This window comes from Mixophyes fleayi, chromosome 7 (genome assembly GCF_038048845.1).
Source record: "Mixophyes fleayi isolate aMixFle1 chromosome 7, aMixFle1.hap1, whole genome shotgun sequence".
In the NCBI taxonomy this organism is placed as follows: domain Eukaryota; kingdom Metazoa; phylum Chordata; class Amphibia; order Anura; family Limnodynastidae; genus Mixophyes; species Mixophyes fleayi.
Genome location: NC_134408.1, coordinates 103,781,062 through 104,064,794, shown reverse-complemented (window position 1 = coordinate 104,064,794; position 283,733 = coordinate 103,781,062). Strand labels below are relative to the sequence as shown.

The following is a 283,733-nucleotide window of genomic DNA, read 5'->3' as shown; positions in this document are numbered from 1 at the left end:
TACACACAGACTGTGAGTGATCTTGTACATTCCAGGAATCAAATCACAGAATGAACATCCCCCCCCCACCCTCCTGTAGTGGCTTCTGATATCCAGGGTCAAATTTCCACAGTGCTTTCCCCTCCCTGGGCAAACCCTGGCTCTCTCCCTATTTAAACAATGGTGGGTGCTGGATCAGGGTGGGGGAGTGAAGATGCCATGTGCTTCCACAGAAGCTCCCCTACTGGGTTGCAGACAAAATGTCTGGACTAGTCCTGCGGAGGAACAATAGATACTAATTGGCCTTCCCCATGTCCTGTATTCTGCAACCTGATTCTTACACATAACACACCTGGCTCCACTTCAAGAACAATAAACAGCTTCACTGCAATATCAACAATATGCAATAAACAATATACATATTTACAATGAGCTACAATGTCTCCGTATCCACATGTAATTAGACACTACAGTTGTACTCTGGTGAGCTGGAGAGCAAAACCAGGGCTATAAAAAGTACAGGTCATAAAAAATATATTGTGAGAAAGGAGGGACAGGCTGGTTAAGGTATTATCGAACTAGTTTCATCACAGTCTGCTAACCTTGAAGCTCAGGGACAGTGTGAGGGGCCATTGTCTAAAGATTGTATCTATAAGTACTGTGACCCCCTAATTGAAGAGAGGTGCATCCAGCGATGCCAGTCCAGTAGTAATTTGGATTTGGGTGGAGTATATATTAGATGATTATCATTCTTTGGTGGGTAAGGTCATAAACCACACTGAATGCTGGGTGTGCTCTCACGTGTCTCGGGGACAAAATAATGTTCCCACTAAACATTTCTGTGGTTCTTGAATTACGGGGAGGGAAACCAATGGAAGGGAGATATAATACCACTAGGTCCCCTAGTTTGAAACTTAAAAAATATTCAGTAGATTGGTCATTGTTGTGCTTGAATTTTTCACATGCAAAAGAAAAACTTGGGAAGCCGAACTGAATGTTCAAACAATAGGTCGCTACTCGAGTATTGATGGGAGAATACTGAAGGGTATCATAGAAGAGGTCATGTCAACAAACATAAGAGTATTAACTGGCAAGGTTCCTCTAGGCTTTTGCTTGAATGTTATACATTCTGAAACTTGCCTCGAATAAATGGAGACGCTAGGCACAGGGAACTTTAGCAAGACTTTGTGCAATGTTATAACCAATCCTACTGTGCCTTATAGCCTCCCAGATGAGGTATATTATATTTGTGGGAGAAGGGCTTACACAGGGTTAACTTTGAGCTCCAAAGGTATAGGTTTCCTAGGTAAATTGGTGCCTGAGATTATGACCAACACATGATGAAATGACAAATCTCCATCTAACATCATCATCTCCATTCATACACACACAGTATGAACACTATGGCAAAAGAAATATGATTCCAGGTGAAGAAGTAGCTGTAGCTACAAAGTTAATTACTGAAACTTCCAGATTCCAAATCCTAGTCACATTAGAACCCAGCAAGACCACTTGGGGAACTCTGAACTTTAAATACATACAAGACCTGGCTAAATTAATGGACAATATCACAGAGATGTTAGACGACACCTTCAGGTAAATGGGTAAGGTGCTAGAAGCTTATCAGAAGGAGTTAGGAAATTTAACACCAATCTATGCTAAACTAACATCTATTACTGGTGTGTGACATTAGCTAACAAATTTGGTGTCAAGTGTTGCACTTACATCACCAATAATACAGATGACCCAAAGAAATAATTGATCAGAATATAGACGAGATCCTACAGTTTAAATGGGAATTCCGGAAGAACCATAATTCTTCACTGCATGAAATAGGAGAAAAAGTAGCAGGATGGTTCTTGTGATTGAACACGGGAAAATGGTTCTCAGGTCTAGGGGAATGGGTACAAGAGATGGTTGCTAGTATAGGCAAGCTCCTCATCCTTATATTTGGTATCTTTATAGTTATTGGTTAATGTGTCAGACAGGGGCGGGCTGGCCCGGGTGGCATGGGGGCACACGTCCCCTGGGCCAGATATAAAAACATTGTTTTGGGCCGCCAGGTGGCTGGCCCCTCCCCCAGGACCAGCTACCTTCAATTGGCCGTGGATCATAACGATCCGTCCCCCCTCCCTCCATGCACCTCTGGGTCACATGGGACGCGAACAGGTGCCATACCATGTGTGAAGAAACTGACAGCGCGTGCGATTGAGCCAGGTAAGTGCCGGGGGGGGGGGGGGGGGGGTGTATTATATTAATATTGTGTATGTTAGTGTCAGTATTATAAATTAAGGTCTGTGTGAGAGGGGGCCACTATATGAATGTATTTGTGTGTGTGTGTGTGTGTGGGGGCCAGTATATGAGTGTATTTTTGTGTGAGTGTGGGGGCCAGTATATGAGTGTATTTGTGAGTGCAGGTGGGGGCTAGGTATTGGGTGCTATTTTATTTGTGGGGTGATGGTGGGACAATTTAATTTAATAGTGGGTCCTATGAATTTAAGATGGAGTAATTGCACCTTTAAGTTACTGCTGGGGTGGTGAGCTATTAATTGATTGTGGTGCTGTTTGGGGAGAATGAGGTCTATTACATGGGATTATGAATTATTTAAAGCTTGGGATTGTTGTGGTAAATGGTTATATTTGTTAAAGGTAAATGTTATTTTAAAATATTGCTGGGGCTATTTGGAGGGAGGGAAATAGGTTTATATATTAAATGTGTTTGCTATCTAATGTCAGGGTTGGTTGGAGGGAAAGATATCTAGGGCCTGATTCATTAAGGATCTTAACTTGAGAAACTTCTTATTTCAGTCTCCTGGACAAAACCATGTTACAATGCAAGGGGTGCAAATTAGTATTCTGTTTTGCACATAAGTTAAATATTGACTGAAATAAAAATAAAAAATCACTGATCTTAAACAGTTAAGTTCAGGCAAGTTAAGGGGGCCCCTAATTTTTTATATATATATATATAAATAATTGGCATTGTCCCTACTAGAATTACAACATTTCACAGACTATCCTGCTCTCTCCTACCTGTTCTTCTCACTTTCCCCACCCGTGGCTGCAGGTTTCTTTAGTTGCGGCTCGTCTGGATCCTGGAATGTTGGGGGCCCTATTTGGGGGGAAAAAAATGGGTACATTTAGAAAATTACAGCCTGCCATGGCGTTAAATCAATAGCACCCATGATTACTAATTAGGCCTTCCTCCAACCCCAACATTAAAATAACAGTATTCACATTTAATAAATAAACCTATTTCCCTCCTTACAAACAGCACCAACAATAAATTAATAGTATTTACATTTCAGAAATATACCTATCACTGTTAAATATTTCATAGTCACATTTAATAAAGTGACCTCATTTTCCCCCACATTCAGTAGCCCCCAAACCACCCCATCTTAAATTAATAGTCCGCACTATAAAATTGCCCAACCATTACCCCACAAACAAACTTGCACCCATTAATTAGCCACCACCTATCTCACACTACATTGCCACAAGCCCCCTGTACCATCACACACACACACATTACTGTGCCCCTTCATCACCATGTTTTGCCCCCTTATGATCACACTGCGCCCTCCATGCTGCTTTTCCCCCCTTCACCACACTGTGCCATCCTGCCCCCCTCTCCATCACTGTGCCTTCCTGCCCCCCCTCTCCATCACTCGGTGACTTTCTGCTGCCCCCCCCCCTTTTCCTCATACTGTGCCTCCCCCCCCCCCATTTTTCTTCATACTGTCTGTGCCTCTACCCCCCATTTTTCTCATGGTGTGACTTTCTCCCTTTATTTACTTACCTTTGTATTAGCTTTTTCCTCTCTTCTCTTCTGTCTTGTTCCTCTCTGCACAGTTCCTCACCGAGTGTCAGGCATGACTTGATGATGTCACGCCTGACATTCAGTGTAAATAGTGCAGAGAGGAAGAAGGAGGGATGCCGGCACTGCGATCAGGTGAGTATCTGGATTATTTTTTTTTCCCACTACCCTGCTCCCCCCACAAACGAACTACCGAGCACCAGCGCAAGTATATTCCTGAACACACATTTGAGACATTCTGAAACAACTTTCCCTGATTTTTGAAGATAAAAATACTTTGATGGCCACATGTGAAATCGAACACCTTTATCTAGCAAAAAAAAAACATGACAGGGGAATAAAAGCAAATGGGTATTTGCTCAACACAGATGGCTTGACAGACTTCGGCGAGTTCCTTCTGGAGCTAATGGTATTTGTATTGATGAAAAACTTCTTTGAATTCAACAACATTCAATCTACAGATCAGGGGCACAGCTCTGGCGCCAGCTTGTACCCAAACATAACATGACTAGTGGCAGAGGAAGGTAAAATTTAATGAAAGTAGCAACACCTAAATGAAGTATTTGTATATGTGTCTTCGCTCATAAGATAGCATATTTGTATTATAGGAAGGACCCAAGCAAGTGTTGAAATAACTCATAAAGGCAACTGAACAGAATAAATTTTAATTTAAATCACACATATGAAATCAGTGGGAAGGAAGTCAACTTATTGGACTTAGATGGAGATGGCAGAATTACAGCACACCAGAACAGAGAAACACAAAAAAAAACACAGCCACCAATAGCGTGTTTCACCAAAAAAAATATCCCATTTCACGCAAATTCATAACGAAATCCCTAATGAATTCACACCTTCTCCAATCCTTTGAGAAAATCCGAAGTCACAGATGATTGGATTTTGAGCAAGCACTCTGTATAGAGAAACAAGCCCCCAGTGTTCCCTTTAAGACAGGTTTCTTTTTGTCCTTTGCTCGCAGTGGGAATGTAACAATTGACTAGTTTGGTACTGAGGGAGTCAGACTTTCTGTAAATGCTTTTTAGGCATTTGTTCTAGACTATAGGAGAAGACCCTGTAATACCATCTGCATGACTCCCTCTGTTACAATTTCTGTGGGAGTCCACTTTGTTATTACCACAATATTCTCTATGAAATTTCATCCTTTTTTTACATCATGTATTAACTTGGTGATTACATGCCTTTTACTGGCTATTGCCTTTGCTAGTTTTAAAAGGCTCTATTGTATTTATTCAACATTTTGCATTTTGTATTATCACCCACTGTTGCTATTAGCAGCATATTGAAGTCTAATTACCTTCATGGCTTCGATTTGTATACACTAATTGTCTATTAAGATTTGCCATTAGCATCATTGGCTTATCAAGTATCAGCTGGGTGTTTTGCCCAATTGACTGATCATTGCCACCTGACACAAAATACTGGATTACATAAATACTGGCAAGGATGACCAGTATGGCTACACTAATCCCTGAGGAAGCCCACTGTCACTGACTACGGGTGAAACGCGTTGGTTATTATTACCTCAACATCGCCAGGATTCAGACGCCATCTTTACTAGTATGCTAGATATTTTTTTTCTCTCATATCTTCTCTGCAATCCAGCTGTACGGCAGTACATAGCCGTGTCCTGTCCAAGATCGGAAGTCTCGAGCGCACACGCGCCAGCTCCAGAAACGGGCTGCGAGATTACCAGCAATCACTCATCCACACCCGAGAAAGGGCGCTTCGGCACCCCAGGAGGGATCACCATTCCGGACCGGACTACTATGACAGCATTTGCACTGTAAGTTTTCTTTGAACTTTTTGCATTTACCAATTTTATTTGTATACAACTTGGACTTATATTTCCTATACCAACACAACTACCATCGGTTACACACCTATATATGGACTTGGTAAACACCCAGCTAACTCCAAACCTATCTGACGACAACAGTATAGCAATTGCCATATTTTTGCACACTTATGTCTGCCATGCTTACATGCACCAGTGTATTTGTATCTGTATAATATGCACGCTTGAGACTTGTCGCTGATAACCACTCAATGATTTTTACATGCATGTGTATCCACAATCTGTTACGACTTTGTGTACCATTGAAACATATGCAATCATTTGCCACGCCATTGTGTAACATAGCCATTAATAATACACTCTTTGTTCCGGCCAGAACGTGGTATGAACCTGTTTGTACCAAATAAAGGGTTTTTAATTTCACATTTACCTTCATCTTAACTTCTATGTTATGTACTTCAGCGCCCAGAACCTGTATCCATCTATATTGAGAAACTACCTTGGGAGGGTAGGGATTTCCCTTCACACACTTCCAGGTTCTATCCTTTTGGCTGCTTTACATATTTGAATGAAGCGCGACCTATCCCAACCTTCCTTTTTTGTACCAACAAGCACTCTGTATCTCATAAAGCTGAACCCCAAGATCATTGTTAAGAGTTTCTGCAAATTAACTTCATCATAGCATAATCAAGTAACTGGGGGATCCGGGCATCCAATAGAATATTGTATTGCAAATTTTTCTATGCCTAAAATTTACTGCTTAAACATAAGTGCAACTTTATGCTTTATGAACATTAAATGTATGTAGAACTTCACTATGCCCATTGCATCTCTACCACCTTGTCATCTTGAGAGGGACCGAACAGAAGCCATCAAAACAAAGGTAACTACCTTTTTGGTGCTGACAATGACATTCAGACTTTAGAATTGCATACGAGTGGGTCAGCATGGTTACTTAGTGGTTAGCACTTCTGCCTCACTGCACTGGGTTCATGAGTTCAATTCCCAACCATGTCCTTATCTCTGCCTTTGTCCTTGACAGTCTGCATAATACTGGCAGCACAGTAGCCTAATGGTTAGTGTGAAGTTTGTATGTTCTCCCTGTGGTTGCGTGGGTTTCCTCCGAGTCCTCCAGTTTCCTCCCACACTCCCAAAATCATTCTAGTAGGTTAATTGGCTGCAATTAATGCCAATATATAAATAGCAACACACCTAATTAATGTAATTAGATACACAAACATCTGCAAAGGCGAACACTCCAGGATTTCTTAGTTGCATCTACGATCACAGAAATAAAATTTTCTCCATTCTAGTCAAGAGACTTTATGGTTATAAGTCACTAAAGAAGCTACATGGCTGCTACACTTACAATTATGTATTTAATGTGCAGCGGCAGGCAGTCCGCACCTGTTGGGGGGGGGGGGCAGGGGACTGCCCCAATCACTCACTCTCTGGATCTACTACTGTATATGTTTTAAATATGAAAAATTTAAAAATTGTGAATAAGCAGTGGTCAATGGCAGATGGTTTACTATACTGCCACTTCTCTTCACTGCTCATCACAGATCAGGAACAGCAGCAGTAACATGAGAGCTACCGGTTCGCTCGGTTTTATTCATACATGTGTTTATTCAGTCATGTGCTGCACTCATAAGAGGAAGGCTTGATCTGTTAATACACTACCTCAGGTCCAAAACTTTAGATGTCTTATTGCAGCTGAGCACTCCCTTAAATGCTTGAATTATTTTTACGTGGTTTAGTGTGAGGTTCTTATTATAAAATTAAAAGGCTGTATACACCTTAAGATTTGATCACCTAAAATAAATAAATAAATGTACCCTCTTGTGGTGTCTGTACATAGACACACACATCCATCACTATAAAATATTGTTGGAAATCTTTACAAGTTTAGACTCACAAACAGGCAAAAACAGATAACAGTATTTACACAGTATTTACACATATCAATATTGATATAGATATGAAAAACACAAAGATGGATATTATATACAATCTATGATATTCAATAGTATACCTGTAATCGACAGTATTATAATAAAGCATATGGAGGATTTGGCAGCCCCTAGCTATTCACTTAAGATTTCCATACCATCAGTTCTAACTTTCCATTTTGACAACAGTGAACAAGTCAATGGTAATAGAACAATATATACAATTCCTATGCTGGGTTGCGTTTTTACTTTAACCCTATACAACCTTTAATATAAAACAACTATCCTGCTGGCTCTAGATCCAGCAGATCGGCATAGCAAGATGGGATAGAGTAACCTACTTGTAATAATAGAATCACTTAGTAGCTATGATGGAATAAGTAGACCAGGAAATATTCTGGAGATTTATTTTTACTTTTGGACTTCAAAAGTGAAAGTTAAACTACAAGGGGAGACCATAATAGAAATGTAAAAGTATACTAAATGAAGTATAATAAAAGTGCTGTGTTAGATGGGATAAAAAGCTAGAAATTAATGAGAGGATGCCGAAAGGTTGGATGGAATTGCAACAAGGCCATGTGTGCCATTTGGCAGATTGTTTTGGACTTATGTATGACAAAGTAAATAAAATATATTTTTTCTCCAAACACTATATGAATTAAATCTGAAAAATATATTGGAAAAAACAATTATAACTATTTGTGGGAATGAATATTTTTAACTAATGAGATATTGTACAGTTGTACTTGGCAGTGAGTGCATTAAAGCTATTAATTTCCTCACCGATTCCTTGCAGGAGACTTCCCAACATCCTCCTGTACAGAGACCAGACGTGTCGACAATGATGGTTTCGTAGGCTCCTGGTGAACAAGGCTTTAAGCAGATATAGAAAACAGGTGCAAATCAACAATGCAGACTTGGCAGCAAATTTAGTACAAATTAATGATATTGGGCGATGAGGAATATATGTAGAAAGCTAATAAGTAAACTAGATAGAGATTATAATAAATTATATATATATATATACACATGGAGATGCTCAGACCCAGTCGTCTAGTCAATTTGGCCCTTGTCAAACTTGCTCAAGATCCTTAAGCTTGCCAATTTTTCTTGCTTCTAACGAATCAACTTCAAGTGAACTGACTGTTCACTTGCTGCCATCACCTGGCAGGTACCATTGTGACAAGATAATCCAAGTTATTTACTGGCTTGAATGTTGTGGCTGACGGGTGTGTAATATAATAATAATAAAAAAATTCTCATTATATATATATATATATATATATATATATATATATATATATATATATATATATATATATATATATATATATATATATATATATTATTTATGGGCAGGTGTAGAAAAAAATTCTGCAAAGTGAGATTGTTTTCAAAAACAGAAGTGTTGATATTTTAATTTTATCATTTGACGAAGTGCAAAGTCAATGAACAGAAGAGAGATGCAAAATAAATCAATACTTGGCGTGACCATCCTTTGCCTACAAAACAGCATCAATTCTTATAGGTTCACTTGCACACAGCTTTTTGAATGGACTCGGCAGGGAGGTTGTTTCAAATATCTTGGGGAACTAACCACAGATATTCTGTTGATGTAGGCCTGCTCAAATCCTTCTGTCTCTTCATGTAATCCCAGACAGACTGGATGTTGAGATCAGGGTTCTGTGGGGCACAACTGTCTAAAACTTTTGCACAGTACTGTGTATAGTGGCGAATGGTTTGACACCAACCTCTAAGAGAGAACAGTCTGCAGGTAAAAGCTCCAGACAGGGTTACACACAGGTATAGCAGTGCACCTAGGTTCAGAGGCACACATGTGTAAGGCCTATTTTGCCACACCTCCAGCATAGGGACAGGAGAGATCCCAAGAGTCTGCAGGTAAAGGCTGCAGACAGGGTTAATTCCCACACAGTCTTTCCCATAGCACACAAACACACAGGTGCACCATATGTGTGTAATTGATTTGTGGTCTGTGATTAGTTTGCAGTGTTTGGATGGAGGATACATGGCTATATTGTGCACTTGTGCATTGCGACAGATGCCAAACAGCGTCCGGTGTCTAGACAGGAAAATTATGTCTAGCCAGTGATAGGTTGCCTGGTGTCATCCCGACAGAAATGTATGCTGTCTTATTGTGATGGTACAATAAATGCACTATTTTTAGAAAGAAGTTGTCTGTGTCACAATATCTACACAGACACACTTGGTTTAAAGAATTTCACTACATGATACAATTGCACTCTAACAGATGTCCCTTACTGGGCAAAATGTGTTTACCGATATCATGCATTGGACAGGCAAGTAGGATAGCAATACATGCCTTTTCAGCGAGTGCCATCTAACAGCAAAAGGACTCTCCTTCTAGGAAATGAATTACACAACTTTCCACAACAGATGAGAATTAGCCAGATTATATGATAGTATATATTTAAACCTAGTATGTCTGTGTTTTTGAGGTTGAGAATTTAGACTAAGCTTCAATGAGGCAGGAACTGATGTAAAATAATAAGACACTTAAAAAAACAAACAAAAAAAAAACTGAAGGTCTCGCAAGTTATAGGGGTATAGAGGAGGACAAGCTTGAACTTTTGGAGCCAAATTTAATGTTCCAACATTTCAGCATTTCCACTATCCCCCGTACGGATAAAGAAAATAAATGATCTTACCTTTGCCATGCAAGATCTTCCTCTAAGAAAATATTGCGACTAGATTTTCTTCCTCCCACTGGAGTACGGGGTTCCCCAGGATCCAGTACAGAAACAGAACAGTAGGAATCGGACAGTACATTCAGGTCCTCACCAATGGTGTGCCCGTCAGTGGAGTGAGCATAATTTATGGCAATCTTGCAACAGTAAGTACAAGCCCGAAGATCCCCTTCAAACACAGTAGATAAATATTGCAATAAAAACAGAACAATGGACAATTAAGTAACATGAAAATATGTTACTTATTTACTGCATACAAAATACATGGAAAAGCAACCCTACAGTGACAGAATATAAGATGTTTTACATTACATTAATATTTATTATGAAGCTAGGTACATATTATTGCTCTAACATTTTAGCCACTAAGGGAACTCAAGACAGGCCATAATAATAAGTTCAGTGTTTAAAGAGAGTATGCACCGTAGTTTTCTTAGTTCCAAACTTTCTCAATATAAGCTACAATATGAATAAGAGTGGAAATACACTCTATGTAAACAGTGCATACTTTCAAAAGTGTAGATACGCATACAGACGGAAGAATTTTTTTAGGAGTATTTACACTAGGTTTACTACATGCGTATGTACAATGAATTTATATCAAATGCACATAACTTTTATATGGACCTTAAATTAAAGCAACTGGTAACAATATAACAAAACTAAAAACACAAAACAACCATATACCTGTCTATCAAGTGGTCATGTCAGATACGTGTGGATATGAATTCTGTGCAATTGTGCAAGTTTTATTACTGGGCATGCATGCGCAGTGAGAAATTACGCAAGACACACGGCACAAACGGGCATACTTACTCCATACTCCAATTTATCCGATACAATCTAACTTTTCCACTATATGGACATATACAAATACCATGACAAATGTTAGCAGGCTTGGTCATCCAGCTAAGTATTATTGAAATAGAATATTAATTCTGCAGCAAATTATTTGACACCCGAGTACATGCACACCCCAATCACTACACGCCGACCTGTATAGCCCATGAATTTCCCAGGAATTTCCTGATTGCAGCAACGGCTGCAGAAGATCTGCCCACAAAGTCGACAGTGATGCCTCCGCCGGAAAGTGGTAAATTTCTCACTGCAGTCGTAGCACTCTTTACACTGGCTATCAGGCATCCAATACTGCTTCAAGTCACTGTCCTGGTAAAGACAAAAGCACAGCACATATTTCATTCACTCGTTTAATAAATATTGATTCATTATAATGTTCCAAGTCTGTATATGTACACATTAGCCTGTGCACTCTTTAGAACTGTTCCAACAGAGAACAAAAAGCAGTTTAAAATTGCAAGTTACCTGGCTCTTTCCTTCCATAATCTCTTTGAGGCGCTTGAGTACTGTGCTCAGACTACGCAGCTGTACAGCTGTGCGAGGATCATGACCCAGAGTTGGCTCTGCTTTTCTTCTGGTCTCTAAAATAAATTTATAGCCGATGTTTAAAAAAAAAAATTCAATATTCAATGAACTCATGTTTTTTCTTTTACTTAACACTTTATATTTGCCCACATATCATATGTGAGCTCAAAATAATTCAATCATTCACACTACAACTTCTTCGGCAACAACAGCCTTCTATTAAATATATTCTGTATGGTACATATAGGGTGGATGAAAAAGGTACAGACATTTGTCAGAGGGTAGAGGGGGCCCGGTTTGTGAAAGTCACACTTGAATTCCTGTGTTGATTCAAATCCCCGTTAGGGGTCAACCATAATTGTTTTATCATCAACATTTATTTATAAAGTGCCAGCAAATTCTATAGCACTTTACAATTGGGATTTACTGCAACAAAATGTTGTGCAAGCTGCTCAGCTTCACTTCATACTAGGTACCTACTAAGATCTAAAGTCCCATAAATGGCAAAATCTTCAATATTTTACAAACCTGAGCTGGTTGATGACCTTCTCTCTCCTAGTAACTGCTTCTTATATTGCACTGGAAACTTAACAGACTGTAATGTTGGCGAGTGATGCGGACTGGACCAGGAATTTCTTATTGCAGGGTCACCTGGCCCAGACTCTGATTTGTCTGCTGCAGATACTGTTCTGACCTCATCTGAAATAAGTATATTAAACAGTTATTGCATGATGCTTTACATTAAGCCTTGCAAACAGATGACAGTTTTCTGTTACAACATGCTAGGGTTTTGAGCGACACTAAAAAAGCTAAAGAACCAGTAAACATTTACCACATAAAATATATAAACAGTGTTCACTCCAGCAACTATTTCCCGGGTGCTCCACCCAGCTATTTTTACTTGCCACCCAGCTCTTGGATGGAGCCAAACAGAGTCCTATCATAATATAATAAACCATTGTTTCGCCTCACTATGTGAGCACTACAGCCTTCAGTGAGTGTTAGACTAGTCTTGGAGGTGTGGGCAGTAAACTCCAACATATTTCAATATTATTGCAAAGGATTACACTGCCACCACCTGGCTACTTCTTTTTTCTGGGGCGAACACACACATATACATATACACAAACACACACATATATATACACAAACTCACGTGTATATATTTATTGTGTGACACGTGTTAGATTTACTTCCTTTCAAAATAGTATTTACTTCCTAAAGTTGAATTTGTTTCCTGTTTAGTAGGTCTAAATGAAAGTTACTAGAGGTACTCATTAACCAGTTCAATACCAGAGGTTATTTGCCCCTTCAGAACCAGAACAAATTATTTGCAATGTGTTAGTTTCAATAGATATTACTTTTACACTTGTTAGTATACCCAAGTAAACCCACATTAGAACAAATTCAAAGTTTAAACCCAAATACTCTGGTGAAAACAGGGAAAAAAAGAGAAAAAAAATGGACATGTACGATTACTCCCATAATTAATTTGTATATGTTTACTTCCATGCAATAACTGCTGGCCATAAATGTACCCAACTCATTCCAGAATATAGGGATACAAAACGTGTACTTATTTTATGGTCTGACACAGTTAAAGAGAAAAGTAGCAGTCTTTAAATTTTAAAACATTTTCCCACTGATGGTATGAAAAACCTGTATACATCTGGGTTCAAAAATGCATATGGTGAAAGCAGGGTTGCAAAAACGCAATTACCGGGCCCCAAAACTTGGACGAGGGAGCAGAAATACATGTCCTCCCGTACAGAAGGCATCTTATTGCTCTGGAAGTAAAAGCTCAAACATGGCTTTATTGTACAAGGCAGATGGATCAGTATAGCCTGGCACATCTCACCGCTAGAAGCCACAGCAACTGCATTATTATCAACCTTTATTTATAGAAGGCCGCCACCCCTACACATTACAGACAATTATCTACATCAGTACATTGTCTGATGCAGCTTACCATCTATATTCCTTAATACACAAACACATTCAGGTTAATTTAATCTGAAGCCAGTATATATTATAATGTTAAAATATATAAAAAGGCAACATCTCCACTTTTTCAAAACCGCAGCTTGATAAATTTACCCCATTGCCTCAGATGCAATTTTATATTGGTGTTTTTCTCAATGAGATATGCCAATTTACAAATGTTACAGTGCTTACTGATCTATGTTTACACAAATAATTTGTCATTTTTTTGCAACATGTCTCTCTTTTTATACATTCTAATGTTTGTAAATGGGACTATGTTTTATAATTTTTGTGCTCCAGGACACAGCTTTCTTCATTTTAATAAAGCATTTGCTGAGATACAGGAGCTTTTAAATGTGATCTACGATTAATGACATGCCCAAACATGTAAAATGTTCTTATCTTCATATGCCTTTTGTTTTAATATGATCCAACAAGTTGCAATTTTAAACACCGAACACAGAATGCAGACACCGTTTTCTACTTTGGGGCACAGCAGGGATGCGATCACTGAGAAAAACAAAGGGAATATTATAAAACAAAACTAAAATGTATGGTTATGAAGTTAGAAGAAAAGACTCACAACAAAACAGAGAATTGTGTTTTAAAACACTATATTAAAATCCAACCAGTGTGTTAAAATCAGAAATTATTATTTTGATTGTTTTAGAATTTGCTTTCCATTTCTCTTCCTTAACCTAAAATATGACATGAGCCATCTGCCTTTTTAAGTGCCTGCTGAATTTAACATTGAATTGTAGAGTAACACTTTATTGAATAGCTATCAGACCGTCCATGTAGACACCTGTATTGACTGTGTAATGTTATGGGATAACTAAATATTTTAAGTAACGGATTCCTTTATGTCAAGTACAGTGGGATCACCAGAACTTTACCTTTGCTAAACCGAAAGAGATTTACAAAGGAACTGTAGGCAGATTTGAATGGTGGGTCATCTTGATCAGGGGTCAAAGGTTTAAAATGAGTAAGATGGGACGGACTACTTGGAGACCTGGGCAGCTCGCTGGCAGATTCCAGTGTTGGTGAGGACTTGTCATCTGTGGCCATCTCATGAGACCTGAGGGGAAAAGAAGATAGCATAAGTAAAGTACCTGAACTCAAACAATTTAAATTCAGAAAGGGGGCCATGGTAATAGGAGTACAATATATCTGATTAAACCATGGTACCAAAATATGTAATTATGTCCTCTCAAGTAGCAGATTAATTCATTATAATGTACATTATGTGGTACAATGATGCAATATCAAGTTTTTGTAGTGGTTATTCATAAGATTATATAGTGTTAGTGATCTCAGGATTATCTCAGAAAACACAGCAAAATATTTATAGAAGGTATTGCTTTAACACAAAGATAAAAATCAAGTTGCCAATTCTTTAGTATATACCCAAGGGTTTCCAACATCATACCACATAACAGGGTTGCCTGGTATACACACAAGCTGGTCATACATGCTGACCAATTCGGCTAGTTTCATCCAAAACTAAGCAAACATTTTAATGTCCCCACATTAGTTTATTTGCTCAAATTCTGAATGTAATGAACCCATAAGTGTGGTTGTACAACCGCAATGAAAAAAAATCAAAATAAAAAACCTGATTTGTGGAATCTTGTTTTTTCTATGCATGACCAATAAAGCCATGGATTGGTTCTTTCAAAGTGCCCAACTATTGCATTGGCCGGTGAGTGGTTGCCATAACACTAAAGTACAGCAAGTCACTTTAACCACAAAATGGTTTCAAATACAACACATCAAAAAATCTTACAACCCCTAAACAAAATATTCATGGAAAAATTATTTCCCTTAATTGCAGCCCTTTCTCAAATATCTTAAAGTATTGAAAAGTTGACATTTTAAATTAATGAAAAGTAAGCCTTTCCATTAAACCAATATAGGCTAACAGTTTTAAATTGCTAAAAAACAAAGCCAGACTCCCTCTTTTGGCAATTAAAACAACCATATCTATCTTGTTACCTCCAGATTAGTCTTATTGCTTGACTACAGAGGTAAATAATGTAGAGTAAAATGCCATAAACTAAACCCATGTTGCTGTTTTATAGTCTCTGCGAACATATATGGCTGCATTTGAGCACCAGTCAAACTTTAACATCAAACCATATAACATTAAACTTTCCGATTGCTGTGTGTCTAACTCAACCCCTTGTTGCTGTCATGTGCAGTACAATATACTATACTTGTGACAAAAGGGAATGAGTAGTTCAGTGTACTGATCAACTGCAGTTCTAGTATCTTCAGCACTCTATATTATTACATTTATGTTAGACAATATTTGATTGTAAGCCCTAACCAAGCATATTGGAAATTACTATTTTAAGAAGAAATGCATATACTGATTTACATGAGTTAGAAAAAAAAAAAAAAAATTAGTTATTCTGCATCCATAAGAAAAATAAGCAAAGCTCTTTTTATTTAACTCTGTGAATGAACTAATAAAACTGATTTGTAAAGCATATGATCCAGTGTGCGCCTTCTATTTTTTTAATGAATGAGCACATATATTTTAATGCCAACTTGAAATCCCTTAAAAGCAAGGCTTTAAAAAAAACAAAAACAAAGAAAACACCAGTAGGTAACTTATTTTCATTAAAATAAATGTTCATTTAAAATTAATTTTGCTATTAAACAAGGGTCAATATTAAAATAATTACAATACAATAATAGCAAATTGCATATTCTACATTTTGCTTAAAAGGAAACAGCTATAGCAAAGTTAGATAATATACTCTATGTAATCTGCAGTAGTTCTTATTTTGTGGAACAGCATTTCTAAGCACTCTTTGCCAATCAGTAAACGTACTATAGTTCGTTTTTTTATATCAAACACTTATATAATTGAAGTTCGTATGTAAAAAGCATAATAACAGAACATACTTGTTCTTGACAAATCATCTAACTATGTACTAGAAAGAGACTGACAGAAGAATGTTCTACTTCCTTATACTGTTCACTGTGCTTTTCTTCCTGACTAACCCTGTTATAGTACAACAAAAAAAAGTAATTGGCAAATTGTCCAAAGACCAAATTTGATAAGATCACTTAGGAGGTAAAATAACTTTTTACTTATGAGTTTAAGTGCTACAGGAAGTTCAAGCAAAGCTTTAAAGCATGTGATATTGACCAACCACAAAACACACTTGTGATTCAGAATGAATGGAAAGCAAACTGACCATAAATTGAACACTCCTCACACCGATTTATTTATGGATATAAAACTATAAATCTGTGTAGACCTGCTCTAATTTATTTAAAGTCATCTAACATAATGTATTATGGAAAAAGCACTAAAACAAACCCCTTTTAAGATGCATTTGATAAAAAAAAAAATGTGAACTGACTGTTGATGTAAATCTCCTGCATGTCCCCTGTTTTACAGTGGGAGATAATAGAACCTGTGATTGCACATTTAGATTCTGAATTTACTGTTTTGAAACAAAACTCCAAATTCTTGGTAAAATTCCCCATCAAAATATGTAGTTAAAATAAATGCTGGGGTGCATACATAAATTTATAAACTTAACATGAAAGCTAACAAAACTAACTTCTCTATATGCATTTGTTCTTTTAGCTTAATATTAATTGATTTGTGTACATATTTAGGGCCAAGAACAATTTAGTTGTTAAGGGATAACCTACTTAACTATTAAAAAGAGTTCACATTTTCTGTGTCAGATCAAGATAGATACATTATCAGGTAACCATTTTTTTTTTTAGTAATTGTCACTGCTATCTGGATATCAATTGAATCTTCAATAAATCATACCAATTACTTCTATAGGAGATGCAAATTGTCCCAAATCCCAAGAGACTCTTCACCTCCAAAGCACCCTCTCCACAGACATTTGTAAGAAAATTGCTCTCTGTTAAAATGGTAATTTGCTACAGGGTATAAATTGCTGTGAGTGTGTTCACATAGGTGGGAATATTGGGCTGCCATGGACTATCCAAAGAAAATGAAAAATTTATAAATAATTATCAACTCAGTGGAAGCATCAGCAGAGGATAATGTCTGCTAAGGGTGTGAATTGATGACCACCTTTCAGCAGAGATCATACGCTGAGGCCTGAGCAGCCAGAAGGTTGTCACTGTCATTGTAGAATTGCCTCTTAAAATTTCTGGCACATTACATCTGTTACTCATATAAGCTGTGCAATGATATGTCTGATCTATCGTGTGTGCATCCCTATGCTTGTGGGGACATTCATCTGTTTACACACCAGCACTGTGGTGTCAAAAAACGAGATCCCACAAAGCCTACCAAGAATAATCAATGCATGCAGACCTTGCCGATATGCTTGCCATAAAAATCTGGCCTGTCCACGATGTGGAGGGGAGTGTGCGTGTTCATGCCACCAGTAGAGGCCAGTCGACAATCCATACATATGTACCATTTCAAGCTGGAAGAGAAGGAGACTGAAGCTTTCCTGGCCTTTTTATACTGAATGGGGATAAGACACAGTCGTATTCGTCGGCTACTGAAAGTAAAGTGTGGACAGTGGAGCATGACAGAGCCCATCAGTGGCTCCTAGTATAGCTCAGAGAGCAGTGAAGATGACTAACCCTGACACTTCGGAGAAGAGCGTTTCATACACTAGCAGTGATGCCTGTTGCCAGGCAGTGGAGCAAGAGCAGGTATCCAGAGATATGTTCTATGTGCAACCATTCTCGATCTGCTAGCAGCATTGTTTTAAACACAGAAGGCCGGAAAGTGTGATGTCTGTGCAAACTCTACCCAGATATAGTGATAGCTCAAGGGCATATAACAAAACGCTGTACTGCCTGTACAGTTTTGAGAAAGACACAAATATAAGTTTTCACAAAATTTGCTGCTTCACCAAACTGTTCTTGGATGGTTGGGAAAAGTTGCTCTTGGGAGGATGTTTTGGTACCATTCTTTATCCATGGCATTGTTCTTAGGCAAAATTGTGAGTGATCCCACTCACACCAGTGCAGAGCTTGCTCAGGAATGGCAGCAGGCAGGTGCGAGTGCATCTGTACGTACGGTGGGGCAAAGACTTTTGGAAGATGGCCTGGTGTCAAGAAGGCCAAAAAATAAGCCACTTCTCTACAGGAAAATCATCAGGGACATACTGATATTCTGCAAACAGTACAGGGATTGGACTGCTGAGGATTGGGGTAATGTAATTTTTCTTTTTCTTTTTGGAGCATCTGGAGTAACGCTTGTCCGGAGAAGGAAAGGCGAGTGCTACCATCAGTCCTGTAACATGTAAACAGTAAGCATCCTGAGACCATTCATGTGTGGGGTTGCATCTCAGCCAAGGGAGTGGGTTCACTCACAATTTTGCCTAGGAACACTGCCATGAATAAAGAATGGTACCATCCAAGAAAAGTTTGATGACAAACAATGCCTTTTCTAGCATGATGGAGCACCTTGCCATAAGGCAAAAGTGATAACCAAGTGGCTCGGGGATCATAACATCGAAATTTTGGGTCCATGGCCAGGAAAACTCCCTAGACCTTAATCCCATTTAGAACTTGTGGTCAATCCTCAAGAGGCAGGTGGACAAACAAAAACCCACAAATTCTGACAAACTCCAAGCATTGATCAGATAAGAATGGGCAGCCATCAGTCAGTATGTGGCCCAGAAGTTGATTGATAGTATGCCAGGGTGAATTGCAGAGGTCTTCATAAAGAAACAGTGCCAATATTGACTCTTTGCATAAACTTAGTGTAATTGTCAATAAAATCCTGTGACACTTATGAAATGCTTGTAATTTTACTTCAGTGTTTTTAGACCTTTTTTGTCAGATGTTGCTATGGTATACTGAAGCAGCAAACTTTGTGAAAACCAATACCTGTGTCATTCTCAAAACTTTTGGCCATGACTATACTATGAGAAGCCCCTCTCACAAATAGCCCGGCATATGGAACATGTCCACACCGATAAGACTGAAGTAGCCATGAACTTCCTCAAGCATTCGAAAGAAAGGTGCATGCAATTGTCATATCTTCACAACAGGTGCAATTTTGCACACAATGCCGAAGCAATGAGGACAGGATGCAGTGTTCTGGTCCCGTGCAATCTTCCAAAAAAAAAAAAAGAGATTGATGCCAAATGCTTCATGCACTGTGCAGCCTGCCAAGGCGTGTTTGCAAGGAAGTACTAGTGGTGACACATGAAGAGATACAAGCTAAAGCGAAGAGGCAACAAGCCCTCGCCTGGAAAAAAAAAGTCCAGTCTCTGTGCGCCTTTGCTCAGCCTATTTTACCTGACATAAGTGGTGGCTTTTGGAAGCTCTTGAGCAACATGACCCCGGATGATATCTTGCTCGTAGTCAAAAATGACAAATGCATCATGCAGATGGGGCATCATCTGTTCAACAGGTCGGTTCAGATGTTGGCAGGCATGAGTACATTCGTCAGAAGCTTAGAGAAATGGGCAGGCTACTGCTACAGTCTAAAAGAGCTACCCCTTTGGAGAGGATGGAAGACAACCTGCCCACATAATATAGGGCTGCATTGCTGCAGTTGAAAATGCACTCAACTTCAGGAAGATCTATGAGGCAAGATGGAATCAGTTGATCCGGCTGGAACCGGAATGCAGACTGCACTGTCTGGGCAGAATTAATTGAGTAGACTGCTGGAAACCAGGTAGGCGTCTGAGGAATCAACGCTGCACTGGCAACAGGTTAGGGCTCCAGGCAGTCCTTTTATACTAATTGCTATCCCCTGATTAGAGGCTGTGGTCAGCTGAACTGAAGAAGACTGACTGGCTGAGAGAGAGCATCGCACTTGCACTGGTTTTGCAGGGATCTCTGGTGTGGAGACATAATGGGCAGCATCCTGAAGAGAAATCCAAGACCAGCAGAGCCTGTAGACCGCAGGGACAGCTTAGAAAGATAGCGAAGGGGTAATTAACAGGACCTGAGAGCCTGGTACGTGACACAGAGGCTCCGATTGCATACGACTGTTTGCCAGAGTGTGTGGGGCCAAACATTCCCACATGTTGTCTTCCACAAAGCTTCATAAGCACATTGCCCTCTCTCAAATGTACTCAACCTAAAAGACACAGAACAGAATCAGGTGGCGGACTTACTTGGGCACGACATCAGGGAAAGTATCCTCCAACTTGCCAAGATCAGCAAACTGTTAATGGCTCTCGAAAGTGGCAGACTGGCTGAATTCAAAGGCAAGAATTTGGAAGAGATGCACATTGATCCAGACGGCAAGTTTGAAATCTTGTGTGATGTATGCTTTTGACTTTTACATCGATCATTTACATATCTGTTTCTTTTCAGAACCAGTCTAGCTACAGAGCGACACGTCAGAAGTTGAGTAATCCTCTCTGACAGAGGGGCAAGTGATCAAGCATTTGGTCGACACTTCCATGTCTGAAGAGAGGTGGTGTAGGGGCCCAGCAACATGGGACAAGTGCCCAGCCAAAGCTTCCATAGGTCAGTGTAGCAAACAGTTTTGTTAGGTCAAAAGCACTTTACCTTTTTTGTAATTCGCAGAGATGTAATGGACTGCTCTACGTCCTTTCAGGTAGTAAAGCAGTGTGAAGAAAAACCTGGGACAGAGAGGAGATCCAACCTGTGAAGAATTACATGAGCAAGTTTATCCATACAAGCCGGGTGCCCAGCAAGTGTCACTATCACATGCCTCATGGCTGAACCATCAGCACTGAAAGATCGAAACTGGTCGGGGGTGAAATGCTACATAAAGAACTACATAACAGCTTTAAAGAGGGATCGAACTTGTTGAAACAATACGCAGTGGTTGAACAGGGTTATAACCTCCATGGCTAGATGTCGGTGTATGTGGAAGTCCTCAAATAGCCAAAATACTTGAAACTTTCCCCACCATGCAGTCCATGTCAGTATTTTGAACAAAATCAAAGTGTATACCTCAAGAGTTAACGCTGGTGACAAACAGCTCCTACACATATCCAAATGATTGTTCTGTCGACATGCATTAGGAAAGGGGTGTCCCTATGCGCTATGTTCCAGACATAGACGGTCCTCACAATGTAATAAACCCCCTGCCCCCAAAAGTATATACATACATATATATATATATATATATATATATATATATATATATATATATATATATATATATATACACACACACACACACACACATATATATACACACACACAGCTTTTTGCACTCACTGGAAAATAAAGTTTGCCTTTTTTAAAAAGGTCAAAAACCCGTTTGCTGGGGCTACGTCAGAAGGTAAGCGCCCTCATTAAACATTACTACCCAGACATTCATATAGGGCAAAAATAAACAGGGGGTTCAAATGTGGCCACCACAACACAGATCTGCCAGAAAGGTGCTGTATACATTAGACATATGCATAACAAATTTTATATCACCAGAAATCAAGCAATTACTTTAAGATAATTGTAGTTTTACGAACTAAAATGGATTTTCATTATACCAAATTAAAAAAGAAAATAGTTTCCTACCAAAACACATAAAACAAGCAACAACAGGAATCGGAACAATATTAATATCAATAATAATTCAACTCACATTTCTATGCAGGTCTAAAAGAGAACCCTACCTAAATGTAAAGTTTGGTCAATAATGATAACTAGTAGAACTGTTTGATGAGTTACTAACTCCCACTAGCACTGTACTAACAAACTTTTCCCAGCCATAGAGAAGTGTTTATTAAAGTCAAGATATTGAACTTTTGTAAATAGAGCTAATTGAACAAGCTGAGCCAGGATAATCAGTTCTACTGATAATGATTCAATGCACAGACTTTACTTTCTATCTTCTAGGGCTGTCAGTCTGGGAGAAACAGTTGTTACAGAACTAGAAAAAGTGAGTAATTCTTAAGCTGGATACACACTACAGAATTTTCCACCAACTTTTTGTTTCAATCGATTTTACATCCGATCAATGGTTCTATTGCTCGGTCCATGGGCTACATACACACTAGCCTTGTTTCAGACGTTAAATGGAAGAGCGGCTGTCCCAGTAGTGACTTTTTACAGCCATGCTGTCGTGAGCAATGATTTTAATTGCGTACACACTGAAGCAACATACCAAAGACATTAGCATAAAGGGGCAGAGATTTCACTATAGTGAACACCCAAAACCGCATAAAAAAAGACCACACTGTCTCTTCATTCATTCCTATAGAAATAGAAGTTTATTACCATACATAAAATTTAGAAAAAACATTTAACTTGTAAAGTGCAATGCAATAATTATTCCCTAATAATAAAATCCCTTCGCATGTAATAGTCCTGTACGGGTTAAAGTAATAGCCCAAAATCTCCATACACAAGTTTATTATACACGAATAGGCATCGCCCACAATGCTCCATTCTCTGGAGGCATCATCGCTGACTGGTCCACAGCAAAAACAAACCCCCATGTCCGAGTGTATAAAATGACAGGAGCCTGTCTGGTGCCGAGGAACGTGAGAAGATGGCGGGTGAGGAGAAGGGGGGTTGCAGCTATGGAGACAGAGTCTGAGATGGTGCTGGAAGGGCCAAAATATCTTGAAAAAGTTAAGGTGGTGGAAGTAGATGCTCAAGAAGAGCAAAGAACAAAGCCAATGAGCCCTAGAGAGGTGAAGATGATGGTAAAAGTACTGGAACAGTACGACTACGACTTCGAAAAAAAGTGAGTAGCACGTGTAGTGTACCTGTTTGAAGGACTTTATATCATTCTAGTTTCACACGAACAATGCAAACGCCTGACTTGTAACAGATATTTTTTTTGTCAGAACGAAGAAATAACGGTGAGAATGCCTGTTTAGATACCACTGATACCACTAATGTAACACCTGTTATCAAACAACAAAAAATTTATGTTATATACCAAGATATGAAAGAAGTTATACACAAATGTATTTCAATGAACATGTTTAGACAACTAAATGCTTTGGGCACATACCTGTACCGTTATAATAACCAAAATGGCGCCCGTTTTCCAGACTATATGACGTTTAAGCCCGCTATTGCGATTGTGCCAGATGGACCACAACATAAACTGATCTCGAGCAGTGTGCAAGATAAGCAAATGAGAGTATTTCTGGTGTTGATATAGATTACAGATATAGAAGTTTAAGGTAAACATTTTTTATTTCCTTGTTTCATAGGTAAAGAAATCAAAGGGAATATAAACCCAAGCAACATCAAGAAAAAAAATTAAAAACCTTGAGAAAATTTTGTTGAAATGTGTATGCTGTTTGGAACTGTTCTGCCACAAACCACTAGCATGTTTAAGGTGTAATACTATTTTATTCACTTGTCATATTCTGCAATAAATAAATTTGTACTTTTTCCTGCGATAAAACTGTTGCATTCACACTGTGTGGCTTGTTCTGGGTATTTTATAAATATTAGTTAATTAAGGCTAATATGACTTTATAAGTTTAATAGTTTATAAAGCTATAAGTTTATAAAGGGTAAATATGAATAGGTTCCCAATATAGATGCAAAGGGTAATAACACACGTGCTTTACACAAGGGTAATGGTCTGCAACCAGACAGGTGCAAAACACATGTATACAAAACACAAGTCAGTGATGTGCAGATACCGCACCACATGGGACTGGTACAGGCATCACAAATTTACATACACACGCCCCCCAATCAAATGAGGCGACAATCGTCCATTTGGGCAGAATTTTGACCATAGTGTCACTACACACACTGACCCGACTTTCGAACGAGCGGTCGTATGTCGCTGGTTGAGCCGATTATTAGACAAAAACCCTGTAGTGTGTACCCAGCTTTACAGAGAAGGGATTCAGGGCATGAGACCCCCTGTGGTCAATATTAGAATCAGATTGTTCAAGTAAATATGTCAGTTTAAATGGCCCCATCTTATAACTGCATAGCGGTATGTTTTGAATCACTTAAAAATGAATATTTGGGCCCTAAATTAAATGGATCAGGTGGATGGTAATTGTGCAAGTATTAAAAGTGTGCCACTCATGCAGTCTTGACAAATAAGGCATCAACAGTACAACCCAAGTAAAAGCCTAATTGCAAAATACTGTTAGTAAGGCATATGCCATGGGAGGGGATTAGACATTACTTAAATTAGTTGTTTGGTGGGTGCTGTTTTCATGTGACACTCATCTTATGTGATTATTCAGAGCTAACCGACTCAAAACTGAAAAGCTTTCTATAGTTTGAAAATTGCATAAAAAGCTTCCCAGGAGCACAGAGATTGTTCATGGCATCTTCACATTCTCAATACCTGTCCATATGATTACCAGTTTCAAACAGGCATGTAAAAAGGTGAATTTAGAAGAAACTATTCAGCTTTAGCACGGAGTAAAATGTAACAGTTTTATACTTTATGTAGTTTGTTCAGATGTCTGTTTAGTGTGCAGTTATAGGTATGTGACAGATAAGAATGCTATCTGTTCGACTTCCAATAGTGTGTTTCCATAACAAAACACTTACAGTAAACAATTGACAAACAATATTTATGCAAAATATTATGAAATCTACTGTTCTTGTACAAAACATTAAACTGTAGTTGAAAATCTAACACATAAATATCTACTCTTTACTGAATCATTTGTGTATATATATTTCTCAACTAAGTTCAATATTTGAAAGTTAATATTTTGAGCGGCACTTGTGACAATATTCCAAGAGTCTATTTCGTTCATCCTTGTTTTAATCAGCATCTTTGGAATTAGTAAACCAGAACTAACCTAAGACAATCAGTGCACTAGCATATTCACAGGGCCAAGCAACCTGTAGACATTCAGATTGTTCCAATGTTCACAACACATTTAATAAAACAGGTCTATGTGAAATGACATTTACATAGCAATCTTGTTTATTTTTTTATATCACAGCATAGATCAGAAAACTGCAAAACCTGATCTTGTATATATGCAGGGATTAGTGTACTTCAGATATAAGTAAGGAATGCAAGCTTAATGTTTATTTTTAGTAAAGTTAAAATACTTTTGTGACTAACACATCATGGAAGATTTATCAAACCTTCTGAAAAATAAAAAAAAAAGGTATGTGTTGCCCATATCTAAAATCTGATAAATTGTTATGGGTAAAGCTGGGTACACACTACACCGTTTTCATCCAATAATCGGCTAAATCAGCCGACATACGACCTCTCGTTCAAAAGTCGGGTCAGTGTGTGCAGTGACACGATGGTCGAAAGTCTGCCCAAATGGACGATTGTCGCCTCATTTGGTTGGTCGTACCGTTTAATATTTTCGTTTCAATCTCGTTTCCGTTGTGTAGTGTGTATAAACTTCCAACCGATCCACAACAGTGAGTATGAAATTACAGTCATTGCTCACGACAACATGGCTGTAAAAAGCCGTTAAAGGGACGTCCGCTCTTCCCTTTATCGTCCTAAACAAGGCTAGTGTGTATGCAGTCCATGGACCGAGCGATCGGAACATCGATCGCATGTAAAATCGCTTGGCATAAAAAGTTGGTCGAAATTTCTGTAGTGTGTACCCAGCTTAACACATACACCTTTCACTTTTCAGAAGGTTTGTTAAATCTACCCCACATTCTGAATGGTATGTAAATAAGCTACATACAGTGCCTGTGAATATTAAAGTTCTGGATTTTGCCACATAAATTCAGACCTCAGGAGGTAGAATTGCAGGGGAAAAAGGTTGCCTTGTGTTTAGTCATATGATAACATTTTCTTTTCTGATAGTGATATCGCTAGGGTGTGAAAAGTGAACAGCGTTCCCCATTCACTTCCACACTACACTGAATAAGTATTATCGCTTTAGAACTGGTCAGAAAATAACAGCATTCGCAAACAGCTACGTATCTTGTATTTTCTTAACACTAAGGGTGATCCAATCAGAAATATTCCAGAAGATGGTCTTCACTAGAGCAGCACACCCCTGAATTGTAACTATCCTTGCTATATACACAGTCTTGATTCATTATCTTACACAATCAGATACTGCTATAAACTTTACTTTTTTTGTTACAAATGGGTTTAAAAATTTACTTTTCCACTATTATCATTTTCAATCTTTTTTAAAAAAAAAAAAACATCATAAATGTAAATTGTAAAATATACTGACCAGTCTCAGTGCACTTTCACAACTAACTCAAGAGGATAACATAACACCTTAGAATCATTAGCAAGTTTATAAAGAAAATAATATTTAATATTAAATGTTATGTCTAGTAAATTGGTGGATTCTTTACAACATACCATAAACATTACCTAAGAAATTATTCCTTTGAAAAAAAAAACTGCATACAATTGAGTGATTTGGATAACAGAGTTTCTATTAAAACTTATTTTGAAAGAGGCTCCACGGTGGATGACCAAGTGCAAGTGTGTGCTTGAGCAAAATGATAAAGTGGATAGTCAGAAAATTTCTTCCTGCCTTACTATTTACATATGTATTATTGCCTATCCATTCAGATATCTAATGAGGCCCTGGCAGTGTTACCTTGTTTGTATTGTGAGAACACGTTTCCTGCGTCATGCAGATGATGAGCACACCTTGTGCAGATGAATCTAATGCTCCAAAGCTGAGGACAACCGCAGATCCCCCTCCTCTAAATTCTGGATTTGCATCCAGCCGCACATCTACTTTTTGCTTCCTGTTAGCTGCAAGCCTAGCAGCTGAGAGCTCTCCCTGCCAGACAGCAGCAATCGAGATACAGTGTCAGACCTAAGCAATCCAACTGCAGAGCACTCGAACTAAAACATTACAGGAATTGTTGATGTAACATGAAACGTTGTCACAAGACTTGCATTTTCCATAAGTGTATACGTTTTAATACAGTTAAATCACTACTAATATGTTATTAAGTACTAGCTAATTCATTCAAAGTGCATTGTGCATTGTCATATGCTGTACAATAATTAAGAAATGTAACAACATAAAATAAATTCACTAGTTTCAAGAAAAACACTGATACTGCTTAAGTGGATTAAAAATATCTCCTTATGGTAATGACTGTCAAACCGTGGGGCATGTCCTCCCTCAGAACATGGAGTGGTAGGTGGTGGGGTGAGGCGCGGGCGGCCTTGGCTTGTTATGGGGGGGTTTCTTGCAAGGACTGGTGCAACTGAGCATTTGGCCCATGGTACCGTAGGTGGCACTATACAATGGGGTGAGAACTAGAGTCTCTTTAAGACTAGTTTCCCATCCTTAGGGGTGGGAAGCCATTTTAGAAGCTTGAGACCCGGGAATGGGGATGGTCGTCCTAGGAGTGTTTACGGGACATTTACCTTGTATACCCTTTCAGGCGCTCACCCGGGGAAGGGGGGGGGGGGTTCCTGGTCCCTGGAAACCCCTCTCCTGCCTGAGGCAAAGACCGAAGTACCACGGAAATTCAACGGTTGCCCCCGCTACATAAGGAGGCTACGTGACCACATTCTGTATTGAGCCAATCAGAGAGTGAGAAGCCTGTAGCCAATCAGCAATTGAGCAGCACAATGCTTACAACCAATCGATGCTCAAGAGGGTTCCACTTGTAAGACCTGTGTGGCTGTGTCTTCTCTTATCAAGATGGATTGTAAAGATACCGGAGAGCAGAACGTAGCTCATACTTGCCAACTCTCCCGGATTGTCCGGGAGACTCCCGCATTTTGCGAGAGTCTCCCGGACGAGTGTGGCAATCTCCCTGATAGGACGTGGGAAAAATTCAGTTTAAACGCCGCGATTCACCCGGAATCGCAGCGTTTAGCTCCGCCCCCGCTGTAAAATGACGCGATTTGCGTCATTCCGTCACGGGGGCGGGGCCAAAATGACGTGATTTCGCCGCCCCGCCCCCTGCACGCCCACGTCCCAGCCGGCATCTCCCGGAAAAAGAAAAATAAATGTTGGCAAGTATGACGTAGCTGCAGAGTAGTTGTGGCTAACAGGGGGATGCTGTCGCTGGACGCATGTGGAGAATTACAATGTTCTGCGCTGGTGGTGAAGAGAACCAGAGGGAGTTTATCTATGTGATGGTACGTGGTGTATTACAAAAATAAATACATTTAGCGGATTTCTTGTATTAGGCATGAGCAAACCAGCTTTCACATTTCTACTCGCATACTGTGCCTCATGATTTTTCATACATACTGTCTGTCTCTCTTACATTTAACTGTCTCTCATATTTATGGAAGTAAAGTGTCTCTTACATTTTTGGATATAATGCCTCCCACATTTTTAAATGTATACTGTGGATATTTTGCACTCAGCAAGCATAATGTTTCTCACATTTACGGTGGAAAGCTGGGCTTCCAGTGCTAAAACACACATAGGAGCAAAGTGTAATAGTAAATGTAATTAGGTAAATGACCGTTTTGTGTATAATCATTTTACTGAACTAGTATACAGTACAGTTACATAAAAGTGCACCTAACATTTAAGAAAATAAGGAACCTATGTTTGAGTAAGTGATTTTAAAGTCTGACCAAAAACTCTGAGGTCATTCGTTTAACAGATCAGCTGTAAAACTCATAAAGTGACCAGAGAATTGTTCTTGTGGCTGTACTAAAAAAGGTGCAGCTATAAACAATGTACAGGTGGGGCACTTTATCTGACGGTGCAGGCTATTTCATTTAATATGGGAATCGTGGTAGTTCCTATTAATTTCAGGTGGGGGAGTTTGGTAACTAGTTATTAAATGTGAATATTATTTAATATCAGTGGTTTTTTGGGGGGGGAAAGGTTTATATATCAAATGTGAATACTATTTAATGTCAGGGCAGGTTTGTAAGAATTAGATCTATTTATTAAATGTGAATACTGTTATTGCAATGTCGAGGCTGGGTGCAGGGATGGAGGCCTATTTAACGTAGGTGCTAGTGATTTAACGTCGGGGCTGATTTGGGGGAGGGAGGCCTAAATGGTTCACTCATTGCTAGACTTTCCAAACTTCATGTACCTATCCCTTTTTTCCAAACAGGACCCAAACACTCCAGGATACACAAAAGCAGCAACTGAGCTTAAGACACGAGCAGCAGCAGCAGATAGCGAAACCTAGAAGAACAGGTAGGAGAGACAGACAGTTTTGGTTGACTGTTAAGCTCAGTCAGGACTTTTTTCCCCCTGCAGGGACAGTTGGGAGGTATGTCCCACTTCACACGGCTCTGCTCATGAAGAGGGGCTGCATGCACATAACAGTAGTGCACACAGCAGTGCCTGTGTATTTGAAGGGGATTGGAAGAGTTGGAGAAAAGCTTAGCACTGTCTAAAATTATAGCAACGCCCCCATGCATGCTGGTCATGCCCACTGGTGGTGTGGCGTGGAAACCCTCCTCCTCAAATCCTGCGTTTGCCTCTGCCTTTGTTTCCAGAATTATAGGTGTGCACTATAATGTAGGCATAATATCCATCCCTACAGGAACTGCATCTTTTTGCTTGGTGTACCAGTGCCACCTAGTGTTGCTTATGTAACCTCTCCAGCACTGCTCCTTTTGATTGTGACTTTTACACCAGTTTATGCTCTATAAAAGTGTGTAATACCTTCTGCATGTTTAGACAACAATCCTGCCTGGCTCAACCTGTCCCTAAACACTTACATAGTTAAGCATCAACTGATCACCCGACACCCACCATGCCCAAAAATAGCTCCAAATGTAAGAGGGGAACGTAATCGGGGATACTTCAACATATGATGTCTCCTCTTCCCTTCCCCTTAGGCTCCATCTACAGCGTCTGCAGATGCTACATAGACACTGGCCATTATCGAAGCTATGATGGTGACCCTTCAGAACGGTTGAATTCCAAAAACTCTCTGACGATTTATGCGACGAAATCGCCATGCTGACTAAAAGAACTGCATCTTTTAAGCACAAATACTAAATTGCTACATGAAGCAACTGAGGATATTGATTATTTGCATTGAGTTCTTTAAGGACAAAGACAAGATCTGGAGAAAACTCGACGTGGGCCATACAGCACCAGACCTGGCCTCCCAACTGTAGAGTCCATTCTTAGCTCTTCCCATCCTGGTTGCCTACAGCAGATGTGTCCCTCTTGATTTGGACCAGGTTCCTGAATGCGACACGGACTTGTTCCTGGTCCACCCAAGTTGGCCTGCCATAGTTGATACTCTACGATAATCGACTCTCGTTGAGCTATTTGCTACCATGACTCTACTTGTTTCCTCTCTTAAGCCCCTGATTATTATTATAATGTTCAATTTAATTTGTTTTTTTCTTAGCTTTATTGTTTTAAAAATGTATTGCAGCTGGTACTATGTCCCTACTCGTTTTTGTAAAATGCTGCCTGACTCCTCTGATAGATGCTGGTGTGCATGCTCTGGCGTGGGCACGTTCCGTCATATATGTGTGAAAGTTAAATAATTGGATGAAGTAAACCATATTAATTAATATTGTTTTACCGTGCGATGGCGATTAGTACGCCATGTGTTATGACGCAATTGCACAGGTTAATAACACACACATTTATATTCACACTTACACTTGTAAATAATATACATTTATTAAGGTTCCAATCCACATTTATTTATTAGTAAAATGTATTAGAGATTATTCATACATAAATGATAATATATTAGAGATATCTAAGGTTCAGGATATAGGAAATATATCATGTTTAGTGTCATTTTGATCTATACATTACCATGATGAATCCACTACTATCGGAGAAGCGATCGCTTCCTGCGATCGCTAGTTATGGAAGATAAAGGATTAATGCTCAAAATGATATTGTGTTTGGAATGCAAATAGGTTTATAAAAACTGGCTTAGGTCAATTTTCCTTAGGCACACAACATGTGCTCATCTGTTGGAGAAAGCTGGCCACACTTTATCAGAGGAATCCTTTGAACTGACTTATGACCAGCAGACAACTGGAATATTGTTAACCCTGAACCAATGAAGACCTGTTTACATAGTGACATCATCAGTGTTTTTTGTTAACTGAAGCTGCATATAAGCAAGCTTCTCTGGGCCATTTTTCTCTCTTCCTGACAACAGCCAACATGACTGTATCTTACCCTGGGCCCAGGTGCAGCGCTAGCGAAAATGTAATGTATTCAGTGTTTTTATACTTTCCTGCATTATTGTAATATATTTTATGCATTATGATGGCTTGCTGTAAATACTGCTAAATTTTGCAATTAAATATCTTTGTGCGTTGGAACCACAATAATCGCATTGGACAATGTTTATTGGTAAGTGATAAAATTAACTTAATATATGGTGGGACTGCCCAAAACTGACCCCGTTTTGGCGGAATATTATTTCAGATGCCACCTGTCAAATTGCTGCTGACTGGAAACAAACTGCTTCCCCATCCCTTACCACTGTTATCACTAGACTCTGGCATATCCACCGCATGGAATTCATGACTAGTATCATCAATAATTCTTCAGAGTCCTTTAATAAAGTTTGGGTCCCATGGATGTCATACTTTCCATAGCTCTCCTGCTTTTCCTGATGCACATATCAATCCTGCTCACTAAGATCCTTTTCCCCTCTCCTTTTTTCTCTTACAAGGGCAGATCCTGCCACTCAATTTTTTCTCTCTTTCTCTTTTCTACCTGTTTCCCTTCTTCTTTCTTTCTCAGTCCTTTTCTTCTCTCTACCCTCGTCTCTCTTCCTTTCTCTAGCTCCTTACTTACTCTTTTCTTTCCATCAATCTCTGCATAAGTACAAAAATCCTCCGGTCTCTCATAATTGATGCCTCTGTTTGATCTGGAGACTGCATATCCCGTTTTCTCTCTTTTAGCTTTATTTATGTTTTTGTACATATGTGTGATGTACCTCTTCACTGCACCATGATGTAATATTGCCAGTCTTCTGTTTAAAGACCGTTTAATAAAAATACATAAAAAAAAATGTATTGCCATGTACTATTATCACTATAGTTCATTCTATATCTACACAGGAGCGTCCTCCCGATGCCTAGGACTATTTGAAAACTGCTTTTTCTTGTCATCAAGGGAGTCTGGAGGGAAATCCCGGGACTTTGTTGCCTTTCATTTCTCAAGTGAAATAAAGTCTCATTGTCTGAATTGTTTAACTTTTACTTTTGTTTCACTGTTCTATATCCACTCAAATACACATTGGTGATTTAATGTTCTGGTATGTGATGCTTTTTATATACCTTGTCCTCTGTTTCTGGGCAGGCTGGCCCAAGTTTACTTGTCCAGTCTCGCAACACCCCCAACCCTTAAGGTGGGAACTGTGAGAGGGAAGACTGAATTGTCTCCAACCTTTTATAGTTAGAGTTATAGTTATACTAGTTTACCTTCCCACACACTGAGCCCGACTGGCATGACTTTATCCAGACAGGCTGGCATCCTGTCTTTTCCATGGACTCAACCTCAGTGGCCACTCCCCCTTTTTTGTGAGATTAGTTAACCACTTTCTTCTCCTACCTCCTCACTCCAGACCATTCCTTGCACCGCCCCCCCCCCCCCCCACTAACCTGTACTCATAGCAACATCTCTCTGATTCTGTTCTGTGTAACTCTGAGTAGGCCCGTGGTGGACCATGTCCCTTACCTTTGTCTCCCTTAATGTCAAGAAACTCAATACCCCCCCAGAAAAGATTGATTTTGCATAGAACCATTAACAATGTAAATGCCGACTTTGTATTTTTACAGGAAACACACTTTAAACACAATGACCACCGTTTTTACACTTCTCCTAGAGTTTCTACAGTAGTCTACGCCTTGCTGCTCGCCAAGAGGAATGGGCTAGCCATCTTGATCAGTAACTCAGTATCTTTTCTACTCATCGCCTCTACTCTGGATCATGAGGGCTGCTTCATTATACTGGTGAATCGGTAGGACACCAAATTATTACTTTAGCGATCTTATATGCACCCAACTCAGGTTGGTTTGCAACATTCTTTAGGGAATTGCATAAAATACAATAAGGCCTTCTCCTAGTAGGAGGAGATTTTAATACTATCTTGTCAGCAGAGTTGGATATGTCAGGTCCTAGGCATACCTCCTACCCTATAGAGCATTCTAAAGTGGTCCTCAAACACATGGCTGCGGCTGGTTTGTTTGACTCTTAGAGAGCACATAATCCTTCATAGCGGGATTATACCTTTTTTGTCATCCCCATAAATTGTACTCTTGGATTGATATGATCATGAGCTGCAGTTGCTTCATTCAATTACTTACATGTACTGACATTCTTCCTAACCCATGGTCTGACCACTCAGTGGTCAAGGTCACGTTTGCTCTCATGAACAAGAGGGTGTACTTCTTGGAGACTTAACGATTCCTTGCTCACAATCCCTCCATTTAAGGAGCAAAGCGCTACAGAATTTGTTGGCGCTATAAAAATAAATGTTGATGATGATGTTGATGAATTGTCGGCTCAAATTCAAGAATATTTTGATCTCAATTTGACTCCTGGGGGTAAATTTTGTGCCTACGGTCACTTTATATTTCAACTGTCACTTGCAAGAACCTGCTGAGAACTGAACTTCCTGTCTGTGCATGCTCAGTAGAGCGATTCGGATGGCTGGAGGTTGCCTCACTTTCTGTTTTCACTAAATCGCAGGAGACACCACTACCAAGATAGGAGACCGAATGTAGCGCTCCATATTAACACATAGTTATCCCCAAACCAAACAAGGACCCAACGGTCTGTGCCAACTCTCGTCCCATCTCCTTGCTAAACATGGAAGTCAAGCTATTCGCTAAGATCTTAGTAAACAGATTGGATACTCATCTGACTCCACTCATTGACCTAGATCAATTTGGTTTTGTCTACACAAGACAATCTCTTGACAACACCAAAAGGATAGTAGATTTGATTTCCTACATCAACCAGTCAAAGCTTCCCTCAGGGATACTGCCACTAGATGCCAAAAAAGCCTTTCACAGGCTGTCCTGGCCTTTTATGTTTTAAACACTTAAAGACTTTGGCTTCTCTGGCAATCTTCCTAAAGCTATTCAGGCTTTATACAATACTCCATCCTCTACCGTCACTACGAATGGCTTGTACTCCTCCATGTTTGATATGAGTAATGGGACTAGGTAGGGCTGCCCTCTTTCCTCCCTCATCTATGCACTATGCATTGAACCACTCCCGCTAGAATTCGACTGAAGTCCATATGTGAAGGGACTCCAGGATAAGAGCAGATAATATAAAATTTCACTCTTCACAGACGATGTTCTTTTAATCTAGTCCTCACTACAGATTTTCCCTCCCTAATATATTTGTGGAATTTCAGAAATTTGGCTTACTTTCTGGCTATCAAGTGAATTATTCTAAATATGAGGAGCTTGCCCCCCACCTCCCTCCCCACACTATGCAGTTATTGGAAATCAACTTTGCTTTTCAAAGACATCCCCTTGTAATTTGGTATATGACCAACTTTTTCAGGCAAATTACCCTTCTTTATTGTCTCTTATTAAATGTGATCTGCACACTTGGAATTCCCACTACATTTCATGTTTAAAATTAATGTCTCGCCCAAGCTGCTGTATTTATTTCCATTTTAGCTGTGAACATTCTAAACTCTTTCATTTACTCCCACCCAATATTATGTGGTAAATTTGTCTGGAACCATAGCAAATCTAGACATAGCAGAATTTGTCTGGGTAAATCCATACACAATGGCGGTCAAGGCCATCCACTACTTGACAAATACTACCATACTACCCAATTGCGTCATCTCATCTCTTTGCCAGCCGGATCTGGAGCCAAGAAGTGGAGTGATGTTGAGGATGCTATGTTAGAAGCCCTGGCAGTGGAATTTTTGCCCTGGATCGCTAGAAGCATCAGATCACTCAGCCTACATTGTCACCTACATTCACTTCACTCTGGAGGCATGGGATAAACAAAATAAACTATTTGAATTGACTCCCTATCCTTCCCCACTTATGTCCCTCTGGAAAAACCCTTTATTTCCTTTGGGAAGTACTGCAGATTTTGCCCAACCTTGACTGAATGCGGGTTTGGATAGGTTCCATCACGTAACGGGGGAATGTGCTCCGCAATCCTTTATGGACATAAGGGAAAAGATTAACCTCCCCAATACCCTTCAAATCTATTATATTATATTCTGTAATATTCAAATAAAAAGCTTCATACTGGCCCAAGTACAACCATCAAAAATAGGGGTAAGGGAAGTGGATGCGGTCGCACCAAATGTATGGAGTGAAAAAATACCCTCTAAGATTGTGTAAATTATAATGTCAAAATTGTAATTCCTTATTTAGCGAGGGGTGCATCATAGCCCATGGGCGAGATTTAGGTAATAAGAGGACAGAAAAGAAAGGGTTTAAATAAGATGCACTGTTCACAACCATGAGATGGAATGGGAATTGTGTAAAGGTATCGAATTGCTAAAATATAACTTTTATTAGTTGCTTTATAAAATTACAGCGAAATATAAATACAAAAAGATATAAAAAAAATATATATTCTAGTGATTTAAAATAAAAGAATTGTCCCTAAATTAGTCTCAAAAATATATATCGTCCTACGGATAATAATATTGTTATTCCGTAGGGGTATATCGAGTGACTTTAATCCTAAGTTCTATAAATTCCAAAACCTCATATACCACCAAAGAGGTTATTCCTGCTCATATGGTGGGGAATGATATGCACTTCCTTCAAAGTCTGAAATGGAACTTCTAAAAGGACAATATCATGTTCAGAATTTGTCCCGAGATATTGGAGTCAGGCTAGCCTTAATTATATACATAGATTAGCAGTCCATATCATGGTGAATTGTGCAGCAAGTATAAGGTTAGAAGAGATTAATCAAACCACTTAGAATTCTCCGTGATTGATTCATCTAATCATTCCACTTATCCCCATGAGGTTCATTGAGTACTATGCACACTATATACAATAAGCAGATGAATAAGCAGATGAATGTGAGGAGATAGTGTTAGTATGATCGTGTTAGTGATAATCACAATAATAATTAAATGAGCAAACAAGTATAGAAAGATAATGTGTGTAAGATCCTAGGTATTATCCCTGTATCAAATATTGATTGATTCGCTCCGTGCATGAGGTGTTACACTTTCTCAGGAGTCTTGTCACGTAGTGTTTATGATATTGTAACCATGTAACAAAGCATATTTATTTGCAAAGTTTGTCTCATCCAAGTTAATAGGATAGATCGTGCCTAGGCAACGGTCGGGACGCCCTCAGATCTCAGCGCCGCGTCCCAGCATCTAGGGCAGCCGGGTGCGTGCGCATATTCAATATAATTATAGCCCAGCTGGGCTAAGTATTCCCGCTTACTTCTGGGTAGCTGGTATAGCTTCTTCAGTGCCTCTTTTCTGTGGGCTGACTGGTACCTCCTGACCATTTACAATGGATCAAGACTACTGGGTAGCGGACATAGCGTAGACACAGAGACGCTGGGTTGAACACATGACAGCCAGGGAATGGATTAGAGTGTAAGCTCTTATCTGTTGGTCACAGGAAACAGCAGTTAATAGTTTAAGCCAGAATCTTGAAGCCATGATGTTTTTGTTTTTTTATTTGAACAAAATTTTATTAAGTTTTTGTACAAGTACAGGAAGCATGGATTTTCTACACTACAGAGAGTGGGAAAGAAGGGTAAAATAGGAGCGTGTGCAAAAACAATCAACATGACAAAACAGTATCTTTTATAAGGTACAGAGTTTATCATATGAACGAGAATGGAGTTGAAAATTCAATCTATTCTGGCATTAGGATGTAACATCATGGTGACACAGAAGAGAGGAGAGCTAGATGACAGGGGATTTTCATTATAGGACGGTGAGGAAATGGAGGGGGTAAAGGTGAAGTTGGGAGGGGGGGAGACGTGACAAGAGAAAGTGGTAGAGCTCTCAAATTTAGTCAGAAGAAGGAGTTACACAAGCCGTCTTTCCAATTCAAAATTTTGTCTAAGAAAGCCATGTAGATAGAAATTGATTGGGACGATCACGGCGTAGGCTAGTAATATGTTCTAGTTTATGAATTTGCCAAACATTTTTGATTAGGGTTGTAATTGAGGGGGAATCCCGGTTTTTCAGTTTGGTGCTATTAAGAATCTATTGGCTGTAAATATGTCAGAAAGGCGCTTCCAGATCAGTTTGGGGATTCCAGGGGGTAGGCAAGAGAGGAAAAAAAAGAAGAGATGAAAGGGTAACACCACCAAACGTGGGACAGGGTTCCTCATTTGCCACATCCTTGCCAGTAGAAGTCCGATGTATCACAGATAAATTGCTTTGGGTCTGAAAGGGACCAAATACCATCGAAAGAGAAGTTTATAGGAGTTCTCCTTGATCCAGGTACAGATGGAGAATTTTGCAATGGCTTCTCGAATGGCCACCCAGTCCTCAATTTCTAATATCTCATTTATGTCTTTCTCCCAGCGGAGCAAGTGAGGTTCTTTATCTGGGAGATTGTGGTTCATTAGGAGTGAATAGAAGGGGGAAATAGACCTTTGGAGGAGGAGCGGAGTAGACAGAAAGTCTCTAGAGGGGTAGAGGTATTGGGAGTTCGTGGGTCAATTTGAGTGTTATGAAGGTGAACTGCATGAAGGTCATAAAGTTTAGCATAGAAGTCATGGAAGCAGTCCACAATTTTTTGGAGGTCGTACATTTTTTGGGAGGATGAGTCTTGTATTCATTATTCTATTGCTTGTCCTTTTAGACCTAAGGTGACATGCTGAGAATCGGCTTTGTCCCCCTTCTCATAGTGTTTCTGATGGAGCTACAGCAGAGTTTTGGCTATTTTGGAAGAGAGAATATGTTGGAGCTTGCCCTTAAGCGCTAGTATTTTGAGATATGTCTTGCACTTGGGGTACTGTTGGAGTTTCAGAAATAAGGCTGAGTTGGAAGTTTCCAGGCTATGAACCTGGAATTCCTGGATTTTTCTGGCTGCAGAGGACATACTTATGAGACGACCCTGTATGGTGGCATTCTGGTCTTTCCGCAAGACTGTATGTGAGGTTTCTGGTGTCGAGTTCAGTTCCCTGAAGTCCGCGATCGCCTGCAAAATCTTTTGCCTATCTTCTTTATTAGAAAGGAGGCCATAATTGAGGTACCAATTCGGAGTGTAGTGGCAACAGCTTTTAATTTTAGGTGAAGCTACTCTGCATAGTGTCACTCACCGGACTGTGAGTGCCATTTCTCCTGTGTTCAGGAACCGTGGCCGTCCGCCATCCTGAGGGTCTGCGCATGTGCAGCCCTTATTAAACCTTCAGTACCTGTTGCTTTTAATTGATTGGATGATCAGGCAACCCTCCCTATTTAAACCACCTGTGATCATTACCTGGTTGCCTGATCTTGGAGTCTCATTCCCCATGAGCCTCTGAAGGTGTTCCTGTGTTTCCTTGTGTATTTAGCTCCAGCTGATTCCCGTCTACTATGTTTGTGGTTTCCAGACCACTTTAACTCTCCTGTGTTTATCGTGCCTGCATTCAGCTGATTCCTATCTGCTACTGCTGCAGGATTCCAGTCCGCCTCAACTCTCCTGTGTTCACCGTGCCTGCACTTAGCTGATTCCTATCTGCTACTGCTGCCGGATTCCAGTCCACCTCAACTCTCCTGTGTTCATCGTGTCAGCTCTCCACTGATTCCTATCTGCTTCTACTACCCGATTCCAGACCGCCTCTACTCTCCCGTGTTCAGCGTGTCTTCCCTCCGCTGCCTCCGCTACTACTGCCAGATACCAGACAGCCTCAACTCTCCCGTGTTCATCATGTTTCCAGTTTTACTTACTACTGCTTCCTGAGTATTGCTCCGTTGATACTGGTTACCTGCCGTGCGCTGCACCAACCAGATTACCGCTTCCATCCTCCAGTGGTTTCTCCTCCTGCCGGCGTTCAGCCGTTCAGGTATCCCTGCACGTCTCACTGACAGCCTGCTCTCCTGAACCGCGGTATGCATACCTTCCATTGACTTTGCTTTTGTATTGCATATCCGTCTGGACTGTGTTGTGTTCATCTCCGGAGTCTTCTATCTACTGAAGCTATTGTGACTATTGACTTTGTGTTCTATTACCTGGATCGCTCTAGTGACTTTGTATACTTCAAGCAGCGCTTGTCAGTTATTATTGTATTGTGGATATCATCGTGGGATCAAGTTCCGTGTGCCCCGTGTATCCTCTGCATTACATTCATCTCTTCGTGCCCCTCCTCACATATATATAGCAGTGGTACAACTTACTGACGCAGACCACTGACTCCTGTTTCCCTGTGACACCAGTTTCTAGTATCCTCTCACATAGCAGTGGTACAACTTGCTATACGCAGACCACTGACTTCCCCGTTACCTACTTGCACCTGGAATCCATTCCTTCACTATAGACAGTGGTACAACTTGCTATACGCAGACCACTGACTCTCACTACCTCCTCGCTACTCCTGGACATTCCTCCTCACTATAGCAGTGGTACAACTTGCTGTACGCAGACCACTGACTCTCCTCACGTTTACTTGTCCATCTGGTTCCTCGTGTACATTCATCTACTCATTACCAGTTGCTGCTAGTCATAGACTTTCTTTGAGCATTCTCTTACCATCTGCTGATTCTCCTGTTCCATTGTCACCCTGCTACCAGAGAACCATAGTACCAGCTATATTACTCTGGTAAGTACATCATCTGGTGATATCCTGGGCAAAGACTCCTAGTGCCCGTGACACTGAGTGGTCCGTACAAGAGGTGGGAAGGATGTCAGAGGAGAGAAGGAGGGAGGTTGCGGTTCTGTTAGTTAGAATCATGTCTATATGTGGGTGGGAGTTATGTGGGGCAGAGAAATACATATAGGCTTGTGTGGAAGAGTATAAGACTCTCCAGGAATCATAATAAGTTATGATTTAAAGAGAGAAGCAAGCCTGCACTACTCTATGAAGGGCCTCTGGGAGGAGGAAGGAGTTGGAGTGCGATCTAACTTCTCATCCAAGGTAGTGTTAAAGTTGCCTCCGAGTATACTCTGGCCTGGAGCTATCTGATAGAGCTTTCTAAAGAATAGTTTAAAAAAAAAGGCTCCCTGTCCCAGGTTTGGAGCATAGAGTGTGGCAATTGTGACAGGTGTTTGCAAAAGCATACCTGTAATAATGATATATCTCCCCTGCTCGACTAGGATCATGGAATCCAGGGTGAAGGGTACAGAATGGCGAATCAGGGTGACTGTGCCATTGGTTTTGTGGTCCAAGGTGGCATAAAAGGCTTATGTGTAGAACCTGTTTGTTAGTTCTGCGGGAGAATGGGCAAAATGGGTCTCTTTAAGAAAGATTATTTGCGGTTTCAGCCTTTTAAAATATTGCAAAGCTAACGTGCACTTGAGGGACATTTAGCCCGTTCACATTCAGGGATAGGAGCTTAAGGGTTGTGGAAACAGAGCAAAGGAGCAGCGCTTAAGCAAGGAGAGAACTTGTTTCCCGAGTATGAGAAGGGGAAGAGGAGCGAGGGGGGATGTTAGTAGAGGCGAAGGAATGGGGGGAGGGGGAAGACTGGAGAAAGGCAATCTTGAATTTCAACCCTGTCACAAAATGACCAGCTGACATCAGGTCAGTGATTCTCTCGTTAACACAGGTGAGAGTGTTGACGAGAACAAGGCTGGAGATCACTCTGTCATGCTGATTGAGTTATAATAACAGACTGGAAGCTTTAAAAGGAGGGTGGTGCTTGACATCATTGCTCTTCCTCTGTTAACCATGGTTACCTGCAAGGAAACACGTGCAGTCATCATTGCTTTGCACAAAAAGGGCTTCACAGGCAAGGATATTGCTGCTAGTAAGATAAATCACCTAAATCAACCATTTATCAGATCATCGAGAACTTCAAGGAGAGAGGTTCAATAGTTGTGAAGAAGGCATCAGGGCGCCCAAGAATGTCCAGCAAGTGCCAGGACCATCTCCTAAAGTTGATTTAGCTGCGGGATCGAGGCATCACTAATGCAGAGCTTGTTCATCTGAGGTTAAGAAGGTGGTTGAGGAATACTATAAGCTTACCTGAAGAGATGAGATTTCAGAGAATGCCTAAAGGTTTGTAGACCAGAACAAAGACTTATTGTGCAAGGGAGGAAATTCTATAGAGTGGGTGCAGCTCGAAAGAAGTCCTGTAAACAGGAATGGGAGGATGTAATGAGAGTGGATAAGAAACGAAGATCTTGTGCAGAATAGAGTTGATGAGTTGAGAGTTATTTTGAGACAAGTGAGGAGATGTATGTTGGTGCAGCTTTGTTAATGGCCTTGTAGGTTAGTAAAGGTATTGTATATTGGATTAGGTAAAAAATAGGCAACCAGTGTAGAGACAGGCAGAGTGATTTAGCAGAGGAACAACGATTTACAAGGAAAAATCAATCTGGCCGCTGCATGCAAAATAGATCGCAGGGTTGCGAGTCTGTTTAGAGGAAGACTAGTAAGAAGGGAATTACAATAGTCAATGTGGGAGATGATGAATGCATGAATTAAGGTTTTTGCAGTGTCTTGTGTAAGATATGTACATATTCTTGAAATGTTTTTTAGATGTATGTAGCATGTTTTAGATATAGAGTCGAGCAAGGATGGGATCTCTAGGCCTCAATGAAGTTTTTTTTAGATGTATGTAACATGATTTAGATATAGAGTCTATGTGGGGAACAAAGGATAATTCTGAGTCAAGGATCACACCTAGGCAGCGGGCTTGAGGGGTGGGGTTTAAGGTCATGTTGTCAATAGAAATAGAAATGTCAGGTATGCTTCTGTTGGTGAGTGAGAATATTATTAACACTGTTTTAGAAAGATTGAGTGAGTTGGCCAGAGAACATCCAAGATGAAATTGCAGAAAGACAGTCAGCAAGATGGGACAACACAGATATTGAGAGATCAGGAGAGGATATATAAATGTAGGTATCATCCGCATAGGGATGACACTAAAATCCAAAGGAGCTTATTAGTTTTCCAAGAGAAGTGGTAGATAGAGAACAGCAAAGGACCTAGTATTGAGCCTTGTGGTACTCCAACTGATAAAGCAATTGGAGCAGAGGTGGATCCAAAGAAATTAACACTGAAAGGTAGGATGTGAACCAAGATTGGACAGTGCCTTGAAAACCTAGGGATTGTAGTCTTTGTAGGAGATGACAGTGGTCAACAGTGTCAAATGCTGCAGAGAAGAATTAGAAGAGAATAATGGCCTTTAGTTTTAGCAGTATCATATCATTGACAACCTTAGTCAATGCAGTCTCTGTGGAGTGTTGAGAATGAATGCCAGACTGAAGAGGATCTAATAGGTTGTTTGTGGAAAGGAAGCGTGTGAGGCAAGTGTAGGCAAGTCTCTCTAGAAGCATGGAGGGGCATGGTAGCTGAGAGATGGAACGGTATTTTAAGAGAGAGTTTGGGTCAGAATTTTTTTTTTCAGTATAGCAGTAATCACTGAGTGCTTGTATAATGATGGAAGATACCAATAGAGAGTGAGAGATTTTAGTTAGAGGTGGAATGAGCACAGGAGACAGGGATCTGCCAATTTGTGAGGGAATAGGATGATGAGGACTGGAGGTACAAGAGGATAAGATGAGAGTAGATATTTCATCTTCATTGACGAGATCAAATGAAGAGAGGGTGTCAGACGGTGCTGGGAAGGAATTGAGCTGATTGTTTGTTAAGGAAGATGATACCATTCCTACTCTGATCTTATCAATGTTGTCCTTGAAGTAGGAAGCAAGATCCTGGGCACTGATAGTAAATGGAGGGTTTGGGGTGGGATGATTGAGAAATGATTTAAATATGTTAAAAAGGCGATTGGGGTTAGAAGCCTGAGCATAGATGAGAGATTGGAAGTATGTTTGTTTTGCCATGTCTAGAGCATTTTCAATAGGAGTGCTAGAAGTATAAGAAATCATTAGAGGTATGAGATTTAGTTTTCTTTTTTTTTTTTAAACTCTTTGGGGCATATTCAATTAGCTTTCCGGTCCGCGGGATTGCGCCGGAACGGCCCGCGAAGTCAATCCACGGTACCGCAATAACGTGGATTTTCGTTCGCAGCCCATAGGGTTGCGTATGAAAATCTGCGTTAATGCGGTACCGTATTAACGGCAATACTGCGCAGGATTTGCGGTAACACGTGTTACTGCGAACCGGAAAGCTAATTGAATATGCCCCTTTATTTGTTACAAGAGGAAACAGCATGGAAAAGTACAAACAGCAAATAAAACAGACTATTTTAAGACAACAAGATGTCTCCTCTTATTTAAAATTTTTATATTAGAAGGGAGGAGTAAGTAAGAGACAAGGGACGAGAGGGCGGTTATGGAGGGAGAACAGGGGAGGGGGGGTTGGGGAGAAGAACAGGCACGTATATCGCCATACCTATTACGAAGGAAATTATAAGCAACATATCCAGAGATTAACGACCTATGAAATATAAAAAAACAAACTGCAAGATATATGGGTCTCTTACCCATGGTGCACAACACCCAGCTTGGAGGATCGGAGACGGCCCAGAGTCTATGTACCATTAGAGGGCGAGAGAGCCAAAGGGGGTAAACAGCTAAGATTTATCGTGAAAGTAGCATGTAATACTCTCCATGCTTGCGATATGCCAGATGTAGTTCCGTAAGGCCTGCATAGAGGGAGGGTTAAGATTTTTTCAATGTTTAGCTATTAGGGATTTGGCAGCAGCCAGTATGTGAGAGATCAGCTTGTTGGAAGGGGCGCTCTCATCAGGGATAGGGCGAGAGAGAAGGAACAACCAGGGATCCTTAGTGATCTGTTGTTCAGATATGGAGTTAATAAGTGCAAGGACCATGTTCCAAAAAGGGATTATACAGTGGCAGGTCCACCATATATGTAGCATCGTGCCTCTCTGGCCACATTCCTGCCAACAGCTCGGAGTAGCGGTGGGAAACATTCTAGACAATCTATCTGGGGTATAGTACCACCTATAGTACTATTTGTATGCAGTTTTTTTAATAAGTGTGGAAATTGAGCTCTTGGCAATCCCCTCTCTGACCTCCTCCCAACAAGACTCATGCGGGTGGTCCCAGGTCTCTCTCCCATTCCCGTTCGTGCCGCCCTGGGACATCAAAGGATATCTCTATTAGCCAATTATAAATCCTCAACATCATCCCTTTGGTGAGTGGGGAATGCAAACACATGTGCTCAAAGTGAGCGAGAGGCTAAAGAGTGTCAGAGGCGGGCAAAGATATAGTGAAGTGTCGGACCTGAAAGTACTCAAAGAAAAGCGGGCGGAAAGATTCAAACTTGTGATGAAGAGCTGACATAGAGGCCCAAGTTCCGTTGACCAACAGGTCCGAGACCACAAGTATCTCCGCACGTATCCAGAGTTTAAATTGCTGTGACTGGTCGCCTGGGGGAAAATGTGGGTTGCTTCCAGAGGGGAGTCAGAGGGGAAATAAGGGAGGATAGTTTGTGCTTGAGCCGCCATAAAGACAAACAAAATTTGAGCGATTGGAGTGTGGAGACCCCCTGTGGCCTGTCTAGTCTGGAGAGGCCCCATAGAGATGACAAGGAAGGGACTCCCGCAAAGTGGGTTTCCAAGTCTACCCACGCTATGGTCCGGTATGGGACATAAGTAACCCCAACCTGGGTCTGAGATTTAGTTTTTTAAGATTTTGTGTTACTTTAGTGTGCTACGGCTGACAATGAACTCAACGTGTAGTATGAAGAGTCACTGGAGCCACTTGATCAAGGACTGTTGGTAGAATTTGATGAAAATGTGGTACTGCCATCTCTGAGGAGGAGAATGTAGAGATTGGGGAAAGAAAGTGTTGGAGAGAGGTGGAAAAGATTAATAGGGTTAAAATTTCTGCGGGTATGGTGGAGTTTGATAACAGAGAGGTTAGAGCAGTGGGGGTAAACGTGTAGCTGATAAGGTGATGATCCAAGAGGGAGAAAGATGTGTTAAGGAAATAAGAAACTGAGCATAGTCTAGAGAAAACAAGTTCAAGGCAATGGCCATCCTAATGAGTAGATGATTCAACCCATTGGGAGAGGTCGAGGGAGGAGGTTAGAGAGAGTTCTTTGGAAGCAGCTTTAGAAGGTGGATTATCAGTGGGGATGTTTAACTCACCCTGGATGATGATGGGGATGTTGGAAGATTAGAAGTGAGGGAGCCATGCAGTAAAATCCTTGAGAAATTGTTACTGCGCTCCGGGGGGAGTGGGGGGGGGGGGGGCATAGATCACAGCAACACACATAGAAGATGGATTAAAAATCCAAATAGCCCTTCAAAACATGTTATTAAAACTTTATAAAACTTGTTAGTAATTGGTGTTAGTAACTAACAATAACAATAATTAGTAAAGCAGTGACATCTATTTACACAAAGAAAAATATGTGCTAAAGAGTGCACAGCACTACAGCAAAAGAAAAGAGAGGAAGCAATAGCCACTGTGGACATAAAAGAGAAAAACACAGACATAGGTATTGGGAAATAAAAGAGGGACAAAAAGAAAGTAATTTAAAAATCATAAAAAAATACCCATAAGGTATAAAAAAATACCCATAAGGTATACCCTGTGCCTATATATTAAAATTTTACATCTATATTTCAGTTGGTATGGACCATCACGGCACCATGACTGGACATACAGCAGGTAAAATAAGTATTGAACACATCAACATTTTTCTTAGTAAATATATATTTAATGTGGCTATTGTAATGAAATTTACACCAAATGTCAGCAACAATCCTTGCAATCCACACATGCAAAGAAATCAAACCATAGATGTTCGTAATTTAAGTTTTGTGTAATAATGTTAAAATGACACATGGTAAAAGTATTGAACACATGAATAAAGGGAGGTGCAAAAAGGCATGGAAAGCCAAGACACCAGCTGAAATCTATCAGTAATTAGAAAGCAATCCTTCCAGCTGGATCAGACACAACTGATGGCCTATAAAAAGGTGTCTCATTACGAAGGTGTCACACAAGAAACATCTCATGATGGGTAAAAGCAAAGAGCTCTCTCAAGACCTTCACTACCTTATTGTTGCAAAACATACTGATGGCATTGGTTACAGAAGCATCTCTAAACTGCTGAAAGTTCCAGTGAGTACTGTTGGGGCCATAATCTGGAAGTGGAAAGAACATAATTTCACCATAAAGCGGCCACGACCAGGTGCACCTCGTAAGATTTCTGACAAAGGAGTGAAAAAAAATTATCAGAAGAGTTGTCCAAGAACCAAGGACGCCTTGTGGAGAGCTTCAGAAAGACCTGAAATTAGTAGGTACAAGTGCTTCAAAGAAAACTATGTAATGCACTCAACTGCCATGGCCTGTATGCACGCTCACCACACAAGATTCCTTTGCTGAAGAAATACTTGTGGAAGCTTGTTTAAAGTTTATTGTACAACATTTGGACAAGCCTGTAAAATACTGGGAGAATATAGTGTTTTCAGATGAGAGCAAAATTGAACTCTTTGGATGCTATAATGCACACCATGTTTGGAGGAGAAATGGCACTGCGCATCACCCCAAAAACACCATACCAACAGGAAGTTTGGAGGTGGGAACATCATGGTGTGGGGCTGTTTTTCTGCACACGGTACTGGCATACTGCATATCATTGAAGGAGAGATGAATGGAAAAATATTCTGAGACTTCCTTGATAAAAATCTGCTGCCATCTACCAGGATGCTGAAGATGAAATGAGGGTGGACATTTCAGCAAGAAAATGATCCCCAACACACAGCCAAGGACACTCTAAATTGATTTCAGAGAAAGGAAATAAAACTGCTAGAACTGCCCAGCCAATCAACTGACTTCAATCCAATTGAAAATCTATGGAAAGAACTAAAGATCAGAGTTAATAGAAGAAGCCCACGGAACCTTCAAGATTTGAAGACTATTTGCGTTGAAGAATGGGGCAAAATCACACCTGAGCAATGCATGCGACTAGTTTCTCCATACAGGAGGTGTCTTGAAGCTGTCATTAGTAACAAAGACTTTTGTACAAAGTAATTAATATATATCAGGAAGCATGTTCAATACTTTTTCCCTGTGCCATGTCACATTATTACACAAAACTTAAATTATGGACATCTATGGTTTGATTTCTTTGCATGTGTGGATTGCAAGGGTTGTTGCTGACATTTGGTGTAAATTTCATTACAAAAGCAACATTACATATATATTTACTGAGAAAAATGTTGATGTGTTCAATACCTATTTCACCCGCTGTACTCAGGAGGGTCATCAGCACAAAGTGATTTCAAGCAGTGTCCAAGGTGAGAGAATGCTAGTTGTCTACGAGAGTGTTGTGTCCAGTTTCATCGCTAAAAAGACTAATTTACAGTCTCCGTCCCTCATTTAGATGCCATCGTCATTTCAGACTAAAGTTCGTAAGGAGAGGAGAGTCCAAGCATCAATAGTTCTCTGGATTCCAGTGATGCAACAGATGTGGAAGAGGAGATGGCAAAGCTGAACGAATTAAGGGCAACCATAAATGATGTAAAGAAGAAATTCCTCAAACTGGAGAATAATTATCTTGATTTGTTTCACATGTATGAAAAAGTATTGCTGGAAGCCTCTAACCAGCTGAAAAGTTAAAAAAGAACTTATATCACAGTAATTAGTATATTATCCTGTTCTTTAGTGTGAGAAAATCTAATTTCACACCCACTTACTGGAAATATTTACTATGTTTAAAAATAAAGGATTTTGTAAACAACATTCTGATTTATTTGGTAAACTGAAATATGAACATATTGGGCTAGATTTACTAAGATGCGGGTTTGAAAAAGTGGGGATGTTGCCTATGGCAACCAATCAGATTCTAGCTTTCATTTCTTTAGTACCTTCTACAAAATGACAGCTAGAATCTGATTGGTTGCTATAGGCAACATCTCCACTTTTTCAAACCCGCAGCTTAGTAAATCTAGCCCATTGTCTATATGGTTGATAATTAAACAAGAATAAAACATAAAATCTGCCTGGAGCAAGTTAAAGTATATGTATTAAAATTAAAAACACATATATAGAGGTATATGAAACAGCATAAAATAAATGTGCACATAACACACCAGTAAATAAATTAAACTTTGTAGATATTATGTACATGTGCTAACATGATGAAGAAATACACTTGTCCACTTCACATGTGCTGTGGTACAGACAAAGCAGGCAAAATTACAGGTAGATAATACAGAAGGGAAGAAATGGACACATCACATGAGTCTTAATTGAGAATATGTAGTTTCACATGTGTTAGCAATCCAAGTTGTATACACTTGCATACAGGATAAAGATCATGTAAAAACGTTTATCTTTGATTCACTATGAAAAGAGCGGTATTTCCATGTGCTTCACGTTTCTACAACAGAGCACATGGGCAAGGCCAGATTAAACCCGAGGACTAACCGGGCTACAGCCCAGGGGCCTCGGGCATCTGGGGGGCCCTTGAAACTGCTAAGCCTGTCACTTGTGACCAGTCTCACTATGAGACTGTGACCAGACTCACTCCCACGAGATCTCCTCCGTAAGGAGATTATTGCTCGCCGCGGAAGGACTATAGCATGGGGTGAGAGATGGAAGAACAGAGAAGAAAAGTCGGAGGTAAGCACTTGGAGAGGGGGGGCTTCATTAGCCCAGGGAACAAGGGGGCATATGCCCCCTGGCAGAGCTGGATTAAGGTTCTGGGGGGCCCGGGGCACTTAAGACAGGGGGGCCCCTATTGTGTAATATGGTCTTCATTTTAGACAAATAAACAGGCAATGCCGTGTGCACTACTGTTAGTTGCATGCAGCTCTGCCATCACAGCATAACAGTGTGAAGTAGGACATACCTCCCAACTGTCCTTGCAGTCAGACAAAATCCTGACTAAGTGAGACAGTCACCCAAATTCTGGACAATATTGAGGACAGTTGGAGGATGGTCTTGCTCTCTCCTACCTGCTCTTCTCACTTTTCACCACCTGTGGCTGCTGGTGTCTTAAGCTCAGTTGCTGCTTGTGTAGATTCTGGGATGTCGGGGCCATATTTTGAAAAAAAAAAGGTACATAAAGTTTAGGAGTCCCCAAACATTCCTTTTAATAAATCAATAGCACCCCCTTTAATAATTGGGCCTCCCTCCCTGCAACCAGCCCCAAATTTGAAATTAAATAAAATTAATACTATTCACATTTAATAATAAAACTATTTTCCCCAAGCAGCCCAGACATTAAATTAATAGTGCACACATTTAATAAATAAACTGATTTCTCTCCCCACCAAACAGCCTGGCAATAAATTAAATAGCATTTACGTTTAATATAACCATTTCCCACAACTATCACCGTCATTAAATAATTCATATTTACAATTACAATTAATAAATAACCCTCCTCCCCAAAATCAGTCCCATATTCAATGAATAGCCCCTAACCACCTCATTTTAAATTAATAGGACCCAATATTAAATTAAATTTCCCCACCATCATGTGCCCGGCCCAAAATAGACCGGCCCCTTCTCCTGGACCAGCTATCTACTATCATTGGCTGCGGATCCTTCCGATCCGCCCCCCTTCTCTCTCAGAGCCCCGGTGCCACATGGGACGAGCACCACGTGGCAGGTGCCGTCCCAAGTGTGAGGAGCAGCGCGCGGATGAATAAGGTAAGTGTTGGTCAGTAAGACGTGTGTGTGTGATGGGCAGCATGTCAGTAAAATGTGTGTGTGTGTGATGGGAAGCATGTCAGTAAAACATGTGTGTGATGGACAGCATGTCAGTAAAAGGTGTGTGTGTGTGTGTGATGGGCAGCCTGTCAGTATAATGTGTGTGTGTGTGATGGGCAGCACGTCAGTAAAACGTGTGTGTGTGTGATGGGCAGCATGTCAGTATAATATGTGTGTGTGTGTGATGGGCAGCACGTCAGTAAAACGTGTGTGTGTGATGGGCAGCATGTCAGTAAAACGTGTGTGTGTGATGGACAGCATGTCTGTAAAGTAAGTGTGTGTGATGGGCAGCATGTCAGTAAAATGTGTATGTGATGGGCAGCATGTCAGTAAAGTGTGTGTGATGGGCAGCATGCCAGTAAAATGTGTGTGTGTGATGGGCAGCATGTCAGTAAAATGTGTGTGATGGGCAGCATGTCAGTATAATGTGTGTGTGTGTGATGGGCAGCATGTCAGTATAATGTGTGTGTGTGATGGGAAGCATGTCAGTATAATGTGTGTGTGTGTGATGGGCAGCACGTCAGTAAAACGTGTGTGTGTGTGATGGGCAGCATGTCAGTAAAACGTGTGTGTGTGATGGACAGCATGTCAGTAAAGTAAGTGTGTGTGATGGGCAGCATGTCAGTAAAATGTGTATGTGATGGGCAGCATGTCAGTAAAGTGAGTGTGATGGGCAGCATGTCAGTAAAATGTGTGTGTGTGATGGGCAGCATGTCAGTAAAATGTGTGTGTGTGATGGGCAGCATGTCAGTAAAACGTGTGTGTGTGATGGGCAGCATGTCAGTATAATGTGTGTGTGTGATGGGCAGCATGTCAGTATAATGTGTGTGTGTGTGATGGGAAGCATGTCAGTATAATGTGTGTGTGTGGTGGGCAGCATGTCAGTAAAATGTGTGTGTGTGATGGGCAACATGTCAGTATAATGTGTGTGTGTGTGTGATGGGCAGCATGTCAGTAAAATGTGTGTGTGATGGGCAGCATGTCAGTAAAATGTTTGTGTGTGATGGGCAGCATGTCAGTAAAATGTGTGTGTGTGATGGGCAGCATGTCAGTAAAGTGTGTGTGTGTGATGGGCAGCATGTCAGTAAATTGTGTGTGTGTGTGATGGGCAGCATGTCATTAAAATGTGTGTGTGTGATGGGCAGCATGTCAGTAAAGTGTGTGTGTGTGTGTGATGGGCAGCCTGTCAGTAAAATGTGTGTGATGGGAAGCATGTCAGTAAAATGTGTGTGTGTGATGGGCAGCATGTCATTAAAACGTATGTGCTGGACAGCATGTCAGTAAAATGTATGTGCTGGACAGCATGTCAGTAAAATGTGTGTGATGGACAGCATTTCAGTATAGTGTGTGTGTGTGTGAGATGTCAGTATAGTGTGTGTGTGTGTGAGTGTGTGTGTGTGTGTATGTGTGTGTGTGTGGAGTATGCCAATATAATGTGTGAGGGAAGGGGGTCTTAATTTAGTGTGGGAGGTAGGCTATTTATTGGTGGAGTGCAGGAGGGGGCTATTTATTGGGTGTTATTTTGTTTTTGGGGTGGTGGGGGCAATTTAATTTATTGCTGGGACTGTTTGGAGGGAGGGAAATAGGTTTATATATTAAAAGTGTTTGCTATCTAATGTCAGGGGTGGTTGGAAGGAAATAGATCTATTTAGCAAATGTGAATATTATTATTTTAATGGTGGGGCTGGAGGGGGACCTAATTATAAAAAGTTGGAGCTATTAATTTAACACCAGGACTGTTTGGAGTTTTCTAAATTTTATGTACCCATTTTTTTTCCAAATAGGGCATCCAACATTCCAGGATCCAGACAAGCAGCAACTGATCTAAAGACACCAGCAGCCAGAAGGGGTGAAAGTGACAAGAACAGGTAGGAGAGAGCAAGACAGTCCTGAATCTGACTGTCCTGGGTGACTGTCTCGCTTAGGACAGTTGGGAGGTATGTCCCGCTTCACAATGTACTGCTTGTGAAGGCAGAACTGCGTACACCTACAAGTAGCGCACACAGTATTGCCTGTGTATTTGTCTAAAATGATAACCATTTTACATCATAGGGGCCCCCTTGTCTTTAATCCCCTGACCCCCAAGAGCCTTAATCCAACTCTGGGCCAGGGTGTCAGATTGAAACTTAGTGCTCTGCTGCTCCTACCAGTAGCATCGCTCATATTATTTGTTTAAGGTTAACCCTAAAACAAATAATAATCCTATTAGTATATAGGGTGAAGCCAAAACAAGGCTTTTTTCTGGCAAAAATTTCTGGTTTTAAAGTAAAAGGCTTTTTGCATTTTGATAAATCAGCCCCTGTGTTCAATACTGTAATAGAACATTATTATATAATCTATTGCTATAATATTATAAATACCCCATTATAATCAGGCACGTATGAAAAAAAAAGTGTGGTAGGAAGAATTAACATATAAAATAAAATGTAATATAAAGTGAGGTTTGTTTTTCGTTGCATTATTTGTTTTCATTATTTAAGATTTATCATTTAAAATAATAAAGTATCGCTGGTTTAAGCACCACTAAAATAGCCTCTTTTTATATTGATAAATATATATTGTACCAATAATCACCCTCTAAGGATGGACTGCTACTTATGGGCCAGTGCTGTGTGCTTGCCCCGGGGCTAAAGTCTGCCAGCCAGCCCCTGCCCGGGGGCCTCCATACCCTTAATCCGGCCCTGCACGTGGGAGACAACATCATAAGTTTAAACATGCATGCCCAGAAAGATGTCACTGTTGGAGGAACTATTGGCAGAATTGTTGTCGGACAGATGGTCGCGAGTATGTACACACTGCAGAATTGGCACGAGATTTTTAATTCGGTTATGAAAATGTTCAGTGCTAATACCTTTTATCCTTGCACTTATACCTTAATGATTAAACACTTAATACCTTCTTATCTAAAATAAAGACACAGACACCAGATATAAGTTTGGCAAAAAAGGGGCGTATTTATTTTGTGGAAGAATTTTATTTTAAAACTCTTAATGGCGACGAGAGCGAAGCAGTCAGCGAACGACTAAACTTTAAACCAATACAGCATAAGGTGAAACTCAATACCGCTGTCCCAAGACTTTACGGATTCCAAGTCTTTACGATTGGTCGGTACTAAACTTGGCGTCATCGTGACTGCCCCCTTCTGGACTCACATTGTCGCATACGACCGGATATCCTCTGCCCCAGAGGCCAAGAGTCAGGTTACTGCAAAAGGGGCAGTGACGTGCGGCCAATTAAACGGTAGTACCTTCGATTAGTCGCTGACTGCATTGCTCTCCTACCCAATGCGTCTTGTCCTAAGACAAGGACTTAAATTTAGTATAACCAGCTTATGCCGGGCGGGAAGGAGGTATCTGACATCCAGGACAAAGAGAGAGCCAGCCCCCAGCTCCCAGGTAATTTATACCCTCCTGGAAAACCACTCCCCCAGGAGTGATAGGCTGGCTGCCAGCAATTGTTTAACCCCTAATGTCAGTGCTGATGAAATATAGCACGAAATTTTAATTGCCCTCAGATTAGGGCTTCACTTAAACATCAAACTATATGATGTGCTTTGGTACAATAAAACATGATCGTTGGAGCATGCACACTAATGCGATATTGGACCTAACAGTCATTTATCATGTGATTGGTACAATAATCCTGTGAAAAACCTGTAGTGTGTACCTAACTTTAATCATAGTGGAAACCTTATCTTTATCGGAGTCTTCAATATAGCGGGGAATTCAATTAGCAGCAGCGTTCTCAGGAACATCGCAGCTGCAGTTTTACCAAACTGAACATACGCTCAGTTTTACTAATAGCTGCCTACTCTTCCGGAATTTCCGGGAGACTCACGAATCTATAAGATTCCTCCCGGACTTCTGGGAGAGCAGGGCAGCCTTCCGGTTCCCAACTACCAAAATGGTAAAGTGGCAGGGAGCAGGGCTTAGGGCGCAAATCGCACGGGACCATATTACGCAATCATTCCCACCCAATCTCCCAAAGCACTTCCTGCTTGGCAAGTTCAACTAAACAATAAATAAAAAACAAAAAAAAGATACACTGTATTTCATATGTAAAATATAATTATAAATGCACATTGTAATGATTACATCATACCATAAATTGTCACATATTAATTATATACGAAAAGTGGATTTAGCAGACAAAAATCGCGCTGCGCCTTTAAGAAGACATCTCTTTCTGTCACCTTTACCCTAATTACCAGACATAAGTCCGCCCTCACTGTAAGCACACCCTTACCATGGAGACAGTTCCGTATAGAATGATCGGCACATCCCTAAGCCACGCCCCCTCGATGCAGTTTTCAGAGAAAACGTTATGGTTAAGGTTTGTTGCCTTGTTTCGTGGTGAGTTAGGATTGGTCGCCTGACTTCCTGTGGGCAAGACCCATTGGTTGTAGATGGATCAGCTGGGAGATGGGACTGCCAAGGGGCGAGATCTGGGAAGAGCTCTGTCTTGCTCTGCAGTCAGTTCCTTTGCAAACAGTTTACCAGGGATCAGGGGTCTGACTCAGCAATTGTACAACCTCTAACAGTCAGGTAACAAATCCAGTGTAATGTCTGCCCCTTCCAGTCCTGTAATCTCTCTTTTGCGAACTGTAATTTTATTGATGTATATAGTCACTAGTATCCATCATTCTAATATGTCCATTTAGAAAACGTCTTTTGTAATTTTGATTTCTTGTATATAAATTGTTTGCTTTTTTATTGTTGCAGATTAACAGGTATTCTAAACTGTATTAGTATTTTATATTATTTTACGTTTAAAATGGTGTATAAAAGTGCCTTTATGACATCATCCAGGAGTGCAACCTTAAATTTTAATTTGATATATGGTGGTGCTGTAATATCTGGGAATTATTTTCTGTGTTTATTAATAGGTATATTTAATATCCACAGCATTGTTAGTTGACTAATTGCATTATGTGCTATTCAATACAAGTATGATATTATTTGTATGCAATTGCACATTTTGTCTAATTCTATATTTTTTCTCTCTCTACTAAGAGTTAGTTAATGGTGAATTATCACCCTGCTATGTTCATCCTGTGCTGGTGTCCTGGGTCACGCCTGCCTGTTTGGGAGTGGCAAAAAGATTCAAAGGACTATTGCTTTCTTCTTCAGTACTTGCAAAGTCATTCCACCTCAGCTTTCCATTAGCTTAGTGCAATTTATAGAAATACATAATCAAACATTGGGAAAATCAGTTAAATATATTGTGCCTAAAGTTCATTTGTTAAAAGAACATTTAAATGATTTGATGGGAGCGTAGTATTTACAATCTATTAGGGGTGTGGTGTAAAAGACAATTATAGAATTGATATATTTTATAAACCTAAATCTCACTTCCTTGTAGAAACAATTAATAAACTTGGGGGAATTTTTTTTTTTTTTTTCTCCCTTTGTACACTTACACTTGTTCTGCAAAAATAGGCACAAAGTAATGTTTAACTTTAGTGTCCAGAAACTGCATGGTCTGCACCAGTTATTTTTGAACAGGTTAGGTGTTGGGCTGCACTTCCTATTCATAGAGAGGATATCAGAATGCCTTTCCATCCTGAGCAGAATTACATTTTGGAGCCCTAAAATGCTGGCTCACTGGCATTCTGGGGCCTCAAATTCCTTATGGTGCCATTGATCACACAGCAGGTAACTCGTTAAGCTAACTGCTGATACCACCACGCTATTCTCAAAAGAGATGGCAGGGGCAAATGCAGCCTTTCTGCTTGTGAGTTTCCATATATGTGGTTCCGAAGAAAACATTTAACACGTATATAAGCATCCCCTGTTATGGTCACACACACTGCCCCATCTCACATCTTTCAACGCCCCCATTACATGTCTCTTTACCACCCTCTTTGCTCTCCCTCCTGCACCATTTTATCCCTCGTGCCGTACCTCAAGTGTGGTTGGCATCTAATTACCTTCCATCCCCAGATGCCCTTATTACAAATGAATCTCCCTGCTGCTTATTGCTCACGCTGGGTGCTCTGAAGAGCTTGAACTACAGCCAGATTATCCTCATGTGAGCAAAACTGCATGAGGCTAATCTGTAGTATTACAGTGAGTGGTATTTTGGGCAATAGGAAGCCCCCCTAAAGTGCACACCCTAACGAGGAGCAGGGCTCAGCTCCACAGGATCTACCAGCTGTGGAATCCCCTCAGCTTTCGGGCTCAATAGTAGTTACTATTCTTGCTGTCTTAGTAGTTACACCCATGCATACAGTATATAGTACTGGAAATGTTTGCTCAGATAAGGAAACAATTGTTTTTTTAAATCTGCACAATCTGAAAGGTCTTCAAATTCAGATATTTTCCATGCAGGTGTAAACTGTTTATTGAAATATTACAATGTGGTGAACTGCCCTTTTCTTTAAGGATTTGGGCTGTTTTAGACTTCATAATTTTACCATACTTGCCTTCTCTGCCAGAATGTACAGGAGTCTCCCGAATTTCAGGTAGTTCTACCGAACTCTCAGGAGAGCAGGCCACTCTCACCCGTCCTGCCCACTTCCAAGTGAAGTGGGTGTGACGCAGGGACTCAATGATGCGATACTTGGCAAATCGTGTCATTTTTGCTCCACGACCAATCGGGGCTTTCCACTGCGGGGGACATGGCTAAATTACTCTGATCTCCATCACCAGAACTCCTCTCTGGATTTCCCAGAGAGGAATTGGAAAATGGGAAAATGTACAGTAGGTATGAATTTTACACTGTCCAAGATTTTACACCAGTCTTTTCTAGTTCCATGAAAAATGTAAATTGGGGTGTGAGTGAATAGTGACACTGTAAAGAAAATATTGCAATGCTGATAAAAACATACATCTATTTGTCCAGGTTTTTCAAATTCCCGTAAATTGTGACTGGAACACTTTAAGATGGAAAGATTATTTTTTTATAGACTTCTTCTGTTGTATATAGAGCAATAGGATCACTGGGTATAAACAATGACAACTTTTATTATCGCACATGGAGCCCAAAATAGAACATGGTTGGCCCAGTACTCTGCTTAAAATAACATTGCCCTAATATGCATCCTCTGCAGAAATGGCAAAAAATATTATAGATAAGATCATGCACTTATTTTCTGGCATGTCTTTAATCTCTATTTTATTTTACTCCTTTATATTAATAAAGTGTAATTTTATGTCCTAAATATGAAGCAAAAAATCCACACATTTTCAGTTCACATGTTTTGCATTGATCGCATTTATCGGCTACTTCCACAGAGACTTTGTCGGTCTTATTTTTTTTTTTTTTTTTTCGTACCTCATTCAGCAATGTGGGAATTAGACAGGCCATATTTCCAGTCCCGTAGCTTGCCATTTTCTCAAACAAAAAGCACTCATAGGTGGCAATACGCATTTTTTTTTACCATCAGTAAAAGTAGGAGTGTTTTAGGAGCATAAATGACGTATCAAAGCACTTCAGTATGCTGCCAGTAAAAGGCAGCAACGTCCGTCGGGATGTGACCAAGTTAATGGTTGTTCTGTGTATAGCACTGCTAGTTGCAGAGGATGTACATTTGATATTTGTACTGCAGTATAGTGCACAGCCACATAGGAGAGTGACCATTCAATGTTTGAGTCATCTGTCAGACCAACTGTTTTAATTTCAGTTGGATCACCTGTTCAAGATAACCTAAACTTCAGGCTATTTAAGCATGTCTGCTATATACAAAAGCTATGCAGGAGTTGGATCAGTAGCTTATTTTGGCACTTAAGAAGTATTCTAGAGGTCATATCTCTTAAAGACCCAAAATAGCCTTTCTCTCTGTCCTTACCATTTTCCATTCTTTTGGATCTGAAGTCCACACCTGTTGAGTAAACTCTTCTTTTAGCTACTAGAGGACTGCCGCTAGGTCCTAAATGTAAAATGGCATCCACTTGGTATGTTCTAACTTGTATTAATTCAGTGATACTTGTAGCAAGTATGGAACAAGCTCCCTCCCGCCATCAGAACTTCCCCAAATCTGTCCAGCTTCAAACAGTGTTTAAAAACCCACCTTTTTCTTAAAGCTTTCCAGTCTCCCACTTAACTTCCTACCTGTTGTTCTGACTCTTCACCTTCATTCCCCTTCCTCTAGCCTTCACTCCCCTTCATTCCACTCCCCCTATCCATTTCTCCTTCTCTCCCTCCCTCCCCTGTGTCTCTCTGTCAGTCTACCCCACCCCTTAGATTGTACGCTCCTTTGAGCAGGGTCTTCTCTCCTCCTGTCTTCTCCTCTTTTAACTCTGCTCGCCAGCTTTCCTGCCTTCCTCCTTGACGACCCTCTTCTTCCGTCCCCTCTCGCTCCCTCCTCTTCCCCGTGGGGGTCTCCCTCTCATCCGTGCCCTCCCTCCTTGGTGCCGTTGTTGGCAGACCTTCCCCTCTCCCCGCCCCGCTAGCTGTGCCTTGAGCTCACTGAGTTACTGTGATTATTGTTTACTGTACTGTGCTGTCTCACCTCGTATTGTAATTTAGTTTGTCCCTGTAAGGCGCCGCGGACACCTAGTGGCGCCCTATAAATAAAAATTAATAATAATAGCAGCTTGTGTATCTATCTGTGAATGCAAGAACAGTGTATATTTTATAGCCAACAATGCCCATTTTAGACCCATTAATGGTGGGATGCTGATTCAGTGCAAATACTTTCCTCTTTTAGATAAGATAGTAATTGTGAAGTCATAATGAATTATGAATTGCAACCTGTGCTATTTGCTACGACTTTGGATGGACAATACAAAACAGTTGTTGCCATTTCATCCATGCATTATTCTGATTTTCTTAGTATACCATGTAAATGGGGATATTTCTAAATTACTGGATAACCTGTGTAGATCAATAGATGAAGGTTCAGTCCCATAATCGGATGGCCCAGATTTGTGATTAAAAGAAGAAAATAATTCTGAAAAATCTTGCAGCCATCTGTCTAAGAAACAGGATACTGATACTGTTTTGTGAACACTTATCACATTAACAGTTCAACAGCTTGTCAAATTATGGTTCTGCATAGTAATGCTTCTTTAAAAATGCTAGCTTGTCAGTTGATATTTTTTAATTATCAACAAAATTATTAAGATCCACTAGAGCAGTGAGGGTCAATGCGAAAGAGGTGGAGGGCCGCACGGAGGAAGGAGGGAGAGCATAGGGCACTCCCTCTGCTTTGGGTATACCACGTATCCTACATACACTGTACAGAGGAGGTCTCTTAATGCAGAAGTTGGCTGCTCCTGTTCTGATCAGATCAGGAGCACCCGGCTGAGGTGGCACTAGTAGCTCGCAGGCCACCTGTTGCCCACTGACATGCTATGGATAGTGTTTGTCTGGCTATTTTGTCTTTCTTTGACACCATATTACAGTATAAAAAAAACTAGATTAAGTACCTGGTGTTGCCCGGGTAACTGTTAAAAATGATTAGCAGCTTTTCCATCACACCCATGACGTGGCTGTCCAGTGTCATTTTTGTTTTTATAATAAATATTATCCAAATCCATCCAGTGGATGGCTCCGAACAGGATCCCCGGGTCAAAGTTCTGCCCAGCATACACCAATGGGAGGTCCGACCGGGACCCTAACCCCCATAAAACCTGGCCAGAATCTAACTGGACTACCTCGCATTTTGTTTTTTATCTAGTTGTAAAAGCAAGTAGCACCAAGCATGGAAATGTGTCGTATACATTTAAATGTAGTTGGAAAAATAACACCCAACAGTCTATTTTCATAAACTTCCATTCTGTGTGGAGGTCTAATGTTTTATTTTCTAACTTGGGTGTTCATATTTTTTTTCTGAAAAGCTCAGGTATTTCATTGTGCTGTACAGTGTTGAGCCAAGATAATACAAAGAACAGTATTAGAATAGCAAAAACACAACTCCCTATGGGAACTCAAATTTGCAAAACTGTTTCAAAATAATTGCCTCATTTTACATTTGGTTGTAAAATTTTGCATGTTTCACTGTTGAAATTTCTCCCAAAGTTTTCACATTCCTATACTTCCCACCATTTAGACATAAAAATGGGTAGAAAATGAACCCCACCCCTGGGCCATGCAAACCACGCCTTCATCTATTAAGGATCTGTCGAATAATAATTTTCTTGTGCTAAGAAAACTCTACAGGTAATCTTGAGCTATAAGATTGTGTATGGAATACAGAGTTCTAGAAATATATAGTGGAAACAATCTCTGGTTACAATGAGAACATAACAATTCCTGTAGATGTGTTTTAACTTTTTCATAGAGGGGTGTTTTACAAATGATGCATCATTATACATACAAGTTAAATAGTTGTAGGCCGTACACATCTTGTAAATTATACTTAAAATTTAATGCAATTTTCCTAATTGCATGTTTGTTTTTTTGCATATAGACTAAGAGGGAATTACTCTTGTGCATTATCTTATCCTACGCTTTGGTGTTATCACTCTAGAAAACTGCAGCATCACTGTTCTTGTGTAATAGTGTGTACATAGGTTTACAAGCTAAAACTATCAGGGCAATCAGAAAACACAATAGACCTTTTCAGGCCCAGTAAAAATAGTAATCTCATACAAAATGTTAGTGAAGTAAATACTTTGAAATGTTGAACTTTGGGTATAAAAGTGATGTCTGACTTCACATGTTACATTGTCTACTTCATGGGGCAAAAAAAAGACCTCAGTGGTGCTCAAAAGTATAGTGTAATGTGTCTAGATAAATATGTATAAAATACAAATGAAACTCTTTACACATGCATAGTACAAAGAAACTTTACATGTCACGAGGCAACAGTGGGGGTGTAACCAATACCGCATTCACAGTGCCCTAAAAACCTGGGATATTGCCAGGCGAGCCCCGACGACCTGGGTCTTTGCTCAGTGTGGACGGGGTCCCTGCATCTACGACCCGGGACTTTTTCAGGGTTATTCCCGGGTCTGTTCCGGGTAGCCGCCAGTGTAAATGGTGCAACCTGGGTTTTTCAACCAGTGTCTCACAGAAAGGAGCTGATTGGGGGGGATTAAGTCATCTTTGTCAGCCAATCAAAGCTCTTCTTGTGATGACAAGGGGCAGTGTGAATGGGGCTGATGAGCTGGGATGCTCTGTGACGACGGGATATTGCCGGGGCAGCAGTGTGAACAAAGTATAACGGGTATCCAGAAGCTTTAGAAATGAGTTTTGACTGTCCTAAGTCGTTTTTTTTGTTTTGGTTTTTTATTAAAGATTTGTGTGTAGAAATTTTTGTTTTTGACCAGTTGCTTAGTATTATTTACATTGTCTTTTTGTTCTGGATAAAATTATCAGCATACAATTTTATTCAGTGTCTTGTGTAAGTTAAACCCTACTAAGAACTTGTGTATATAAAATACCATTAAACAGTATTATTTCATGTCAAGTTACCATGTCATGTTAAATAGGTGTAATGAAATATAACTGCTTAAAGTAGTGATGGGGAACCTGACACTTAAGCGCCATATGTGTGACCCTTTAAATTTCAAAAGTGACACACATTACCCTTAATCTCAGTAATAAGTTAGAAAACGATTTCCGCCAGGTTTTAAAAGCTAGATGTCATCTGATACAGGCACATCGCAATTCCGCAGAAAGGTTTGTGTGCCGTATGTGGGTATAGCACAGCTTTATCGAGAGGGATGCAAGGATAGATATTTTGTAACAATTATCTTTATCAGAATAACCCACTCACAATGTGTCTCGCTGTTTTATTTTCTCTATTTAGCATGTCCAAGAAAATTGTAGGTGGTTCCGTGGTGGAGATGCAGGGAGATGAGATGACTCGAGTTATTTGGGAACTGATTAAAGAGAAGCTAATTTTGCCATATGTGGAATTGGATTTACACAGGTAATTAATTCATAATTTGATTACACAGCATATACCAGTTAGTTCATAAATTTACATGTAAGTCTAATGGTTGTAATCTGGCCATTCAATGATACTGGCAAAAAAACTGACCCGTTTAGCTGCACCTGAATGGTCGGTAAAATTACACTAATCGGTTTTTTGTTTATATATTTTATATGCTCTGTACTGAAAGGCCAAATTGTAATGCAGTATACGGGCTCCAATATTTCAAGGAAGAATGTTCACCTACACACACATGGGGGTATATATACTAAACTGCGGGATTGAAAAAGTGGAGGTGTGCTCTAGCAGCCAGTCAGATTCTAGCTGTCATTTTGTAGAATGTATTAAATAACTAGAATCTGATTGGTTGCTATAGGTAACATCTCCACTTTTTCAAACCCCCAGTTTAGTAAATATACCCCATGGTGTTCATCCTGTTTGTCTGCCCTACCCGATAAAATTCTTTCAACGAAAACAGTACTTTTAATTATGAGTATTGATTATTTTGAAACTGACACCAGGGAAAGTGGCCAGACAATTTGATCAAAATTACAAAACTGCACCATTTCTGTGACCAACATAAGTATGTTACTCTACTGTTTGAGACAAACTTACCTAATTTGACAAAATGCCTAAAACAGAAACTATTGTAAATAAGAAGTATTATTTATAGGAAAATGCAAAAAAAAAAAAAATTGACGTACTGTTATGTTAGACCAACTTATTAATTTTCTTCGTTAACATATTTTGCAGCTGTTAGTGAAATATATGGGTAGAATATTGTATAGTGCCTTTGTTCTTTTTATGTTTTATATTGTTGCAAGAAAAAACAGCTTATGTTGCTAAATAGGCCCATAACTTGTCTTCTATTGCATATTTGGAAAGTTTGTTACATGTAAATGAATACTAAATATACTGAAATATGATATGTTACTGGCAACCCGCCATTTAGAGCATATCTGAAAGCCCAAAAGAAGAAAAAAGATACACTTGTGTTGGTAATGCCATACACGCAGAAATATTCGTCATATGCTGTTTCCTACAGTTACTGTGAGGAACACTGCTAAACAGTCTATTGAGGAGGAGAATGCAATATTTCTGCGAAAAAAACAGAAAATGTTAAATGTAACTTACTATGTTTGAGCATTGCCCAGCAAAGTACAGGAAAAATCCCTAAATCCAAAACATTATGGATAATATATCCTATACACGTAAATCCAAGCTGCTAATAAAACAGGTTTGTTTAGGGTTTTTTTTTTTTTTTTTAAAAAGACTGGCTTTCCTTGACTTACCTGTAATTTATGTTGTTCAGCTGATACCATTACCGTTTGCTCTACTCTCATTTGCCTTTTGAACCTGTTTTGTTTAGCATGCAGAGACTTTGAACAGATTAAAGAACTAGATCTTCTACTAGGTGCATCGCATTAGCACCACAGACACAAGACGGTTAATAATCTTTTAGGGAAAAGTTCACAGGGCAGGACTTTCCAATACTTATAAACTGTATACACTAAAGCTGAAATATTATTGCTTTAATTAATTCTTCATCTTGCCTGCTGGGCAATTCTGTTCATCTGCCAAAATATTTGCAGGCAAAAATGGACCATAACCACGCAAAGACATAAATAGGTGAATAAAAGCTAGATGAAGTGTGTATCACTAGTAAATATAGAACTGCACATGCGGTAGGCTAAATAATGGAAACAAATGAGTACATACCCAATTTGATTTATTATTAGGAGATTGTGGTTGTATATAATTTCTTCTTTTAAAAGTCTTGTATACCTGAAACCGTTTCTTAAATATGCAACAATTGCACACTTGCAGTAAACGTTTGTATATGATTTGTACTTAATTTTAACTAGCTAATTCTTTAAATTAATGCTCATAAGGAGTGTAATTAATATTGAGAGATACACATTGCTGGTGGGAACACTTATGACTCTTCTGGGAAAATTAGAACACATGAGAACCCTAAATATACTTCATACAAGTGATAGTGTCTGGTTTTATTTTGTGCGCTTTTATAATGTAAGTGAAAAGGAGTGCATAGATTAATGCGCCATTTACTTCGCATCATATTTGACTGCATAAATCAATAAAACAAAGTTTCTCAGGGGAATGAATTGAATTCACATGTTACTGTTTGCGTATCCAGTTGAGTGTCTGGTTTACCTGCAAATTTGAATTAATGAATCAATATCACAATCCTGATTTATGTATATGTGTATTCATCGTCTGCACTATAGACAGTGTAACTTAAATAAGTGGAGATATGTAGGTTACTGAAGCTGCTGTAATCAGTAATCCTTTTTATGAAAGTCACATAGGTAGACTCTCACAGCCATGCCAGGTTTATTTCTGGGTATACCAGGCTTATCAATATGTGTTTATATAAGACACATTTTATGACATTTTAAATCTTTTTAATTTGGGTGGCATCAATGTAACGCTGAATATCATTAAAATCAAAGGTTCTATGCTGCTTATAAAAGCACTCAACGAAGCATAAATGCAGAAACGTGTATAACTGCAAATATGACCAGTCCTCCCGTGCAATCAGGTGATGTGTTCAAATGGAGAAGTGTAATTCTATAAGCTTATATAATGCTGACTGTGCAGTAGTAGAGTGTACACATATAAGTGGCAGAGGAGATAAGAAATGGTCATTAGGAACCATAGCACAATCCATTTATCTACTATGGATATCTGTAAAATACCACAACCAACACATGACCTATATTGTCAGTACACAAAGGTCATGGTAACTGATTATTGTGAACAGTATCTCCAAAGGGGACCTTTCAATTTTGGTTCGACTTGTATATGTACATTTGACTATGTTAAATTATCAAGGCAGTGTAAAGCAAAAGCAAAGTTTGCAGTCATTCTATAAATTGTCTTTGACTAGTCTAGTAGCAAGGAAAAGTGGTCCTCTGTGTACTTGAGAATTGATAACAGTAGTAGTAACATTAGGGGGTATAATTACTATACTGCGGGTTTGAAAAGTAGAGATGTGACCTGTAGCAACCAATCAGATTCAAGCTGTCATTTTGTAGAATGTACTAAATAAATGATAACTAGAATCTGGTTGCTATAAGCAACATCTCCACTTTTTCAAACCCACAGTTCAGTAAATATAACCCTAAGGGGCATATTCAATTGACGGCGGGATCGCAGAAAATCCCGCGCTCAAAAAATATTACCGTTAATACGGTAATATCTTGCTGGATTTCAGCTCGCAGCTCCCTGAAATCTAGCGAATAAATTACCGTATTAACGGTTTTCCCGCGCAGGATTACTGTAATAACGGTAATATTTTTTGAGCGCGGGATTTTCAGCGATCCCGCCGTCAATTGAATATGCCCCTAGGAATGATTGTAGAGTTCTTTTAAATGGTGACATGATTATATATCGGTGCTTGGCAAAGGAAGCATATGATTGTCCACAGCATATATTAGCTATTGAGCCTCAGCTTTTTCTAAGGGAGTGGATCTCAAATTTTAAATTGGTGAACAAATGCTGCCATGTGATACATTTTTTTTGTGACACACCAATATTGGAATCACAAAAATATTAAATGTAAAACAAGACAAATTTTCACTTTCTTTCGTTTTTAAACTGAACATATCACTTGCAGTGATCAGTGCATATTTAAAACGTCTTTTAAGACATTTTGTTTCTATCGCAGTTAAACACTTGGACAGTGGAACTGCAAAAAGGCCCCAAAAAAGAATGAGGCCCCAGGATGTGTTGTAACACTCCTGCTGTACATCCAGGCGCACTTCTCTGTATATAAAATATCTGGATTTGCCACCAAGATGTTCCGGTGTCTATTGCTGCTCTGGAAAATATTTGAGTAGCGGTCGTCATTGGAACCTCCACACAATTACTGATATCATCACCATTTATTTATATAGCACCACTGATTCCGTAGCGTTGTACAGAGAACTCATTCACATCAGTCTCTGCCCCTTTGGAGCTTACAGTCTAAATTTCCTAACACACTCACACACATGAAGGCTATGCGGCCAAATTTGTATGTTTGCCAATCTGCCATCAAAAAGTGTTTTAATAGTTCCTCACCAGGTGCAGTGCCTCCCACGAACAAAGTAGGAGCTGGAGGTGTGCATAAGTGGTAGTTTTACTACTTAATAATTATGAAGGCATTATTATTTATTGATTAACGGGCAAAATTAACTTGTAATTAACTTATGGGGCATATTTTATTTTTCATTATATTAAGTGACAGTATTATTATGGGGGACATATGAATATTATATTAAGGGGGCAATAATATTTGATTGCCAATGGGTGGCATTAATTATTTATGATGGGGGTAATACTTATTTTTCATGATTGGAGCACCATTTATACTACATATACGTGACACTAGAAGTACCAATATGCATATGGGCGCATGAGTTGGTCTGCCCTGGTGGCCCATAGACCAATTGCCAGATTTTGCACCCACCATCCCTGGCAACCTCCATAGACTACACTGCATGATGTATATTTCTATTTCTATTTCATATTAATATGCCTAAAAGCAAAGAATCTTCATGCTTATATGCTCTGATTTTTTATTTTTTTAAAGCTATGATCTTGGTATGGAGAATCGGGATTTGACTGATGATAAGGTCACAGTTGAAGCTGCCGAAGCCATTCAAAAATACAACGTTGGAATCAAATGTGCCACTATCACACCTGATGAGAATAGGGTGGAGGAATTCAAGTTGAAGCAAATGTGGAAGTCCCCTAACGGAACCATCAGGAACATTCTAGGGGGAACTGTATTCAGAGAGGCCATCATTTGCAAGAACATTCCCAGGCTCGTCTCCGGATGGGTCAAACCCATCATCATTGGCCGTCATGCCTATGGGGATCAGGTGAGACTGTAAGATTTGATTTATTGATAAATGGAATCCGGTAACAGAACTGTTATAAGTCTGATTCAGTTAGTTAGTGGAGTCCATAGACTAAATAGATCTAGCTATGAATCGAGATGTGTTGTATATTATTCTTTCCTTTTACAACATTTTTCTCCCTGATGGCTAAAGATAATTAAAAAGGGGAGATTATTGTGAATTGATAAATTATGAATTACTCTACCCGGTATTCCAGTTTAATGAGTAGTACTCATTCATTGGATATGGGGTGCATCCACTAAGCTGGGTTCGATAAAAGTGGAAGAGTTTGTTTAAAGTGGTGCACTGTAGTTAAAGAAGATTGCCTAAAAAAAAGTATTTAGCTTTCCGTTAAGAATTTTTTTTGCTCTCCGTTGAAGGCACACTGATTGTTTCCTTATTTGCTTTGTATTTGCCTAAAGAAAATATTTAGCAAGGAATATATAATTATTATAGAAAGTCTCTGAAGCTGTTAAGCCTACCTGTAGAGTTCACTGTTCAGTAGGGTGCCATACTTTTTGTCTCTTCACATAATCACTTTATCTCCTCCAAGAGCTGAACTGTTAGTTGTATTAATTTGTAATAATCTCTTGCAACAAATAAATGAATGCAAATGTGGGGTTTATATCTTCTGTTTACTTTGTTTAGAAGTGGCGGTGCTCCAAACCACTTTGGGTACCCCATCCTGTACTAGCACCAAATACTTTAAAGTATTTTGAGCTGTGTAAGAGTATTTGCACTTGAAGAAAGGGTAGGAGCCCCCCAAACATTGTGTATGTAACCCCAACTGTTTTGAAATAAACCAGCTTATAAGAGTCTGTTGAAATATTTACATATGAAGGTGTGTTGCTTATGCTCAGAATACTTTAAGGATTAGGCAAGAATACTCTTGCAACACAATAAACTGGAGGTTTGGGCAAGTGCAACGACAGCTATGTTGTAATTGGGGTGTGCCAAAAAAAATCGTACAGATAGCAGACACAACTATCAGGTTTACTCAAGCCCTGTGCAGAGGAATAATATAAAGCTATGTCTAGTATATTGATTTGCTTTATTATGCACAAATAAGTTAAGAAACATTTTGAGGTTAGTGTCTTAAATGAATCTGGTTATCCTTTTATTATTTGTAGTCTCCATCACAAAGCAGATGACGACAAGGCTGAAATTCGGTTGTCTCTCCTGTTTAATATAAGTTTTATTCATTTTTAGTTTAGCGTAGCAAAATGGGGGGAAAAAATAGGTAAGGGAGAAATGCATAAAAGAGGAGAAAGAGAAGTAAAACAAAAAAATACAAGAGGGGAAAGGAGCAAATCCTCATCACCATTTATTTATATAGTGCCACTAATTCCGCAGCTCTGTATAGAGAACTCGCTCACATCAGTCCCTGTCCCATTGGGGCTTACAGTCTAAATTCCCTAACTCGCGCACAGACACACACATACACAGACTAGGGTCAATTTGTTAGCAGCCAATTAACTTACCAGTATGTTTTTGGAGTGTGGGAGGAAACCAGAGCACCTGGAGGAAACCCACGCAAACACGGGGAGAACATACAAACTCCTCCCAGACAAAGCCATGGTCGGGAATGGAACTCGTGACCCCAGTGCTGTAAGGCAGAAGTGCTAACCACTTAGCCACTGTGATGCCCACCATGCAACAATACATGTCTTCACATTCAGAAGGCCACTCATTGCAAAGAAATCCAAAACCCAGATGCCTACCCACCCTAACAAAATGGTTTTGTGAAAGCCATAAAAGATAACTCAAGTAAAACTTCAGATTAAATTTGAGACCTATAATAGGCACATTATGCCATATATTATTCTAACTGACAAGGTTTTGAGAAATTTTCATTAAGCCCCCAATAAATACAGAATGTTTTGTTTTTATAACAAGGAAGATCATCGTTGTTTTTTTTTTTTTTTGAGGGAATTGTGGTGAGCAATTTTGTAATGTCTGTACTAGCGTGAACAGAGGAGACAATTAAGGTTCACTTTGGATATAGTAGAGACTAAATAATCAAAGGGTCCTTAAGGGATATTTTGGCAATGCAACATTGGGTAGGTCAACATAAACTACAACTAAATTATCAATTAAAGAACCCACATATTGAGAGGCATGTCCGATAGGAGAGATAGATAAAACTTAATGAAACTTTACAAGTGAACAAATCTGTCTTTTAACAAAATTTAGCAAGCCTTGTCTTCCAACTATTTAGCATCCAAACCCTCTTCCTTAATTGAAATAATTGTCTTATTTATTAGACTATGCACATTTTAAGTGTCTGATCCTTGAAATTCAAAAGTCTGCACACTTTTAACAATTAAGTCATTAAAGTTTATCTAAAGCTGTAAAAACAAACGACCATAAGGGCACAAAATGAACCTTTAACCGCAGGACTGAAAAGGCAAAATTCTTTTTCAAAGTATAGTAAGAAAACGTAAATATATAATTATGCAGTTTTGTTTTTTTATTGCATATGCTTTCCATAATTGTTTTTTCCTAAATGGTATTTTAAGTATATTTTAATTAACTTCTACCAACTGATTTTTTTTTATAATTACCCAATAAATACCACATTATATGCTTTATCCTTTTTTCATTATGTATGCTTTCCATCAATGATACTACATTACAGTGAGGATAAAATACATTTTATGTATCACCAACATTCTAAACAATAATTTTCCTTTTTCTTTAAAACCTGTTCTAGACCTCATCCACGGGCATTCATTTTATGCAATGTACTAGTATTTAAAATGCTAGTACAATAGACAAATAAAACTTCTGAAAATAGACTCCATTGTTTTCAATACCCACTCGTGATGTTGCTTGTGTTTGGGAATGTTGATCTTTTCACTTTCATTTACCATAATAGAACGCACTGGGAAGCCCTAGGCTAACTCCACTGACATGCTAAACATGAATAAAACGTCAATTAATAACTACATACCAAATGCTCTTGCATTTCAAATGCGGTTTCACTGGTGTTTGTAATTGGCATTTCCAAAAAAGACTTTTAATCCTTAATATTAACTTTGTTTTTCTAATTGCAGTACAGAGCAACCGACTTTGTTGTTCCTGGGCCAGGCACAGTGGAAATATCGTTCACTCCTAAAGGCGCTGGAGAACCTATTAAATATGTTGTGCATAATTTTGAAGGTTAGTATATAATAGATTTATTCTTGTTGTAGAGTATTCAGTGTAGAAATCTGTGGTTGTTTTAATGTAGAATAGACACAGTATTTGCGCCATTGATAGACTACATTCTCATAACTAATTAAAAATGGCTACCTCCATTGTATGGCTACCTCCATTGTACAGGACCACTCTAGTGTTCTGGATTCTAGACAAAATCACTACTTGTCTGCTGCATAATATAAAAGTAAAACAATATGGTACAGTGCGATGTTTTCTTTTTACAATCAGAATAGTATCCTAAAGAGATCTTTCTTAATTGTTGATTATGGAATTTTTTTTTTGCCAGTAATCCTGCGTTAAAGTAATGTAAAATGTCCTGATGGGAGACAACTGAATAAACTAAATGAAAAATGTGCTTGTGATTAATTCTATGTCTTGTTTTCATGCAGATTGTGGGGGTGTTGCTCTTGGCATGTACAACACCGACCAATCCATTAGAGATTTTGCTCACAGCTCCTTCCAGATGGCTCTGTCTAAATGTTGGCCTCTGTATATGAGCACCAAAAACACCATCCTCAAGCGATACGATGGACGGTTTAAAGACATTTTCCAGGAGATCTATGAGAAGTATATGGTTATTTTTTTACTTTTCCTTGAATTTCTCTGAAAATCTGTTACCCTCTTGGAAATTTGCAACAGATATGATTAATATGATTATTATATGATAATTAATATGATTAATAACGGCATGATTCTAAACAAACATTTTTTAAGTGAATTTTACATAGCATTATTTAAACCAAATAACATAGGATTATCTTAATCTAATTAAGACCTAGGATTGCAGTTTACAAAATTAATTTTAGAGATGGCTATCCAGCATAGCCCGATTAAATTAATTTTGGATAGTTGTTGCTCCCACTGTAAATGAACTGAAGATCAGTGGGGCTAAAAATATAGATGTTTCATGTTGTCTTGTAGGTAGGTGTCTCTAAGGCTAGGTACACACTACAGTGATTTCTGCAGATTATCAGGCAAATCGGACAATAAACGACTGATTGGCCAGATATCACAGTAGTGTGTCCACTGGTACGATCAATAATTATTGTTCCAAAGCATATGAAATTGTTAATCAAGATTTTCAAACTGACTTGAAAATTCGTTCAGCAATGGAACAATGTTGTTCCAATTTTGCAGTGTGTATGCACTCGTGATCAGGATCTCCATAGAGTTTACAGAGACAGGATCTTTTTAGCCGATGGTTATGACAGATGAAGAGTACAGATCTGAAGGTAAATCTTGTAAAACACTTAGGGCTATAGCAACCAATCAGATTCTAGCTTTCATTTATTTAGTACCTTCTACAAAATGACCGCTAGAATCTGATTGAAAAAGTGGGGATGTTGCCTATAGCAACCAATTAGATTCTAGCTGTCATTTTGTAGAAGGTACTAAATAAATGAAAGCTAGAATCTGATTGGTTGCTATAGGCAACATCCCCACTTTTTCAAACCCACAGCTTAGTAAATCTAGCCCTTAGTGTGTTCACATGAATTGGCATGCTGATCGGGATTTGTTTTGTTATTTTTTATTATAAGTATATCAGTTGTTTGTAAAATCGTTATAGATAACGCATCGGGAGAAAATTTCTGTACTGTGTACCTAGCCTAAATAACCGGATATCACATTTATTTTTCTCATGGCAATAATTATTTGTCTGAGTAGTTGTAATGTAGTTTTCTACTACCTGTCTTGCAGAAATTACAAATCCCAGTTTGATGAGAAAAAGATCTGGTATGAACACAGGCTTATTGATGATATGGTGGCCCAAGCAATGAAATCTGAAGGTGGCTTCATCTGGGCATGCAAAAACTATGATGGTGATGTACAGTCAGATTCCGTTGCACAAGGTGAGAAATAAACACCAGCACAATATTTAGTACAGGGTTAAAAGTGCAATACAGTGCTAAGAAAACCACTGCACATAAGAGACGAACACAAAAACTGTGTGAGTAGGAGTTGAAATCTCAACAATCTGTCCTCTCGCTCACATCCCCCTTCTGCCATTTAAACATTCACTTTAATTGTTTTGCAGGTTCTGTTTTGCAGAGCCAAGGAAATAAAACTGCTAAGTCATATAATGCTTATATGACTTTACTGAAATTATTTGTTTGGATTTTTTTTATGTTACAAAGTCTACTTCTAATTTAAGTGATCCCTGTACAGTTGAAAAGCCTGGCGGTCTGGCCTAATTGCAAGGGGTGGCTATAACCTCATAAGGGTGCATGGCCAGTCAGAAAGTATGAGAAAGCAGGCGAGTCACTGGTAGATACAACTTTTACAGTTTGCTCCCACAATGCTGCACAGCTCCGTATAAAACTATGCTTAACAAGCCACTGCATTGGGAGTAATTATACAAAGAAAAGTTTAACGCCTTCCACGTTTTTGAAACAGAATGGCAAAATATTTATAAAGCTGTTAATGTTACAAAACAGCTTGTCTCCTCTATATAAATATATGCATCAGTATTTATTATTATTATTATTAATATTTATTTATAAGGCGCTACAAGGCATCCGCAGCGCCGTACAGAGACAAACAAAATCACAATACAATGGGAGACAGCACAGTACAGTAAACACAGCAACTCAGTACGCTCAATGCACAGCTAGAGAGGGCGGGGAAGGGGGAGGGAGGATCCGAAAATGACGGGGCCCAAGAAGGGGGGCGTGGAAGACAGGGAGACCCCCAGGGGGGAGGAGGGAGCGAAAGTGGATGTGGGGTGGAGGACCTTTGAGGAGGAGGGCTAAGTAGCTGGAGAGCAGAGTTAGAAGTGGTGGAAACAGGAGGAGAGATGGCCCTGCTCAGAGGAGCGTACAATCTAAGGGGAGGGGTGGACAGACAGAGAGACGCAGGGGAGAGAGGGAGAGTAGGGGGACAGAGGCAGAAGATAAGGTAGGAAGTTAAGTGGGAGACAGAAAGGCTTTAAGAAAAAGGTGGGTTTTTAGGGCCCGTTTGAAGCTGGATAGATTAGGGGAAGTTCTGATGGAGGGAGGGAGCTTGTTCCAGTGGAGGGGGGCAGCGCGGGCGAAGTCTTGGATACGCGCGTGGGAGTATGTCAAACATCGAAAGTCACTGCGACAATTTTTTGCCGGTGTCATGTTTTAGCTGTATAAAAAGCACGGCCAGTAACATGTTCAATGTGCAAAGCAGTCAGTGAACAGTGATTGTCTTTATGCAGGCTATGGCTCTCTGGGAATGATGACCAGTGTTCTTATATGTCCCGATGGGAAGACCGTGGAAGCAGAAGCTGCACATGGCACGGTAACCCGCCACTACAGGATGCATCAGAAAGGCCAGGAGACCTCTACTAACCCTATTGGTAACTGAAGTGTAAAACCACTATTTTGATCTATGAAAGATTTATAGGGGGGTATTCAATTGTTAGCGTTAACGGAAAAAAACGAGCGCTCAAAAAATCTTAGCGTTAATACGGTAATTACTCGCGGAATTTCAGCTCGCTGCTCCCTGAGCGGCGAGCTGAAATTCCGCGAGTAAACTACCGTATTAACGCTTTTCTCGTGCAATATTACAGTATAAACGGTAATATTTTTTGAGCGCTCGTTTTTTTCCGTTAACGCTAACAATTGAATACCCCCCTTAGAATGAAATCTCATTTGCACTTTTAAATACCATAGTTATACGTATGAAGGGTTGTGTAAGGAGCACCATTTTCATGCACTGTTTTTGCACTCCTGAAATCAGTATTGTGGTGCTTTATGGAGAGAATGAAAACAGTCAACTGCACTAAATGACTAGTTCTATTATGCCAGTTTACTAACTACAAAGGTAAAAATAATTTTAGCTAAAAGCAAATAGCCAGGACCTGCCCACTTACAGCATCACTTTAAGCTAAACCTGAGAAAATGTACACTTGCTGGTACATTTCTGTATTTACTGTCAAATAAGAAAATTCTATCCATACATATCAGCTTAACATATATTGCAACATGTGGAACTAACATTCCCTGTTTTTAATATATAAAAGTAGTTGTTAGTACAGCATTAATTATCATTAATTATGTATTTGGAGATTGCAGTGTATCCCTGTTTTTGTCCATACGTATCTGCTTATATATTGATCTAAGTCGGTGATTTGCGTTGGACTGCCATTAAATGCTCTTTTTGTTTCTTTTATCTTTCCAATGAATAGGTGGAAATTAATTTTATACTAATCATTTTGATTCGTATAGGCTGACACAAGTCTACAGCTGTATCTATTGGTGTATAATGTATTGTTTCCCATTCCCTTTACCAGCTTCCATCTTTGCGTGGACCAGAGGCTTGGAACATAGAGCTAAACTGGACAACAATTCTGAACTGAAGAGCTTTGCTGCAGCCTTAGAGGAGGTTTGCATTGAGACAATAGAGGCTGGATTTATGACTAAAGACCTTGCTGCTTGTATTAAGGGCTTACCCAAGTAAGTATTTAGTGATCAGGGTTGTAATATTTTTTATTGATAAGTGTATCCATTTATAAAAAGATAACTGATCTCTGTTTTTCCTTATAGTGTGCAGCGATCTGATTACTTGAGTACATTTGAATTCCTTGACAAACTGGCTGAGAACTTGCATCGGAAGCTTGCTGCTCAACCTAAACTGTAATAGCTATATGTCATGAAGCAAATCTCAGGTTTATTTCTTCACAAGTAGTTTACAGCATTCAATAGGACCTTTTTATTTTCACACAGTGCAAATCATTGGTTCATCCCGTCTGTTTATAATCATTTTAGGTTTTATACAACTTTTGAATTTATAGCCAGGCCTTTTGTTTGAGGTGTCCTGAGGGAGGTGGTGGTTACTGTGGCGTATAATAATCAATATAATAACGGCAAAAACCACAGCTCTTAGACAGTAACTAAATGGTTGCTGATATTGGACAAGAAGCTCAAAATGAAAGCATAACATGTTGGTTAATTTCTCACACTTGTGACATATTTGGTGTGTGATTACACAAATCTTGCAGGAGGCTGTCGGTCTGGCTTCTGCACAGCTATAGAGTGTTACATGATGATAAAAAAAAAGAAAAACTACATACTCCTAAGCAACTTTGAAATTTCACAACGGTCAGCAAATATATGTGAAATGTTGTTTGCTGGCCAGAGAGGTATAATTTGGCTATTTCAGAAATGTTGTTGATTAGTCTGTTTACTTGTTCTTAAAGTTTTAAGTCCTTACATCGCTGCTCTCATATAGATATAATTGGACCAGAACTAGACAAATGTCGTGCAGTGTTGGAGAACCAATTGTAATGGGATTGTGGCATAAAGGAGCAAAATGTCTGTTCAATTTAGATCTTTCGATGTTTCCAAAATTGGTGATTTGGTTCACTTTAGTAATTTAGGAGCAAACACTTGCATTTCATGTCTAGTTCCAGATGGGTGTATTTCAGAAGAATAAAGTTGCAAATCATGAAGACAGGGAAATGCCTCAGAGTTCTGATGTGTGGAATATGGGCATTTTCTGTGTTTTGAGACCTTAAGCTGTTGGACTGAATAATGCCCTCTATAACGCGAGACGTTATTACTTTGAATGCATCACTGTGATTTATAAAATATAATTGCCTCAAATGACCTTACTGTGTAATACAGTACAGAGGTGAAAGATTTATTTACCTGTATTGGCATACAGATATTTTGATTGCCAATTAAGGAGTTGCATCATATAAAGAATTATTACCTGCACCTACATTTGTGTCTTCCTACAAACCTCCATGGTCTATTTTGCACAATATTGTAGGGCACTCTTTATTAATAGGTGCTAGACAACACACCTTCTTTAATCTTGTGTAGTAACACTAAGGTTTGTGAACAGACCACACTTGTGAACAGGCACACTACCTGAAATATGTACACTATGGTTCTTGGTAACCTTTGATTGCGTCCAGACCTTGACCCAAAATGTCTGATTAGTATAGCATATGTGCCCTCAATTTTGTTCAGTTAAACTGGATTCACCATTATAACTAAATAGTAAAGTTTATCATGTAAAAAGAATGTTTTGTTTTCGACTTCATAATCCATGTTAGTGTTTACTACAAACCTTAACCAATTGTATGTTTAACAGAAATTAATCTGTTATTTTTTAATAAAGCTAATTCCTAATGAAATGCTTAGTCTTGTTGTATTTAACAGGTAATATGAACATTTCCAATGAAATGAACATATGGCAGGGAAGTGACTAGATATGACACAAGAAACAAAATGTAAGAATGTAGGTTGGTGCTGGTAAAAATAAGAATTCCACCTCCCTCCCAAACCTGTCCACACTAGAGTTAGCTCAAAATGAGCTCTAAGGTATCGTAATAAAGTGTTAGCCAGAAGAAATAATTATAAATCCATTGACCTACTAGGACAAGATAAATATAAAATCAAAATTGTAAGCTTGCGAGCAGGGCCTTCTCACCTCTTTGTCTGTTTTACCCAGTTTGTTTATTAGTTTACTATGTTTGTCCCCAATTGTAAAGCGTTACGGAATATGTTGGCGCTATATAAATAATTGATGATGATGACGATGAAAGATGTTGGATCACAATAGGATTCAATGGGCTAATATACCCGCAGTATAGAGTACTATTTACTTAAATGAGCCTTCTGTATATTATGCACTTGTACCAAGCTATTGTGCAACACTGCTTCAATGATTCACAGCATGAATGTGACTACACATTAACCCAGAGGTAGGCAACCTGCGGCTCTCCAGGTGTTGTGAAACGACAAATTCCAGCATGCCTTGCCACCTATCTGCTGGTTATCTACTGGGAAAGCATGCTGGGACTTGTAGTTTCATAACACCTGGAGAGCCGCAGTTTGCCTACCCCTGCACTAACCAAAAAGGTGCTCCCAGCACCACTGGCTCTATAACCACTTTCTCGCATCCTGAGGATTTTTACAGCCATGTCAATTTCCATATACCATCAGGGGCAATATTTTTTTAAAACAAAAAGAGCCCTGGAACAAATGTACACACTTCAATCTGTCGGGCATTTGAGTAAAATACACATATTTAGTATCTTACACTCAGAAGTAGTGACTGATTACGTTTTAGGAGAAGTTTCTGGGATTGTTTTTATTTGGGGAAAATATATAATCTTTTTCTATTTGTGCCTAATTTTCTCTACAAGATTCAAAAATTAAATCCAGTATGCTGCCATAAGACTGCCCAATATATTGGTATGGAAATGAAGTAGCAAAAAACCTTCTGTTATTAAGCGGTTAACAATACATCTATGCCTAGAGTTCATGCCATATGTTAACATTCTAAAATCAAAGGCATTTGTTATGTAACATGCTAGAAAGATTATAATTAAAAGGGTTTCATAATTAAAAGGGTCCCCCCCCCTCCTCAAAACAATCTCTGTAGACTAAAGTAATTAAAGTTTCTGCTAGATACAGTAATTCCTATGCATCTCCTTGTGGGTCTTTGTGACAGGATGTACCTCTTATGCCACCCTGTTCTTGTTGCTGGGGACCGGATGGACCTGCCACTGTCCCCTTTCTTTATTCCAATTGCACCCCCCCCCCCGTAAACGCTCCTTCGCCAGCACCTAGAACTGCTTTCTTCTGGGTAACTTCCTTCTTATCGGAGTTGCTGTGGATGGTTCCCTCTGGGCTATCACACTGGCCAGAGCTGCAGGGTAGAGAGCAGAGTGTTTGTAATGTATGCTGGGTTCCAACCTCAGAACACCCGAATAACTGATTAGATTGGTCTAATCTGTAGGTCACAAGAATTACAGCAGGTAAGTAGGCATCAAAGCTTAATCTTGAAGTAGTGATGTTTTATTAGCTCAATCAGTCCTTACAAGTACAGTTATACACTAGTTTGAGGTACTAACGATCCAAAAGTTACAGATGCAATGATACATTACATGATAAAACAGTGCACTATTTATAGTTTGCAGCCCTATCCTGGCAGGAGGTAAGGCAGCCCCCTGATCCTCACTGGCACCAAAACGCCTGAGATATTACATAAGCTATTTAACATCAGGATGGGATATATTTTCTAGACTTGGAGTTAATGTAATTTTAAGCTTTAACAAAATTGATATCAATCTGTGATTTCCAAATTCACTTGCTGTCACATTATTCAGACAGGTTCTAAGAAACCGGATGAAAGGTCACAAAAGAAAGGAAGGTAACTACTCCCTGCTGTGTTTTCAGTCTAAACAAGTGTCGGTCACTTGCAGAGGAAAATGCTCTGATTAGCATGAGGCTTCCTTTAGAGCAGGGGTAGGGAACCTGTGGCTCTCCAGGTGTTGTGAAACTACAAATCCCAGCATGCCTTGCCACCTATCTGCTGGTTATCTACTGGCAAAGCATGCTGGGACTTGTAGTTTCACAACACCTGGAGAGCCACAGGTTGCCTACCCCTGCTTTAGAGGTTACAAAACAAAAACAAATTTTCTCCCATGGCATATTGCCTCAGAAATCAATACATTTCCAATACAGAAATACAACACAATATAAAAAACAGTATATTTGCAATGATATACAGTGGTGCACAGCACCCCTAATTAAAATAAATATCTACAATAATTTTTTTTTTTTTCATGATCCTGCCACAGTCTTGCACAATTATGTGCTGTGGTTTCTAGAAGCGCTACTTCAGAGAGGGGTGGGGGGGAATTAAAATTAAGTGACTCCAGCTGTTATGCAGTTTGGTTCATATATTACATTACTATTGGAGGTTAAGAGGAAGGAGATGGATTTTGGTTCCTTCAGTAGTCATCCACAACTAATAGGTACATGGGCCACATATTGTGTCCCAAATAGTTCAACTTGATGGGACTAGCATTGCCTAGTCCAGGTTTATTCAAAGAAGAACCATAAAACTGCTTGTCTAGGCTGGGACTTTTTACCCTCACCCTATTCTAACTGTCTATAGGGTATTTCCCTATTCTCTTGTCTATGGGAACCCCTGGGTCCCTATGAGGCTGGAGTGAGAAAGGGGTTGACTGGGAGATGCCACTTGGTCCACAGTGGAGGAGCCTTTAACAGGGCTGGCGATGTTGGTCCTGAAAAATGGGGGTAATTTGATTTACACAGCTTAATTTATCCAGTAATATCAGGGTACACCAGTAGTAGAATAACAGATTAACCTTTTCCCAGTTTGATAAATATGGATTTTGTTTCTAGGAGAGGGGAAATGGCATCCTTGGGTTACTTCTGCTAAATTTGAATTGGTACCTAGTAGAAATTCAGTGTGTCAGCCTTTCACCAAAGGGAAACCCCACACCCTCTTCTGCGCCAGCTAGAACAGGCTGGATGTGCCTGGCACTCAGTGAATAAAAGGCATCAGAAACTTGTGATGCTATTGTGAAAATATGGTCTAGTACATCAATGTATTTGCTTTTATAGTCTGTTGCAAGCCCACATAGATCAAGTCTCCCTAAAACCGAAAAGAAACAACACATTTAGAAGTGTCCGTTTTCATCCCAGAGCACAGCTAATGTGCAGAAGAGCGTGAGGTAGATGACAACCCAAAAGGTAAGGCAGCACAGTGGTCAACTTTGCTGCCTCACAGTGCTGGGTCATGTATTCTGACCAGTGTACTATTTGTGCGAAATTTGCATGTATTCCTCACTATCTGCATTGATTTCCTCCTAGCATCCAAAGACATACTGGTAGATTTATTGGCTTGTGATTAAACTGGCTCTAGTGTGCATGTTTGTATGCCTGTGCTAGGGAAGATTAGATTGTAAGCTCCACTGAGGCAGGGAATTATATACCATAGTAAAGTTCTCTGTGGTATTTGATGGTGTTTCCAGATCAGTAAATGATATGAACATATTTTTTTTATTGGATCAGAAATATGCAGTGAAATATGAAGAAGCAAGTGTGTAGTGTCTTATTTTCAAGTGAAAGGCACACTTTTTTATACAGTTTCTATCTTGGGCAACAAATGATGCAAAAATATATATGACCGTTTCAGCAATTAAGTATGCAACTCCAATGCTAAAGTATTCTTTCTATTCATGGGCCAATTCTGGCCAGTTACATACTATTAAACTGCACATGTGTAGAAGTACTTTCTTTTTACAGATACACTCTCCCCAACTCCGATCCGATGAGCTTGTCCTATGTTCTACTCTAAGTGACGTAATTTAAGGAAAGGAAAGAGTTTGCAGGACATTACTACACCCCAAATTGAATTTCAGCTCCCAACAAAACTACCAAAACGTACCTCTCTTATAGGCACCAGGAAAAAAAAAAGTGTGTGTATAAAGCAGTGTAAATTGACCACTTATGTCCAGTTCTGGATTTGAAGTAAGATCACTTAGGGCAATTTATAATATGTAAATGTTATTAATTTGCAAAGATTTAACCATGGGCTGAATTGCTTTACACAAAGGTGTTGAAGATGAATAATTGTATGAAGTAGTTTTAATTGTTAAATAACGATTGCAATGGTTTTTCTGAGCGATTGGTATGCTACGGCATAAAAGGGTTCATTATGCAATCGCAAATACAGCAAATGCACTTACATTTGTAAATAGTACACATTTAATAAAGTTCAAACTCACATCAGTTTATTAGTAAGATTTAAAGGTCATTGATACAAAGATAAATTTACATTAAGGGTATTTATGCTTCAGGTCCTGAGAAATGTATGATGTTTTGGTTTTTTATTATTCCTCATTTCACCAAAAGAAATCCAGTATCATCACACTGTGAACGCTAGTTATAAATAATATCACTATTTCATACACCAAATAACCTGTACACCGGGGTCATAAAAAACAGTTTATACAAGTCTAGAGGCAGGAGCCTGAGGAAAGGACACCAGGCAGTTTGAAGAACAATGACCAGAGGAATTCACCAATGCCACATCGAGTACCTGAGAATGCAAGAACCTTTGACCTATGAATGAAGACCTTACAACTGTAACTCTATATCTCTGTGATTACACTTGTTTTATGACTATACAGTGTTTAAATTGTTGAACTCTGGCTTTCGTCCCCAGAGCGTTCTGTTTGAAGCTTGAGTTGGTGCCAACTGTCACATGCGTAATGTATTCAGTTGTGCTTTCTTATACATCATGGTTTGCTGTAATTCTGCTATCTTTTGCTATTAAATCTCTTTGTGCGCTGAAACCACATTAATCACATTGGATAATAGTTATTGGTAGCGACAATATGCACATAACAAGATGGGGGCTCAAAACGGTGCCATTCTACTCAAGGATTTGCAAAACCTTCTGATTTCATTTTACCAACAAAGGGTGGGAGACGCGTCATATACAGGTAAGAACGCAAATAGTTCTATGCCTTTTTATCATCCAGTGTTGCTAAACCGAATATCTGCTGTGTGTAATCCGTGAGGTGCTGGTGAGGATTTAAGGACAAGAAAGAAAAATTGTTTCTTTTTCATGTCACTTTGCGATTAATACGTGGTTTGTTTGAAATGAATTGTTAAAACCTCTGAGAAGTTATTATCAACATTTGGGAAAATATATTTCTGTACAGAAAACAAAGTGTGATTATAAGTGTACGTATGTGTGTGGTGTAAAGCTGGGTACACACTACAAAAATGTCAACCAACTTTTTATGCCGAGCGATTTTACATGCGATCGATGTTCCGAACGCTCGGTCCATGGACTGCATACACACTAGCCTTGTTTAGGACGATAAAGGGAAGAGCGGACGTCCCTTTAGCGAGTTTTTACAGCCATGTTGTCGTGAGCAATGACTGTAATTTCGTACTCACTGTTGTGGATCGGTCGGAAGTTTATACACTACACAGCGGAAACGAGATTGGAACGAAAATGTTAAACGGTATGACCAACCAAATGAGGCGATAATCGTCCCATTTGGGCAGAATTTCGACCATCGTGTCACTGCACACACTGACCCGACATTTGAATGAGTGGTCGTATGTCGGCTGTTTGAGCCGATTATTGGACGAAAACAGTGTAGTGTGTACCCAGCTTCACAAAGAGATTAGTTTGTATTGGCACGCTGCATGGATGGTTAGTGATACTGTCTCATGTTTTGCATTTGTATTGGTACGCTAAGCTGGCAGTTCTTGGAACTGTCCGGCCTAGCGATTGTATGTAAAACCGTTAAAAAGTCCTCACTGGAAATAAGGCACCAAGGTCAGTGGGAAGAGTGAGGGACTGTCGCTTTAGTAACGTTTAGCTCTGTGGACGCGCAATTGTGGGGGATGCCTGTATTGGTTATACCAAAGGAGATAACAACTGGGCTCGTTATTATCTGACCTACCCTAAGAGCTCTGAAGGTTTACAAACTATGGGAGCCAGGCACACATGACAGGGAGCCACATTTAGAGCAGAAACCACAGGGCCTGCTACAAAAATAGCAGAACCCCAAGGGTCAGCAATGTATATTATGAGTAAGGAATGTGGTAAGAATGCCACAGTGTATTGTGAAAAGTGGACAAAAATGATTGCTGAATGAGTGAAACAGTTTCCTAAAGTTGGTATTTTTTTATCCAGATGTATTAAGTACGGTTAGAGATAAAAATGTTTGTGTAAATCCGTAAAGCTTAGAATTAAACACACTGTTTAGAACTGTGGCAATAGGAAGGGAGTATGTTGCACAAGAGAGCGTGCGCAGCGGAAGGTAGCGTTGCGAAGCAAAGAGAAGCGAGTGCAAGCACGCCTCTGCTGTCATATGCGGACAGGGGAGGAAAGTATAACCAATACAAAAAAAACCAAAAAAACTAATGTATGTATTTATTTTAGTGAAGGGGATTTGTTTAACTCCTGCAATAGCTTCAGATATATTTTCAGAGAGGGGGGATACTGTTCTACTTTCATTTGCTACTACAGACATCAATAAAACCCTCTCAAATACTAGTAAACATTGGAATCTTCATTGTGCAGAGACAATCAAGCTATTGGATACTGTATAAATTATGCCCAGTCGGAACAATGGCTATTCCCAATAATAAGGCAGACAAGATATAAGGATTATTTTCATCCCCCAGGTAGATAACAGGACAGAGTAAATGACAATAGACTAGAGAGAGATTAGTATCTCATTTAATAGAAAGCTAGATCTCTGAAGTCTGGTCTGCAACTTTTAATCTGATCAAGATGTTTAAATTGACTAATGTTAAGTAAAGAAAAAAAATGTGTTTTGTTTTCTGATACTAATTAAACTTTTTTTTTTCTTTTCTTCTTTAGACAAGGATGGCCAGAGATATATATATATATATTTATTAACTGTGGGGGTTACAGGAGAGGTGCACAATTTTCCCTCAAAAGCAGAAGTTTATATTGGGCCATTCTAACATTTTTCTTCTAGAACTAGAACTTTTTTCTAACTGCAGAGGCTCATAATAACTTATTTCTCTTTCCTACCATTGGGGGACACTGCGACATTGGGATATAGTAGGGTGGTCAGGAGTTCTTGTCACTTAAACTGTTAATCTTTGGACTCCTCCCCTGCTATGCCGCTCCTCTCCAGAGAGATCCTCAGTTTTTTTTAGGTGACCTAGAGTTCGGTCACTGGAGTATAGGCTCCTGCCTATACTTAGTTTAGTTATAGTTTACATGTTTTTATTTTATTCTTTATTGGTGCAGCGTGGGATCCTTGTAGCCCAGCAGAGTGAGCAGGACTTGGCTCTACACACTCTGGATCCCAGCGCAGGTAAGTGAAGCCCAGCGCTCATGTTACCAGCACCTCTGCCGGCAGTTATTCATAGGGGCCATATTTTATTAGGAGATGCCACGGAAGAGCAGCTGAAGACAGACTGAGGATCATGGTGAGATCGGCAGCAGCCTTCCCCATAGAGTCCTCTGGCTGGCAGCACTGGTCCCCTAGGCAACGAGCACAGGGAGAGCACAGTACAGGGCAGAAGCAGCGCTCACACTCGCGGAGGTGAGCGGCTGCTCTGCCAGAATGAATCGATGGGCACAAAAGCACAAAAGCGCTATAGCGCTAGGACACAGTTAATTTTGGCCGCGGTTTTTCACTCCTGACGGCCATTGGAGGATTGCGCCAGGGAGTTCTCGGGAGGCAGAGGTGACAGCAGGAAGGGGAGGAGTGACAAGCGCTTCCTTCCCGAGCGGACAGAGGAGTCTGATCGCCATTACAGCGTGCAGCTCTGCATTTACTTTAACCCCTGCTCTGCCTCTTTTCTCCTGGAGAGCTTCTACAGTCCCTAATCGGCTACACTGTGCATTAGTGAGCATTGGGGGAGACTGTATAGGTGGGCTTGTATGTTCTTGTGAGTCATTTCAGATAAAGAGATTTTCACAGACAGTACTATTTTGAATCTGCTTGTATTGGAGTGATGCTTTGTCAGTAACTGCCTAGCACAGTCCTCTTCTGTTTAGTCGCCTTAAGTTGTCTGCATTACTTTTAAGAATTATTTTAAGAAGCAGAACTATGGCGGAGAAGGGGACAGCAAAAGGCAAGGGGGCTTCTGTGCCTGCTGCATTGTATTTTGCCTGTTCAAAATGTAACAATAAACTTTCCGTTGCCCACACAGACCGAGACGCCCTTTGTGCAGCCTGTGTTGCTGACGCTCAGAGGCATGGCGATTCAGCCCAGGAGGGGTCCTCTGCAATGGTGGAACCGCCCTGGATGCGATCCTTTTCTTCGGCTATGGAAAAAATGACGGCCATGATGTTACGAGCAATAGAGGTACGTGACAACACTACCACACTTACACTCACAGGCAGCCAGTCTGTAGGAAATACTTCCACATCACAGGCAGGGTCCACTCACGGAGAAGATAGGCCTGTATCTATTCCCCAGAGGGGTAAGAGGGCCGTTACTGAGGCAGAGCTAGAATTAGATCAGCTTTCTGATCACTCATCAGCCGAGGAAGGTGAGGAGGATATTGACCCTGAAGGGGAGTCTCTTTATGATGCTGACTCTGGATCCACAAGTGTGGAGAGTCTTATTTGGGGTATCAGACATGCCTTAGGGTTAGCTGACCCGGAACCTGTAGCACATAAAGTTATATCCTTGTTAAAAAATACCTAAGGCACAGTTAGCTCTTTTCCCGCATTCCCCAGAAATGTTGGAAATTATTTCTGATGCTTGGCACAGGCCAAATAGACAGTTCATGATGCCGGGAAAATTTAAGTCCCTCTATCCGCTGCCTCCTGAGGATACGGTAAAATGGGAAACGCTGCCGAAGGTTGACGCTCCAGTAGCCCGATTAGCTTCATCTGCAGCTATCCTTGTCCAGGAGAGGATAACCCTTAAGGATTACACAGATAAGAAATGTGATCTGGCTCTTCGATCAGCTTACACCGCTGTGGGAAGTATGTTTAGGCCAAATTTGGATGTAGCGTGGGCCAACAAAGCCGTTTAGTTATGGATGGAGTCTTTGATTAGGGGCCTTAGCGATAACACTCCGCGTTCACAGCTACTTAATCTAGCAGAACATGTTCTTGAGACTTCGGAGTACGTAGCGAGCGCTGCCATAGATGCAGTCTCAGTAAATGCTAAGGCCTCGGCTTTGATTATAGCAGCTCGTCGTAACCTATGGTTACGAACGTGGTCGGTAGACATAGACTCTAAGAGAGCGTTAGAAAATTTACCCTTCGATGGCCTAACTCTATTCGGGACAGAGCTCGAAAGGGTTATTCAGGAAACCACGGGAAGTAAGAGTACGGCTCTACCTACGGTTTCAAGCAGACCCCGTCAGGGTAGATTTAGATCCTTTCAAGGTTTTTCCCGGGGGGGGTGGTGCCCTTAGTAGAGGGCATTCCTCAGCATCCAGACCTTCAGCCGGTAGAGGCAGAGGAAGTAGAGGCACAAAAAGGAGAGGCTCTGTTCATCCAGCGGACAAGCCCTCCGCGTGACTTAGTTCTCCAGGGGGCACATCTGGTGGGGGCACGACTTCTTCAATTCCGGAATCAGTGGTGGAAATCCACGACGGATCTCTGGGTTCGAGGAGTTGTGTCCCGGGGCTATGTCATAGATCTAGCCCACTCCCCTCCTCACAGGTTCTTCGTCACTCCTCTCCCCTCTTGCCCCCGCAGACGTGTAGCACTTCAGGAAGCCATGCAAAAGCTTCTGGCTGCTCAAGTAATAGTTCAGGTTCCTCCTCTGGAAAGGGGCTGGGGTTTTTACTCAAACCTCTTTCTGGTGCCAAAACCAGATGCATCATTCTGGCCCATCCTGAATCTTCGGTCTCTAAACAAGCAGCTGAAGATTCAAAAATTTCGCATGGAATCCCTTCGCTTGGTTATAGCAGGGATAGAAAAAGGGGAGTTTCTGGCATCGTTAGACATCAAGGATGCTTACCTGCATATACCTATCTGGGAAGGACATCAGAGTCTCCTTCGGTTTGCGGTAGGAAGGGCGCACTTTTAGTTCAGGGCACTCCCCTTCGGCCTGGCTACCGCCCCCAGGGTCTTTACCAAGATCCTGGCAGTCATGGCAGGCCTATTACGCCAGAAGGGCATAACAATTGTCCCTTATCTAGACGACCTTCTGTTGAAGGCACCGTCTGCGCTCCTTTTATCCCAGCAGATTCAGACTGTTATGCAGTTTCTGCAGAGTCACGGTTGGGTGTTGAATTTACCCAAGTCATCGCTGGTGCCATCTCAGCAGATGCGTTTCTTGGGCCTGTTGTTCGATACTCAGTCTCTGAAAATTTATCTCCCAGCAGAAAAGGTCTTAGCTTTGCAGTCAAAGACAAAAGCCTTGCTGAGGAAGAGGAGTGTCTCGATTCTCAGTTGCATGAGGCTTCTGGGGACGATGGTCTCGGTATTCGAGGCAGTGCCGTTTGCTCAATTCCACTCCCGTCCACTTCAGGGAGAGATCCTGCGTAAGTGGTCAGGGTCGCAGATGAATTTGGACAAACAGAGGGTTTGTCTGTCCACAGCCATAAGGCTATCTCTGGTCTGGTGGATGTCCAGATCCAACTTGAACAGAGGCCAATCTTTACAGATATGGTCTTGGACTCTAGTCACAACAGACGCCAGAGTAACAGGAACCCTGAGGCTTCAGGGTCTCTGGTCCCCTCAGGAATCATGTCTTCCGATAAACATCCTGGAACTAAGAGCAGTGTACAACACTCTTTTATAAGGGCTCAAGAATTTCTAAGAGGAAAACCTCTTCAAATTCAATCCGACAACGCCACCACGGTAGCATACATAAACCATCAGGGGGGCACTCACAGCGTAGCCGCGATGCGGGAGACCACACGCATACTAGCGTGGGCGGAACAGCAGGTCCCCAGGATTTCTGCCATCCGGGGGTAAAGAACTGGGAAGCGGACTTCCTCAGCAGTCACACCCTACATCCCGGGGAAAGGGGTCTAAACAGTCAGGTATTCTCCCTACTGGTGGAACGGTGGGGTTGGCCGGAGATTGACCTAATGGCGTCCAGTCTGAACCATCAGGTACTGCGCTACGGCGCAAGAGCACGAGACCCAGCTGCAGAAATAGTAGATGCCATGTCAGTTCCTTGGCAGTATCAGATGGTGTACATTTTCCCGCCCATCCCAATGATTGCGCGGGTACTAAAGAAGGTGAAGAGGGAGAAAGTTCCCGCAATCTTCATAGCTCCATTTTGGCCACGCAGAGCGTGGTTCTCAGATCTGCTGTTGTTAGCAGGGGCTCCTGCATTTCGGCTTCCCATACAAGCAGATCTTCTGGTTCAGGGTCCATTCCTTTACCAAGGTTTGGATCAGCTGGCTTTGACGGCCTGGCTGTTGAAACCTTAATACTTAAGGCTAAGGGTTTCTCGCAAGAGGTCATAAAAACCATGATTAGGGCTAGGAAGCCTACGTCATCTTCCATTTATTATAGAGTATGGAAGACATACATTGTGTGGTGTGAGTCTAGGGGTTTTCATTCCTCTAGATTTAAGATTTCCCGTGTCCTGGATTTTCTTCAGGATGGGGTTCAGAAGGGGTTGCGGCTTAGTTCCCTCAAGGGGCAGATATTTTTTTTTAGATATTCCAGGAAGACCCGCTTGGGAGGTACAGAATAGGATTCACAAGGATTCATTTTGCACTTCACTGTTATAGCTACAAGTCCATCACAGGTTGTATAGATATTGTTATCAGAGATACCGGGTTCCTTATGAATTAAAGATGGACAAGACTGGGGGGCTTTCCAGGACATGGTGTAGGACGTGTAGAGTCTGCTCTCCCGGCAATATCCGCATAAAAATAAATTTTACCTTGGTACATAAATACTAAAAAAGACATCTACCTGGCCATTAGACTCCCCAGAGTATCTGGAGTGTGGAACCAGCTGTCCGGTCGGTGGGGAGTACACGTACCGCATTGTGTTCTGTGAGGAATGAGGGGGATCTGTCGCGGGTCTGTGACCGGAGCGCCTCTCTGTCCTGCTGGCTCGTTAGAGGGAGTTCTATCTCCCCCTTCTTCCTCCCGTGATCGCGGGGAGCCTGATCAAGTCGGTCAGTGTGCTGAGGTGGGAGCATGTCCAAAGTCTATATGGGTGGCGGCCATCTTGTGGAGAAATCGGAGAGTAGTAAGAAGTAGTGCCTGGGTGGGTTCTCCTCTTTCCCTCTTTCTTGTCATCTCAGGGAGCGGGCACGAAGCTGGACCCCTTTCCATATCTAGACCCTCAGCACTATTTCAAAGTTTTCTATCTGTAAACCACTTCATGCTGCTGCATCGATCTGTGCTTTATTATATGTATAACACTGCGTAAGCAGATGCCTGAGCTGAGAAATATTAGCCTGCAGTACAACATTATTCTTTGCTATTCTGACTTAATATAGCAAAGGCTGGATTCTTAGTGGTCTGTGTTACACTGCTGATTTCACCTCAGATATAAGCAAGGACTGTGCTTTAACTCCTCTTCTTAAAGAGGAATATTGTGTGTAAAGTGGATCAAGCTATTGCCCCTGGCAGCGTAGCTACAAAAGAGTTTTGTTGCCATCTAGTGGTGAAGCGGCACTACTGATCTGTGTATTTATCCTTTTATATTTACACTCAACCACAAAATTTTGAGTGTTTACACTGGCAACAGTGAATCTCAGTGTGATATATTTACCTACATGCACTGTAGGTTGGACTGGCTGCCAATACAATTTGTGGCTAATAGACTGGTGCTCCTGAGACATAGTCTTTCTCTTCCTATCCAAATATGGGCAAGTCAGGTGCTTCAGCTGCACCTGCAAAACTGGAGAAATATGCACGAACAGCTGCGACAACCCAATCTTAAGAGGCATTCGGGTCTGCGAGGTAAGCCACTCCAGGGACAGACGGTCCCTCTACATTAGCAGAGGACCCTAATTCCATCCAACAGGTCCTACTTGCTATAACCTCTTCTGAGAAACTGGTCACAGACCACATAGGTGAGGTACAATCTGATCTTTCAATCATCCGACAAGATCTACCAAAAATTAGGGAGCGAGTTGGAGAGGCGGAGCATCGTATCTCTTCGCTAGAAGATGTAACAGCTCCTGTTAGGAGAGAGGTCTCCGACCTAGCTTCTCAAGTCAATTTCTGGAAACAAAAAATTTCTGATATGGAGGGCCGACTCAGTAGGAACAATGTCCGTTTTGTGGGCCTGCCTGAGCATGCGGAAGGGTCTGCTCCTGAAACATTCCTTGAGACCTGGCTGGTTAGTGAATTCAGAAGGGAGGCCTTCACCTCTCAATTTGCAGTTGAACGTGCCCATCATTTCTACCTCAAGCTCCAGTGCCAGGTGCTCTGGCACTTACATTTATAACCAAGATGCTTCATTACAAAGACAGAGATACTATCCTTTGATTGGCTAGAACATGAGGTCCACTCAAATTCGAGAATCAAGTGGTGTAGGTGTTTCCGGATTTTGCTATTAAAGTCCAAAAAAGCAGAGCTCAATTCACTCAAATCAAGAGGCGACTCCGAGATTTGCAACTGCCCTATGCGATATTGTTCCCTGCGAGGCTTTGGGTGATTGCAGATGGTTGCTCCCACTTCTTCTCTATGCCCGGAGAGGCTGTGGCCTGGCTGGACGGCAGGCCTCGAGTTGAGCCTCAAGCGAGATGGGGACTAATCCTGGTTTGAAATGTCTTGTCTAATCTAATGCTCATCATCTATTTTATTGTTGATACAATAAGATGATTTTTCTATAATGTATGTTTTACTTCATATTTGTGCAATGTGCAGAGGTTACACTAAGGGAGAGCCCTATGTTACAAGTTAGTACTAGGTAGCTCCCTTCGTTGCTGGTACGATTGTTAAAGTTCTTTAGTTCTTAGTTAAATAAGGGATGGTCATGGGATTAGGTATACCATCGTTTTTGTATAGGTATGCGGGGTGGGGGGTTGGGTTGGGAAATAGAATGTTTATTGTAGTTCTACTAGTATGTTTCACAAACGTAGCTTGTTATGCTCTCAACTTTGGATCTGCAGGATGCATTGTATTATTTCAATGTCACAAATTTTTCTCCCTTTTAAGCATTTCAAATGGAATATGTTGGAGTATGCTGTTCTTGTTAACCCTTAAAATACTGTGTTGGGTATGGTTTGAGGGTTGTTTGTGGGGGCTTGATGAATAATGACGGAAACTCTTAGGGTGAATAATGGGGGCTTCGGCTCCTTACGTGGAATGTATGAGGGCTTAATGACCATATCAAACTCTTTCTGGTCCTGACACAACTTAAAAAATACAATCCAGATGTGTCTTGCCTAGTGGAGACTCACTTGGTGGGAGGTAAGGTCATGTCATTGAAAAAATCCTGGGTGGGTTGGGCATATCACGTAGTACATTCTTCATATTCACAAGGAGTATCGGTGCTCATAAAAAATAATTTAAGATATGTACTAGAGGAGGTACAATTGGATCCCCTTGGTAGATATGTTTTCCTTCGGGCTCTGGTGGATAACTCCCCTGTTATAATCTTGGCTGTGTATATTCCCCCACCTTTTAACTCAGAAGTACTCAAGAAAGTGGCTAAATTTATTGCCATCTCCCCTCATGTCCCTGTGATATGCCTTGGTAATTTCAACGCAGCCATGGATGAGGGCATTGATGGATGTCGGGAATCAACCTTGACAGTGAGTGGTGGACCTTCATTTGCAAAACTAATAATGGATATGGGGCTAATGGCTATTTGGAGGTTCAGATATCCTTCTCGGAGAGTATTTTCCTGCTATTCACTAACACATCATGTCTTTTCTCGTATAGACTTGGCTTTTATATCTAGTAGGTTGGCCCCTTCAGTTCGAGAAATTGAATACCTTTCCAGGGGAATATCTGACCACTCTACAAATCTGTTGGTAGTAACCCTGACTCCTGACGTTGGAACTAGATTTTGGAAATTTAATCCGTTCTGGTTTACACTTATGGGATTGGGTGTAGATTTGACATCGCAATGGGAGGTTTTTTTTTTCACAGAACGTTGCCATAGTTAACCCGCCGATCCTTTGAGATGCCTTTAAAGTTTTTCTCCGTGGTACATTTATAAACTGAGTTGAGGGTCAAAAAAGTCCTCCAGGGAGGAAGAATTAAGATTAGATCAGTCTTGCCGAGATCTGGAGCAGGCTTATTTGACATCTGGGCTTCCCGAAGATCGGCTGGCCTGGTTACATGCGCAGAAAAGCTGGACGGATTATTTATTGGACAAGTCTAGGCGTAGGCTCCTGTCTTCTAAACAGACTATGTACGCACAGGGAGACAAGAGTGGAAGTCTTATGGCGTATCGAGCTAGAAGTGAATTGCAGGCCCAGACTGTAACTGCCATTTATGACTGGACTGGAGCCATTCAATATGAGAGTAAGAACATTGCCATTGTTTTCCGAGCCTATTATGAGAATTTGAACACCTCCAGGGCAGATTACTCCAACCCCGAATTAGTCATTTTTTGTCTAGGGTGCGGTTACCCAGGCTTTCGCTAGAGGATATGAACTCCCTTGACGCTCCTATTACTGTAGAAGAAATTGAGATGGCCATAGCTTCCTTTCCGGGTAATAAGGCACCGAGGTTGGACAGTTTGCCCATGGAGTTGTACAAAAAGTTTGGCTTTTTTTTCACCCCTTTATTGTTGGAGCATTATAATCAATTTTTCGAAGCAACTGCTCTGCCGCCTTCCATGTGAGAGGCAGTAATAGTGGTTTTCCCTAAACCAGGCAAAGACCCATTGTTACCGGATTCATATAGGCCCATCTCTCTCCTGACAACGGACATAAACATTTTAGACAAAGTACTTGCCATGAGATTGAATAGAATTATAGATCAGCTGATCAGATAGGATTTATTCCGGGGAAATCCACGACCATCAATCTTCGTCGCCTTTATACAGTTGCAGATGCTCACCGTTCATGGGAAGGGGGCAGTGATAATATCCCTAGATGCAGCTAAAGCATTTCACTCTGCGGATGGGAATATTTAAGGGAAGTCATGAACAGACTCGGTGTAGGACCCATTTTCTTTTCCTGGATGAAATTACTGTATTCGGTTCCTATGGCCAGAGTCAGTGTTAGCGGCCACACATCCTCCCTGTTTGCGTTGGGGAGAGATACAAAACAGGTTGTCCCCTCTCACCAGCCTTGTTTGCCATAGCCATAGAACCCCTGGCATGTATGATAAGGGCACATCCTGGAATCTGTGGACTCAGGGCTATGGATGGGGTAGACAAGGTCGCACTTTATGCGGATGACATGCTCCTCTTTCTGCAGGACTCTGGGCCTTCTCTTACCACTTTATTGTATCTGGTAGAGGAGTTCGGTGTTTTTTCTGGCATTAGGATAAACTGGTCTAAATTCAATATTCTTCCCATTGGCTGGGTCCCTTCCGCTGCAATGGATGATGAAATTTAAATATTTTGGTATCACCAATTTACTTTCTGAATATTTATCCCTTACATATTGATCCAGTGATCGGTAATCTTCGGGCCAAGATATCTACTTGGACTAGACTACCTCTATCAGTATCAGGCAGGGTCAATCTGATTAAGATGATCTTGCAACTGAAGTTTCTGTGTCCACTATACCATGCTCCGGTCTACCTCCCAAGGAGAATCTTCTCCCTAATCAACAAATATGTATCCTCTCTGGTCTGGGGGGAGAGGCGAGTGCGGATTAGGCTGACTTCCTTGTGCCATTCGCGAGCGATGGGTGGTCTGGCTCTTCCTGACTTTAGGGCCTACTATTTAGCTTCGCAGTTAGCTCATTTGCGTGAATGCATTGGGGGCTTACCGACAGCTACTCTTGTTAGTTTCTTGAAATAATGTACTGGGTTGGACAGACCCCCTATACAGGCCCTATTGGGCACAAGAGTCACTAGTTCAGTTCCACCACTGTTTAAAAAAGCAATGATGATCTGGAGCATCATGGGAAGGGCGCTGCAATCCACTGGGTTGGACGAGAATGTCCCAATATGGGCTACTATTAAGTTACCTGAGTTATATAAATTAAAGCTATTTCCTAAGTGGAGAGATGCGGGTATTATGTTTTTGGGACAACTGTACTCCAGGGGTATCTTTAAATCCTTTGCAGAATTACAGGAAGAGTTTCACCTACCAAACAACTTATCTATACATATCTACAATTTAGACATGCCCTAGTGACACAATTTGGCAGTGGCCCTCTCAACTTGCTCTGGACCCACTTCGTCTACTTTTTGGTAGAATAGGATCCAAAAGATTATCTCAACCTTATCTGCTAATATAGTTTCATTACTTGACCTGGATGATCTATCAATATTGAGGCTGAATTGGGAGCTGGATCTGGAACGCCTGACCGATGAGGATTGGACTTATATGCTTGCTAGTGTATGTGAGGCTACCTCATCTATTAGATACAGACAGGTCCAGATGTGTATTTTACATAGAGTGTACTAATTCCCCCTGCAGGTTGCTTTGGATGGGTTCTAGAACTGACTCTAATTGCCCAAAATGCAGAGAATGCTCCGCTTATTTCTGGCACCTACTCTGGAGCTGCCCTGTGTCGGGGGATTTTTGGTTGCAGGTAGTGAATTGTATCCAAAATACAGGTATAGACATACCATTATTATATCCTAAGATGTGTATATTTGGTCTAGGTGTCAATCTGCTGCTGGGGAGGTCAGCGACTAGATATGTCATTAATTTATTCGCTCTAGCTAAGGTTGCATTAGCCAGAATGTAGATGGCACTGGAAGCACCTGACTTTGGTGTCTGGTTGACTTTGGTAAATGCTGCAGTGAGAGACGAACGATTTACTTACTAGTCACATGGCAATATGTCAAAATATTATAAGATATGGTCAAGGTGGGCGAAATCGAGATATGTGGTCAGTTCGCTGGCAGTGGACTTTGCCCTAATATAAATTGATAGTGGGGATCTGTTAGCTGAGGTGCAGGGGTCCACTTAACACCAGTATAAGCACATAATATATTTCTAACTGATTCACAGTATGGTTATACCCTCTTGTCAAGGTTCAAGATGTACACTATCACAACCCTTATGTAGCATTAAGTTGGGAGATGCAGACAGCACATTATATTATATATTTTAGATCATATATTTCATAACATAATGCATCCCAGTATACTCATTCAAATATATATTGTGAAGATTTAATTGTGTGTTATTGAAATAACTTTTTTGAAGCTGAATTAAGAGCAGATGTTTAAATAGTTTCCATGTGTAACCTTATGTGGAACTACATCATTTATCAATGCGTCCATGCTTTCCTTGTTGTTTGTTGTTTTTATTTTCTAATAAAACATGTTTGATTTAAAAAAAAAAGGGAAAGACCACTGGATTGGATGGGTAATGTAACTCCCTGTTAGATTTAAAAAGAATGGGGGAGGGGCCATAGATTAGTGAGGGTTAATGAAATAGTTGAGAGCCAATTCCCCGTAGTGCCCAATCCAGCTGTCATCTTGATATAAATCTTTTTTGCTTTCCTGCAGATCATTTCATTATTATTATTCTTTACTGCTTTTCTTCTCCGTTCTTACACTTCTGTCAGTACCTCATTGTTTTCTTACACAGGTATAAAATACGTACACACTGTCCCAAAGGTTTATAGACAACCTCAATATCTGGATACAAGACTGGCATGACTGTTTTCAATCTTTCCAACCAAATAATGGGTGCAGTATGAAAAATAGTATCGCTGTGTTCTGATTCGTTTACATCATCAGTATTTGAAACGAAATACTTGTTCCTTCATTTCTCAATAACAGGACACAAGGTTGCAAAGGGATAGATTACAGCCATGCCAGACAAGGGTCAAATACTTGATACCGTCTCACCTAAGGGGCGAAGACATTTTGGAAAACAGACAGATTTAAGGGTATACACCTACATTGACATGGTCGCAAGGGCAGCTGCAGATTTGTACTTCCATACTTACTGAAGCTGCTGGTTTTTTTTTTCTTGCTCCAGAAATCTTGACGTAGTACTGGGACATGATTAAAACTATTATACATTGCATGCGGTATCTGCCCTCCCAATTCCTGCCTAAATTACATATGTCTCCTGAGCAACGTGTACAAAATGTGCCTCCAGATGCACATAGGGTGGAAGGAGAGGGGAGACTCTGGCTGAGGGTTAATTTGGCAGGTATACAGATACGCATGATTGTATGGAATATTTGAATCAGACTTTTACAGAAAAGACCTGACATAAGTGACACCCCTTAGAAAATGTGAATTTTTTTGTATGTTTTATCTTCTATATTTCTCATATGAGCAGACAGATGGACATGTACTGGGAATACTGTTATATAGATGACAAAAGCACTATAGAAGCTGAACCTTGGGCCACTCACTTAACCCAAGTAGCCAAACTCATGAGATTAAGAAAGGCATGTGAGTTGGCAGTTAACATGTACACTGACTTTAAGTATGTTTTAAGGTAGTGCATGAGTCTGGGACTCTATGGTGACTTAGGAACTTTGATGACAGTAATTACACAGCAGTAGCACAATGACAACACACAAAAGGACTTTTGACAGTGATAGACTCAATATCAGTGGGTAACAGGGCAGACAGAGTTGCCAAGTGGCCAGCAGGTCTATCTATGACAACTGTCAAAATAATGATCTTTGAAATGATAAACACTCAAGAATTAATTCAAATGCAAGATTTGTGTTCCCTACAGGAAAAGGCGGTCTGGCAGGGGATGTGGTGAGGAGTCCTCTGGACGCTGGAGAGATGGATGAGGTAGGCCTGTGGCTCCCACTGCTTATCTTCCAGGCCTAGTTGAGACAGCACATGGTATAACTCATCTGGGGACAGAAGGTATGTGCAAGCTGGTAAAAGCATACTGGTGTGCACCAGACTTTTCTTTTTAATCTAGTAGGAAGGCAATGTCCTGTCTTACTTGATTGAGGAAAGTTGTTGGAAAGACAATACCAGTAGAACCATGCCATATCCCTCCTACAGATGGATTTTTACAGGTAAAACAAATCAACTTCATCCAATTGCCACCTTACAGGAATCTCAAGTATGTATTGCTGTGTACTATGTATTTTATAACTGGGTAAAGACATTTCTAGCTGCCACTAATACTGCTGTTTCATACCCAGGAACTTGTATGCAGAAATTGTAATCCAATAGGTACGGAAAGTGATAGAGGTACTCATTTTACTGGAGAGATCTTTCAAATCACGTGTAAAACTTATGGGCACTTGATAGTTTACTATATATATATATATATATATATATATATATATATATATATATATATATATATATATATATATATATATAGAGTGATAGTTGAAACTAGATTGGAGTGGCCGGAAACTTTTGCCACTAGTCCTCCCCACTATCAGAACCACTCCTAAACCACCTCTTAACCTGTCGCCTTTTGAAATACTTTTGACAAGTAACCTCACTTGATGGTAGATTCCAGAGACGAGTTAAAATGTAATGATGAAAGGACTGTTCAAAATCTTATAAAGAGAAACAAATAGTGAGAAAGCAACAAAGAACATTTGAAACACTGTCTCCTGCTATGTTATACACTGTCATGATGTTGGACTGGGCGATTATGATGTTATGGACTCTAATTTCCTACGTCCAAGTTGTTTAACGGACAGGTGAGAAGGCCCGTTCCAAGTGTTGATGATGTGAAAGGATCTCTAGGGTTCTCAGCGATAATGCTAATAATGATATGTGAAGGAGTTAAAAATGTTGGCATTTGCCTTAAAAATACATTCTGCGTAATCACCAGCTCCAGCCTTGAACTATCCCAAGGACCCCTAGGACAGGGGATAATGGATGATGAAATTGGGAGTACTGGCTTCAGTGAAAGTTGATAAGAACCCATAAAAGTGACATGAAGAGAACTAACTAGCTTTGTCAGAAGATTTATATTTACTCATGAAAATATAAATCATGTGTTTCTATCCTATAGCCAGATCAAACGCTTTTTCATGTATAAATGTAGCCCACTAATAAATGAGCACAGCTCATTTCTATCTTGACATTGGCATGTCTGTCTTGATTACTGATCTCCTGGTTAACCAGCATCTTATCTCACTGATATCTGAAGGGACTTGATAAAGGAGAGGTGAAATTACCCTAACAATGACCAGCACCAAATCTCTCTGAAAGCAGCAGAAAGACACTTGAATCCATTCCATCCACTGCAGAGAAGTCAACAACCCGGAGAAGGTTCAAGATATAGCAAAGAATGACACTCTTGAATCTGTTCCGGGAGACCTAATTTCGCAGTTAACAACTGAGCCAAGGACTTTTCAAAGACTTATCATATCGTGGACCAGCGGTTTTTTCTCTTTCCAGTATTTCTCTCATCCTTATTTTTTCCAGGACAATCTATTTTTGCAATGGTGATCAGTTGATGGAGACTAGTTCAGGAAGGGATACTGAGGATGTGGGGATGAAAGAAAAATTGTTAACACAATCTTTCCAGCCTATTACACTATTCAATTCGGGGGTAAAGAATCCAATGACAGTGTGATAATACTAAGAGGTACAAATATCACAGAAAATGAAATGTTCTGAGATCGAGATCCTGCAATATAATCTTAAAAAGGTGAGTGTTAGGTATACTCTCAAAGGGTGGGCTGTTGAAGCTGAATAATTGGATGAAATCGTTTCAATTATTAAATAACGATTGCATTGGTTTTTCCATGCGATTGGTACGCTACAGTGTAAAAGGGTTAATTATGCAATCGCAAACACACTTACATTTTCTAAACAGTACAGATTTAATAAAGTTCACACTCACATCAGTTTATTAGTAAGATTTAAAGGTCATTGATACAAAGATAAATTTACATTAAGGGTATTTATACTTCAGGGCCTGAGAAATGTATGGCGTTTTTTTTTTATTATTCCTCATTTCACCCAAAAAAATCCAGTATCATCACACTGTGAACGCTAGTTATAAATAATGTCACTATTTCATACACCAAATAACCTGTACACAGGGGTCATAAAAACAGTTTATACAAGTCTAGAGGCAGGAGCCTGAGGAAAGGAAACCGGGCAGTTTGAAGAACAATGACCAGAGAAATTCACCAATGCCATATTGAGTACCTGAGAATGCAAGAACCTTTGACCTATGAATGAATACCATACAACTGTAACTGTATATCTCTGATAATACTAGTTTTATGACTATATAGTGTATAAATTGTTGAGCTCTGGTCCTCAGAGCGTTCTGATTGAAGCGTGAGTTGGTGCCAACTGTTGCATGCATAATGTATTCAGTTATACTTTCCTGTTTTCTGTTATACTTTCTTATGCATCATTATGGTTTGCTGTAATTCTGATATCTTTTGCTATTAAATCTCTTTCTGCGTTGGAACCACATTAATCACATTGGCCAATATTTATTGGTAGCGACAATACGGACATAACGGGGGATACAGTGCGGGTTCAGACTATAGAACACTGTAGTGGAAGGGGTATCACAAAAATTAAATAGCCTATTTATGTGAGCGTCATATACAGAGGAGATAAAACGGAGAAGGACTACCAATTAAAAATATAGAGATGGATTACCTGATGTTGTACCTCACAGCAACAGCAACAAACACAACCAAGCTGGAAATAAATAAGCTGTGATATAAGTTTAAGTTGTGTCCTGTGCCCAGGAAGCATAGGGTATTTCCTTGTTGTTTGCACTAACACCAAGCTTGTAAGAGAAGTTATATGCAGTGCTCCCCTCTAAAATCTGGTGTTATAAAAGTGTGACATATAAAGCAATACATTTGAATGTATTTTTGTGCAGACAGTATACCTCGTGGTAATAGAGTTGCACTGTGTTTTGTAGTAAACTACAAAGAGTTTGCTACAAAACTCATGTTACTTGTGTGCTGTGACAGGATGGACCACCTATACCACCCTGTCTGTCGCGCTGCTGGGGACCGGTTGGGCTTGCCTTGCCACCGTCCCCTTTCTTTATCCCAAATACGCCCCTCCTGTTGCAGTAGGAGCTGCTGCCACCATTAGACTCCCTAGCGGCATCCTCAACCGCGTCCTTTTGCTGCTAGTGTACCACCTTGTTGATACACCTTGGCTAGTACCCCTGACCTCTTGCCTTCAGATCAGGGTTGCTGTGGATGGTACCCTTGGCCTATCACACTGGCCAGAGCTGCAGGTAGCGGGGCAAAGCGTTGTTACTGGAAAGCTGGGTCCCAACTTCCTAACAGCCGGAGGACAGATTAGATTAGATTTGGTCTAATCAGCAGGTCACAGGAATTAGGCGTTAAAGCAAGTTCCTTAAGCAGTGATGTTTATTATATCAGGAAGTCCTAAAAAGGACAGTTACAGCCACTAGTTGAAAGTACTAGCGACATCCAGAAAGGTACAGATGGAATGATACATTTCAGTGCAAAACAGTGCTCTTTTTATACACATTCTGACACACGTCAGCAGGGGGTAAGTCACCCCCCCCTGTCCTGAGATGTCTCTGCCATATCGGAGTTATTTTTAGTATCAAGATGCAATATGTTCCCCAAAACATGGATTTAAATGCAATGCAGTTAACACTAATCTGTTATATGCTAAAATGAGCTGGTTGCTTTATTCGGACAGGATCTGAGATGCACAATGAAAAGCTACACAGGCAGAGAGGCAGCGGCCCCCTGCTGTGTATACAGGTTAAACAGACCTGTTGGCCACCGAGATGAAAAGGTCTAATTAACACGAGGGAGTTTCTTTAGAAAAGTTATAGAAATCCAATGATGATATTCTGTTTCAGAAGTTACAAATCAATACCTCAGAAATTAATGCATTTCCTATACAGAAATATAACACAATATAATAAAATAAGTACATTTCTAATACACAGTATCAAGAATCAGTGCATTTTCAACTATATATATTGGCACACTGTGTTAATAATTTAAATATATTATTGCAATAAGTTATTTATAAGTGATCCAGCCACAGGGGCTAAAAAGGTTAGAAAAAACACAACAAAATAAGCATTATATATTGAATGATCCATCTTTATTTAGAAAATGTACAAGACAAAACGTTAGCTTGTGCTAAAGATAGAGGAACATCAGTCTTATGTTTTACTACAGCAAACTATGCTACAACTCCCCCCCATCCCAAATAGAAAAGAAAGAGATCACAAGACCTCCATAATAATAATAAAAAAAGATTACACAAGTCAGACAAGATGATACATATCATCTGTGTATACATGTGCAAAAACCAGTTGAGCAGACTGCTATAAAAATGTTAAATAGTATATGTACATACTGTACAACATCTACACAATGTCAAAAATACCAAGGGGGCCACAAATATTACTCCAAACACTAATAATATCAAAAAGGTCCCAAATAAGCACTTATGGTCATAAGGCCGCAGTGCTCAGTTTTTAAATCAGTGTGGTGCCATATGGAATATTTAGTTATTTTGGCACATAGAGGAGGGGTGATTGCAGCGCACATACCATATGGTATCTTATTACAATGCAGACTTGTCCTCCAAGCATGCTACCTAGCGCAAAGCATCTGAGAGGAGGCAAATCTGGAGGAAAGAGTGGAAATGTGCCGCTCTTTCCTCGGGATATGCCTTAGTACACATACTACTAGAAATCTAAAAATACTGGGCACTTATTTTGAAATCACAGCAACACGGATAATGTGTTGGGCTTTTACATTTCTTACAAGATCAACTTGGTTATCTCCACATGACCACAAGTCAATAGTACAGACTAAAAAGATTATGGTTATATCCCCAAATGATCTGGCCTATTTACAGATTAAAGTCATCAGAACCAGGAAACAAGTCAGATTCTATGTACACAATTTTCATATTAAATGTTTTAAATGAACAACTTCTCTTTATCCATATACTTATGTAACCAGTGAAAACAATGAAAGTTGCATATATCATTCATTCACACTTTACAAATCTACACAATAAATGTTAATTTTCTTATACAATTCCAGTTTTTTTATTGTTTAGATCCGAATGATTTCTGCTCCCCTTTTAAAACAGGCGGGTTTAGGAAGTCAGCGTCTCAATTTCCTGTAACAAAAAAAAGTAAAAAAAAAAAAAAAGATAGATATCAGTTTCTTGTAGTTTAAAATACACGTGACAAATTTATGTAGAAATTCATGTAAAAAATAACGTTATATTTGTGATGCAGTGATGTCACGTAGTCACATGACTCATTTTACAGTGTTCTATAATGGAATGTGAAATTGTTAAAGCGGAAGGTTTTGTTTCAAGTTTAAATGTGTATTTTAAGGAATAAGGTAATAACTGTGCTAGTTGAATATCACCATTTGATTTTCAATGATCCAGTCTCTGGAGCTTGATAAATTCTCCAGGAGCTAGGTCTGGAGAGTACAACAGATTTATTTGTACCAAAATGTAATAAAAATTGATTGGAAGATTAATGGAGGCAACAGGGAGAAATTCCTTCAATACAGCACAATATTAGGAATGTATAACATTTTTAGTAATGACTTTAGAAATATTGGGATACACAGTTTAAAAAGTCTAACCAAAAACTAGTTTATTAATAAAAGCAGTTTTCATTCAAAAGACCAGCATTTCATTCATGGCATTATTACATGTACACTTAAAAAGTGAAGTGTTTTTACATGTCTTTTAATGTATAATTTATTATGTCAAAAATTGAAACCCAGTCGAAAACACACAATATGGGGCTAATTTTTGAGTAGGGCCTGTTTGCAAACATAAAATATCCTTTTTTTTTCAATTGCAAAATGTGTAAGTCTACGTACATATTACAGTATTTGCGTATCTGTGAGTTGTGTATTTGTCAGTAAAGGCAGAACTGGGGAGGAAAGGCGGCATATTTATCTGCGCTCTACTCAAGAGTTAGAAACTGTGACAGAATTGCCTGTCAGTAAGTATATCCGACGTGGGTGCTCTGCCTCAGGAGTAAAAGTCTGTGCTGACAATGATGAAAAATTGTTTTAAATAGGTAAACGTGAGCTCCCAGCCTAGGCTGGTAGAAGTAGTGGCGGGGTACCAAACAGCACGTGGTCCACCTGCTAAAGATGCTACCGCACTTGGTTATGACAGGTTTTTTTTTTTTAAAGATTTTTTTACAGTGAGTGTTTTTATTTAATAGCATTTTTTTTTTTTGTTTGCTGGTTCACTACAGCTCCCAGCGGGTTTTGGCTGCTAGAGCATGCTGGTGCTTGTAGTTCTCCAAATGTCAGCATGCATGCTCTTACAGCCATGGGTATGCTGGTAATTACAGTTCTAGAAGTACCAGGAAATACAAGCAGTTAAGGGCTGCCGGGACTTGCTGGGAGCAGTAGTGCATCAGGAAAAAATGCTTATATCTATCTTAACTATTTTATCACATCAACACTACTGTTAACAACTCTAGTGCCTGAGCAGAGGTTCTGTTTTAGAGGAGGTAGTCAACTGCATGTTGTTGTTTTTTTGCAGGCCTGATTCCCCTAGGGAATTCAGGTCCTTGCAACATGTTACGGCTGGTTGCAATTGTGACAGCCTAGTGCTGGTAGCGGCTTTTGTTCCCCCCTTACCCACCTGAAACAGTCGCTACCACCCTAGGTTATGAACGTTTTGTGTTTTCTTCTTCTCATTTTTGTCAGACCTATCAATTAGTGTGGGGGAGTGCAAAACTGTGGGAACATAGAGTCAGTGTGAAGTTACTATGTGTTTTTATCATATAATTCAAAGGATACATACATTTACTGCGAAGCATGTTACCATAGCAGATCATACAGAGTAATGACCTGTTTATTCTGCTCTGCAATGACCAGCATACGACACAGTAAAAGATCAGCTCATTATAACCTCCATTAATTAGTAGGCAGATCTCCCCAACATATATTGTTTTCCTATTTGTGCTGTCTTTCAGGGGCTTTTGAGTCATGGTTATCATGACTTATTTGTTGTCTCTAATGCAGCTCATGAGGGCAAAACCAAGTTTGTTATACCCTTCTCCCACGTGTTCTTATTGGGTGCACAAAGCTGACATTATCGGAACACGAATGTGTAATAGCTATGATCATGCATACTCTGCCAGGTGCAGAGTATCAAATCTAGTGGTCAGATTGCTGGGCACATTAGTAAACTGCTGTCCAGTATTTGTTAAGCCATGGGAGATAAAAAAAAAAAAAAAAAAAAAAAAAAAAAAAGCTTTTCACTGTGAAGTGAGGCATCAAAAAATGGGATTTTTATACTTACGTAAAGTCCGTTTCTCTTAATCCATTGGGGGACACCGGGACGTTGGGGTATAGAGTAGGGATAGGCGAACACTGGCACTTTAACTTTCAGTTAAACAAAAGCTCCGGCTCCTCCCCCTCTATACCCCTCCTCCTGCTAGAGCCCAGTCTATGTTTAACCAAGCCCACAGAAAGGGAGATAGAGAGAAACCAAAGAAAAGAGAATAAACTTACAACACATCATTCTCTTAACAACCAGACAACATGTCAAACAGAAGGAGAAACCAGAACATTAAGGGTGGGCGCCCGGTGCCCGCCAATGGATTAAAAGAAACGGATTTTACGTAAGTATAAAAATCCCATTTTCTCTAACAACCTTGGGGGACACCGGGACCTTGGGGACATCCCAAAGCTGTCTCACGAGAGGGAACGCTCAGAAGAAACGGCCCGAAGCACCTTTCTCCCATAACTTGCATCCCTAGATGCAAACACACATTAAATCTGTAAAACTTTGTGTGTACAGAAGACCACGTGGCCGCTTTACACAACTGTTCACTGGAGGCACCATGGCGGGCCGCCAAGGAAGCACTCACAGATCTTGTAGAATGCGCCTGTAGATTATCTGGGACAGGCTCCCCAGCCACACTGTAAGCCTGACGGATAACAGCCGTAATCCACCTAGCAATGGTCACTTTAGAAGCTGGCCAGCCTCTGTTGTGAGCATCATAAAGAATCAAAAGATCCTCAGTTTTGCGTAATTTCTGTGATCTTTTAACATAAATTCGCAAGGCACGAACAACATCAAGATAACGAATAGACTCATCGTTATCGGAAGATGAGGAATCAGGTAAAGCTGGAATAACAATGTCCTGATTCAAATGAAACTTAGATACAACTTTAGGGAGGAAGGAGGGCTTGGTTCGAAGAACTGCCCTATCCTCATGAAAAACTAGCAGAGGAGGCTTGCAAGACAAAGCAGCAAGCGCTGAAACTCTGCGTGCTGTAGAAATGGCCAAAAGAAAACCCGTTTTCAAAGTTAGAAATTTGAAATCCACCGTATTCAAAGGTTCAAACGGTGGATGCTGTAAAGCCCTAAACACCAAATTCAAATCCCATGGCGGAACCGGAGGAATATAAGGAGGTTGAACATGGAGAACACCTTGAATGAAAGTTTGCACATCAGGTATGACAGCAAGTTTTCTTTGAAAGAAGATTGAAAGAGCTGACACCTGACCCTTTAAGAGAACTAAGACGCAAACCTGCATCCAAGCCATCCTGCAAGAACCTCCGTAACCTGGCCAGACGAAAAGAAGACGTAGGATATCCCTTCTTTTCGCACCAACCAGTATATGTCCTCCAGACTCGATGATATATTTTGTCCGAAGCCGGTTTTCGAGCACGGAGCATGGTCTGCACCACCCGATTCGAAAACCCTTCGCTCTTAGGATCGAATCAACAGCCACGCCGTTAAAGCCAGACGTTGCAAACCTAGATGACGAAAGGGACCCTGGGTTAGCAGGTCTGGGCGTATTGGCAACCGCCACGACCGACCTCCGGCCATGAAGAGTACGTCGGTGCACCAAGCCCTGCGCGGCCAATACGGCGCCACTAGAAGCACTGGAACACCCTCTCTTTTCACCTTTTTCAATACTCGTGGAAGCATGGCTATCGGAGGAAAAAGGTACACTAAGCGGTACCTCCAAGGGACGGACATAGCATCTACTGCGACTGCCCCGGGATCTCTTGCGCAGGAACAGTAGCGGGGAACCTTGTGATTTAACCAAGATGCCATCATGTCGACATCTGGCTGACCCCATTTCACCACCAACTGTTGAAACCCCTCCGGATGGAGAGACCATTCTCCCTGATGCAGAGTCTGCCTGCTTAGGAAGTCTGCTTCCCAATTTTCTATTCGGGGAATGAAGATGGCCACGAGTGCCGAAACGTGAGCTTCGGCCCAAAGAAATATCCTGTGAGTCTCCCTCATGGCCAAGGGACTCTTGGTGCCGCCTTGATGGTTGAGATATACCACTGCTGTGACATTGTCCGATTGAATCTTCACTGTCTTTCCCTGCAGCAAGTGTTGCGCACTCCTTAGAGCATGAAACACTGCGCGCAGTTCTAAGACATTTGAAGTTTGGATTCCTTCCAAAGCCCCTGAAACCGAGCATGAAGACAGACAGCACCCCAACCTCGAAGGCTAGCATCTGTTGTTATCAGAATCCAATTACAAATTGAGAACAAGCGACCCCTGGTGAGATTCTGCCTGTGTAACCACCAAATCAGCGACTGACGTGTCTGCGGAGACAGGCGAAATACCTGACTCGCCAGATTCCGATGGGATTTGTTCCATTGCAACAGGAGATTCAATTGAAACTGTCGTGCATGGAACTGAGCAAACTGGATCGATTCGAAAGACGATACAATCTTGCCCAGAAGTCTCATTGCAAAATGAATGGAATGTCTCCTTGCCACCAACATGGATTTCACCATCCTCTGCAAGGCTAGGATCTTGTCCTGAGGAAAGAATAACAGTCTCAGACGGGTATCGAATAAGAGACCCAGAAACACTATCCGCTGGGATGGGATCAACTTGGATTTTTTGAAGTTGATAAACCAACCATGCGACTCCAGGGTCTGGATTACTACCTGAATATGCAACAGAAGCTTCTCTGAAGAATCTGCCTTTAAAAGTAGATCGTCCAGGTAAGGGATGATTGTAATTCCCTTGGCCCTTAGCAGAGCAGCCATAGCCGCCATGATCTTGGTGAAGATACGTGGAGCTGTGGCGAGACCGAACGGAAGAGCCTGAAATTGGAAGTGCTCTGACCGGACTGCAACCTCAACAGGGACTGATGACCCTTCCAAATAGGCACATGGAGATATGCATCCTTGATGTCTAGAGCCACCATAAATTCTCCCTGTTCCATGCCGAGAATGACCGAGCGTAAAGACTCCATCTTGAAGCTAGGCACTCTGACCTGTGTCTTCAAATGCTTTAGACTGAGAATCGGTCTGAAGGAGCCATCTGTTTTTGTCACAAGAAAAAGATTGGAATAAAACCCCAAACCTCTTTGAGAATGAGGAACCGGAATAATCACTCCGGACGAAAGAAGGGATTGAATCGCTTCTGCTAAAGCCAATCGTTTTCTCGGACAAGAAGGAAGCCCTGTGGAAAAGAATCGTCTGGGAGGAAGACCGAGCAGATCGATCTTGTAACCGTGGTTCACCGCTCCCCTAATCCAGACATCGGTAGTGGACTGACACCACCGATCCCTGAACTGCAGAAGACGGGCTCCTACCACCGACAGCAGAGTAGCAAAAAGCCCGTCATGCAGACTGTTTGTCTGCAGGCTTCGCAGCTGGACGTCGAGCAGACAAGCCTGACGTCCCCGCTGCAAACCACCTCTAGGGGCGGATGATTGACCTCTAGAAGATTGGCCTGAGTAATATTGTCCCCAAAATTTTCCTGCGGAACGAAAGGCCCGAAATCTGGACATCCTCTGCTTGGGAGCACTGACAGGGAGGAAAGTACTCTTACCTCCTATTGCTTGACTAATAATGGAGTCAAGCTGCGGTCCAAACAAAACACCTCCAGAAAAAGGAATGGACTCAAGAGCCTTTTTAGACTCTACATCAGCCTCCCAGGACTTAAGCCAGAGAGTCCAAACGCGCTGAAACTGCTGAGGCAGAAATGCGCACTCCAATCAGTCCCGCTTCCATAGCAGCCTCTCCTAAATAATCTGTTGCTCTCTGAATCTGCTCCACTAAAGGAAGCAGTTCAGAGGACGGCGTGCCTGCCAACAAACCTTAAGACAGTTGTTCTGACCAGCGCTCAACAGCTTTGTTAACACGCGCTGATGCCAACGCAGGCCTCAAAGAAGCATCCGCTGCCACAAAAATGGACTTAAGAACGGTCTCGTCCTTCCAGTCTGTACCATCCTTCAGAGTGGCCTGGTTAAGAAGAGGAATAGTAGTTACCTTTGCTAACCTTGCCACAGCCGCATCCACCCAAGGAAGCGTCTCCCATTTAGCGAGAACTTCAGGGGGAAAGGGATAACACGACTGCAGTCGCTTAGACACCTGGAACTTCCTGTCTGGGGAAGTGCGAGGTTCTGACAGCAAATCTTCCAATTGGGAACAGGTCGGGAAAGAAAACAACTTTTTCTTGCGCTTTACAAAAAGAGAGTATTCAGAAGCATCAGGTACTTGTTCCTCAGGAATATCAAGTACCTGACGCACAGCCTGAATTAACTCCTCCACACTCTGACGATCAGTATTAACCTCCTCCACCAGAGAAGTAGCATCTATGTCAGAATCCAGCGGAAATTCACCCTCTTCCTGGGAACCACAATCAGAATCAGACTCATGGCCCAGAAGAGGTGCCGCCACCCTCTTCCGCTTACCTGAGGAAGACGGTGTGGCCGATTTCATCATCCTCTCTAAGGAGGAAGAAAACGCCACCAAACCTTGTATCGAGGATGCAAGACCCTGTACCCAGGTTGGTTCTACAGACTCCACCAGAGCAGAAACAGGCAAAACCTGAGCTGAGGAAGCTGAATCAGAGGATTGAGCAGCTTGAGACTGTATCCTCTGAGCAAGTAGTTTCACCGTATTAAAAAGAGACCGAGCCCAGGCAGGCTCCTCCGTGCTTGAACAGGCGGCAGCTGTTTCAACAGGAGTGGTCTCCGCGGGCCGACAGGTAACGCACAGAGCCTGCGCGCCTGGCTGCCCAGACGGTAACTTAACGTGACATACAGCACAGGTGAAACTTAGCATAGTAACACCAGCCCTACCACGCGTAGATTTTTCCCTCTCTGACATGTTAACAGATGGGACAAATACAGTACAGTGAAATACACACAATACAGATAACAAGCAGCACACAAACTACAAAAGAAAGTAAGCCTGCGATACAGCCAAAAGCTCCCCAATTTATAAAAAATACAACCGTTTTTCAAACCACCCCCAACCCTTTACCTTACAGTATACAGGACAGAAAAAGGGGAGAAGCTGGAGCTTTTAAAATGGCTGTCTATTCTGGTGTCTGTACACGAGGAGTGAAAGACCACGACGGGGGAAGTGCACAAGAGGAAACCACTCCCCCCAGGGCCCAGCTCTGGATTGGCAAACGTCCAAGTAAGACACCTCCTCAATCAATCCAGAGCCTAGCAGGGCTCACTGAGTTAGTGACCCTAGCCTGACCCTGTTCCCTGAGCTAAAAATAGAAACTTTTCCTTAAACAAACAAAATGACTGCTTTTAGTAAAAAACAGCCAGCTCAGGGAACCACTGCGATTTCTACCTCCCCCCCTCTCAGCACTATGCTGAGAGAGGGTTTCACTTACCTGCTGCCAACCCTCCAGACGCAGTGGGTGCAGGAAGCCTTGCTATCTGCACAGGAGGACGGACACAGCCTGCGGCGACTATGCCCGGCTCCTTAGAGGGCTAAAAAACAGAAGAGGGAGCAGGCACCTCCGCTCGCCCCCCCCCACCCCCGCCCGCAGACAACGCACAGCCGTCCTTGGTGTGCGCTACTTATAGAGGCTCCCCCGCTGATAAATCAATCACTCCCTGACAGCAGCAGCCGCAGGAAAATTGCCAAGACAGAGCCCGAAGAGAGAAAGGGGAAGCATGCTTACCCCGACTCCTCTCATAACAGCGGGCAGCGGGACCCCTGACTGATAGCCGGCTACGCAGCTCAGAGAGCCGCCGGCTGTCAGACCCACGGAGACAAAGTCTCCGCTAACATAAAGAAAAATTTCAAATAAATCAAAATTGCCTGTTAAGCAGCCCCGTGCACAGCCCGTTCGCCGGACACTTAAACTCGACTGGGCTCTAGCAGGAGGAGGGGTATAGAGGGGGAGGAGCCGGAGCTTTTGTTTAACTGAAAGTTAAAGTGCCAATGTTCGCCTGTCCTACTCTATACCCCAAAGTCCCGGTGTCCCCCAAGGATGTTAGAGAAATATGTCTGTTTGCTAACAGCAGCATATGCATGGAAACTCAAATTGCTGACTGCATTTGTTAGTGTTTAGGTGGTTGCCAGGGACAACGATATTATGCGAGTCAGCCAGAGTAAATCCACTGTGTCACAATGATCGACAGCCCCAACACCATTGTCTGAAATGGAATAACACTGGGATTATCAATCAGCATGGCATAGTTGTTGAAACTCAAAAGAGGGGCAGAACTTGATTCAAATAAACTGGCTTATCCAGAACAACACAAATGGCTTTTTTTTTTTCAAGTGGTCGATGTTTATTTCATTCAACATTCCATAAAAGAACTTAGTAAATGGCCTTAAAGTTGTAAATAAACACAAACGTCAGTCAAATCATCAGGACTTACTTTGCCAAACTAGGCTCCTTGTAGTTGACTGGATTGCGTCTTCTCCTACAATTAGCTTTTGAGTCATCATCCTCTTCTGAGCAAGACTTTGGAGACTGTTTAGTTGAGCCAAATACTTTGTTTGTCAAATCCTGAAAAGGTTTAATAGCTGTGGAATCAAACGAAAAACACATGATGGTTACTTATTTATGAAATAAAAATCTGAACTGTTATGTTGCTCTTCTCATTGATATAAAAAGTAATGACAGGTGACAGCATGTGGATAATTTAAAGTGGATGTCCACACAAATATTTTTTTTAAAAATTGTAGGCAGTACGAAAAGTGTGACATTCTATTGCTTTTTTCCGCCACCATATTTTCAACAGAAAAAAAGAATATTTCCCAGGCGCAAAAGGTAGAGTGTATATCAGTATCAAACCAAATAGGAATAATGAATATTTATTCACAACATAAGCTTATGTCACTTTAAAACCATACAATTTGGTCCGGACCATTAGGCAAATATCCAACTTAAATGTACCAAACAATAAGCAAGAGATCAACAGATTCTCAGGGTAAATCAAATAGTCTCATAGTGGTGAAATACTAGACATAGTCTTAGATAAAATAGTCTGTATTGTCTCCCCAAGCAAGTGCTAATAGGAAGCTAACGGGAGATACCTGTAACTTTTGGGTACCCTCATTTCGCAAGTAGATGTAAATATTAAATATTAGCCATTTTCAACAGCAGCAAATCACAGCTCACCTCTCTCATTCTGCATCAGAGCTATCCTGCTACTGGGGCTTGATATACAGAGACCACTGTATGACTGCTATCGAGAGGCAGGCAGGGCTCCGGTAACCTATCAGTTTTACAAAGGCATCTGTGTATTTAGGCAAACTGAACATAGCATTTTGGTACATTATACTGGGGTGTGCAATAAGTTACAATTTTCCTGTAAATGTCCAATATATCTGCCTAGGACTTAACACACACAGATCCCTCTCCTTTATATGCTGTTCCCATTCAAGTAAACCTCTTTACCACTACAGTGTTCTCCCCAGAAATTGTTGCCAACCGAGGGGCATCAAGAAGTATCGGTGTGGGGGCATCGTAATAATTAAATGTTGATATCCTGACCTTATATTGATTTAACCTTGAGATTAACCTTTTCTATATTAATTATTCTATTCTTCTTAGAGGCCCAATTGTTTACAGCTGTTTCATAATCAAAGTCTGTAGGATCTAGTCCCTCTAGTGAAATCAGCATCAGATTAGTGTGCTCTGCTTCATGTGATTTCTTAAACAGATTTTAATTAATTTTAGAGTAGAAAATCCTTTCACATTCATCTGTGCCACCTAGGTATGGTCAGTTCAATAGAAGCTAATTTTGCTAAATTTGTAAAAGATTGTTTGAGCTCAGTTGTTGTTGAAAATGTGTGCTCTATTTGTTTTGAATCTAGATTCTAATGAAGCCTCATTTTATTATTAATTTTTATTTATAGGGCGCCACAAAGTATCCGTAGCGCCGTACAAGGACAAACAATGGCACAGTACAGGGTGAAAACAGCACAGTACAAGTAACAGTAAGCACTATAACTCTGGGAGCTCAAAGCACAGCTAGAAACAGAAGGTGGTGGATAGTCAGTACAGACTGGTAACTTGAGCCCAAAAGGGTGGGCGCAGATGACAGGTTAAGAGCCATTGAGAGGAACAGAGAGAAGCAAGAGGAGTCAGAGGGCAGAAGGTCAGAGAGGAGGGGAGCTAAGTAGCTGGAGAGCGAAGTTAAAAGTGATGGAAACAGGAGGTAGGAGAGCCCTGCGTACAATCTGAATTTTGATCATGATTGTCCGTATTGAAAACTCTAGAAAGTTAGGATTATGATTGGCAAGAAATCTTGCCTCTAGGTGGTTACTAACTATGTCTATGTATTTACCATAGATATTCATATTAAAAACAGCAGCATTAGAATCAGAACAATGTAATTGAAAGTTTGACCATTCACCAGCAAGATGTAGTTTTTTTTAAATGAGTAGGAGGCGTGTGTTTTCAATTTCATAATGCATAGTTTTGTAGATTCTAAGATAGGGTCTATTTCTGTTAAATTGACATCTTGCCTTTGCCAAACCTTAGACAATTTAGACAAATGAGGCAGCACATCTGTGAGGCGATGAAATTGTATGTTCTCATTTGCTTAAACTTTCAGCTGTGATGTCATTTCGTTCAGTGGCCCCTGTCTTTCCAGTGCAGCAATGACACTCACCAAGCATTCTCTTAAAGACTATACTGCAAAGTTGACAGCCACCTAGTGTCACTAGCCATTTAATCTAAGTATTGTTCAGTATATTTTGGATTTCAGTTAAACCAGCCATTCTAACTGGGGAATTTTGAAAAAGGAACACTTGTCTTAAGATATCAGTAAATTTTTACTAAATAAGGCACTTCAGCAATTGCTGTGGCACTAACAAGAGCTAGGCGAGGGTTTATACAGTTACAGTTTACCATGACTCTGCATCTAGCTGCTCCATCAGAGCCTAGACCCACTAAGTTAGATTTCTTTCGATCCCTATATTGGAAAATTTTTCAATTATTTTGTTAGTTATAGTTTCAGCTTTGCCATCAATGATTCTATATGTTATGTACAACATTAATCTCTTTTTAAGTTGCCAAATGTATTTAATGTATATAATAAGCCGCTTCAAAACTGAAATGTCTGTCGTTTCATCACACAGAACACTGAAGTCATTTGCTGAATGGAAATGTTTAAGTATTTCACATCTTATTTGTGAAGCGAAGATGTTAAGGAACTCTTGCATTATTCTTTCTGAAGTGTAATTTGCATTCTTTCCAATATCAAGATGCTTTAAGTATGTACAACCAATAGCCTTGCAGTTCATATGAGGAAGAGAGGACGACGAAGGAAGAGTATGAATTGAAGAGGATGGAAGATTAGAGGAGGAACTGAAGAAGACGGAGAACTAGAGAAGAGTGGAAGATTAAGGATAAAGCAAGGAGGTGAATGGAGGAAGGAGAAGAGAGGATGAAGTAGGAGAAGAAAGAGGAAGTGGAAGGTGAGCACCTTCAATTGAGCAGATGGTGGGGTCTATGGACTGATCCACTGTTGTGGAGAGAAGTAGTCTATGACATGTGGTTGAAGCAAAACTAAAAGGTGGCTGGATTCAGATACCTCAGCCAGGTGAGAAGCTGTGTAGTTATGTAAACCACTGTTGGGCAAATGTTCTGTGTGTCACTCAATGGTGGAAGAGTGGAGGAAACTCGTGTAAAGTACAGCCTTAGCATAGTCTGCAGAGCAGAGGCTATGCATGTGACTATGCACTGGTCCCCACAATATGTGGTGATCACTTGGCTGCTCACTTTTGTCACATGCGGACAGCTCCCAGGAAAGAATAATTTGGCTGGGGTAGCTATAAGACACACCACAGTCAGTCAAGCTGCTTAGATGTGAGAGCAGTTTTCGTGAGGTGCAAGCTGAAGTCAAAGGATTGTAGACGGTAGAATAGCGATGGAGGAAGCAAAAGTCAAGGGATTGGAGAAAATAGAAAAGAGGGGAACAAAACGGAGGTCGAAGGATTGGAGAATTCTGACCTTTTCACTGAAGGGCTGATTGCAGACTAAGGACCGCTGCGCAGTGGTCCAGATGAGGTGACTAGCTAGACTGCTGTTCTTAGCAAAGTGCAGATTACAGAAATTGACAGAAGGTGGTTGTAGCTGCCATTGTGAACTGTTTTCCGACAGCTATTATCTGGAACTAGTGTTGTGAATTCTCACAACTGTATTGTATGGCAATCACTAGGGCGCCCTCTGCTTTGTATATCGGTCACCAGGACATTCTCTGCGTTGTATATCGGACACTAGGGCATTCTCTGCATTGTATGTCAGACACTAGGATGCTAGCTGTATTACTCTCTAGTGGCTGGCAATACCCCCTCTTTGTCAGCGTAGACACACTGTTATGGGCGAATAGAGAGATTCCCAGGCGCTACTGTGTAAAAGATATAAAGATATTATCAAATCGGCTTACCAGCCTGATTTAATTGCAAAAAATATAGGGTAGCCAGCAGAGATGGTGTGCTGGCACACATAAAATCAATAATAATGTAGTCAAAACATAAACTTATAATACACTGATGAAATGATATAAGACAGACCTGTGATATTGACAGGTGAGAGATGATATACAATGATAGCTCAATGATAAAGATAAACGTTACTTCATAAACCAGATGTGTGTCATCAAATAGTCCAAATGAATCCAAAACTGTGTGTTAATAAGTCCAATAGTCCTAATAGTTAATGGAGAGAGAACTTAAACCACGGGGGTCCAATGCAATAGTTACCCCTGGAATAATTGCATTGAAGGTGCAGATAAGTAAATCACTATGTGTGATCATGGAATTGAGTTCATACACAAAGTGTTAAGTCGGGTATTACCATGCAGCCACTGACCTATCAGATTGCGAATAATTATACCATCATATGCCCTACAATCACTGCTCCTAAGGGAAATATTTTAAGTTACACAGTATTTTTGAGCACTAAGTGTACCTTGATATTTTATCAATAAGAATAAGGAGTTTGGTTAGCTTATTCACTATAACAGCTCATATGAGGGCAGGAATACTCTACTTGTTTGCATTAACCACAATATTCTAATATAAAATTATTATCTGTACCTGGATCTTGGCTCTCCATACTTTGGTTTTCACTCTTAGACTGTGTATTGCTCTTTGTTTCAGGTGGGTCTTTTGCCTTGCCGTTGTCATTTATATCCATAACATTTAAGCTCTTTGACGCATGAGACAGGTCCCTGTTATTACAGTTTTCAGGAACTGGAAGCTCCAAAGGTTGAATAGTATTTAAAGACATATTGACTGTGAATGTGCTTTCAGGGTTGGTGGTTGATGGGAATTCAACAAAACTTGGGCTCTCCAGTGTTTCATCAAGAATAGACTCACTAACCATATCAAGCATAAAAGACTCACGCTTATTTGTCAAAATAGCATTCAGGATCTTAGTAGGCTTCCGAGTTTGACTTGATGTCAAATTCACAGAGCTTTCTCTAACAAGTGTACCTTTATCAGGGCCCACATAATCCTCTATAGCAGGCAAAATAAGAGTCTTTGTGTCTAAACAAGAAGAGAGGCTAGATGATCCTTTTTTTGCTGGAAATTTGAAGATGCTCTCCATTCTGTAATCACACAATCTATCAAAGTCAGGATCTGACACATGATTTAAATGGCCATTTTTAGACTCTGTTTTTTTTAAATTAAATCCATTTTCAGTTTTTGGGCAAAGTTCTATAGGTACAAGAGTCTTCTCTTCAGAGTTTAATGCCTTATTTGGATTGGATACCAATAGATTTGGTTTAGGAATTACAAATGTTTCTCTCCTATAATTAAACTGATTATATTCGGAGATTAACTCGGTCGTCATTGGATGCGGTTCTGCTGAGCAAACAACGTAAGTTTCCCTTCGTATTTGGGGTTCTTGATTTTTTATACTACAATTAAGAACAGCATTTACTTTCTGGCTATTGCCCAGTTGTTCAAAAGACTCATTTATGTTGTTGACTTTGCCCTCTCCTACTTCTTCTAGAGCTCTCGAATGTGCGTTTACTTTTTGTTTCTTTTTTCTGGAACTTTCCATATTTTTTGAGGCTCTCTTACGGATTTTTGGCTTTTTCTTCTCTACAGGTTCTGTATCAGTGGTATTATGGTCTATTTCAGTGCAATGTTTGTTTTCCAGAGTAAAAGTTAATTCACTCCTTTCACTGTGTAAAGCTGTAATTGTATTTGACAATAACTGCTCAGCGGACTCTGTAGATTTTGCGATTTCACTTACAGGATCTAAATTTGTTGTACTTTCCAAAACATCAATCTTGTCTTGTTTTACAGGTCCTGGTAAGACATATGTTCTCCGATAATCATATTTATCACTTAGTAGAGATGGAATAAGGTCTGCTGAAAGCTCGACTTCTGTGGTCACATTTTTATTGGACTCAACTACAGTCTCCGTCATTTCTTTGCTTTCAGATGAATTGCTAATTTTTTTGTCACACAAAATACCTTTTTTCTTTGTTTTTTCACGAACTGATTGCCTTACCTTTCTTAAAGTTGTTCCATCTTGTTTTATGGGTATATTTGATCTGGATTTCAATGGTTGTGTTTTGTTGTTGGATACAACTGCAATAATTGCAGCAGAGTCACTGGAAGTAATTTCCATATCTGCTTCATATACGGTTTTCTCTGGTTCAACACAACTATCTACAACAGGATGCTGATCACTCTCTCCAAAGTGTACACACACAGGCTGATTTGTAGTGACTGCAACTTGTTCCACAGGTGTAAAGTTGTAGCTTTCTTTCTTTGAAGCACAATTTTGAGGAGTTTCTGATTTTTCAAACTGGGAAATGGAACATGGGAGCATTGATGGCCTCGCTCTTTCCGTGACAAAGTCAAAATGTGAATCAATCTCACTACAAAAGCCTGTGTGTCCTGAGTCAGGAAGAACAGTAGCATGTGTGTCCATGTCCCGTTGTGTACTATGACAGCTCTCTCTGCTTGCGCTTGTTGTTCTCCTGTTCTGGCTAGTGTCTGATTTTACAGACTGTGTACTTGAACGAGATACTGTGGAGCGCTTCCTTCTCGTTGTTACAAATCTATCACTTTGTGCCTTTCCGCTGCTTGAGGAAAGGACTTCATCCAACAGGAATACAGAATCATTGACTTTTAAGTTGGATACATTATCCTGGCTTGTACTCTCATTGGATGTCGAAAGGCTTTCTGAAAAGAACGATTTAGGCATATTAAAAACTCCATATTTTTACTTCTCAATTATATGCAGACGTTTTTTATTTTACACCCCTTCTTTTTTAATTCGTACTAGGATACCTCCGTTTATTGCGGGTTTACTCCACCAATAGGGAGTTTGATAAGCAGTAAAACAAGTTTATAAACATTTCACATTTAATTTAACTACATACGTTGCTCTGCTACATTTGCTATAATCATTTATTTTCCTCTACATTAACATTAAAATACATTAACTCCATTTTATGTCACCTGTTTAATATTGCCAGCCCATTGTATAGCAATTTTGTCCTGTATTTTAAAATGCCAATATAAAGCTGGAGCACTGTAATAAAATAATGTCTGTAAATGGTTCAGAAGTTCATCCAAACTGCAAATATTTCATCATTTCTGTTCTGTGCACAGAAGCCTTCCTTATTAGATTTCTTTTAAGGGACATTGCCGTAAGCCTTTTGTTTGCTAAAAACTGCAGATAACAGAAAATAATTTGTCACAACTTGCTACTAATAATTCATTACCTTTGGAAGTGAAATTGATAGCGTGCAATACTGTTTCAGCCTGGCGATCAGACTTCTCTGCCTCAATGCTGGAGTTTGCAGATGGCGAAACAATACGGTGATGATCTTCAACTACAACTGTTGGGATACTGTTGTCCACAGAGCTGGCAGGAACTCTTAATGCCACTCCTGTCAGTCTAATGGTAGAAAGCAGAAATCTTGATTAAAAGTGTAAAAAAATTAATATTGCTAGAGAAAATTTATTTTTCTTTAGTTCTCTCAGGTAGCAGCTATGACCGCCTAATGAAATAAAGAAACCATCCAAAATTTATGCTACAGGCTGTTTAAGAGTTTAAATAAAGATACTTCACACAAAACAAGTAGATTTTTCATATACCAAAAACAAAATTCACTATTTGCTTCTATTGTCTCCTTTCAGCAGCCCATCTAAGAAGCAAAGGGTATGTTGTACAAGAATGTGTAGTCCTGTACTTATTTTACAAGGCATACTTTGACTTCCTTCGACTTACACAGAACAAAATGGTTATTGGCCTGCTCATTAAACAGAAAGATCTTTAAACAATTCAGGTGGACAAATGTAACAAATCCAGCTGTTCAGGTGCAGAGCAACAACACAATGTTATGTATCTTGCCTTTCTGCTCCTTTCTTTACTTACAACTCCCAAGGGAAGTCATCAATTTATCTAATTTATAATCCTGACAAATTAATTCTGATTAGATTTTGATATAGGATGATGGGCTCACACTGCACTAAGTGTGGTCAACAATGACGATATTTTATATTTTTTAAAGAAATGTTTGTGCGTGTAGCTAGCTTAATATCTATGAAGTCAAGAATAATCCACTGAGGGTAGTAGAGACTAGACTTTAGCATAATTTTGCAGTCATGAAATTTCAATATATAGACAGGATAGGATATCCCTGTCTCTACAAACACCCATCACTCATAAAAAGTGCTATAAATATTTCTGTGACACCCCTGTGTATGTGTACACATAAATACACACAGAGGTGGAAGTGGAAATTTAGAAGTGGCTGTATGGAAAATGTAAGTGAAAGGAAATAGGAAGCTTTGCAATGAATGCAGGAGGAGAAGTGACAGTATAGCATACCACTGTGTACAACCCCACTTAGACCACTGTATCTCTCTCTCATTCATATATATATATATATATATATATATATATATATATATATATATATATATATATATATATATATATATATATATATATATACACACACACACACACACACACACACGTATATATGTACACATATATACGTGTATATATATATATATATATATATATATATATATATATATATATATATATATATATATATATATATATATATATATATATATATACATACAGGGATACTCTGCACTCTCCAAACACATTATTAATGCTATACCAAGTACTGTTCTATATTAAAAACAGGGATTGTTAGTTCCACATATTGCAATATATGTTATATATTAGATATATATATATATATATATATATCTCTATATCATATACACACACACACACACACACACACACACACACACACAGATCAGCTGCAACTTTAAGACCACTGACACGTGAAGTGAATTACATTGATTATCTCAATACAAATGCACCTGTCAAGGGGTGGGCAAGCATGTGAATAGTCAGTTCTTCAAGCTGATGTGTTAGAAGAAGGAAAAGCTGGCAAGCAAAGGATCTAAACGACTTTGACAAAGGCCAAATTGTGATGGCTAGACGACTTGGTCAGAGCATCTCCAAAACAGCAGGTCTTGTGGGTTGTTACAGGTAAGCAGTGGTTAGTATCTACCGCTATCTATTGAATTGTATTATTACACACAAAAAAAATGGCGCTGCCGATTATTCATTCATTTATATTAAACGGTCGCAATTTGACACCAAAAATATGGCGTCTTCCATCTTTATTCTACATTGCAATATATTATTGCTCTTTCTAGAAACACAACGCATTATCTTCTTCTGTGTCTGTATGGGGCGTAAGTGATATCATACTTTGAACACACCGAGGGTGGAAGTTATTTATGACTCTAGGGTAGGGTTGGTTTTAGTCTTCCTTTAAGCTATCACAAGTTCATTTGGGTACGTATAAGTACTTATTTTTATCCCTCCAGACTTATTAACATACTACACACCGATATACTTTATCCTTTTTTTTTTTTAGATGAACAGCACCATGATTCCTCTGAAGTCTGAAGATCAAGTCTTACATGGGTTTATAAAGAGGATCTAAACCCTTAATTCTCAGACAAGCTACAATTTTGATTTGTTTTGGTACACGGATATAAATTGGATTCACTTATTGCTCCCTAAATTATTTGTGCTTACTACACTATTTTTCGACACTTTTTTTATGTTATGTTTTCTTTTACATAAACACTTGGGGGCATATTCAATTGTTGGATTTTCCCGTGGCGTTAAAAGTATTACCGTTATTACGCGCCCTATTACCGTAATGACGGCAATAGTGCGCACGCCGTGTTACTTTCCCGAGTAACGCCAACAATTGTTTATGCCCCTTGGAACAGGTGTTTAAGAAAAACAGGTTAGATAACAGTTGGATGGAATTTATATAAAACAGCGAAATTTACTGTGTGTGTGTGTTACACAATTAAGAATTTAACATTCCTACCTAGAATACATGTAATAGAAAGTACTGCTCTTACCTAAATCCTTGATTCTCATCCAAAGAACTTTGATGACTGAAACGTTCACTCTTTCGTTCATCTGATGACAGAATATTTGAAGGCTAAAAAGAGAACAATATTTTGACAGAAGACATTTTAAAATAGAATGCAGGTAACTTCTGAAAGCTGCAAAAATATATGTTAGAATACTTCTGGTGCGCGGTCTTAATTTTCCTGTTATGACAATTAATATTTAAAGAAGAGGAATACATTCAAAGCTCAAGAATGTAAATAGCATATTTGCAGATTAAAGTGGTGCATTTTTTTTGTTTGTGTTCAGTATTTTAAAAAAAAAGTTAGTGGTTTTCACTGTTCTTTACTGATTTGAGACTGTGTGCAGGCCTCCATGATTTCACGTGCATTATTCAAACAGCATGAATAGTAATAATGAATACCTCTATATTAAAATGAGACTGGCGACAGATCCCCCCCCTCCCCCCAAAAACCCTAATAAAATGATTCCAATGGTCTGTGGTTGTCCAAAAAAAGTACCTATTAAAATTATTATTATTAATTTTTATTTATAGGGCGCCACAAAGTATCCGTAGCGCAGTACAAGGACAAACAATGGCACAGTGCAAGGTGAAACAGCACAGTACAAGTAACAGTAAGCACTATAACTCTGGGGGCTCAGGCACAGCATGAAAGAGAGGGAGGGAGGGGAAAAGTGAGTACAGGCAGGTAACTATGGCCCAAGAGGGTGGGCACGGATGACAGGTTGAGAGTCACTGAGGGGAGCAGAGAGAAGCGAGAGGAGACAGAGGGCAGAGGGACCGAGAGGAGGTGAGCTGAGTAGCTGGAGAGCGCAGTTAAAAGTGATGGAAACAGGAGGTAGGAGAGCCCTGCTCAAAGGAGCGAACAATCGAATGAGCCGCACCTTTCTTATTGTTTCAGGTTTTGTTTCCATTTAGGGATAGGTAGCGACAATAGGTCCTTATATTATATAGTGTGAGCGTCTTCGATAATTTTTATTTACAGAGGACCAGAACTCTGCTGGTTAGAAAACCTGTCACAAGGCAAGCCAGGAATGATTATGTCTTGGTTAATGTGAAACTTTGACCACTGTAGGCTGAAATGACAGTAAAGTGCGTAAAACCTCCCTATTGTCATGAAAGATTAGGAAAGGAGGACAAGACAGAATCGACCAATTCCAAAACCCTCCTACCTGAAGAAATAGCCAACAAAAAGGAGGAAATTTTCCAGGTAAGTAATTTCAAGGAAGCCGTCTCCAAAGGCTAAAACTGAGACTTCTGCAATGCTGAAAGAACCAAACTGAGTACCCACCGAGCTACCGGAGGAGTAAACGGAGGTTGTACATCTAAAACACCTTGTAAAAGGTTTGTACATCTGGCAAGAGAGCCAAACATTTCTGAAAATATACAAAGCCAAAAACCTGTACCTTAAGGGACACGAGACACAAACTCTTATCCAAATCAACCCACAGGAAAGCTAACACTTTAACCAAATGAAAGGAACAAGTAGAAAACATATGCGTTTCACACCAACCAATGTAAGCCTTTCAGATGCGATGGTAATTACTGGAAGATGACTTTCTTGCTTGAAGCATGGTCTGAATTACTTTGTTAGAGAGACCCTTCCTGTTAAGGATCAGGGTTTTAACATCCACGCTGTTAAAACCAAGCAATCTAGGTCCTGATGAAAGACCGAGAAGATTCTCCCTGCGTGGCAGTCGCCAACGGGGATCTATGGACATCGTGTACCAAGACCTTTTTGGCAAATCTGGAACCAAAAGAATCACGGGAACTTTTTCACATCTTACTTATTTTTTTTTTACACTCAAGATAACATCGGGAGTGGAGGAAAGATGTATACCAACTTGAAGTTCCAAGGAACAGTCATGGCATTTGTCAGCAACCTGCAGATCTCATGTCCGTGCACAATATTTGTCCACCTAGTTGTTCCATCGGAAAGCCATCAAGTCTATTTCTGGCTTACCCCACCTGTGGACCAGGTGGGTAAACACATCCGGGTGAAGCGACCATTCCCCTGGATGGATTACATTGTGAATCAGATAGTCTGCCTCCCAATTGTCTACTCCTGGGATAAACATCGACAAAATTGCCAGAACCCACAGTTTCACTAACTTCACAATCTTTGAGACTTCCTTTGTCGCCAGGGAGCTTCTGGTTCCGCCCTGATAATTTATATAAACCACAGCTGTGGCGCTGTCCGACTGGATTCAAACTGGTCTGTGCCAGAGTCAAGCTTTTGCCTGGACTAAGGCCCTGAACACTGAAATTGCAGGGGACTGGACAGGACAATGAGACAGATTGAGAGTGACCACAACCCAGCCCGAGAGGCTGGTACCCGTGGTCACCACTGTCCAATCCTGAACCGAGAATTGACACCCCCTACCAAGTCAGAGATATCAGCGTTGTGGCAGATAATCGAAATAACTTAACAGCTAACCTTTTCCAATGAAGCAGAATTGCCTTCTGACGTGGTCGCAAGTGAAATCTGGCACACTGCACTGCCTCGAAACAAGACACCATGCGACCCATCAGCTTCATACACTGAAACATTGACACCTGCTTGAGGGCCAGTAAATGCTTCACCTGGGTCTGCAACATTAGAATCTTTTTCAGAGGTAAAAACACCTTCTGACACTTGGTGTCGAACAGGAGCCCCAGAAACATCATGCGTTGAGTGGGTGTCAGACTAGATATCTTGGTATTGATAATCCAGCCGTGGGCTTGCAACAATTCCGCTGTCAAACACAGGTGCTCTCGAAGGTGACCCTACGAGTCTGCCTTTATCAGCAGATCGTCGAGATAAAGGATAATCTTTACCCCTCTTAAGTGAAGTATTGCTGCCATAACCATCATTACCTTGGTATAGGCTCTCGGTGCCGTGGCTAAACCGAAGGGAAGAGCCCGAAATTGAACGGGATCAAGATCCAGTGCAAACCTGAGAAGCCTGTGGTGACCTAACCAAATCGAGACATGAAGTTACGCGTCCTTGATATCCAAGGATGCCAAAAACTTGTCTTTATCCATAGAATTTATAACGGGCCGGATGAATTCCATCCGAAAACTCAGCACCTTCAAGTGTGTGTTTAGATCTCCGAGATTGAGAATCGGACAGCAAGACAAATCTAGCTTTTGTATCACAAAAAGGTGTGAATAAAACCCCAAACCCATCTCCTGGAACCAGGATAACCACTCCCGATGCCACTAGAGCTCTGGTAGCTCCTAGGAGGGCCACCTTTTGGACAGTGTTCCTGGAAAGAGGAGTGGACAGGAACCACCTGGGGACCGGATCCTCTAGATCCAAAATGTACCCACAGGAGAACTCCGCACTTACGCAGGTGACTGTGGTTGAGCACTGGTCCTGAAAGTGCAACAAGCGAGCTCCCACATCCATAGACTCCGGTGGGCTTGTTTGCGGGACGGCATCTAGACAAAGCCTGCCTACTTCAATGACCACCTCCACCGCGAGGGGCGGATGTTGACCCTGTAGGATAAATACCCTGGTTCATTCCACAGTCCGAAAGGAAAAAAACAGTCTCCCTGTAGGTTTTGGAAGCGGCCATCGGAAGAAAGGAATTCTTTCCCCCTGTGGCCTAAGCAATAAACTTTTCCAAGACCTGTCCAAATAAGGTTATACCATCATAGGGAACCTGCTTCCAGAGCTCTCTTGGACTTGGCGTCCACCTCCCAAGATCACAACCAAAGTGTAAGTCTGGCAGCAACAGTTTTTTAGGAGACCCAGTGATTGATGCTAGTCAGCATCTATCACTACGTCTCCCAAAAAATTGCCAGCCTCCTTTACATTGTCTGCCAAAGTGAATAATTTTGCATTGGGAAGGCCTGCTTGAATACCCTCACTCAGTGCAGATGCCTATTATTCTATCGCTTTAATCACCCAGGCTACACCCATAATAGGGTGCAGCGAAGCTAAGAAAATAGATTTAAGAATCCCCTTGCATCTTTTATCTGTGTTGTCCTTCAAAGAAGCAGCATTGAGCAAAGGAATGACCGTATTCTTAGTCAAATGTGTAATAGGAGCATCCACACTGGAATGAGACTAACAAGACCCAATTTCAGCTTCCGGAAATGGATAATTAAGCGGATACCTCCGGGGCATAAGAAACTTGCTATCTGGTTTAGCCCTAGCCTCCCCCAAATATCTAATAATTGGGGAGATGGAGGGAAAAAGGTAGTTCTTTTCTTTCAAAATATATAAATGGGTGTGTACAGCGCTGGGAGAAAATCCACCTAAATATGTGCTGGTTGATATATTATCCACCAATACACAGATCACATACAATCAATAAAAGATAAAATATCACAATTTAATAGTTGAAACATGACATATAATAAAAATAAAAATAATTGGTCCAGTACGGACATCAAATCACATATGCAGCAGATAACAAATATCCCGGGATATGTATAGCACAATTGAAATAGGCAATAGAGATTGCTACCTTATATTGAATGGGTAATATGTGGATAAGTGTGCCAATCCGGAAAGAATCCTATATATGAACACAAATAGTCACAGATAGTCAGCTGGACATTTGTTCAAATGGGAGACTCCAATATAGGAAATTGGAGAGATGTTAGTGAGACTGGACAATAATGATGTAGGAGTTAGCGTAAATGTGCCGCACTTACTTATATCCCCATGATGTCCACCAAAAGTATATTGTGTCCGGATAGAGTCTCCTCCAAGTAGTTACTATTCGCGTGGCAGCGTGTGTATACCAATGATGATAAAAAACAGGTGCGCACCTGTAGATGTCCGGAGGGAACAAGTCTGCCACTTGTGTGTTCCTATCACGACCATAGATGACACTTTCACATCAGTATATGGACTGGATCACTGAAATCTTAATAGATGGCAGAGATGTTTCACATTGATCTCCAGCAGGTAAATAGAGATTCCAAAGGCAACGCATTTCGTCCATGCTATTGTGGACTTTCTCAAGCCTCATTCTCAGCTGTTCAATCGTAGGTCTTTAAATAGTCCTTCCTTCATGGATTTAATTGATTCAGTCACATCATTTGCCTAATATTTTTAATGGCAGTATCTCTCCAGTAATTCAATTACTCTGTATATCTAATGTGCTACATAACAATGTTTGCTTCGTTCATCCGATATAAAGAATGATAAAAAAAAAATATATATATATATATATATATAAAAACATATATTGCTGTGAGCTTTCTATTCTTCCAAACTCACATAACTCCACAAAAAAATAAATAAATTAATATAATAACACTAAAATTCTACTAAAATAATATTCCTTACATAAATATGATTAAACTAACTACTGAAAGAGAGATTGAATAGACCTCGGTCACAAGATCACTAGGGCCATTATAAAATATGATACACCCTAAACCATCCTAGTCCCCCAACTAATTGCACCAATCATTAAATTTGATGGTCTCATTCAGACCGTCTGGATATAAAGTTTGCAGCTTAAAGATCCACTTTGCTTCTCCTTTACAGAGGTTGGAGTACCTGTCCCCCCCCTCCCCTATGAGTGGTGTCAAACTTTTCCAACCCTATCAATGTGACACCTGAAGCCTCATTCTTATGCTTCTCAGAGAAATGTCTAGAGACTCCATGTGTAAGTAGTCCCTTAATGATGTTAATCCGATGTTCTCTGAATCTTGTTTTCAAGGGGCGTGTTGTTCTGCCTACATATTGGAGGCCACAAGGGCACTCCAATGCATAGACAACATATGACGTTTCACAATTGATGAATTGTGTAATATTATACACCTTCCCATTAGAAGTTGATTTAACCTCTTTTGCCCGAATCAGAGATGTTTACATTTAAGGCAAGTGTTTTTATTGCATTTGTAACAACCATTTGGTTGCAAAGGGATCCAAGTACTTTCTTTAATAGGTCTAAGTGTTTGTGGCTTAAAAAAACTAGGTGCTAGCAAACTTTTCAGATTATAGTTCTTTTTAAAAATGACTTTGGGTTTGTCTCCTATACAGTTACGTAAAATATTGTCCTGTTGTAGGATCTTAAACTTATCAGTGACAATTTTCCTAATCCTATAAGATTTGGTGTTATATTTTGAGACAAATATCGGAAGATAATTATCTTTCCATGCCTTCTTACTCCTTATTCATTCTGTATAGGGAATTAGCAAATCATTTCTATCTCTATTCATTGCACACTCTTTAGCTGTCTCTACTAATGATTTGGGGTAACCTCTTTCAACAAAATTATCTTCTAGTATTTGTGCCCGATTTCTAAAATCCTCATTTTCCATACAATTACGGCATATCCTCAACATCTGACCCTTTGGAATATTGTTTATCCAAGGGCGATGATGCCCACTTGCATAATGAAGATAGGCATTGGAGTCAACCGGTTTACTGTAATTAGAGACAATCCAATCATCTTTGACAGAGAAGGTAATATCTAAAAAATTTGTTTCAACCGGATTAAATTGATATGTAAATTTGAGATTGAAACTATTTGAATTTAAAAATTCAACAAATTGGACAGCCAACTCCAAACCGCCCTGCCACACTTTAAACAGGTCATCAATGAAACGGCCATACAGGACCAGGTTCACCCCGAACGGGCCACCTCACAGGTAGCGCTCCTCGAACGCCTCCTTTCTTTCACCTCTTAAACATAGATGTCTGGGCCACATCTTGGTTAGAATCAGCAATATTGAGCACCTGTCTCACTGCCAGGATCGGGTCCTCAATACCTTGCCTACTAGAATAATCCTCCTCCCACACCAACAAATCTTCATAATCAGATTTGTTGTGTACAATACCTTCCTCAAGCAGGGACATCTCAGTATCTGAGTCCTCTAATTCCTGAGAGATAGGCTGCCTCAGACGCTTGCGCATCCTAGTAGACGAGGCAGTCTGCAAAACTCTTTCCAGAGAAGCGGACACTCTAGTTAGGCCTAGAACTAATCTCTCCAAATTCTGCATCTAAGAAGGACTTTGTGAGGACCCAGTTAAAATGGGTAGCAAATAAAATGTCTGACCCGAAGCAAGGGCATCAGAGGACTGCGTACCCTGGGGAGAAGTAAAGGGTTCAGTGCCTACCGTTCCCAAGAGTGGTTTGTTTCTCTTAAATGCCGCAATGGACTGAACTAGTTCCCTGGCCAATGCCAGTTCCGTCACCTCGGCTGCCCCTCCAGATGAGCGATGACGCAGGTCCTCAAACATTGCACAAACTTTCTGGTTCAGACCATTGGTTTGGAAATTTGGATTGGCAACTGGAACTGGTGAAATACAGTACAGTGACAGCTTTGGACTTATAACCTGTCCCTCTTTCTGACATGATTGTAATAAAGAGTAACAGATATGAGACACACACTGCAGAACAATCTACTGTATATTCAGAAAGGTCTATCAGTATTTACCACCCCAGCTACCAGTGTAAGTGGGCGCACACAGTGACTCTATACAATATATCTATAACAGTATAATATATACACACACACACTAACACAGATAGAAAATAGATACATATCTATTACATATGTAGAAGAAAAAGAATAGTACACAATCTCAAACACTCAGTTAGAAATATCCAAATTTCACTAATATAGCTAAATGAAAACTTCTCTCTCTCGCTTTCTGTCTCCACAGAGCTTTGTGCGTGTGACTGCAGGCTAAAATGGCACCCGAAGAGGTTGGATGAACGGGAAAGCATGGGGGCGTTTCAAACTCCCTGCAAAATGGCTGCTTTCCAAAGCAGTATAGCTGGCCCACAGAGTGTTAGAACTGGGTGAGGACTGGGCTCTAAACGACAGCCTCACTCCGGTAACTTGCCCCTGGTACCTGACCTCCAACGCTGGTGATCCTGGACACTGTACTGCTCCACTGCCGAATCGCTGAGCGGGGGAATGACCGGGCACAGAACGCAGGCACCTCCGACATTCCTTCTGCCTGGGAGACAGCCGCTGCAGCCACGGACCCCAGGGCGGCCTGCAACTCTGCCCTGGACAGCGGCTGGGTCCCCAGGCACATTACTGGGGAAGGGTGACCCTTTTCCTGGGGACCAGCACTGTTAGGGAGGGGGAAGGGGCACTAAAGCGCCTCTGGCACTCTCCATAAGTCACTGCATTCACTGCTATCTCAAACCTATTCTAAATAAAAAATGTAAATAATAAAAAGGCTAATCTAAAAAACCCCAAGGTGAGCAGTGCCCCCCAAATGTTAGTTTTTTATTTCACATGCACTATTAGAAACGACACACTAGCTCCTGAATGCAGTAGCTCCCTTCGCATAATGAAAAAAATAACAGTGGGAGCTTTGCAGGCTATCAATTTGTTTTGGTATAGAGTAGCTGATGGGATATCCATCCGGAGTAGGAAACATACACTATATCATCATCATTTATTTATATAGCGCCACTAATACCACAGCTCTGTACAGAGAACTCACATCAGTCCCTGCCAATGGAGCTTACAATCTAAATTCCCTAACACACACACACACATACAGACTAGGGTCAATTTAATAGCAGCTAATTAACCTACCAGTATGTTTTTGGAGTGTGGGAGGAAACCGGAGCACCCGCAGGAAACCCACGCAAACACGGGGAGAACATACAAACTCCACACAGATAAGGCCATGGTCGGGAATTAAACTCATGACCCCAGTGCTGAGGCAGAAGTGCTAACCACTAAGCCACTGTGCTGCCCCTGTACGGGCAAATGCTTGACCATTACACCAACAGGGACTGTAATGACATTGTATTCAAATACATATACGTTAATATGGAGTTGGTACCCATTTTGCAGCCATAACAGATTCCACTCTTCTTGGAAGGCTTTTCACAAGATGCTGGAGTGTTTCTGTGGGAATTTGTGCCCATTCATTCTGCAGAGCATTTATGAGGTCAGGCACTGATGTTGGACTAGAAGGTCATGGCTCAGAATCTCCGTTCCAGTTCATCCCAAAGGTGTTCGAAGGAGTTGAGGTCAGTGTTCTGTATGGGCCAGTCAAGTTCTTCCACACAGAGCTCATCAATCCATGTCTTTGACATCCATGCTGGAATAAAAAGGGGCCTTCCCCAAACTGTTACCACAAAGTTGGAAGCATAACATGGTCCAAAATGACTTGGTGTGCTGAAGCATTAAGATTGCCCTTCACTGGGGATAAGGGGCCTAGCCCAATCCCTGAAAAACAGCTCCAAACCATTATCCCTCTTCTACCAAACTTCATATTTGGCATAATGCAGTAAGGCAGGTAACATTTTTTTCCAGGCATCCACCAAACCCAGACTCGCTCCTCTGACTGCCGAACAGAAAAGCGAGATTTAGCACTCCACAGAACATATTTCCACTGCTCCATAGTCTATTGTTGGTGTGCTTTACACTACTTCCGACGCTTGGCATTGGTCTTGGCAATGTGAGGCTTGCATGCTGCTGCTCGGCTGTGGAAACCCATTCCATTAAGCTCCCGCCGCACAGTTTTTGTGCTTACATTAACCCCAGTGGAAGTTCGGAATTCTTCAGCTTTGGAATCAGCAGTACGTTGGTGACTTTTAGGCATGCGCTTTAGCAGTCGTTAACTCCACTCTGTGATTTTTTTGCAGTCTTCCTCTTCGTGGCTGAGTTGCTGTTGTTCCTAAACGGTTCCACTTTCTAATAATATCACTTACAGTTGACTGTGGAATATCCAGCAAGGATGAAATTTCACGAACCGTCTCATTGCAAATGTGGCATCCTATCACAGTACCACGCTTGAAGTCACTGAGCTCTTCAGAACGACCCATTTTGTAGAACAAATGTTTGCAAATGGAGACTGCATGGCTAGGTGCTTGATTTTATACACCTCTGGCAACGGGTCTGATTGAAACACCTCAATTCAATAATAGGTGTAGCCAAATACTTTTGTCCAGATCTGTTAGACCATTTATGCCTCTCCAAAAAGCTATCAGTCTTGGACACGACCACCAAATATGGAGAAAGGACCCGACTGCAGAATACTATAGAAGAATTACTCTGAAACTTTCACTGCAACATATTCAAATAGACAGTTTTCGGAATAAGTATTTAAAATTATAAAGTGCTCAACAGAAATGTTCTCACTACACGCTCTCCATACAGTCTCCATTTCCACAGCTTATGCTATATTTGAAAGTGTCAGAAGACTTAAAAAGTTCTCTGGAGACATGTCCAAGGTACGGTAGGCTTTAACTAATCATGTTACTCAGAAAAGCTGGTCTGGGATCATAAATTCCGAGAGGTCCTCTAACACTGACAGATTTTCAATATACAAGAGGATGTTGGTGACTCAATGTTCAAAAAATACTTACTTCTTTTAACATTCTTCTTAACATTTTTTATAAAGATTATAATATTTTAATGAACCAAATTTTTTTAAAAATTAAAAAAATACTTTAATAGAACATCAACACCCATGCTCAGCATCTTTGAGGCTTATATTGTTAGAACTACAAGTCACTTTACTTTCGAGAGACCTCTGAACATAAACTATTCCTTGGCAAATGACATCCCTGAATGTCAAGTTATATCTATGCAGTAATACTAACTGTAAAAGTCCTCAGAATATGAAATGACAAGACTGCGGCAGGAAGAAAGATGATCATTTTAATAAAAGACATAGAAAGTCTATTCTACTATGTCCACTGCATAGTCCTGCAAAACGTTCATAATACTGACTTATTTGCTTTGTAAATTGTTGCTTAATTTGTGACTGAAGCTGTAAAAACTCCTCCAGTATTATTACTTTTATGGGCTGGGTACCATTTCACGATGCTGATGATTGCGACATACTCTATACAGTCAAAAAAAACTCCGATTAGAAGAATGCCTATAAAAACAAAATGCAGACTTACCTTAAGAATGACCATGTAGATCAGCGACATGCTTTTGCTGTATGCCGTTTGCTGACAATGCCAGTTTTTTTATTGTTGTCAGTTATCATAGCGACTGAGATTTCTGTATTTAAAGCAGCAATGTCAGCAGCCGTGTATTATGTAAAAGTGTTTATAGTTTTTCTAATTTTAACCTGTAGCCTAACCCCAACACTAGAGATGGGCGGGCTCGGTTCCCCGAGAACCGAACCCGCCCGAACTTCCGGAATCAAAGTCCCGAGCCGAGTCGGCTCGCTACTCTCCCACCTGCTCGAATTCCAAAACGAGACAAAACGTCATTGTGACGTCGTCGGATCTCGGGATTTTTAGAATGAATAAATAGCAGCTTCCACAGACATCCAGCGCCATTTGAGAGACGGAGAGAGAAGGGTTAGGTGACGGTCGCAGAAATTGGAGCAAAAATTAAAGCAGGAAGAGAGTAGTAGGAGGCATTTTTCCTCATTTACACTACAAGCGTTTGGGGTGTCAGATATTCCCCTGTTCTAAAAAAGCTATTTTCTGGTGTTGAAATTATATATATACTAGCACTATATATTTCTGAATGTGCACTACAAGTGTTTGGGGTCTCATGAAAATGAATTCACAGCAGTCAACATATGAGCAGGATCAGCAAGCAGCTGCTGGCACCAGTCCTGATGGTAGTCTCCCCTGTACGTCATCTGGTAAAGCCTTTCTAAAAGTACATAGTCTTTTTAAGTCAGGGAAAAAAACACACACAAAAAAAACCTTTTACCTTGTTGAAGAGAAAAAGAGCTGTAACTGATGAAAAGTTAACTGCCGAGAAAAAAAAATTGCCAACATGCCATTCTACACACGCAGTGGCAAAGAAAGAATGAGGCCTTCGCCTTTCTCTATTAGTGCGAGATCTAAAAATGTTACTGAGCCTTCTTCTTGTAAGGTGACTCGTGACCAAGCAAGACCAAGTAAAGTGGGGCACAACTACTGTTACTTGTGAAAGCCGAGCTGCAAGAAAACAGTAAGGCATTAGAGGAAAATGTATGCTCAGAATCAGAAATGACACCAATCCCTGAGGAGAGTCCATTCACGAATGGTATGTGTAATCGTGACCATTCTGATAGTGTACCCATAAAGAAGGGCCCTTTCAGCATTTCTGCTGATGTGTCCCTAAACAACAACCCGAGTGTAGCCGGTGATACACCAATTGAGGATGCCACTTTGGAATTAGAAGAGGATGAGGGGGAGATTTGTGTAGCCGACGAGGGCGCCAATGAGGATGTTGATGAGGATGAGGTTGTTTGTGTAAGTCCTGCACCAGTGGCAGCAGTTCTGGCACGTGACAAGAAGCAGCCCAGTCATGCCTTGGCATAAGACCAAAAAAGCCACTTCTTATGTGTGGAATTATTTCTACCCAAATTCTGACAACAGCTATAGAGTCATTTGTAGTGTATGTCAAGCCACAGTCAGTCGAGGGAGGGACCTTAACCATCTTTGAACCTCATTCATGTTACGCCATTTGACGAGAGTTCATGGCAAGGTGTTGGGAAAAGCTGAAAGTTATGGCAAAAAAATAACAAGCACTCCCATCATCAGCTAGGACCCTTCCCTCACCTACATCCCGACGGATGCAATCTACACCCACAACACCGTCCTCATCAATATTCTCAGTAGCGATCGGAGTTAGCCCTGCATCGCACTTGATAAGGCTCGATGACTCCTGCACTATAATTGATTCCTCTGAAGAATGTTTGAGCGTTAGTCCCACTACTACTGCTGTTGCTGGGGGTGAATCTTCCTCCCATAAGAAGCCCAAGAAGAAGAGCACTACTACTTTAGCAAAAGATTGTTTCACAGTTAATTGTTGTAGAGGAAGCAAATATGACAGCAGTCACCCAGTTGCAAAGTGGATCACAGACACCATGGCGACTATGCTAGTGTTAAATCTGCGTCCAATATCCACAATAAACGCAGCTGGTTTTTCACAATTAATTGAGGTTTTGTGTCCCCGTCACAAAAAGAGGATTTTTACTCACCGTAAGATCAGTTTCTCTTACTACACTGGGGGACACTGCGTTACCTTGGTGTTAGTAGGTGGGCCTGGAATTAGGCACTTATAAACTTGTTTGTTCCCCTAACTCCTCCCCCACTATGCCCCTCCTCTGTAGCTGACTCCAGTTTTGTATAACCAAGCCAGGAAGAGAGAAGAAGCAATTTAGAAAGCAACACCAAAGATAGCACTACTTTCAGAGCAAGGGAGGGCGCACAGTGTCCCCCAGTGTAGTAAGAGAAACTTATTTTACGGTGAGTAAAAATCCTCTTTTCTCTGTCCTACCACTGGGGGACACTGCGTTACCTTGGGGAGCTACCAAAGCTGTGTCCAAGGGCGGGAATGCTCTGGAATGGCTGTGCGCAATATTTTGTTGCCAAAACCCTGCATTTGTGAATGCAAAGGCATGCAACAAAGAAAACAACATGCAGCAGAAACAGACTCTGCCACTCTGTACAACTGCGCCATTGAATGACGCTGTTGTGTCGTACAAAAAGCTGCAACCCTCCTGGAGAGTGCACTGTAAAAGTCACTGGATCCTGCAGAAGGGTACAGACAGAATGTTGGTCGTGATGCGATAGCAAGAGACCACCTAGACCCTGCCCCGCCCCCTACGCTCTTTAGCGCTAGAGAAGCTAAAGGGCATAAAATTCCTAAACAGGAACTGTGTGAACAAGAGCACAAACTAACTCCCGTTGGAGAAACGTTACACACAAAGAAGAGGCACAAGAATGATATACCGCAATCCCTGTGTCAGTGGTATGCAGGCACTAAACGTAAGAACCATAATGCCTCGTACAACGCACCACTAATTTTTGGGGAAATAAAATGAGGAAGAGCCATACACACTCTCGCCCCGGATCCCCTACGAGATGTGATAGCCAAGGGAGCAGCCTGGATTGAGTTAACAACTCAATCCACACAGTGATATCCAAAGGATCACCATATACACTGATTCAACAGCTTAAGCCAATCAGCGATATCTAAGGAAGCACTGATACAGTGCTTAAACCATTCAGAGATATACCAGGGAGCACTCATACAATGAGCTAAACGGCTTAACAAACTCAGCGATAACTGAGGAAGCACTCATATAGAGAACTGACAACGTAAGTCCGTCATATATACAAGAGAGCACTCATACCATGAGTTAACAGCTTTCAAAAAAAATAAAAATTTAGAGTCACCGGAGGCCGAAGCAAGGCCCCTGATGACGAGAATTAGACTCCCTGGAAATATGCGACCAACCAAAGGTGGGCTAAGCCTGAAGAAACCCCTTAAGCAAGACAACCTTCCGGTGAGCTAACCGGAGAGCCATGGAAACTGCCGCTGAAGGGAGTAAGGCGGAGACCTGAATCGGAGCCAGCTAGAAAAGAAAACCCTTTAAAGATTCCTGAGTGGGATGTGTAAAACTCAAGGAATTTACACCAACCGAATATATTTTCAAGCCCAAAGAAACAGCTGAAGAAGCTCTACGGCTGTATTTGAGGTAGCAACCATTTCCCTGTAAGGGCTCTTAGGCCATAAATGTTGGGTGTCCGACGCCACAGCGTCAAACTAGATGATGGAAATAAAAAAGGGCCGAACTGCAAAATGAGGCCACTCTGGGACCGGAAAAAAAGAGGAACGTCAACGCTAGTCCCCTAAACCAGGAGAACACTGCTTTGCGAGACACACGGCGGACCACCAGACTAGCTGGGATGCGCCCCCTCCTAGAAACTCTTGAACACCCACGAGGAAATGGGACCTGTAAATAACATGTACACTCCCTAAGTTCTGGGGAAACCAGACTTGGCTATGGACAAATCCACTTGAGGGTCATTAGATTGAGAACCAACAGACAAAACAGGTTAACATGTCAAAAGAACCTGGGCTCCCTCTCGGAGAGCCCTATGACCTAACCAGGAAAGCACAAAGGTATTAATCCTGGAGTGACCCACTTTATCTGGTAAATGACTGATTGCTAAGGCATTCGGCACTCAATAATAATACATTGGACTCACTTGGCCCATAGTATGTCAGAAAGCACACCCCTTCGACCATACACAGGTCGACCCCTATCCTGCAATTAGGATATGGGTATTCCAGAAGTGCTACAAATATACAACAGCCCTGCATTATGAGACCGAATCTCTACAAGTTTCCTGACCCCCTGCACAAGAAGGACAACTGACCCACTCAAATCAGTGTGGCTAAGCACCACCCGAAAAGTAAACCAGTGGATCAGGGCAGAGGGATGCTATGCACGTCCAAAACAAGGAAAACAGCTTCCCTTGATGAGACTCTCCCTGTTGAGACATGGGAGATGTTCCGATGAGGAGAGCCAATGATTCACTAGAACCTTGGTATCCTATTTTATAAAACATAAACTCATGTTATTGAAAGGAAATTCTGCCAGGAACATTTTGGCACTGTGTAGAAGAGAGATGAGCGTGTTCTTCGGTAGGAAGATACGGAATGTTCCATTCTAGAAGATGAGGCAGAAGCAAACACTTCTGGTGTGGTAGAATAAGCGAAGACCTGGGAAGGTCTAAAGTGACCACCTGCGAACTCAATAATGCAGCCCTGCTGCTTGCTGAGAGGCTGCAAGTATAATATTCTGGCTGAAAACGTCTAGCTATAAGCTAAGCGTTGGTTGTAATAAAGAACTTCCATCTACCGGGGATGCCCCCCCAGACCTATGGATGTTTACCTGACAGCCACTGTACATAAACTATAAAGTACCCCTGTAAGGCTAGGCCTTACCCGGAATGTGGTATCCTGACCTTAGATCAACAGAGAGGATGAACGGATTGAACACGTAAACATCATGGCCTGGTGTCGCCGATATAAAAATAAAAGAAAGCACACCCACCGCCAGAAGCCTTTGAATACTCGTTTGTAATAGTGCCAATTGAGAGTTCCGATATTGGAACGTAGTCCTGTAATCTTGTGACAAACTAGTGTTATCATAGCTGGATGGCTATATTACTACCAGCTATGACTCTGCTGGGTGAATACAAACCAACCCAGTAACCCTTAATGGAAATAAAGGGTAGAGAATTACTTCTGTCAGAGAACCCCTAGATAAAACCCTTTACCAGCTCCTGCTCTGTGTAGGAAAAACCTCTTTAATCAGCTCCTGTTTTAAGGATAGCAGAATAAGAGAACTGAAAAACCACAGGGTTGTTACCAGCCGGGATTACTTCCCTTGTATTCACTCTGACAGGAAAGGGAGGAAAGATGAAAATCTGGCCAGTCTATTACCATTTACCTGGTTTTTGTCAAAAAGCAGACACCAAGTGAAATATATGAGGAAAAACATTTTCTCAATAGGGTGCCACTAAGGCTTAGGTTGCAATGAAATAAAGACTGGAGTTTTGCCTAAAACTGTGTAAAGTTTAAGCCGGAATAATTCACCTTGTGTGTCTAACCAGAGGGAATAATGTGCTTGTTAGTAAAACCAAGATCGACATAGACATCCTCTGGTGAGGAATGACCTACATCCTGATTCTGACTGTGACAACAGTGAGAAATAAAAACCCGCCCATCTGTGGAAGATGGTGAACAACAGCGTCTCTGTTCAGATGGTCTTTCACCTGAATAGCGGAATGCCGCTTCTGTTTTAGCGGACAGATATAAGCTGTGTAGGGGCTTAACCAACACAGTGTTACATGTGTAGAAGTATGAAAAAGGGTATACTCACGCACCATTTCGGACTTTAAAATCACCTTAATGAGCTCGACCACCCGAGGCGACAGTGATTTAGGTCAGACCTGTTTCTGCAAAACTGCTGACACCGAAATGGGAACACCCTGTTTGTAGACCCTAGGCCATTGATGCTGCCGTAGATTTAGCCCAGATTGACATCCGCGGAACTGCAGTCACCGAAGTGGATGCACCTTGTTCGCCAAGCTAAGTCTCATAAGCTGCATAGAGAGCATCCGGGCTAAGCTGTAGAAAAGGTGATATTAAAATATACATTTTGTACAGACATAATGAAACTCGGGTGTACCAACAAGGAACTCTGACACCTAAGACAATGGTAACCAAAGGGTCAGGAATATAAATGAATCTCATCATTTGTACATAAATATTGTCAGTACAGACGGAAATCTCCTACTGGGGGAGTTTTTCCAGCCAAAACGCAATGGAATTATAGGCGAGACCAAATACATCTGAATGACATGTCTTGGGCACCTTAATTATATACACATTGCAACATGCAAATGCTGATTCTTACCTCGGTAAAGCATACAGCATAAATATATATCCTTTTAAATAAATACATTGTGTGATACATACACCTATACACACAGGTATACAATATATATATATATACACACACACACATATACATACACACAAACGTGTGCATACAGAGCATTCTGGATAGGCTGGTCAAAAGATAATCCAGAAGTACATAAAGGCACCTGTGTATCCTAGTACAGACATAACAGAAAATGTCTATTACACTTAGGAACTCTGCTGCAGACACAGTGAAAATTAAAGGCACAAGTTGCAATAACAAGCTATATATATATATATATATATATATCAAACAAAATCTTTAAGCCCAGAGCGCTTAATTATATAGTATGAAAAAAATAAAGATAATACTTATATTGTAGTAGGCAGCTCCCCGGTCATTCAACACCTGTCTGCAAGTGTCAGACCTAGTAATTGGAACACAAAAAGACAGGGGGCGCCAACATAGTGCATTACAATAATTTAAAAATGCAGTTACAACTCCAAAGATAGGTTTTATCCGTACCAGATGGTGGTAGACTGATAGCCAAATAGAATATAGTTCTTGCTAGAAACACTGGAAATCTGTACCAAGCCTGGATGGCAGATGGAACATAAAATAAGTAAAAACAAGCTTATCTGCGCCCGTTACACAGCCGTAGAGGGTTCCAGCCGGCACCACCTCCAACATCCGACAGTGACCACGGGAAGCAGTAAGGTATGTAAGAACAAACTCTCCGACGCGTTTCGTCTTATCAGTAAGACTTTTTCAAGGAGTAATAACAACAGCATGACTGCGGAATCCTAAATACTCAGGACCTCTTAACGAGAGCCAATCCTGGTGCAGTGCCAAATCAGAGGGTGGAAATCTCCTAGATCCGATACGTCATATCCGGTTTTGTCACTTCCGGTATCGGAGATATTACAACACCCGGACCACAGGAAATGAAGAATAAAGTCCGATATGTCACATCCGGTTTTAACGTTTCCATAGCAACCCGAAAAAGGTGACAGTATATAAATATTTACATCACAAGGTACAAAAATCTGGACCCAACGCCCAGTACATACATAATATACAGGATATACAGAGGACCATTAACATGGAAAAATATACTACCTAATACAACAAATTATTAGTTAGATAGACATATACATGTAAGGGAATTACCTAAAAGGAAAGAAACCAATATTAGTGATCTCATATACAATGTAATTTACACTAAAAAGGAGGCCATCTCAAATGCCTCATTAAGACCTTTGGGTGCCATAGTATCCAATCTATATACCCAATACATCTCTCTACAGGTAAGTCTTTTAGCTAAATCGCCACCTCGTGATCCCAACACCACATGCTCAATCCCTTTAAATTTAAGACCACTGGGATCAGCATTTTGACAAAAAATAAAGTGTCTAGAAACTGTGTGTAGGTCTGATCTATTTTTTATAGCCCTAACATGCTCCTGAAGACGAAGCTTAAGAGCTCTCTTAGTCTTGCCTATATACACCTTGCCACAAGGGCATTCTAATTGATAAACTACTGACGTCGTACGGCAATCAATGCGGTCATTAATGTTATATTCCTTCTGATGTAATGAATCATAAAAAACTTTATTAAGCGGAGAAGTAAATTTACACATATTGCAGCTGTTACATTTGAAGAAACCTTTACCCAGGTTCTTCAAAAAAGTACCCTTATTAGTCTTGACCTCTTTTAATTGACTAGGTGCCAACATAGATTTCAGATTTCTAGTTTTCTTAAAAATGATATCTGGTTTTGACGGAACCACAGATCCCAAAATAGGATCCATACGGATCAACTTCCAATGTTTATTTAGAACAGATTTTATTTTCCTCTCATCTTTGCTATATTCTGTAATGAACGGAACACTATCTTTACACCTCTCCTGATTTTTGTTCTTATAAACTAACATTTCTTTTCTATCCATATCAGTTATTTTAGTTAATGCATTTGTAATAATCGAATCAGGATATCCTCTCTCCCTAAATCTATCAGTGAAAATAAGGGATTGTTCCCTAAAAGATTTGTCATCTGAGCAATTGCGTTTAATACGATTAAACTGTGATTTGGGAATATTGTCCTTCCATTTCATAAGATGACAACTGTCATAATGTAGGTAACTATTTATGTCAACCTCTTTAATGAAGGTTTTTGTATGAATCTCTGAACCTTCACTTTCTAGAACTAGATCTAAATATTCTATATTGTTATCATTAATCTTAGATGTAAACCTCAGATTGAAATCGTTGTCATTTATATAGCACAGAAAGTTTTCCAGAGGTTGAAGAGGACCATCCCAGATTAGAATAATATCGTCTATGTATCTACGATAGAAAATAATATACGTAGAAAAAGGGTTACTCTCGCCATGAATAAATTTGGATTCCCATCTCCCCATTAACAAATTGGCGAAACTGGGGGCAAATATAGTCCCCATCGCCGTCCCGCATATTTGCAGGTAGAAATTTTCCAAAAAGCTGAAATAATTCCGGGATAGGATAAATCCAATCATTTTACAGATGAAGTTCTTATGTCCATCAGTTAAATTCCCATCTAGCTGAAGATAATAATTCACAGCTTCTATTCCTCTAGCATGGTCGATGGAAGTGTACAATGCTTGTACATCTATTGTTACCCATTTAAAACTAGATTTCCATTCTATGTTACCTAAAAGTTGTAATAAGGAGGTAGAGTCCTTCAAATATGCGGGTAAAGTAACCACATATTGTTTAATAAATGAATCTACATACTGTGATACATGTGACGTAAGGGAACCAATCCCCGCTATAATAGGTCTCCCCGGGGGTTTATCAAGGGATTTATGCACTTTCGGCAAATAAAAGAAAATGGGAATGACAGGTGACTCCTGAAGAAGAAATAAATACTCATCTCGAGTTATTATATTATCACTAAGTGCCTCATATAACATTGGCTTCAGCTCCTCCACAAACTTAACTGTGGGATCTTGTTCTAACTTTTTATAAGAAGTTTCATCATTCAATAATCGCATAGCTTCCACAATATAGTCATCCCTATTTAAAATCACAATCCCTCCCCCCTTATCAGCCTGCTTTATGACTATCTTGTCATTTTTCATTAAACCATCTAATGCTTTTTTCTCAGAAAAGGAAATATTCCTTTTAAATTTCATTGTAACGTTAGTTTGGCAGAGATCCTTCTTAACTAACTGAAAAAATGTGTCTACGTTGCTACCTTTAGATTCAAGGGGATAGAATTTAGAAGGCAATTTTAAGCCAGATGTTGATACTTTACAATTTTCAATTTCCGAGATGTTTACATCTTTTTTCAAAAAATGTCTTTTAAGCGTGAGTCTCCTAATAAATCTATTCAGATCCAAAAATAAATGAAAATCATTAGACACACTAGTAGGTGCAAAGGAAAGACCTCTACTAAGTAATTGAAGCTCATCTTGGGTAAGGTTACAATCAGACAAATTAAAAATACCTAATGATTTAGGGCTAAGGGGTTCTTGGCGAGCAGGGGATTTCTCTAATAGTTTCTTCTCTTTCTTTCTCTTGAATCCCCCTCGTGTCCCTCGTCTTCTATATATCTCCTTTTCATAGGAGAAGCTATTCTTATATTTTCTCTGAGATGGAACTTGTTGTACACCGTATCTTCTTTGGGTGTTGGAGTAGGGGATAAAAAATCCTCCTCAGTACTCCAAAACCTCTCTCTCTGTAGTGGAGAAAATCTATTTCTAAGAGTTAAATATTGGGGTGGTCTTGTTCGATAGACATTTCGATGTTTTTGGGGAACATTAATCCAATCATTTCTGTCTCTAAATCTAGAGCCAAAGCTCTTTTCATCCCCTTGTACTTTTGATAGTCCCTCAGGACCTTCAACAATTTGTCTCTTAGTCCAACGATAGACTTGGTTATTAGCATAGTCTTTTTTATCTCTCGCGTATTTTCTCTCTTTCCTTTCTACCACCTCAGACTCAAGTCTATCCAATTTTTTATGTAGCACCTTCTCATTAATTTTATAGTCTTCCTTAGATTTCAGAATCTCCGCCTTAGATTCTTTATCTTTAATCTCTAATTGAACAGACATCAGATTTTTTTGTTTCTCAGAGACAATCAATCTCATAAGATTAATAGAACATTCATCTAATGTTCTATCCCACTCCTTTATAAATTGTGGGTTATCTAGGCCAAACGAAGGGTTCTTTTTAATTCTTAAACCTCTAGGCACCCTTTTGTTTTTTATATACTCTTCCAGACCAGCTATATCCCACCATATCCTAATTTCTTTAGCCAATACTTTCTCCAAATTCCAAAAGAAATTGTCCAATGATTCATGTTCAATAGATACATTATCAGTATCACTAAAAATCTTTTGACAATATTCAATTCTTCTGTTTTCAATATTTTCAGATCTAAACATATTGAAATATACTATAGCAGCTCAGCTTAAAGTACAGACAGTGATAACAAACACCAAACAAAATCTTTAAGCCCAGAGCGCTTAATTATATAGTATGAAAAAAATAAAGATAATACTTATATTGTAGTAGGCAGCTCCCCGGTCATTCAACACCTGTCTGCAAGTGTCAGACCTAGTAATTGGAACACAAAAAGACAGGGGGCGCCAACATAGTGCATTACAATAATTTAAAAATGCAGTTACAACTCCAAAGATAGGTTTTATCCGTACCAGATGGTGGTAGACTGATAGCCAAATAGAATATAGTTCTTGCTAGAAACACTGGAAATCTGTACCAAGCCTGGATGGCAGATGGAACATAAAATAAGTAAAAACAAGCTTATCTGCGCCCGTTACACAGCCGTAGAGGGTTCCAGCCGGCACCACCTCCAACATCCGACAGTGACCACGGGAAGCAGTAAGGTATGTAAGAACAAACTCTCCGACGCGTTTCGTCTTATCAGTAAGACTTTTTCAAGGAGTAATAACAACAGCATGACTGCGGAATCCTAAATACTCAGGACCTCTTAACGAGAGCCAATCCTGGTGCAGTGCCAAATCAGAGGGTGGAAATCTCCTAGATCCGATACGTCATATCCGGTTTTGTCACTTCCGGTATCGGAGATATTACAACACCCGGACCACAGGAAATGAAGAATAAAGTCCGATATGTCACATCCGGTTTTAACGTTTCCATAGCAACCCGAAAAAGGTGACAGTATATAAATATTTACATCACAAGGTACAAAAATCTGGACCCAACGCCCAGTACATACATAATATACAGGATATACAGAGGACCATTAACATGGAAAAATATACTACCTAATACAACAAATTATTAGTTAGATAGACATATACATATATATATATATATATTTATTAATATATATATATTAGATGTTCAATGCAGCATAGAAACTCCCCTAGGCTGTATACCAGGAAGTTTCTAGGAATTAGACACCAGGGGGTAAATGTATCAATCTGCGGGTTCTTCAACACCCACGTGTTCAGCCTCTTCCGCGATTAAATTTCAAGCGGCGCTGCACTGTAAAGGTAGGTTAACCCTTTACAATGAGGAGGCTGAACACGCGGGTGTTGAAGAACCCGCAGATTGATACATTTACCCCCAAGTGTGAAAAACCGTCCTAGTCTATATCCAAAAAGACTGAACAAGTTAACTTTTGTTTAGTAAACAAAATAAAAACAATACAGAGGTACCGGCAGTTTTTAGAGGCAGAGGGGTTACAGCGTGCAGCCCGATGTCTCTGTCTGGCACAGCCTCCAGGCATGGGCGCCGTCTGTGTTCAGTAGCTGAAAGGGGGATGGAGTTCAGACTTCCATCCGTCCCCAAGATGGCCGCCTCCACGTGCCGCCGAACTGCACATACAAAGTATGTCAATCGGCTTTAATAAGGCATCCTCCGCTAAATTCAATGTGCCCAGGCTGCGGGGAGCATTACTGCGCTAATCGCCTTATCCGAAAGCGCAATTGCGTCTCTGTCCCCCCGCTCGCTGCCCACAGGGGGAAGGAGGCGGGGGACCTTACCGGCATGTCTGCGGGGGGAGGAGAGGCTATTGTAGCTTCACTCCCGCCCGACAAAGAATTAAGGGCCCCGGCCGTTCTATATGGCCGTTTAAACTAAAGATATATATATATTGTAGCCACTTCCGTGGCTGCGGAGATCTGCTGCCCTTATGGCAGTTACAAAAAGAGGGCCAACTGCTCATTTCTAGGGGGAGACTGCCGGCAATGGTGGAAGGTAAGAGGCAAGCTGCTTCTTACCCTGCGCTGGGATCCGGGTGAAGTAAACCTGACAGGCTATTCACCCACTCTGGGACTTAGGCTGGATCCCCACGCCGCACCTGCAAAAAGGAATAAAATAAAAACATGAAACCTAAAATTAGACTAAGTATAGGCAGGAGCCTATACAGAAGTGACCTTTCTCCAGAAGGCACTTACAACAACTGGAGTCAGCAACAGAGGAGGGGCATAGTGGGGGAGGAGTCAGGGGAACAAACAAGTTTATAAGTGCCTAACTCCAGTCCCACCTACTATACCCAAGGTAACGCAGTGTCCCCCAAGGTAATGCAGTGTCCCCCAGTGGTAGGACAGAGAAATTCCATCGTGACACCACTTTTCACGTAAAGCTATTCCGCAACTGTACCAAAACGTTTATAAAAATGTAGTAATTGGGCTCAAAAATGCCATTCTACCCACTGTACACTTAACCACAGATATGTGGACAAGTGGAAGTGGGCAAACCAAAGACTATATGACTGTGACAGCCCACTGGGTTGGTCATTCACCTTCACAAGCAGGAACAGCAGCAGCATGTACAACACTACGTAACATTTGTCACAGGCAGGCTACTCTTTGTATCACCGGCTTCCCTAACAGGCATTTAGCTGATAATTTGTTAGGAAAACTAAGGGATGTCATTGATACATGGCTTATACCACTTGGACTCTCCCCAGGATATGTTATTTCTGATAACGCCAACAATATTGTGCGAGCATTACAGCTGGGTGTATTCCATCACATTCCCTGTTTTGCTCACACAATAAACTTGGTGGTGCAGAGCTTCTTGAGAAATAACCGTAAGGTGCAGGAGATGCTAGCGGTGGCCCGTAAAATTTCGGGATATTTCCGGCATTCTGTCACAGCATGTAGGAGATTGCAGCAGTTCCAAGAACAATTTAACTTGCCCTGCCACCAACTTTAGCAAGAGGTGTTAACAAGGTGGAATTCCACCCTGTACATGCTTCAGAGGATGGAGGAACAGCACAAAGCCATACAAGCATATTGCACAAGCCCTGACATTGGGAAAGGAGGGGGGATGTATTTCAATCTTGCACAGTGGGGAATCCTTTCTGTTGCTGTGCAAGGTGCTGAAATCATTTGAAGTTGTGACGTGTGAAGTGAGTGCAGACTCTGCTAGCTTGAGACAAGTCATTCCCTTAATTCGACTTTTGGAAAAACAGCTTGACAAACTGAAGGAGGAGATGAAAGAAAGCAATTACGCAAAGTATGTTGGCCCTGTAGATCAAGTACTTAATTTGCTTTGCAATCTTCCAAGAGTTATTAAAATCTTGAACTTGGATCACTATGTTTTGGCGACTGTGTTAAAGACCTACATTGATTCTTTGCTTCAAAATGACCGAGATGTGAACATTTGCAAGGAGCTATTGGTCAGCAAGTTGTCCGCTGAACTGGGCCTTGGCTTGACGACGTCTCCTCCTTCAGTTTCTCAGGCAGCTGCTGCTCGGAAAAAAATTCACTTTCCAAAGAGAAGCAGGTATGATGCAGGTGGCAGACCACATCAGTTTGACATCTAAGCTGGTTTGAAAGATTTTACCAAAAAATGTGTGACCTTGCCCATACCTCCATCCAATCCTACTATTAACATGCAAAGGATGGTGGAGGATTATTTTCAAGAGTTAATTGGTATGGAAATGTCACACAGTCCCTTTCCATACTGGTAAGAAAAATAAGCCATTTGGAAACCCATGTACAAACTTGCAATACCTAAGCTGCCCACCCTCCAGTGTGTACTCAGAAAGAATATTCAGCACAGCCGTGAACCTTGTCAGTGATCGACGTAGGAGGATACTTCTGAAAAATGTGGAAAATATGATGTTCATCAAAATGAACTACATCTTCCACGAGGAAGGACTTTACCGGCAAATACATCCAAGTACTGCCACTTCTCTAATGGTGAATTCCAGCGGAGATGAATTCATAGTCTGTGATGATGATGTACACACTGATGAGGGTGAGGATGATGCTAAAGATGATGACGACAACATCTTTTTAAAACTTTCACTATAAGTGTAGGGTGTAATCTAGAGCCAACAAACTGCAAAACAAAACCAGACAAAACCAAAATACGCAAGGGCGGTTTTGCCAAAACCAAAACACAAAGGTAATCCAGATGCAAAACCAAAACACGGGGGTCAGTGAGCATCTCTACCCAACACTAACCCTAAATGTAACCTTAAAATTAGATAATAAAGTCATCGGCTGCTGGCATTGCCGCTTTAAATCCATAAATCTCCAAGTCGCTATGATAACTGACGTAACTACAAAGTGCCGGCATTGTCAGAAATCGGTATATAGCGAAGGCATGACATGTTGATCTTCCGTGTCATTCTCATATTAAGTCTGCATTTTGTTTTTATAGGCATTCTTAAAATCGTTATAGATTTAGATTGGTATAGATCGGTATCACCAGTGTCATTATGACTACCACCAATTTATTAGCATTGCAATGGCTATTTTGTCTGCATTTCGTCTATTGATTAAACCTGCATTTCTAAGAAAAATAAAAACATAAAATAAATGAAAAACAAAAAACTAAACACCTACGTACCTCCATTGTGCTACTAATCTCAATTGCTGCAGGCAAATTCACATTCATGAATAAATCAATATCCTTAAGCATGGTGTTCTGTAAACAAAAGCAAGCAACAGTACATATTATATTACTGTATATTGACATTCCTATGCCAAAAATATCAGTTTATGGCACAATGTAAACATACAAAAACAAGCTATTGGGGTGCAGATTATATGATGTATAGCACTATATATATATATAGATAGATATAGATAGATATTAAAAAAAAAAAAAAAAGTTTTGTCCTGTCAAATAACAAAAATACAGAAATTATACAGAACACGCGTCATAGTTATAAGCTGCAGATGAAACACAAAAAGTGCTAGTTGTGTGTGACTGCTGGAATAAGTCACTAAATGCTTGCCACGCTGTAATTGATCCTCCCTCTACCCATGTCATTAATTTGCTCACTGCCCTGTAGTTTATTTCCCGCCTATTCCACAATCATGTAGTTAATTTACTTTCCTCCTGCGGTTCATCCTCATATCCGATGCAATTAAATTCACATTCTCCCTCTCACCCAAACCAATGCCTTCCCAAATATACTCTTCCTTCCAAGCCCCCAACTAACTAGCACTCATCCTTTTAAGGGCTGCTGACTCCATTTGGGATGGAAATAGTCTGAATCACTAAAATCCCCCAAAAAAACATGTGCTCTTTGCAGCTTCCCGCCTTACATTTATGGGGAGATTCAATTCAGCTATGGCAGGAATCTCTGCTCATTTTCCATCGCACTCCATAGAGGTGCACAGAAAAATGAGCAGAGATTCCTACCGTAATGGCTGGCAATGTACATAGTCGGAAATCATGGTGTCCGCTCATCGCCAGCAATTGAATCTCCCCCATAGTGTTGTGCATAAGCGCTAAGCTGTCCTGTTCTCTCGTACCCTCCAAACCCCTTCACTGCCATGCGCACAGCAACCGTTCACCAATGCTCTGTATCGCAGTAGTGAACAGAAGAATACCTCACAACTTTTTCATCGATTGGGACAAAGTTTCCGAACCAGGACAGAACCCTCAAATCATGACTGTCCTGCCTAAATTGAAACGGTTAGGAGATATGCAAAGGAGGGCAGGCTTCAGCACACTCTCTGCTTTGATACCATGGTGAGCAACGAGTTATATACTGTAACACTTACCATGGTAACAAAGCTGGGGGAGTGCTGAAGCCTGAAATCCTCCCTGAGATTAGAGTTTATAAACATGGGATGACAGAAAATAAGATTTTTGTGACTCATGGTAAGCAGGCATGAAATCAAACCACCAGGTAGTGAGTGGCAATTATTCAAGGGACTTCTTGCTTGCTATGCATTTTAGGCATGTAGTCTGTGATGATGTAATGAAGATGAATAAATCGTGATGTAATACTACAATCATCACAGAGCATCACCTTCTACAGTAAAAAAAAAAAGTCTCAAGCATTCTGGACAATACATAGACTTACCACAATACTTAGGTTTTGTCTAAGCAGAGCATTCTGAAAATGCAGCATCTTCACTTCCTTCTGTAAGAACATCTTATCACTTTCCAGTTTCCTAGTTTTTTGTCTCTCCGCAGTTAAGGCACATGCTAAAGCCTTATTATTCTGTTTTAGAGATACCTTTAGAAAAGAGGAGTTATCTAAAATAAATAAAAACAAACAATTACAGTGTTAGAAGACCACAGACCCAAACATGTTTCCCACAGATAAATTAATACTATGTTTATATGTTTAGGGCATTACCCACTGCATAACAAACAGATGAAGCACTTTCCACATATTTAGGACAGAGTCCGGATGGAATCTGATACAGATGTAAAAAGAGGATTTTTACTCACCGTAAAATCAATTTCTCTTACTCCACTGGGGGACACTGCGATCCATTGGGGTATAGTAGTGAGAGTGGGAGTTCAGGCACTAAAAAAAAAAAAAACTTCTATGATTTTCACTCCTCTCCTCTACTATGCCCCTCCTCTCCTGTGGATAGTTCAGTTTTGACTAACTAAGTGTACGCTAAAGAGCCGCCCAAAGAGCAAAGAATAGAGGCTTAAACAGTCACATAACAGATTATTTACAGAGCAAGGGAGGGTGCGCAGTGTCCCCCACACTGCGAGACATTGGGGACATACCAAAGCTGCCCCCAAGGGTGGGAACGCTCTGGAACGGCTGCACACAACACTTTTCATCCAAAGCTCGCATCCGACGATGCGAAAGCCTGCAATCTGTAGAATTTAGCAAAAGTATGAACAGATGACCATGTGGCCGCTTTGCATAGCTGTTCTGCCAAAGCACCATGACGCACCAACCGCCCTGGTAGAGTGCACACTAAGCAACTGAGGAATCGGCCGAGATGCTCGGACATATGCCAGGCTGATGGTGTAAGTGATCCATCGAGCAATAGCCTGTTTAGACGCCGGCCAGCCGCGCTTTTTTGCATTGTACAAGACAAAGAGATCCTTAGTCTTGCAAACAGTAGCTGTACGGTCTACACAGCACCGGAGAGCCCGGCCTACATCCAGCAACTGTAAGTCGTAATCCAAGGAATCAGATGACGTGGAGGGAAAAGGCGAACCGGGCCGGAACTACGATCTCTTGATTCAAATGGAACCTGGAGACGATTTTAGGGACAAGAGGGTTTTGTGCGAAGCACCGCCCTATCCTCATGAAACACAAGAAAAGGGGAGCTGCAACAGAGAGCTGCCAACTCCGACATTCTCCTAGCTGATGAAATGGCTAAGAGAAAAACCGCCTTCCAAGTCAGATGGTGCAATTCTGCCGTTTGAAGAGGTTCGAACGGCGGATTACAGAGTGCCCTGAGCACCAAACTAAGCTCCCAGGGCTCCACCGAGTGAGAGAATGGGGGCTGGATAAGAAGAACCCCCTGCAAAAAGGTCTGGACATCGCTGAGAGCCGCCAGTTTTCGCTGAAAATAAGTAGAGAGCACCGACACCTGAACCTTAAGCGATCCTAGACGGAGTCCTTTATCCAGGCCCTCTTGCAAGAAGGCCAACAGCCTAGACAGGCTAAACCTGGAAGTATGGACACCCTGAGTCTCGCACCAGAGAATGTAGGTTTTCCAGACTCTGTGATAGATAGCCAAGGAAGATGACTTCCTAGCCTTGATCATGGTGTTAATGACCCATAACGAGACCCCCTTAGCCTTAAGGACTAAGGATTCAACCGCAACGCCGTCAAAGCCAGACGATTTAAATCGTGGCAAAGAAGGGGGCCCTGAACAATAAGGTCTGGGCGGATGGGCAGACGAAACGGCGGTCATATGGACATTTTTAGACTGTCTGAGAACCATGCCCTGCGAGGCCAATAAGGGACTACTATGATGGCGAGGACCCTCTCTTTCTTTAGTTTCTTCAGAACCCGCGACAGAATGGGTAATGGCGGAAACAGATGCACCAGACTGAACTGCCATGGAATGGCCATGGCGTTGGATGCGTGAGCTAGAGGGTCGCGGGACTTGGCGCAGTACAGGGGAACCTGGAGATTCAGCCTGGAGGCCATGAGGTCGATCTGCGGCATTCCCCAGCGCTGAACTAGGAGGGCAAAGGTCTCCTTGCAGAGAGACCATTCGCCTGGGTGAACTTTTTGCCTGCTGAGGAAATCGGCTTCCCAATTGTCTACGCCTGGGATATATACTGCCGAAATCTGAGGCACATGTTGCTCCGCCCATTACATGATCCTGGCTGTCTCCTGCATGGCCCCTGCACTACGAGTTCTCCCTTGATGATTTATGTATGCCACGGCCGTGGTATTGTCTGATTGGATTTGCAGAGGCTTCCCTGTTAGGAACCTCTGTGCCCTCATCAAGGTCCTGAGAACTGCCTTGAGCTCCAAGACATTGATCGGAAGAGTAATTTCCTGGGGAGACCAGAGTCCCCGAAACCTTAGGGATTCTGTGACCCCTCCCCAGCCTGACAGACTTGCGTCTGTGGTAACTAAGGTCCAGAGGCCCGACTAGAGGATCTGACCTTTGTCCAGATTCTGCGTGGTCAACCACCAGGTCAGAGAAAGTCGAGCAGGTCTCGACAGGCGGATGACCACTTCCGAAGGATCTCTAGCTGGAGAGAGCGGGAATGTAACTGAGCGAACGGAACCGCCTCGTAGACAGAGACCATAGTCCTCAGCAGCTTCATGCAGCTGAGCATGGATACATGAGAACGAGCCAACAGATTCCTTGTTCTGCGCTGGAGAGCGCTGATCTTGTCCTGAGGCAAGACGACTCTCTGCGAAACCATGTCGAACAGTAACCCCAGAAAGCGCATGCGCTGAGGGAGGATTTTGGAATATTTAGGATCCACCCAGGGGCTTCCAAGAACTCCATCGTGGTCTGCACATGGCGTACTAAGATTTCTGCCGACGGAGCTTTTAACAGAAAATCGTCTAGATAAGGGACTATAGTGATTCCCTTCTGTCTTAGAATACTCGCCATAGAGGCAATGATCTTGGCGAGTACTCGAGGAGCGGAAGCAAAGCCAAAGGGGAGGGCCCTGAACTGAAAATGAGCCGGCCCCACCGCAAATCGAAGCAGGCGATGATGACGACTCCATATGGGGACATGGAGAGACGCATCTTATATGTCGATGGAAGCCAGGAACTCTCCTTGTTCCATGCTTGCGATGACCGTCCGAAGGGACTCCATCTTGAATCGCTGGGCAATTACTGGTTTGTTTAAGGACTTGAGGTTCAATATAGGACGAAAAGATCAATCCGGCTTTGGCACCAGGAAGAAAGAGGGTGGAGTAAAACCCCTGACCTCTTTCCTGTGTTGGAACAATGACGCCCGACTCCTGAAGCTTTATTACTGCCTTCAGAAGCGCTTGACGTCTGAGAGGGCAAGCGGGTACAGGAAACGACAAGAACCTCGGTGGGGGAGGTTGGTGTAGGTCTATGATGTATCCTTTTTGACACGACTCCCCGCTGTCCACCACTGGCACTTGAAGCGAAGCAGTCGTGTCCCCACCCCGGATACCTGAGTGGGGGAGGGGAAGTCATGCAGAGGGCTTATCGCCAGAGCACGAAGCTCCCCTCCTGGAAACACCCCTGCCTTTGTTACCCCCTCCTCTAGGGGCAGTCGACTGGCCCCAGGGATTACCACTCCGGGCTCGTGAGAAGGAGCGAAAGCGAGCCTGTCGAGGTTTGCGGGATCCCATGGGGAGAACATTACTATCCCCCCCCCCCCCCGTGGCTACTTCAATTACCTTTTCAAGCTCTGCTCCAAACAGAGTGATTTCATCAAAAGGCAAAACCTCCAGAGACCTTTTTGAGTCAGCGTCCGTGGTCCACGAACGTAACCATAAGGAACGCCGTGATGCAATAATCAGGCTGCCAATTCTAGCATTTACTGCCACTGCATCCATGGTTGCCTGCCCCACATAATCAGAAGTCTCCTGAATATGTTGAGCCAGGGAAATGAGATCTGCACACGGGGTGTTGTTTTGGATGGCCGAGACCAACTGCTCCGTCCACCTCTGGACTGGCTTATTTGCCCAAGCAATAGCCATCATGGGTCTGAACATGCTACCAGATGCTATGTATGCTGAACAGAGAGCATGATCACACTTTTTGTCTGTTGGATCTCTGAGGGACACCCACTCTTGTGTAGGGATGGCTGAGGAAGAAGACAAACGGGCAACCGGTGTGTCAACCCTAGGAGACGCCTCCCACTTAATAGTCTTCTGCTGGAAGAGGATAAATGCTCTTAAATCTTCCTGGCATCACGAACTGCTTACCCGGTCTTAGCCAGGCGTCAGTTACCATCCATTTCCACCACCTGCGGGGACGGTGGAAAAAGTTGCCAGCTGTGATTTAGCCCTTATAAAAATGGAAAAACCTGAGGGAGCCGAAAGTTCAGGGTCTGGAAACCCTAAGGTATGTCTCTAATACCTAGGATAAGACTGTCTACATTATTGGCCGAGGCAGAAGATATGCTAAGCGAGTCTTCCTCCTGCGTATCCAGCTCTAAATCCCCTTCCTCATCTGAGGAATGATCCGAGTCTGGAGAGCGTGCCCAGTTCACATCGCGTAGGATTTGCTTGGCCCTGTGGGAGACCGAAAGTAGGCGCTCTTCACTTTGAGCTGCAGAACCCTGGGATGATGTGCCTGCGCTTTCTATAGGGTTGCACTCCAAGGCCTCTGTATGTGCGGGCCGCTGCTCTGCTGAGTGAGCTACGCTGGCTAACAGTGTGTTTGCGGCAGTGTGTTCACGTACCTCTGCGACTCGTAACATCACCTGGGTAAACCTCTCTATGGCTGAGGCAAAGGATTTGACCCAGAGCGGCTCTTCCATGGCTGCCGATGGCTGTGCCGGGGCGGGACGCTCCTGAGCGCCGGCCTCACATGCAGTGCAAAGGGCATTCTTGTCATGCTGTCCAGCCGGAAGCTTTATTCTACATTTGGCACAAGCAAAATACATCACAGACACCCCAGAGGATCCCTTGTCAGAGGTCCCTTAGACATAATTGAACAGTATTACAGTATCAACTGATAACACAATTCACCAATATAATTTGTCTAAACAGTAAGTCTCCAGTCAGTACAACAAGATTTGTATACCAGATCTATATACCAGGCTACAAACTTGTAATGGTACTATACGTAGCCTCTTTGCAATGTTAAACAACGTGCTAGTGAATGCTTATAAGCTTCAGTTGCAAATAAAAGTTAATTTTCACACAATAACGATACCAATCACTGGAGAAGGCAAGGTAGAGGAGAGAAACTGGCTGCAGCTACACGATGTGCGCTTAAAATGGCGCCTCCACTCTGCAGGAACTTGAACATGGGGGGAAGGAAGTTCCTCCTCCGGATCCGCCCCTTCAAAAATGTCTGCTCCTCTACGGAACTCTGATCAGCTGATACTTGTGCATGGCTGTCGGAGACTACCGCACACACGCTGTATTAAATGCCCAGGCAGCTTGTGCGCTATCCCCTCTTCGTGGCTGTGCCGCTCTCTATACTAGAGCGGAGCGCACTGAACACCCGCTGCTTGTTGCCTAGGTGTGGGGGGGTCTAAAGAGATGGATCCTTACATCTCCCCCGGACGACCTAAATAAAATTGTGCCCCGCTGTGATATACCTCTGTGGGCACTTATAGCCCTAATGGCATTAAAAAACCACCTAACAGCTCATGTCTAGGGGATTGAACTGCCGGTGAGAGGTGCAAGGAAGACCAGGGCATCAGCCGCTGCTTACCTTCCGCAGGGACCCAGAGTGAAGGAAGCCGCCGGACTGTTCACCCCTCTGGGTCTTAGGATCGATCCTCGCGAGGCACTTTAAATAAAAAAATAAATTAAAAAACGTGACAAAAATTATAACTAAACTGGGTATAGGCAGGAGCCTATACCCCCAATAGCCTAACTCCTAAGGCACTAAAAAAAAAAAAACCTGAGCTATCCACAGGAGAGGAGGGGCATAGTAGAGGAAGGAAGTGAAAATCATAGAAGTTTTTTTTTTTAGTGCCTGAACTCCCACACTCACTACTATACCCCAATGTCTTGCAGTGTCCCCCAGTGGTAGGAAAGAGAAAGCAGTGTATTTCTTCAAATCAAATTTGCTAAACTGACACTCCCTGCCAGGCTAATTTAGTAGGACACATCTGTATTTTTGCATAAGATATGCACTTCAGTACTGTACTTGTGCAAAAAAAATGCATACGATCGCATTGACTGCTCCAGTTGATTGTAGTTTCACTGCTATATTATATGAAGTCACGACCATTCATTCGACTTAATTGACAGTTCCATTTGGACTACTGGAGGAAAGAACACTTGTACGTCTGCTGCAAATGCTATTGTATTTTAGCAGGATGCATCTTGAAATGCATACAACCGAACATATGAAGGTAAATGTGCTTTTTCTTGCCTACATCTTCAGAGCTCAGTTGCATCCAACTCTTAATAAGCACATGTGTGTTTGTAAAAACCTTCCTCTTAACATGGTCATCTGTTGCAGGGGAGTTGAAGAACAAGGTGGACATATCTTGTTACATATAAGCAGTTATTTGAAAGACTGTATATCACAGACCTGAATAATAGACATGAAGTAAGTATAATAATGTTAAATTATGACTATTTGCTCTTTAATATATTGGAGTAAATTCATTACTGCTTAGAAAAGTTGCCCATGAAATACACACAATTAATACATGAAAAGTGTAAGTGAAGGAGGTAACACAAATTAACACTTTCCTTTTAGGACCTAACATACCTACACAGCAGTGCTACCATAACCATTATTATTATTTCCTGGATCTAGCATGGCAAAGGGATCTACACTCGCAAACAAAAAATATCCCTCCTTGATAAAAATATGGCATGTCAATCATAACTTGGACAAGGAAAATAAAAACCTCAGGCGTTTCTTGGTGGTTACTTGATTAGTAGGGTGGAATACAATCAGCTGCTGGCCAAAGAGCTACTATAGCCTCTAAAGGAAGAATGAAGTACAGACAGAAAATCTAGTGATTGCGCACCAGAGATTCCACACAGAAACCAATGATTACCAAAACATTTAATTTAAAATCGATAATAAGTTGGAGAGATAAGAAAATGTCTCAATAGGCTCTAAAACTGAGCAAATCCCAGTTGCAGTGTATATATAAATCACTACAAGGTTTTATCACTGACAGTTCCTTTAGGGGACAGAAACTGGCATATAGCAGAAGATATCATGTGAGAATAAAACCGAACAATAAAGACAAGTTCCTCCGGATCAGTTAGCTTAAAAGCAAATAGTGTGTCCAATGATATCTCAACAAAATACTGAAGTTTGGTGAGAAATTAATTGCTTCATCTGCTATATGTCGGTTTTGCTCCCTTAAAGGAATAGTCAGTAGTAAAGCCTTGTATTTATATACAGTGCGACTGGCTCTATTTTAGAGCTTATTGAGATATTTTCTAATCTACCCAACATATTATCGGTTTTAAATTAAAGACTGCATTTGGGATGAGGGCCCTAATACCAAGAACCGTCTAAAGGCAAATTTTTCTTTGGCAATTTATTATATTATTATTGCATATACTTTCTATGTATTTCGATTCAGAGTTAACAATTAAAATACTAATGTTTTAGTAATCACTGGTTTCGGTGTGGAATCTCTGGTACACAATCACTAGCGCTGCCTTTTCTGTCTGTATGTCAATCATAACTTACTGGAATCAATTTTTGCTAACAATTAATCCTAGTCAATTGTAGAATTTATGGTAGTGCTAATTAAGCAGGCACCACTTGAACAACTATATGCTACACAATGTACTTATACCAATTTTGTTTTACTGTTCAATATGTTAATTTAATACTGTACCCCTGTACACCCACCCGATCTCTGGTCCCCCAAGAGAGGAATAGGTTGCCCTTTGACAAGAACAACAGGTCTTGGAGCCGCTAGCAGGGCAGCCAACAGCTTAGAATCCTGGAAGCTGCATGAAGGGGTGCATCACAACATTGCAGGTTGCCACAGATTAGAGGCCCAAATTACATATTGGTATCTGTTGTGCAGTTGATGTCCTTACATTACTACGCTTTTTCCACAATAACAGTGAATGAGCATCTGAGAACTGATTGTTGGGGTGCAGCTGTTCCATATTAAGTTTTTTTATGTTTCTTTTTATTTGCCGTCCCCTAAAATTATGTCAAAGTCACTTTCTAGTGGCAACTTAAAATACAGTATACACAGTTTATAAAGATAAACCTAGGTGAGCACCCTGGCTCACTTATGTTAATAGTATTGTAATATAGCTCGAATACAGTGTGATTTTATTTGCAAGCACTTGACTTCCCCAGTAACATTCCTAATATGCTATTTGAGGAGCAGTTTCCTAGTCAGAAAATCACAGCATTCTAAAATGCCCATCTGACACTGTCCTTTGTATTGCTGGGACAGATTATACACAAACTTGATGATACATTGCTGACATGACTTCCGACCCGATTTACTAATAAAAAATAAAATAAAAAAACATCCCCACATTTCCCAACAGAAAAACACTTTTATGCACCATTATCTGTTAATCTGTTTTCAGAAAATGTCCCCCTCTAGGTGGTTAGGATGTGTAGTCTACTGAAGGGGCAGAAAGAAATCTGCTGCGAGGATAAATCTGCCCACATTTTCAGGAAGATGAAAACGGTGGATCCTACATCAGGGTTATTTGCAAATTTCAACTGTGGGATCAAGGTAAAGATAAACACATACCCCTAGGATCATAATAAAGTACACTGTTAAGTATTCTGCTGCCTTTTGATAAAAAAAAAAGAAGCATACAAATTTTTATACTAACCTACTTATATTCTGACAATATATTAGTCTGGGTTCCAAGAGCTTAGTGGATAAAGGGTAGGGGGCCTGGGAGACTGGATAGTGGGATACTGCCCATAGGTGAACCATTAATGTTAAACTGGAAGATTAAATATCTATATTCTGTATCTACCGTATTTGCATTTAACAGAAAGTAATAGTTGCCATTAAGATTGTTTTATTTAAATTAAACCATCATCATTAAAAAGCAGTTATTAAATCATATAAAAGATTAAGTAATAATGTTTGAATAAAGCTTAATTTAGACATGGGAGTATCCTTTTTTGTATGGCAAGAAGCGCTCCACAAAACATACTAAGGGAAAATTAGAACAGCCGATGTAAATGTTCACCACTGATTTTAAAAGAATTGTGGATTTATCTAATGAGTTATGAAGAAATCTAAAATAAGGGTCATACAGCAAAACTTGGCAGACTTTCCTAAACCATTTTACAAAATACTACTCTGCCATTTCAATTTTAATCTTTATTTTAACACTTTCATCATGGACAAAATACAATTCGAGAAAAAAAAAACTTGAGATCGAAGTGCTTTTACAATAAGTAATATTTCAGTGTTATGCACTTTTAATAAAAAAAATATTGATAACAAATTATCAGTGTGTATAGTACTGGCTTTGTTTAAAGGGGATGTAATTAAAAATGAAAAGTCATTAAAAAGTGCAAGACTGCATAGTACTAAAACATACTTAAGGTTTTTGTCTTGATTTTTGTAGCAAGAGATGTTTGCAGCTTTACAGTCTTCCAAGACCCGTTGATTTTTTCTCGAATCCGTTCCTTCACAGTTTGAAGAGTGGAAAATGAGGAGTTGGATGTAAAATCCATTTTCCAGTTGTTGCATACATTCAGGCTGTAGATAAAGAAATACTTAAAAAGGCACTCGAGCATTAAAATTAAACATAGTGGGCCTGATTTACGTTTAGACGTACATTCATTTTCGAAGCGTACCTTGTGTGAAATAGCTTTGCGCACGCTCAGAAACAGACCTTACGCCAATGAATGTCTGAACACAAATTACGGTTACGATAGCCTACCACTTGAGGGGAAGAACAGGGGAGGGAATGAGCAGACTAAATTTACATGCATTGATTTATTCTAGCAAAACAGCTCTATCATATTTATGTGGGATGAAGGCCTTTTAACCATAGCTATAAACGTCTGGGACTGTTTTCTATGCATTTCCTGTAGCAAGATAGCTATATATTTTTTAATCAAAGTGAGGTGATAACATCCTGTACATAGGAATGTACATTGTGGAATTTTTTCTATGCACTTACAGTGGGAAGATGGCTATATCTTTTTTTTTTTTTTTTATGTGGGATGATCACATTTTAAACATAGATATGTATATATATCCATCTTCCTACTGGAAATGCATAGAAAACACTCCACAGTGACACAAAACATTGGAGAAATCAGTGCATTTAAAGCCTCCTGCATTGGGATACTATGAATTATCAGAAAAAATATCATGGAATTAAATAAATTTCTGTATTAAGATTTCACTCTTTTTGTACGGCAGAAGACCCATACACATCGCTGGCGCTGCCATGTAGGTCTTACTTGTAAAGTGACAAACCAGCATGCGTCTACAGATGAGCTATAAATGACATCTATACATTACATTACGTAAGACATCACATGTAAAACAATCCGATACTGTGTTCATCTCCCACCCGTTCATACCTGTACGTACAAGAAGAGCCGCCGTTACTTCCGCTCTGACAAAAATTCAAATTTCGAACCGAAAGATGACGCATGCGCAATAGTTACATTCAATAACCCAATCAGACTAGATAGAAGGCGTAGTTTCCCTGAAGCTAACGGCTCGCTTGTCAACTGGTCAAAGTAGCCATATTTGTTTTGGGCAAACGTAAATGTAGCAGCGCACTAAAAAATACGTTGATTGTAACTTGATTTCTTTGTTCAGTTATGTCAGATTAATTCATTCAGACACATAATTAAGAAAAACGAAATCGGAGTAAAAAAACGTATTTGTGATGTCAGGCAGTGATATGTTTTTAATATAGAAAAGTTTCTAATAAAGTAAGTAAACTAAAATGTATAAAGTGTAATGCACAAACTGAATAATAACACCCAAAATGCCCTTCTTTCTTCACCCTGCAGAAAGTATATCCAAACAGGATATGTGTATGTTTTGACTTGCAAATTCTAGGTTACCTGGCTTCAAACACAAAAATCCTCAAAATTACTGGCGAACAACTCAAAATTCCTGGTAAAATTCCCTATCGAAATACGTAGTTAAAACGCTGGGTACATAAAAATATAAATGTAACATTTGAAAGCTAACAAAACTAACTTCCCTGAGTTCCATTACTTTCAGTCTGCAATTAAGCTAAGTGACACTACTGCTGCACTGCATAATTTTGCGGTCCCAGAGGATGGATTTTGGGCATAATTGAATTGCCCACTTTTTGTCACTCCTCTTCGGGAGATCTTGAAGGGGGGGTCAGGTGGCAGCAGCGGTTGGAGTATAATTGGTGATTTGTGTCATTTTGGCTCTGCGGCTTAAAGGTGCAACTGTGTCATCGCACAAGGGTAGGGTCAAAATGCCGCAATTCACCGCGATTTGCATCATTGAGGCTCCCACCCCGCCAACATCACTAGGAAGTGAGCAGGATGCAGGAGGATGGCCTGATCATATGGGAGTTTAGAAGAACTACCCAAAATTTGTGAATCTTCCGGAAACTCCAGGAGAGTAGGCAAGTATGTTTTTGAGGCCCTCCTCCAATCTCTCTGGATTGGGTCCTGGCATGATTCTAACTTTTGCTAATATAGTGGATGGTAATAAATTCTAAATAACAACTTCTTGGCTTATGGAGTGGAAGTTGCAAGACTTTCGCGCAATAATATACTAATCGGGACCTTTAACACCTTGATAGCCTTAAGCAATTGCCTCAGTATCCTTGATCAAAAACTACATCCTGTGACTGCTATGCTACTGTATAATTCAGACCCCAAATTTTGGTAGCAACTGGATACCACAGACCTACCAGGGGTCATCTCATACTTGCCAACTTGTTGAAGTTGGCTTCCGGGAGCTGTGGGCGTGATGGGGACGGGGCTCCAAAATTTGCGGCATCCCGTCCCCATGATGTAATGATGCAAACGCGTCATTTGACAGTAGGGGGCGGGGCCAAATGCGGCGATTCCCGGTGAATCACGGCGTTTTGGTCCTAATTCTGCCCACTTCACTAGGAAGTGGGCAGAATGTTGCCAGATGCGGGAGATTGCCACACTCTCCCGGGAGTCTGGGAGACTCTCGCGAAATGCGGGAGTCTCCCGGACATTCCGGGAGAGTTGGCAAGTATGGGTCATCTGGTTGTTATAAAATTTAGCATTGAGCAGTTTTAGACATTAGTAAAAGTGAAGGAACAAAGTAGATTCTACTGTACCGTTCTTTATTTTCTTACTGTTGACAGCACTGAAACAATTAATGATTTGTCCCCTCGTCTCAAGAAATTTAGAAGACACGGAGTGAAATTTAGATGACTCTGGGAAAACAGTTATGCTGCAAAGGGATTAAACATGCATTCTGCCAAATTAACACAGACCTCAAAGGCATCTAAAACTATTCCTTTTCTATTGTTTTAGGAGCGCATAACTATTTAAATATACACTTACAGTAATCTTAAATAGCTTGTCCTATTGTAGTCAAAGAGCATTGTGGTGTTATGTTTCCTTTGTGTTTGGAAACCTAATATGATGCTATAGAGCAGGTAATTTAATGCAGAGCTTACAGCTCACAGACAGCTCACATGTTTTGTGCAATAAGCTATGTGGTTTCATAGCAACATAAGAAGAAAAAAAACACCCCTGCTTTATGCAAATCATTTTTTGCTGCCCTCAGTCAACGACTTCAGCACAAGCAAGGATAGGAGCTGTTATAGGACACAGGTAAGAAAATATTACAGTTTATTCTAATTGCAGATTCAAATCTGTTTTTGTCTGTGATATTAATCTTGTAGTTGACTGTCTCAGAATGTTTTTTGCTATGTGGTTGTCTTTGAACATGTATATTTTTAGTGGTGACTTTGTCTAATTCTCATTCACTCTGTGTTCCCCATTCTCTCTCTTTTATTCTCCTAAATACTGTACTTATTGTATTGTGTTTATAACTGATTAAAAGAAACATTATATTTCATGCCAAAGTTTTTGTTGAAAGACAGTTTATATAAGCTATTCAAACTTTGCTGCTAAATATGAGGTTTCACAAACACACATATCATAGTTGTCAACATTTTAAAATATTTTTAGGGACTCTGATGCTGAGACCTAAAACTTGGCAAGTTGGGTCAAAAATGTCAAGGAATAAATGTTTAAAGGCTTGGACTGTCCCTGGAAATTAAGGACATTTGTCATCCATGGTTTATGCACATTTATACAGATCAAGGTCTGTATAAATGTTCCATGGAAGTTCTAGAACCGCAACAAGGACGTCAACGAATGCTGCACCCCCCACCCTCGCAAGATATAAGTGAGTGTACCGAAAAGTACAGAAACACTATTTGAACTTTAGAATTGAATACTACTTTCATAACATTACTTATACACTAAACTGTATGGTGATTCAACACCGATAAAGGAGGACATAATAAGTTATATGAACACTAAAATAATTATATCTGGACCATTATCAACTTTACTTCATTGTTATTTTCTACTCCTTTGAAGATATTCTTTGGACACATATATTGTTTTTATCAGTATATTTGATAAGTAACTATCTATTGCACTAATACCTAATAAGTGACTGTATACTATAACTTATGTATGTGGTCTACTTTGCTACCTTCTATCTAGATAAAATCTTTATCCTCTTACTGTGCGCCTTGAACCAATTACCTATTATTATTAACCTAAATGAAAGGAGATCAGGATTCCCTGCGCGAGCGCAGTGACTGCACCAGGGCAAGAAATGTGTGCACTGAAAAGGGAGAGAGTCCCCAGAGCAGAGACCCCTGGAGAGAATGTTGTAGCAAAGAGGGGCAGTTGTGGGAAACCCAGAGAGGGGCAGACAGAACAGCAGTGAAGAGTGTTATAGCCCAAGGGATTTTTCCCCTGCTTGCAGAGCTGTGAGCTGCACAGAAAAAAGGTCAGAGCTATAAGTGTGTGCTGGAGGTAAGCCACCCTGTGATTCCTGCATGTGTGTTCTGGAAACAGAGGCTGAACTGTGGGTAGCTGTGAACAGGAGAACCTGGTATCTACTGTGATAACACCAGCAGTGTAAGATGTGTGCAGGAGGAGTAAGGACCTGTACTTGTAACTGTTGCTCATTAAGAACTGTGCTCAGGGCCATCTTAACAACATTATGGGCCCCCGGGCACAGCAGTGCATCGGGGCCCCTATATATATATATATATATATATATATATGTATATATAACTTTTTTTTTTACATGTGTTCACTCAGCGTCCCTTCAGCTAGAGAATCAAATCCACCTTAACTTACCTTTCAATCGTCTTGTTCTCCGAGTCCGATCCCCTTCTCTTCTACATCTCTGTCGCTGTTCTTCATTCTGCGCTCCTCCGTGCTGCGCTCCTCTGCGCTGTGCTCGCAGTGAATGCCGGGCGTGATGATGTCATCACGCTTACTGCGAGAGCAGCACGAAAGAGGGGACCAGGGAGGGAGTTGGATCGCCACCAGATGACCGCAAAAGGTAAGTTTTTTGTTTTGTTTTGTTTTTTTTACAGGAGTCCTGTCTCGGGCCCCCTTGCCTGCTGGGCCCCCGGGCACCTGTCCATCGTGCCCAGTCGGAAAGACAGCCCTGACTGTTCTGCAGGAATAAGGAGCTGTATATATTTTTTTATTTCTGCAACCCTTATGATTATTGTGCTGGAGGAAGAGGAGTGTAAATAAGGAGTTCAGTTTGTCATAGAGATGGTCTGGCCCCCAAATTATTCTGACGTTTATTGCTCTGCACAACAAAGTGACATCACCTGTGTCCCACAACTTACAAAAAAACACTGGCATGTGCAGGTACCCCCTGGTCATTTACACCCATGCCCATCAGCTAGCCAGGGCTTGAGAGGGAGCTGCACTGTGCAACATTTGCACCCCACCCTACACACAGTGACAGGGGGTTACATCTATTTCACTTACCTCCCTTCAAACAGCAGCACAATACGCACAACTTTCCATCCTAAAGGCAGCACAGACAATCATTCCCCTCAATCAATCAACATCACAATAAAGTCCACTCACTGCTAAAATGTATGGGGATCCATAAGAGGGGGGGACGGGACTTTATAGGATGTATGTCCAGAGAAGAAACTATATGGATAAACACTTTTAAGACACTTAAACCATCTGGTTTAAATATTGATTTTTGAACTGTCTAAATTTTTATGAACATTCATTGTTTAGCACTTTTTGTTTTTCCATGTTTATTTATCATGATTTCCAATTTATGGGACTGTTGTGCATCTCATATAATAGAAAATCTTGAAGCTGTCAATCCACTGCAAAGGAGGAACCATATAGGTTAAATATGTACCAGCCCACTATTCTCTCCAACCAATCATGTACCGGAAAAGGGCATTGTATGCCTTTATTTAGGGGGTATATTTCCCACTTTCTAATCATTCCTGAGGAAGCCACATCGGCAAAACGTGCAGGGTGCCATTTCTATCTCTTTTTTTCATTTTTTGCTTTCTAACAACGAGCTTGTTTGTTCGACTTCCATTCATATACACAGAAGACGTGAGTACTTCACGCAAGCGCAAAGGGGTGAGTCGGGAGAACAGGTGCGCAGCCGCCACGACTACCTGTCTGCACAGGAGGAGGAAGAGAGGAACATTGATAGGACCAGATCTTCCGGACAATTGACCGACATAAACAGTGAGTCTACCTTCCACCCCCGTCCCCTCATCCTCGTGCACCTACATCGTCACCACCTGGACACATTTTTGGTTCCTATATGCACGCATAAAACCCCTTTTAGAACCGGATATCATTGATATGGTAAAACAACTTTTTGCCGGGGCTAAACTTTTAGCCAAGGGACGCTACATAGAGAGACTGATATCTATGATTTATCCAATCTTCCTTAGTGGTATTGATAATCAGCTAATACCATTGTCATCACTTTTCGTCAAGATAGAAGTTTCTATTAGATTTTAATAGACGTTATGGGCAGCTAATTTATATGCATGTACACTCACCTTAGCAGCTTGTGAGCATATATGTTACAATACGGTTGCTGGTTTGATCATATGTAAACCTATCATTATCCTAGTTCATTCATTTCTCATCCAACCCATTGGGATTGAGCTTCAATTGATTTATGACAACTGTTGTTTTGAGATTACAGTTGAGCCTGTGACATTACAGCTCCATGTGTCCTCCATATTTATAATTATCATTGTATGCATATACATCAGTGCACTGATATATCTTTATTTTTGGATCAATATATTTATCTCGTCACATTACATTAGTCTGCATCCAATTTATTTATTATTTTTTATTTTGCGCCAAGGGATACCCACTTGATATTACCAAAGAATAATTTAAGCATTTACTAAGTTGTAATGAGAATTTGCATACAGCAAACAAAATCCTTGCTTGCTTAAATCACAAAAAGCATTGGAAATGTGACCTCTGACAGTAGCTTGGATATCATTGTTACCTGGCTGTCGGTACAAATGCCACACATCCCCAGTTTTTCTCATGTACTTACTGTAACAAATTACAATGAAATTGAAAGCATATTACATAATGTCAAAGAAAATTTTAACACATCATGAAATGTTCTTAAGACATTACAGACAGTTTTTCCAAGTAGATGGAATTGTTCTTTGGTCATACTAGTGAGTCTGCATTAGAAAAGACAAACTATCAATTGTCAGGAATCCTGCATTTGCCTGGCAAACACAGCTGATGTAAGTTCACTGAGATACAATCAATTGATTGCTGACATACAGAGTTAAACTCCCAAACAGTACTTAAACATGCTCTGCCTGTCATTCCCTGCCAGTGTATCAGCTTTGCTGTTCTGAGATAATGAGTACATTATCCTTATTACTACAAGACTTCTGATTACTGACCCGGCTTGTTCCTGTTTTGTGATACTTGGATCATTGGCTTTATTTGACAATTCCCCTTCCTGCTGATTTGTTTTGTGGTTACCTGCACTATGCTGACCTCTGATAGTCTGACCATTCTGCCTTCTGAGCTACTACCTGCAGTGCTCCACCCACCACGGTAAGGGCCAGTTCGGTGGACTTCACGCAGGCAAATCCATCCATATGGATGTGTCAATGCATGATTTACGTGCATTTTTAAAAACACACACATCATGTTCATTTTGCATTCCTTAATGAATTAGGTGCATAGTGAACAATCAAAATTAGAAAAATGAAGCAACAATGCAATATTGTTTTTCTTACAAAACTACACCCATGTATAATGCCTCTTGGAGACCACCTGCACACTGTATCCATTCATTGTGTAGACTGTCTACTTCTCAAACTTCTGGTGATGTCACTTCCAGTCCAGACACAGAGCAGTGTTCCACAGGGTGACTGTCTTCAGCATCCATTTATAGATCAGTTAATCGATTTTACCTTCATTTTACTGTATGGGTTTTAGCCATTGGTGTAATAAATGTTTTTTTAGACAATTCCACACATGTGTGGCTTGTTATTGTGAGTCCCTCTTATATAGGGGAGCAAGGAAGTCTAATAACCGGCGACGGTGATGTCAGACGCCGCCGTCGTGTTTAGAAACAGCATCCTGTTGCCTAGTAAAGGAACACACACACTTAGGACCAAAAAAACTGGGTGCCAAAAAGCTCTTTCGGAGGTGGTATATATCTGAGGTCCGATTTTCACTTCAATCATACACAGCTAAAAGACATCTCAAGGTATAACTATAACTAGTAGCTACTTGGTCACACATTACTAATTATCTGGATATGTGATTGGTTTGACATTAATGAACCACATGAATCCATATTAAGTATATACTGTGACATATGCCAAAAACGGAATATTCTGCATATTGTAGTTTACAATTTTTCTACATAATATACACTTGGATACTGTTCCACTGGATTTATTTGATCTAAGATTGATTATCATCGATATATGTGCTATATATGTGTAGTATATATCAATTGGTATTTATTGGTTATCATTATTTTTATTAGCAATTTGATATATATTTATATGTGATATTGATGTTTCATTCATATTTATTTCAGTTTGTGTTTATTTTTTTTGCATTCTAGTCATCATTAAAATATCATTGTTTTTAAGAACTACTCTGTTCTCATGGACTATTTCTATCTTGGTATATTGTCAGTATATTATTATATCTTTATATTTACTTTGAATATATAACCAAATTGTGTTAGCGCTGATCTTTTTTTTCTTTTCACATGCATTTTTCCAGTAGGGAAATCTAGTAAGGTCCTTTTTTCCGTTTAGCTGCAACACTGGTTGTTTCTTATTGTCTTGTAGCCCAATGTCAGTTTTCCTTGTTATCTCAGTAGTTTTTCATGATTCGTGATTAACCTAAATTTCCAGCCCAAAAGGTAATACCATAGCATTTCAAGAGCCCATTTAATTCCTTTTCAATAGTAGCATAATTTCTTTCATGCACATTCAATTTCCTGCTTAAATAAGAGGATGCTCCTCACCATTTTTCCTTTGGGATAACACCGCACCTCTCCCTGCATTTGATGCATATGTCTGCACGACAAATGCATTTTTAAAATCACATTTTCATTTAATCACAACGGACTTCATAACCTTGTTAAAGTCGGTCAACGGGACAGCAGTGGTGGCAAAATTGGGAATAAATCTTCTATAATAGCCTGTGATTCCCATAAAACCTAGCACCTTCCTTTTATTTAAGGGTCGTGGCCATTTTTGTTTTGCCTCTATATTATTAATTGAGGCAATACATGTCTTTATCAAACAGTTCTCAAGTAGACCTCTGCCTATGGTGTACCCCAAATAGTTCACCTCCTCCTTCCTAAGCAACCCTTTTTTGGGTTGGCTGTTAACCCTGCCTCACGGATGAAACCCAGCACTGCTTGTACCCTGGGTAGGTGAGATTGCCAATCAAGACTATAACTTGCCAGTACCCTTTGTTTAAGTGTAGAGTGGTTAAATACCCAAATTTTTAATAAGCTCATCCACATAACCACATAAAGCATTTGGTATGCATCAAACTTAGACACCTTATTTAGTTTATTTGAGTTGAGATTCCTTAATATTTTGAGTATAGGGATCTATACTCTTTCAGGAGTAATCTATGATTATAGGTTGAGTGTTTGGAAGATATGTTTGCTTTATGAGTATACAACATATGGAGACTGATATATTATAAAATAAACTAGATACTCTAAGAGAAATAAAATGAGCCCTTTCTTTATATATTATCTTAGAACCTGGAGATCATACTAAGATTAAGCAGATTATATATTTACATACACAATATTGAAATATTTATGGTGGCTGCTAGGTCATGCAATTTGCGTTGCATTTTTAATTTCAAAGGACACACATTTTTTAGGTATTGTTTTTAGTTGTTTCGGTAAATGCATACCTAGTAAAAGTTTATATATTTTAATGTACTGGCCACCCCGAAGTGCCCTGAAATACACATCTTTTCTTCTGTCTTTTCGATACTTGAATGTAATGTGTTTGGGAGCACCCTTTAGGATTACATTTTTCCTATATTATCTCTATTTAAGATATATTAAGGGGTAGTGCCTACAAATCAACACCTGGGAGTAGATTTACTAGACTGCGGGTTTGTGGAGATGTTGCCTATAGCAACCAATCAGATTCTAGTTATCATTTATTTAGTGCATTCTACAAAGTGACAGCTAGAATCTGATTGGTTGCTATAGGCAACATCTCCACTTTTTCAAACCCGCAGTTTAGTAAATATGGTGCGGTTGATTCTTTCTTCTTCCTTTCAAGCATTTAAATCAAAGTATGCCTTTTACTACTCGCCAGACAGGAGGGGAGCCAATAGGCCTGCCCACTGAAGTTTAGGCCAACATTCAGTGGTTCTCTCAAAAGTTGTTAAATATGCTTCCACATCATTTCCCTCATTATTTAAAGAAAATGACTAGCTCATATAGAGCTGGAGCTATTTGTGTCCCCCGAGTCTTCTCAATATCCAATTGCTGTTGCCCCCGAGACTCCTCAATGACTAGCTGCTGCACACTGGTAGCTTCCTGCTGAGCTGTAATAGCTGTCTGCTGAGTCACAGTAACTGCCTGTTGAGCTGTAGTAGTCAATAGCAACGCTTTCATTATACTCTTCATGTTTCCTGTCCTGTATTAGGGTTTATAAGACTTTGCAATAACAGTCTTTTCCCAAAATTGGTATCTGTCGATTACATTTTCACACAGTTTTTTTATGCCCTCAATTTGAAGTGCAGTTGCTTGCATGCTATACTATATGTTATAAGATCGTATTGGGCATAGGCAAACTGAGGGGTCCTAGTGCCTGGAAACCCCCCTCCAGCCTCGGGCACTGTATAATTGAGGTGGGCCCTGTCCCCGGGACCAGCCACTTTGCAGCTTGTGTGCAGTTTATTTTCGTCTGTACTGTTCACAGCTGTCTCTCCCCTGCTGTGTCCTCGCCCCACTGTCCCGCTGCCTGCATGGCTGTGTAGCAGGAGGAAACAAGACACAGCACAAGATGAAGAGAGTAAATGTGTGTATGTCAGTGTGTGTGTGTGTGTGTGTGTGTGGGGGGGGGGGGTTCTCATGTGCTTTTAATTTAAGTGTGGGGGGGGGTTATGTATAAGTACAATAGTTACATTTTAAACATAGGCTTGGAGGGACTTTTAATATAAGTGTGTGGGGGGGGGATTTAATGTAAGTGTAGGGGTATTTTATGTGATGTGCATGGGGTGTGAAATTTTAATTTCATAGTAGGCTGAGAGTGGGAGCTTTTAATTTATTTGGTGTGGTGAAGGTTGAGGATATTTAATTTAATAGTAGGGTCATGGCAGACCTATTAAGGGTGGGATGATGGTACTATTCATTTAATGTTGGGGAGGTTTGGGAGAAGGATTGTTATTTCTTAAAAGTGAATGCTAATTATTTAATGTTTGGGAGGAAATATGTTTGTTTATTAAATGTAAATACTATTAATTTAATGTTCGGGTTGTTTGGGGGAAAATTGATCTTTTTATTAAAGGTGAATGACATTAATTTACTATTGAGGTTGGTTGCTGAGAGGCCTAATTATTAAACATGGGTGCTTTTGATTTAATATCAAGTTGCTTTTGGGGAGGGAGGCCTACTATGTTCACTTATTGCTGGGATTTCCATTTTAGGTACTTGTTCTTTTTCCAAACAGGGACCCAACATTCCAGGATCCAGACAAGCAGCAACTGAGCTTAGGACACGAGCAGCAGCAACAAGTAGTGAAAGCAGAAACAGCAGGTAGGAGAGAGCAGGACAGACTGCCAACTTTTCTGACACACTCAGTTAGGACTTTGTCCTGACTGTAGGGACAGTTGCGAGGTATGTCCTGCTTCATATGGCTCTGCTCGAAAAGGGAGAGCTGCATACAACTAACATTAGTGCACGCAGCATTGCTTGTGTATATAATGGGGATAGGAAGAGTTGGAGAACAGCCAATATATATATATATATATAGTCATAATATTGTATTAGGGTTACTAGCTTCTGGGATAGATAGCTGCACTTCAGACAGATCAGCCAAGGATATCACACCTGTCATATGTTTTTGGTTCAACTAGCCACAGCTAGTTCAGTCTAGTCTGGCCTGTCAATCTACTAACAAATACGCTGGATCACCCTCTCTGCGGGCAGCAAAGGACCTTGTGTCCCACACACTAACAAAGCAATAGCCCTTACTTTTCAAAAATTACAGTGTCTCCCAATAGAATCCAACTACTCCTCAGATTGTGAGAGAGTGAGTGAACTGCTTAGCAACCTTTTAACAGTACCTCATAAGCAACTCCTGATTTGCCAGCAACTTGCTAGCTCTCTGGAAAACCTGAAATGGGCCATATGAATGGAGCACGCCCTTCTTTTTCTCTCTCCATTCATAACCCCAGGGACCCTTACCAGTTTTTCTTACTACTGAAGACAACTTCTGGGAAGCTTTTCTCAACCACAAACAATCTCTCTTGGGTTTTAAAAACATAAATGGTCAAATGGCAGAAATTCAGGACTCTTTGTAATGTTCCTCAGGCCATTTCTGAACGATATTAGCAGTGTGACCAGGCGCATTATCCTGCTGAAAGAGGCAACAGCCATCAGGGAATATCGTTGCCATGAAGGGGTGTACTTGGTCTGCAACATCGTTTAGGTAGGTGGTACGTGTCAAAGTATCATCCACATGAAATGCCAGGACCTAAGATTTCCCAGCACAACAATGTCCTGGCGAGACCAACCGCAGAGGATGCATTGCCAACAAGAAGAGTTCAGGATATAAAGGAATCAAGGATACAAGGGTCTGCTAGATAGAAGAGGTTACTTGATACCAGGATTAGCTGAGAAGCAAATGGAGCTGGATGCCAGAATCAGTAGAACCGACACGGATCCAGGATTAGCTGAGAAGCAAATGATGATAGATACCAGGATCAATAGAACAGACTTGGATACAGGATACCAGGATTAACTGAGAAGCATATAACGCTGGATACCAGGATCAATAGAACCGACTTGGACAGTGGATACCAGGATTAGCTGAGAAGCATATGCCGCTGGATACCAGGATCAATAGAACAGACACGGATGCAGGATACTAGAATACCAGGGAGCAAAATATACCAACAGCTTTATAGGCTACAGGACTTCAAGGTCTGTCACCATCTGACCTGCCCAGGTGCCTAAAATAGTTTGAGGAATGAGAGGGAGAGTAATTGAAATAGACAATGGCATGTGCAGTCCCAAATCCAAGATGGCACCCGCCATCAGAAGGATCACAGGCCAGGTAAGCACACCAGACCTGGTAAGTAGGAAGGTCTGGTGCATGATAGTACCCCTCCTCCTATAGGTGGGCACCAAACACCCTACACTGGGTTTGTTGGGAAATTTAATATGAAAGTTCTTTATATTAAATAATAATAAGGCTCCTGTTTCACCCTGAATCAAGATTTTGGAGGCTTATTGTTATCCCGCTACAATTATATTAAACTGGTTAAATAGCTTAATATTAAAGAGGGTTTTAAGTAAGTATTTAATTAGAATTAAAGTTTATTTTAAAATATGTCAAGATTTTTTTATTATTGTTTTGTAGAATGGGCTGGGTTCTGTCCATTATACTGTATCTCCAGCTTTTTATGGATCTACATGTTCCAGACACAATGGCCGCCATCAACCGGAAAAGGATGCTTAACACCAATGGCATGATGAAACATGTAGATCCTCAATAACAAGGGGAGCAAGACTGCAGAAAACAGGGGAAAGTTGCTACGAGCTGCTAAGTCCCCACCTGCTCAAATTTGCATGCAAAATTCTAGTCTCTTGTCCAAATTTCTTCTTTACCACACCCTGCAATATTTGTGCAAGGTCCGACAAGGAGAGAATTCGATTGAATTAGGGGATTCTTTGGATGTGAAAAGTGAAACTTTGGTTGCATAAGGGTGCACTACTTTGGAGTTCATGAAAAACTCTACTTATTGTGATGATTTGAATGAGCCACCAAGTTGCAAAAAAAGTTACATTGAAAAAGTAAAACCCATCAGCATTAAACATTCTATGCTGCCCCCTATGCAGTGCTCTAATTGCCATCACTGAATCAGTTATGCATTTCCTAATGGGTAATATGTTCAAACTGAGGGATGTCACTCATCTGGGATATACCTATTATTTGAGTATATATAGCCAGTGAGACTGATGGACTTGGAGTTCATGATATACTGGGGTAAATGTTTCTAAGTGCAATTCTGGCAAATGACCATTATTGACGGCCACAATTAAAACAGCAGTATGATAAAAAACAAAATTTGCCTGTGATTAAATTGTCATTTTAAATCTAACCGACAATATTGCACTTTGATACATTTCCCCGAAAGCTACAATATAAGTGAAGCAATGAAAAATGGTGCAACAATTTTGAGAGTTTACCTGTTAAGACTTGGGGTAGATTTACTAAAACTTCTAAAAAGGGAAATCTAGTACTTTTGTTAAAATGTTGGACTTTTATTCTCTCTTTTCTGTAAAGTATAGACACAGATAAGATGAGTATAAATGTTTGACAACAGTATTGTTTCCTAGTTGAAATAGGAGAATTTTCATTAAAATCCACAAATTAAAGAAAAGCTCAAGCCATTTTTGCATGTTTCTAAAGATTCGTGTAGCACACACTTTGTTTTCACCACTCTATTAATTCCTTTTAAAACCTTACCTGCAGGACGCGCAACCTTTGTTGTATATCGTGACTGTGATATTGTGATCTTAACAACTCTTAATGGAAAGAAAATTCTTAAGGAAAGAAATTGAAAAGCTTCTGTAAGTATGCCAATATTGTGTATTTGTTTAACCATACTTCCCAATATTCCCGATTGGAAAACAAAGAAAAATAAGGCCATTCCCCTGTTGTACTCACACTCCAAAACCCTCCTCCTGAATGTGCTGAAAAAAACTTGGCAATTTGGGCATACTCATCTAACTGCATAACCTTTCTTTTGCAAAATCTTGCACAAATGCACCATATCCCAAAGCAAATAAGCAAAAGAAAGGTAAAAATTAAAAAATAAACAATGTAACTTCAGCTTGAAGTTTTAAAGGAATACATCTATTATACCTTTACCCAGTGCTCTAAATGGAAATTTAGAAGTGATGGTATGGAAATATGAAGCAAATGACCGGGGGTCTGTGGGATTTTGGTATGACATTTTTTAGCCCTAGTACGCAAGACTGTCCCAGCACATTCAAAACAGTCCCTTTTTTTAGCTGTTTTGCAGCTTATACTACCTGTTGGTTTCTTAAGCTCAGCTGCTGCTTGGCCGGATCCTGGAATGTTGGGCCCTGTTCATTTTTTCAATTCATAGTTACTATTCATCTTCTGGAAGGCAGAGCAAATAATATACACCCTAACCAGCTCCAACATTAAATCTGCATAGCATTTACAAAATGGGCCTATGTCTCCTAACTAGCACATTATTAGCATCCCGTTACATCAATAATATATATAATTTAAAATTAATAACAACCACACAATACAGCAATCAGTAATACTCCTACATACCACTATATTACAGTGATACACTCCCCCACAATCCAGCCTCTTCACATTACAGTAACCGCACTTCCAGATTCCAGAAATCGGCTATACCAGTCCCACACTATAGCTATACCATCCCTACTCTTGCTGCAAAAAGCCCCAATAACACCACTCTCCCCAAACTTCCCCAATACCTCCCTTCTCCCCACACTGCTCCAATACCACCCCTCTCCCCACACTGGCTCAATACCACCCCTCTCTCCACACTGCCCCAATACCACCCCTTTCGCCACACTGCATCAATACCACCCCTCTCCCCACACTGCTCCAATAGTACCCCTCTCCCACATTGCCCCAATACCACCCCTCTCTCCACACTGCCTCAAAACCATCCCTCTCCCCACACTGCCTCAAAACCATCCCTCTCCCCACACTGACTCAATACCATCCCTCTCCCTACACTGGCTCAATACCATCCCTCTCCCCAAACTGCCCCCCCAATACCACCCCTTTCGCCACACTGCCTCAATACCACCTCTCTCTCCACACTGCCCCAATACCACCCCTCTCCCCACACTGCTCCAATGGTACCCCTCTCCCACATTGCCCCAATACCACCCCTCTCTCCACACTGCCTCAAAACCATCCCTCTCCCCACACTGACTCAATACCATCCCTCTCCCTACACTGGCTTAATACCATCCCTCTCCCCAAACTGCCCCCCCAATACCACCCCTTTCGCCAAACTGCCTCAATACCACCCCTCTCCTCACACTGCCCCAATAGTACCCCTCTCCCACATTGCCCCAATACCACCCCTCTCCCCACACTGCCCCAATACCACCCTGTCGCACCTCACAATGTCCCACCAGCATCATATTGCCCCTCTATCATCCCACTGCACCACTCAAGCATCACACTGACCCCCCCTCAGCATCACACTCCCCCAAGCATCACATTGCCCCCCACCAGCATCACACTGACCCCCCCCAGCATCACACTGAGACTCCCCCAGCATTACACTGCCCCCCCACCCCCCTCCAAGCATCACACCATTCTTTACTTACCTATCCGCAGGCATCTTCTATAGCCCAATATAGTGAGCAGTCACATGACACAATATAGTGAGCAGAGAGGCTTTGGACCGCCCCTCTGTGCACGGTCTTCACTGTGATATCCTCCTTCTGCCCACTCTGCCATCACATCACATGCTGTGAGCCTGTGTCTCTGTAGCAAACTGACTGTGTCTGTATCTGGTATCCATTTTGTTTGCCAACTAGAGAGCTTTAGAAAAGGAGATAATGATTTGTAGTAGGATAGATAATATGCATTCTTAATTGCTACTTAACTTGCTATCTAAAGAAAAAATATATTTCTATTATGATTGCTGCTTTAATGCATTTAATTTTAATAAAACAACAACAAATGTTATTAAAGTTTTTCTGAGTTAGGAGAGGGATTGCAGGGAGGGGTAAAAATAAAGATGAGGGATAGGAGGGTTGTATAGATCAAAATTCACAGATGCACAATATGGATCCTGTTTTTCATATGTAAACATAGCACCACGTAAACTGTGGGGGTGCGTGACATTACATCACAATATATTAGAAACATGCATGAAAAGCTTAATCGGCACATTTATGTTACATAAAGTACAATAGCTATATTTCAATGGGCCCAAGAGTTGTTAAACATAAGATTTAGTCTGGAACAGACAGTATCACTTACTTATACAGGTGATGTTTCTTTAATGCGCAAGTGAGTGACAAATGAGATAATGGGAGGTGGTGATAGAAATGAATTTGTTCAAGCATGAAAGAGAAGTGGCGTGGACACTTAAAATAAAGTCAGGCATTCCAGTTTATATGAAGAGGAACAGTGCCACTGTTTCAAGTAAATCACTGTACAAACATCGATAAATAGAAATTGTACATATATGCATTTAGTTAATGCTTATACAGACCTGTTATCACAATATTTTGTTAGTGAACATCCCTAAACCATCTCATTTAGGGACGTTCTAAGAATGCAGATACCCCTTGCAAGCTATTGCTTTAACCCCTTCACCTGTGCTTAGAATAAAGAAGAATTAGGCCAAGCAATATAATTTGCAAATTAATTTGCTTAGAAAGCCATCATTTTAATAATGAAACAAAGTTGATAAAGTTAACTGAATATGGCGCACACATGAATTTACATCAATTTGAAATATCTGCACAGGGTAGCTATTGGTTGTTATATAAATAGCCCTCCTCCCCAAAATCAGCCCCATATTCAATTGATAGCCCTAAACCATCATTAGATGGCCTACCTCCCACACTATATTAAGATCCTCCCTTCCCCATAGTTGCCTACTCTCCCGGAATGTCCGGGAGACTCCCGAATTTTTCTCAGTTCTCCCGGACTCCCGAGAGAGCAGGCAAAAATCCCGGATCCAGCGTCTCCCCGTTGTTGTAGATGGTGGGGGCGGGGCTAACGGCGGCATCGTGGTCCCGCCCCCCTGCTGCGATTGGCCATACTTTCTCATGATTGACAGGGGCGGAGCCTAACGGCACATCCCCGCGTTACCACGCCCCCTCGACGGACCCCCTCCCGGATGGCTGGCTTTAAAAGTTGGTAAGTATGCCCTTCCCTCACATATTATATTAAAATACTGCGCGCACACACGCTATATTTAAAATACTGCACGCGCACAAACACTATATGAACATGGCCAAATCCACACTATAGCAACATGGGGCCACACAGCCACACAATTAGCTGATATAAATCAGTTTTTTAGTCTCAGCCTGGGCTAACTGAAGATTGACAAAATTTCCCTGTTAGAGTGGGTGGCACTGCCAGAAACTTGTATTATAAATGATATGCTCTCCCCTGATTGTCTACTTTTTAAACTTGTACAGGAAACATGCATGTTAACATGCTTCATATAGCCGTGTTTCCTGGGGTTCAGTGGTTTTTTTTCACAGCTCAGACTGAAAACCGGGGCTACCTGCTGCTGCGAAGGGTGTAAACTGGGGTACCAATCAGAAACCGTAATCAATAAATTGTGGGTCTCCAGCTCATATTCCTCCCTGCACCATTTTAGCATGTACAAAATAGCTTTGCTGTTTCTATATTTCTTGATATTGTAAAATGTAACTTCTGGATTATTTTCTTACTATCCACAGCTGTTGTGAGATTCAGGGTAAGCCAGGACAATACAGGTCACCTTACACTTCAATATATCAAAATACCATGCTCTCTTTTTAAAGTGTCAGCTTAAAAAGACAGACACAAACTGGCATTATAGTGAGCATGTTGTTTTAGAAAGTGTACCCTATTACATTGTAATCTACTTATGTAGAGAATATACTTGGTGGTATGATAGATGGAGCAAAATGTTTTATTGGGGCGTTAGTTCATTTGAAAGCTACCTAAACCCATACATTCAATGATTTTAATGTAATTATTCAATACAAGAAAATAATTGGATCATTTTTACTACATTAATAAACTACACACAAAACTAAATGATATATCCTTTATCTTATTTATCGTGCCCCTGGGTCAATTTCCCTAATCCTTGACAACTTTGTGGCCTAACTTATTTCCTATACTTTCACCAGCCTACTCTCATACTAGGTGACTTCAGCATTCCCATTAATATTCCCAATGTTTCTTCTGCCACTAAATTTCTTTCACTTACTTCCTCCTTTGGTCTATACGCGACCTGCGGGTTCTCGACTGCTTTGTCCATCCCATCTCGCAGCGGTTCTTGGTGAAGACCAGGGAGTCCGTTAGACTCCACGCCTTACTAAGCCTGTGCCACACTGACTGGAGTCAGCATAACAGATGCAAACCCCCTGAGTAACAGATCCCGCACTGCAGAACGCCACTGGAAGAAATCTTATTCCTGTCCTGATTTCCCCTCCTATAAATTTATCCTCTCATCGTACAGCACTGCCCTTTAAATTGCCAAACAAACATACTTGAAATCTCTAATGACCACCCATCTTCTAACCCACTTTGCCTCTTCAACTCACTTCTGTGCCCTCCTGCACTTCCTCCCTCACTGCCTATAATTTTGCCATTTACTTTAAAGACAAATTTGACACCGTTCAACAAAATTTCCCTTATGCCAAATTCCTCACACTCCACCCTCAATTGATTCTCTCCAGTAACTGAAGATGAAGTCTCTGCACTCATCATCGCCCTACAACCTGTCCCCTCCACCCTATTCTCTTGCAACTTCTCTGCTCCTCTTCCCCACTGCATGCCCACCTGTAGCTCACCTCTTCAACCTCCATCTCTCCACTGGCACATTTCCATCCTGCTTTAAACATGCGTTCAGCTCACCAATTCTAAAGAATCCATCTCATGAACCAGCATGTCTCCGAATTGTAAAGCGCTACGGAATTTGCTGGCGCTATATAAATAAATGTTGATAATGGTGATTAACTTTTGCTTTCAAACTACGTGAGCGATTGGTGTGCAACCATCTATCTTGCTTTCACTCCATTCTCACCTCTTAGCGATCCCAACATTCCATTGAAACTACTCTCACAAACTGATCAATGATTTACTTACTGCAAAGTCTAAGGGGTATTTTTACTAAAGTGCGGGTTTGAAAAAGTGGAGATGTTGCCTATAGCAACCAATCAGACTCTAGCTTTTATTTATTTAGTGCATGCTACAAAATGACAGCTACAATCTGATTGGTTGCTATAGGCAACATCTCCACTTTTTCAAACCCGCAGTTTAGTAAATATACCCCTAAGGGTCATTTCTCTATACTCATCCTCTTTGACATCTCTGCTGCTTTTGATATTGTTGATCACTCCCCTACACATCTTTCACTCTATTGGCACAGTTCTTTCCTGGTTCACTTCCTATTAGTGTTTTTATCCGACAATTCTCTGTTCTTGGCTCTTTACTTTGCTCACTGTACATCTAGTCTCTTGGGGAACTAATTTGCTTAATTGGCCTCCAGTACCACCTCTATGCTGGCAACACCCACATCTATATCTCTTCCTCTGACCTCTCTCCTTATACTATCTCATATAACCAACTGTCTTTCTGCTCTCTCCATATGTATGCCCTGATGCTACCTAAAGCTCATCATGGCCAAAACAGAACTTATCATCTTCCCTCCTCCCAGAGTCACCACCTCTCCTCATATCTCCCTCACTGTCAGTTTTACCACAGTTTCCTCAGACTCCCTAGCCTTGGTGTCACACTTGACTCTGCCCTCTGAATTATTCATCACGTCCAGACATGTCAACTCCACCTTAGAAACATTGCCAGAACACGCCCTTTTCTTACCTAACATGGTACCAAAACTCTTATCCATTCTCTCATCTCTTGTCTTGACTACTGCAGCCACCTCATATCTGGCATTCCCCACATCCATGTATCCCCACTTCAATCCACCCTAAATGTTACTGCAAGACTAAGCTTCCTCTCTCACTGCTCCACATTTGCTACACCATTTTGCAAGTGCCTATACTGGGTCCATGTGTACTCCAGAATCCAATTCACATTACTCACCCTTCCCTGCAAAGCCCTCAACAACACTACCCCTTTATACATCTCAAATCTCATATCATAATACTCTCCCTCTCACTCTTTTAGGTCTACCTCTGACCTGCGCCTTGTCTCATCTTTGTTAACCACCTCTCATGTCCAATCAGGCTTTCTCACATCCTTGTACTCTTTAGATGCTTTCTGAAAACCCATCTCTTTTTTAGAGCTTACCTTATGCCCGATGACACTACTCACACTAATGTACCCTCAAAACTGTCCCAATCACCACCGTGAGCCACACTCGCTCTTCTTGTTTTAGTTGTGCCCTTTTCCAATTAGAATGTAAGCTCTCTCATGAGCAGGGCCAGCTATACCCTTTGTTTTCATGACTGAATTTATTTTGTCTTCCTTGTATTTCTCTGATTTAGGTAAGTCCTCTTTTTCATTCTGTATGGCACTGCGGAGCACTGTTGTGTCTTAAAAATCTACGATAATAATAATCTTTACTGGAAGCATAGGGATAACTAATCCTTAAGGTATACACATGAACTTACTGACAAAATAGCTCATGTACCAAATGGTGGACCTCCTCTGGGTCATTGACAATTTTAGAGTATGGCGTTTGAATCCATAATCTATGTGGCCGTTGTTGAGTTCAGGGACAACAAAAATTCCAGATGAATGGATCTTATGTATGCAATAAAAAAGCTCCATCTGTAACACAATGCAATGGGCTGCACATGAGTATGAAATGTAAGTGTGAAAGTGCCTTAAAACAAACTCAGGCCATAACTGCTTTTTGTTAATGATGGACTCTATCGATCAAACTCTGTGGAAACACTATTCCTAGATCTACTTACCCTAAAAAACTTAAGGAACGCTCTAACCTGTCTTTCTGAGAGTTCCACTGCAAAATTGAAAGTGCATAACCAAATCAATCACCAGGTTTCTATAGGAATAGCTAGAGATTACCTGAAGTTTTTTTATTTCACCAAAAAGAGCAGGAGTACATATGTAGACATATGTTAATAAAGCTGTTAAGTCCAAAACATTTACCTAACACGTTTTGCTGTGTTTATTCATTATTACATTGCTTCACTGGTTTAAATTTATGCAAATACAAATGTGCTGTCTTTGCTTTTTGAAGGGGAAACTATGTTAGCACTACTCTTCGAGAAATGGAGTTTGACCCAAAAGGAAGAAGGGACACCTCATCTATAGCTGACCTGGTAACAAAACCTACAACTAAGTAATGTATCAAACTGTTACAGAGATGTGAATCTCAGTGTTTAAGTAAACAGTACTTATATTTATTGTATGCTGCTATCTACTGTAATTCAGCTAATGTTATAATGGCATTGTCAATGCATTATCACTGATTACTATTGACAGTTACACTAAAAATACAGCATATGTAGCATTAAACCAGTCATACTCAAAACGGCCTCATTTAGAGTTGGTTGCAAACACAGAACCCACACATATTTTTGCAGGCCTGAATTCCCTAGGAAATCTAGCCCCAGGTTGGGACTAGTTTCACATTGTAACAGCGGGACTCCACTCTTCCGGTTTCATATCGGTTTTGTTTGACTACCTCTGCCTCTTGGGCTGCACAGCGTTCCTCCACTCTCAGACGCCATTTTGCCGGCACTGCTGCGCATGTGCAAACCTGGCACTTTCAAACCTCCTCTGGATTCACATTGACTGACCATAGGTAGTTCACTATTTAAGGCACTTCCTCCTGTCTCTCATTGTCAGATCTTCCTGTGAGGACGCTGTTCTCTCTGACTCCTGATTGTTCCATTTGTGACTAACCAACCACAATCAAGACCTATGGCTATACTACAGAAACATTGCACATCATCATCGATCCTGCTTCCAGGCTATACTGCCCACCGGGATCTTGGTGCTTCAGTTTTCTGCAGCTCATCGTTTCTCTGTTTAAAACTGTGTCACCTTTTCCACAATTAAGATATGTGGCTATTCTGCTGAACATCGCGCATCATCATCAATCCTGTACCAAGAATATACTGCCCACCAGGATCTCAGTGCTTCAGTTCTCTGCAGCTCATCGCTTCTCTGTCTGAACTTGTGCTACCTGTTCCACGTTCAGGACCTGTGCAGAGCGTCGTGCATCATCATAGATGCAGCTCCAAGTCTATACTTTCCACAGGGATGTCAGCACCTCTGTGCTCTGCAGCTCATCATATCACCGTCTAAATCCGTATCACCTGTTCCTCGACAAAGACTTGTGGCTATTCCGCAGAACACCTTGCATCATCATCGATCCTGTACCTATGCTCTACTACCCACTAGGATCTCAGCGCTCTAGTGCTCTGCTGCTCATCCTACCTCATCCTCCAGATCCATAGGCCTTTGTACTTACCTTCTGATGCTCCTACATAGCTTCATGTCTTTGTTGTATTCTGGTTGTACATAGCCTGCTCTGCCCCCACTAGAGGATCGCGACCTGCGGTTAGAGAGCGGCCAAGCCTATATTCCTTTGCGGGGATCCTTGGTGAATACCTCTCTATCCGTTAGACTCCGCACCTTGCACCTGAGCATGCTTCAATGTCTATTCTAACACCGGATTCTGTGACAGCTTCCACTCGCTCTCACTATTGCTGGAGTCTGATTGTAAACTCTGAGTCACAATCACATGACCAGTCTTTGTGTGTCTGATGCCATCAAGTCCTCCAGGTACTGCTACAATTATCCGGACTGACGTGCTTCATCCTAAAGCAGGCTGATGTTTTCTAACGCCTTACTTAGTATGCTGACAGAAACCATTAGTTCTTTTTTTGTTAATGATTTTATTACTTTAGGCAAACAGTGCACTTGTTTAAGTGCTATGTGTCACAAGAAGCTTAAAACTTGTCTCCTACAAATTAAATGACCGTTGTAAAACCTACCATGAAATGCCCTCCTTAGATAGGTATAGATTACTGGTGGAAGAGTTGGAGCTTCATTTATTCCATTGGGCATACAATGCGGTATCTTTGAATTCCATCAACTCAAACCAAAGTAAGTAATATACTCTGTATTTATCAGCCGAGAGTATATCATATCATCCATCAGCATGTAAAAGTCCAGATGTTCAAACCATTCTTTGATAGAAGGAGCTTTTGGAGATCTACAGTGAACCGGTATCACAGCCTTTGCAGCACTGCTGAGGTGCTTTATAGTAGATTATTTATATTGGGAAATGGGTAATTTGATAACATTAAGTAGCCAGTATTTCGGGCAATTAGGTAATTCAGTTCCCACAATTGCTTTGGAGATAAGTAAAACTGTGTCCCAGAAGAGCCTAAGAGCTAAGCATTCCCACCAGCTATGTAATGGAGTACCTGGCCCCATTTGACACCTCAAACATAGGTTTGGAACCCCAGGGAACATTTTGGCTAGTAGTCTGGGACACCAATACCACGAGTCAGCACTTTATATTGTGTTTCGACTACTAGCACACTTATTGAGCTTGCTTGTGTAGATTGCAATATATCCCCCCATCTTGTTCTATATCGCAGATCCCAACTCACGTTCCCAGTCATTAGTAAATTTGGGTAGTTTATTAAAGGAATGTTCAATCAGGATTCTATATATGGATGATAAGGTATGTCTGGGATACTGAGGGGACGTGCATAAAAACTCATTGTGTGAGTGTCCCCCCTGCCATCTCGCGGATATTCGGAGAGCAAATGAAGTGTCTCAGCTGTAAATGCCTCCACACTTCTGCATTAGGTAGTTCCCATTTTGACTGTAGGTCAGCAAAGGCTATGGCCCCAGACGCGCCCACCAGCTGGCTGATGACACGGGTGATCCCAGCCTGGGTCCAGAGTTGGAAAGCCTGTTTTGAAAGGCCAAGGGGGAAGTCTGGATTGTCAAACAATGAAGTCAGAGGTCAGTGCGATGTTGAAATGTGTGGGACAGTTTGCAGTGTAGATCATTTGGTCAAGGTAGGGGAAATAGTCAAAGGTTTGATAGTGGGGAGTGATGACTGCCAAGGTGTAAGGTCAATCTGTGTATGTAAAGTTTATGCCTCTAGAGTCATTGTTTGTCTGGTCCCCCTCCCGTCCAGTCAAGAACTCTATTTAACATAGTAGCATCGTAGTATATAGTAAAGTGTGGTAGTTGTAAACCTCTGGCATGTTTAAACATGTACAAAATGTTGTGTTTGAAGTGAGGTCGCCTACCTCTCCAAGCAAAATGCTGCATAGCCCTATGCAGTTCATTGAACCATGGGGTGGGGATGTGGATCTGAAGTATGTGTAGGGTCATCAATCGGGGTCTTAGTCCTGTTTACACTACTCGGCGGTACCATATCACCGTACATGTCTCTCCTGGTCGAATGCAGCATTCTATCCTTAGACAAGCGTAACTTCTGTCTGCAGTACCGGAGGCTGTCATCTTGGGTGAGACATTTGCTAAACATTCTGCTGAACTTGAACACCTGATCTCATCCACCAATTGGCTTCCTCTGCAGACTATAAGAGTCTCCTCCTACCCTCAGCAAATTGCCAGTGCATCACTTTCCTAGTTCCTGGTTCCAGACTCCCACAGTTGCTGTTGGTTGCTGCTTCACTCTTGTCTGCTGAATACAGATCTCAAACATCATCCTTCGTGTGATTTCAGCTTCACCCTGTTTGCTTTTCTATGGATTTCTACCATTAAGTCTCTGAGTGAGTATAGCTTCATCGTGTATGCTGTTATATGAACTGCAAACCATTATCCCTCTGTGTGAATTCACCCCTGTATATCCTCTGCCTGAGTTCTGAGTCTTCCCAGTCCCAGTTGTGGTACTATATTTGCCTGAGTCTCTGAGTTCTTGGAGGTACTGAGTCTCTGGTCGTGGGTTCAGGTCCCTCCTGTTCCTTCGTTCAGGTTCCAGTCCATCAGCTCCTGATTCCAGGGATTTATTTCAGTACGGAGTCCAGTTAAGCATTCCTCCTTCTAACTTACAGTATACGGGATTAGAGCAAGCTCTATGAGCAAGGCATTCCTCCCAGTTTCCACTACACTCCTGCTACAGCTAGCCCCAGAGGTCCCGAAATGGATCCCAGAAACCCTATTGCCATGACATGTAGTAAGTAGTGGACTCTGGGGAGTAAATTCATTTTCATTATATTGACTCTACCTATCGGGGAAAAGTCCTTCGGGAGCCAGTCTCTCAGGTTTTTACGGATGGTTGCAGTGATGGGCAAGAAATTATCCGCACAAATCTTTGAGTTATCTTTATTTATGATCACCCCTAACTATTTGAGTTGTGTGAGGTGCCAGAGAAAAGGAAAAGCTGGCTTCAAACCTTCAACTATGTATACAGGTGTTGGGATATTAAGAGCCACAGATCTCGAATAGTTTTAAAGTTGGAGAGATCTCCAAAAATTATGACATTAAATTTGGGATCGAGATTACAGAATTTGTGAGGATGGAAAGGAGGTCGTCTGCAAAGAGAGCAAGTTTAAATTCTTTGTCTCTCACCTGCAATCCGGAAATATCAGGATTTGCTTTAACGGACTATGCTAATGCCTCCATAGATAAGATAAAAATCATTGGAGATAAGGGGCAGCCCTGTCTTGTTCCATTTGCTATTCCAGTGGGTTTTGACATGTCTGCGTTAACCTTAACTCTAGCCGTCGGATGGGAAAATAAAGTTTTAATCCGTTCCAAGCCCAATGGTCCTAGACCCAGGTGAATAAGTATACCCAACATGAAGTCCCAATTTACCGTATTAAAAGGTTTTTCTGCGTCTGTGGACAACAAGACAGTTTGTGGTTGGTGGAGGTGCCAAACTGAACAAGGTCAATTATCTTTGTGGTATTGTTGTGTGCCTCGCAGCCTGGGACAAACCCCACCTGATCCGAGTGTATTATCTTAGATAAGAGTGGTTTCAGCCTGTTGGCTAGAAGTTTAGCATATAATTTTACATCCACATTGAGCAATGAAATGGGTTTATAACTTTGAAATAACGCTGGGTCTTTCCCTTCCTTAGACAAGACTGTAATGTGGGCCGTCAGGGTGTAATGAGAGAAGTGCCATTGAGTAGATATAGAGTGCAAGGCCTGAAGCATGAGTGGAACCAGTTTAGTTTTAAAGGTTTTGTAATACAATGTTTTAAGACCATCAGGACCTGGACTTTTCTCTGAAGGTGTCTTCTTAATTGCCTCCTCTATTTCCTCAGTGGAGAAAAGGAGCCTCCAACATTTATATACTCTCGTTGTCTAAAGTGGGAAGGTTAATCTGTTTAAGCTAGTTGGCTATACATTCCTGTCTAACTGAGCGTTCTACTGGATGTGAGTTGCTGGTAAGGTTATAGAATTTAGACATGGAATTGCGCAGCTATGTCAGACGAGGTGACGGTTTCCTAGGTTTCTGACTTAATGTGTGGTATGTATAAATGCGCTCTTTGCGCCATCAGGGCTGGAGCCAGCAGTTTACCCAGTTTGTCCCCCCATTGGAAAAACTTATTGCAGCACTTACGGAAACCAGCTTTATTTTGTCAGACATTAATTTGTTCAGTGCCTTACTTGTTTCTGCCAACTCGGCTAGAGTGGTGGCTTCTTGAGAGGCTTTATGTCTCATCTCAAGGGATTTAATTTTCTCTAGGACTTCTGCCTCACAGCACTGGGGTCATGAGTTCGATTCCCGACCATGGCCTTATCTGTGAGGCGTTTGTATGTTCTCCCTGTGTTTGCGTGGGTTTCCTCCGGGTGCTCTGGTTTCCTCCCACACTCCAAAAACATACTGGTAGGTTAATTGGCTGCTATCAAAATTGACACTAGTCTCTGTCTGTCTGTCTCCCTTTCTGTGAGTGTGTGTCTATATTAGGTAATTTAGACTGTAAGCTCCAATGGGGCAGGGACTGATGTGAATGAGTTCTCTGTACAGCGCTGCGGAATTAGTGGCGCTATATAAATAAATGATGATGATGATGTCTCTGAGAGCTATCTTTTGTTTTTTCATAAACGAACCTAATTGTATGAATTTTCCCCCAATTGACACATTTGTGGGCCTCCCATAGTGAAATTTTGGACATGTCAGGGGTGTCGTTAAGTTGAGTATATTCGTCTACTGCTATCTAGATTTGTGATTTACTATAAGTGTCTTAGATGAGGAGTTCATTCAACCTCCATGTATATGGTTTGTGACGTGGCTGATGTAGCAAGAGGGACATATATACCGGAGCATGGTCAGACCAGGTGACTTGGCCTATTGTAACTTCTTTAATCAGAGATATGTGGTTATGGAATAGGAAACAATAGTCCAGTTGGGAGTAGATATTGTCTGGGTATGAGAAGAATGTGCCGTTGAAGTCCCGTTCTGTGGGATGCTTGAGTCTCCATGTGTTGACCAGCTGCTGGTCATGCATGGTGCGAGACGCTATATTGCAAGGTGAGACACATAGCTTGCCTGAATGCCTGGCTGCTCCAGATGATGAATCGACAGCCGCGTGGAGTGCCCAGTTATGTTCACCTCCCAAAACGAGATTACCTTTACTTAGCGGGTCCACTTTGTCCAAGAGGGTTTCTAAGAAAACACATTGGTTATGATTTTGAACGTGCACATTTATGAAAGTAAATATCACGCATCTCACCAGTTTCGCTCCGTGTGGTTCACTGTGTGCTTTGGTTTTCCTTGGTTACCACTATCTGCTGTTCAGCCGGGTGTTCCGCTCTCATCGGACACCATCTTGCCTAGTGGTCTGCGCATGCGTTTCCCTGGGAACCTTCTAAAGCTCTTCTCCGCAGTGATTGGATCATGTGCAGCCAGTTCCCTTTTATAAGGGCCCTCCTCCCATTAATGGGTGTCAGATAATCTGGTCTCTCTACCTGATAGGAAGCATTTCCTCTGACTCCTATTGTTCTTGACATCGTGGATGGTGCAGCTTGTTGCTACTCACTGCTTACTGCTTCTCAGGAACTACCTGTACAGCTCATGACTACTCAACAAACACCTGTGCTGCTCACCACTTTTCAGCATTACCTGTGCAGCTGAGTATACCTGAGCTGCTTACTGCTTCTCAGCAATTACCTGTGCAGCTCATCTATACTCAGCTATTACCTGTGCAGCTCATCCCTACTCAACAATTACCTGTGCAGCTCATCTCTATTCAGCAATGCCTGTGCTGCTCACTGATTCTCAGCAGTATTTGTACAGCTGACCATTTCTCAGCCATACCTGTGCTGCTTACCGCTTCCCAGTAGTACCTGTGCAGCTCATCGCTTCTCAGCAGTTACCTGTGCAGCTCATTGCTTCTCAGTATTATCACTACAGAGCATCGCTCATCATTGGTCCAGCATTATAACACCTGTGTGGATCTCAGTGTTATTGCTCTCTGCAGCTCATCGCTTCACCACCATATTGGTTCAAGCTTCCCTCATAATCAAGACCTGTAGATTCACCGTAGAGCATCACTCATCATCGGTTCTGTTTCATACACTCAGTGCTCCAGTGCTCTGCCGTGCATCTATTCACCTCTACTATTGTTCTGGCTAACATCTACTTGGTGGTTCTGCGCATTCGCTGCTCTGCACCCCCTAGAGGACCGCGACCTGCGGTGGAGAGCAGCCAAGGCCATATTCCCTTGTGGGAATCCCTGGTGAACACATCTCTACCGTTAGACTCCGCACCTCTCTGGGGGTAAGCTGTCACTTTAGCAGCAATCAGGACCATTCCCATAATCCGGCTTTCGTGACAGTATGATCTGACCATTAGGAATGGATCCTGATCGAGAACCATCGGCCAAAGACTTGTTGCAACATTTGGGTCGTTTCGAACAACGGGATGCTACTCAAATTCAGACTCTCCAATGTCTTCAAGCTTTAGCATCATGTCTGGACACGCTACAGACATTGTTACCCGTTCATCCTGTTGTTATCTCAGCCGAGGCCAAGACCATGGTTCCTGTCAGCTTTTCCTCCTCCCTGCGATTGCCAACACCTCAAAAATTTGATGACGAACCCAGGGATTGTCAAGGATTCCTGAATAAATGCTCAATCCAATTCGAGCTACTCCCTCAGAACTTTTCCACAGACCACTCTAAAGTCGCTTATATTATATCTCTGTTATCTGGACAAGCTCTTGCCCTTGTAGGTGCGTCTACATTTAGGTTATTATATACGACTACCTAATCTTGTACTACTATCATTTATGGACATCTAGGGGAAGCAATCACGACACATATTTGGTTGAGGTAGTACCTCATTTAACCTATGCTGTTTTGGTTATCTTGAACAATAAATACCACTTCATTAATATTTTACCCAGTGACAGCATTTAGTGTTTCTCTGATCCTTTGATCAGTATTTAAATTCACTCCCACCAGTTTGTATGTGTCATATATGCTTCTAGTAATGTGATTTAACCAAATATCACACATCAAATTAATTCAGGAGATGTAGCTATATATTATCATTTATAGCCTTAGTGTACAATTGGCATTTATCTTTTTCTTGATGTTTTTCTCTAAGACTAGGGATACCAATATTAGTCTTTTCACCTGCCCAAAATATATCATTGAATTATTTGTGGCTTTCTAAGGTTACAACCGTATTGGTTTATAGTCGTCCTACTATACAATTTATTACCTGGCTCCACTATCCTAGTTTTTAATACACTACTTTATTCTTCTTTACACCATATCTTATATCTTTCTTTTAATATTTCACTTTTTTTACCAATGAGGTTACACATCATCATTTGGATAGATATGTTTCAATTATTAATAAAGGCTTCTGCCCGAAACAATTAGTAGTAATCATTGAGTTACTCTCTTAATGTGGAAAGGAGTGCTCTTATAATCCATCCTTTTCTTGATTACTTCTCATACTGGGAAGGAAGCAAAGTTTTGTCAGTCGTGGAGAGAGATGTCATACTGAGTAGAGGTTTCACTTGAAGCAGGCAGTTGGCATGGCAAGAAGGACCCCAGGACAATATCTGCAATTTTAACTATGGAAGACCCAGAATGATGGGACTAGTGGTGCACGCCAATACATAAAAAGATTTTTTCTCGAAATGTAATGCTTCAATCTGAAGAGACAAAAGGTTCCGTCCAGCATAGAATTTTCCCTTTAGCAATCGGACTTCCATCAATAGCGGTAAAGAGCACAGGTGTAGCTAGTGGACAGAGACAAGGATTTGACCACTGAGGAGGAAATAAATTTCTCAGTGTTACTCCTATGAGACCGTTTTCCACACTTCAACACAGTAGGAACACATTTGACAACTAAACCAATTGCTAAGATGACACCCAGTATAAGGAGAAGGAGCTTACCTACACTAGCAACCATTTCCTGTACCCACTCCCCCAGACCGGAGAACCATTTCACAGGGTTCAACCACGAGAACCAACCCGCCACCTTTTCCCCGACCACATATAACGAAGAATTATGGCTCTTTCGAAATTCCCATTTCAGCTGCAAAATTTCATCCATCTTCCGGTCTATAACCTCTTTAGGGTCATCCGTATTATTAGTAATGTACGTGCAACATTTGACACCGAACTGGGTGGCCAGTGTCACACAGTATCCACCAGTAATAGAGGTGAGATAATTTAGTACCAGTCTATGTTGCACCAACTCCTTCTTGTACGCTTGTAGCTCCCTTCCAGTATACCTGAAAGTGTCATCATACATTTCGGTGATATTATCTATTAATTTAGCTAGGTCTTGGATATATTTAAAGTTTAATGTTCCCCGAGCGGTCCTGGTGAGGTCTAGAGCAACCATAACTTGAAAACCAGCAGTTTCACTAATCAATTTTGTAGCTATGGGTTCCTCACCAGGAATCATATTTCTCTTGCCACGGTGTTCATACTGTGTGTGTATGTATGGTGGGGATGTAGTCTTGTGAATACCAACCATTTCTTCATGAGTAATAGTCACAAGCCCTTGGAACTCGGAGTCACCCAGGAATAAGCTTTCCTTCCACAAACAAAATACACATCATCAGGGAGAACATAAGGAACAGTATGCCCATGAATTATATCACACAGAGTTTTGATAAAACTACCCATGCCTAGTGTCTCCATTTGCTCTAGACACGTGTCGGCATTAATGACATTTTTACATTTATCTGTAGAGACTTTTCCAATGGATACCTTCTTATGTTTGGTTATACGCCCTAATTTGTGACTTCTATCAAAATTCCTGCCTATTAGTGACCTTGTGAGTCTCCCTCTAAAATGAGTGTGGCGAGCCATTGTCTGATCTGATAGGTCAGCCTCCCAATTCTCCAGGCGCTTTGCATGAGATATGTTTAGGCACAGCAAAGATCTGCCTATGGAGTATTGTCGAAGCGTCAGACTAGGGGACCTAGTGTTATTGTACCTCCCGTCTATGGGCCTCCCACCCCTCAATTCGAGTACTTCAGATATGTTTAGAGGGAATGATACTAGTCCTAAATTATGCTGCCCTTGCGGCACGTGAGAGCACACCCAACACTCGGTTTGGTTTAGCACCTTACCCACCAGGGAGTGATAATCCTCCAAAGGATGCCCGCCTATATTCAGAGTACTGGGGGACTGGCATCGTTGGATGCATCTCTCCTCAACTAGGGAGTCGCAGAACTTGCAGATACAATACTCATCAGACAATAGCCCCTCACACTGCCTCCGAGTTCCTGAGCTAGCAGACCTTTTCATAACCCCCGGACCAAGTTTGATAATGGGCTGCTCTGAGTATCCTAATAACTTTTCTTCTGCCTCCATCTCATCGGTATCACTTCCAGAACCTTCCTCCGTCCTCCATCCTCCTTCACAAAAATAGAATGTCCTAGAAAGAGTAAAAACAAGGAAAATCCTGGAACAAAAGAAAAACAAAAACCGCCACTCCATCGCTGGAAAGATAGTTCTGAGGCAACGTCTCTGGTTCAGATGTCTCGACTGCAGGCTTTAGGTCTCCCGGAACAGGCTCACAAGTGACAGCTCTATGTCGTCGGTCTTAGTTTTATCTTGCACTTTCTCCGGATTATGGACTCTCCTGCAGTGGGTGGAATGGACCCAAGTGTCTCTCTCTGCAACCTTCAGTGATGTAGTACTGGTCAGCAGCACTTGGTACGGGCCTTCCCAACGGTCTGTTAAACAACCTGAACGTAAGAAATTGCGGATCATAACATAGTCTCCAGGTTCAACATCATGACAGTTCGTTTCTGGCATACCAGGTGACAGCATTTTTAGTTTTTGTTGTTGTTGCTTTAGCTGGCTACTCATTCTTATAAGATATTGTACAGTCACTTCATTATTACACTTCAAGTCGTCTTGTGGACTCACGATCAAATGAGGCTGTCGTCCGAACAGTATCTCAAAGGGGGACAGATTAAGAGGAGGTCTAGGAGTGGTTCGAATGCTATGGAGGACCAATGGCAGAGCCTCAGGCCATGCCAACCCAGTTTCAGCCATTATCTTAGCAAGCTTGTTCTTTATAGTACCGTTTACTCTCTCCACCTTACCACTGGCTTGTGGTCGGTAAGGGATGTGAAGTCTGCTACTGATTCCCATGAGTTTACACATATTTTGGAAGATATCACCAGTAAAATGGGTACCCCTATCACTTTCAATGATTCTAGGGATACCGAACCTACACACAAAGTCTTGTACAATTTTCTTTGCAGTAAACACAGCAGTATTAGTGGCTGCCGGATATGCTTCTACCCAACCGGAAAACACATCAATACACACTAACACATACTTTAAATTCCTGCATGGTGGTAATTGGATATAGTCAATTTGTATTACCTGAAAAGGTCCGTCTGTAGGAAGGATGTGGGATGGCTCATTTGGAATAGTTTCCCCGACATTTTTCCTCAAACAAGTAAGACATGACATTGCTTTCTTACCAGCCTGAGAGGAAAATCCGGGAGCACACCAGTATGCTCTCACCAGTTTGCACATACCTTCTTTACCCAGGTGAGTCAGACCGTGTGCTGCTTCAGCCAGGCTTGGATAGTATATTCGGGGAGCTAAAGGCTTACCTTGTCCATCCCTCCAGAGTCCTGAGGACTCTTGGCCACATCCCTTCACCTTCCAGACCGCCTTTTCCTGCAGGGAACACAAATCTTGCATTTCAATTAATTTCTGCATGTCTAATGTCTGAAAAACCATCATAGTCTCGGTCGATACAGTCATAGGTTGTCCTGCTGCCCATTTAGCAGCTTCGTCTGCCCTGTTGTTGCCCAATGACACTGGGTCTTCTTCAAAGGTATGGGCTTTGCACTTTATGACGGCTACTGTTCTGGGTAACTGTATCGCTGTCAGAAGTCCTTTTATGTGTTGTGAGTGTGCCACTGGGGTACCTGCTGCTGTCGTAAAGTTTCTAAGACGCCAAAGGGCCCCAAAATCGTGCACTACCCCGAAGGCGTACCTAGAGTCAGTATATATATTGGCTGATTTACCCTCTGCCAACTCACACGCTCTCCTTAGTGCTACTAGTTCCGCCACCTGGGCTGAGTGAGGTGGGCCAAGGGGTTCAGCTTCTACCACATCCTGTTTGTCTACAACAGCATAACCAGTACATAGCTCTCCCGTCTCTGTCTGTCTATGACAACTTCCGTCTGTATAAAACATAAAATCTACATTTTCTAAGGGGGTGTCACGTATGTCGGGCCTTGCTGTAAAGGTCTAATTCAGGTGTTCCATACAGTCATGCGTGTCAGTATTCTTGCCTAACTCATCATCAACCAGGGTCTCCTCACCTCCCACCCTTTGTGTCTCTTGAGACACATACGGAAGGTATGTAGCTGGATTTAAGGTGCTACATCGTTTGATGGTGATGTTTGAGGGTGCCATCAGGGCTAGTTCCCACTTTGTGAATCTAGCTAAAGAAACATGTCTGGTTTGGGCTGAATTTAACAGAGCTGATACAGCATGGGGTGTATAGATAGTTGAATTATGTCCTAATACTACGTCCTCGCTCTTACTTACCAGAAGAGCCGTTGCTGCTACACTTCTGAGAGTGATCTTGCCACATTGTCTAATTGTGCACTGTAGTATGCTACCGGTCTGCTAGCGTCACCATGTTTCTGTGCGAGGACGCCTGCTGCACAACCATCAGCTTCTGTACAGAGTAGCTGAAAAGGCTTTTCATAATCAGGTATTCCCAATGCAGGTGCTCTAGTCAGACTATCTTTAAGATTAAAGAATGCTTGCTCTGACTCTTCTGTGTGTACAACACGTTCTGGTTTTGAGGAAGAGACTAGCTCCTGCAATGGTAATGCCAGAATAGAAAAACCTGGGATCCAGGATCTACAGTATCCACACATCCCTAGGAAAGTACGGATCTGCTTCTGGCTCTGCGGCAGAGTCATGTGTTGTATGGCCTCAATCCTGTCGGTTGTCATGTGTCTTAGCCCCTTAGTGAGGCAGTGTCCTAAGTATTTGACCTTAGTCTGACATGGCTGTAATTTATCCTTTGCCACCTTGTGCCCTGTTTGTGAAAGATGAAGCAACAACAATTTAGTATCATGTAAACATGACATAAAAGAATCAGAGCACAACAACAAATCGTCCACATATTGAATTAGAACAGACCCATTGTGGGGTTGAAAGGATTGCAAACAGTCATGTAAGGCTTGGGAGAAAATACTGGAGCTGTCAATGAACCCCTGGGGTAGTCTGGTCCATGTGTATTGCACTCCCCTGTAGGAGAATGCAAAAAGGTATTGACAGTCAGGGTGAAGAGGGACCGAGAAGAAAGCAGAACATAGATCAATGACAGTAAAATGACTGGCAGACGGTAGAATCTGCATGAGGATGACAGCTGGATTCGGCACTAGGGGAAATTGGCTCTCAACAACTTTATTAATTCCCCTTAAGTCCTGGACTAATCTATAGCCCCTCCCCCCATTCTTCTTAACAGGGAAAATGGGACTATTTGCTGTACTGGCTGTACGAATTAAAATCCCTTGTTGTAACAGCCTCTCAATAACAGGATATACCCCTAGTTCCACCTCCGGTTTTAATGGATACTGTGGGATTTTTGGAGCTATCCTACCACTTTTTAGATTGACCATGACAGGGGCTACGTTTGCCATCAGTCCAGTGTCCTGTCCATCTCTGGTCCATAGGGAACCTGGTATTTCCAGCAACATCCCCTTTACTTGAGATGGACTGTGTTCTATAACAGTAGAGTGTAACATTAACCTTTGAGGGGTGTCCAATATATCCTGTACCTCATGTGTGACCTTCTCGGGTATATCTAGGAACACACCATCTGAAGTACAGTATATGACACATCCCATTTTACATAGCAAGTCTCTCCCTAGCAAGTTAGTAAGAGCCGCTGCAGCCAAGAAAAACGAATGCTTAGTATGCAGAGGCCCGATAGTAACTTCAGCGGGTTTAGTTAGAGGATAATGTAACACTTTTCCCGTTACCCCCATAGCTGGAATAGTTTTACTGGTCACCTGTAGATTGAAAGGAGAGGTTATCACAGATCGGGCCGCCCCTGTTTCTACAAGAAAAGTTTGTTTCCTACCAGCTATGTCAACTATCATTTTTGGTTCTTCACTCTGACTCTCAGTTAACCTCACTGGCTGTAGACTACAGGTATGACCTGACCCCTAGCGCTGACTATTGATTTCCCGTGCAGCATTTGCTGCTGTAATATGCGCGGGTAGATGTGAGTCTTCGATTCTATGTGAATTTTTCCTTGGAGGATATCTATGTGTCCCACCTCTAGGGCTGTATCTGTCTTTTTTACAATCCCTCCTCATGTTCCTTCTTCATTACAATCGAAACATCTGATCACTCTATGCTTCTTATTATGTGGGTTGTATGCTGGTGGTCGTGTATGCATCCCCTCTAGAGCCTGTATATTCACCGTCATTAACCTCTCACCTTTCTCCTCCTTTTGTCTAAAAAGGTTGTCATGCTCCACAGCAGACTCCCTGAGAGAATCTACTGTGATGCCTCTCCAATTAGGTAATGTGGTTTGTACTCTGGTTTTTAAATTTTCTCTAAGGCCATCCATTAATACTCCTACATCTACTTCCCTATGATGTGGGTCCTCCCCTATGTTGGATATCCCAGTAAACCATGTTATCGCTGCTATAGCTCTAATGAAGTAATCTGCTGCTGTTTCACTATCCTTTTGTTTAATGGTGAAAATCTTACTCCAATTTACTACTACTGGAAAATAGATGGCTAAGTGTTTGACAATTTGTTCTATATTCTTTTGGTTAATCTCATCAGTCAAGGTGTCATCTTCCTCCAACAAACAATCTTCAATAAATTTTTGTATGTTAGTATTGGGAGGAAGACACGCCCTCAAAACTACACGCCAATCCTTATTGGTTATTTTGTGGGCATTTCCTAAGTCTTTAACAAATTTCTGACATTTAGCTAACTCCTTTCTAGGATCTGGGAATTCAGTCATAATGGAACGTAATTCTGATCTAGTCCAGGGACAATGCATTGTAACATTTCTTAAAGGAACTACACCATCCATGTCCGGTTTCCCTTTGGGAACTGATATTGTGCAGACTTGGTATGCACCCTCTGGTTCACTGACTTCAGGGGACACTACAGGATTTGCTGGTTCTAGATTTAGAACGCTTTCACTCCTATTGATCACACTACTCTCACCTATCTCAGCCATTTTCTCATACTTGCGCTGAGCCTCTAGTACACTAACAGCATGGGCAATGGCCAAAATCACAGTGGGTTCATCTTCATCTTCAGATACACTTGATTTAAACTGACTTAAAACAGGATACAACTTAGCAATTTTTCTTTTTTCAGTTTTAATACCGGCTGTACTTACCGCTCCCGTCACATAAGGTGGCGGGGGTGCGCTTGCGCTGAGTTCGCCACGCTTCTCAACGGCTACTTCGGTTGTGCGCGCGCTTTTAGCCACGCCGACTTCCGCTTTGCATTCGCTGCTCTGCCACGTGTTACCTTCCATTTTCCACAATTTTAAACAATCATTATGTCTATTTCTCTTTTTCGTTGACTTGATCAACCATACTTTATCCTTTACAGTATTTAGTACCTCTGCATTAAAACTTCCTATTGTTGGGAAAGGCCTATCACAATCTTTGGTCATCTTGACCCACGTGTCACAATACACAGTTGCGTATGCACCATATTTCTTACACATGAGAAACCTCGCTGAACCAATAGGACCTTCCTAAGGCAGTACACTGACCATCTCTAGCGTATGCTTAGCATCCATGTTGAACAACACCAATCTATGCAGAACGCTTTCAACAATTTGCTACAACCACTTTACCGCTAGAGATCTCTTACTGGCCGTGGACGTATTTGCTCAAGCCGCGTCCACTCACTTCCTCTTGTATTAAACAAGGACCCCTAACACAGACAATATCACTGTGGGACCCAAGGGCTATCAGCTCCTCGATACCCTGGCTAAACCACAAAATCTGTTGAGTTTATTATAACTGGGAGAACAAAGTTGATACAATCAACCAGCCTTTCCAATATAATTCCTCCTAGCTGCTTCACCAATTCGCACTAACGGTGCGGTTAGATCGCACTGCCTACCAATACTAATTATTAGCAAACCTTGCGATCTATTGGTAACGCTTTGCGAAAACTCTGTTTTTGCATTCGGTATACCTGCCCTGTATACCGTCCTACAGTTGGGCAACTGAGCACAATGAATAATAAACAGTGTATCTACGTTACAAAATCACACACTATACACCTTTTCTGCGCAGAAAATCAAAAGTTCCCAACAACAGTAATAATATCTCAGAGGTTTTCACAAGTAATTATACTATGCATGTATAATAAATATCAAAATGATTGTTTAACCACGTGGCAAATCTACCGGAAGTTCGCGTACGCACAGCAGGAAATACACATTCGTTAAGCAATGCAATACAGTTAAAACGCACGACAGAAAAAAGAAACAGTTTTCTCTTTTGTCCCTAGGTTCTAGTTAGCGTGCCCTAGATAATGCAAAACGGACATTCGGTTTCACAACACAGAGTAAAATTCAGGTTTTGAACACAATGCGTTCTTACCTGTATATGACGCGTCTCCAGGGCCAGATTAACCATAGGGCTAACTGGGCTACAGCCCAGGGGCCTCGGGCATCCAGGGGGCCCTTGAAAGTGCTCAGCAGCAGTATTGATCGGTCGGGGGCGCCCCCGGCACGATCAATGCTGCTGAGCACTTTCATTGCGGTCCTTCCCCGGCGTGCTGTAGTCTCCTTACTGAGATCTCGTGAGTCTCACTCTCTCGAGATCTCCTCAGTAAAGAGCGTACAGCGCGCCGGGGAAGGACTGCAATGCCAAGAGGAGGTAAGTGTCTTGGGGGTGGCTTGGGTCACCGGGGGGGGGCGGCTCGGATCACGGGGGGGGCCCTCACGGGGGAATGGAGGCCCCCTTAGCCCAGGGGCCTCCATTCCCTTAATCCGGCCCTGCGCGTCTCCACCCTTTGTTGCGGAACCGAAATCCGTTGGTCTTGCGTATCTTTGGCAAAGAAACCTCCAAAGCTCACGAGCCCCCAAATTGTTATGTGCGTATTGTCGCTAACCAATAACGATTGTCGAACCTCGATTTGTGTTTCCAACGCACAAAGATTTATTCGCAAATAGTAGAATAATATGCTCAAGCGAAGTGATAATAAATACAGCCGTTACTTATCGCAACGCGCTCTGGATCCAGTGCAGTCATTCAATCCTGAAGTCTGGGGACAAAATGTCTGAACACTGGATGTGAAGCTGCTGCTTATATACACAATGAAATACAGTAATACAATGAAGATGGTATAGCTTGCATCTATTGGTCCAGGTCTCAGGAAGGTCCAAGGGGTTGTCAATCATTGGCTAGTTCATCCTAAGGAATCCAAAGGAGGGGGTCACCTCTCCAGGGGGTATGCTCGGCTCTTCCCGCCAAGATTCCTTAGTCTTAAGTAGTTCATAATTCCCTATTATTCATAACTTGTGTATGCACTCTGCGATTCCCTCGCAGAGTGAACCAAACAGTAGGATATGTAACGAGGTTCATTATGATACCACTCATGATGTGATTCCTTCAACCTGTTCCGTGTATTTCACTAATATGCATGTAACTCCGATTTAACATATAAATACTACTATATTTCGACATAACTGACTATGTGTTGCAACTACCATTAATGTGTACTATTTTATAAGTATGCGTGTTTGTGCGAATGTATGGTAAAAGACCAATTACTGTTGCTGCCACGTGTAGTGGATGCGTACGCCCTTTCACGCCGTAGCGTACCCATGTACGTCGTAGCGTACCGTACGCATCTTTTCAGACAAAGACAACCAAGTTTGCTCGACTTTAATTGAGATGACTTTATCCAATTTGCTGACTTCGACAGAGTGCTCTTATAATCCACCCTTTTCTTGATTTCCTATCACATTCCAATATGGTAAGGAGCACTCCCTCACCTATATGGACTATGATTTCTATATAGCAATGAGGTATATCCCAGCTCTGTGCAGGACAATGCATGTTTTTTTCTCTTCCTTCCCAGTATCAATCATTTGCAGATGTATTCGATAAATGAAAATCTGAGTTACTGCCTCCTCACCGCATTTGGGACTGTGCTATTGATATTCTTCCTGGCAAAATACCACCCAGGGGTCGGGTCTTTCCTCTATCTGTTCTTGTCAGATTATGTAAAAGAAAACCTTGCTCGAGGCTTTATTCGACCATCTACTTCTCCAGCGGGTGCAAGACTTTTTTTTTTTTTTAAAAAAGATGGGACATTATGTCATTGTATTAACTACAGAGGCCTCAATGCCATCACAAAATCGATATCCCATTCCTCTGGTCACCAAATTATTCGACCGAATAAAGAGGGTACAGATATTTACCAAATTGGACCTCAGGGGCGCCTATAATCTTATCAGGATACGTGACGGAGATGAGTGGAAAACGGCATTTAATACAAGAGACGACCACTGCGAATACCAGGTTATGCTGTTTGGACTCAGTAATGCCCCAGCAGTGTTCCAAAGTTTCGTGAACCAAATTTTCAGAGACCTTCTATATTCTTCCGTTGTCGTCTACTTGGATGATTTTTTGATTTTCTCGCAGGATTTAAAGTCTCATCGGGCTAATGTAGCGGAGGTGTTGTCTATGCTCAGAGCTAACCAGCTCTTTTGTAAACTAGAGAAATGTGTTTTCGAAACATCAGAAACTACCTTTTTGGGTTACATTGTCTTGGGACAAGGATTACGCATGGAACCCGAGAAAGTCAAAGCTATTATCAACTGCCATTTTCCCTCCGGCCTGAAAGCCATCCAACATTTCTTTGGATTCGCCAACTATTATAGACAGTTCATCCAGAATTATTCCTCAATTGTAGCACCGATTGTTGCCCTTACTAAGAAAGGGGCAGATAACAAGACATGGCCAGCTTCAGCATTATCTGTATTCCATGCCCTCAAAGAGGCTTTTTCCACAGCTACAGTTTTAAGACAGCCCAATACTTCAGTACCATTCTTTGTTGAAGTGGATACTTTAGCAGTTGGAGTCGGCGCAGTATTATCCCAGAGGTTTCCTCCAGAGAAACAGCTTCGCCCATGTGCCTTTTTCTCTCGTAAATTTCTACCGGCCAAGAAGAATTATTCAATTGGGGATAAGGAACTTTTAGCTATGAAGTTGGATTTAACAGAATGGAGATATCTGTTGGAAGGAGCATTGCTCCCTGTGATGGTTTTTACTGACCACAAAAATATACTTTACCTTCTTTTCACGTTTTAACTTGCATGTTACATTTCAGCCAGGATCAAAAAATAAGGCATATGCATTGTCCAGGGCTTTTTCATGTGAACCAGAACTGTCCGATATCACTAATCGTCCCATACTGGAACCAAAATTTTTATAAGCTTCATTAGTATCTCCCCCCCCCGACGCCTCCTCCGGGGAAAAGCTTTGTACCTCCTAACCAGCGCAAAAAACTTTTACGCTAGTATCATTGTTCCCGGTTTATAGGTCATGCAGGCACGGCCAAAGTCTTTGAAATAGTTTGCCGAAATTATTGGTGGCCTACTCTTAGAGCAGATGTTAAACAATTCGTGGCAGCCTGTCAAGTCTGTGCGCAACATAAAACTCCTCACCAGTCTCCAGTTGGTCCCCTGGTGCCGCTTCCAATTCCTTCCAAACCTTGGACGCACATCTCCATGGATTTCGTGACAGACCTTCCGCCATGCAAGAAATTTAATACTGTATGGGTGGTTGTTGACCGCTTTTCGAAAATGGCACATTTTATTCCGCTGACTGGTCTGCCTTCAGCTCTGCTGCTTGCTCAATTATTTATCAAAGAGATATTCCGCCTACATGGATGCCATCTCGAGATTGTCTATGATCGGGGAGTTCAATTCACAGCGAAATTCTGGAGATCATTGTGTAAACTGTTGGATATTCAGTTAAACTTTTCCTCATCCTATCATCCTCAGTTCAACAGTCAAACCGAAAGGGGAAAATCAAGATCTAGAGACTTTTATTCGGTTATACTCATCTGCTTCACAAGACAATTGGGTGGTCCTACCATGAGCCGAGTTTGCCCATGACAATCTTTATCATGAATCCACATTATCCACCTCATTTTCTATTGTGTATGGGTTACATCCTAATCTACCCAGCTTCAAGACCGTTTCTCCAACTCAAGTTCCAGTTGCCAATGAACTCCACCGAGATTTCTTGTCCATATGGGATCAGACTCACAAGTGTCTTAGGAAGGCATCTCATCAATTTAAACGGTTTGCAGATTGAAGACGCAGAGCCGAACCTCCACTGGAAGTGGGAGACAAAGTTTGGTTATCAACCAAGAACATTCGTCTTCGAGTCCCATCCATGAAATTTGCACCCCGTTATATCGGTCCTTATAAGATCCTACGAGTGATTAATCCTGTGTCAGTCAAGCTGAAATTACCAGATTCACTATGGATTGCTAATTCGTTCCATGAGTCTCATTAAACCACTTATTATTAAATGGTTTTCCTCTACTCCGGCAACTTTGGCTCCCCCGGTGGTGCAGCATTCAGATGAATTCGAGACTTCACAGATATTGGATTCTAACAATACGAAATCTGGACATGGACAGCATAGAGTACGGAAACTGTAATTCCTGAAAATGTTTTTTTTTACATGAGTGAACTGTTCCCTGTCTTTCTTGAACCTCTAAGTCAAAGTCAGGAAAAACACCTTACTTTCAAATTTCAACCGACTATTTTGTCTGACCTGTTTGAGGACATTGTCACAGTCTTTGAAGTGAAGGAACTTTACTATAAACGTGCTTGGTGGACATCTGGTTGGTGTTATGACTCGCCGGGCTCTCTGTCAGGGTTAGCTAGATAGATAGGTAGATAGTTAGTTAGGGGTAGGTAGGTAGTTAGATAGCCACATTGGGTGTTTAGATAGGTAGTTAGTTTAGTTCTTAGATATATTAGTGTAGGTAGGTAGATAGGCAGATAGATTAGCTAGATAGATTAGATAGGTCTTAGATAGGGTCAGTTAGGTCTGTTCTCTGTCAGAATCTGCCCTCAATCATGCTGTCATTTCTTATGTAGTGCCTCACCTGGCCAGCCTGTTTCTCTTACTCCACCCAACTGGCTTCCTCATTATCACTTGCAGCCTATTGATTCTGCTCTCCTTAAATAGCCGGCTAATCCTCTGCAGGATTGCCGGTAATATGTTTACCATAGTGTTCTGCTCCCTTGTGTTTTTCCTGTTACCTGTTCCTGTTGTTTCCTGCCGGCTAGTGGTATCCCCGTGTACCAGACCGTTTCGGTTCCTGTCTACTCTTCATTGGATTTCCCTGTGTACTGACTCGGCTCTGCTTTGACTCTTCTCCTGTGTTGATATCCCGTGTGCCAGACCTGATTCAGTTCCTGACTATTCTACTATCTATTCACCAGTTCCAGTCAGCTATTTTCTGAACCCCGGTAAAGTCGTGCTCCCAGGCGTGGCTCCGGCGTGATATGCAGCTCCTCTGCTCATCCTAACCTTATACGGAGACGCAGCCCCTGCAGCTTCTCTGTGCTCAGATTTCGACAATCTCCCTCAAATCTCCAGACTCTCACCGGTACTGTGGGCTGTAGTGTCCCATGGCAACTGCCTACGTTCAGTTTCATCATCTTTACCTATCACTGCAAGTTCCGTTCCTTTCCGGACAAGCATCAGTACAGAAGTTGCTGTGTATCAGGGGACTTCTCTATCAGCTGTTCTTTTATTTATTCCAGTGGCCACGAGTGATATATCAGTCTTGACACCATCCACTCGGTGTCTCACCTGACTCCCTCCTGCACTTCCTTCTCTACAGCCTCGGTAACTTTATTCCTGGGTTCTCCCCAGCCAGTGCACATCTCACAACCCTCTGTTTGTCTGCAGCCAAGCCTGTCCCCACCACTAGGGGCAACAGTGAACACCAGGCTTTCGGAGCAGACTCGGGGTTTTGCTGTACTGGCTGGAGAGGCTCCTAACAGTTGGGGAGGTTATGCGGAGAGGCGATGAACCCTTTTCACTGCTATTCGAGGCATAAATTCTTCCTTGCCATATACCTATGTGAGCCATTGCTCAAGGAAAGTCACAGGACGGAAGCCTTCTACCCTTTCCAATAAGCCCACATATCGGATGTTTTTTCTGCGCAGTCTTCCTTCTAGTTCAGAAAGTTGTTTTTTTAAAACATTGAATTGGTAACATTTAAAATGTCTCTTTTCATTGGTGTAGTGGCATCCTCCAGAGTGGAGATCTTTTGCTCCCCTTCTCCCATTCTGTACCTCAATTTGTGAAGATCTTGTCTAACTAAGGATAGGTCTGACTGGACATCACCTATCCGTCCAGTAACACATTTTCCTGAAGCCGCCATGGCCACCAAAATTTTTTGTAGAGGAGACTCATTACCAGGCAGGGAGCAAGGCCACTCCTCGGAGGTGGTGGGTTGCTGGGGCAGAGGAGTCTCCCAGATTGTTGGCAACCAATGCGCGTGCATAGCTTTCAAGCCGCACTGCAGCAGCAGTAGCTGGGTTACTCTTTGTGAAATAAATGGAGAAGTACAAGTTACATGCAGCACCTCCAACACCACGGGGATTGTATATCTAATAGATGGAATCGTGGGGAGGGTATACAAGTGCCAGGCAAGGCAGAGATTGCCATGGTGGATACTATCTATTATATAGCACTAACAGCACTGGTGGACTAGCGTGTCAGTCTGTAATGGCCATGGTTATGGTGGGGAGGAGAAACACTTACCACTGGAGAAGCCAGCAGCAGAAACCATTGAACGCAGACAGTGGGCTGCCAGCAGTGGAGATCAAGTCATGAGGAGCCAGGCAGGGTAGTGAGTCATGTCACGCTACGGTGGAGTGACCCGGCTCAGCTCTGTTCTCCCCGCCAGATGTCCAATGCGACCACAAGCGGTACATGGTGAAGGGAGGAAAAGGCACAAGGAGAGTTAAGTAGTGCCCTGAGGTCCCGAAAATCAGGAGCTGGGATATACAAGCGGATATTAGGTAGCAGAGTCATTGAGGTGCAACCTACACTGTGCTCATTTAAGCCACACCCCCATATCTCTGTATTTGCAGTTAAATTAGTGTATATAGAATTTAAAATTATTAATTATCTTTTCTTTATTTTTTTAGGCTCATTATGACCTAGCTATCAGTGTTGCGATGCAGTGGCTTAATAGTTCAAAGAGCAATGAGGCACTTAAAAAAGGAAGGCTGTAAGTATTTTTTAATTTTAATTTACCTTATTTGCCAATTTTATTGCAATTCATCTCAAACAACCTTAACCTTCTGCCAATAACAGAAACATGGCTCACACAATCACACTGCCTCACTTTTCACATGGAAGCAAACAAGGATTGGACTACTCCTATTTCCTCACTGAACATTTCAGTTCTACCAACTGCTCCTTCACTCATGTTCAGATCTTTTGAAGTACATACTATCTGGATTTTTAACATTGTTGCTGTGATCTGTCATCCTCCTGGACCACACTAACAATTCCTTGAACATTTTTTTACTTGACCCCCTTATTTCTTATTATCTGACATTATCATGGGTGATTTCAACATCCCTATTGACTACCCATGTTCTTCATTTGCATCCTAAATACTTTCTATAAACTCCTCTGTTGGGGAAAAATTCAGTATTTTTTTTTATTGTTTTTCGCAAATTTGAAACTGCAACACATCCCGCAGCTTTTTGCGCTCCTTTTTCTGCCTTTATCTCTGCAACAGATCGCTGACAATTTTGCCATCCAAGCCAACAGGATTTACTAACCAGTGGTTTGGAGGGTGAATACCCCTAAATTGCATGTGGTTTAGTCCAAACCGCATTTGGTTTAGGAGAACCATCATCGGCTGTGTTTTTAAATTAAATAATTAAAGAAATATAAAAAATACCCTCCCTTTCTGTAACAGCCCATTGCTACTCATTATCAGGACAGGTCCTCTATGACCCTGCCTCTAGAGATGTTTGACGCCATGCTAAGTAGTACTGGGCCCATCCTCCTTTATTTTTTTACAGATGAGAGACAGCTCTTGTTTGCCCCACCCCCCGCCTATTAAATAGGAATTACGTCGGATCAAAAACAGAACATTCCAGGTAAGTATATATTAATACCACTACACTAGAGAAATATTTGGGCCAAAATTATTCAATTATGTACATGGTCATATTATTTATTTTGCTATTTATTTTATGACACATTTGTTTATGTATTCATGCATTGGGGCATCATATATTTCTTTAAACAATGGGGGTATTAATTATTTACTACTTTAAGAAACAGGGATATTATGATTTCGTAATTCAATAATGGGGGCACTGTTACACATTTATTTAGACATAGGCCACTATGCTTTATTTAGTTGTTGTTATGGAGACATTTTAACAATGTTTATTGACTCCCTAGTACCCACTGCCCAGGGGCACCAGGAGGGGCCTAGTGCTACTTAACATAGGGCCAGGCATCTCTTGGGGCATGTGGCCTGATACTTAGTAGCACAGGCTGTTACAGAAAGGGATGGAAGATTTTTTTAAACATTTCATTTAATTATTTATTAATATTTGTTAAAGTAATAACAGACAAGATAGCTCAAACAGCATACGGTTTGAGCTATCTCGCCTCTCTTTTCTGGTAGTTAATTCGGTGGTTTTTTCAGCAGTTTGTCTAACCGCACCTTCATGAATCTTATGCTTTGTATTCTTAGCATATAAAAAATCAGGTTGTGATTTGTAATGTGGCACTTTTTAAAACAGCGTGGCAAAGCATCAAGGTTCCAGACCTCTTCTCCCCTCTGACTTCCCAGACATCGTCAGTCAACTCCTTCCACCCTGTCATCTCATTTTCCCTTTCCATCTGGGACTTCTCTTGTAAATATTATCTGCTAGCTACAGATCCACCTGCATTAGTTCCACTCTGTAGTGCCACAAACAAATTCCATTGGTTACTGTCTGGTAAGTATCATTGCTCTCTTTCCGCCTTTTTCAGATATTCTAAAAAAATGTATCAGTATCTACAGAACACGTTGTTTTGTGGCAGTCTTGCTTTCAATAAATTTGGCAGTTTGAAAACCTAAAAAAAGATGGAAAATGTTAGGAACTCCCAAGCCAGTACAGTGAAACTCGGGGACTACTCTGAAGGCCCGGTGTTCGCTGGAGCCCCTAGTGGTGGGGACAGACTGGGCTGCGGGCCGACAGAGGGTCGAGTAACGTATACTGGCTTAAAGGAGTACCCAGGAGTGGAGTGATTGGCGGGCTGCAGTTAAGCAGAATCCTAGGTCAAAGGGTCACAGGCACAGATGCAAAATCCAGAGACAAGCGAAGGGTCAGACACACAGGCAGAGAAGCAAAATCCGAAATCCAGGCAAAAGGTCGAGGTCAGAAGAGAGGGGTCACAGGTCCAAGAACAAGCAGGGGTCAAAACACGGGTAGTCAAATCCAAGGTAGCAAGAACCAAACGGATAGCACAAGCAGGCAGCAGGACTGAGGACAGAACGCTATAACCGGCAATGAGGTAGCAGACCTCATTGCCTTAAATATACAGGTGAGCCAATCAGAGCCTAGCTCTGCAACTACTCCCAGGAGCTGACTAATAAAGAATTACAGCCTAATAGCCAGCAGGCTATTAGGTCCTTCTGCGCAGGCGCCCGGCTGTTGCCGGGACGCGGCGCTACACTGCTGGGCGTCCGGCCGTTGCCTCGGCAACGGTCGGGAGTTGAAGGGAAGTGACGTCCCGGTCGTCATGGTGACGGCCGGGACGCTGGGGCAGGCAGAAAGCGAGCCGCGCCGGTTGTGAGTACCGCCGCGGCTCGTGACAGAAAAGAGGCGGTTTCACTAAGCTACACTTTAGTAAATTTTCACCTTTGCCTCAGTGGACTGACTCATCATGATGGCCACTAAAGTGATCTTATTCAGTTTCTGATTTCTTTAACACTCCTTTTCCTCTCTCAGACCAGCACCCAATCACCTGCAAGCTCTTCTCTCCTGCAGAGTAATATGTCATCATTGGCATACATTTTGTACTTGTCATGACTTCTTCAAATATACTGATATCTACCACTCCTATCGAAAGCTCTGGACACCTTCAAACCAACATACAGTATTTCCAATTTCTAATTTTCACTCAGACGTCTAAACACTTTTTAATAGATTTAAATCTCTCCTGCTTCAAGGACAAGATGAACATAAAATAGTATCCTCTTTTCTTTTTTTTCCTGCACCCTTGTGATCCCACAGAATAAGTATCTACTTTCTTTTTCTCCACCCACTCTACTACCTGTCCACTTGACCTGCTGGTATCTCTCCATCTTTAATCGATCATGCGGTAATTACTTGTAGTCTGAAATACACAAATTCTAACCAAAACTTTCATGTAGATTACCTTTCATCTCTCAACTCCTATGCTCCTCCTAGCTTTTTGAAAGGCTTGACTACACTTTGTTCATATGTTTTCTTTCCTCACACAAAATATTGGACCCTCTTCGGTCAGGCTTTTGCTCCCAATGCTCCACAGAGGCTGCATTGAATAAGGTTGTCAATTATTTGATCTTTGGTAAATCTTAAGACCATTGCTTGTTTCATCATCATCATCATCATCATCAGTTATTTATATAGCGCCAACATATTCCGTAGCGCTTTACAATTGGGGACAAACGTAATAAACTAATAAACAAACTGGGTAAAACAGACAAAGAGGTGAGAAGGCCCTGCTCGCAAGCTTACAATCTATGGGACAATGGGAGATTGACACATGAGGTTAAGTATACATTTTGCATCTTGGCCCAGCCAGACTGCAAAGGTAGGGTGACTCATAAGCTAAATGATCCTGTCACACAATAATGTTGGTCCGGGGGTAGTTGTCTTGTGTGAAATTGTGTAACAGGCTAAAGGTAGTGAGGTTAAGATGGTGGTTGAGGAATATTATACGCTTGTCTGAATAGGTAGGTTTTCAGAGAACGCTTGAAAGTTTGTAGAACAGAGGAGAGTCTTATTGTGCGAGGGAGAGAGTTCCATAGAGTGGGTGCAGCCCGAAAAAAGTCCTGTAACCGGGAATGGGAGGATGTAATGAGGGTGGATGAGAGACGCAGATCTTTTGCAGAACGGAGTTGCCGAGTTGGGAGATATTTTGAGACAAGAGAGGAGATGTATGTTGGTGCAGCCTTGTTGATGGCCTTGTAGGTTAGTAAAAGTATTTTATATTGGATTCGGTAGAAGACAGGCAGCCAGTGTAGAGACATACAGAGTGATTCAACAGAGGAATAGCTATTTGCAAGAAAAATCAGTCTTGCCGAAGCATGCAAAATAGATTTTAGGGGTTTGAGTCTGTTTTTGGGAAGACCAGTAAGGAGGGAATTGCAATAGTCAATGCGGGAGATGATTAGTGCATGAATTAAGGTTTTAGCAGTGTCTTGTGTGAGATATGTGCGGATTCTGGAAATGTTCTTTAGATGTATGTAACATGATTTAGATATAGAGTCAATGTGGGGAACAAAGGATAGGCGTGAATCAAGGATTACACCTAGGCAGCGAGCTTGTGGGGTGGGATTTATGGTCATGTTATCAACAGAGATAGAAATGTCAGGTATGCTCTTGTTGGCGGGTGGGAATATTATTAACTCTGTTTTAGAAAGATTAAGTTTGAGTTGACGAGAGGACATCCAAGATGAAATGGCAGAAAGACAGTCAGTTACACGGGACAACACAGATGTCGAGATATCAGGAGAGGATAGATAGATTTGGGTATCATCCGCATAGAGATGATACTGAAAGCCAAAGGAACTTATTAGATTTCCAAGAGAAGCGGTATAGATAGAGAACAGCAGAGGACCTAGCACCGAGCCTTGTGGTACTCCAACTGATAGGGGAAGCGGAGCAGATGTGGCTCCAGAGAAATTAACAGTGAAAGAGCGATTAGAGAGGTAAGATGAGAACCAGGATAGAACTGTGTCTTGAAGACCTAGGGATTGCAGCGTTTGTATGAGAAGAGAGTGGTCAACTGTGTCAAATGCAGCCGAGAGATCAAGGAGAATTAGGAGAGAGTAATGGCGTTCAGTCTTAGCAGTGATCAGATCATTAACAACCTTGGTCAGCGCAGTCTCTGTGGAGTGTTGAGAACGAAAGCCTGACTGAAGAGGATCCAACAGGTTGTTTGCGGAAAGAAAGCGTGTGAGGCGAGTGTAGGCAAGTCTCTCTAGAAGCTTGGAGGGGCAAGGGAGCTGAGAGATGGGACGGTAATTTGAGAGAGAGTTTGGGTCGGAGTTTTGTTTTTTTAGAATAGGAGTAATCACTGCATGCTTGTATAGTGATGGAAAGATGCCAGTAGAGAGTGAGAGATTACAGATTTGAGATAGAGGTGAAATGAGCACAGAAGACAGGGATCTACCAATTTGCGAGGGAATAGGATCAAGAGGACAGGAGGTAGAGTAGGAAGATAAGAACAGCGTAGAAATTTCCTCTTCATTTGTGGGGTCAAATGAAGAGAGGGTGTCAGAGGGTAGTGGGAAGGAAATGAGCTGATGGCTTGTTGAGGAAGAGGATACCATTTCTAGTCTGATCTTATCAATCTTGTCCTTGAAGTAGGTAGCAAGATCCTGAGCACTGATAGTAGATGGAGGGTTCGGGGTGGGAGGATTGAGAAGATGATTAAATGTATTGAAAAGGCGTTTGGGGTTAGAAGCCTGAGCATAGATAAGAGATTGAAAGTATGTTTGTTTTGCAGTGTCCAGAGCATTTCGATAGGAGTGGTAGACAGAAGTATATGTGAAGAAGTCATTAGAGCTTCGAGATTTACGCCAGTGACGTTCTGCTTTACGGGACAGTTTTTGAAGATTTCGTGTTGCTTTGGTGTGCCACGGTTGACATCGAAGTCGACGTGTAGTATGAAGTGTCGCTGGAGCCACTTGATCAAGGGCCGTTGCTAAGGTTAGGTGAAAATGAGGTACTGCCATCTCAGGGGATGAGAATGTAGAGATAGGGGAGAGAAGGTGTTGGAGAGAGGTGGAAAACTGTTGAAGATTAATAGAATTCAGATTTCTACGAGTATGAGGAGGCTTGGTTGAGTTAGACAGTAGAGAGGTTAGAGCAGTGGGGGTGAGAGTGTAGCTGATAAGGTGATGATCCGAGAGGGGGAAGGGTGTATTAATAAAGTTAGAAACTGAGCATAGTCTAGAGAAAACAAGATCAAGGCAGTGGCCATCCTTATGAGTAGATGATTCAATCCACTGGGAGAGGTCAAGTGAGGATGTTAGAGAGAGTAGTTTGGAAGCAGCTTTGGAAGGTGGGTTATCAATGGGGATGTTGAAGTCACCCATGATGATGGTGGGGATGACTGAAGATAAGAAGTGAGGGAGCCATGCAGAGAAATCCTCAATAAATTGTTGGTGTGCTCCAGGGGGACGATAGATCACCGCAACACGTAGGGAGAATGGATTAAAAATGCGAATAGCATGTACTTCAAAAGATGTGAACGTGAGTGATGGGACATTTGGTAGAACTGTGTATGTGCACTGTGGGGAGAGAAGTAGTCCAACCCCACCTCCTTGTCTGCCTTCAGGTCTGGAGGTGTGGGTGAGATGGAGGCCACCATGTGAAAGTGCTGCAGGTGAGGCAGTGTCTGATTGCATGAGCCATGTTTCTGTTATTGCCAGAAGGTTGAGGTTTTTTGAGAGGAAGAGATCATGAACGGAGGTAAGTTTGTTACAAACAGATCGTGCATTCCAAAGGGCACATTTAAAGGACTTGGGAAGAGAGGGTAGACAGGTGATGTGTTTGAGGTTTGCTATAGAACGGTAGTGTTCTGATGTATGTGTGTGTGAGGAGTGTGGGGGACCTGGATTAGGTGATATATCACCAGCTAATAGAAGCAGAGTGAGCGAAAGATAGGCAAGGGGATTGTAAGATGTGTGGCCTTTTATTTTCTGGCGACAGGTGGAGGCTGTACTTGTTAGAGATAATAAATAGCTAATAAATAACTTGTTTCTAATTCTCCTGAACCTGTCTGCTGCATTTGACACCGTTGGCCAATCTATTACAAGTACTATATTCTCTAGGTCTTCAAGACACTGTCCTATTCTGATTCTCATCCTACTTGTCAAACTGCTCCTTCAGTGTTGGTTTCTATAGATCCACCTGCTCTCCACTGCCTCTATCTATTGGAGTAGCGCTAGGCTCAGTACTAGGCCCTCTACTCTTCTCTATCTATACCACTTCTCTTGGAAAACTAATAAGCTCCTGTGGATTTTTGTATCATCTCTATGTAGCTGATACATAGAGGATCTTCTCACCATCTGTGCTGACCATGTTACAAAATGTCTCTCTGCCATTTCTTCTTGAATGTGCTCTCTCCACCTCAAACTCAATCTTTCAAAAGCTGAATTGCTAATATTTCCAACAGTCAACAGATGCTGCCTACTTCATATCTCTATATCTGGGAACAACACAAAAATAAACTTTACCTCTCAAGCCTAGGTGTCATCCTTGACTCAGAACTGTTCTTTGTTCTCCGCATTCAGTCTGTATCCAAATCCTGTTACATACATCTGAGGAATATTTCCAGAATCTACACATCTCAAACAAGATACTGCAAAAACTGTAATACATGCACTCAAATTTTCCAGTATTGGTTATTGAAATTCCCTTCTTACCAGTCTTCCCGTAAACAGATTTTCATACCTACAATTTACTTTGAATGCATCATCTAGAGTAATTTTCCTTGCAAAACTACTGCTGTTACGCTCTGTCATATCCTACATTGATTGCCTGTGTTTTACTGAATCAAATCTAAATTACTTTTTCTAACATATATAGTCATTAACAAAACTGCACCAACATACATATTTTCTCTCAAAATAATCCCCAACTCAACCCCGCCGCACTGCTCAACATCTGCGCATCTCATCCACACTCACTACCTGCTCCCAGTCCTTGCAGGACTTTTTTCATTCTGTATCCGCTCTGTGGAATACCTTTGCTCGTACAATAAGACTTTTCCCTTGCCTCCAAACCATCAAGCGTTCCCTGAATACTCATCTCTTTAGGTAAGCTTCTCAAATTCCACAGCTATCTTTTTAACCTAGATAAAAAAATAAAACTTCCCAGGCACTATGATGCAGTTGTACGTCCACCAAAAATACCACCTGACCTTAAATGCAATACTATGAACAAGAATAGAGTATAAGCACTGACAATTCACAATATCATTAGAAGTCCACAGAAAATGTATCCATAAGACACATTGTGATTTTGTTATGAATCATTTATAAATTAATGATAATTTGTGTTAATATGGCTGTCCAATACAATCCATACTTTGAACTTTTTAGTGTGGTCACGTAAAGGAAAAGCAAATGATATATAGTTGTAAAAGGGTAGCTAATTTGACTGTAAAGTGGGTGTTACTCCCCTAAGAGTCTGCTATTGCTCTCTGCTATCAGGAGGGTCTAATGATGAGGCAAATATACTATTAATGTTAATATCGTATTAAATAATATTAAGAAAGGATATCCACAAAGTCTCATTTAAGATAATATGTATTCTTATTAACAATAGATATTTTCATTAACAGTCTTTTATAATGACAATATACAGCATGTAAACTCCTTTAGGTGTACTGTAGAGCTGATACAAATTAGGATGAGGTCCTTGTGTTATACCTTTCTCAATAGCCTTCTGATGTATACATTTTATCTTTCAATATATCCCAAAGGGAAAAGAGAAAAGGTGAGGGGAAAAAACTCAGCCTTATTACCTTTTATTAAATGCTTAAGTAATAATCACATTATAAAACCTCTGTAAAAACTTATAAAATACATATAACTATATATATTCCAACTGGAATGTAGCAAGTCTCCTGCCAGATTTGTAGAAAACTGAATGCAGTCCTCTCTTATACAATAGGGTCTCTGCAGACACCCAGTATTAACAACCAATGCGTTGCAACAAAGTCTTTTTCACGGCGGCATCGAAGAGGGAGGCTCCAAAGCCAGTGTGAGATTACAAGCTGTAGAGAGTTGATGGAGTGAACTTGAGAGAGATTATAGGGCAATAAAATGTTGACCTATCCAGTCAAGGAATGAAGTAGCTTCATTGTGGACATTCACTCCAAGAGGCACCTGTGAGTAGTGGGACAGCCCTTGTTAGTTCCGGGTATGGCCAAAGACAGAGAAGGAGTGTATCAGTACCCAATATGATAGAGAAAACTATAGTGTAACCACAATCATGTTAGAGTCAGAGGCAAGAGACAGGAGAGCTTATTCCTAATTCCAGCTCCGTGCCCAGAGATGCAACTTGTTTTATAATGCAAAGTAACTAAACTGTATGGAAGTGAATTATTGGAAACAGGAACATTTTATGAACTTGGTGGGCCTGTATTCAAGACTACACATGCCTACCATATATTGCAAGAGGAGAAAAATGAGGTAACATTATTGCATTGCATATTGCAAGAGGAAACTAATGGGGTAACATATGTATTAAGGAGAGCGTAGGGGTGGTCTTGAGGAATATGTGAAAAGGTATAATGGTGTGGGAGCGTGGTCCCCTTGTCACAAATGCTCCGCCAACATTATCCCCTTTTCACATATGCTTCAAGATCACCCCCACTTGGTGTGGTGACCAGTTTTAGAGGGCTCTGCACAGACCACCCATGTCATGGAGCAGCTGCTGCTGTGTAGTGCAGTGCAATCTTTTGACCCCTCCTCAAACGGACAATGCAGCATGCTAAAATATGCTGGCAGGAGCAGATTGGGAGAGTAGAGTGAAGTGGTACTTACCTTCTTAATGTCCCTGCAGTCAGGACAATGTCATCATCATCAACATTTATTTATATAGCACCAACAGATTCCGTAGCGCTTTGCTATTGGAAACAAACAGTAATAAAACAATACTGGGTAATACATACATACGTGGAGGTAAGAAGGCCTGCTCGCATGCTTACAATCTATGGGACAATGGTTTGATACACAAGGGTAAGGGCTACATCATATTGGATATTTGTCCAGCTAGAATGCAAAGTATTTAGTGGGCTGTATGCTCAGTCACACAACTATGTTGGTCAGAGGGTTGTTGTGTAGAGGGTAGTAATAGGGTAACCTAGGGAGATTAAGAGGTTGGTAGAGGAATATTATAAGCTTGTCTGAATAGGTGGGTTTTCAGAGAGCGTTTTAAGACTAGAGGAACGTCTTGTGGTGCGAGGGAGTGAATTCTATAAAATGGATGCAGCACGAAAAAGTCCTGCAGCCGAGAATGGGAGGAAGTGATGAGAGTGGAAGAGAGATGCAGAACGGAGGTGTCGAGTTGGGAAATATTTTGAGACAAGTGAGCAGATACATGTCGGTGCAATTTTGTTGATGGCCTTGTATGTTAATGGAAGAATTTTATATTGGATTTGTTGAAAAACAGGCAACCAATGTAGAGACTGACAGAGTGACTCAGCAGATGTAAAACGATTTGCAAGGAAAATCAATCTAGCTGCTGCCTGCAAAATAGATTGTAGGGGCTTGAATCTGATTTTGGGAAGACCAGTAAGGAGGGAATTACAATAGTCGATGTGGGAGATGATGAGTGCATGAACTAAAGTTTTTGCAGTGTCTTGTGTGAGATATGTACGTATTCTGGAAGTGTATTTTAGATGTATACAGCATGATGTAAATATAGACTTGATGTGGGGAACAAAGGATAGTTGCGAGTCAAGAATTACACCAAGGCAACAAGCTTGCGGGGTGAGATTTATGGTCTTGTTATCAACAGAAATAGAAATATCAGGCAGTAAGCTTCTACTGTTGGGTGGGAATATTATTGATTATGTTTTTGAAAGATTGAGTTTGAGTTCTGACTGTATGAGCAGTCCCCCAAAATTGTAACTATTCCACCAGAATCAGAACAGTTCTACCTGTTCCTCCAGCTTTGAAATCCCATATTGTATTATTAGCACCTACAATACATTAATAGCCCCCATTATATTAATAACCTCATTAACCACACATTACATTAATATCTCCCACATTTAATAAAAAGAGACTTCACATGAAATAATAGCCCCCACTTTCTGCTACATTACATAAATAGCTCTTACATTACATTAATAGCCACCACCATCCCCCACAATACATAAATGGCAACCTCTAGTAACCATATTATATTTATACCCTACACTACATTACATTAATCCCCTCACATTATATTATTAATAGCCCCAACCAACTTCTGCATTACAATAATACTCCAACATTATTTTAATGACCAAAAATATGACATTAATAGGAAAAACATCAATAGCCCCCTCCCACGTTGCATTAATACTCCAGCACCACACTTCTCCTGTCTGCCTCTTGCATGGTCTCTGCACATGTGGGGAACTGGCACCAGCCTTATATGTGCTAAATGGTGTCCCATGCTGAGGAAAGGAGCAAGAGGAGTGGAAAATAGAAAGTGAGAGTGACAGATCAGCCACATGGTAGGATCCCAATGCTAGGACCAGTCCTTATAGGCTAGGGTTGGCCACACCAAGGACCAGACCCCCTCACACTACACCAGTAAAACTGTGGGGGCTGTAAGGCCTGGAATAAATAGTCTGAAAATGACGTAACCAGTTGATACCAATGGCAGAAGTACAGAAAAGACGTATTTGAAGAAAACTCAAATAAAAGTCACAGTACCTCTATAGACTAGGATGGTTCCCAGGATAGGGGTGTTGAAATAACGATCATAAGCATAATCCAAAGGAGTGCCAGGGGTTGAGAACCAGATATATATTCATCTAAAGCCAAGGGTCAAAGAGCTGAGGGGTAGTCATCCAAATCCTAGGGTCAGACACATGTAAATAATCCATTGTGTAACAGGAATGTTGTTTTAAGGAAGCAAGCTCAGTAAACTGGAAACCGGCTGGGGGGGGCTGCCAGACCCTTTTATAGAGGGATTTGGTTGCTTGTTGCTGACGTGCATAATTGGATTGCATGGGAAAACATCTCACAGGCACAGAATTATGAGCAGATGTAAAAAGTCTGATTCACTTCTTTTTAGCATGTATGGAAGATCCAGTTTGAAAGGAGGACTCATGTTATAACAGGTGAGGACCTGTCAACTGTCTTTACCCATGTGCACAGCACTCCCTGCACCTGGTTGAAACATCTGTGGTTGGAGATGTAATGGGTTAATTGATTGTAATTAAACATTGAGAAATCAGAGTTGAAAAGTTAGATACAGAGCAAAGTTGTGTATAGACAAAGTCAAATGTGTTACCATCCTAATGACTGGGACCTGTGGCCCATTGAAGGTGAGTGAGAGAAGTTTGGTGACAGCAGAGGTGTCTGTTTTTGTTCTATGCTGCTTTTCTTATCTCCTGTTCTCGTATTGTAAAAATATGACTTGTCTCTAAACAACATGAGAATTTAAATACTATAATTGTACTATTACTTTACTCTGGACCTACTAGATTGCATTCACAGAAACAATTCTTGCATTTTTTCTTGTGCAGTAAGCTGGCTTTAAACCATTATAAATACCCCAATCGGATGGAGAGAAAAGCTATGATTTTATCCTCTTTTGCAGGATTGCTAATGGTAAGAACACTGTATAAAATTGTTATCATTAAAAGTACAATATCAGCTGAAAAACTCTTACTTCTGCCTTTACATTGTAAACTCTCAGGAGCAGGGCCCTCCATTCTCTTGGAGCCTCCCTACATCCACTTCCCCATGCTTCCTACCCATCCCTTGTAATCTTCAGCTACCCTCGCTATCCTAATTGAATTTTGTATTAATACTCCTATATGATACCTGCACTTTTCAGTTTTAATTGTTCTATGTACATTTTTGTGAACTTTTCTTTGCTTTTGTAAACTGTCTACATTCTTTGTACTACAGTCATGTACGGTGCTGTGAAACTTTGTTGTGCCCTATAACAAACACTAATAATAATACTGTCAGGGTTAAGCCCCTCTAGCTACTCCCTAATTAGATATCTTAACATATATTCCAACATTCATGCAATATATCAACTCTAGTTTGTCAGGAAACCGCTCCTGAACCCCTTTATCTGTCACAAACCGCCCTCTGTGCACTTGTGACTTGGAAGCTTACTGTAAGGGAACACACAGGATTCCAACGCAAATCTCACACTCATCTCTCTCTAAGGCTACAGATTTTGCTGGTCCCTTTTCCCAACACAGATGCATGCTTCACACCTCTCAGCAACTGCCACCAGCTATGTATGATGCCCGTAGCAAACCTATGACTTAATCACCCAATTGTGCACAACCTGTGCCCTGGTAGCTAAATAGTGAACCCTTCACACACTGGTTTATAAAGAGTTAATCCAGCCAAGCAATCTGTCTCTTCTAAACAGGCAATGAATTCTTTTAGAGCAATAAGGACAGAACTATTACATTTTAGTTTTAATATACAAAAAGTACAATGCTTACAGATAATAAAAATAATTAGATAAAGATTTGACATACAAATAAAAAATGGCAAACAGTATAAAAACAAAAGGGATAACTGTATAGAGCATAACTTACTTTTCATAATCTGTATGCCTGGGGGTAGGCAGAAAAGATGGACAGTCCTTCAATTAGATTGATTCCCCAAGAAGCTGATAGTTTGTCCTTTCAAAACACAGGTTTTTAAGCTAAATTAAATGGGATGGTCTTCACAGGGGCAGTGTTTAATGCTAATCGGGGGGTTGTGGTCTGTGACACTGTTTCAATCACCATTTTCATGTTGCCTGATTTACTAACCAATTCTACTATGTGATATATATTTTCTGTAGAGCGTTACATCAATCCAGTTTTATCATTAATAAATCCACTATGACTCTGTCCATCTTTTGATACCAAACACCATGACCTTTTGACAATGTGACATACCTTTTCCAAAGATATGTGATTTTAGCTGTTCACGGATACAACCCGTACCTGTCATTCACAACCCTGGTGTGGTTTTTGCCCCACAGTACGGAGTGCCAAATGGATTTTCCAAAATATGAAAAATAAAGGCATTTCCTTTCAAGTTCATATTTCTATATACCTGCATAAAGACCCTACAGATTTTATACAGGAGTCTCCAAGATTCTTACCTAGGCATATGGCTCTCTAATTTACACCTAGTGGTTAGTTTGTGTTTACAATACTTATTGAAAGGAAGTCAATTAGCTAGTGAAATACATGATCAAAAACAATGGATGTCTGTCATCTGCATATCTTAAGCTGGTCTCTTCACAAATGGTTTGCTTAACTTAATTACCTCCTACTGGGCTAATCCTTTCATTTTAAAAAACATTTGGGGCTAGATTTACTAAGCTGTGGGTTTGAAAAAGTGGGGATGTTGCCTATAGCAACCAATCAGATTCTAGCTGTCATTTTGTAGAAGGTACTAAATAAATGAAAGCTAGAATCGGATTGGTTGCTATAGGCAACATCCCCACTTTTTCAAACCCGCAGCTTAGTAAATCTAGCCCTTGGTCACACATTTATCTGAGTTGAAGATCAGGTTCATTTATGTATATATGTAAAGTTTTATATGGGCCCTGACATTCAATATTCTGTTTCAGCATATCAGATTTATTCTCTCATCCTGACAAATACTATTAATAATAATCATAATTCTGCCATCTTGATATTCACAGATACACAAATCCCAGAAAACAAATTTGTAATAACATTGTGACCATATAAATCTACTGATGTTTAGCATTCTACCTTAGAAATATATTAAAGAACCATGTCACAAGTCAGATGCTATATACTGTACCTTGAGTGACATTGCTCTTACCTGTATCAAAGCAGGAATTGTTACTTCCATATATAGCAATGCATGTTAAAAGACAATTACACTTTTATTATGCTTTTTTAAAATGGACGTACCCCTCTTTAGTAGATCTTCATTGGAGGTCTGTCCCTTGGCATTCCCTTCAGCTGTGTTCTGGGGACCCCTAATGAAATAAAGCCTCCACAAGGGAAGTTTAATCTGGAGAACTGACCCACAAATCATCTACTAAAGAGAAGTGAGCTCAATTTAAAAGCTTGAAAACTGGAATTGTCTAGCTTGGCTAACTAGTGTGAGAATCCTTCTCAATCTAGACAGATCCAGCACTTATATGACTTTAAATCTGTCAAGATTTCAACATAATTATGTTATGCATTTTTAAATGTCTAAATTATCTTAAGTAACTACTTCCAAATCATTACAAATTTTATAGCAACTGCGACAAAAACAAGGTAATTCAGCGTTAGATTTCAAAACCCTAACTCTAAATCCCCTCCCCACAGAAACTTACATGTAAGCAGAGGAAGACCAAAGCAACACAACTAATTACAGCCAACCAGGAGCAGGGTGCAAAAATAAACAACTTTATAAATCTACTGTAAGACTTCATCACCCACCTGACCAAGTGCTATGTGTGCTTAGTGGAGATCAACAGCAAAACTGAGTATGTGCTACTGGGATGAGGAGAGTTGGGGAGGTGGGATTCAGAGCTAAGGTGTTAAACCTTAACTCTAGATATACTTTTGTCAATGGGGAACAACCCTAACTGATGCACTAAACAAAGTATTTGATCTGAAGTTCTCACAGGTCTCAGTTATATTGCATGTTAATGCAGTGCCGTAACTAGACATTTTAGTGCCCTGGGCGAAACAGGGCACCGGCGCCCCCCATCTATGTGGGAGTGGCATTTGACAAGTGGGTGTGGCCAACCTAATGTGTGGCTAGCACTTTACTGAAAGAATTCTGTTACACATATTTGCAAGTGCAAATATACACATATAATATATAAATATATATATATATATATATATATATATATATATATATATCACAGTGGTGGGATTGAAATAAAGTAACAACCGGCTCTCTGCCCTAATGACCATTTAAAGTATGCAGAAAATATATAGCGAACGGTATTCTAATATCTCATGCACTTAATACTCAAATAAAAATGTGTCTGTCTGTAAGGGAATTTAGACTGTAAGCCCCAATGGGGCAGGGAGCATTACTATAGGATAACAAACAAAACCCAACAACAAAAACACTTTGTTAGAGCTTATGTTCAAGGGCCCCTATAAAGGATATAATTAAGAATAAATAACAAATAATTTTTTATTAAAAACAGGCTGAAGTGCCTCAAAGTCCCAATAAACACCAGTTCGTTTTGAAGGTCACCAATGTCCGGTGAAAAATCTCAAACAAAAAAATAACACACAAAACAGCAATTGCATGTGCATATGGGGTGCAAGTTTGTAGAGAGAGAGAGAGAGACAGAGGCAGCGAGAGAGAGAGAGAGACAGAGGCAGCGAGAGAGAGAGAAAGAGAGAGAGAGACAGGCAGCGAGAGAGAGAGCGAGAGGCAGCAAGAGAGAGAGGGAGAGAGACAGAGGCAGCGAGAGAGAGACAGAGGTAGCAAGAGAGAGACAGAGGCAGCGAGAGAGAGACAGAGACAGCGAGAGAGAGAGAGGCAGCGAGAGAGAGAGAGAGAATAGAGATACTACACAGTTGTAAACAAAAGCTGAAAGAGAAATAGGGAAATGTGAATGAAAATTTAGAAGGTAAAGAGAGTACAATTATTGTCAGATTACAGAGACCACAATAATGAAACAAACTCACCACTTACAAACATGTCAATGGTTATGATAAAGTGAGACCTGTTTTGCAGTAATTCATTGACCATGTAGTCTGTGATCACCAGAACAGCAGCCATTTGTGTAACTACAGCTACACATTATTCATCTGCCTTACGTCCAAACTGACAGACATACAAAACACAGAACGTTATCCGACCACTAATCATATAATTACATTTAGTTCTACAAATACTGAAAGGTGACAATAACATATAGTGGGTGTGTGACTCAGAATACAGTCACAATATGACTACAGATATCTGGGTTACATTCCTCATACTCGAACATCTTACTGGAGCCCACTTGGGCAGATATTGGGCAGTGCTGTATGGGTGACAGACAATGACTATTAGTACTATATATAGTATATACTCTCACTGTTTATTATCGATAGCTCCATCGTGTGCTTCTGACTTACTATTGCCGCTTGTTGTTTCAATTAAAACAGTTTTCGCCACATTATCAAACATATGAGGAAGCCTTCGCTGGTAACAGCCAGTAAACCTCACTTCTGGGAATGTTAGAGGAGAGGAGAGTGCACACACGACGCAGCGGAGCCTTTCAGTCAATACAGAATGTGCCTTTGACTTCCGCAGTGGAACGCATGTGCGTTTCACAGACAGGAAGTTCGGTATTTGCATTCCAAATGCCGAACTCTCTGTCTGTGGAACGCACATGCGTTCCACTGCGGAAGTCAAAGGCTGTACATATAGAGCTAGGTAGCGGGCGGCTGCTGCGCCACTTTGGGCTTGCGCCCTGGGCGATGGCACCGCCCGCACCACCCTAGTTACGGCTCTGTGTTAATGGTTTTATCTGTTGCTAGTTGTAGTCCTTAACATTATTCTGTGCAATTCCCCAAGCTCTAAACTAATGGTTTTAATCAGCTTTATCCCAATATCAGGAATTAGCTAATGCCCTGACCTTAGTTGAAATATAATAACACATTGGGACTAATCTGGGATTGAAAGTATTTTGTGTTCCGAATGCAAGCAGAAAAATACTCATTCAGGGAAATCATCATCAGCATCTATTTATAAAGCTCCACTAATTTCGGTATATGTGCATATGCTCAGTCCGAAGTATCTCCAGATGCATCCAGCTTTACATCACTAGCACATATGCCAGCTTCATGTCAGGGGTAACAAGTGTGTATATATAACAATTAACCATTTGCCTTTATTGCTATTATAACTGGAACATAAGACATTTTTTAATGCGTTTGCTTAAGAAGTCATATATTGTGATTATTTTTATAACAGCATAGTTTCCCAGTGGAAGATGTCTTTGAAATATATGGGAGCAAGCCTTCAACAACACAGTTGCAGAATTCAGCCAAGGTTTGTTTTACAACTCTTTTATAAAGCTGTTTATAGCAATGATTAATATCAGAATGTACCCCCACTGTGATCTTACCGACATTGCTTTTGTTGTACTCCATCAGTTTTATAGATAATCCAACCCATATCATCTCAATCCATTTCTTTATCTATTTCATCCATACAGCCACCAGCATACACAACCAAGGTGTTTAGCAGCTCTTAAAGTGTGCATCTATTATTTCTCATTATCTTTTCTCAAACTTGTGAGACTCATGTAAACACATAAAAAAACCAAAAGACATTTTTTAAGTGATTATTCATTTATTGTAAGTAATCATTATTCTCTGCTGCTTACTTTAATAATTTTCCCTAACATGGCTAAAGGAGCCAACTCTGGCATTGACAGAGCCCCAGTCGGTGTATCTTCTGTACTCTCCAGGTCTCAGGTAATACTGGCGTCCCCTGTAGTTGGGCTGCTCATAGAAGATCCAGTGCCCGTCAAGGACATTGCAGGAGTAGATGTCATGGTAATTAAAACGCTCATGAACAGATGGGCAGTCATCTGAAAACTCCATGTTCTCTCCTCTGAAGTCTTCTCTTTCATAGATCCTTATTTTGTGAGAGCCACGTTGCTAGAATGTACAGTAATGATTATCATTTATAAATTGTTGACAAATCAGACAACTTTATTTTACAGTTTATTAAAACAAAGATCTTATTATCTATTACAAACACAATGTAGCAACAAAGGGGCCTAATTTGCAAAGACAGCTATATGGAGATAAAAGAGTATAGCGTATAGCATCAAGTAGGTCATTGAATTGACCAATTATGTAAACGCTGATATATTAGTACAAATTCTGAGAGAGTTCTTATGCTATTTAGTGATCTCAAAATAATCAAGCTAGTAGGAAATGTAATAGATCTACAACCCTATCTATTAAGGTTACTTGATTTATATTTATAAACTGAGGCTCTAGAAATACAGAAAATAAATAAAAATAAGAGTGAGCCAAAAACTATAAGACGGAAACTTTAATTTGAAAAAGACTCATGTATTTAATTAGGGTCATGTGCATGATATAATCTTTATTAAAGTGACACTTACGCATTGCATTTGTAATAAATATAATAGTAAAATATTTTGAAAAACTACATTTAATTATACATAAGAATAAGTTTATTTTTCACTAGAACAGTGCCGTGGCTAGACAGTAGTTTACTACCTATTTTAACAGTTCTCAACTTGGTCATTATTTGTTTTTCATATTTTACTATTTCGGTACAAGTTCTTTCCAAATTGGAATATGAATTTTTTTTCAATAAAGTTGTTTTAGATTTGAACATATTCTAATAAAGATTGTAATTTTAATAACATTGGGCCTGATTCATTAAGGATCTTAACTTGAGAAACTTCTTATTTCAGTCTCCTGGACAAAACCATGTTACAATGCAAGGGGTGCAAATTAGTGTTCTGTTTTGCACATAAGTTAAATACTGGCTGTTTTTTCATGCAGCACACAAATACTTGATAGCTTGTTTGTACACTGAAATTTAAAGTTGATATTTGTGTGCTACATGAAAAAACAGGCAGTATTTAACTTATGTGCAAAACAGAATACTAATTTGCACCCCTTGCATTGTAACATGGTTTTGTCCAGGAGACTGAAATAAGAAGTTTCTCAAGTTAAGATCCTTAATGAATCAGGCCCTAAGTCATTAGAGTGCCCCATGATAAACACACTTTCTTCCCTTTCGTTCGCATTATATTGAGATATATGGAGATCCCTACCAAAAGTTCTGTATCAATCTCTTTATCAGGCTCCTAGAAGCATAAGAGATCTGAAAGGGGCTATTTTCTTTATAAAACAGGTAATCTTTTGAGTTTTCTGATCTAGCAGATCCTAAAACATACGAACTCATGTTTAGTTAAAAAAAAATTGCTATTATCAGTTTTAACCTATCTCTAGTCATAATTGTATTTCTAATCCTTTTCATAACATTGGCCAGGCTACATCTCTAAGCGCTAAACCTTAGCTGAGCCAAGGCTTTAACCTTAAAACTAACTCAAGTTCTAAATCTTATCCTGAAATTGCTTATTGGTTGCCCACAAATTCTAAAAATGCACAAAACCCTCCTCATGTGATACCCTTTGTACATAAAAATACCCACATTGTTTTGTGTCTGTATTTTGTGAACAATTGCTGTTTTGGTTACAGCTGCTTGCTAAGATTATTTTTAAAGTCTGCTTTCCTTGAATAAAACATCAGTGTTCAGGTCCGTGTATCTACACTGCCGATCTCTAAATTAGAGTTAAAATCTGTCAGGAAGAATATTTTATTCTGGACATGGAGTTTCACTTTAATGTATTGACTAACTGGTCAAAATGTACAGTAGAGAATGCAATAAAAAGACTTGATCAAAAGATATACCTGAGGAATGACGCGGCAAGATCTGATGGAGTCATTGAATCCCAGCCACTGCTGAAAGTCAGGATATTCTCCTCTCCTTAGGAAGTATTGGTGACCACTGTAGTTGGGGTTCTCATACAGCATCCAGTTTCCATTCTCCACACGGATGGAGTTACAGCGGTTGAAGAAGGAGTGTAGGTCGGAACAGTCAGAACTGCACTCATAGGAGCGGCCCTGGAAGTTCCTGTCCTCGTAGAAGATTATCTAAAATTTTAAGGCAAAAATAATATTGGTCAAAGGAAAACTACAAGTGATGCCTTTGGTCATTTAAATAAATGGTAGCAAACAAAAAAATATATTTTGTTTGTATATTTCACAAACCTTAGGCATTACCCATTATAATGAACACTTTGAGGTATTTTCTCACTTTGCTATTTGCCAAATATCTATGGGTGACATAAATTTCAACAGACAATTGCATTATTTGACGTAATCAGATTAATACACAAATAACTTTGAAAAGTCATTTAATGCATATGTAATTAAGTTCCATATTTCAACCATTTTTTACCATTTCTTTTATGTTTTTTTATTAATACATCACTGACATTGTCAAGCATGGGAAAGAGGCAGGGGGCTACAATAGGTGTATATAGGTGCAAGTATAACATAATCACTTGCACTGGCACCTGCTTGCACTGCAGTGCTATTTCTAGACTTGTGAGCTCTACATTTGTTGAGTGTACATATATATAGTGGCTATGGACATTTTGGTAAGGGGCAAGGGTCGAGTCCCCCTGTAACTCCCTGTTAAAATATCTGCGCTTTCCCCTGACTGGTCACGTGATCCAGCCATTTTGACTGCACATTTGAATCGAGACCACTTTTTACTTTTTTGAGGAATGTGTCTTAATTTCACTTTAATATAATAATATCAATCAGAAAGCATTTCAATTGTCCATAAAAGCATTCAGGGAAGCTAGTCACACTTGCTTTTTAGTATCCTATAGATTTAATCATGCCTTGTTTATAAACTGCACAAGAAACTCTATTTGACACAGGTAAAATATAGTGAATCATTCCATACAGAATAGCAGTACACCCAGATTAGTTCTTTAGGTATTAATGCTAGAAAATTCACCATGTATCCACCAATGGCCATTATCTTATAAGGCACTTGTCCTTATTATTAGGTTTGTACTCTATTATGGAAGATGCTGTTGTACTTTAAACTATAGCTTTTGCATATATTCCATTTCATATGAGAAATATTTTTCAAATTTGCAACAGGGCTTGCTGTCTATTCTTTCATTTAATAATATGGCATAAACAAAGCAAGGAGAAAATTTAGGATTACCTTTCCCATCTTGGTTGTTCAGCTGTCGGTTGACGCTTTAAGTGAATACTGTTTTGACAGGGATTGTGGGATCCCTTATATACTTCTGTGTAGGACTCGGCATGCTAGTTGTGTAAATCATAAAGTAGTTTACTCAGCAAACGAGACCTACACAATTCAGTGACACTGGCTGTCACGCTTTATTGGAGAATTTTCTTTCTTTAGTAAACGCTTAGGCAAAATCCGCTTTGTAGAGTTCCGAAAACAAAGGGGAGATGTCAGACATCATATATGGGGTCAGCAGATTTAATAGGTATTTTGTGAATAGCCATTGGTAGCAGATCAAGTTAGTTCTAGCATGATGAAGCAAAAGTGCTGGTTAAAATTTTATGTAGCATTTACATAGTTAAATAATCTAACAAATAAAAGGCCTAAATTAAATTCTATATAAAGTACTGCAAATATAACATCTTTAAGATTTCTGTATGTTATGCAAATTTGGATTACAATTAATGTGTTAAACACAACTCACATAATTTGCAAATAGATATTTTAAAAAGAACGTAAAGCTTGGCATGTTTAACACAACGCACATCATTTGGAAATAGACATAGAGTAAAGCTTGGCATGTATTGAATAAAATTAACTGCAACTGGTTTACCACAGTAAATAACATAGAAGGTTAATTTAGTTGTCTGCAATTTAATTTAGACATATTGTTATATATCTCAAAGCCCACCTTGAAATATAATTTTAAATTGTTGTGCAACACACTGCCCACAAAAGGTTAATAAATTGTATCTAATTGAATTGAATATTCATTTGTGCCATGTATTAAAAACTAGAAAGAATGAAAAAAATAGTAGAAATCTAAATTTAGTAGAAAAAAAAATTAATTTTTTAACACTGTCATGGATTAAAAATTGCATTATGGATATATGGGATTTACCCCCAAAATGTTGCTGTTTATATTGAAATATTATTATAAAAATAATGAAAAAGCAAAAAAAATTACGTGGGAGGATCTATGCAAAGATTTTCTATATTTTTAGACATTATTTATTTGGCATAGTTGGGACTCTATTGTTACATTTAATATAGTAATTATTATTATTTTTTTTCAGCCCGCAATAAAAAGTTATCACATTGCTACTTTTCAGAACATTGTATTTTTTTTTTTTTTTTTTTAAAGTCCACATTTTGTTTAATCTGTTTTATTAGAATTTTAAGGCCTCTGGATATGTCAGTATTTGCAAAGCAGAAAGAGTCCTAAAAAAAAAAAAAACAACAATAAAGTTACAAATGAATTATGATCATTTTGGATAATCTGTATAAGTCATTATTGAGAAAATGATCTGGGTAAATTGGGATTATTGGTTTGCCTATTAAATGGTTGCCATATTGATATGATTATACATTCAAGGTGTAGTGCATTGTGAGTGATTTTGGGTTTCACTGTTTGCACAAATGTTTTGAACGCAAATATTAGAATATTTGCACGGATATTCATCACTTCTGGAGGGAGAGTTTCTTTTTATTTAACAGTTCACTTTTTATTTAACTGAAAATCAACCTATCCTGTAATTCATTCCTTTCCAGATACTACTGCTTTTTATGTAGATCTTGAAGGTTACATGTTTTTGTCTCATGTTAGGCATAGTATATATGTGTATATAGTGTATGTTATTCTGAGTCTGGGTAAAATAGGCTGTAGATGTACTCTTGTGCATTTGTGTCAAGTATCAAAAGGGATTAGCAGTTTCTGCTGCAGATCATACATGCAAATTTCTGTCACTGCCTTAAATAGCCTGTCTTGCTATATGTTCATTGAATATATAATTGTATCAGCTTCTGTGTACAGCTAGCAGGGCAGGCTCCTGAACCTCACATCACCAAGACCAATGCCAAGCGTCGGATGGAGTGGTGTAAAGCACACCGACGCTGCACTGTGGAGCAGTGGAAGCATGTTTTGTGGAGTGACGAATCACGCTTCTCTGTTTGGCAGTCAGATGGGCGAGTCTGGGTTTGGCAGATACCAGGAGAACGTTATTTGCCTTACTGTATTATGCCAATTGTGAAGTTTGGTGGAGGAGGGATAATAGTATGGGGCTGTTTCTCAGGATTTGGGCTAGGCCCCTTATCTCCAGTGAAGGGAAATCTTAATGCTTCAGCATGCCAAGTCATTTTGGACAGGGCTTTGCTTTCAACTTTGTGGTAGCTGTTTGGGGAAGGCCCTTTTCTACTCCAATATGACTGCGCCCCAGTGACTATAAAGACATGGTTTGATGAGTTTTGTGTGAACTTGACTGGCCCGCACAGTGCTCTGACCTCAACCCCATCAAACACCTTTGGGATGAACTGGAACGGAGATTGCGAGTCAGGCCTTCTCGTCCAACATCAGTGCCAGACCTCATAAATGCTCTACAGGATGGATGGGCACAAAATCTTACAGATCTTGTGGAAAGCCTTCCAAGAAGAGTGGAAGCTGTTATCGCAGCAAAAGGTGGCCCAATTCCATGCTAAAGTATATGTATTTGAATACAATGTCATTACAGTCCCTTCCCTATTGGTGTAATGGTCAACTGTCCAAATACTTTTGTCCATATAGTGTATATCTGGTTCCAAGTACACCAAATTGAGCCATATTCAGTGTCAAGTATAATATATTGAGCTGTTGTCACGATCTGCCCTCAGCTTATGCATTACATGCTGCTTTGCATGGTAGCTCCTGCCCTTTGTGTCCTATTATTGTATTGTATTGCAGCAGTACCTCTGATTACCAGAGGTGCTGCTATTATGCCTTTCTTGTTTGCCTTAGGGGTTAACTTGTTCACCAATTATCCCATGCACCTGGGTGTGGTTTTCCCTTTATATACCTGTCACTCCCAGCACACAGGGTTGGTTATTGTTGTCCCATCCTGTGATGTCCTTTCCTGTTGTCCAATCCTGATGTAATTTCCTGTTGTCCTTACCTGATTGTTTCTGGACATTCATGCTACTTTCTGCATCAGCTGGAACCTGGTATTTTTCACTGCTCCTTATTACCTGTTGTTAATACCTACCCTCTGCTACCCTGCATTACCGTTTACCTGGTTGTTTCTGGACATTCATGCTACTTTCTGCATCAGCTGGAACCTGGTATTTATCACTGCTCCTTATTACCTGTTGTTAATACCTCTCTGCAAATAAACACAGAGTGTTTTCACCAAATTCGTGACTCCTAGCTGTACTTCTGTTTGAGATCTGTGACAGTATAACCAGCCTAAAAAACAGCTTTGGAGTCAGGTGAAAGTTTTGTTTTATTCTGGGACTTTTTTTGCTGCAATCAAGTTTTCATTTGTCTTTTGCAACATGTCTGTTTTACCAATCATGGAATTACCACTGCTACAAACCTTACAAATGGACATTATATTGCTACGCTCCCAGCTGGCTAAATTTTCCACTTTGCTTTTGGACCCACTTAGGAGACTATCAGAGACTGTTTCACTGAAATCTAATACTGTTGATTTGACCCAGCCAACTCTGTCTGCTGCTGAATCCGTGCCGCCAACACCTTGCAATAATACCATGTCAAATTTGCATTTAACTAACAACTGCAGTTTAACTAATGCCCGGTTCACAAGTGGACCACGCCCCCATCTGACCGAAGTGGAGCGACAGCGCAGAATAACCAACAAACTGTGTCTCTACTGTGCCAGCAATGCACATTTCTTGCAGGACTGTCCTGTCCGTAGACCACGTCAGTTTACTGAACCATCTCCTGTTGTTTCCTCTCGGCACTCCAAATCTGTTTATGCTCCAGCATTCCTGTTCTCTGCGAAGAGACCCAATCTGCCAGCTCCAGCCGCCTGTCCTGAGGCACCCACTCCCTCTGTCTCCTGTGCCGAGGTGCCAGCCTCTGGCTCCTGTGCCGAGGTGCCAGCCTCTGTCTCCTGTGCCGAGGTGCCAGCCTCTGTCTCCTGTGCCGAGGTGCCAGCCTCTGTCTCCTGTGCCGAGGTGCCAGCCTCTGTCTCCTGTGCCGAGGTGCCAGCCTCTGTCTCCTGTGCCGAGGTGCCAGCCTCTGTCTCCTGTGCCGAGGTGCCAGCCTCTGTCTCCTGTGCCGAGGTGCCAGCCTCTGCCTCCAGCTCTGAGGTCACATCATCTGCCTCCAGCACTGAGGTCACATCATCTGCCTCCAGCTCTGAGGTCACATCATCTGCCTCCAGCTCTGAGGTCACATCATCTGCCTCCAGCTCTGAGGTCACATCATCTGCCTCCAGCTCTGAGGTCACATCATCTGCCTCCAGCTTGGAGCCTGCTGCCACTGTGTCCCAAGTCTGCCGCCCAGTCCGGGCCTGCTCCCAAGTCTGCCGCCCAGTCCGGGCCTGCTCCCAAGTCTGCCGCTCAGTCCGGGTCCCCTGTCAGGTCTGTTGCCAAGTCTGAGTCATCCTGTGCTGAGGGTGCCGAGGCTGAGCCGTTGCCTTTCTTTGAGGGGCACATTTCCCAACTTTGTGCTCTTCTGAAATTTGCTGCCTCTTATATGCCCTCCATACCAGAGCTTGTTAACAACCCTAAGGGACGTGTACTGTTCCTTATTTCGTATTTTAAAGGAGAAGCTTTGGAATGGGCAAATCCTTTTATTGAAACCCAAGATCCCATCCTGTTTGACCTACAACGGTTTGTTGAAGAAGCAATCAAAAAAATTTCTCCAACCCCTGCAGTGCCATCCTGTGGATCACCGGTGCTTTTAGCAACACTACCCGGCACTACAGTTCGAGAACTACCCTTGCGCTCAACCCAGTTGGCGCAGGTCCCAACTCTAAGGAAGTCCCGTAAGAGAGGAGGACGTAAGAAAAGAGGTGGTTCTGCAGTGCTTGAACTGGCAACTGGCATGGTCTCCTTTGCCTTTCCGCCCTTGGACGAGGACTTTTCTGCCGGGCCCCCAATTCTGGACTATGATTCTGATGAATTCAGACATTTCTGGTAATTAGGCGTCTGGAATCCGCCCTTAAGGGAGGGGGTACTGTCACGATCTGCCCTCAGCTTATGCATTACATGCTGCTTTGCATGGCAGCTCCTGCCCTTTGTGTCCTATTATTGTATTGTATTGCAGCAGTACCTCTGATTACCAGAGGTGCTGCTATTATGCCTTTCTTGTTTGCCTTAGGGGTTAACTTGTTCACCAATTATCCCATGCACCTGGGTGTGGTTTTCCCTTTATATACCTGTCACTCCCAGCACACAGGGCTGGTTATTGTTGTCCCATCCTGTGATGTCCTTTCCTGTTGTCCAATCCTGATGTAATTTCCTGTTGTCCTTACCTGATTGTTTCTGGACATTCATGCTACTTTCTGCATCAGCTGGAACCTGGTATTTATCACTGCTCCTTATTACCTGTTGTTAATACCTCTCTGCAAATAAACACAGAGTGTTTTCACCAAATTCGTGACTCCTAGCTGTACTTCTGTTTGAGATCCGTGACAGCTGTACCTGATGCCAACTATAATATATTGAGCCACATGTGATGCAAGTATTATTAACTGGGTATTATCTAGTGCTAATTACAAAAAATTGAGCAATATTTGTGTCAAGTATAATATGCTGAGCCATATATTGTGCAAAGTATAATATGCTGAGGCACATATGATTCCAAGTATGATATGCTAAGCCATATCTGATGCTAGGTTTATACTGAACCATATCTGGTGGTTATCAAACAAAACATAGCTAAATATGTGGTGTAACATGTTATAGCTTATCTGGTAACAATATATACTTGCCAACCCCTGTAATATTGATCGCTCAGTAGAGCAATCAGCTTTTTCCTGTCCTGCACTGAGCTCAGGGAACCGATTAGCGTTTATTATAGATCAGTAACCTAAGCAACTCAGGTGGAAGAATCGTTCGAAGGATGGGGTTTGTTTGCCCCTTCCTCCCAAATGCTTGCCCCACTGTTGGCGAGAATTTAAACAGGATTTTGTGCCAATCATTTATATCATGTATTTTGCAGCAAAGCACAAATAAGGAACAAGCAGGCTTGTTTCTGTTTTTTTGTTTTGTTTTTGAATGATGAGCACAAATGTATTTGCATTTAACATATGTGTGAAGCACAATCCACTATACCATTATTTTCCTATAAATCATCATGGGTGGATATATCTCCTTAACACCCAGAAAGAATTCACAACAAATGTTTTAATAGTGATATTCCTTTTTCTTGCTGTTAATTACTTACAAATGAAATCAATATTTATGCAACACAACCTGATAAATGGCAGTCCCAAAATATTGTGCTGTTTACAGTATATATGGCGAATTATGACTACAAATTTTGATCCTATTGGAGAGCTATTAGTAACCCTTTCTACAATGTGTTCATAATAAATTACCGTATATACTCGAGTATAAGTCGACCCGAATATAAGCCGAGGCACCTAATTTTACCACAAAAACCTGGAAAAATTTATTGACTCGAGTATAAGCCTAGGGTGGGAAATGCAGCCGCTACTGGTAAATTTCAAAAATAAAAATAGATACCAATAAAATTACATTAATTAAAAATAAAACATATAGGCTAATTAATATATTGTATCGGTGCATAGATGGATCATAAAATGAACAAGCACAAATATCAGCGCTGACAATGAGTGCACCCCATCAACATAGAATGATCCGTTGTATAAATAAAAACAATTTATTGATAAAATATATTATGACAATAACAGAGCTATCACTGGCCAGTAAAACAATAAAAAGCTGCAGAATACCACTAGATATAAGTCACATGGATAATAAACGTTACAAATCTGAAGCCACAAAAAATTGAAACTAGTCATAAACACGGGTTGTTGTGAATGACTGCAATAGTCCTGCAAACACTCCAATAGACATAATCCAGAGTAAAAGATATTACCGATGTGGCCACACAAAAAACATTTAGCTGATATGTTCCTTAAATGCTGATGATGATCTTAGCTCCGGAGCTGAATGCAAATTGATTCTTCAAATACAAGTATGATAAGTGTAAACAGAATATTACCGTCAGTCCCCAGATATGAGAGCTGGAAGGTGAATGTCCCGTTATCCATATGCCGCGGCTTCATCATTCAGACCTGGTTAAAATAATCATTTCCACGTAACGGTCTGCGTGAACATGGATCAAACAAAAAAAAAAAGCGGTAAAGTTCCACTAGTCCCAGACGTTGCACAGAGGCTGTAATCCGTATGGTCTCACTCAGCATGGCGTGCGTTCCACAGTGGAACGCATGTGACGATATCCGGAAGTGGGCGTCTAATCAGATGTTATTGGTTGGTTCTTTTCATTGTGGTCCTGGAGCTTCACTCGAGTATAAGCCGAGGGGGGGCTTTTCCAGCACTAAAAATGTGCTGAAAAACTCGGCTTATACTCGAGTATATACGGTATGTTAAAACTTACTAGGATGTACTCTGAATATCCTATATCAAAACTGACACTTACCATAGATATTCTTTCAAACCTTTATCCATACATAGTTTAACTAAAGCTACCACTTTTTTTCCTGTCTGGAATTCCCCGTTTGAAATGTTAATCATAATATATATTAGATATATATTGCATTAGACCGGTGAGCCTATGTTGTATCAGGTCCTAATTTATTAATAGACATTTACTTGCAGGGACACTTGACTCAGCCCTTCAGCCTGTCACTACATCCATTTGCAATGCTAACAGCCCCTCAAGCAGCAAAGCATGCTTTAAAACACTGTAAGTATAAGAGCAAATTGTTCATCACATTCCTTATTTTAACTGTCAGTGGGAGAGAAAAAATATTGTGTTGAATAGTTAGCATGTTTATGAAAAATATGAATGTTAACTTTATTCGAGGACTTGATAAGTAATAGGGTAAGGACTGGAGTTATTTCAAATAGTTTCTTATTGTAACTATATTGTTAAGTAAAATGCAATAAAACAAGTGCAAGTGCTGGGCAACACTTTATTAATGTTGTACACAAAGTAAGGCTGGGTACACACTACAGAAAATTTCTCCCGATGCGATATCGTTCGCGATTTTACCAACGACCGATAAAAATAAATAGTCCCGATCAGCATGCCTGTTCATGTGTACACACTACACACGTATTACAGGATTTAACTTCAGATCTGTGCTCTTCACATTGCATAACCATCGGCTGAAAAGATCATGACTCTGTAAACCCTATAGAGATACTGATTGTGAGTGCATACACACTGCAGAATTGTAACAACATTATTCCATTGTTGAATGACATTTTTAGTCCTGTTTAAAATCAAATGAAATTATACAATGAGCTTTTGAACGATAATTGCAATTGCAGTGTACATACTGACACAGACATAAACAGTCATTTATCGGGTGATTGGCCCTTTAATTGGCTGAAAACCCTGTAGTGTGTACCCGGTCTACTGAACAAGCTGATACATGTGACACCACTGACTGGTGTCTGACCTTTCAGGTACACCTGCTTATCCATACTTATCATATGTCTGATCCTCAACTGACTGCAATCTGTGAATTTTTCAACAAATAGTAACTACGATTTGTCAGCAACTATTATTACCTATGTTATACTGTTAATTAATGTTTGCTAATTTTATGTCTCGATACCTGGCCGATCCTTATCAACCTTTGTATCCCTTTGATCAGCTGATCATTTATCTCACATTTTATTTTGTTTTGTATATTGCCCTTATGCATTTGCTGTGGTGCAGATGCAGTTGGGTTTTTATCAATAAGTTATTTCTTAACAAAGTTATGGAAAATCACATTTAAACAAACAACAAAATAAATCTGAGGACAATCGGATACAATCTTTTTCTGCTACATCCAGAAACTACACATCTCATCTCACTCCTCTGGACAAAGTAACTTGGCTGGTTTCTCTCTCTATTTTCCTTATTCCTCTGCCACTTATTCCCAAATCCCACAATGTTATCAAATTGTTTTTCCTTTATGGCATTATCATTAGAACTATTATATATCTTACCCATACTGTATTTCAATCCTTAATCCATATTGTTCCCTCACTACTTCACGCCCATCAAAGTAACAGTCATGAATCTATTTCCTATTTTAATTCTTTAACTAGAATATCCTCAACCTGTTGCCATAGGATTGAGGGCATCCTTGCTTAGTACAGAGTAGGCACACTGGTGCAAATGTGAAATTTTTATTTTATGAAGCAAGATTAATGAAATGAGGTAAAGGGGTAGAGAGGGTACATTTTTGAATCATTGTTTGCTTTGAAAGGACTTGATTTTTGCACTGCACGAGAGGTGACAGATTTCTCATCTTACCCTATACTTTTAATAGAACTCATTTTGTACCTTCCAGCTGTTTTTTGGAAGAGAAATGCATTTTAGGTCTGATTCATTAACGCATGTAAATCGACCATACGTCTGCTTTTGAATACGGGTCTAGGTGCTCTCTGCTCTAAATGATAATACAATACAGCAAACATCCAATACAATGTGGGATAAAGTCCCAAAAGAACACACAGAAAAAAAAATACTATTAATGTTGCATGTTAATAGTATAGTCCAGGTCACTGAGTGATGTAACAAGTCCATGGCACCCGAAGTGACAATATACTAAAGTGCCCTCCTCCTTTGACCAGTGAAACAAGGTGACATGACCAGCACAAGGGGCATACCTAGTGCAGTAGAAATGCTAGAACCCCATCCAACCCCTTTCTTTCTCATGGTCAATATACAGGATTCCTAAATTGATTGTGATGATGATGAGAATGTTAATTAATGGTGATGATAAGTTAAACTTAATAATCAAACCCTGTATTATAGTGATTCATCCTAATCATTATCATTAATCCTCATCATTATTATTAAACCTAGAGCATTAAGCCTCACCATTAACGCTCATACTCATTTGCTCTTGTTCTCATTAACCCCATCTGCATTATCATTAACCACCATCATCATAATCTCCCTTCATCCTCCTCATTAAACCCCTCATCTCTGTCACTCAATGGAGCAGTCATCATATATACTTTCATTTATGGCCTCGTAACTCCAGGGCCTCTGAGGTATCATCCAGCCCACTCGCAGGTTGCAGCATTCAATCCTCAGCCTTCAATTTAAAAGTCACAGATAGAGGAGTGCCTAACCAGCCTGCTAGCACTGCCTCTCTACATTCAGTGAGAGAGAAGGCATTGTGTGAGGCTCATTGTATGCTTGCCAGTCCTTCTCTTTTCCACTCTGAGCATGGCAGTAGTGAGCTATGACCCCACAGAGTTCTTGCCATTGTGGCTAAAGTGACTGTGCCATGGACTTCACAAACACAATGGACTCAGGAGAACCTTCCCACAGGCCAGCCCAGAACCTGGAGAGGAGGAATCATCAGATTGTGGCTGTGCAATTTTTGGGTGCAGGGTGGCCCCATAAGTCAAAGGGCTGGCGAGAGCCCCCATTAACTCATGAGCCCATGTGCACTACACACCCTGCACCTATGGTGGCTATGCTGCGCACTCCTTCCTAAGCTGATGGTGAAACCATCTTTCTTCCATTTGCAATTGATGACCCCTTTTCCTCTGTATGTTTCTTGGTACATATAGTTTGTTAGACGTTATGTATAGACATATTTGAGGTCAATATTAAATAAGTATTAGGTCACTCTAAGATGCTTTTTTACAAAAGCAAACAAACCTGTTTTTTCACATTGAGGTGCAAAAAAACTGAACTATTTTCAAGATGTGGCCTACGTAAAGACCTATACAATGGTAATACTATGCTTGCGTCACATACATTTTTATGATTGTTCTTTGTTGCTGCTTGGTAATGTATGCTGCTACTCAGCTTTCAGTCAATTAATATTCTTAACACTTTTTCCATCTCAGTTTGCCCTAGTTGTATTACATTTAATATGCAAGTACTATGCTTATTACCAATTACTGGGTGCATAACCCTACATTTATTTATAGCTTCATTTTCATCAACCATTTTGCCTAAATCTTTCTGTAGTAAGTTAGTATCTTGCTCTGTGTTAATAAAGTAAAGTAGAGGTATGTGTTGGACTGTTATATGATGTTTACACTTTTGCAAAAAGTGTAAGCATCATATAAAGGCAAACTTCTAGTTTGTGGAGGTGTCTCCAGAAAGCAGAGAGTAGATGTGAACCTTGATGTACCCTGGGCAAACCATCTACTGTCGGATCAAAGGAATTGTGTAGTGTGCACTCAGTACGTTTTGTAAATGCGGTTGATTTCCAGGCATAAGGACAGGCAGGCTAAATGGAAAATCTAACTAAGCTTGATTCTGAATCTAACATCATCTTATCATATGACAAATATTTTTTGGACAGAATATTATTTAGATATACCCATGTTAAAGCAAGTTTGCCTTTACAAGCCATAGCCGCTTAAAATTTTCACTGCAAAGTCGCTGATTTCCGGCGGGTTGAAAAAATCGGACTTTCATACTTTTACCTCCAGGTGGTGCATTCAAACAGTTTAAAGATATGCTGCTGAATCGAAGGGTCCAGTGATTCGATATAAATACCCCATTTTTTCTATAACCTCAGCCAACCTTTTTCTATATCTGGTAGAGTGGCTCTCCTGTACAAATATATAATGTCTAAAATCTCCATTTTGAGCATACCCAGGGTCGGTGGCACCGGAGACGTCCAATATCGTAAAATCAATTTTTTTGCCATGGTAACAATTACAATCAGGGCTGCTAGGACATTGGAGGATGGCAAGAAATCTTTCCAGCTGCCAAAATCAGCCAGCAGAAGGGGTTCTGCGGCTAATGTAACCTGTGTTTTGAAAGTGTAATTAATGTAATTCACCGTTTTATACCAGAACCTCTTAATCTTTCTACAGCCCCAAAAGTTATGTAGCCAATCCGCTCATTGCGATTTGCACTTTGGACATAAGCCCGACTCCCCTTCAACCATAAAACGACGCCTTGTTTGTGGAATGTGCGCCCTATGAATTACTTTAAATGTATTTTATGCAGACGAGCGGTAGATAGTGACTTCCAAATGTTTTCAAAGTGATTCGTTAAAGCAGCTGGATCACTTATGCTGGGGATTTCCTTTTGCCATGCATCCACCGTTCTCTTCCAGTGAATTGTAAGCTGTGTGAATATCAAATCCGTGTATATATATATATATATATATATATATATATATATATATATATATAAACATTTTAAATTTAGCAGTTTTTAAGAAAGTAAGTAAACTTTCTAGACCATCTGGGTCCCCTGCAGATTTTCTTGAGTCTAATACCGAATTTGCATAATGCCTGAGCTGAAGATACATAAAAAAAATTGAGTTTGGTATTCCCAATTTTTCCCTCAGTTGACTAAATGTATAAATTCTGCCGCCTGGTTCGAATATGTCTTTTATCGCCATTATTCCTTTGTCCCGCCATATCAGAAAGTTGACATTTTTCGGACTAGGCTGGAATGCCAGATTACCCCAAATCGGAAGGAACTCGGAGATCCTGAAATCTCTGTTATATTTTTTATTAATATGAATCCATGCCCAATATGTATCTCCAAACATAATATTTTTGGCAAGTTGTGGTGGTAACTCAGATTTAGGTAGATGTAGTAGTGCTGCCGGGGAATATGGGCAGAACATAGCATTTTCTAGGTTTCTGTCAGTGTAACATCTGCTTTGATACAGCCAGTCAGTGATATAGCGAAACAAAGCCGCACGTGTGAATGAATTTATGTCTGTTAGGCCAATTCCCCCCTGTGTTTTCCCTAGAATCAATTTGCTTCTTGCTATATTTCTTAGAATGCCAGATAAATTTGGAGAATAATTTTGTGCAGGAATGTGTGTCAGACTTACTTAATCCTATTGGAAGCATTTGTATTGAGTATGATAGCTTTGGAAAAATGACACTCTTAATAACCACGTTACGTCCTAGAAGAGAAAGTGGGAGGTCGTGCCAATTATTCAAGAGTGCTGCTATTTTTTTAATTACAGGTGGATAGTTGACTTTGTATAGTTTGTGGAGCTTAGCAGGAATAAAAATTCCTAAGTACTTCATTTTAGTATCGCTCAGCGTGAACTGAGATGTAAGGGATGAATTATTCGTTATAGCCTGTATACCAGATAATGGAAGCAATTCTGATTTTTCAAAATTTATTTTGTATCCTGGGAAGGAACTAAATTCCTGAATTACACTCAATATAGCAGGGATTGAATTCTCTGGTTTAGATACCATTTACAGCATGTCGTCTGCAAAAAGAGCTATCTTAGTTTCTTGATTGCCCACTTTTATACCCGTGAAATCTCTTTTTTCTCTTAGGGCCACCGCCAGAGGCTCCAGAGCTAATGCAAATAGTAGCGGAGATAACGGGCACCCCTGCCTGGTGCCTCTTTCTACCTTGAATGAGGCTGAGATAAAGCCATTAGCTAATTCTTGGGTACTAGGGGCATGATATAAAGTTTTTAAAGTATTAATGTATTGGATAGGGAACCCAAATTTGCGAAGAGTTTTGAACAGATGATCCCATGTTACAAGGTCAAAAGCTTTTTCGGCGTCTAAGGAGAGCAATAAAGCTGGGTCTTCTTTCTCTGACCCCTCCAAGGCATGGATACTCATTAGGATCTTTCTAACGTTGGTTACCGAATGCCGACCCCATATAAAGCCCGTTTGGTCATGAATAATTTATAATCTACGTCCAGTAGTGAAATGGGTCTATATGATCCTGGCAACCTTAAGTCTCGTCCCGGTTTGGGGAGTAATTTGACAATGGCGCAATTAAAATGTATTGGTATTTTATTTTCTGAAAGTATTGAATTGAAGCAATCTGTCAACAGAATCACAACTCTGTCTTGTAGAATTTTATAGAATTCCCCACTGAACCCGTCCGGGCCTGGGGATTTAAAAGATTTTAATTGCTTAATTGCCTTCAGGACCTCTTTAGATGAAATAGGCTGGATTAGGGTCTCTGCTTGTGCCTCAGTCATTTGGGGTAAGGAGACTTTTTTCCAAAACAAATCTCGCGCTTTAATTTCAACAGGATTTTTAGAATAAAGCTTGGAATAAAAGGAACTCAGAATCTTTATGATTTCTGGTCCTTGGTATTTGATGGCTCCATCTTGTGATTGTAGTGATGTAATATTACTGTTAAGTCTGGTCCCATTTAGTAAGTTTGACAGAATTTTACTAGACTTATTGCCAAACTTATAAAATTTGAATTGGCTTGCCATTTCTTGGCGCGTACATTGTTGCTGTATTACTTGATCAAAATGTAATTGCTTTTGTTTATATTCAGTTTAATTGTCTGGGGTAGGTTGTCTTTCGTATAATTCGAAGGCCTCTGTCCGTTCACGCTGAGCCTCATAATATGCCTTTTGCTGGTCTTTATTATGTTTTACCACATATGATATGATTTCCCCCCTTAGGACTGCCTTTGCAGTCTGCCAAAACAACATGGGGTCATTAGCATGCTGCTGATTATTATGTATATATTCGTCCCATGCTAGTTTTACCATATCTTGAATTTTTTTGGAATTAGAAAGTCTAGCTGGAAATCTCCATTGCTTGTGCTTTCCTAATGAGACTTGCCTATCTATTTGTATCCAGATCATGGCATGGTCAGAGAGACCTATTGGTTCAATGCCAGTTGATAATGTTTTGTTAGCTAGCGGGTGTGAGATCAGAAAATAATCTATGCGGGACAATGTATTATGAGCTGCCGACAAACATGTATATTCTAAGTCCGTTGGATGCCTAACGCTCCAAATGTCCACTAAGCCCAATTGGTCTGAGATATACTTTATGCCAATTTGGCTATCCTATCTTTTTTGTCTTGGTGAAGCTGATCTATCCAGCTGTCTGGAGGCTACCACATTGAAATCTCCACCAATTATGAGGAGTGAATCTAAGTACGTATAAAGTTTGTTAATCAGTTGTAAAAAAAAAAAGGCTTGGTTTGTGCATTCGGGCCATAAACATTACATATTATATATTTAGTTCCTTCAATGGTGACAATCAGTACAACAAATCTCCCATCTTTGTCAATTATTTTATGATAAATATCTACCTTGAGATTTTTCGTAATCAGGATTGCTACCACTCTTGATTTCCTATTGTATGAAGCATACACCAGAATCCTATATCCTAACATTGTCAGTTTATCATGTTCTGCATCATTCAAGTGCATCTCTTGAAGCAAAGCTATATCTGCTTTAGACTTATTAAGATATGTCAGTAGCTTTTTCCGCTTAATAGGTGAGTTAATACCTCCCACGTTCCATGAGCAAAATATCAACGCAGCCATTTAACTCTCATACTTTTGTGTTATAATTGTTGGGCTGAGGACTCTCCCAAATAAAATAGCGCATGTTACCAAAGGAATTTTGATCGGACACTTTTTTTTTTTTACATTATATAGAAAGACAACTATCTTTGGGAGAAGGTGGGGATAAATACAAGGAGCATAACAATACATTGACCCAGTATGAGTCGCAAAAACAACCTTTATAGCCCCCGAAATCCTTCGGGTGAGGAGAATTGAACTGTCTGGTTGGTGTATTGTCAGCAAGGGAAATGAAAAGAAAAACAATGACAAATAAAGATAGAAAAGTACAATCAACATTAAAGCTTGGAAGCAAACTTAGTGAAGGAGGGAGGGAACCCACTCTGTTTGTGGGAAGAAATACTTACACAACAATAATAATATATTGCATTGGGATTAAATCTTAGCTATGCAACCCAGGCACCGTATAGTTAGAGATAACGTAAAAGGTGTATAGTAAAACAACTGCAGTATCGATACAAAATCTAGATCCATTCAACAATAATGTATCAATATCACAACAATATCATTACCAATGGTCCAGCATTATAGATTAAAACATTCTCGATTAATATATTCTTTGGCCAGATTACGACAGACAGTATCGTAGTAATCCTGAACAACCCTAGGGTCAGCTCCGTATAACCAGATCAGAATATGTCCACAATACTTCTCAGATGCAGGGTAACTTTGCCAGACAACAGAAACAAAACAAAACATACATATGATAGAGAAATGCGGTCAGAAAGGCATATTTACGCGTTTGGGAAACCAACTAGCGGCTTTTCTCAGTAATAGTGTCCGATCTGTGGATGTCAACGATAATCTCAGGATCTAATCAGTCTTGTTGACCTGGTGACTCGATTTCCGCATCCAGTAGAAGCACATATTTTAAACGATAAATTCCTCTGTTATAACTTATTTATTTTTTGTCTAACAGCAACAATTGCTTAAACATGATTTCTCAAACTTAGAATTATATTTTCTCTTTCAGGTGCTAGATTGTGTAAGACTTCTGGTAGAAATGAAACCATTTCACCACAAACTCAAGTTTCAGATACAGATCAGCATGAAATAGTAAGTCTCACAGGAATTGTTTGGTAACCCATTGATCCATCCATGCCATGATATTTAGTCCATTGTAATTTTGGATTTTCTGTACATTTTATTAGCACCATGTTTCTGAATGTGGCTGTGTTACAAAATTATACCTTAAGTACTCAATAAAACACAAAATGGAATTACAATATATTGCATAATCACTTTTTCATTTAATTAGGGTATATTCATCTTATTGTATTCATTCCTCATGTCCTGATTTTAGACTTATCATCACTTTATACTAGAGATGGGCGGGTCCGGTTCTCCGAGAACCGAACCCACCCGAACTTTGGGTATCCGAGTACCGAGCTGAGCAGCTCGGTACTCTCCCGCCCGTTCCGAATCCAAATTGAGGCTGAACGTCATTGTGACGTCGTCGGATCTCGGGGCTCGGTTCTCGCGATACTTCAACTTTATAAATACACGCCTCCACAGCAATCCATCGCCATTTGACAGAGGGAGAGAGCAGGGTGTAGTCATAGGCTAATTAGAGCAGGGACAGAGAATACAATATTGTTCTTGCAATTGCTCTAACCAAAATCGCTAGTGCAGAGAGGAGGATAGAGGTTTATTATTTTTTCTTCATATTTGGCACTCCCCAGCGCTTTTGGGGTGTCCCCCATAATTGTGCATAAATATTTCTGGCTGTCAAAAGTCATATCTGTCAGCAGTATCTACTAAATAATTTTTAGCACTCCTCAGTGCTTTTGGGGTGTCCTCCCTAATTGTGCATTAATATTTCTGGCTGTCAAAAGTCATATCTGTCAGCAGTATCTACTAAATAATTTTTAGCACTCCTCAGTGCTTTTGGGGTGTCCTCCCTAATTGTGCATTAATATTTCTGGCTGTCAAAAGTCATATCTGTCAGCAGTATCTACTAAATAATTTTTAGCACTCCTCAGTGCTTTTGGGGTGTCCTCCCTAATTGTGCATTAATATTTCTGTCTGTCAAAAGTCATATCTGTCAGCAGTATCTACTAAATAATTTTTAGCACTCCTCAGTGCTTTTGGGGTGTCCTCCCTAATTGTGCATTAATATTTCTGGCTGTCAAAAGTCATATCTGTCAGCAGTATCTACTAAATAATTTTTAGCACTCCTCAGTGCTTTTGGGGTGTTCTCCCTAATTGTGCATTAATATTTCTGGCTGTCAAAAGTCATATCTGTCAGCAGTATCTACTAAATAATTTTTAGCACTCCTCAGTGCTTTTGGGGTGTCCTCTCTAATTGTGCATTAATATTTCTGGCTGTCAAAAGTCATATCTGTCAGCAGTATCTACTAAATAATTTTTAGCACTCCTCAGTGCTTTTGGGGTGTCCTCCCTAATTGTGCATTAATATTTCTGGCTGTCAAAAGTCATATCTGTCAGCAGTATCTACTAAATAATTTTTAGCACTCCTCAGTGCTTTTTGGGTGTCCTCCCTAATTGTGCATTAATATTTCTGGCTGTCAAAAGTCATATCTGTCAGCAGTATCTACTAAATAATTTTTAGCACTCCTCAGTGCTTTTGGGGTGTCCTCCCTAATTGTGCATTAATATTTCTGGCTGTCAAAAGTCATATCTGTCAGCAGTATCTACTAAATAATTTTTAGCACTCCTCAGTGCTTTTGGGGTGTCCTCCCTAATTGTGCATTAATATTTCTGGCTGTCAAAAGTCATATCTGTCAGCAGTATCTACTAAATAATTTTTAGCACTCCTCAGTGCTTTTGGGGTGTCCTCCCTAATTGTGCATTAATATTTCTGGCTGTCAAAAGTCATATCTGTCAGCAGTATCTACTAAATAATTTTTAGCACTCCTCAGTGCTTTTGGGGTGTCCTCCCTAATTGTGCATTAATATTTCTGGCTGTCAAAAGTCATATCTGTCAGCAGTATCTACTAAATAATTTTTAGCACTCCTCAGTGCTTTTGGGGTGTCCTCCCTAATTGTGCATTAATATTTCTGTCTGTCAAAAGTCATATCTGTCAGCAGTATCTACTAAATAATTTTTAGCACTCCTCAGTGCTTTTGGGGTGTCCTCCCTAATTGTGCATTAATATTTCTGGCTGTCAAAAGTCATATCTGTCAGCAGTATCTACTAAATAATTTTTAGCACTCCTCAGTGCTTTTGGGGTGTCCTCCCTATTTGTGCATTAATATTTCTGGCTGTCAAAAGTCATATCTGTCTGCAGTATCTACTAAATAATTTTTAGCACTCCTCAGTGCTTTTGGGGTGTCCTCCCTAATTGTGCATTAATATTTCTGGCTGTCAAAAGTCATAACTGTCAGCAGTATCTACTAAATAATTTTTAGCACTCCCCAATGGTTTGCGCTCAGAATGGATTCAAAGCAGTCCACATATGATCTGAATGAGCAACCAGGTTCTGTCACCAGTCCTGGGGGTAAATGTATCAAGCTGCGAGTTTGCAACTCCAGCGATTTTCTCAGGAGAGTTGAAACTAGCCGATGTATGAAGCTGAGATTTCATGCAAAATCGCCAGAGTTGTGCTTCTGTCAAAATCGCTGTTTGCAAAATCGCCAGAGATCAAACTCACCACTGTTTGCCACTGCAGCTATACAGCTCTCAAATGTATGAAGCTGCGAGTTAGCAAACTCAGGAGAGTTTGCTTCAAAACACGCCAGATACAACACGCTGCTTGCTAGCAGCGTGTTGTACAAACACATCACTGTTACACTGCCCTGGCAGTGTTAAAATGTTAAAGAACAGATAAAAGTTGAAAAAAAAAAAAAGTGTGAGGTCCCCCCGCTATTTATGCTAAACCCTAGTGCTGCCTGACTAGTGCTGGTCCCGTGAAAATCGGGGAAAAATTTTGCGTGGGGTTCCCCCGATTTTCACTTTACAAGCACTAGGCAAACCAGCCAGGGTTGGCGGCACTATAGCAGGGGGACGCGCGGCAGGGGTCCCCCTGCCATAATGACTAACCAACCCTAGACTGTTCAACGCTGGGCTGGATTCCCTAGGGAGTGGGGTCCGCTGAAAAAAACGAGTGGGCCCCCCCCCCCTAGAAAGAACCAGCCCAGTGCTGATAGCACTAGGGCTCTTCCTACCACCCCTGGGCTGTGGGTAGTAGGGTAATACGGCGTAAAGTAGTTAAAAAAACAAACTGACACCAATTTTGTTTGTGGAACTACAAGTCCCAGCCAGCCAGGTTGCCAAAAACAGTGTGGCCATGCTGGTGCTTGTATAACTACAAGCATACCCACGGCAGCCAGGGCATGTTGGCACTTGGAGAACCACAAGTGCCAACATGCCCTGACATCCCTGGCTTGCTGGGCCCTGTAGTTCCACAAAGAAAAAAGTTTACAAAGCCACAACACCCTCTTATAAACCACATACATTTAATAAAAATAATAAAACCCACAATAAAGACACTAACCACCCTCTTTTAAACCACAAGTATTTATTAAAATAATAAAACCCAAATACTTACCGATGATGCCTTCTTTCTTGCTCCAATGTCACTTATTATTTGTAAATCCATCTTGCCGGCTTGCCCCAGTCCCAGCCATTGATACCTCCATAAAGAAATCTGTGCCATCAGGAACTCTTCGCCCAGAAGGGGCACATATTTGTACATCCCGAATCTTGAGTCTTGATTGAAGATAAAAATAAAAAAAAGCCAGGAGCCGCCGCAAACACCTCCTACCTAGTAGGAGGTCCGTTTCGCAATGCGAGCTAACTACTGTATTATGGTATTTTCCCACAGTAATACAGTAAATACAGCGGGTTAACTTCCCTTTACAATGCAGCGCCGCTTGAAATGTAATCGCGGAAGAGGCTGAACACGCGGGTGTTGAAGAACCCGCATATTGATACATTTACCCCCAGATCATCCTATTTTATACCGTGTTACACTTTGTGATACATTACCTAACCTCACACTAGATCAGGAGGATCCTAATGTCATCACAGATCTCTATGGACAATTTACATACTGCTCTTGACCTGAGCATAAGGGCTAGAACTCAGTGATGTCACCAATTCTAGTTTTATTGGGGATGTAGTGGTTTGGGTTAAGATATATTAATTATATTTCAGATGTACATCCACTATAACACCAAACAAAATAACTATTTGCTTTGATTCTCCCAAAAACATATTAGTAGTACAGAATGGATCTGCCTCACTCTCCTCTGTACTCCACCAGCTAATGTTGACACAACCACCATCACTGGACTCTGTTCGCTCCCCATTAATAGGATTTTGGGGACTGTAGGCTTCCATATTTCACCATTACAACCACATCAAAGCCTGGACCCATGTCACACAAAGTAACTCAAACACACTACTGGTAATAATGCAGCTGTTTTTATTTTGCATAAATAAAATTAAAATAATGCATACCTGTGTGGCAGATCAGAGGAGCCAATTTAATAACCTTTCTGTGTAAATTGTCACACTGTCTGGGGAGGGGAGACTTACGTAGCTTGCGACATGCCATGTCACATGGCAGTTAAGTGACGTGTCTGCTGCTGATTGGTAATAGTTCCACCTTTCTTACTAATAGGCAGATACTTGTTACCAGGTTATGCCATGAATCACATCCTTCCAAGTCGGCAGGGCAATTGCATCATCAAGCCCCTGCTGCTCGGTTTAATGAGGTAGGTAGGCGCTCTCTGGGATCATTGCCTGCTCTCTCTTCCTAATTTAAGTCTCCTGGACATTCCTAGAGAGTAGGCAACCATGGTTAATTGTACTATAATCAGTGAACATGATATGTCATGTGGGTGTACAGTGCCAACAACAGTGTCTGTTGAAATTGTACTCAATTGTTGATTTGATTTAGTAACTACTATAAGTTTATGGCTGGTCTTATTTATGGCAGGATTGCACTTAAACTGTTATTGTAAGGGTTACATTTATAAAATAATAGACAAAGTCTATTTTGCAATTTTAACCACCTACATATTATGCTTTGTGAGATATATATATTTGCTAGCAGTGGTAAAAATGGAAATTTAGAAGTGGCAGTTTGGAAAATGTAACTGAATGCCAAGTAGCCACCTAGCCCCAAATCTTCAGGTAATTTGATAGGTCTAAATTAACTTTAACCCTAATTGTACATGTATTTTAATACTATTTTGTAAATTAAATAGCTATAGTGATGCAAAGTTATCCACCTTTATCATGTCTCACAGCTATGGGACACACACAGGAAACAAAGATCTGGCTCTATCACTATAGTAGTAAAATGTTTATTTTACCTCTGTGTGAGATGAATTCTGAGCATGGCATGTAGAAGAAATAAACAGGTTTAATTCACTCTGCTGAAAAATCCCTAAATTGAATCTTCACCAGAACATCAATTTAAGGTGAATTAACTTTGATCTTACATTGTGTCTCTATCACTGACTGCATTATATAAGTGCCACACATTTTTGAAAAAAACTATTTTCAAATATAGCAATTGATTTCCAAGAGGTAAACACCAGGGGGAAGGGCCTATATGACTTACTGACATATACCGGCCCACTTCAGCCACTGTTGACTAGTGTATTTAGCACTTATCCTTCCTGACTTTCCATCTTCAGGAAAATCTCTATTGTAGTACCCCATTAGAGCTTCCCAAACCCAACCTCATCAGGTTTCAACTGAGTAGTGTGAATGGCTTTTCAGAATGCTCGTTCCACCCAATGACATTAGCCAGAAGGTGTGACAGTGAAGGCCAGGAGCAGACAGAGTACTTCATATGCCTGGGTCATAGAAGATGGAGAGACTGCTGCAAAGATAAGGGCTAGATACACTCATCTTCAGAGTGTATCTAGCAAATGATTAGGTACAGGATTGGGGTTATATATGCAAAATATACACTTATGGCCTATTTGCACTTATAATGCCTATACAATAGATCCTTGAATGTGTGACAAACAACAACTTACGTAGTCATCTGCGTCTCCAGAAACACAGACATTATTGACACTCTAGGGATCATTAACAAACTGCAACATATGCTGCAATACATTTTTTCATTTGTGGAAATGCGCCTAAGTGTCCATCTCACACATCACACAGAGCTTGACCACAGAATGGTTTTTGAATCCGGCCCTGGTAAAGCACTTTGTGTGACCATTTATGGAAAATGTGCCTCGTGGAAAGAATAAAATTATTAAGACCACCCCTTAATTATTTTCTTTTTTTTATCCTAAAATACTGCTGAGCTTAGCATAATTTATGAGTGGACATCAGACTGCCTTTATTACATGTGTCACTTTTATGTGTTTCAAAGTTTTTATTGCACTATCCATAGTGTGTGACACATCTGATGATGTAAGAACCTAATCCACATACAGATATTATGTATTCTGTTTAATAAGATCTTCTGCACCAATAAAGTGGGAAATCACATTCTACATTATAAGTTATGGCTTCCTACTCTTTATCATTTGTGCTGCTGTGGTGAATGGTTTGAGCCGCTTTGAATAAAAGCACCAGCGATAAATTATTGTAAGTGAATGGGGTATATATAATTAACTCACTCTTATAATGATTTGCTTGGTGGAACATTAAAAACTATTAAACATCTTTATCCTTAAGAAAGGGACTTTCACTAGACTTCAGTGTGAAAACCATACTACATTTTTGTAAAGTCTCCTGTTTTGCTTCATAGAGTCCTGATGGGGAAGAAACATCAACTGAATCTGAGACTGGAGAGGACACTATCGCTAAAGCTGAAATTGATATAGACTCATAAAGATCCAGAAAACATATTTAATAAATATTTGTCTTGTTGCTCTTTAATTGTGCAAGAGTTTAGAATGTCTTTGTTCAAAATATGCATCCCTATACACTATACTACAATGTGTGTTATTATTTGTGTGTGTTTTAGGCATTCTTTTTTACATGAACTCTTAGGTGAAATGGTAATTTACTTATATATAGATGGATATGGAAAAGCTTTGTATATACTTATGCAATGCAAATTTATTACCATTATCAAAATATTATTTACTGTGTACTTGGAGAGGTGGGAATTCTATACAACTGGTACAAATTTAAGTTAATGTAAGATGTGATTTACTTAAGGCACTGTTTTTGGCATTGCATGCAGTTTTCTTTTTTTCAGCTGTTTGCATATTTATTCAAGTATGTGCACATGCATGCAAAACCTCCAATGAGGTACCTGGCTAGCAGCACTCGTCAAAAGATTTACAGGTGATTTTATTAACCTGGCAGCCAGATATTTTACATTGTAAAGTCTGCTTTTAAGGTGTATCTCATATTGCACATATAAGTGTATTAAAATATATTTTGTATTTTTTTTGCATTTCAGTATAAGGACCTGTATAGCAAATAGTTGATTATTTTATGTCTGTTTTGAATAATGAGTGGAAATTGCTGTTCTGGTTTTACTAAGTATAATGTATAAGTTGTGTAAATCGTTCTTTGCATCCTCAGATTCAACAGCTAATAGCAGTATGCACTGTTACATGAGTGTGGTTTCTTCCCAGGAGGGGATGAAACCACATTGGTAATGAAGAATACTTTTTTACACTTTAACAAAATATTCTATGTATATACTTACACTACAATACTAAATATAGTATTAAATAAAGTATATTGACAGTAGAAGTCACAGACCACAGTGACCAAATAAAAGCACAAGGCTGCAGTCCAAAGATCTCAGAAATCCGAGGTGATTTCTAATATCCATAATAATTTACAACAGGGGATGCATTATTCCTTATAATACATACGATTTCTTGATTTTAAGCAATTACATCAGAACTCACTGTATGTACTGATATTATTAACAGGAGGTTATACATATATTAACACCACTTGTGTAATATAAAACTATATTAATTATCACTTGAGCCTGTTTGACATGTTTGTGACAAAGGGTTTATCACAAGACAATCGTCTGTTTTGTTTAAAATTGATTAAACTCCCTCTTTTTTTTTATATCACTGTCACTATTAATTCAAAATTCACCTACAGAAATTGAGTCACAGTCTGATTATGCTATCCCTCGCCAACATTGCAAATCATTCTAAGTATGATTTATCTTGTTTTGTTCAATTCAATTACTCGAGTTGGTACACATCTCCATAAGTAAGCCATAGATTTAATAAAAAAGATTGATAACACTAAGTATACGCCAGCGCACAGTATTAGATTTTCTGTATATTAAATATGTGTCTATGAAATGCTTAGATTTATCCTGTTTCATACATTACCTCTATGTATTTAGCAATGCCAATGTTATGTCACTGTCCAATTTAAAAACATGACCTGTTGGTAATTCTTAAGGACTGGGTTTGAGCACTTCTACCCTTCTGTCTCAGCAGGACATCCTTAATCACACCTTAAAACTGTCATGAGCCGCCGCACTACTCGCTACAGCTCGGTTGTTCCCCCTGCTCGCATCCTGGCTGCCTATTTGACAGCCGAGAAGTCACTTCCGACCAGGCTGTCCTTGTCACTTAGACAGTGGCCGGGATGCTCCTGTCAGTCTGCCACGTCTTAGCACTAAGGCAGACTGCTGGGGCGCATGTGTGGGGAACTAATTAAGTAGTCCCTGGCCTCCATCTGATTGGCCATCAGCACTATTTAAGGCACAGAGGTAATAGCTTTTGTGATCTACATTACTGACCTGCTCCAGGATTTTCCTGTGTATACTGTGCCCATGACTTTTGTTGGGACCTCTGCCTGAATACTAAGCTTTACCTGTTTGCTTGTTGCCTTGACCTCTGCCTGTATACTGGACTTTGCCTTGGACCCAGGACGTATTGGACCGTTCCTGGATTGGCTGCTTTCTCCCGGAACTCCTCCTGCCTCCGGTGCTACAGTCTCTAAACATAAGCTCCTACTACTTAGGAGTTGAGACCTGGGGGCATCCGAGTACCTGTGAGAAATACTAGCTCAACGGGAAAGGCAGCTGCTATATGAAGAACTCTACTGTCTGTTCTAGGAGTTCATGTTTGAGACACTAGCCATGACGAAAATAACTTAATCACACTTTATATGTGAAAAATAATCACTCTATTTGAACAAATGCCATATGTGAACAAATATATATATATTATGTATATTTTTTTCATTTACAAAATATATATTAGTAATAATTTTAGTTTTAACTTTCCACATAAAAAATTAGATGGTGTCCTCAAGCAAGTCTATTTATTGCAGTATTTTTCCAGGCATGTCATTATTTATGTAATCTCTTGCTGCAGGTCCGGCACATAAGTACTCTGGCAGTGTTTTCTAACTTCAGCAGTAGCTGTATAAGAAACAAACTGAACATTTTATTGTTGCATTCATGATTCCCCCCCCCCCCCCTTATTAGTCATTATGTAATTATACAATAGATACGCCACTTTGCTGATTGGGCATTTGCTGGTTGGCGTGGCTTTTTAGGATAAAGCATAACATAATACACGGCAAGCAAAGTAAACAACTACAAAATGTATGAAGTTACACCTACACCATCAATTGCATTGGCCAATATTGATCAAAGGCATGTAGTGTTATGCCTACAGATAAAGGCAAGCTTAGAAAAGGGGATGCTTTTTTGAATTTACTTTCAACCACCTCAACAGCAGCCTTTTGTCACCTCTGCTTTTTTTTTTTTTATACATGGCTGCAAATGGACGCACTATGAACTGGGTCGGTGGCTCTTGGAATAGAATAATTTTCAAACAGGAAAGACAGAAACAAAAAGAATTCTTTGAAAGAAAGAAGCTCAAATCAAAATTGAAGCTGTTAGAATCTGCATCTCCTAAAAACACATTGCTCATTTTTCTGGTACGTCTAATCTTGGGTGGCTGGGTTATAATGATTCTACCTGTATAACGGTATTACACTATTTGGGTCTCTTCTTTCTTCATATGAGTACACAAGACTACAGTGGATCTACTGGTTGTGGTTACTTTGTTTGTTTGTATATGTTACTTGTGGAGCAAAACTCATTGTTCTGCATAGACGTCCAGGGGGTTGGACCCAAAGATAATGATGTGGGTCCTGCTACAGAGTCATGCCAAACAAAATCAGGTAATTATCGTATGATCTAAAATACTAAAATATAGGCTATAACAAGACTAGAACTGTTACTTATTCTGGCCGATTGTGCAATTTCACCTAATATACCTATTTAAATTGACTAAATTGTTTTGAAAAACAAAGTCAAAAATTTGTAATTTTGGTTATCATTATTGCCACCTTGCCTTTGTGCTAATTTATGCCATATGCTTATGTCATCACAAAAGAGTCATGGACACTACTTGTGCATTTGGCTACCAGGCTATGAATTAGGAGAGATGCATGTAACCTGAACATATGAAAAAAGATTTATTTCTTTTTGGTAGTATCAGTGCTAAATGAGATCCATTCACTTCTCTTATGATGTCTGGAAAACCTGAAGTGGAACTGCTTTTTTATGGGCACATTGGGTTCTTCATCCAATGGCAGATTCATAAATTGGTTGCTGTGCAACAGGAACACCTGCAGTACCCGCTAACATACTCGACTTAGTCTTAGACATTCCTATTGTGACAGACACTGAGGCCTGGAAAGATCCAGATGCACAGAAATGTGACACAGCCAACAATTTAGTCACCACTTGCACTAATGTTGATCATAGGATCTAGGTCACTCTGCACAATTTACAGAGTGTCCATGATGACCTAAGTTGGTAGCCTAGAGCAGCGTTTCACCTTTGCCTCCGGTATTCCAAAGAGGCTTCCATGTGACCTATAGACATGCTCCCTGGGCCAGCGATGTTGTTGGCGTTACCGGCGGTGAAGATGACAATGTCTTTTATCTATATGTAGGGCTACTTCTCCCAGAATGTTCTAACTGTCATGAAAATGACACAAAAAATTAAGATGGCACTACCAAATACTAGTTTACATTTTTTCCAAATAAAATAACCAATAGCATATTTTAGGCAAAAATATGAAAGTCCTAACAAAAAAGTCAAATTTATCACCAAACAAACCTTATACTTATTATACTTAGAGGAAACATATATAAAAAATGTATAATAACCGGTAGTAATGCTGCCATGTTTGATTTTGAAATGCTCAAAATTTCTACAACATGGCATAATGTTTCGAAAAGTACACTTTCAAGTGTCAATAGCTGCAGGTGTAGAAGCTACTACTGTTTAGTTTAGCGGTGGCTTGTTCTTTGAGTGCCGCCATCATATTCTCTGTCCCTGTTGCTCTAGTTGCAAGACAGCAGTCATGCTTGTTCAGTGTTAATGTGATCATGTGGCTGTCCAAATAGAAAGCTGGGTAGGGGGCTCCTTCCTAGGAATGTCCTTTATTGGTCTTTGTTCCTTTATAGGACACAGAGACAGAGCCTCCCTAGCGGTTATAGTGTTCCCCACACTGACTGCCCGTGATGAGTTCTAGACTCTGCTATTATTTATGTGGATTGCTTCCTGGTTTGACCCCTTACCTGTTACTGGATTTTGCTACTTGGATTGCTGCCTGGATTGACTCCTTGCCTGTTACTGGACATTGCTATTTTGTATTGCTGACTGAATATATACGTTTGCTCGTGTACTGCACTCTACTGTTTGGTCATGCATCTGCTTCTAACCATTAATGTCACTTCCACTAGGATCCCTGGATCGGCCTTTGGTTTTGGAGCAGCACTGTGCCTCCCTATTCTCCAGTCACTTACCAGGTCATTTACTACTTTTCATACAGATATCCCTAATCTTTTTATATATCTATGATACAGAGTAGTAAGATAAATTATTACTATTTTGAGTTGAAATCCTTAGGAAAACCAAATACCATGAAACACATTCCAGGGAAAAGGTGTTGGTAGAGTTAAAGGCCTCTTCAACATCAGTTCTAATAATTTATCTAGCATATTAGGGTACAAAACAGCATACACAAATGCATTATACTTGTGAAACATAGTTACAATGTATTGTGTGAACAAAATAAATAACATTTCCATACATCCAGTAAAACACTCCATTATGCCAAAACTGGCACAAACATGCATGTTTTATATCAACTGATATAGTTGCGCTTAATGTATGCAGTGGTCTCAGCTGTGTAGGTAACACACGAATTATCCTATCTGAAGGGATGAGGTAATGTTGCTGTTTGTAATCATCATCATCCTGAATTTACACCTGCCCTGTAGCAGGTGCAAAAGATCTTTGTCTTAATAGGCGTATATACCCATAACTGCAGGTCTGCATGAGTCGCATTTGTGTAAACATGCCCTTACTGTATTTGGCCAAAGCTAGAACGCACATTCCCTCCCCTGTTCTGCCTCTTCAGTCGTAGTGTGTTATAAGTGGCAGACACACATAATTCTGCAATCACAGAGCAAAATTTATACGACAACTAGAGAAGAACTCATCCTGCATCAATCCCATATTCACTTCCTTTCTGATCTGAGAAGCAAGGAGCGAAGCTACAGAACGGAGCCGAAGATCGCAATTAAAGGTAAATGAGTAAGCTGTATATAGAAATATGGTGAAGGGGCTGTAAATAGAACTATAGGGAGAGGGCTGTATAGAGAACTGTAGGGAGGGGACTGTAAATAGAACTATAGGATAGAGGTTGTAAATTGAACTATATGTAGGTGGCGGTAAATAGAACTATATGAAGGTGGCTGTAAATTGAACTATAGGGAGGTGGCTGCTAATTGAACTATAGGGGGGCTGTAAATTGAACTATAGGGAGCAAGCTGTATGGAAAACTATAGGTAGGGGGCTGTAAAGAGAACTATAAGGAGAAGGCCACACAGAACTATAGAAGGAGTCTGCAATGAGAGATAGAAGGCAGCTTTGAGAGACATAAAGGGTGCTACAATGAGAGAGATATGGAGTAGGCAAAGGGTGAGACATGGAGAGGGGCAAAGGGAGAGACATGGAGAGGGGCAATGGGAAAGAGATGGAGGGTGCAATGGGAGACATGAGGGTAAGAATAATACACTTTTTCTCTTTCTTTTTTGTGAATGATGACACTATGCCAGTGGTTCCCAAACTCAGTCCTCAGGGACCCCTAACAGTGCAGGTTTTCCAGGTCACAAGTGACATAATTATATCACCTGTGGATCTGTTAGAATGTCAGTCAATAATGAAAACACCTGTGCTCCAGCAGAGAGCTATTTAAAACATGCACTGTTAGGGGGCTGTGAGGACTGGGTTTGGAAAACACTGAACTATGCCCTTAATTTTAGATCATAGAGCCCCCCCCCAAAGCTCTAAACCAGCTCTGCTCTCATGAGACTTCATGCAGTGCTGTTCTGTTTATCCAGACAGATGTCCGCAGCGCCACGGAATCATGATCAAAAGCGCAATTGTCCAGGTAGGAGCAGCAACAAATTATACTGTTTAAGTCTTTTTTAGGGCAGCTTTTTCTTGTTTTTTCTTCATGTAATGGCTTTCATTATCAATATTGGATAATTGGTTTCCTTACATCAATATTACAGAGATGAATGTGCCATAGCAATACCTGATAAGCTGATATGTGCCTGCAAAATACAACCTTCCATCTACAATTGGTCCAAAAAAACCCCACTACAAATTGTAATATTTGTACAAATTGTAATATACTATACAAATTGTTAAGTTAATTGTGCAAAGAAAAGTACATCTGATATAGCAGTAAAATATATTTCATATTGCGGATAATAGTTGTAAAATATGACTCCCCCTACCATTGCATGTTGCATTAGCCCTGCTTATTACCGATGTGGATATGGATAATTCTGCTAATCCAGCCTACTTTAGTGTTGGTCCCTTCTACAGTTGATTTGGTCTCTCCCAATATTTGGCCACTTCCAGATTTTAATTTCCCACTCTACCCCAGCATACAGGTGTGCTTTAGCAAATTCATTTTGCAGTGTGCAATGTTTCATTGCATTCACACAATTTCTTCAGAGGAACAGCCTAATCTGCATTGTTGGATTGCACCAAATGACTAAACCTGCTATCCAAGTGCACTTTTAAAGTGCTCACACCAACAATTAACTGATCTGCAGGTGTGTGACATTCAGATAAACTAATTCTTAAAGGTCCAGGTTTCAAACCAATTTTATCCAATATAGTTCTCACAAAAGAACCATTCAATTAAACTTTCCAAAATCTCAGTCATTACTAGTACACACAAAATAATAATACATTATACGTGACAGCAGCATTGCTACTTAGTCATTATCTTAAACATGTTTACAGAATTAATATGTTGACATTTACTTTGTCACCATTTTTGATGTCAACTGTATAAGTTTCGTCATATTCACCGATATCGTACCCTACCTGGATAAAATTGCTTTGAAACCTGGACTATAAGAGTCCGTTTATCTGAACTTCACACACCTGAAGCTCAGTTAATTGTTCATGTGAGTTCTTTAAAAGTGCAGGCGGATAGCAAGTTTAGCCATTTGGTGTTGAAATCATGTGAATGTGATGAAACTCGTTAGAAAGCTATTTTAAAACAGAGACTGATACACAAGAGTTTGTCCATACTATACAGTCTAGTGGGATTTCATTCCTGTGCAAGGACTCCAGTGAGCAGGAGTGATCGAGGCAATCGAGTATTACATCAGCACCTGGAGAAGTTTGTTTTCAATCACTAAAGACTATAGTAGCAGCTTGAAAGCTAGGCCCAGACCTGAAGCTTAATCCAATGGCTTCCACAAGGAGTCCCATGGAAGATAAGTGCTTTGTTTCTTCTTTTGCAAATTTCTGTCCATTTCAAGTGGTATTTTAAGCCAGTAACTTTACTTTATTTACGTGTGGAACCGATTGCGCTATGGAATTCTCGCTGGCATGTTTATATATTATGCATGAGTGCAGGGCCGTAACTAGGGCTGTGCGACAGGGGCGACCGCCCAGGGCGCAACACTGAAGGGGTGCGCAATTTAGGAATATTTTAGGTTAATTTGGTTAAAATTGAGGGCTAGGGGGGGCAGCATTTGTGTTTCTCGCCCAGGGCGCTAGAATTGTAAGTTACGGCTCTGTATGAGTGACTATTTCATTAAGCAGATGGCTTACAGAATCCCAGATCATATAAACATCCAAGGAACTAATATTCAATGTTTGATGTTCCGATCCCTGACATCATATAAGAGGCCGCTTTTCCATTTAAAGTTTATTACATCCTATAATACACTAAGGACTATCAACAGTTTTCAGAAAATTGTGATTTCTAAGTATTGAGACATCTGTTTTTCTCTGTGGAGTAATCGATAATATTAATACAATGAATTGGTGTGTAGGGTATTGTTCCTTATTATGGGTTTCTAAATATATTCTTATTAAAGTTATTTATTGGATTGTATCCTTTTCCACGAAGCCATTCTTCTGTATACAACACTAATTGTATCTCCAGCACTCTGTAATAATTTATTTGTCTTATACATAATTTAGGGAAGTTCACAGCTGCAGGAGACAGTTAGTAATAATTGAAATTTATGCCTAGGTTACTCAGCACCTGATGACATTTTTGAATTTTATTCTGCTGTTCATCCAGCCTATTTAAGGCTATTTTGAGTGTGGTTTATAAACCAGCTCTTTGTTGCATGCCTGTATGGGTGAGGTATGGCATATCGATGCCGAATACCCCGACTGTTGAAAGTGACTTGAACCAATCACGAAGAAGTAATAAGCCGTCTCCCCTTCATGACGCCATTCACCATGGTGACGGGAATATCGCTGTTATTAACATGGTAATGTAAGTATGTGCCTATGTACAATGTAGTTTACAAAGCCTTCTACATTATACATAGGCGCATACTTACATTACCACGTTAAGAACAGCGATATTTCCATCAACATGGTGAATGATGTCATGAAGTGGAGCCAGCTTATTACTTCTTCGTGATTGGTTCAAGTCGCTTTCAACAGTAGTCGTCGTCGGTGATCGTCGGTAAGAAGCTCTTCGGAATCATCATGTCATGGTAAGTGTTGTCGGGGTAGTCGGCATCGATATGATGACTACCACCAGTCAGTTTCTATACCTGAGAGGTGAGTGCATTTGATTTTAACTGCATTTCAATGTAGTTTGAAGCATATATATTAATGTAGGACTTGCAAACCTTGATGCTGGGTTGCAACTAAAATGTTTTGAACTAATACCTCATACTTTAAGTTTGATAGATACATACAAATTTCCAATAGTAAGGATAAGCTCTGATGACAATTGTGTTTTTGTATGCCTCCATATACGGCATTTACATTGCCATGTGGCTGGTAGTCTGGGCAGTATAGGATGAGAACCCTTAATGCTGGTTTGCAAACTAATACTTTATAATTTAATTCTGCTAGATACATACAGATTTGCAATACTAAGGAAGGATAAGTGCTGACAACAACTTTATACACTCACTTGCCTCTTTATTAAGTACACCTTTCTAGTACTGGGTGGGGCTTCCCTTTGCCCCCAGAACAGCTTGAATTAGCCGTGGCATTGATTCAACAATGGGCTTTAGAGATTCTGGTTCATGTTTATATTATAGTATTAATGCAGTTGTTGTAGATATGTTGGCTGGAAATCTCTCGATCTACCACGTCCCAATGGTGCTCTACTGGATTAAGATCTGGTAACTGTGGAGGCCATTGGAGTTCACTGAAATAATTGTCATGTTCATAGAACCAGCTTGAGAAAATTTGGGCTTTGTGACATTTTCCTGCTGAAAGTAGCAGACTGATAAGCTGTGGCCATAATGGGATGCTCATGGTCAGCAAAAATACTCAGGTAGGCTGTGGAATTTAAACAGTGGTCAGTTGGTATTATTGGGCCTAATGTGTGCCCAAAAAACTTTCCCCACACCAATACACCACCGTTGAAACAAGGCATGATGGATCCATAGATTCATGTTGTTACAAATTCTGATCCTAACGTCTGCATGGCTGCAAATATAAACCTGCCTGATATAACTTGTAGGCCACACAAAAATTTATTCATGCCCTGCAATACATATTGATGCAAGATGTTATGTATATATCTCAGTGTCACAAGATTTTTTTTATGCCAGGTAGTAATATGTCTTTAATGCTGTGTTGCGACATTGCTGATGGATTCACCACACGATAGTCTTTATTTGATAACAAATGAAATGAAAATCCCTTGAACAATGAGTCAATCCCCACTAGATGTTTGTACAAAGAATACACTCTACACTCTACAGAAAACAAAGCAAACTAATTCACCTCTACTGACAGAAAGGGGCCTCACTTGCTTTCTGTGCACTTTTTGTTGCCTATAGTTCTGAGTATATATAAGGGACAGCTGCTAGTAAATCACTATGATTAACAGACCAGCAAGTCGACTGAAATGGGAAAGGTAAGATAAACATTCAGGATATGCTGGGTGCTTTCATTAATGACATTCCATATGCTATTGTATCAAATTAAATATAAGGCACACATAATATTATACCATACAATAATCAGTTTACACAGATAATGACTTCAATAGTAACACGCAATAAAATATTTTGCATGTAAAGACAAAGAATAAAAAAACAACAAAAAACTGCAATGTATAATGATCCTGCCATTCTACAGTAGTATCAGTTTAGGACTTAAGTAGCTTAGATTTTTTTTTCAATAACAGTCATTGAATTATTTTGCTAGCCAACGTACAAAAGTAAGCTTAAATATGTAAATAGTCATTCAATATGTATTTAATGGCATTTCTATAAAATTTCTACCTCCAGTACTTAACAGTAATATTAATAATTTTTGTATGTTTAATAGTTTCTGTATGTTATCAGAGCACAAAGTATTTGGAACAGTACTGTATGTGTGAGTATCGAGGTGCAGAATGGTTGAGATTAATACCTCGTTTCATCAAAGTGTGGACTATAAAAACATATACTTTTTCTAGCCCTCTAGTTCCCCATATTTGTTAATTATATTTAAACTTCTTTATATTGTCAACATGGCTTTCTTATCTTGTGTATGCTTACAGACTAGTCCATTGGCTCAGCCTAGGCAGAAGAATTATTGTTCACAAAATTCTTGTATCAATGTACATCACACCAGGGGTTCTTATATGTTAAGATAGGGAAAAGGTCCACAGATAGAACTCCTTGTTTAACACTATATTGTGTTTTTAAATGTTATGTGTCTGAATTGGGATCTCTCCTGTTTAAACAACTCTGCTCTATAGCGATAAAACAATACCTGTCCCCATTTGTATCCATAGCAAATCATCTGCTCTCTGTGAAAAGGTTAAAACAGAAAAGGACCAGTCAGGCAGGTACTCCTCAGAAAGCCATTTTCTCTGGAAGACAGCTCCCCAAAGCAGCAAATTGGCATTCACTACCCATTGATAGTTAAAATCAAGCTGGCGTTGAGATCAGAGGCGGAATTAGTGAGCTGTGGGCCCTAGTGCAGGGAAGCAGGGAGGAGGAAACCGGGGCCCACAGCTTGCTAGTTTTCTGTGCAGTGGGCTCCATTATCTCCATGGGCCCTGGGGCACTGCACCTGCTGTACCAATGCCAGTTCCGCCACTGGTTGAGATTTGGGTCTCTGCTAGGTGACAGGGAAGGAAAAATCGGTCCATGGAGTACTCCCCTTGTTCTGATCTACCTCTCCAGGTCTTGGGAAACTGTTATTGTCACTCCCCCAAAAGCGGAGTAACAATAACCCGGGACTACATCTGCATCTCAGGAGAAGCTTGGATTAACAGCACCCCCTGAGAGAGGATAGGATACTGGTGGGGTATTTATATTATACCCTGTATGTTGTCTGTGCCAGATTATAGTGCTATTTATTGCAGCTTATTATTTAAATATTCTTATTGCTACCATTTTGTTAAATAAGTCTATTTATTTTTATTTTGGATATTTGTCTGAGTGATTTTGAACCTTGGATGGGTACCGGGTATGCCAGCTGTGCGGTACAGAGCGATATACTGCGTGTGATATATGGTCACACTGTATATGTTATATATTTATATCTATATATTATGCAGTGGGGTTTGAGTACATATTGGTAATAGTTTTATAGCATATCAATTTATATTTTTTTTAATTTAAAGGATCACTAAGCTTAACATATATGCTTATTTTTCTATTCACTTTAATAAAGAGCTATTTGCTTTCATATTACATTAATGATATATTTCTGTGTCAGTATTCACCTCATTAGGCCAACAAATGTTTTCACATTGATACCTTTGCATTGTTTGGAAGTGTCTGAAGTATCTGTACAATTACTTTTCCAGGATGCTACATAACTGTATAAATAATACTCCGGGAAATGAATGTTCATTTGTATTGAAATGATGGGTTTATTGAGAGGATATGTCCAGTGTAAAAATAATCTATTAAAACATGAAAGAAAATAGTTCTGGTCTACAATCATATAAAATCTATAAACCTTAAATAACACATTGGTTTAAATTGTATAATAGTATTCAGCTTGGAGATGTTAATTTTTTTTTTACCCTGCCCAGATCATCTTTTACGAGGACAGAAACTTCCAGGGCCGTTCTTATGAATGTAGCTCTGATAGCTCTGACTTGCTTTCCTTCTTCAACCGTTGTGGGTCAATCCGTGTTGAACATGGAAACTGGATGATCTATGAGTTTCCCAACTACGGGGGGTGTCAGTTTTTCTTAAAGAGAGGTGAATATCCTGATTTCAATCAATGTTTGGGCTTTGGAGACTCCATCAGATCCTGCAGGATTATACCCCAGGTACATTTTTTTTGTTTTGTTAAAAAGCTGTGAATTATTTTGGCATTTAATTATGTTACTAGGAGCAGTTAAGAAAATTTGCACTTGCAATTTTGCAAGAAAATCTAAAGAAATGAATAAATAAATATATATAGCTTAGCTGACAACTGTTGTCCAATGCAGATTTGCTTCTCAACAAGTTGTAAATGTTAAATGCTACTATAACCATCAAAAATCAGTTGGTGAATATACATAAAAGTTTCATAGGCATTAGAAATATATACATTTAAAGCCACAATTGCACATAATTTTTTCCCTTTAAATATCAAGTTATGCTTCATTTTTTTAAATATGCTTTTAAATATGCTTCTTTTTTCTTAGCTGTCCTCCTACAAATCATTATCTCCTTTTCGAAACCTCCCTGGAGGGTGGACAAGTATGGCTCCCAGTCGCACACTCTCAGATTCAGACTCTGCATGTCATGTGAAGGCATGAGGGGAGAAGGAGGGGGGACTTTACGGTTCAGACAGAGCATTTATGGGTGTTACAAAGCCTCTCTGCTCACTGCATCATGTGTTTTGTCACTGTGGTTGCCATGGTAGTCATATAACGCTGTGGAAACTGCAGCATTATAAATCATTAAATCATTAATAGCAGCCTGAAGAAACATACAGAGAAAAATGTTTATTAACAAGATTTTTCTGCCACAGTGATTTATAATAATAAAAAAAAAAAAACACAACTCATGGTTACATGGGATTGCTGCTTTAAGTAGTGATTGCATTGACCTAAAGAGTGAACCATAGAAAAATGTCAATTTACATTAAATTTCTTATTCTTTACCTCTTTATATTGTCATCAATCCTGGACCCTTCTGCATATTTCTTCCTGTCCCACACAAGAAGTAATTTCTCACCATCCAAAACGTATCCATCATATGAAGCTCTGCCCCTTTTTTTATGAAACTGAAGCTCCATCAATTGGCGCAGCTTTACCCAGAATTGGGTGACACCTCAATACACTGGCTTTAGGCGATTCACACCAAAGTGATACATATGCAACCAACTTACTGACCTTTTATAGTAGTTATCTTAAGAGTTTTTTTAGCAGCTTAGTTAGAAGATGTCTCAATGAATTGTAAACGGATATGCTAGCTGCTTCTTTGGTGTTTTTGTCTAACGTTCACAATGAAGACTAGGGGGTAAATGTATTATACTCCGATTTTTTCAAGTCGCCGGAAATCGGCGAGTTTACAGCTGGCTTGTAAAGGCAAGTTTGCCTTTACAAGCCAGCGCCGCTTTAAATGTTAGCTGTAAACTCGCCGATTTCTGGCGACTTGAAAAAATCGGAGTATAATACATTTACCCCTAGATTTTTCATCAATTGGAACCATGGTTCAAGGTAGGGAATGAGCAGGGGGCAGCAAGGTACAATAAACAGTATTCTTATAAGAAATTGTTTATAGGAGGGATGTTCCCTTACACAAGACCTAAACTTATTCAAAACCTTAAAGTACTCCACTCATCCAAAAGTTAAAGATCTCCAGACAACCACATAATCAGCCGCTATATACATAATTGTCAGAAGTGCAGAAGAGGAGAATGAACCTATTAGTTTAATATCTCTAGAATGGTTGGTATCCTAGACATCTGGCACTCCATCCTGCTGATTTGGTGCTTAATATAAATAAGGTACTCTTTAAACATATTTAAGTTTGGATCTATTATAGCATTTCATGTCCTGACATAATTCACTTACTGAGTTCTTTTTATTCAATTTGATTTCTGGGTACTCTTATATTTGACCATTTTGACCCTAGTGATTTATATTTTGTATATTTAAAAATATGTAAAACAGCTGTGCTAATATTTTTCATATTGTAGGGATAGTTTCGCTTTACGAACTACAGACAAAGGGTGAGAGCACTATATACTAAACACATGTACTTTTATGAAATGTTGGTCTACTTAAGTGGGGCACAATAATGTTTATGTACACTTCAGTGAGGCAGCATATTCCCATTGTACTTTCAATGATTTTTGCATGCATTTTTATTGCTAATGTATGCTAGTACATACTGTACCTGTTAGTGACAAATAATTCTCTTACATTGTAGATTGTTTTGGAAAGAGTATGAGACTGAGTATGTGTTTTACAAAACCTAGACACTGTCTCTCTAGGTGGTTTTGGACATGATGTAAAAAGGTAAAAATAAATACATAAAGAGTACCAATATTTTTGAGGTAGGATAGCAATAATATAATTAAAAGTTATTTTATCAGGGAACATAGAGACTAAATAATAATAACCTTTCAGTATTTAATATGTTATTTTATTTACATTACTACAGCAAACTTCATGCAAGATTAAAATTTATGAGAGAGAAGATTTCAAAGGTCAAATGATGGAATTCACTGAAGATTGTCCACAAGTGTATGAGAAATTTCGCTACCAAGACATCCATTCCTGCAATGTTCTTGATGGACATTGGATATTCTATGATGAACCCAACTACAAGGGACGCCAGTATTACCTAAGACCTGGAGAGTACAGGAAATACAGCGACTGGGGTGCAGTGAACAGCAGGGTTGGCTCTTTCAGAAGAGCCACAGACTTTCACTAAATTGCTGAAACAATGCAATATTTTAAATGCTGCTAATAAAAATATTGTACCGTTAAGATTTGAGTGTGTTATAATTCTGACATTACAATTTACAATGAGCATAAGTGGTACAAGTTGCATTTTGGTCCAGCCTGATTGCAATGAGAAAATGTGCTTACTGGGGCTATATGATCCTGACACAAAGCAATGGTGGTTTAGGGGTAGGAAAGTTGTTTGAGCATAGAAAAAAAGTAAATTATAGTTTTGTGTGAGCTGTGTAGATAGGTGGTAATCAGGTAGAATAAGCTATGGTGGTAAAGAAGGTGGTTTAGGAATTAGATAAGCTTGCCTGAAGAGATGAGTCTTCATGGAATGATTGAAGGTTTTCATGCTAGGAGAAAGTCTTGTATGAGGGAGGGAATTCCCCAGAGAGGATGCAGTCTGAAAAATGTACTTTAACTGCGTAGATTAGTAGAAGTATTATAGATTGGATTCAATAAAATACAGGCAACCAATGTAGGGACTGACAGATTGAAGTAGCAGTCAAAGAACATTTTCTGCTGCATTAAAAATAGATTGTAGGGATGAAAGTCTAGTCTGTGAAGACTAGTCAGAAGGCAAATGCAATAGTCAATGCAAGAGTCTATGGGCCTGATTCAAATTGGAACGCAATTTTCACATAAGTTGCATTTTTATAAAGAGCACAGAACTATGTGTGTCCATCCTTTATTCAAATCAACACGTTTCATAAGATAAGTTATTTATTATCATTTTCACATCATATGTAAGTCACGTAATTCCGACATAGTTACGCATACAGATTTTTATTTGAGCAATTACACCTTTTTTTTTTTTAATTACATGTGTAATAACTAAATTCACCCTTTCACTGCATTACCTAATTAATCTGCACTATTCTGCACTAACAATTATCCCTGTATTAAAACCTTTAATATCAAACTTTGTTATACATTTGCTTTTCATGAATAAATCAAAAACACACATTTTTTCTTTTGAGCATATATTCTACAACACAAAACAAATTAAACAATTTAGATTTTTTTTTTAAAACCGTATTTTTTTTTTTAGGGATATTAATATTAATGAAAGCGCAAATTTCAGTCACTTGAATGAAATAGTATGGATTTTCAAATAAACTAGATGCTAGTATGTACTTTAAAACAATAAAAAATATATAAAATCAAATAAAATGATATATAAGCTAAAGAGCTATAAACTTTACTTTACACTTATAAGGCCTGATTCATTAAGGCACACATTCTGAGCGCAAACTACACTCAGTATTAAACGCCTGTATTTAGGCTTTACGTGCGGTCAAATAAATCAAAGCACGGATCTCAAGATACGTGCCCTGTTCAATTTGGGCGCTGGGCTGCTCTACACAGGAGGCTGCAGTTATGTATGTCTGACCCGTCTGCTCTAATACAGTATAAAAAATATATTAACCCTAGTGCTGCCAGCCTAGATTGTGAAATAGGGACGGCTGCATGCAGTCCCCCCGATTTCACAAAAACCAGCACTAGGCAAACCAGCTGTGGTTGGAGGGACTATAGCAGGCGGACACACAGCAGGTACCCCCCCCCCCACTCCCCTGCTGTAATGACAAACCAACCCCAGCTGTTCAAAATAATGCTAAATTCCTTACGGAGTGGGGTCTGCAAATTTTTGTTCCCGCGCTGTCATGTGAAGTCCCCTACTGTATAATAGACCTCACATATGTTGATATTATTATTCTGCGTTGGTTGGTCTTCCATAGAAGATCATATTGTATTCGTTCTTAATGGTTTTCTATTTTACCTCCCAGATCCTTTAGAATATTTTGGGGTCTTTTAGACTAAAGAAAAGATGATTATTTTCAAGTAAGTTTGAATTTTTTTGGGGGGGTTGGGGGAGAGGGGGGGTTATATTTTATAAACTACTCCAGGACCTGTGGAATATTGTTTTTTTTTTATTTTCAGTTTCATGCATTAATGGAGTCAAAGCTTACAAGATTGGATCATTCACAGATGGAGACATCAGATGGTAAGTGTATGAGAATTTATAATTTTTCATAAATAAATGTAGTTTTAATAAGGTGTGTGGTTTATTTTTTATTATTTGTATTAAACTAATGTTGTAATGAGGGTTGTGTGTTTTATTTAAATTTTACTGTGTGGAAGTACAGAGCTTATTATCTTCCCTCCTGCCAGAGTCAGCACCTGCCCTCAAATCTCCCTCACTGTCAATAACACCAGAATTTCGTCAGTCACCCAAGCCCGCTGCCTTGGTGTCACACTTGACTCAGCCCTCTGCTTTATACCTCACATCCAGACTCTCTCCCAGTCCTGTAGACTGCATCTTAAAAATATTTCCAGTATGCGTCCTTTTCTACTCAACATGCTACCAAAACTTTTATCCATTCTCTCATCATCTCCCGTCTTGGCTATTGCAACCTCCTGCTATCTGGCATTCCTGACACCCATATATCTATACTTCAATCCGTCCTAAATGTTGCTGCAAGTATGATCTTTCTCTCTCACCGCTCCACATCTGCGACACCACTTTGCAAATCCCTACACTAGCTCCCTGTGTCCTCCAATATCAAATTCAAATTACTCACCCTTACCTACAAAGCCCTCAACAACACCACTACCTCTGCATACATTTCAAATCTCATATCAAAATACTGTCTCGCCATCTTAGATCTACTTGTCTTGTCTTTGCTAACCACCTCTCACTCCCGCCTACTGGACTTCTCCCGTGCTGTTCCCCACTTATGGAATTCCCTACCACACTCAATCAGACTTTCCCACAGCCTTCAAATCTTTAAATGCTCTTTGAAAACCCATTGTCACTCACCGGACTGTGAGTGCTTCTTCCCGGACATTTAGGAACCGTGGCCGTCCTCCATCCTGAGGGTCTGCGCATGCGCAGCCCTTTCCTATACTTCAGTGTATGTCCCTTTAACTCAATTGGCAGATCAGGCAACACTCCCTATATTAAGCACCTGTGGTCAACACCACGGGGCCTGATCTTGGAGTCTCATTCCCCATGAGTCTCTGAAGGTGTTCCTGTGTTTCCTCGTGTATTCAGCGCTGCTGATTCCTGTGGTTTCCAAACCACTTCTACCTCTGTGGTTTCCAAACCACTTCTACTACTGTGGTTCCCATACCACTTCTACCATCAACTGTATCATCGTGACTGTTAGCTGATTCCTATCCGCTGCCTCTGTGCACTACAGTCTTCTATACCACTTCAACGCTATCATATTCCATCGTGACTGTTAGCTGATTCCTATCCGCTGCCTCTGTGCACTACAGTCTTCTATACCACTTCAACGCTATCATATTCCATTGTGACTGTTTGCTGATTCCTATCCGCTGCCTCCGTGCACTACAGCCTTCACTCCACATCCACTCACCTGTTCATCATCAAGTCTGTGAGCTGATTCCTATCCGCTGCCTCCGTGCACTACAGTCTCCAGCTTGCAACTCGCCTGTGTTCATCATCGTGACTGTTAGCTGATTCCTATCCGCTGCCCCTGTGCACGGCAGCCTCATCTCATCTCTCCCGTGTTTCCTCGAGACGGCTGCTATTATTGCCATCCGCTACTCTCCGTGATCAACAGCTCCTGGTCTACTCTGCTCTCCCGTGTTCCATCGCTATTGGCACCTGTTGGTTGCTACCGGTTACCTCCGTGTGTCCGCAGAGTCCTGCTGCTGCTGTCAGCGCTATCGTCCATCTACTGCTGATCCGCTCTCCACGCCTTCCTGTGTCCCGCTGGTCTCTACCCTCCTGTCAGCATTGGATTCGTATCTCATCAGCTACTCCTCTGCTTGATCATCTCCATTCTCCTGGGTCCTCCATGAGTCCAGTTCCACGTTCTACTGATTCCTGTGGATTCGTGTCCCTGTTGGTCTACTTACCTGTGCGCTGCACCTACTAGACCCCTGCCTCATCCATCCAGGGACTTCTCATCCTGCCGGCCTCCTGCCGCTCAGGTATCGCTGCACTCCTATCTGACTGCCTGCTTCTGAACCACGGTATGCATACTTCTCATTGACTGTGCTGGTGTATTGCATATCTTGCTGGACTGTGTTGGTTCTCCTCTGGAGTCTGCTATCCGCTGAGTCTATTGCCATCATTGACTGTGTTATCTTGTGCTGGATTACTTCAAGAGACTTTCTATATTTGCAGACCTGTTCAGTCATTTATATATATATTGTGCATATTACTGTGGATCGTGTTTAAGGTGCCCGTGTACATCCTGTGTTGCAGTCTCTCCCCGTACACCTCCTCACATATATGTTCAGTGGTACAACTTGCTGAGGGCAGACCACTGATCCCTGTTTCCTGTATCACCTGTTCCAGTATCCTCTCACATAGCAGTGGTACAACTTGCTATCGCAGACCACTGACTACCCGGATACCTCCACTTGGATTCCATTCCTTCACTCAGACAGCGGTACCACTTGCTATCCGCAGACCGCTGACTCTCATCACCTCCTCGTTTCTGTTGGACATTCCTCCTCACTATAGCAGTGGTACAACTTGCTATCGCAGACCACTGACTACCTTCACATGCCCTTGTCCATACAGTTCCTCGTGTATTATTACCTCCATATTACCAGTGCTGCTAGTCATAGACTTTCCTGAGCATCTCATCATCTACCATTGCCTGTTCCGTGATCACCCTGCTACCAGAGTTCCTTATTACCATCTACATTGCTCTGGTAAGCCTACCACCTGGTGATCCCTGGGTAAAGACTCCTAGTGCCAGTGACAGTAAGATCAGGCCATGACAGACCCAGATACGGAACCTACAGCCAAAGAGATGCTGCGGCATCTGGTTACCCGTATTGAGCAACAGGAAGTTCGCCAACGGCATTTACTGCGGTGTTACCAGGCGTTAGCCTCCCAAAGACCGTCTGTGCAAGATGCCACAACTACTGTTGATGCTCCTGTGCCTTCCTCCGTTTCCCCAGTGCCATCCCAGGTGTTTACAGCTTCCACGCTTCACCTGCCTACTCCGTCAAAATACGATGGAGACCCCAAAACTTGTAGGGGTTTTCTTACTCAATGCTCAGTTCATTTTGAGCTCCAACCTCAAAATTTTTCTACCCATCGTTCCAGAGTGGCCTATCTTATTTCATTGTTTTCTGGACAAGCTCTCGCATGGGCTTCCCCTCTGTGGGAAAGAAACGATCCATTGTTACAGGATAGTGCCGAGTTTATTTCCACGTTCCGAAGTGTATTCGATGAACCAGGTCGTGTTATTTCCGCTGCATCTAGCATTCTCCGTCTTCGCCAAGGATCTCGCACTGTGGCTCAGTACGTCATTCGATTTAGGATCTTAGCCTCTGAACTTCAGTGGAACACTGAAGCACTAGTTGCCGCCTTCTGGCAGGGGCTTTCCGATAAAATTAAAAACGCACTGACTTCACAAGAACTACCCTCCTCTTTAGAAGATTTGATCTCTCTTTGCCATCGGGTAGACCTGAGGTTTCGTGAAAGAGAACCTGAGAAAACAACTTCGGTTAAAACACCTCTTCTCTCAAATCCTCAATTTCACCCAGCTTCATCTCCGGGGATACCCATGGAGATAGGTCGCTCCAAATTAACTTTAGAGGAGAGGGACCGAAGAATAAAGAATAGACTTTGTATCTATTGTGCCGATTCTACGCATATGCTCAATTCTTGTCCCAGGAAATGCCGGGCTCTAACCAATACTGGGGAGATAAGGTTAGGGTTCCTGGAGTCCTCTCCATCTTCTACGAAATTAAAAGCCTGCACTTTTGATGTTACGATTTCCTTTGCTACCAAAGCCTTTGAGTCACAGGCATTGATTGATTCCGGAGCAGCAGGAAATTTCATTTCCAAATCATTAGTGAATCAATGGTCCCTACCAGTGATTACTTTGAAAACACCGATTACTGTGACTGCTATGGATGGATCACGTCTCATCAATGGTCTCATCACCCAGAGTACGTCTCCAGTAACGCTTCAGATTGGTGGGCTTCACCAGGAAGAGATTTCGTTTTTAATTCTTCCTGTTACTACAAGTCCGATTGTCTTAGGCCTTCCATGGCTTCAGTGTCACTCTCCCCAGATTGACTGGCGCACTTCTCAAGTTACATCTTGGGGAGCTGAATGTCATCATCGTTCCCTCTCTCAAGTGGTTTCATTCAAAAGACAGCATTCGTCTATTCCACCAGGGCCTCCTCCACAGGATCCTTCATCTACGGATCTGTGTGATAAGGTTCAGTCTGAACGCCTTCCTCCTCATCGGGCGTTCGTGACGTCATCGGACGTTGAAGATGGATCTCAGGAGTCATCTTCAAAAAGTCAAGTGCTGGTGGTTCATGGTCACCATCCGTCTTTTCCGGAATTTCCTGCCCTCCCGCCCACCCAAGTTCCTGCGGTGGAGACTGCTTGTCAGACCTTTAAAAATATCTGGTCTCAGGTTAAAACCTGTTTAAAGAAGACATCTATCAAATATAAATCTTTCGCAGATAAGAAGAGGCGGGCTATTCCACCACTAAAAATTGGAGATCGTGTCTGGTTATCTACTAAAAACATTCGTTTGAAGGTTCCATCTATGAAATTCGCCCCTCGTTTTATTGGTCCATATAGGATCATTCAAGTAATCAATCCAGTATGTGTGAAACTTCTTCTTCCTAAGAATCTTCGGATTTCTAATGCCTTCCATGTGTCTTTACTCAAACCTCTTATTATCAACCGTTTCTAAAATCCTCCCTCAGCTCCGCAGCCAGTTCAAGTTCATCAGGAGGAGGTTTTCGAGATTACTGAGGTATTAGACGCAAAAATTTCGCGAGGAGTCCTCCGTTTCCTCGTTCATTGGAAGGGCTTTGGTCCTGAGGAGCGCTCTTGGATCAAAGCTGAAGATCTTAATGCTCCTGCCCTTTTGAAGAAGTTTTATTCCAAAAATCCGGACAAGCCCGGTTCCAGGCGTTCTGTGCCCACCTTTAAAAGGGGGGGTACTGTCACTCACCGGACTGTGAGTGCTTCTTCCCGGACATTTAGGAACCGTGGCCGTCCTCCATCCTGAGGGTCTGCGCATGCGCAGCCCTTTCCTATACTTCAGTGTATGTCCCTTTAACTCAATTGGCAGATCAGGCAACACTCCCTATATTAAGCACCTGTGGTCAACACCACGGGGCCTGATCTTGGAGTCTCATTCCCCATGAGTCTCTGAAGGTGTTCCTGTGTTTCCTCGTGTATTCAGCGCTGCTGATTCCTGTGGTTTCTAAACCACTTCTACCTCTGTGGTTTCCAAACCACTTCTACTACTGTGGTTCCCATACCACTTCTACCATCAACTGTATCATCGTGACTGTTAGCTGATTCCTATCCGCTGCCTCTGTGCACTACAGTCTTCTATACCACTTCAACGCTATCATATTCCATCGTGACTGTTAGCTGATTCCTATCCGCTGCCTCTGTGCACTACAGTCTTCTATACCACTTCAACGCTATCATATTCCATTGTGACTGTTTGCTGATTCCTATCCGCTGCCTCCGTGCACTACAGCCTTCACTCCACATCCACTCACCTGTTCATCATCAAGTCTGTGAGCTGATTCCTATCCGCTGCCTCCGTGCACTACAGTCTCCAGCTTGCAACTCGCCTGTGTTCATCATCGTGACTGTTAGCTGATTCCTATCCGCTGCCCCTGTGCACGGCAGCCTCATCTCATCTCTCCCGTGTTTCCTCGAGACGGCTGCTATTATTGCCATCCGCTACTCTCCGTGATCAACAGCTCCTGGTCTACTCTGCTCTCCCGTGTTCCATCGCTATTGGCACCTGTTGGTTGCTACCGGTTACCTCCGTGTGTCCGCAGAGTCCTGCTGCTGCTGTCAGCGCTATCGTCCATCTACTGCTGATCCGCTCTCCACGCCTTCCTGTGTCCCGCTGGTCTCTACCCTCCTGTCAGCATTGGATTCGTATCTCATCAGCTACTCCTCTGCTTGATCATCTCCATTCTCCTGGGTCCTCCATGAGTCCAGTTCCACGTTCTACTGATTCCTGTGGATTCGTGTCCCTGTTGGTCTACTTACCTGTGCGCTGCACCTACTAGACCCCTGCCTCATCCATCCAGGGACTTCTCATCCTGCCGGCCTCCTGCCGCTCAGGTATCGCTGCACTCCTATCTGACTGCCTGCTTCTGAACCACGGTATGCATACTTCTCATTGACTGTGCTGGTGTATTGCATATCTTGCTGGACTGTGTTGGTTCTCCTCTGGAGTCTGCTATCCGCTGAGTCTATTGCCATCATTGACTGTGTTATCTTGTGCTGGATTACTTCAAGAGACTTTCTATATTTGCAGACCTGTTCAGTCATTTATATATATATTGTGCATATTACTGTGGATCGTGTTTAAGGTGCCCGTGTACATCCTGTGTTGCAGTCTCTCCCCGTACACCTCCTCACATATATGTTCAGTGGTACAACTTGCTGAGGGCAGACCACTGATCCCTGTTTCCTGTATCACCTGTTCCAGTATCCTCTCACATAGCAGCGGTACCACTTGCTATCCGCAGACCGCTGACTCTCATCACCTCCTCGTTTCTGTTGGACATTCCTCCTCACTATAGCAGTGGTACAACTTGCTATCGCAGACCACTGACTACCTTCACATGCCCTTGTCCATACAGTTCCTCGTGTATTATTACCTCCATATTACCAGTGCTGCTAGTCATAGACTTTCCTGAGCATCTCATCATCTACCATTGCCTGTTCCGTGATCACCCTGCTACCAGAGTACCTTATTACCATCTACATTGCTCTGGTAAGCCTACCACCTGGTGATCCCTGGGTAAAGACTCCTAGTGCCCGTGACACCCATCTCTTTTTAGAAGTGACCTTATCCTCGATAACGCTATTCACACTAATGCACCCAATCTCCACTCTGAAACACATTTACTCCTCTTGTTTCAGCAGTGCCCTCTTCTACTTAGAATGTAAGCTCTCTAATAAGCAGGATCCTTCATCTCCTTTGTATTCATGTTTGCTTTTATTTTGTCTACATTTTATGTCCCTGTTTTATGTATGAACTGTTTTCCCTACTGTACAGTGCTGCGGAGCACTGTGGCACCTTACAAATCTACGCTAATAATAATAATAACAGACTGTTAATGGCAGCCAGGGCTAGCTGGACTTGTAGTTCCACAGAGTAAAACAGTGTTTTATACGTTATATATTTTTTTTACACTTTATTACCCTACACCCATCACCCCAGGGGTGTAGGAAGCACAGGGCTTGGTCTCCCTAGAGGGGGGCCTCGCATGTTTTTATTTTGCAGACCCCACCTAGGGAACCCAGCCCCGTGCTGATCAGCCTGGGGTTGGTTTGTCATTGTGGCAGGGGGACCCCCTGCTGCATGTTCCCTCTGCTATAGCACTACAAACCCCGGCTGGTTTGCCTAGTACTGTTTTTTGTGAAATTGGGGGGACCCAACGCTCCCCCAACCTTATTTTGCGGAAACCAGCACTAGGATTAATAGCATTAGCAAGGGGAGGCCCCATGCTTTTTTCACAGTTTTTTTAAAAAAAATCTATTTTTTACACTGTGTAGAGCCGGCAGCCGTCTGACTGTCTGTCGTGCACTGTTGCACGGAAAGGGCTGCTTTACTGGCCGTACCTGCCAGTTCTGAGCATCCACAGAGTGATTTTGTGTATGATTTGCTCGAAATCAGCAGATGCGTGCCCTAATGAATCAGGCCCATATTGTTTACAATTTATTTCTATTTTTCTTTTTTCCTGCCTCCTATTGATTTTATTTCATTTTATTTTATTTTATATTTTTCTTTCTTTCAAAATATATATATTTTTTTATTGTTTTAAAGTACATACACCATGTTTATTAACGGGACCTGACTATTTCATTCAAGTAATTGACCTATGCACTTTAATTTATATTCATGTTACATTTGTTAATATGAACAAAATATTATTATTTTTTTCCTACAAAATATGCAGTGCTGTTGGTTCTTCAGTTGTAAAATAGAAAGAAAAAATTGAATCCAATATTTAAACATCACAACATTATTACATGCTAGAATCATTATTTTGCTCTATGGATGTAGTTTCATCTCACATTTCTCAAGTTCTACAGAGTTGATAAGAGCTATTACTACAAATTATCCTAAAGGTTTTGGAATGGACTGGAATGTGAGCCCCACTGCCACCTATTGCGACTCCTCCAGGACCTCCTTCCTGGACTTCTGGTGAAGCCGCCGACAGCTGTGTTCTGTTTGAAAATAAATGCCACACGTTATTATTTTCATACTGTTTAAAAATATCTAGTTTCCTTTATATTTATAACATTATTGTAATCATAAAATTTTTACTAATTAAAAAAGGTGCTTACATTAAAAGTAACTAGAAATCAAATTTTTGAATGTGGCATAGTCCTGTGATTCTGGAGGAACAGAATTGATGTTGTCTTTCTCCTGGCCAGCAATCTTGACATCTTCCACCCAAGGAACCCCACTCCGTATAGAGATATCATGAAATATCACACACTGAGTTAAGCTATCGCACACAATATTCGGCATGTATTACAGAGCATCCCAGACTGATCTAGGCAATGGAAAAAGTCTATTCTAATGTCGATCTGGTTGAGGCTTGTGTGGAATTGTATGCAACCTCTTGCTCTGTGTGGGGATGTAAAATCAGAGTGAGGAGCCAAGGGCAGCAAAGGAAAGTATTGTCTCCTTTGAAATTAAATGAGAAAAAAACCCATTAACATGGGTGTATTGGGACACAATTGTGTAAAAATAATATAAACTATTGCATTATATGGCACTATTAACATCAAAAACTATTCAACACATTTTAAATAATGCACCATTACAAAAAGAGTATTGTCAGAGTTAAAAGTAAGGTTAAAAACAAACATTTTAATAGTACATTTTTTAAAAATATATTCAGTACAAAAAATGGGCTCACAATAAACAATATTTAAAAAACAACAGTACTTAATAGCCACTCATTTCCATGTGGCCTTGTGCCTCCTTGCCTCAATGCTAATTAGCCCAAATGTTTGAATGCTTTCTATTCCTAAAGATAGATTCATTCCCACAAATGGGATCAGGGCTACACTACTGCTCTTTAACGTGTGAAAAGTCAGCTGTGGTGGAACTTTGCTGTTGTATGGGCACAAGGAACTCCTCATCAGTTAGTCAGATGTTTATACTGACATGTGAGAGGAGAGCTCACAGTCCCACCTTCAGCACATGACTAAAGGTAGGCTGGGATAATCCTGCCGCAACACCTACGATGTTCTGGAATGACCCAGGTGCACAGTTTTGTCAGTGGTGATATTGCTATTGGCATATTGTGCCAAGGCCCTTGGTCACTCTGTACAATGTGCAGAGCGTCCACAATGACATGAAGTGGAAGCCAATAGCGATGGATTGCCTCAGTATCTGATATATTTTAAAGAGGCCGACATGTGACCTGAAGACACACTCCCTGGATTGACGACATCATCATCATCATCATCATCAACAGCTGGTTTTAGAGGGGATGATGTTTGTCATCCTACAGAATCACCTACTGTGTAACATGTGGTTATATGTGACATAGAGAGGGGGAAAAAATAAAAATGACCTTATGAATTGAGGATTTTTTAAGGATCTTTGAAAAATCACACTATAAATAAAAAAACACCTACAACTAGCACAACTTTCATATTGGGCAAATTTATTTTTATTCAGGTTCTGTGTGGGGAAAAAGAAACAAAAACAAACTTAATATATTTTATGTAATAACATATCTTATTGCCATTCAGTAGAATCAAGTTTTTAAAATGTTTTTTAAAAAATTAAAATTCAACATAAATGCTAATGTATGTGGCTGCTTTGAAAGGATAATTAATATTTTTTTTAATAAAACAGCAAATCTAAGGTATGCAATTGCTTTGAAAGGGTAATAAAAAAAAAATAAAAACCATCAACGCTAATGTATATAAATGCTTAAAAAAAACATGCTTAGCTTTCAGTTTGTTACTACTGTGTAAGTTTCACCTACCTCTTTAACAAGCATTGCAAGTTTCAATGAAATGAAATGGAATGTGTCCACCTCTTGTGGTCTTTTAATGTTGTTTGAATACATCATTGGTATCTGGTGTACAGGTGAATTGTCAATCATCCCATTACATTCTGAGAGGCAATGCTGTGTATGCTTATCACTATCATCCTTCAGTTACACCTGAACTGTACGAGTGCAAACTATACAACTAAAAACTTTTCTAGTGTTACACAGCTGAGATTATGGTTGCGGCGAAGAAGAAAGAGTAGCTGAACCCACTTTATCAAGGGCTGTGACTAGGGTGTGATTAATATATGAAACTGTCAATTTAGAATAAAAGAATGTAGAAATTTGGAAAATATGTTATTGCAGATAGGTAGAAAGTTGTTGAAAATGAATAGAATCTAGATTTTTGTAGGTAAAAGGAGGCTTGTTTGAGATAGAATGCAAAGAGTTTAAAGTGGTGAAGGAGAGCTTGTGTGTGATCAGCTGATGGTTTGTGAGAAGAAAAGTAGAAATCAGAAACTGAACAAAGCCTGAAAAACTAGATCAAGTATGATTATACCGGGCTTATGTATAGCTCTTTCACCCACTCAGCGCTGGCTGGTCAGTCCAAAGGCATCCTTATGTGCCCTTATGTTAAGGATGACTCTAAAAAAATCGCATTCCATCATTTTAATGTTGTGTGAAGGGGGCATGGTGTTTGAGCTGCTACATCTTGAAAAGTTTTAGAACTATTAAGCTGAAAAAATGCCAATGGAGAACCGTGTATGGTTGCTGCAAACGAAATTTCAAGGAAAAATGAATAAAAATTTGAAAAGTTGAAAATCTCACAGTTTTTCTCACTTCCTGCTTTGCAAAAAGTCACAGTTTTTCCATTTTTTTGGAAAGCGTTACTCAAATTGAGGGTATTTGTGACTTTGACAGCTAAATTTATAATGACAATGGGCCTGATTCATTAAGGATCTTAACTTGAGAAACTTCTTATTTGTTACAATGCAAGGGGTGCAAATAAGGTTTCTGTTTTGCACATAAGTTAAATACTGACTGTTTTTTCATGTTGCACACAAATACTTAGCTTATTTGTACACTGAATTTTAAAGTTGATATTAGCGGTTTTGTGGCGGTGTTGCAAACCCCAGCTTAATAAATCCAATGATTTGTATGTTCATCATTGCTAAAATCGGGATGGTGATTTGTAAAGTGGTGGTTTTGAAAAATTACCATTCTGGCAGTTTTATTGACGATTTGGGTGGTTTCAAAACCGGTGGAAAATTCGCTGAAAAACGGAGGTTTCACCAAATTGCCCTTTAGTAAATCTAGCCCTAAGTCTCTGCACTCTTATCATCTATCCCTACAACCTGTTAACAATGAGCGGGCTCGGATTATCGCAATCCGAGCCCACCCGAACAGTGCGGATCCAAGGGCGATCAGAGCACTGTTCGGGTATTTCCGGCGCTGAGAAAAACGAAAACGAGGCTATGACTCCAAATCCCGACGTCGGATCTCGCGATACTCGGATTCTATAAATTCCCCGCTTGCCTGCGCCATCTTCACTCGGGCATTGATCAGGGAAGCGGGAGGTTCAGTTTTGTGGTGCTTTGTCCAGTGCTCTGTCCTGCTGAGTCTCTCAATAGGTTTAAGGCTACAATGGAGTTAATGGCTGCAAATGGGGTTCATGGCTGCAAAAGGGTTTAATAGACGCACATGGGTTAATGGCTGAGAGAGAGAGAGAGGACATTGTTATAATATGGAGGACAGCATGTTTTACGTTATACATTCTTTGAGGTCATTACCCAGCACTTCCATATTAATGCTGTGAAGCTGAGACACATTAAAACCCTTCTGAGATTGTGACCTAGAACATGAGTGTGGAAACATCTGAACATCTGTGCTGACATAACATTTCATTCACACTTGCATTTTTCATGCTTTTTCACTAGTGCATAAATAAGTTATTTAAAATGCATATGTGTTGACAAAAGATACTATTTAATTGAAACAACGGGAAAATGCCATCAACACGTAGAAAATAAAACATGCTGCATTGGGAATAAGGCATCTCCCCATACAGAAAATGCTGAGTTTTGTGACATAGACATCAGTGTGTTATACTTTAATGCACTTTCCACATGCATGACAGCTGCTTGATCAGCCACTTCTTTGTATTTGCACAACAAGAAATAAATTAGTACTGCAATATCTAACTACGTTCACTGTTCCTGCAGTAAAAAGGAATTTCTACTGCAATATCTAACTACGTTCACTGTTCCTGCAGTAAAAAGGAATTTCTACTGCAATTAATATATAATTACGTTCACTGTTCCTGTAGTATAAAAAAAAATACCACTTGTGTCGCTTAGCTTAGTCATCCAGCTACCTCGGTGCAACCTGTTAGCCTAAAAACAATATTGTGAGGTGTGAGGTGTTCAGAATAGACTGGAAATTAGTGGAAATGAATGTTATTGAGGTTAATAATAGCGTAGGAGTGAAACAAATCCAGAAATCTGGATTTTAGCACTTTTTATGCTTTTTTTTAAAAAAATCAGAACCAAAACCCAAAATCAGAACCAAAACCTTGAGTGGGGTGTTTTGGAAAAACCCATTAGAACCCAAAAACTCAAGGTAATCAGAACCCAAAACCCAAAACACGAAAAGTGGCCGGTGCACACCCCTACAACCTGTCCCCTCGACTCTATTCCCTCCTAACTTCACTGCCCTCTCTCATCCACTGCATGTTCATCTCTAGCTAACCTCTTCAACATGTCTTTCTCAACTGGCACAATTCCATCCTTTTTAAACATGTATCTCATCAGTTCTAAAGAAACCATCTCTCGATCCAACCGCTCTTTCCAACTACCACCCTATTTCTCTCCTCCCCTTTGCCTCAAAAATATTTGAGATATTAATGTACAAACGCCTGTCTCACTTCCTCTCTTTTCATTTCATTCTCGACTCCCTGCAATCATGCTTCTGCTCCCAACATTCCACTGAAACTGCTCTCACAAAAATGATCAATGCTCTACTTACTGCAAAATCTAAGGGTTATTTCTCCATACTCATTCTCCTGGATCTCTCTGCTGCTTTTGACACTGTTGATTACCCTCTTCTCCTACACACTCTTCACTCCATTGGCCTTTGTGACACAGTTCTTTCCTGGTTCATTTGCTACATATCGAACTGCTCCATTAGTGTTTCTACCTCTGGCACATCCTCCCCTCCACTCAAACAATCGTTAGGGGTCCCACAAAGCTCTGTTCTCGGTCCTTTACTTTATTCATTGTACACTTCTTCTGTTGGGGCATTAATTCGCTCATTATTCCTTATATTCACACTCTCTCCCAGACCTGTCGACTACACCTTAAAAACATTGCCAGAATACGCCCTTTTCTTACTCAACATGCTCGCAAAATTCTTATCAATTCTCTCATCAGCTTCCATCTTGACTATTGGAAACTCCTGCTATCTGGCATTCCTGACATCCATATATCCATACTTCAGTCCAACTTAAATGCTGTTACAAGACTGATCTTCCTCTCTCACCGCTCAACATCTGCTGCTCACTTTGCAAATCCCTACACTGGCTCAAATTCAAATTATTCACCCTTACCTACAAAGCCCTCGACACTACCCCTGCACACATCTTAAAATTCAAAAGTCTCTCCCTCCCGCCCACTTACATCTACCTCTGACCTGTACTTTGTCTTGTCTCTGGTATCCATCTCTCACTCTCGCCTCCAAAACTTCTCCCATGCTGCTCCCCAGTTATGAAATTCCCTACCACTCTCAATCAGACTTTCCCACAGCCTTCGAATCTTTAGATGCTCTATGAAAACCCATCTCTTTTTAGAGGTGACCTTATCATTGATAACACTATTCACATTAATGCATCCTCACAACTATCCCAATCTCCACTCTGAAACACATTTACTCCTCTTGTTTCAGCTGTGCTCTCTTCCACTTAGAATGTTTGCTCTCTAATAAGCAGTGTCCGTCATTCCCTTTGTTTTCTTGTCTGTGTTTGCTTTGTCTACCTTGTATGTCCCTGTTTTATGTATGTACTGTTTTACGTACTGTGCGATACTGCAAAGCACCATGGCGCCTTATAAATCTAAGATAACAATAATAATAATAGCAGAGGAATGCTTCGGAGAGATCTGTTAGGAAAAGGAAGAGCGTTGGGTGGAATGATTCTCTGCAGCCATCTGTCATTGCTTGTCAGTGTTTTGAATTTAGCAGTGCTCTGCTTGGATCTGGCAGGTGTGATAGTGTGTTGAATGCTTTGCAGCGGTCTATGAGAAGCAGGTAGTGAGTTGGGGAGATTGATGGTCTGAAGGTGCACACTTTAACAAAAATCTGTTTATTGTAGTCTTTTTAATATTAGCATGGTCCGTGCTGATGATACTCATTATGGTAAGCAGCATGTTTTTTGCACCAGGATTTGAGCATGGTAGTGACTAGTTACCCATCAGATTTCACTATGACATCACCAGTTCATGTTACATGATATAGAGTTCACGTGGGCTACTGTAACTGTTTCTTTGTAGCTGGAAGCATTGGAGGAGAAACTGATAAGGAGAAGGGGTAATGTGGGACACACTGGTAAAAAGAATATGTGGGAAATAATCTGATGAGGATGCATTTGAGGGAAAAGTTGGTGGGCAGTTGTGGCAAATGAGGGAAATTCTGGTGGGTGGCATGTGAAAAAGCTGGTGGACATTAGGGAACATGTCAAATTCTGTGTTTCTTGATTTTAAATGATAAATATTTCAACGTCACCAAGAGTTATGGAACTCCATAGATAGAGAAAAAACTGGTTCTGGTTTGCTATGTCCGAGTAAGGATTCTAACACAGGATCTAAAATTTAAGAAAACCCTCTAGAAACTATCTTCTTGTATATGATTTCAAATAATATATATATATATGCCTCCTACAGGCAACAAGGTCTGTGTAGACTTGAAGATCTGTTTATTGGCACAACACTGTACCAGTCCAGCAGGAGCTGCAATTCCTCATCAGTACTGTCCAAAGTAGAGCACATAACTGACTGCTGAGCTCTTCCGTTTAAACCCAGTCCAATTTCCACAGTGGTTAGGCTTCAGCAGGACAGGTTTTAGTTACGGCTTCCCCTCTTTATTTGGTGCCTGCATATTGTCTAGCCTCCCCCACATGCTTAGGTTGCAGCAGACACCTCTCTGTGAGTGACTCTGAGAAAATATGAAAAAATAATATACTTAAGATTCTGCTCCTACCTGGAGTTAACCAATTACTTTTTCTTCAGAGAAGTGCAGGGTTTTAATTGCTATTGCTCTGAGCTGAGTGGCACATCTGGCCTAACATGGCTAGTTGAGGTACTTCTGCAAAGTATTTATCCAGCTGCCAGCGCAACTTCTCAGGGTGTCTCTAGCTGCTGGGTGCCCTGGTAACCCCAGATAATATAACTCTTACAGGGGACATGTAATTGAATCTAGCAGTACCTAGAAAACCCACCTGCCAACATGTAAAACACCATACTTCAAAATACATATGAGCGGTTACACAAAACATGACAATTAATACATTACTAATAGAGAGAGGATGCCAAGCAGAATTGACCTTTATTAACATCATGCTAGGCACCTTGCTCTCACCACATCGCTCCTCCTTCCAATTGTCTTGCCATTAGGCAGTCGGAAAGGACCAGACCAGGTGGGGGAAGTAGAGGCGGATATATTTATTCTTCTTAGGACAGTCCATATGTATTCCCATGATTTTTACTGAGCAACTGTTCACAGAGAGGTGCGGAGTCTAAAGTTTGAGAAGGTTTTTACCAGTGAGCCCCACAAGGAGGTTTGGGCTTTATGGCTTCTGCCCTGCAGGTCGCAGTTCTTCAGAATGCACCTAGCAAGAATCAGTAGAGAGTGCTAGATGAAAGAAAATGCAGAGGAGGCAACGGTCTGTAAGCCGGAGTACACGGAGGTCCAGGTAAGCTTGGAAGCAGAGGTATGAATCAACAAGCGGGAGACTGGATCAGCAAGGGTGTAATAGTCTGCAGCAGGATTATATGAAGGTCCAGGTAGCTTGGTAGCTGGAGACTGGATCAGCAAGAGTATAATAGTCTGTGGCAGGTATAAACGAAGGTCCAGGTAGCTGGGAAGCGGGAGATTGGAATAGCAAAGGTGTGATAGTCTGCTGCGGTTATATAAGGAGGTCCAGATAGTTTGGAAGCAGGTAACTGGATCAGCGGGAGTGTAAAGAACTGCAGCTGGTATTCACGGAGGTCCAGGAACTTGCTTGGAAGCAGGTAACAAAAACCTGGGAATGTCACGTCCACACAGGGTGACATAGACACAATATCTGGCATAATATATATCTTGCCCTATAGAGGGCACTGTCCAATGCAATGGAATGGGATTTTATAAAGGATGGGCATGCGCAGACCCAAATAAAAGATGGCGGACACGAGCAGACGTGGTCAGGGCCATTTTAACAACATTATGGGCCCCTGGGCAAAGCAGTGCACCGGGGCCCCTAGATATAGATATATATAGATATATAGATGTATAGAGATACAGATATAGATATAGATATATAGAGATAGAGATAGATAGATGTACTTGCTCAGTAACCCTTGAAGGTTTTTTTTGCAGGTTATTTTCTTTTGCAGGATTATTTATTCTCATTAAGAGCCTTGCCTATGGGGCCCCCTTGTCCGTGGGGCCCCCGGGCAGCTGCCCATCGTGCCCAATGGAAAAGATGGCCCTGGACGTGGTGTGAGAACGAACAGGAAGGAGCCAGGGAGACCTAGGTATGTGCATTGGGACCCAACTGAATGGTTGGTGGGTACAGTGCGTGATTCTATCCCATCAATTAAGTGATTTTCAAGGATGACTTCAGTAGGGAGTCCCTCCAATACCCTTAATTTCACCTATTCATAATCATGTCCCCAACAGAGTTAATTTTGACCATGAGTGTGTCCTTCAATTGTTTCCCATGATAGCAATTAGAACCCTGCTGCTCCATAATACTTGGGACCTCAGGACCAAGTCAGGCCCCACCAGAGTCATGAATGTACCTGAGTCTCTCAGTCCCCTTACAGCTCGGTCCCCCACCCAATCACGTTGAGGATGGTCCTGCATGTTAACTCATATGGCCAGGGCCTGGTCAACCTATAGGCTGATCAGGCTGCAGCCTGGGGCGCTGGGTCTAGGGGGTGCAGCGATGGCAGCATTTAAGATTTTTTTACTTTTTTTTTTATCTTGCGTCTTGTGCTGTCTCCACGATATAGCTCTCTCCCCTCCCCCTCATCCATGCTGCTGCTCTCTCCCCTCCCCCTCCCCTTCCTCCTCCATGCTGCAGCTCCCTCCCACTCCATCCCCCCTTTCCCTCTCCTTAGCTCTGCTCCTCTCATCCCCTCTCCTCACTGACTGTCGGCCATGATGTCATCATCACATCCCGACAGTGTCAGTGAGGAGCTGTATTGCACATATGCTTTTGCATATACTGCACTCTGTTTTATCTGTTAACATAGGGCAAGTAACAGATAGGCAGAGTGTATGTGCACCCAGATTCAAATTGAAATTCATCTAGAGATACATTTGGAACTATACTCAAGTTCAGCGCATGCTTTTAAACCACAGGTTTACTGCAAGATATATTCCGATTTGAATCAGGCCCAATGTACTGTACTGTCTCTTTTCCTGCCATGAGTGAATATTTGTCTTTTATGGTAAGGATCTTCCCCCTGAGCTAACTGGCACTGCCGGCGTAACATTTCTGACTGCTAGCAGGGGTGGTCCCACAAAGTAGGCATCAGGTGAAAATGCCCAAAGAACAAGCAGGAACTGAAGACATTTGCAGTAGAGGCCTGGCAGAGCATCACCAGGGATGAAACCCAGCCTCTGGTGATGTCTATGACTTCCAGACTTCAGGCTGTAATTGACTGCAAAGGATTTGCAACAAAGTATTAAAATGTGAAAGTTTGATGTAGGATTGTTTAGTTTGTCCCATTACTTTTGGTCCCTTAAAAAGTGTGAGGCACATATAGTAACCGTTGCAATTCCTACACCGTTCACCTGATTTGGATGTAAATACCCTCATATTAAAGCTGAAAGTTTGCAGTTAAAGCACATCTTGTTAGTTTCATTTCAAATTCATTGTGGTGGTGTATAGAGTCCAAAATATGAGAATTGTGTCAATGTCCCAATATTTATGGACTTGACTGTACATATTAATTAATGCATTACTGGCAGAGAGGGAATGCCAAACAGAATTAACTTTTATTCACAACATGCCTGGCACACTGGTCTTGCCACATAAGGTGATGACAAGAGAGGATGTCAGAAAAAGTAGTTTGGAGGCGAAGGAGAATATGGATAATCAATTTGGATGCTGAAATCACTAAGGATAAGAAATGAGGTAGCCAGGCAGATATATATACAAGGAAATAAATAAGACTCTGCACAGAATTGTGCCTTGAAATAAATCTGTGTAAATTATGTAGCACAAATATTATTATAGATGCACAATATCAAGCTTTTTGTATTATACGATTATGTGCAAGAAAATAGATTTCTACTGTGTTATAAATTGATTTTCTAACACAAATTTATCTTAAGTCCCAAAATGAACTTTTTGTTGTTAAAGAATAGATTATATATTACAAAGTAGATTTTATGTTGTTGAAATGATTATTCTACATAATAAATTGTGCCAAAGTAGATTTTGTGCCACTAAATGAAATTGTGAGCTACAAATGTATTTTTATATCATTCAATATATTTTGCAAGCTGTATGAATCAGTTATACGCAACAGACTAATTTAGGTGTGATTTTTTTTTTTTAGACCATAACTTCATTTTGTCTTGCAAAATTTATATTTTGTTTCTGAATTACTGTTGTGCCACAAAATAATTTTGTACTTTTATACTATACAATGGATTTTGCAACAGAACATACTGTTTTAAACCAACATGTTTATGTTTATGAATCTCATGTATTTAACACTAATGATATGCTAA

The 283,733-nt window shown here is 40.7% G+C and overlaps 5 protein-coding genes across 10 annotated transcripts in view; 3 read left to right on the top strand and 2 right to left on the bottom strand.

Annotated features, from left to right (window-relative positions):
• PIKFYVE (phosphoinositide kinase, FYVE-type zinc finger containing) overlaps window positions 1–27,296 on the bottom strand; it is a 153,398-nt gene extending 126,102 nt beyond the window's left edge. For all 3 annotated transcript variants that reach the window (XM_075180242.1, XM_075180243.1, XM_075180245.1), the window contains exons 1-7: window positions 27,111–27,296; window positions 14,556–14,737; window positions 12,205–12,375; window positions 11,617–11,732; window positions 11,289–11,460; window positions 10,255–10,462; window positions 8,351–8,440 (exon numbers count right to left, since the gene is read on the bottom strand). In XM_075180242.1, the coding sequence (XP_075036343.1) occupies window positions 8,351–8,440; window positions 10,255–10,462; window positions 11,289–11,460; window positions 11,617–11,732; window positions 12,205–12,375; window positions 14,556–14,727 (929 nt within the window). In that variant the 5' untranslated portion in view covers window positions 14,728–14,737; window positions 27,111–27,296. The remainder of the gene's footprint in view (window positions 1–8,350; window positions 8,441–10,254; window positions 10,463–11,288; window positions 11,461–11,616; window positions 11,733–12,204; window positions 12,376–14,555; window positions 14,738–27,110) is intronic.
• A 27,254-nt stretch (window positions 27,297–54,550) lies between these two features.
• IDH1 (isocitrate dehydrogenase (NADP(+)) 1) lies at window positions 54,551–76,223 on the top strand. The gene is made up of 9 exons (XM_075180241.1): window positions 54,551–54,726; window positions 61,881–62,003; window positions 66,604–66,895; window positions 69,970–70,075; window positions 70,504–70,681; window positions 71,813–71,964; window positions 73,296–73,436; window positions 74,373–74,535; window positions 74,626–76,223. Exons 2-9 carry the CDS (start codon window positions 61,882–61,884, stop codon window positions 74,717–74,719), a joined length of 1,248 nt encoding a protein of 415 aa, XP_075036342.1. The 5' UTR covers window positions 54,551–54,726; window position 61,881; the 3' UTR covers window positions 74,720–76,223.
• A 24,186-nt stretch (window positions 76,224–100,409) lies between these two features.
• SGO2 (shugoshin 2) lies at window positions 100,410–158,029 on the bottom strand. Its single transcript, XM_075180239.1, has 9 exons — window positions 157,961–158,029; window positions 156,964–157,124; window positions 147,413–147,588; window positions 145,942–146,019; window positions 119,982–120,064; window positions 117,284–117,459; window positions 114,630–116,738; window positions 109,955–110,102; window positions 100,410–101,460 (listed from the first exon to the last, which is right to left on the bottom strand). The coding sequence occupies exons 2-9, from the start codon at window positions 157,097–157,099 to the stop codon at window positions 101,445–101,447; spliced, it is 2,922 nt and encodes a 973-aa protein (XP_075036340.1). The 5' UTR covers window positions 157,100–157,124; window positions 157,961–158,029; the 3' UTR covers window positions 100,410–101,444.
• A 1,599-nt stretch (window positions 158,030–159,628) lies between these two features.
• C7H2orf80 (chromosome 7 C2orf80 homolog) lies at window positions 159,629–248,588 on the top strand. 4 transcript variants are annotated; one of them, XR_012678280.1, is made up of 11 exons: window positions 159,629–160,192; window positions 171,658–171,755; window positions 179,123–179,204; window positions 202,551–202,633; window positions 214,891–214,975; window positions 220,289–220,366; window positions 222,170–222,220; window positions 231,731–231,818; window positions 240,364–240,446; window positions 244,979–245,072; window positions 247,079–247,156. XR_012678280.1 is itself a non-coding variant. In XM_075180236.1 (10 exons), the coding sequence occupies exons 2-10, from the start codon at window positions 171,715–171,717 to the stop codon at window positions 247,160–247,162; spliced, it is 675 nt and encodes a 224-aa protein (XP_075036337.1). In that variant the 5' UTR covers window positions 159,635–160,192; window positions 171,658–171,714; the 3' UTR covers window positions 247,163–248,588. The 4 variants fall into 4 exon arrangements, 3 of the variants coding, with proteins under 3 accessions (XP_075036337.1, XP_075036339.1, XP_075036338.1); XM_075180236.1 differs by lacking the exon at window positions 244,979–245,072 and having other exon boundaries at window positions 159,635–160,192; window positions 247,079–248,588; XM_075180237.1 differs by lacking the exons at window positions 159,629–160,192; window positions 244,979–245,072 and adding an exon at window positions 160,610–160,772 and having other exon boundaries at window positions 247,079–248,588.
• Window positions 248,589–257,723: 9,135 nt separating this feature from the next.
• Window positions 257,724–262,698, top strand: LOC142097016 (gamma-crystallin-1-like). Its single transcript, XM_075178629.1, has 3 exons — window positions 257,724–257,732; window positions 259,854–260,096; window positions 262,426–262,698. The coding sequence occupies exons 1-3, from the start codon at window positions 257,724–257,726 to the stop codon at window positions 262,696–262,698; spliced, it is 525 nt and encodes a 174-aa protein (XP_075034730.1).
• The last annotated feature ends 21,035 nt before the right edge of the window (window positions 262,699–283,733 follow it).

What these genes read in the sequence shown, in the direction of transcription:
- C7H2orf80 (XM_075180236.1), top strand. Translation starts at nt 171,715, where the DNA reads ATGGAAAGAAAATTCTTAAGGAAAGAAATTGAAAAGCTTCT. An exon ending in AAAGAAATTGAAAAGCTTCT is followed by an intron (nt 171,756 to 179,122) that starts GTAAGTATGCCA and finishes TGCTTTTTGAAG; the next exon opens with GGGAAACTATGTTAGCACTA. An exon ending in GCACTTAAAAAAGGAAGGCT is followed by an intron (nt 202,634 to 214,890) that starts GTAAGTATTTTT and finishes TTTCTTGTGCAG; the next exon opens with TAAGCTGGCTTTAAACCATT.
- IDH1 (XM_075180241.1), top strand. Translation starts at nt 61,882, where the DNA reads ATGTCCAAGAAAATTGTAGGTGGTTCCGTGGTGGAGATGCAGGGAGAT. An exon ending in GTCATGCCTATGGGGATCAG is followed by an intron (nt 66,896 to 69,969) that starts GTGAGACTGTAA and finishes TTCTAATTGCAG; the next exon opens with TACAGAGCAACCGACTTTGT. An exon ending in GTCAGATTCCGTTGCACAAG is followed by an intron (nt 71,965 to 73,295) that starts GTGAGAAATAAA and finishes GTCTTTATGCAG; the next exon opens with GCTATGGCTCTCTGGGAATG.
- LOC142097016 (XM_075178629.1), top strand. An exon ending in CCTGCAGGATTATACCCCAG is followed by an intron (nt 260,097 to 262,425) that starts GTACATTTTTTT and finishes ACATTACTACAG; the next exon opens with CAAACTTCATGCAAGATTAA.
- SGO2 (XM_075180239.1), bottom strand. Translation starts at nt 157,099, where the DNA reads ATGGATTTTACATCCAACTCCTCATTTTCCACTCTTCAAACTGTGAAG. An exon ending in GACAAAACCTAAGTATTGTG is followed by an intron (nt 146,020 to 147,412) that starts GTAAGTCTATGT and finishes TTTTGTTTACAG; the next exon opens with AACACCATGCTTAAGGATAT. An exon ending in AGATTAGTAGCACAATGGAG is followed by an intron (nt 120,065 to 145,941) that starts GTACGTAGGTGT and finishes TTCTCTTTTTAG; the next exon opens with CCTTCAAATATTCTGTCATC.